The 278,817-nt window shown below is 39.7% G+C and overlaps 6 protein-coding genes and 3 long non-coding RNA genes across 23 annotated transcripts; 5 read left to right on the forward strand and 4 right to left on the reverse strand.

Annotated features, from left to right (window-relative positions):
- Positions 1 to 1,098: 1,098 nt before the first annotated feature.
- On the reverse strand, positions 1,099 to 56,031 carry ttc21b (tetratricopeptide repeat domain 21B). Of its 4 annotated transcripts, none has more exons than XM_036139393.1 (29): positions 55,993 to 56,031; positions 23,252 to 23,381; positions 23,049 to 23,159; positions 22,164 to 22,330; positions 21,942 to 22,064; positions 21,361 to 21,518; positions 20,731 to 20,815; positions 20,500 to 20,598; positions 19,261 to 19,456; positions 19,066 to 19,163; positions 18,630 to 18,830; positions 18,334 to 18,463; positions 17,331 to 17,488; positions 16,967 to 17,191; positions 16,623 to 16,861; positions 16,218 to 16,290; positions 7,812 to 7,922; positions 7,594 to 7,732; positions 7,035 to 7,141; positions 6,556 to 6,744; positions 6,198 to 6,308; positions 6,023 to 6,104; positions 5,794 to 5,944; positions 5,560 to 5,721; positions 2,292 to 2,487; positions 1,822 to 2,046; positions 1,583 to 1,703; positions 1,423 to 1,490; positions 1,099 to 1,340 (listed from the first exon to the last, which is right to left on the reverse strand). In XM_036139393.1, the coding sequence occupies exons 1-29, from the start codon at positions 56,014 to 56,016 to the stop codon at positions 1,263 to 1,265; spliced, it is 3,957 nt and encodes a 1,318-aa protein (XP_035995286.1). In that variant the 5' UTR covers positions 56,017 to 56,031; the 3' UTR covers positions 1,099 to 1,262. The 4 variants fall into 4 exon arrangements, with proteins under 4 accessions (XP_035995286.1, XP_035995287.1, XP_035995285.1 ...); XM_036139394.1 differs by lacking the exon at positions 55,993 to 56,031 and adding an exon at positions 24,597 to 24,752; XM_036139392.1 differs by lacking the exon at positions 55,993 to 56,031 and adding an exon at positions 23,601 to 23,820.
- LOC118563734 lies at positions 38,671 to 40,029 on the reverse strand. Its single transcript, XR_004931397.1, has 2 exons — positions 39,946 to 40,029; positions 38,671 to 39,836 (listed from the first exon to the last, which is right to left on the reverse strand). It is a non-coding gene; the product is annotated as an uncharacterized LOC118563734 (long non-coding RNA).
- On the forward strand, positions 40,029 to 54,221 carry LOC118563733 (tetratricopeptide repeat protein 21B-like). 2 transcript variants are annotated; one of them, XM_036139395.1, is made up of 6 exons: positions 40,029 to 40,726; positions 51,094 to 51,223; positions 51,316 to 51,426; positions 52,145 to 52,311; positions 52,414 to 52,536; positions 52,786 to 54,221. In XM_036139395.1, the coding sequence occupies exons 1-6, from the start codon at positions 40,409 to 40,411 to the stop codon at positions 52,900 to 52,902; spliced, it is 966 nt and encodes a 321-aa protein (XP_035995288.1). In that variant the 5' UTR covers positions 40,029 to 40,408; the 3' UTR covers positions 52,903 to 54,221. The 2 variants fall into 2 exon arrangements, with proteins under 2 accessions (XP_035995288.1, XP_035995289.1); XM_036139396.1 differs by having other exon boundaries at positions 40,055 to 40,726; positions 52,768 to 52,800.
- LOC118563735 lies at positions 40,999 to 49,589 on the reverse strand. Its single transcript, XR_004931398.1, has 2 exons — positions 48,515 to 49,589; positions 40,999 to 41,869 (listed from the first exon to the last, which is right to left on the reverse strand). It is a non-coding gene; the product is annotated as an uncharacterized LOC118563735 (long non-coding RNA).
- An 11,915-nt stretch (positions 56,032 to 67,946) lies between the features above and the next one.
- scn1laa (sodium channel, voltage-gated, type I-like, alpha) lies at positions 67,947 to 121,863 on the reverse strand. Of its 2 annotated transcripts, XM_036139397.1 has the most exons (28): positions 121,756 to 121,863; positions 121,583 to 121,636; positions 114,887 to 115,200; positions 114,309 to 114,427; positions 112,749 to 112,838; positions 112,504 to 112,632; positions 112,070 to 112,161; positions 111,199 to 111,402; positions 105,473 to 105,536; positions 105,193 to 105,334; positions 103,831 to 104,037; positions 102,462 to 102,725; positions 101,182 to 101,556; positions 98,530 to 98,662; positions 97,528 to 97,766; positions 97,062 to 97,235; positions 93,901 to 94,257; positions 93,263 to 93,718; positions 80,491 to 80,626; positions 80,260 to 80,414; positions 79,969 to 80,142; positions 79,717 to 79,839; positions 75,356 to 75,616; positions 75,215 to 75,271; positions 72,938 to 73,075; positions 72,752 to 72,856; positions 69,492 to 69,762; positions 67,947 to 69,411 (listed from the first exon to the last, which is right to left on the reverse strand). In XM_036139397.1, exons 3-28 carry the CDS (start codon positions 115,145 to 115,147, stop codon positions 68,234 to 68,236), a joined length of 5,904 nt encoding a protein of 1,967 aa, XP_035995290.1. In that variant the 5' UTR covers positions 115,148 to 115,200; positions 121,583 to 121,636; positions 121,756 to 121,863; the 3' UTR covers positions 67,947 to 68,233. The 2 variants fall into 2 exon arrangements, with proteins under 2 accessions (XP_035995290.1, XP_035995292.1); XM_036139399.1 differs by lacking the exon at positions 101,182 to 101,556 and having other exon boundaries at positions 121,583 to 121,828.
- LOC118563736 lies at positions 94,762 to 95,966 on the forward strand. The gene is made up of 2 exons (XR_004931399.1): positions 94,762 to 95,499; positions 95,587 to 95,966. It is a non-coding gene; the product is annotated as an uncharacterized LOC118563736 (long non-coding RNA).
- Positions 121,864 to 123,439: 1,576 nt separating the features above from the next.
- Positions 123,440 to 131,041, forward strand: slc38a11 (solute carrier family 38 member 11). 4 transcript variants are annotated; one of them, XM_012874030.3, is made up of 12 exons: positions 123,548 to 123,649; positions 124,516 to 124,630; positions 126,949 to 127,023; positions 127,136 to 127,270; positions 127,430 to 127,495; positions 127,597 to 127,703; positions 127,779 to 127,858; positions 127,975 to 128,045; positions 129,677 to 129,838; positions 129,941 to 130,053; positions 130,243 to 130,374; positions 130,478 to 131,041. In XM_012874030.3, exons 1-12 carry the CDS (start codon positions 123,638 to 123,640, stop codon positions 130,715 to 130,717), a joined length of 1,308 nt encoding a protein of 435 aa, XP_012729484.2. In that variant the 5' UTR covers positions 123,548 to 123,637; the 3' UTR covers positions 130,718 to 131,041. The 4 variants fall into 4 exon arrangements, with proteins under 4 accessions (XP_035995295.1, XP_012729484.2, XP_021177984.2 ...); XM_021322309.2 differs by having other exon boundaries at positions 124,519 to 124,630; XM_036139400.1 differs by having other exon boundaries at positions 123,599 to 123,698; positions 124,485 to 124,630.
- A 914-nt stretch (positions 131,042 to 131,955) lies between these two features.
- cobll1b (cordon-bleu WH2 repeat protein-like 1b) lies at positions 131,956 to 162,463 on the forward strand. Of its 6 annotated transcripts, XM_012874047.3 has the most exons (14): positions 131,956 to 132,213; positions 132,440 to 132,513; positions 150,959 to 151,147; positions 152,932 to 153,136; positions 153,903 to 154,128; positions 154,291 to 154,335; positions 154,420 to 154,514; positions 154,714 to 154,947; positions 155,089 to 155,218; positions 157,809 to 158,013; positions 158,107 to 158,192; positions 159,257 to 160,704; positions 161,814 to 161,894; positions 162,016 to 162,463. In XM_012874047.3, exons 1-13 carry the CDS (start codon positions 132,211 to 132,213, stop codon positions 161,856 to 161,858), a joined length of 2,985 nt encoding a protein of 994 aa, XP_012729501.2. In that variant the 5' UTR covers positions 131,956 to 132,210; the 3' UTR covers positions 161,859 to 161,894; positions 162,016 to 162,463. The 6 variants fall into 6 exon arrangements, with proteins under 6 accessions (XP_012729501.2, XP_021177985.2, XP_012729497.2 ...); XM_021322310.2 differs by lacking the exon at positions 131,956 to 132,213 and having other exon boundaries at positions 132,386 to 132,513; positions 161,980 to 162,463; XM_012874043.3 differs by lacking the exon at positions 131,956 to 132,213 and having other exon boundaries at positions 132,386 to 132,513.
- Positions 162,464 to 165,545: 3,082 nt separating this feature from the next.
- On the forward strand, positions 165,546 to 198,880 carry grb14 (growth factor receptor-bound protein 14). Of its 2 annotated transcripts, XM_036139404.1 has the most exons (14): positions 165,546 to 165,839; positions 167,514 to 167,643; positions 183,296 to 183,452; positions 186,907 to 187,028; positions 187,394 to 187,468; positions 187,563 to 187,700; positions 190,483 to 190,593; positions 190,724 to 190,819; positions 191,175 to 191,237; positions 194,390 to 194,506; positions 196,386 to 196,455; positions 196,546 to 196,633; positions 197,089 to 197,182; positions 198,265 to 198,880. In XM_036139404.1, exons 1-14 carry the CDS (start codon positions 165,661 to 165,663, stop codon positions 198,409 to 198,411), a joined length of 1,587 nt encoding a protein of 528 aa, XP_035995297.1. In that variant the 5' UTR covers positions 165,546 to 165,660; the 3' UTR covers positions 198,412 to 198,880. The 2 variants fall into 2 exon arrangements, with proteins under 2 accessions (XP_035995297.1, XP_035995298.1); XM_036139405.1 differs by lacking the exons at positions 165,546 to 165,839; positions 167,514 to 167,643 and adding an exon at positions 179,592 to 179,812.
- The last annotated feature ends 79,937 nt before the right edge of the window (positions 198,881 to 278,817 follow it).

The following is a 278,817-nucleotide window of genomic DNA, read 5'->3' on the forward strand; positions in this document are numbered from 1 at the left end:
GTGGAGTGCAGGGGGGGGGGGGGGTTTCTTAAGACTTCTTTAGGCTCTGTGGTGGCTATCAGCCGTCTTTTATGGTGTAGTTTGTTGTAGCAGCTTATTTACAGCTTAGAGGAAGCAGTTAGATGAGCACGTCAGGAAGGTCAGCAGTGTCCTAGGATGTCCCCTTGATCAATGCAGGTGGTGGGAGACAGAAGGACTCTGGGAAAAATAACATCAGTGTTACACTGTCTCCCACCCCATCCATGAGGCTGTTGCAGAGTGGGGGGGGAGCTCTTTTAGTGACAGACTGCTGCGCCCTAGAAGTACACCCATCCTACCTCCCAGCAGCTGTTAAGCTTTATAACCATCACTGATCCCAACAAAGTCAATAAGTCATTTACATCCCTGCTGTTGTTCGAACAGTTGTTTCCATTTTACGCAGCTAGTCTGTTGTTGTTTTTATGCACAATTGTACAAGCACATCTTGTACATTTTCGGGTGATTTTACAGTTGTACACTTCATTTAAAGCGGCATCGTGTAACTTTTAGCCACTAGGGGCGCTAGATCTGTAATGCCTAGGTTTAGTGCCCCTTAAGGCCACTGGCAAAACAGCACAGTTGCCCAATTAAACAGTCTCCCACTGTGTTTCGGAATCTGATAGCAGAACACTTTGGACCCGCAGACTGAGAAGTCATCGAGTTACTTGTAAAAGAAAAGGTCACATTCACTCCTCTAGAATAAATCCTACCAAAAATATGTCTGATCAAGGGTCCTATCTGTTTTGTTCTTGCCGTAAACTGGAATGGGTCATGTGACCTAGAGCGACGGATCCGACCCTTTCAAGTTATATAGGCAGATTGTGCCAAGTGATGTATGTATATTGACTTGAAAAATAATTTAATATATCTCAAATTAAGGTAATACTTGGGTCACAATTTACACAGTGCTGCTTTAATCTGACCATCCCATTTTCATTAACTGTAAAGTCTTTTGTTTCTCTTGTGGACGTTTTTCCTTACATGTGGTCGATGTACCTTGATTTCCCTACTGTGGGACAATACAGGGTTATTCTATTCTCTCCAGAGCTTTCAGTTTTCAGTCATACACATGCCCCAAAGTCAAGAACCAACTTTTTATTTGCTTAGACAAATCTACAAAGCCATGTTTTTTAGGGTCTTTTCAAAGGTATAGAACAAATAACTACATTTTCATCTTAACAGTAAAACTAACCATCTTTCTCCCTCTCTCTTGCTCTTAGGCACCCGCACATTTACAATAAACTTTATGATCTCAAGCCAGCCCGAGCTTTGTCCAGGATTTCCTTCCTCATTTTTGGATAATCTGGATGAGCAGCAAGAACCTGTGGAAAGAAAAGCAGCTGCATCAAACCGTAAAACCACACCCAAGCTATTAAACCAATCGCTTGTTTTCAGATGCCTCACCTTATGACACACATCTATGGCATCAACGTGCCTCTTTGCTTTCAAGTAGTTAAAAGCAAGCTTGTATCCTAAACGAAAAGCAGACGGTAGATGTTAGAAATGCAACTTTCTCCCGACCCTCTTATGAGCAGAACAGGACATCTGATTCTGCTTCACATACCAATTGCTGGGTTTTTCTGATTTCCATATTTCCAAGCCATTTCGTAGTTGAGAGCTGCATCGCGGTACGCCTGGTCTTTTTCCATTATGTAGCCTTGATACTCATAAGCTTTGCAGCATGACTGGGAAAAAGGTACGCACGTTTTTAGATTATCAGACAAACACGTTTTTTTTGTCTAAGTGTCTGAAGAAGGCTTTATTAATGTCTTACTTAAAGAGTAACAACATGTTCAAGCCCACCTTGTTGTGATTGAGGCATCTTTTCAGAAGGTCCCCGGCCATGTCGTACTTCCCTGAGTGGATGTAAATATCTGCCAGGAGCAGCCAGCTCTTCTCAAACTCGTCGGCGTCAGCAACGTTCCAGTTCATCTTGGCTATGCGTTTGAGCTGGTTCCTGGCTCGGGCAGTCTGTTTCAGCATCATGTATGCCGTTGCCATGGCAAGCAAAGCTGGAACGTGATCTTTCTGAATTCCACAATAAAAGACAGGGGAAGACAAGATGAAGCCTGAAAAACCACGCCACCACTTTACAGAGATCACCTATGAGCTTGTTAATAATTAGACATGGAAAAATCAAGGCCGATATAATATTAAACTAAGCTGCAATCAATAATATTAGGAGACAGTTTGAAAAAAATTTGCAAAGCTCCCAGTGTGGGTATATTTGCACAAGAAGGAATGATGTCGTGCACCATCTGGAGTTTACTTACCTCATTGGTTGCGATCTCTGTGAACACACTAAGGGCTTTCTCTATATTGGCCTTCTGTTTAGTAGACAGCAAGCAGTAGTTCTCCAGGATGCGGAGCTGTACGTGTCCGCCTGGTGTCTGAGGCTTTATCTCCTTGAGAAGCTTCTCTGCGGTTCTCACAGCATCCTGCTCGGACTCTTGCTTTTCTGTGGAGTTGCTGAGGAGACAAAGTGGAGTCATTTTAGCGATGAAATAAAGCCTGTAAACGGTCAGACAGAAACACACATTGTACCACAGACACTGCAAGGCTCCTTAAACAGACTAGACATCTTATATTTTCATATAATTACATAGTTTTAAAACAATTTCCTACTTAAATGATATCAGCAGGTTGTACCAATTGTTCTGCATGAAGCTTTTGGCGTTCAGTAAAAATACCTTAGCAAAGAAATAGGAAGGAAAAAAGTAGCCAAAAAGTTGCTCAAAGAATACAAACTGAAGTAATTAAAATATATGTGACAATACGTTGGTTGTAGGCTAAAGATTGACTGAGTTATTCTAACACATTAATCTCCTTTGATCTAAACCCTGATATTGTAGCTCTTGCAGTATGTTTCGAGTTGTTTTCTTGCAGGAAGATACTTTTCTACTTTAGTATCAAGTCTTTCATACACTTTAAGAGAACCTTCTCCTCCTCTACTGCTCCTCGTTTGTGTGGGGTGCCACAACGTTCCATTTTAGGCCCTCTGCTATGTTGTCACTTGGATCTATTGTAATCCAGGATAATATCAAAATCAATTGCTTTGCGGGTGATTTGCAGATTCATTTAGTTTTAATAGCAGAATCTACAACATTGTCTCATTGACTGCACTTTTGTTTTAAACTGTTGTGACCTGGAGAAGCTATTCATACTTTTATCTGTCCCAGAATCGGATATTGCATCGCTCTATTGCGGCGTCTGTCAGTCGTCCCTTAGTCACTTCCGATTTCTTCAGAACACAGCAGCTCACCTTTTAACTCGCACTCCCAGACGGGAACACATTACGACTGTTTTATTTTCACTACATTGGCTTACCGTCCATTTTGGAATAGATTTTAAACTCCATACATCCATCTTCCAACATGCTTATCCCTGTTGGGGTCGCGAGGGTGCTGATGCCTATCTCCAGCTGTCACTGGGCGAGAGGCGGGGTACACCCTGGACAGGTCCCCAGTCTATCGCAGGGCATAGATTTGAAACTATTTTATGTTTTTAAAGCTCTTAACTGCCTTTATCTATTATTTAGAAGTATTGTGCGTTTCTATTCATACCAGGTCCTTTAGGTCAGACAGACAACATTTACTCACAGACAAGGTACAAACGTTGGGGTGAAGAAGCTTTTTCTGTGGCAACACCTGGACTCTGCAATCAGCTTCCAGTGGATCTCTAATCTATAACTAAACTTAGCCTTTTTAAATAAAAACTAAAAGACTCATTTATTCAGGCGGACGTTTAATTCTTAAAACTGTGGTGGCCCTTTTTTGTTGTATCTACCTAGTTTAATCTATTTGGTTTCAGCTACCTTGTTTTCAACCTGCTTTTATGTTTTCTTTTATGTCCCCGCATGTTTCTCTTGTCAAATATTGATCTTGTTATGCACTTTGGGCTTCGTTGTTGTAGATGTGGAAAAGGCTACAGAAATACAAGACTGAAATAAATGATTGCTTGTTGAAGAGATGGATCCCCACAGGATGATGCTTCCATCACCTTGTTTCACAATGGGGATGGTGTGGTTAGTGCCATGTTAGTTTTTTCAGACATAAATAACCTTTTTGGATAAAGGCCAGAAAGTTTCATTCAGGTCTTCTCTGCCAAGAACTTCCTCTTCCATATGTGTGCTGCATTGCTCGTAGCAAACTGCAAAACACCACTTCTTAAGACCGTCTTTCAACAGTAGCTTTCTCCTTATGGTCCATTTAGGGGAATTAGGGTAAGGTGGGCTTACCACTCTAATAAGTTATCACCTCAGGGAAACAAATTCACACAAACACATGCTCTACACACGTTCACAAACATCTACCCACAATAGCACCCTAATCAACATGGACAAAAGTCAAGCAAATACATGTTCCTTTTTCACTGATGTGACCTCTCTACTTTGATGCCAGATGGAGTTTTGATCAATAAAGTCAGTCATAAAACTAGGATCCCATCTGTAGATATCTTTTTTTGTAGAGTAAAGCCATCTTGACACATGTAGGCAACCAGCTAAAATGCTGAGACAGGGCATGTGAAAAAAAACAAAAACATCCCCGGCTTTGTTGTATTCTTCTGACGTAAAATTCTGAAACTTGTTTTTTCTTTCTCTCTTTATATAAACTTAAGCCCAGAATGTTCAGGTCTAACAATACCTGCAGGCGCATCTCAATAAATTACAATACAATTTAAAATGTATTTATTTTAGTAATTCAGTTCCAAGAGTGAAACTCATATGTAGGTTCATCTCCCCCAAGGTGTGTCTCAGCTGACCTTCGTCCAGCCCGTGTGTCTTTTAAATCAAGATTAAAAAATTTGTTTAGGATTGCCTTCAACTGTTCTAGTTAAACTGTTTTACTGAAACATCATTAGCTCCGCTTTGTAGTCCAACTGTTTTTAATGTTTGCTTTTAGTTTCTATTTTTCCACGTTCTATTTTGTTTCTACATTTTATTCCTACTTGCTTTTATTCAGTTTTATCTTCCTATATTTTATTCATGTAAAGCACTTTGCATCGTCTCTGTACTGAAATGTGCTATACAAATAAATTTGCCTTGCCTTGTCATAAACATCACCCTCAACAATGGGGAGCCACAAAACGCTATTACCAAAAATAAAGCTGGCTGGTTACAGAGTGCTGTATCCAACTACACTAATAGAAAGTTGGCTGGAAGGTAAACTGTCAGACATGTCTGTATAAGCATCAAAAATAACCGCAGCATTGAGAGAATTGTGAAGCATAGCCCACTGAAGCCTTTGGGTGAAATTCACAAGATGTGAACTGCAACTAGAGTCAATAATTCATTCAAAGGAGCCCTGACCAGGTATTAAGTACATATGCAGACATATTTTCCCATAAGTTGACTCTTTTGAACTGAAACTCCTTTTTGGGTTCTCATGAACTGTAAGTCCCGAACATCCAAAATGAAATATTTATAAATGTATGTTCACATTTTTAATCGAATTGCTAAAAATAAATTAACCAGTATATTGCATTCTCATTTACTGCGATGCAGCTCTAGGTTGTCGAGTACTCAGCTGGCGAGAAACTCACCCAATATCACCTTCTAAACTCTCAAACACTTCTCCTCCGATTGTGTCGTTGTCTGGGTTTAGCAAGATTTCAATCATGTTATACACAGCATTCTGACCCCAGTCGGTATCTTTCCGAGCCCTATTGAAGTGCCGCAGAGCATCATTCGCTTCGCCCGTGTACCTGCGCAAAAGGCATAAAGGTTAGACCCGAAGCTAGAAAGAAAAATGTCACCACAAAATTGACCAAACTTACCACAGATAAAGCCCCTTGCAGTAGTTAAAGCCTGGGTCCAATTTCACTCGGGAAGAATGTTTCTCGGCTTTTTCAAGAAAATCTGGGATTTCCTCCAGCTTGCCGGCTCTCCTCCACAAGTCGATGAAATGTGATAGAGTTGGGTAGTTGTCTGGAGAAAACCAGCTTGGTTGCAGTTAGGAAAAATTACTAGTTACTATTTATATATCCGTCAGTGAAAAGTAATTACCTGGTTTGTGTGTCAGGAGTTGCTTACAATGTTTAAATGCCAGATCGTAATCCTGCTTTTTGAAATGAATGTCTGCCATCATCTAGGAAGAACCATATATGGTAAAATATGTATTTATTTGCTTTAGTTTAAAAATAACTTCTGACATCTGTGGTGGCAATGGGACGACACAAACCAGAGTCGCATCTTCATTGACACAGTCATCCTTCAGAATCTCATTGCATTGCATCTGGCAGGCGTCAAACTCGTCCAGAGTGAGGTACAACCGGGCCAGCTCCAGCATGACCTAACAACAGAGATCACAGTCATCTGCATAGCTTTTAGGCCACAGGATTCTGCATATAGCAACACTGAGAAGATAAATCAGATCTTTAGCTTAAAGAAAAACTTCGGCTGTTTGAATCACAGATCGTTTGAGAAACAAATGTGAGGACACTAAAAAAAAAAAAAAAAAAAAAAAAAGCCCATAGCTGCAAAGCACAGCCTGCAGCTGCACTAAGCACACAGAACGGTTTTGACTGAGCTGCACCGACCTTGCGATCAGTCTCACAATACACAAGAGCTTCTTTGTAGAATTTGACCGCTCTCTCATAGCCCCTCTGACTTGTATAGTGTTTGGCGATCTCCGCACAGATCTCTGCAGCAAATTGCTTCTGTGCCGGGACAGCATGGGGCTGCTCCAACTGCATTCGCTTCAGCACTTTAGCGTGGACATCCCGGGCCTATAAAGAGCAAATCACTCAACATCATCAAGGGAAATACATTATAAAATCTATAAATTTTAAGGCATTGTTATGTTAAAAAAAATATGGGTGCATAGGAATGATTTGGACTAATATGAACTGAATTTAGACTGAACTTGAGTCACACCTGTTTTTCTTATAAAATAACATGAGATGACATCTGTTGTAAATATGTGCGCAATAAATAACCTGAATTGGATTAAAACGAATCCTTAAATAGTGAAAAAATATATTGAAGCAACATTTTTTTAATGATTGGCATCACTCACTTTCTGAAGTGAAAGTAAAGCTTCTTCATTCTTTCCTTCTTTAGTTTGGACCTTTGCTAGCAGCAGTAGATAACGACAGTCATCTGAGAGTTCACGCAGCTCAGTCACTGCAAATGCAACGGCAAACAAAAACAAAGCAAATGTCAGGAATCACAGTATGCACATGACGACACAAACCCCAATGTAGGATGTAAGCTATAAAAACATTGTATGGGCACAACTAGGAACAGGCAGCAATTAGGAGCACCTCCTAGTGGTCTAGTGCATGAAGTTCACTTTGATAAATTAAGGAAGAAGATTCAGCAGGTACACATTGGGTTTGGTGCTGGTAAATTAAACTATATTGTTACTTATTATTTTAACCGAACAATTTCTTAAAGCATATTTAGCTGCTTTTCCACCACATATTTGGAATTTATCATGAAAAACAGTTTGATGTCACCTTTTGTGAGACAAGATAAAACATTTCATTTGCATGTTTACATTTGGCAAGTATGTTCATATGTTTTTTTTTTACATGTCTGTGGAGTGCTCTAAATATTTTTGGTATCTTACGCACCTGGCTCATGAGCCAAAGCGTCAAGCAGGACTCTCTCACTGCGCTCGTATTGCTTCATCTTCATCAGAAGCTCAGCCAAGTCGTAGCGTAGGAAGTTCTGTTGCTTACTTTGTATTGCTGCTTCATAGTAAGTAATCGCCTGGAATGATTACAACAGATATGCATCAGCACGGCTGTATCTGTGTGTAAAACATGTGGGTGTATGACACATATCCTACCTCGAAGTAGTAGTGAGTCTTGATCAGCGCTTTCCCCATTTTGCTAGCTAGGGCACCATCTTTGGGGTTTATCTTCAGAGCTTCCTCATAAGCCTCAATGGCCTTATCCGGCTAAAGATAAACACAAACGGATGTAAGTACCGTCACAGTTTATTGCTGGTTTAAGGCTTTTGTAAATATTATAAATAGCTGGGAACAAGTAGTAAACGTGTAATGGGGCGCTACATGCTTTAAAGAACATTCTGCTTAGATGTTTGGATAAAATTACGGTTATTAAAGGCTGGAAAGGTCTACTTACATCCTAGTTTTATCTTGTGTCACAACCTAAACATGTGTCAACATTAAGAGGCCTTTGCTGACCTCATAAACCCATGAAGGTGATGAATCAAGTTCCTTGATTTGTCTGAAACCATCTCTTTTAGTGTAAGACACTTGGCTGCAGGTCTGCTGTGTGTTTTTCCACTCCCAGCAGTTATTAAAGACGCTACTTTCCTTTGTTGAACCACCTGGACTTTGGTGAAGACATTTTATTTTGTGTTAACAAAAAAACAAAAACAAAGTTATTGCATTGCACACTCCGCCACAAATCCGTATTGTGGCTGGTGGAAGAGTTTGTGTTGCAGGAGGTCGGACAGGCGAGGCCAAGCTGACCAGAGGCTTTAACCTGGCAGTACGATTCAACATCACCACAGTGGGACCGAAGTCCGGAGTTCACGGCAGCAGATCAACGAATGCTACCGCCCCACGGCTGAGAGCAGAGCACCTCAGCCATGCCGCGGTGCATTTAAAGATAATAAACTTACGGGTAACGACAGCGTTGTGGTCGCCCCCCTCAGTGTTGGTACAGATGTTTTTTAAATCAGCTTGTGCGAAAACCCTGATATGAAATTACATCAGTATATTGGCTGAACGTATGAACATAGCATGTGTGACAACGATCTAGAGACCGCAAAAAAATCTCTAATTTTATTTTTAATTGTTAGTTGTTATATATTTGTTTAAAAAAAGATGCTACATGTCAATGTTGCCTCTTTGGGGACTAAAACAACTTATTTGAAGTTTATTAATGATTTAACCACCTTGCCATTTTTACATTCTAAAATATTTTATTTTTGGTTTAAAGAAATGCGTCTGTTTTGTTATGAGTGGAAAAATATCATTAAGCTAATTTTCAGAAGTTAAATATGTTTTACTTTTGGCTGTCAATGCAGATTCCTAAGGTGTTTCTATTTTGGTCATGTTCACGCGAGATCGCGTTGTTGAAAAATGTCCTATGACTTGACCCGTAGTTAGGAAGTAAGCGCTCAACTCACGTATTTCGGCGATTTGTTTTAGATTCATGCATATCCTATCGCATCTCTCAGCATCTTGTGTCTGGCAAAGCATCGTCGGTATGTATACTTGGTTTTTGAGATTGTGTGGAGATATTTATTATTTTTTCGAAGTCATTTTTATGTTTGAAGAGCCTTTATCCATGTGTGGTCGAGGTTGAATAGCATGGCGCTGATTCGTCTTGCTGTTTGTATGTTGCACTTTCACCTTTTCTCTAACTCCAATAAACCTGTGGAACGAACTAGAACGAATCTTCAGAGTCTTGGTGTGGGGAAAAAGTTTAGCTGGCCGTCAGGATATTAATAGACATATCGAGGACGGCACAGTGAAACGACGGCTATCAAGCAAACAAGATAAATCGGAGCGAGTTGGAAGCTAGCCGACATGTCGTCGCCACGCTCAACGGACCATTCTCTACGGCCAAGCGCTACTGGAGCAGCGCGCGCCACGGAGCTACAAGCTACAGGGGAGAGTTCGCATAGAAGTACAGCAACAAAGGAGATCCCACACAGCGCATCGTTAAGGACACGCTCAGAGGTATGCTGTTCAGTGAGATCCAGCTCATCTTCAGCTGAGTCTGCAGCAGTCAGAGCTAGGGCTAGAGCCGAAGCAGCAAAGGCACGCCTATGCTTTGCTGAAGAGGAAGCTAATCTGAGGCTACAACAAGCTAAGTTGGAAGTGTCTATACAAATGCTAAAACATAAAAAAGAGGCTGCAGCAGCCGTTGCCGAAGCAGATACACTTGAAGCTGCTGCTGATGCAAAAAGTGAGAGACATAGTTGTGACCTGAACATAGACTCTGTTCCTTTAGAAGCCTCACAACGCACAAAGCAGTATGTGCTTGATCAACTAAAAGAAAGGGATTCAGAATTTGAGTCATGTAAAAGTGGTGACATGCAAGCAAAGACAGGGCCGGTTCCTAATCATAACGTGTCACCTCCTCCATTAAAGCCTGAAGTCAGTCCCAGTGCTTCTCCTACACACCACTTCAGACCACAAAACCACCTCACCCAGCCTCCTCCTGCACGCCATGCCATACTGCCAGACTTCCATGATGGCAGCTCACACATAAATGACTTTGTCAGGTATCTAGCCCGCCGTGAGCTTGTAGCTACAGGCTTGCTTCAATTCAATGACAAACCCCAAAACTACAGAGCATGGAGGCGTTCCTTTTTGACTACCATCAGCGGCTTAAACCTGACACCGAGTGAGGAGATGGATCTTCTGCTAAAGTGGCTCGGGAAGGAGTCAGCAGAGCATATTGAGCAGATAAGAGCAATACACATCAACCGGCCAGAAGCAGGACTGGCCATGGCATGGGAAAGGCTCGAGCTAACATATGGCTCAGCTGAAGCAATAGAAAATGCTCTGTTCAAACGCATTGACAGTTTTCCAAAAATAATAAACCGAGATGGACCTAAGCTGACAAAGCTGGGTGATCTACTGATGGAACTGCAGGCCGCCAAGGCTGAAGGAGACTTACCAGGCCTGGCTTTCCTTGACACGGCGAGAGGCGTCAACCCAATTGTACAGAAACTCCCGTCTCGTCTCCAGGACAAGTGGGTGATAGCTGGTGCAGCCTACAAGAGTCAAAACAAGGTAAACTATCCTCCCTTTGGTTTCTTTGTCGATTTTGTCAGCCAGCAGGCTCGCATTGCAAATGATCCAAGCTTCAGCCTCATCGGCAATCCAGACACGGCCCCCAGGACAGAGAAGACAGCATGGAAGCCGAACAGACAGCGGGAAGTCTCCGTCCACAAGACAGAGGTGTCACCCAGAGCCACGTCTGACACGGGTGAGCCTCCAACAAAATCCGACGACAGCGACAAACTGTGTCTGTTGCATAAAAAGCCCCATCCTCTCCGTAAGTGTCGAGCATTCAGGGAGAAGACCATTGATGAGCGCAAAACACTCCTCAAAGAAAACAATGTGTGCTTTAAATGTCTTTCTTCCTCGTCTCACATAGCAAAGAACTGCAGACTCAATGTCCAGTGTTTGGAATGTAAGAGCGATAGGCACAACACAGCGCTTCACCCCGGGCCCGCACCCTGGCAGCAGGAGGCTGGCCCTGCTTCTGAGCACGGCGGGGAGGAAGATGCAGCTTCATCGCAGTCTCAGATCACCAACAAATGCACGAAAGTCTGTGGAGGCGAACTCACAGACCGCTCCTGCTCAAAAATATGCCTCATCAAAGTGTTCCCAACTGGCCACAGAGAAAAAGCTGTAAAATTGTATGCGATCATGGACGAGCAGAGCAACAGGTCGCTGGTTCGCTCACAGTTCTTCGACATGTTCAACGACCAAAGTCCAAGCGCACCGTACACACTGAGAACATGTGCTGGAGTGAAGCAATCAGCAGGTAGGAGGGCCAGTGGCTATGAAGTGGAGTCTCTGGATGGAACTGTTTGCGTCCCGTTGCCAAGCCTCATAGAATGTAACGACATACCGAACAACAGAGAAGAGATTCCAACCCCTGAAGTAGCTCTTCATCATGATCATCTAAGGTCAGTAGCACACCTCATCCCAGACATTGACCCGCAAGCTCCTATTATGCTTCTCTTAGGACGGGACATTATCAGAGTGCATAAAGTCCGCAAACAGGTGAATGGCCCTCACAACCTGCCTTACGCGCAGAAGTTAGACCTGGGGTGGGTCATTGTTGGAAATGTGTGCCTAGGTAATGTTCACAAGCCACTGACAATTAGCACATTCCACACAAACACCACAGAGCTGCGGCGGCCCACTCTCTTTGATACGTGCCCCAACGTGTTCCACGTGAAGGAGAGGTTCAGCGACACCCAGGCCACCAGCGAACCTCCAGCGTATCCTGAGGACCAGCCTACCTGTGAAACCAACCACCTTGGATGCACGGTGTTCAAGCGGACCAGGGATGACAACCAGGTAGCTCCCTCCATTCAAGATTCATTGTTCATGGAGATAATGGATGGAGGTCTGCAAAAAGACTCAAACAACAGTTGGGTGGCACCATTACCTTTCAAGAGCCCACGCCCACGGCTCCCTGACAACAGGCCACAGGCGCTGAGGCGTCTCATGTCTCTCAAGCGTAACTTTGAGAAAAAGCCTGGGATGAGAGACCACTTTCTTGCCTTCATGGACAACATGTTTCGGAACGGTCATGCAGAGTTAGCCCCCCCCGCTCAGCCCGGGTGAAGAAAAGTGGTACTTACCAACGTTCGGGGTGTATCATCCAAAGAAACCTAAAAAAATCCGTGTTGTGTTCGATTCCAGTGCCCAATACGACGGCATGTCACTCAACAACGTGCTGTTAACGGGACCTGACCTGAATAACACACTTCAGGGAGTGCTGATCCGGTTCAGAAGAGAGGCCATCGCCATCACAGCCGACATAGAGCAGATGTTCTATTGCTTCCGGGTAAGAGAAAAAGACCGTAACTTCTTGCGTTTTCTCTGGTTCCAGAACAACGACCTCTCCAAAGCCATCGTGGATTACCGCATGAACGTCCACATTTTCGGCAACAGCCCTTCACCTGCAGTGGCTATTCACGGTCTACACAAGTCGGTCCAAGGCAACGAGTTCCATGTCGACCCAGATGTGCAGCACTTCGTGTTGCACGACTTCTATGTCGATGATGGACTGAAGTCCCTACCCACGGTTCAAGCTGCTATCAGCCTGCTAAAAAGGACACAGGATGTGCTCTCCAAGTCAAATCTGAGACTTCACAAGATTGCAGCGAACAACAACGAGGTCATGGACGCCTTTCCATCCAGTGACCACGCGAGTGACCTCAAAGACCTTGACCTCGCGCAGACGAGCTGCCATTGCAGCGCAGCCTCGGGCTTGACTGGAATCTCAAGACAGACTGTTTCCTTTTTAATGTCTCCAGCGCAGCCAAGCCCTACACCCGGCGCGGTGTTTTGTCTACAATCAATAGCCTCTACGACCCACTTGGATTCGTCGCTCCCGTCACGGTCCAAGGCAAGGCTATCCTGCGAGAGCTCACAGCGGAGAACGGTGACTGGGACACGCCCTTACCTTCAGCCATGGAAGATGCCTGGACGTCATGGAGAGCCTCTCTGTCCGAGCTCGCTGAGCTTCCCATCCCAAGGCGCTACACAGAAGCTTCACCATCAGCAGCGGTAAGAAGAGAACTGTGTGTGTTTTGTGATGCGTCAGTCAAGGCTATCGGTGCTGTGTGCTACCTGAAAGTGACAGACAGTAATGGCAACAACCAGGTTGGATTTGTAATGGGCAAAGCCAAGCTGGCCCCCCGTCCTGAACACACAGTGCCAAGACTCGAATTCTGTGCAGCAGTGCTTGCTGTCGAGTTAGCAGACCTGGTCTCTGCAGAACTAGATCTACAGCTTGATGATGTAACCTACTACTCGGACAGTAAAGTAGTCCTGGGCTATATTTGCAATGAGACCAGGCGCTTTTATGTCTATGTCAGCAACCGGGTGTTACGCATTCGAAGATCCAGCCGACCAGACCAGTGGCGCTATGTACCAACAGACCTGAACCCTGCGGATCACGCAACACGTTCCATCCCTGCTGGCCAACTGAAACACACCAATTGGTTGAGTGGGCCCAAATTTCTCTCCAAGCCGGAGCCCAGCATTTCTGACAGCACTTATGACCTTGTTGACCCGAGCACAGACCCAGACATCCGCCCTCTGGTGTCTGCCTTAAGCACTACAGCCTCAAACAAACAACTGGATTCACAACGCTTTGCCAAGTTCTCTACCTGGAAGTCATTAACTCGTGCAGTCACTCGCCTCGTTCACATAGCCTGTCATTTCAAGACAGCTCACAGAGAGAACGGAGCATGCAAGGGCTGGCATTACTGCAAAGCTGAAACAGTTGAGGAATCAGAGAAAGCATCGGCTGTGATCATCCAAGCAGTTCAACAGGAAGTTTATAGCCAGGAGATAAAGTGCATTCAAAAACAGGAAAAGATGCCAAAATCAAGCCCTCTTAGAAATCTGGACCCGTTCATTGACACACACGGGCTTCTCAGAGTTGGAGGCCGCCTTCGTCATTGAAATCTCGATCAGAGCGAAAAGACTCCCCTGATTATCCCCGGCCAACACCACATCGCCACCTTGCTCATTAGACACTACCACGAGCAAATCCATCATCAAGGCCGTCACTTCACAGAGGGGGCGGTCCGTTCAGCTGGCCTTTGGATAGTTGTAGGGAAGAAAAGAGTAAGCAGCATCATCCACCAATGCATGACGTGCAGAAGGCTCAGAGCTCCACTCAGCATCCAGAAGATGGCAAACCTGCCCGCCGATCGTCTTTCGACAGACCCGCCGTTCTCCAGCGTGGGTCTTGATGTGTTCGGTCCATGGAACGTCTCCTCACGCCGGACCAGAGGCGGCTTTGCTCAAAGTAAAAGGTGGGCAGTGATCTTTACGTGCATGAGCATAAGAGCTGTGCACATTGAAGTCATAGAGTCCCTCGACATCTCTAGCTTCATCAATGCGCTACGGCGCTTCCTTTCAGTACGTGGGCTGGTCAAACATATTCGTTCTGACCGCGGTACCAACTTTATTGGCGCCTGTAAGGAACTGAAGATGACCTTGAACATTGACAGCATTGCCGTAAAGACCTATCTCTCAGACAAGGGCTGCACCTGGTCTTTTAATCCTCCACATGCATCCCATTGGGGTGGATCGTGGGAGAGAATGATAGGGCTGGCGAGGAGAATTCTGGATGCAATGTTCCTCCGGCTGAAAGACAATCTCACCCATGAAGTGCTGGTGACCTTTATGGCAGAAGTCGCAGCGATCATCAACGCCAGGCCACTTGTTCCAGTGACAATGGACCCAGATGACTCGTTCATACTCACGCCTGCTGCTCTTCTCACACAAAAGGCAAACTTCGTGCCTGCTCCTGCTGGTGAGTTTGGAGTTGCAGACCTCTACAAATCCCAGTGGCGGCAGGTTCAGCACCTGTCTAACACCTTCTGGGACCGCTGGAGGAAACAATTCCTCCCAACACTGCAGGCCCGCAAGAGATGGCAGTCCGCTCAGCCAAACATTCAGCCTGGAAGCGTTGTTTTCCTTAAGAACAGCCAAGCACCTAGGAATGAATGGCCTCTTGGACTGATTACACAGGCCTTCCCTAGCAAAGATGGAAAAGTGCGCCAGGTTGAGGTGAAGATCATCAAGCCAGGTGGGACTAGCCTCTTTCTCAGGTCAGTCAATGAAATAGTTCTACTTCTACCTCCAGAGGCACAGTAAATGGACTGTGGATGGTCTGTGGGTGACGTGTGACCACGTCAGGCGGGGAGTGTTTTGTTATGAGTGGAAAAATATCATTAAGCTAATTTTCAGAAGTTAAATATGTTTTACTTTTGGCTGTCAATGCAGATTCCTAAGGTGTTTCTATTTTGGTCATGTTCACGCGAGATCGCGTTGTTGAAAAATGTCCTATGACTTGACCCGTAGTTAGGAAGTAAGCGCTCAACTCACGTATTTCGGCGATTTGTTTTAGATTCATGCATATCCTATCGCATCTCTCAGCATCTTGTGTCTGGCAAAGCATCGTCGGTATGTATACTTGGTTTTTGAGATTGTGTGGAGATATTTATTATTTTTTCGAAGTCATTTTTATGTTTGAAGAGCCTTTATCCATGTGTGGTCGAGGTTGAATAGCATGGCGCTGATTCGTCTTGCTGTTTGTATGTTGCACTTTCACCTTTTCTCTAACTCCAATAAACCTGTGGAACGAACTAGAACGAATCTTCAGAGTCTTGGTGTGGGGAAAAAGTTTAGCTGGCCGTCAGGATATTAATAGACATATCGAGGACGGCACAGCGTCATAGATTTAGATGCTCTGAATGCATGGTACTAAATTAACAGGCTATTTATTGCAATCCACATAGTAAGGTAATATTGCAATATATTGTGTAGCCCAACTTCCTTAACAGGAAAGGACAAAAGTAATCTACAATGCGGGGTTCATGGTTGTGTGTTTAATGCGGCGATACAATCTGAAACAGGTTTAGGATTGACAAAATGCAAACAAAATAAGAGAGCAATTGATTAAAAAATATTGTTAGATGAAAAGGAAATAGGTAATGTACAAACCTCCAGAATGTTCATGTAGGCATCACCGAGTAAAAGATATGTGTGAGGACTAGGAACCTTCGCCACCATTTCTCTGTGGGAAAACACATCGCATATGATGCTTTTGCTATTTTGACAGGTCTCTGTATTGTGTGTGTGTGTGAGATGCTCATACACTAGTAAGTCCAAGCAGTCAATAAGAAATGTTATCATATCATTTCTGCGACATAGATAGTTCATACTTATTTTATTTACCATCTTTTTGTCATAAAGAAGTACACAAACTCCAGGAACTGTGTTGCTTTATTCTTTTAACCATTCAGATTTTGCTGTTCACTCATTCTTTCATTTTTATATTATTTTAAATTTCAGATGGGTCCCCCCCCCCCCCCCCCCCCATCGTTTGACTCAAAATGCAGCTCTCACCTGTAGCAGCTTTCGTAAAGTCGTTTTTCTCTTCTGTGTTTTAAATATATGTCTGCCATTTTCTCCTTAGCTGAGATGTAATAGGGCTGCTCGGGCGTGATGTTTCTCAGCATGCTCAGCGCCAGCTCCGTGTCACCGCGGTGCAGGGCCAGGTCCGCGTTAGCAATAGTGACACGCGGCTCCTCGGGAGTTCCAGAGAACTCGTTGATGGCGTCCTGCATCACCTTTGCTGCTTCATGCTGTAATATAAAATCCGTTGATGCGCTAACAACTCTCTCCTTAAAGGCCGGAAATGGTGAGAGTCCAAATAAAACGGTCATGTAGACAAAAGCTCTCCCTCCTACCTGTTCTCCATTGAGCCACAGAGCCTCAGCAAGCTCCAAGAAGAGAGACACACAGTCAGTTGAGCTCAGCTCGGTCTTCTTGTGCTTAGACATGGATGAGGCTCCAGCTCTACGGACACCTGGAAGAGTCATGGCTATCTGCAGTGTCTGAATAGCCTCCCCAAGCTCACCGGTTTTCTTCTTAGCCTGAGCTTTGATAAGGTGGTACAAAGGGTGATCTTGTATCTAGAATGCACAACATGGCATGAACCCTTTGGATGCTTAATATATGATATGAGCAGTGTAATAAAACCCTCTTGTGTCGTTTTAACTATACGTCGTTAGGTAATTTATTTTAAAGAAACTAGCTTTCTTGTGTTTTTACCTCAAAATTTTGGCCTAGGCAGAGTTCAAGCGACTGATTGCAAAGCGTCATGTTGCCCTGCAGCAGGTGGATCTGGGCCAGTAGGAGATGAGCATCAGCAAGAGAGGGGCACTGGTCCAGGCAGTGGTTTAGACTGCTCTTAGCACCATCTATGTCACCTGAAAGAATACAGAAACAATGACATTTGTTTGTAACTAAAGGCAAGAAAATATATCAATAATTAACCTACGGGTGAATCTCAATACATTAATATTCCTTTGACCACTTAATTCATTTCCGTTGTTTAAAAAAAAATTCTCAGTATACAGATTCATTGAATACAGGAGGCTGTATTTCAAAAGTGTTTTTTTTGTTATATTTGTTGATTATCATTTATAGCTAACGAAAAGCAAAATCTCAAAAAATTGGGTAATGTCTTTGCTAAGGAAGCTGGTTGTGCACAGAGTGGCATATCCAATTAAATTATTGAAAAGTAGAGTGGAAAAGACAGAGTAGAAAAAAGGTGCTCAAACAAAGCAAAACCCATTTAAGACGGGGAGACACAAAAGCCGTTGACTGTGGCTTTACCGTGACAGGCCTACAACACAGTCTACATTAATTCAGTCAAGCAAAACAGTGTAACAGTATAAACAATGCAAAAAAAAATAGCAAATCAACAAATCAGGTAGATAAAATACCAAATACTACCTAAACTGTCAGATCTATTTGGGTATCACATTCTGCTTTCGTTTAACCGCCAAAGAGAAAAGATGGGTTTTCATCAATTGTTTAACATGGAGATGCTTTAAGCGTGCTTTTGATATTGTTGTTAAATATTCCAGGTGTTCATTAGATGTAAATCGCAGTTATCGAAATTACTACAAATACATATTTCCGAATACATCAATCTGTGTGTAATGACTCTAAGATTTGCATCCTTGAATTTAGTTTCTTAAATAAGTGAACTTCCAATGCTCTTCTAATCTACTGGGACACACCTGTACATGTCATCTGTATTACTCACCAGATAGGTATCTGACTTTGGCAAGCAGGAACACTGCATGAAGTAGACCTGGCACGATTTTCAACACAGTCTCCAACAATTTGGCACAGTGCTGCAGCTGAGGACAAGGAAACTGGCCAGCAGCGGGAGGCTGAAACAACAATGTTTTTCTAATTAGCTTCAAATATTCTGGGAAAGTGATGTCATATGAGAAAATAGCTAAGGAAATCTGTTTATTAAAAAAAAAACAAAAAAAAAAAAAACAACCTTTTAAGGGCCTACAAAAATCATATCAATAACAATTCCTCCCAGTGAACCTTTGCGGGACAAAGAGCAAGGTACTCTTTGACGATCTCCAACAGGAAGTCCGGGTTCATCCTCTCCAGATACTCGACTCCCAGGGGGAGACCCTGCAGCGAGGAGAAGTGTGTGTCCACTGCATCGTTCAGAAGGTTGGTCACCTCTGCCTGGGGCCGGCGCTTCTTTCCAGCCAGCACAGCCTGTAGGTACAAAATCTCCTGACATAATAAAAAAAAAAAAAAACACAAAGCAGTGAAAAAAAAACTGACAAATAAACATTTAATAAAAAAAAAAACGGCAGAAATGTTTAGATTCAATTTCCATGCAAGATAATTAAAGGGATCTATAAACTACAAGATGAGAACAAATGTTTGCTTAGCTTAATCATATTTCCTTCATAAATCATAAGTGTTTGTTTTAGGATGTTTTAATAAAAATACAGGAAAACATTACCCCTGATTTTCCAATGGAGTGCTCTATCGCTGTGAGGAATTCCAGCTGCTGTTCTGCTTCGTCTAGTTGCCCCTCGATTAACTGGCAGCGAGCTATACCTGGATAGTAAAAAAACAACAAAAAAACCCACCATTGTTTAAATCAAAAGTGTCATAATTAGGGCAGATGGGGGAAAAAACATTTAGAAAACATTACCAATCAGAGCTGAAACACTAGCATTCTCCTTGTTAGCGATGGCGATCATGTACCACTTCATGGCCTCTCTGGTTCTGTCCTGAAGCACCATTTGGTAGCCCAACTCTGAGGCAAAATCTGGGTCCCCGGATGCCATGGAATAAGCCCTGTCCACCATTCGGAAAGTCTGCTCCATCACGTTCTCGTTGCGTCCACACTGTAAGGCATCAAAGTCACAGCAAGGAGTTATTATTTTGTAAAAAGCAAGAAAATGCAACAACAGAGATAGGATGATCCCATTCAAACTCAGAAAACTTTCCAAGTTTAGGTCAGAAAACAAATAGGAACATAAATAAAGAAAAATGTGATCTGATCATTGGAAATCCTAAAACTCTACTTGAAATACTTTATCATCATTACGTTTGATATTCAGTCTTGAAGCCAATTAATTTAGAAATGTCATAAAATGATTTGAAAAGTCTCAGCGGTAACTGATATCACAGACCGTAAATATGTGTAATGCACATATAAGGAGTATTTTCAAAGATATAGACTCCAATTTTATTTTTATTGCTGTAACATCAGTTTAGAGTTCTATTCACACTTAAAGGCATTTTGGTTGCACATAAAAAGTTGTTTCCACAGACCTTGTAAATGTACTAACATGGAAATTAAATGTTCACTTCCTACATTTAGTTGATTAAAGAAATATAGGTTATTTTTAACCATGAGGTCCTTTTGGATAGTGTTGTTATATTGGACTGCATTACAATTAAAAAAATCTTCATTATCAGAAATATTTCACACTATAATTAGATTTTCCCAGTGTTACCCAAACCATAAAATTCTGACATCTTCTAATAGACGACTTTATAACTGAACAAACTGCATTGGACTAGACTATAAAGCAAATGTAACTTTTAAAATATTAATTTGCTTTAAACCAAACGTTCACCCAGTCCCTCCCAAACTGACAAATAGATAATGGATCACTTGGAACACTTGTAAATTTAGATCCTGTTCTTTAAAACACCAGAACTTTCAATTCACACGAAAGGTAAAAATCCAGTTTGGAGATTAAAACTTATATCATCCAAAACAAAAATCTATGGACCACATGACTGCGTTTAGGGCCTCGCAAACTCACACACTAAATACTTCATCAACTGAGATGATTATAAAACGTAAAAGGCATGGTTTAGAGAAAGACCTCCTGCATAGAAGTGAGAAGGAAGGAGGATTATTAAAAGCAGGTCTTACAACACGGGTGAAGGCGACAGACATCTTGTAGTAAAGCTCGGGGTTGTTTGGTTCCAGTAGTTCTAAGCTGCTGACGAGGTTTGAAAGTTGCTTTACTGCCTGTCGGGGTAGGATAAAAACAAGTTTATACAAAATAAATGAATATATTGCCATGGTTTCCTCTATTAGCTCATTAAATCATATTAATATCCAACCATTAACTGAAGTAAGGCGACAACGTGTCGCATTTACCTCGAGAATATCTCCATCTCTGCATAAAGAGTGCAGAGCCAGCATCCGTAGTGCCTCCAGGTCATTTTTATCATTCTGTAAAAGCCTGAAACGTGACACCGGGTAGTGTTAATAAAAGTCAATCTTCAACACTCATAAGATAGGATTCCTTTTATTGACAGTAATAGAATATTTGATACTGCTGCTCTACTGGGTTAGGCTGCCAGACAAACACCATTAAAACGGAGAGGAACTGAGAAGGCAGCCGAAGAATGTCAGGATTACTGTTAGCCGCTGGCCCCACCATCTCCTTCTACCGATTAGAGTGAGGCTACTATTTTAACAAACATGCTAGGGCTGTCTGGCTTTGGCTATAATCCAAAGAGTCAAGCACAAAGAAAAACGTGGTTGTTTTTACTGGTTAGAGAAATCACTTTCAATTTTTTGATTTTTTTTTTTTTTCTTTACTTTATTTTCTACAAGCCTGGTGCAGATGATAAGCGTTTCTGCCTTATTTGATCTCTCTTATAATATTGTTATTCTGCTTCTTTAAATCTCGACGTTCAGGTTTAAACAGGTTAAACTGAGCTGTGCAAAATGGAAGCCCGAGTATTACTTGGAAAATAGCCCACAAGACATCTTATTATTTACCTGTGAGCAGTATCGATGGTTAGGTCCCAGTCTTGAAGGTTTAGGAACAGTTTCATTTTCTTTATGAAAGCTGGTATGAACCCGGAGAAACTCACAATGACTTGGTTAACCACCTCTAACGCTTGAGAGTAGTTCTGGCGACATTCATAGTACTGTGCCTACATGACAAGAGAATGATCTGTGAAAAGGTGACCTTAATATAATACACGCTGAGGTATTATAACACACTGTTTGAAGATGTTTAAATGTCTTATCACAGTGTCACTTATCATGTGTGACACAATATTAATTGTTATATATTAATATTATTAATATTAGAGTAATTAAAATGCTTTGCAGTCTAAGGAAACAACAAGATCTGAACGAATTTAATAAATACAGCTTGCTTGAAATGCATATAAATATTCAACAAACTACTAATTATTAGTGGAAATATGTGTACCCTCAGAACTACTACAAAGCTTACATGCTCACAGTTTTTTCAATGCAACATTGTGAGTCAATTAAACATTATAATTGTAAAATGTGGAAATATCACACATTATAACATTTGCAATTTGGGAAAATAAAGGTATTAGTACCTTTCCCATGAGAGCAAAAACATCCACTCTCTCTTTCAGGCCCTCGTCAAAGTACTTCCCAGCCTTCCTGACATAGGTGTCTTTCTCTGACGTGACATCTATCCAGGCTTTCAGGATTATGCCCTATAAAAAAAAGAACAGCCCAAATTTCACCAACAAATGACACAAGATATGTTTTTTTTTTCATTCTGTGCAAACACATAGAAAATAACAAATTCTCACTTCTCTTGAGCCGTTGGAGAGTTTGATCATCCTCTCTGTGTACTCTCTTGCTCTATCATTGCGGCCTAGCAGCCAAAGAAAGGTTCCAGCGTGGTACAGGCTCTTGGGTGGCGCACTTTTTCGATCCTCTTTAACCTTAGCATCAAGCTGTTGAATAATGTCTTTGTCTGTGAATACAGAGAAACGTCTAGTATTGCCGACATATAGTACATATACAATTAATAAACAGACACGCGTGTAATTTATCCTCAGTACAGATGCAACTGTTTAGCAAAGCCCTCAGAGGTTTGTTGGAGAGCAAATATCATAGGGACCAAGGAACACAGCAGACAGGTCAGGACGACATTGCGTGTACGTTTATTAGCACAAAATTATCATAAGTGTTGAACTCAACTCAAGGTGCTGGTGCATGGAGATGTAGAGATACACAATTTATCTATAGGACAAACTATTAATGGAACGGCCCAGTCAACATCTTTGGCAAGAATTGTCGTTCACATACCGAATCTGACTGAACTGACCGAGTTCTTTTGAAATTAAAATGGGCAGAACTTTAATTTTGGCAAAAATATACTCAAAAGACTAAAATGTGGTTCTAAAGAGAACAGATTCAACAGGGCTTGACATAAATGCACTACACACTGTACTGATGTTTATTTGTAAGGAAATCTGAAAACTCTACAGTTATGTAATTAAATAACATTATAACTGGTGGTTGTGTAGTCATAAACAACAACAAAATTATCCAATAAATATTTTTTTGAAGGCATAAATGTTATGTCTTTGATTTGTTTCTGAGTGTTATATGTGAATACAGAGCCGGTGTCTCACCAAAATTTCATTATGGTTACATAATGACAATAAAGACTCGGATTACTGGATCACCTGGGTTTGCCTTTTTCTTTTCAGCATAGACAAGAGCCATCAGTGTGCAGAGGGACAGATCTCGATCATCTCTTATGGTGTCCAGTTCTGCTGTGGCTTCTTGAATTTCCCCTGAAGGACCAAATAAATAAATGTAAAGAATGTAAAGTATGGTAGAGACTCGTTTCCATTCAAATCTGATTTGTAATGCTTTAAAATCATACCTTGCATAAGAGTTGCGTATGCGTGGAAGAAAACGTAGACGGGGTCATGACCGAATTTCCTCTGAGCGGCTGAAGCGGAATTTACTGCATGGTTGAATAGTTTTTCGTAGCAGTAGTATTTGATCAAAGCCTGGAACAAAGGACAGTTAAAAAAAAAACAGTTTGCGGACCACACTGTCCTAATATTAAGAATACGATGACATAGTAAACGGAAACAAAACACTGCAGAGAAAGCAAATACCATGTCATCATTTAACCTATAATAATACATTAGCATCCCGATTGTGCCGTTTCTATATTCGCGTTTTCTAAGCAGAATCGAGCGCTGTTATTTGCCAGCTTTGCTCACCAGTGACGTGTCTTCTTCCTCCATCTTAGCTTTAAAGCCAAAAAGTGAGGATACTGACTGGGGAAGGAAAAGCACGTACAATGCAGCGCTTTTACAAAGTTGTTTCGAATGAGACAGATATGTACGGTTGAAACTGTCCTTTTACCGCCTCCATGTTGCGACGCGTTGCCTGGTAACTAAAAAAAAACGGTTGAGCTTTCTGGTAGCTCGCGCAAACCCCCATCTTTGACTTTCAGGCTTTGGTTCCCCTTCGGAGCATTTGTAAAATCTTTTTATTCTGCAGAAGTGACAGATCATACACCCTAAGATGATTTGGACAGATACTGAGTGTTGCGTTAATATTTCGCTAAAATAAATCGTTGAGGCATATTCACTAGGCAGGTCCTGACAGACCAAACTCAGCACTTATAAATAGTCCCAGCCGTGTGAAAACAACGTGATTTCCTCTTTTTAACTGAAGAGGGCGCAACAAACCCACGTAAAAATGTACATTAAGCGTTGGGCTCTCACTATTACTTGCTATATCTTTGTAATCTTTCGTGTTTGTTATGTAGCAGAATAAAACGGAAAACATACGTAGTGCCTTGCAAAGGTTTATAAGTTTTGTTGCCTCACAACCTGGAATTAAAATAGATTGTTTGATAGTTTGCACCATGCCTAAAACTTAATGTTTTATTTATTTACTTATTTTTTTATAACAGCCGGAATTTACTACATGATTGAAGTGCTTTTCATAGCGATAGTATTTGATCAAAGCCTGGAACAAAGGACAGCTAAAAAAATAGAAGAAAAAAACAGTTTGCGGACCACACTGTCCTAATATCCTAATATTAAGAATACAATGACATAGTAAACGGAAACAAAACACTGCAGAGAAAGCAAATACCATGTCATCATTTAACCTATAATAATACATTAGCATCCCAATTGTACCGTTTCTATATTCGCGTTTTCTACAAGCAGAATCGAGCGCTGTTATTTGCCAGCTTTGCTCACCAGTGATGTGTCTTCCTCCATCTTGGAAAACCGTTATAAAGTTGTTTCGAATGAGACAGATATGTACGGTTGAAACTGTCCTTTTCCCACCACAATCTCGCGACGCGTTGCCTGGTAACTAAAAACGGTTGAGCTTTCTGGTAGCTCGCGCCTCGCAAAAAAAACCCATCTTTGACTTTCAGGCTTTGGTTCCCCTTCGGAGCATTTGTAAAATCTTTTCATTCTGCAGAAGTGACAGATCATACACCCTAAAGTGATTTGGACAGATACTGAGTGTTGCGTTAATATTTCGCTAAAATAAATCGTTGAGGCATATTCACTAGGCAGGTCCTGACAGACCAAACTCAGCAATTATAAATAGTCCTAGCCGTGTGAAAACAACTTGATTTCCTCTTTTTCACTGAAGAGGGCGCAACAAACCCACGTAAAAATGTACATTAAGCGTTGGGCTCTCACTATTACTTGCTATATCTTTGTAATCTTTCGTGTTTGTTATGTAGCAGAATAAAACGGAAAACATACGTAGTGCCTTGCAAAGGTTTATAAGTTTTGTTGCCTCACAACCTGGAATTAAAATGGATTGTTTGATAGTTTGCACCATGCCTAAAACCTAATGTTTTATTTATTTACTTATTTTTTATAACAGTCGGAATTTATTACATGATTGAAGTGCTTTTCATAGCGATAGTATTTGATCAAACCTGGAACAAAGGACAGCTAAAAAAAAAAAGAAAACAAAAAAAAAAGTTTGCGGACCACACTGTCCTAATATTAAGAATACGATGACATAGTAAACGGAAACAAAACACTGCAGAGAAAGCAAATACCATGTCATCATTTAACCTATAATAATACATTAGCATCCCAATTGTACCGTTTCTATATTCGCGTTTTCTAAAAGCAGAATCGAGCGCTGTTATTTGCCAGCTTTGCTCACCAGTGATGTGTCTTCCTCCATCTTGGAAAACCGTTATAAAGTTGTTTCGAATGAGACAGATATGTACGGTTGAAACTGTCCTTTTCCCGCCGCAATCTCGCGACGCGTTGCCTGGTAACTAAAAAACGGTTGAGCTTTCTGGTAGCTCGCGCGTCGCAAAAAAACCCATCTTTGACTTTCAGGCTTTGGTTCCCCTTCGGAGCATTTGTAAAATCTTTTCATTCTGCAGAAGTGACAGATCATACACCCTAAAGTGATTTGGACAGATACTGGGTGTTGCGTTAATATTTCGCTAAAATAAATCGTTGAGGCATATTCACTAGGCAGGTCCTGACAGACCAAACTCAGCACTTATAAATAGTCCTAGCCGTGTGAAAACAACTTGATTTCCTCTTTTAACTGAAGGGGGCGAAACAAACCCAAGTAAAAATGTACATTAAGCGTTTGGCTCTCACTATTGCTGTATCTTTGTAATCTTTCGTGTTTGTTCTGGAGCAGAATAAAACGGAAAACATATGTAGTTTCTTGCAAAGGTTTATAAGTTTTGTTGCCTCACAACCTGGAATTAAAATGGATTGTTTGATAGTTTGCACCAGTGGTTCTCAACCGGTGGGGCGCGCCCCCCCGGGGGGGCGCCGACACTCTCCCGGGGGGGCGCGAGTAGGCTACAGGATGGGAGTGGAAAAAAACTGGAAAAAAAAAATTTGCACTTTTTTTTTATCACTAAACTACTTTCATAAAAAGTTAAAGTTTTGTATATACATAACTCCTGAATAAGAATTAAAATGTGTTTGGACTGATTTAAAAAAAAAAAACGTTTTGAACAAATTTGATTGTTTTGTCGATAGTGAGCGCAAATGCAGGTGATAAGCGGTTTTCATCCGGGTTTTTCGCGCATGCGCGCCGGACTGGAAGGAAGCTGACGAGTTCTCGGCATATTTTTCTTCTTTAGATAACGTATCACAAGATCGTTTTAAGAGTAAGTTGATGGTTGATGGTATCATATCGCCAGATTTATACAGCAAAAGCCTGAAGGGACAGAGGGAGTCTGTGAAATGCTGGCCAAGGCTTGTACGGTGACATAGCTAGTAGCTTAGCTGCCTTATAAACACGGCAGGCAATACACATGAGAGAGCATGGAACCATGAACCCACTGGACGGCTAAGAATTATTTTATATCGGGACATAGACACCAGCAAACCCATGAGGGATTAAGCGGGTCAGAAAATGGATGGATGGACGTTCAGACATGTTTGTTTAACATCAGAAAGCGGACACACAGCAGACACACAGCGCTTCAGCAAAGAGGACGAGCCGCCCGGTATGTTTAAACAGACATTGTTCACTAAGGATTATTTCGGTGTTTTTGTCCTATTAATCCTTTTCACAGACTCATGCCAGAGGGTTTGCATACATTGTACATGTATGTATATTAAAAAAAATCGCCGTAGTTAGCAGCTGTAGTGCAGACCACGGTGAAGTTAGCTTGACATTGGACATTCAACCTCCGCGGAGTCAGCGGGATCTAGCTCACGGTTGATCCGGTTGAAGGACTCCGATTTCGCCTAGCGTGTCTCAGCTGCTCCCGTCTCCCATACGCGGTGGGACCGTCAATAAATCTGATTTGATTTTTGTTTCTCAAGACGCTCCGCTGACTCCGCGGAGCTTGAGTGTCCATGTCAAGCCAACTTCACCGCGGTCTAGTGCGAGCCAGAAAGTAGCGCTACATACTTGGCCGAATGATTAAAAGGTCCGAAAGAAATGGGATACATTCGTACAAGAAACGCAAAAGGACTGGATTGCCGGCAGTGACAAAAGTGTTTTATGCAATTCACACTTCACAAGCGAGGATTGTGAGGGGTACTTACAATGGAGCATGGGCTCTATGGGGCAGCGTTAGATATAGTCTCCTCAGGTTCACCTTGTTCAAACTCCATTTCTTCGTATATATATTCCTTATCTGAGTCGCCGATGCTTGAGGGGGAGTTTGAAGATGTATCAGACATTTTTTTAATTTATTTTTTTGTACGTAGAGTAAGAGTTATTAATAAAATTGAACAAATCGGTAGCAAAAGACGTAGTATTTGCAGGCTGATGCACGGTACTAGTTCTGTTTGTGACGTCGCATTCCGGAACAACCCGAATGCAGAACGTTCGTGCTCTTTCGCTTATACAGCAAGTTTTATCAAAATTACTTCCAAACGGCGCACATAATTCACATATAGTATACATTTCTTTACTCTGGTGACTATTTGAATGCATCTGGCAAAAAATACGTTCAGTCCAAGAGTTAGACTAGTAATGATAATAGGCCAACTGATGATAATAATAATGATAATAATAATAACAACAACAATAAAGCATGTAACCTCATAATTATATAGCAATAGCCTTGTAATAATGATAGGCATATACTACTCATAATAATAATAATAATAATAATAATAATAATAATAATAATAATAATAATGCCTGCAAGCTCACATTAGAAGTCTGGTGCTACTGCCAATTATAGCAATAGCCTAGTAATGATGATAGGCCTACTGATGATGATAATAATAATAATAATAATAATAACAAAAAAAAAAGCATGTAACCTCACAATTATATAGCAATAGCCTAGTAATGGTGATAGGCCTACTGATGATAATAATAATAATAATAATAATAATAAAAAAAAAAGCATGTAACCTCACAATTATATAGCAATAGCCTAGTAATGGTGATAGGCCTATACTACTCATAATAATAATAATAATAATAATAATAATGCCTGCAAGCTCACATTAGAAGTCTGGTGCTACTGCCAATTATAACAATAGCCTAGAAATGATAATAGGCCTACCTACCGCTACTGATGATGGTAATAATAATAATGTGGGCCTAAAAATAATAGCCTAGGGCTATCTATCTATCTATCTATCTATGCAAGGTAGAGCGGGGCGGGGCGGGGGGATGGGGGATCTGGGCGGGGGGCACTGGGGCCCCAACTGCAACAAACCAGCTTTGGGGGGGCCCAGCTTGCAAAAGGTTGAGAACCCCTGGTTTGCACCATGCCTAAAACTTAATGTTTTATTTATTTACTTATTTTTTATAACAGCCGGAATTTACTACATGATTGAAGTGCTTTTCATAGCGATAGTATTTGATCAAAGCCTGGAACAAAGGACAGCTAAAAAAAAAAGAAAACAAAAAAAAAAAGTTTGCGGACCACACTGTCCTAATATTAATAATACGATGACATAGTAAACGGAAACAAAACACTGCAGAGAAAGCAAATATCATGTCATCATTTAACCTATAATAATAGGCTACAATAGCATCCCAATTGTACCGTTTCTATATTCGCGTTTTCTAAAAGCAGAATCGAGCGCTGTTATTTACCAGCTTTGCTCACCAGTGATGTGTCTTCCTCCATCTTGGAAAACCGTTATAAAGTTGTTTCGAATGAGACAGATATGTACGGTTGAAACTGTCCTTTTCCCGCCGCAATCTCGCGACGCGTTGCCTGGTAACAAAAAAAACGGTTGAGCTTTCTGGTAGCTCGCGCCTCGCAAAAAAAAACCATCTTTGATTTTCAGGCTTTGGTTCCCCTTCGGAGCATTTGTAAAATCTTTTCAATCTGCAGAAGTGACAGATCCTACACCCTAAAGTGATTTGGACAGATACTGAGTGTTGCATTAATATTTCGCTAAAATAAATCGTTGAGGCATATTCACTAGGCAGGTCCTGACAGACCAAACTCAGCACTTATAAATAGTCCTAGCCGTGTGAAAACAACTTGATTTCCTCTTTTTAACTGAAGGGGGCGAAACAAACCCAAGTAAAAATGTACATTAAGCGTTTGGCTCTCACTATTGCTGTATCTTTGTGTAACCGGGTGGTTTATTGGTCGGGAACAGTGGAGTGGTTGTAAATTCCTACCCATTAAATGTCCCTGAATGCATCTGTGCCCACCTATTTCTCCACCTTCCTCGGGTTTGCAGCGTTGTTGGGCTCATTAGTAGGTGTATATAGGCACCAGGTGTGCCTGCCAAGCTAGAAGTGGATTGAATCTCACTTGGCTGACTACTGGAGCTGTTAGCCTGCTGAACCAGGAATTGGTATCAGGAAATTTGTGTGCTGGGATTATTTCAGTGACTTCTCACTGCAGCATCTGAAGGTTGCTGCTGCTGCATATTGTGCTCTCACCCAGGTGCATGGTTAATGCTCTGGGTTAATTGAGAAAAGGGGTTGTTTAGAGCTGGAATTGTAGCACCACACACATTGAACCAGACAATAGTATGGGGTTGTTCTTTTAAATTTTATTAAATAGCTGATTTGGCACAGCTTTACAGGACTGGATTGATGCAGTTTGAGACTTGTTTTGTTTTTTTGTATGGAGCCAGATGGGTCTCGATATTCACAAATGCACAAATAAATCCACACACACACAGGACAAGATCCACGCAAGCACAGGCCCGATTCATGCAAGCACAAAAAAATCCACACATGCACAAAAAAATCCACACGTGCACAAAAATATCCACACGTGCACAAAAAAATCCACACGTGCACAAAAATATCCACACGTGCACAAAAATATCCACACGTGCACAAAAAAATCCACACGTGCACAAAAATATCCACACGTGCACAACAAAATCCACACGTGCACAAAAAAATCCACACATGCACAAAACAATCCACACACACACAGAACAAGACCCACACATCCACAGCTCTAGGCTTTAAACTTCACAGCATTTGTGTGTGGATTTTTGAGACTGTCCTGCCGTCTTGGGATTCACACAAGCATTTTTTTAAACAGAGAGTGGTTTGCAACCAATCAGAAGCCTCCCTTGTATAAGCCAATCACTGGAAAGTACTCCACGTGGGCTGACTTACTCATAAGCCAATCACATTCAACCTGTTCAGGAAGCGCGTAGTATGAACACAATGTGCTCTCAGGCTTCAGCGCGCAGCAGCCGTTGCAGGTGTCCGCTCCCACCCCCCCGGCCTTAGAGCCGACGTCAAAAAACGCTTCTCTGCTCCCTTCAAGTCGCTCCGGATCCGCCCGCAGCGCTCCTTGGTCTCTGAGCTCCCAACTTCTAACTCCGCGGGCCTCTTCCGTCTGGTCTCCAGCCGGCCAGCAGTGATTCCCTCCGAGCTCTCATCGGCCTCGCCGTACAGACAAAAACTTTTGTCTTTACAAAACTTTGTAAAGACAAAAGTTGCGATTTTTCTTCAATAGCTCCCTGGTCATGTGACTCATTAAATATTTCACTGACTCCAAATCTGTGTGAAATTGTTATGTCAATGAAACTGTCCTTTGTTTCAACATCAAGGTTGTGCCTCATCTAGCTAATGTAGAACAATTTCACACAGATTTGGAGTCAGTGACCTGGAAGCTATTGAAGAAATATTTAATTATAAATAAATCTTAAAATATAAAAAGGCTTAAAATGGAATAAAAATGTGTGGCCCATCAGGCTAATATAGAACAATTTAACACAGGTTTTGAGTCAGTGAGTCACATGACCAGGGAGCTATTGAAGAAAAATCCCAACTTTTGTCTTACAAATATCTTTAAAAAATTAACAGATTAAAATGGAATAAAAACAGTGTGCCTTACAGATGTTATTTATTGGCATGATTTTATATTCGTTTTATCTTAGCTGATCCCAAGAGATGAAATTTATTGATTTTTATTTCTCAAGAGTGCTTAGTTCCCACAGCGTGTGAGAGGAGGGAGCAGCTGAGAGATGCTGGCTGAAATCGGGGTCCATCAGCCGGATCAACCGTGAGCGAGATGCCGCTGATTCCGCGGAGCTTTAATATCCAACTTTACCGCCCTATCCGCCACAGGGCTGGCGGGACATGGGCGCCAGGGGCGAATCGTCAGAGCACAGGAGAAGCAGGTAACGGCGAGGCCGATGAGAGCTCGGAGGGAATCACTACTGGCCGGCTGGAGACCAGACGGAAGAGGCCCGCGGAGTTAGATGTTGGGAGCTCAGAGACCAAGGAGCGCTGCGGGCGGATCCGAAGCGACTTGAAGGGAGCAGAGAAGCGTTTTTTGACGTCGGCTCTGAGGCCGGGGGGGTGGGAGCGGACACCTGCAGCTGGGCGCCTCCGCTCATGTGCAAACACCTGCGGAGAGAGAGGGAGACAAACGGCTGCTGCGCGCTGAAGCCTGAGAGCACATTGTGTTCATACTACGCGCTTCCTGAACAGGTTGAATGTGATTGGCTTATGAGTAAGTCAGCCCACGTGGAGTACTTTCCAGCGATTGGCTTATACAAGGGAGGCTTCTGATTGGTTGCAAACCACTCTCTGTTTAAAAAAAATGCTTGTGTGAATCCCAAGACGGCAGGACAGTCTCAAAAATCCACACACAAATGCTGTGCGGTTTAAAGCCTAGAGCTGTGGATGTGTGGGTCTTGTTCTGTGTGTGTGTGGATTGTTTTGTGCATGTGTGGATTTTTTTGTGCACGTGTGGATTTTGTTGTGCACGTGTGGATATTTTTGTGCACGTGTGGATATTTTTGTGCACGTGTGGATTTTGTTGTGCACGTGTGGATATTTTTGTGCACGTGTGGATATTTTTGTGCACGCGTGGATTTTTTTGTGCACGCGTGGATTTTTTTGTGCACGTGTGGATTTTTTTGTGCTTGCATGAATCGGGCCTGTGCTTGCGTGGATCTTGTCCTGTGTGTGTGTGGATTTATTTGTGCATTTGTGAATATCGAGACCCATCTGGCTCCATATTTTTGGTTATTTAACATTATTTTGTGTCTTTGGTTGTTACTAATTTGGGTTGCAGTTGTTTGTGTTTAATTCTCAGATTGTTTCTAGTATTGTCCTGTGTTCCTGTGCTTTATTGGATTTTAGATTGGTATAATAAAGTCTATTTTTAATATAGACCCTTTTCACATGACGTCACTCAACTTCCGTTTTGAAGCGGAGCAGGGTATCTTTACTTCCGGCTACATGCTTTTACATAGAAAATTCGGGAGGTGAAGAGGTGTTTCACTGATAATCAGCGCGATTTCATAAGGTAAGACTGAGACCACAATGTGTCGCATTGACTATCTTTATTTTCCTTAGTATTGGTAGCAATCATTGCTGTTATATAGATGCTTTGATCGGGACAGTAACATGTAGATCAAAGCTAACATGCAGCAGCTTGTTAGCTTACCTTACCAAACTTTTACCCATCAGTAATCAGCGTGATTTCATTAGGTAAGACTGAGAGCACAATGGACCTTACCAAGCTCCGCCCACAACTGACCTAAAATTCTGAAGTCTCACAAACAAAGCCTCGCAGCGCTTTAATTCTACGGAAGTTTCTATGTAAACATGGCGGTTTCCACTTGGACTGATTCTTTGCGGAGTATTCCTGACTCGATTAGTGCGTCATTTCTGCCTGATTTTGAAAAAATATCATCGACAACAATGGACAGAGGAATTAACAAGTTCATGTCATCATTTTTGGATGAGTTAAAGGTATTTGAGCCACGCGATGCCTCCAAAGTTGTGCAGGTCACAGCAAAATGCTATCGGTCGATGAGGGAAACGGCAGACCCTCACTCCCCCAGCATTAATATAGATGTGGACAAGATAACTGATGCCTATTGTTCTTGCAAGGCTGGGTAAGTTGTGCATTCATCGTTTTGTCTGTTACTTTTGAAATCCGTGGATAATTCCTGTGGTTTGTTGGCAAATGTTTGTGTGGCTAGCCTGATACGCTGTACTTGGTGCTAGAGTGGCTAACACGAGGAACAGTTTCGTCCAAATTGTGTGTACTAACAAGCTCTCTGCTCTAATCGATGGTCTCTTGTCTTTGCTGTCCTGCCTACTTGCACTTTCCGATGCTCTTTTTGGTACGCGCCTAGCTTTATGCACTCGCGCTCTGTCTGCTGGTGTCGGATAAGGATGGGACGCTGTTGGCCCATCCCCGCCGACAAAATGCTAATAAATAAATAAATAATAAGCAATAAGTATTATAAATTTGCTTTAAGTATTAAAGCAAATTTATAATACGTACACCAGCACACACTCCCTTGTTCTTGTTGATCCTACGAAGGTTGAGCTGCTCGTGTGGTCGTGCACAAGCTTTGATCCAAGCCCGGCATTCTGCACCTGATTTTGGAAATCTGTGAATTTTCCCACCACAAATACGATCAGGATATCTGACATCACCAGTACAGATACCCCACTGGCAATGGAGAACCATTATTTTTTATTATTTTTCGATTATTAACTCGAAAACTTTATGCCGGTATGCTAGTACAGCAGTAGTCTAGCACTACATTAGCTTGTGTTTGTGAGACTTCTTCGAACGTTGTAGCCACTCTATGACGTAGAATGGGCATCAGCCAATGAAAAGCGGCCCCTCTGGTAAGGTCCATATTAAACGTGTCTTATTGACTATCTTTATTTTCCTTAGTATTTGTAGCGATCATTGCTGTTATATAGATGCTTTGATTGGGACAGTAACATGAAGATCAAAGCTAACATGGAGCAGCTTGTTAGCTTACTTTACCTGTCATTAATCTGATGTAGATGTTATAAAATGATTACTGTAGCTTTGCCATTATAAAAATAAATCTTGTTCACGAGTGAAAAAAGCGACATTTATCTGCTACATTGTTCCCCTTACTTGATTATGGTGACATGTTATATATAATTGCAGTCACTGAATTAAAAAGAACTTATTCCATTTGAATCTTTTTGTTCATTCCTAAAAAAAATGACCGTGGGTCTATTGGACAGTACTTGTTTCTGAATTTTGTGTATTATAATGAATTTTCTTCATAATATTATTTGCACTTATATTAATGCACTTTTTTTTTGTTTTTGTGCAAAATACTGTATATTTTAAGTAGAAGCCTGAAATTGTTTTATTATACTGTATTAGTAATGACATGTGCTGCTGACCTCTTAGTCAGATCAACCTTTAAAAAAGAGATCTTAATCTCAATGGGAGTTTATCTGGTTAAATAAAGGTTTTAAAAAGTATTATAATTACTCTATTTTTTCTCCCCTTGTGTCCATCTCTCAGCAGCATCATATCCACCAAGCATGGCACAATCACAGAGAAACCGCTACTGCAGTGTCCCACAGTGTTCGAACAACAAAAAAAACTTTCCATATCTCAGTGTTCATGACTTCCCGGCTGATGCTGAGACTGGAGCCCGTTGGGTGACGGCAATAAGAAGAGACGAGGGGCCAAATTTTAAAATCCTTCGCAGCAGCACTTACGCCTGCAGTCAGCACTTCTCTTCCGAGGACACCTATGTTTCTGCAAGTGGTCTTTAACAAATTAAACTCCATCTTTCTTTCTTAAAGATAATTGAGTTATAAGTTAATTTAGCTATTCCCAAGATAATTTCAGTGGCTCACCACATAATTTTTTATTAGAGCTGTCAAAATCAATTTGTTAATGAAAGGAAATTAATCTGAGAAATTAATTAATTTCTGCACATACAAATGGTTTTTAAAAATACTCACCTGTACACTGTGATCGCACACTGTCTCTTTCTCCTGCATTGTTTACATTTCAATTGTTTACTGTTAAATCACTGCTGTAATTTACTGTAATTCTCAAGCTGTATGCAAACGGAATTTCGTTCTGTACGCACTCTGTGCATACATAATGACAAATAAAGTTGTCTAAGTCTAATTTGTCTATGGATGAACCCAGAACCACACACAAGGGACTTAAAATGAAAGTCTTTATTGAAGGTTTGATGGGATGGAGGGTGATGTAACCAGCGAGGTAGAACTGCACGGGAACAGGGTGATGGTGTTGGCAGGAGCTGACGGACCGGAGAGAGACTTCTTGGAACCAGGATCAGGCATCAGGGTCTACAGCTCGGCAAAGAATTGACAGTTCAGGGGAGAACCCACCAGAGCTCGGCAGCAGGCTCTTCTGTAAGGCAGAGGGGAACCGGAGCAAGGCAGCACGATAAACAGGACAGGTAAAAGGTAAAATGGACAGAGCTGCTATGAAGTATCTATGTAATAAATAACTAAAATATATGAAGTTTGATGTCTGAGGTTTTTTAAAAACCAATGTTTTTTTGGTCAGTTCCTGAAAAATAACAGTATAGGACACAAGGGGTTTGCCCTGACAGCAGCATAATCCATAAATACTATAATTAACTGATTATTAGTGTGCATGCAGTGTGCATGCAACATTATTGACAGCGTCTTTCTCAGTCTTTGATGTCCTAAACTATCACAGTTTTAACAGGAATGGGCAGAATTATTTTATTAATTGAGGCTCCAAATCTACTGACGAGACTGAGAAACACACTGAACCCACAGAGGAATTATGAGGGATACTGCAAAGTCTGCAACCTCAGTAAATTACTACACACACACACACAAAAAAAAAAAAAAAAAAACGGGAGGGAATGAGGCTCCTCATTTTTATTCATAGAGCTGTGACCAAGTGGCCAACAGCATTGACACTGTTCCAAAACAAAGTATGAAAAGGCTCAACATTATACATCAACTATATCCCTGGTGTGACTCATTGGCTAAAAGCTGTGAAACAGATAAGCTGATATAGCAATAAAGCTAGCATAGCAATATAATAGAGAAATAGAAAACTAATAAATGACAAAAGTCCTGTTGGTAGCATAGCTACCATTATCCTAGCATCTATGCTAACAACAGAGCTAAGAAGACAAAGCTCTTACCTTCATAATCAAAAAGGTATTGTTCCACAAAGAACTTGTCATCTTTGTCGAGTTTGGAGGCTGGTGTGGCCGGAAGCTTTTGTGCCAGTCTGTGCATGTCTCCCAAACGAAATTTTGGTAGATTGGTGAGGGACTGTGTGAATTCCCTATGTAAAAACACTGCTCGCGGAGAAAGCGGAAGTAAAGATACCCTGCTTCACCGCAGAACGGAAGTTGCATGACGTCACTGTGAAAAGGGTCTATGGTAAAAGACTGTAGAAATAAAACATATTTTGTATACTATTTCTGGTTCCTAATTCTTAAGCCAGACCTACCTGGGTACTTTTAATTGGGAGACCCTAGGCCACTTGAGATTTAAGGCCTACCAGTTGGCTTTAGGGCCACGTCCTCTGTCACAGTCCGGGCTCCATCTCCCCGTGTTACATTTGTAATCTTTCGTGTTTGTTCTGGAGCAGAATAAAACGGAAAACATATGTAGTGCCTTGCAAAGGTTTATAAGTTTTGTTGCCTCACAACCTGGAATTAAAATGGATTGTTTGATAGTTTGCACCATGCCTAAAACTTAATGTTTTATTTATTTACTTATTTTTTATAACAGCCGGAATTTACTACATGATTGAAGTGCTTTTCATAGCGATAGTATTTGATCAAAGCCTGGAACAAAGGACAGCTAAAAAAAAAAAAAGAAAACAAAAAAAAAAGTTTGCGGACCACACTGTCCTACTATTACGAATACGATGACATAGTAAACGGAAATAAAACATCGCAGAGAAAGCAAATACCATGTCATCATTTAACCTATAATAAAAATACATTAGCATCCCAATTGTACCGTTTCTATATTCGCGTTTTCTAAGCAGAATTGAGCGCTGTTATTTGCCAGCTTTGCTCATCTGTGTAACAGACTGTTGTTTGAATGGAAAATAAGGTGTGTCCCTTTTTACAATGACAGAACTAAAACGTGCTATCCAGAAATCTAAGACATCAGCACCAGGAAAGGATCAGATTTGTTATGTAATGATAAATCAACTCAATGAAAAATCAAAGGAAGTATTATTAGAATTATATAATAAAGTATGGGAGGATGGGAAACTGCCACAGAGCTGGAAGGAGGCTGTGGTGGTGCCAATACGCAAACCAGGAAAAGATTGTACTAATCCAGGAAATTATAGACCAATTGCTTTAACATCTAACATATGTAAGATAATGGAGAAAATGATAAATGAAAGGCTAACATATTATATGGAAAAGAAAGGATATATAGCTAAATACCAAAGTGGTTTTAGGAAAGGGAGAAATACAATGGATCCAGCTGTATGTTTAGAACATGAAATTAGAAAAGCACAGGTTAACAAAGAAAGTGTGGTGGCTGTCTTCTTTGACATAGAGAAGGCGTATGATATGATGTGGAGAGAAGGATTGTTAATTAGACTGTGTCAATTAGGTATCAAAGGGCGAATATATAGATGGATTAAGGATTCTTTACAAGGGAGATCAATACAAGTTAGAATAGGGAAGAATTACTCAAGAAAATATACTGTAGAAAACGGAACACCACAAGGGAGCATAGTGAGTCCTTTATTATTCTCTATATTAATTAATGATGTTTTCAAGGAAATAGGGAATGGGATGGGGTTTTCTCTTTTTGCGGATGATGGGGCAATTTGGAAGAGGGGAAAAAATGTGAAATTTATTGTTAAAAAGCTACAGGATGCAATAACAGAAATAGAACAATGGTCATATAAATGGGGTTTTCAAATTCTCAGTAGATAAGACAAAGACAATGTTTTTTACAAAGAAAAGAATTAGTACAGAGATAAAACTAAAAATGTATAATCAAGAATTAGAAAGAGTAAAGCACTTTAAGTTTTTGGGGTTATGGTTTGATGAGGGGATAACATGGAGTGTACATATACAGAAAACACTGGACAAATGTAGGAAGGTGTTAAATGTTATGAGATGTTTGGTGGGAAGTGATTGGGGGGCTGATAGAAAAGCATTGAAGGCCATTTACTGCGGATTAATTAGGTCAGTACTGGATTATGGTTGTGTGGTGTATGGATCTGCATCGAGTTCATCTTTAAAAAAGTTAGACAACATCCAGTTTCAGGCTTTGAGATTATGTACAGGGGCATTTAAAACAACTCCAACAGCAGCACTCCAGGTGGAAATGGGAGAAATGCCATTAGAGCTGAGAAGAACTCAGTTGTCTCTGAATTATTGGGCTAATTTAAAAGGTCATAGTGATAATCACCCGGCACAAAGCACTTTAAAGTCTTGTTGGGAAATGGAGAAAAGGGAGAAAAATAGCTTTGGATGGACAGTTAAACAAAAAGCAACTGAGTTAGAATTAGTTGATTTAATTTTCAGTCCGACAGCACCAATGCCAGCAGTTCCACCTTGGATAGTACCTGAAACAAAAGTAGATTTTAAATTATTAAAAAAGAAAAACAAAGATAGGGAGTTTATTTTGAATTCAGATACAATACAGAAATATATTAACAGTTATTATAGTTTCATTCAGATATACACAGATGCATCAAAAAAGTTTAGTTAATAAGATAGGAGTATCAGTTATTGTTCCAGAGTTTAAAATTACAATAGGAAAGAGGATCAGTGATAACATATCAGTATATACAGGAGAAATGGTAGCAATTCTGTTGGCAGTACAATGGGTAGAGGAAATAAGACCTCTCAGAGTAATAATTTGTTCAGATTCATCTTCATCATTAATCAGTTTACAGAGAAGTCATTCAGATAGTAGACCAGATATTTTAATAGAAATCCAGCAAACATTGTTCAGAATTCAAATGATGGGAATTACAGTTATATTTTTGTGGGTACCAGCACATATGGGAATAAAAGGAAATGAAATGGCAGATAAGGTTGCAAAGGAGGCTACAATTAGAGAAAACATAGATATCTCAATTAAAGTTAGTAAGATGGAAGTAAAGAGCATTATTAAACAGAAGATGAAGGAAAGGTGGCAAAAGCAATGGGAGGAAGAGAGGAAAGGACGGTGGCTGTACATGATTCAGAGGAGAGTGGGATAAATAAGTTGTGCAGGGAGTAGCAGAAGGGAAGAAACAATCATATCAAGACATAGATTTGGGCACACAGGATTAAATGGAACATTATTCAAAATAGGGAAGCATAACACTGGAAGATGTGAATATTGTGGGGAACAAGAAACAGTTGAGCATATTATGATATACTGTAAGAAATATGAAGAAGAAAGAAGGGAAATGGTTAAAAATTTAAAAAAGAAAAGAATAAAATTTGATTTAATAGAAATGCTTAGAAGTAATTCAAGAGATGAGTGTTATGGGATTATGTTTCATTATCTTAGATTAAGTAATTTAATTGATAGGATTTTATTTTTTATTTTTTTTATTTTTTTTGGGGGTGTTTGTTTTGGTAGTTTGGTTTAATTTATAATTCATTCTGATCCACACTCCAAACCAGTTGGTGGCGGTAATGCACCGTTTCGTTGCGTGCCAACCGCCAGAAAAAAACATAAAGAAGAAGAAGGTGCGTCCTTTCTAGTTGCCGGAGAGCGAGAGTTCGCTGGGTTGTACGGCATGGGGAGCACGTGAGTGTTGTTGTTTTGTTTTGCTGGAGAGAAGAATAAAGTGAGGAGAAGCGGGGTTACCGCTGAACACACTATTCCGTCTGTTGTTTACATGATCCAGATATATCTATAAATACAGATAGCTAGCCGCACCGTATTCACGAACCCAGAACGCTCGGTTACATTGGTGGCAGCGGTGGTGGGAGTTTCCTGAATCCCCGTTGTTGTTGTTTTTTTTGTCCGTGACGGCTACGTGCCAGTTGGATAGCTTAGCATCTCCGATATAGCTTGCTGGCTAATCTCGTGCGGTGCTGGAAAAACAGCGCTAAGTGGACATGTGGTTTGCAGACGAGGACCATTTTAAACCCAGTTCGAGCATGCTTGGCAGATACTCACCGGGCGGTGATGTTAAGATTGATCTCCCCCCTCCTTTCACCGGGGACGGGAGCCAGAGTTTCCTCAGCTGGGCGAGACAACTAGAGGTGGCCGTCGGCGCCACAGCCAGGAGCGGCGGCAACTGTGAGGAGGAGTTAGTGAGGATTCTGCCTACTCGTCTCGGCAAGTCCGCGTTCCTGCTGTGGGACAGCCTCCTGGGGCGACCAAGTCGGATTATACTATGGTGAAGGAGAGACCTGGGGCGGCTTTTGGACAGAGGCAGTTGATGGACCGCTTCAGAGCCAGCCTGACAGCCCGGGCGCGTGCTCCTGGGGAAAGCCTGGAGGTGTACGCTGCTGACGTGAGCCGGCTGGTCGCGGAGGCCTTTCCGGATTATGGTGATGTTGCACAGAGAGAGGAGAAGTTTCGACGCTTTCTGGCTGGTTTGGATCCAGCGTTGAAGGCCAAGTGTTTGGAGATGGGTGCCACGGACCTGGAGGAGGCGTTACACGTGGCTGAGCGCTGTGAGAATGCCAGAGCTGCCCTACAGAGAGACTATGTGAGTACTGCTGCCTACGGTGGTGGTAGCACATCTGTCCAGTTCCGGGGGGTCTCCAGAAGGCTGTTGAGAAGCTAACGGAGGACATGTACTCCATGAGAGTGGAAATGAGAGAACTTTATGAGGACAATCAGAGGCTGAGGGCTTGGAATAGAGGCATGAGGGGGCAAAGTGTTACCGGCCTCAGACCTAGGGGAAATCTGGGCCGGCACAAGCGATACACAGGCAGGATGCGCTGTGGATCTGTGAATGATGAGGAACGGACACGTTAATACGTTGTACCTGGCTCTGCTGGCAGCGGTTTATTATTGATTCCAACAATCTTAAACATTCAGTCATTCCATTTAAACACAAATATCAAACTATCCTTGCTTTGAGAATATCACAAAACATCATAACATGGGGATAGTATTCATGTCAAAATACACTGTCAGTCTTTAACTTCAAAACAGCTCAAAATACAATTGACCTCTTAGTTTACAATATTGTTAATAACCTGAGTAATACAAACAAATACTCTTGTAAAATAAAATAAAGTGCAACGTAATAACCCATTACATGTGTCTGTCTCTGAGTGTATATGTCTTTCATTGCAAAATAAGCTTAATGTTCATCAAAATAATAACTTCCCATCACCAAAGACAGATACAAAAAAGTAAACATAAAACGGACACTATATTCTCTTTTACATGCACATCGGTACATCCCGTGTGCTCTCTGTAATTCAGCCGTTAAAGAACTAACGGTAGCCGTTATTCGACTCGGCAAAACAAAAGAGATACTTATCAGAACTCGGATCAAGTTCTCTCAAAATGTTACTATAATGTCACAGACAGTTCACATTACTTCAGCCATTGGCTCAGACACAAAAAGTAAACATAAAACGGACACTATATTCTCTTTTACATGCACATCGGTACATCCCGTGTGCTCTCTGTAATCCAGCCGTTAAAGAACTAACGGTAGCCGTTATTCGACTCGGCAAAACAAAAGAGATATTTATCAGAACTCGGATCAAGTTCTCTCAAAATGTTACTATAATGTCACAGACAGTTCACATTACTTTCATCTTTAAGAATGTTTAGGAATAGTTACAAATAGTACCTGTGAATGATGAGGAACGGACACGTTAATACGTTGTACCTGGCTCTGCTGGCAGCGGTTTATTATTGATTGCGCATGCGCGGGCAGAGACTACAGAAGTTTCCTCGTTTGTTCATTCACTCACAGTAACGCCCTTTACTGACTAGGTGGTCATCGACATGTGTCAGTTAATGTTAGAAAGTTGTTCTAATCATCATAAAATAAAATAATCTTTTCAAAAATGGGGGTGTCTGTTTTAGTAAAACATTAATTCTAGACCCACTATACTCTCCCCCACTTCAAGAGATGTCTCCGGACATCTAGAACTACACCAACAAGAAATAACCTAGACAGGTAACAGTCTAGGAGAAGCCATCTGTCTAATGAGTCCACACAGTCGGAGTAGGGTAGTAGTCTGTTCCGAGTAAGATGGGGTACGGAGTCATGGGGTAAGGAACAAACGAGAACATAGCATTCACTCCGTGTCCCCAGGGCTGGTATGATGGTTGCCCAAATTGGTCATAAGTGAATCTCTCTCTGGGTTGAACCCTGCGGGTGGACCTCCTTAAGAGCTCTCCACCTTGTGACTCTCTATCAGGCTCAACCATCCCCTCTGGCACTCCTTGACCTGTATCATCTGCTCGATCAACTGTTCCAGTTTGTTCATGGACATTCTCAGCAGACGGTGTGTCATCCTGTAGTTGTGCTGGTGCCGATGCCGGTACGACAATGGGAGCATATTCCATTTGCTGGTACTCAGCACCTGAAGCTGATGCACGTCTTGGAGGTTGGAATTCTTGTGCCCCTACTCTGAGATTGCTGAATGTATCAGATGGAGGCTTCTGATGTCTGATTGTTCTCCTTGTGTACACAGGCAGCCGTCGGGGATTGTACACATATCCCTCCTCGTCAACAGAACCATCAGAATCTTGCTCATCTACTTCTCTGCTGCTCGTCTGTTTGGGTCTCTGCTGTATTTGTTGCCGTGGTGCATGACAAGATTGCTCATCTTGTTCGAATGGCAAGTCATTAACAGATAAGAGAAGGTTACGATGGAGTACACGGGTAGTTTGGTCACCCTTTTCAGCTTGAACTTTGTACACAGGGCTCTCCCCCATCCTTTCAATAACTCTGTGCACTGTCTTCTCCCAGTAAGCACGGAGTTTGCCAGGGCCACCTCTCTCTGAGAGGTTCCTGATAAGCACGCGGTCTCCTGGCTGAAGTGCAATTCCTTTAACACCACGGTCGTAGTATTTTTTTCCTTTAGCTGAACTGTTACGACTATTCTCTGAGGCTATCCTGTAAGCCTCTTGCATTCGAGTAGCCCATTTCTGTGCATATTCCTCGCGACTTGGCACTTCTTCCTCTGTCCCCAGGTCAAAGACTAAGTCGATGGGCAGGCGTGGGGCTCTTCCATAGAGGAGAAAGAATGGTGAATAGCCGGTGGCTTCATGTTTCGTACAATTGTACGCATGGACTATATGGGGCAAATAATCTTTCCACTCAGTTTTCCTTTCCTCTTGGAGAGTGCGCAGCATCTGTAACAGCGTTCTATTCAGCCGTTCGATCGGATTCCCCTGCGGGTGGTATGGGGTAGTACGAGAGTGAGCAATGCCAGACAGCTGTTGGAGCCGCTGGAATAGATTATTCTCAAACTCCCGTCCCTGGTCATGGTGCAAAATCTGAGGGTAAGAGAAACGGGGAATAAAATCACTGAAGATTTTCTCAGCTGCTGTCTTGCCTGACTTGTTCTTAGTTGGGTACGCTTGCGCGAAGCGTGTAAAATGATCGACCAAGACTAATACATACTCAAATCCTCCCTTACTTGGCTCCAGATGAAGATAATCAATAGAAACGAGCTCAAATGGAGCACTAGTTGTAATTGACCCCATAGGCGCTTTTTCTGGGACAGTGGGTTTTTTTTGCTTAATGCAGGAGCACCGGCGAATGACATGGTCTTCTATTTCCCGCTGCATGAATGGCCAATAGAACCTTTGTCTTGCTAGGTGGATGACTTTGTCAGCTCCGACATGTCCCATGTCATCATGCAGGTGTTTGAGCACGGTTGCCTTTAGCTTACTTGGGAGAACGAGCTGTTTCCATTTTCCTGTCTGTCTGTACAGAATTCCTTTGTCAAGTTTGAGTTTGGTCCATTCATGTACAAGTCTCCTTGTCTCTTGTCCCATCCGTCTTTTATCTTTACCATTGGGGTTCCATCCACTCCTCTTCAGTGTCATCACCTCATTGATCGATTCATCCTCCATTTGAGCAACTCGGATGTCTTCTGGGGTGATGATGGGGACTGTCACAGAGGGGTCGTCTTCATCACCAGAATTGAGATGAAGTGCTGCCATCCATGGCACATCCTTCTCAGCAACAGCCTTGCTCCCCTGCCATATAGTGGAAACAACTTCAGGGGGCAGGGTTTCAGTGTACTCTGATACATGACCCTTCAGCTGTACTGGATAACGTGACAAGGTGTCGGCGTCAGCGTTCGCCTTGCCTGGCCTGTATTTTATGGTGAAGTGAAAGTCTGCCAACTCACCCACCCAGCGATGTCCAACCGCATTGAGCTTGGCTGTACTTATGACATAAGTAAGGGGGTTATTATCTGTATACACGGTGAATGTAGGTGCATAATAAAGATAATCCCGAAACCTGTCACAGATTGCCCACTTCAAGGCCAAAAACTCAAGTTTGCCAGAATGGAGGTGGTAATTTTTTTCAGCTGGTGTAAGTGTTCTGGATCCGTAAGCAATCACACGAAGTTTGCCTCCCTGCTGCTGGTAGAGCACAGCACCCAGCCCTTCATTGGATGCATCAGTGTTCAGTACAAAGGGCAAATTATAGTCGGGGTAGGCCAAAACAGGTGGATTGGTTAGCATGTCCACAAGGCGAGTAACAACAGCAGTGTGTTCATAAGTCCACTGGACAGGTGTATTGGAGAGGAGCGGCCCAGGCTTCAACACCGTTTGTTTAGCTGGGGTACTTTTACCTTTAACAGGTTTTTTGCTTGGCTGTCTGGTACCCTCTATGAGTTGAAACAGAGGTCGTGCAATTCTTGAGAAGTCTTGTATGAACGATCTATAATAGCTAAGGAAGCCTAACAGACCCCTGACTTCCCTCACATTCTTCGGTTCTCTCTCTTTAAGTTGTAACACTGCTTCCAGGTCTTTAGGATCTATCTGGATGCCTTCACTTGTCACTAGGCGCCCAATGTATCGCACTTGTCGTCTGAACAGCTCGCATTTCTTTGGGCGTAGCTTAATGCCATGTTCCTGTAGCCGACGGAGCACCCGCCTCAAGTCCTCCACGTGGTCATTGAATGATTTGGAAAAACAAAGTACATCATCCAGATAAGGGGAGCAGCATTCGTCCCTCATACCATCAAGTACACCCTCCATACATCTTTGAAAAGCCGCCGGGGCGTTGGTAAGGCCAAAGGGGAGGCGAAGCCACTCATATAATCCCCAAGGGGTACTGAAGGCGGTCAGATGCCTGGAACTCTCATCGACAAAACCCTGGTGATAAGCACTGCCCTGGTCGAGTATGGAGAACCAGGAGTAGCCCCCCAGGTTGTCCAGCAGGTCTTGAATGCGCGGGAGCGGATGACGGTCTGGGACAGTTTTTAGATTTAACGCCCTATAGTCGACACACAGACGTAGGCTCTTATCTTTTTTTCGTACGCAGACCACGGGGGATGAGTACGGTGAGGTGGACTTTCTTATCCAGCCATGGTCAAGTAATTTCTGCACATATTCTTTTACTTCTCCATACAGGGGTTTTGGGATCGCATTATAGCGCTTTTGGACAGGTGTCTCATCATTAAGCTGGATTTTGAGTTTCAAATTTGGGATGCAACCGATGTCAGCATCATCCTTGGCAAAGACATCTGATTCCTCATATAACATCTCTCTGGCAATGTTTTGTTCATCCTCTTCGAGATGTGACAAGTCAATAGGTGGATGCCATTTTTCTCTAATCAGAGCAGTGCAGGTTTGAGCAGTGAAACTGGTTGTCTGCTTCGGGTTGCTGGGAGAATGGGTAATTGATTTTACCTCACTAATTCCCTCAATTGTGCCCAATATGGTTCTCTGTGGCAGATAGATGTCATGTTTGGTGAAGTTCTGAAGGGGGATTTTTGCAATTTTTGATGAGCCTGAGGGGACATCGACTAAAGTAGGAAGGGGGTCTAAACCCTCAGGACAGTTGTTCTCTAGGCTGGGCTCAAATAGCATTGTTCCACCCTGTGGCCATGCTCTGACTCTGCACCTCACCTCACAGATTTGACCAGCAGGGATTGTTAGTCCTTTCTTTCCGACTCGCACAGGGCAAGGGGAAGGTGTTTCATCAGGGGACAATATCTGGAGGATGGAGATCAGAGTTTCCACTGTTTGTTCACTGAGACTCATGGCTTCCTTCAGTATGGCAGTAATATCTACCTGTTCTTTGTTTTCCTTGATCATCTCTGCAATGACATTGCTACCTAAAAGGGGACCATTAACACAACTCTGACTTATTAGTATGGGTACTTGAATGTCAATGTGTCCATGGCTCTTACTGCGTATCTGTAAGTCAACATAAGCCCATCCATCGAAAGGAACCGTGGTGCCATTAGCTGCAGATACTTCAAGCGGTTGGTCTGGGAATAGGGATGAGAGTGGCTGTATATTAACAGTGGGTAGTGCTTCCTCTATCCATGCTCTCCCCACCATGGTCACCTGAGCCCCTGAGTCAAGCAGCATTTGGAGTGGGACTCCATTCATTGCACATGAGACCATACATCGCTTGCCAATTAATTGTGCTACCCGGTTTCTAGATGTGGGCTGGGACAGCAGTGTAGTTGAGTCTACTGGGTTTGTGGTTTCAACTGAGTTAACCTGTGCTGGAGGCTTGTTACTGGCAACGGTCACAGGCAGCCTCATTCCTGTGACCTCCTCTCGTTTACCGACACCTTTCTCTGCAGACATCCAACTGCTCTATGACCTTCTTGGCCACAAACAAAACAGTGTGGGCAGCTCCTAATGTTCTTTTGCACACACTCCTGACATCTGCCTCTGTTCTCAGCTGATATCTGGAATCGATTTGAGGGCCGGGTGAAGGGGGTACAAGGGCTCCCATTGGTCACCGGCTCTAAAGGTTTGACAACGCGGGCAACTTGTTGAGCGATCAAGTTCACCTGTGCAGTCAGTTCTAGAATAGCAGTGCGGTTAGCCTGTAATTCAGTATCAACGGCGGTTGGTTTAGTCTGGTCAGTTTGAGCCGCATTTACAGACACTGGTCGGGTTTTAGTCATTGTACCAAGGCGTTTCAACCTATCCGTCTCCTCACTAGTGGACTTAGTGATCTGTTCTAAGAGAAGGTCATCAGTAACCTGTAAGTTTGTGAGGAAAGGTTTCAGGTCACATCTTACATGGCTATTTTTCTCATTTAACCCTTGGTAAAGAGTGTGAAGAAATGTGCCTTGGACAAGTTTTTTATCATAACAAAAATCTGCACCTGGCTGTTGTGACTCAAAAATAATCCTCTGTTTTAGACCCATGATACGATAAAAGAATTGCTGTGGGCCCTCTTTGTCTTGCTGTCTAGCGGTACTAAGCTCTTGAAAAAGTTCGGTCCCGTTTTTGTCTCTAATATGAGAGCGGAGAAACCTTTTTAACTCACTCATAGTAAGATCATCTTTGCTAGTCAACATCTCCCTGAACGTACCAGGTTTAGTTATCTTAAACACAGTGCGAATAACTTCTGTCTCACTTAACCCTTCCAGTAAACCTTGATCCATCTGTTTACAGAGGCTGCTGTAGGACACTTCAGACCCGGTGTCAGAAATCTGACCACCATGAATCTTAAACTCTCTACGTGGAAACAGAGCAGCTACATCAGTGAGTTTTACAACCTGCTCACCAACACTGGAAGACAGGCTGGCACGGTCAGGAAGGGCGACAAATGCGCTGTTGGTGGTGGACTTAGCTGGCGATGTGGTGGAAAGGTTCCTGGCAGGTCCATTATTTTCTCTGGCTGTGGTCGGTTGAGGGCTGGGAAAGTCTCTTTCTTCAGATGATGACAGCAGGTGGTAGCCCATGGATGCAGTAGTCGAACTGATCCGTCGACGAGTGTCTGTATCCTCCTCCTGGGGGGGTGCAGCCTCACTGACTTCTTTCGCTCCCCCGACTGTATCTTCTTCATTCGTGTCTTGTAACAGGTGATCGAGCATGTCGTCAAGGTGAAGAATCTGAGACATGCCTTCATCTTCCATGCCGCTTAGCTTCTCGCTTCTTAAGAAATCGTCAATCAAATCAAACAGTTCTGGTTCACTCAGTGCCATAAGGCCCTCAGCGTCCGGCCCCGATCCGTCATCAATTGCACTGGCGATGACCTGTAGTTGGCTGCTACTCAATGCAAGCAGTCTCTTTCGGATTTTGAAAACCAGCATCCTTCGAGGGGTTGTGGTAGCCATCTTTAACCTCTGTAGCCTCTACTCTCTGGATGACGCACAGCACTGCAGCCTTCCTGAAGCTTTGGACACAGGTCTTCTCTGTAGCAGTTCCCACTCTCCCAACTAGGTGGCGCTGGTGATCCCGGACGAGCCCCCAATTGTTACCGGCCTCAGACCTAGGGGAAATCTGGGCCGGCACAAGCGATACACAGGCAGGATGCGCTGTGGATCTGTGAATGATGAGGAACGGACACGTTAATACCTTGTACCTGGCTCTGCTGGCAGCGGTTTATTATTGATTCCAACAATCTTAAACATTCAGTCATTCCATTTAAACACAAATATCAAACTATCCTTGCTTTGAGAATATCACAAAACATCATAACATGGGGATAGTATTCATGTCAAAATACACTGTCAGTCTTTAACTTCAAAACAGCTCAAAATACAATTGACCTCTTAGTTTACAATATTGTTAATAACCTGAGTAATACAAACAAATACTCTTGTAAAATAAAATAAAGTGCAACGTAATAACCCATTACATGTGTCTGTCTCTGAGTGTATATGTCTTTCATTGCAAAATAAGCTTAATGTTCATCAAAATAATAACTTCCCATCACCAAAGACAGATACAAAAAAGTAAACATAAAACGGACACTATATTCTCTTTTACATGCACATCGGTACATCCCGTGTGCTCTCTGTAATTCAGCCGTTAAAGAACTAACGGTAGCCGTTATTCGACTCGGCAAAACAAAAGAGATACTTATCAGAACTCGGATCAAGTTCTCTCAAAATGTTACTATAATGTCACAGACAGTTCACATTACTTCAGCCATTGGCTCAGACACAAAAAGTAAACATAAAACGGACACTATATTCTCTTTTACATGCACATCGGTACATCCCGTGTGCTCTCTGTAATCCAGCCGTTAAAGAACTAACGGTAGCCGTTATTCGACTCGGCAAAACAAAAGAGATATTTATCAGAACTCGGATCAAGTTCTCTCAAAATGTTACTATAATGTCACAGACAGTTCACATTACTTTCATCTTTAAGAATGTTTAGGAATAGTTACAAATAGTACCTGTGAATGATGAGGAACGGACACGTTAATACGTTGTACCTGGCTCTGCTGGCAGCGGTTTATTATTGATTGCGCATGCGCGGGCAGAGACTACAGAAGTTTCCTCGTTTGTTCATTCACTCACAGTAACGCCCTTTACTGACTAGGTGGTCATCGACATGTGTCAGTTAATGTTAGAAAGTTGTTCTAATCATCATAAAATAAAATAATCTTTTCAAAAATGGGGGTGTCTGTTTTAGTAAAACATTAATTCTAGACCCACTATAAAAGCGTTTGCTCGCCCTCAGGAGAACGCTGTCACTGTACCTGTGGTGAGTGGGGCTGCCGGTCCAGGAGCTCTCGGGAGGAGCAACGTGGTCGCTCCCCTGAATCTGGGCATTTCCCACGCCAAAGGGGTTTTCAGCCTCTAGGCCGCTGGGGGGCAGGAGTCCTAGCCCGAGCTGGCGTGCTCGACAGGAAGATGAGCCCAGACGGCGTAGTGTGCACTTCCTGCCTCGACAACGGGACGCGGTTAACGACCGTGAGTGAAACGGCCAGTAGCTGGCATTGAGGCCCAAATGCCAGCCAGTTCTATAAGGGGCCCCTTGAACAATGATTTCTCCGATGTAATGGCTCATTTGGACTGTACCGACCACCCGACTTCCTTCGTCAGGGGTGTGGTCGAAGGCACAGAGGTTCCTATGTTAGTGGACTCAGGGGCGTCGGTGTCACTGATCAGTGCGGACTTCCGTATGTCAGTCCCTGCCTTGCGAAACAGGCCCCTGAAAAGGAACTATATTGACTCTCGGGCAATCAATGGACAAATGTTGGATACACTCGGTACCTGTGAGATCACCTTCCGCCTGGGTCCGACCTACTGGCAACACACCTTCTTTTCCATTCAAACATATAATAGTCTGTTACATCAGTGATGTGTGTTCTTCCTCCATCTTGGCTTTAAAGCCAAAAAGTGAGGATATTGACTGGGGAAGGAAAAGCACGTACAATATAGCGCGGTTATAAAGTTGTTTCGAATGAGACAGATATGTACGGTTGAAACTGTCCTTTTCCCGCCGCCATCTCGCGACGCGTTGCCTGGTAACTAAAAAACGGTTGAGCTTTCTGGTAGCTCGCGCCTCGCAAAAAACCCCATCTTTGATTTTCAGGCTTTGGTTCCCCTTCGGAGCATTTGTAAAATCTTTTCATTCTGCAGAAGTGACAGATCATACACCCTAAAGTGATTTGGACAGATACTGAATGTTGCGTTAATATTTCGCTAAAATAAATCGTTGAGGCATATTCACTAGGCAGGTCAAAGTCAAAGTCTGAAAGTCAAAGATGGGGGTTTGCGCGAGCTACCAGAAAGCTCAACCGTTTTTTTATTTGTTACCAGGCAACGCGTCGCGACATGGCGGCGGTAAAAGGACAGTTTCAACCGTACATATCTGTCTCATTCGAAACAACTTTGTAAAAGCGCTGCATTGTACGTGCTTTTCCTTCCCCAGTCAATATCCTCACTTTTTGGCTTTAAAGCTAAGATGGAGGAAGAAGACACGTCACTGGTGAGCAAAGCTGGCAAATAACAGCGCTCGATTCTGCTTAGAAAACGCGAATATAGAAACGGTACAATTGGGATGCTAATGTATTATTATAGGTTAAATGATGACATGGTATTTGCTTTCTCTGCAGTGTTTTGTTTCCGTTTACCATGTCATCGTATTCTTAATATTAGGACGGTGTGGTCCGCAAACTTTTTTTTTAACTGTCCTTTGTTCCAGGCTTTGATCAAATACTACTGCTATGAAAAACAATTCAATCATGCAGTAAATTCCGCCTCAGCCGCTCAGAGGAAATTCAGTCATGACCCCGTCTACGTTTTCTTCCACGCATACGCAACTCTTATGCAAGGTATGATTTTAAAGCATTACAAATCAGATTTGAATGGACACGAGTCTCTACCATACTTTACATTCTTTACATTTATTTATTTGGTCCTTCAGGGGAAATTCAAGAAGCCACAGCAGAACTGGACACCATAAGAGATGATCGAGATCTGTCCCTCTGCACACTGATGGCTCTTGTCTATGCTGAAAAGAAAAAGGCAAACCCAGGTGATCCAGTAATCCGAGTCTTTATTGTCATTATGTAACCATAATGAAATTTTGGTGAGACACCGGCTCTGTATTCACATATAACACTCAGACACAAATCAAAGACATAACATTTATGCCTTCAAAAAAATATTTATTGGATAATTTTGTTGTTGTTTATGACTACACAACCACCAGTTATAATGTTATTTAATTACATAACTGTAGAGTTTTCAGATTTCCTTACAAATAAACATCAGTACAGTGTGTAGTGCATTTATATCAAGCCCTGTTGAATCTGTTCTGTTTAGAACCACATTTTAGTCTTTTGAGTATATTTTTGCCAAAATTAAAGTTCTGCCCATTTTAATTTCAAAAGAACTCGGTCAGTTCAGTCAGATTCGGTATGTGAACGACAATTCTTGCCAAAGATGTTGACTGTGCCGTTCCATTAATAGTTTGTCCTATAGATAAATTGTGTATCTCTACATCTCCATGCACCAGCACCTTGAGTTGAGTTCAACACTTATGATAATTTTGTGCTAATAAACGTACACGCAATGTCGTCCTGACCTGTCTGCTGTGTTCCTTGGTCCCTATGATATTTGCTCTCCAACAAACCTCTGAGGGCTTTGCTAAACAGTTGCATCTGTACTGAGGATAAATTACACGCGTGTCTGTTTATTAATTGTATATGTACTATATGTCGGCAATACTAGACGTTTCTCTGTATTCACAGACAAAGACATTATTCAACAGCTTGATGCAAAGGTCAAAGAGGATCGTAAAAGTGCGCCACCCAAGAGCCTGTACCACGCTGGAACCTTTCTTTGGCTGCTAGGCCGCAATGATAGAGCAAGAGAGTACACAGAGAGGATGATCAAACTCTCCAATGGCTCAAGAGAGGTGAGAATTTGTTATTTTCTATGTGTTTGCACAGAATGAAAAAAAAAAAACATATCTTGTGTCATTTGTTGGTGAAATTTGGGCTGTTCTTTTTTTTTATAGGGCATAATCCTGAAAGCCTGGATAGATGTTACGTCAGAGAAAGACGCCTATGTCAGGAAGGCTGGGAAGTACTTTGACGAGGGCCTGAAAGAGAGAGTGGATGTTTTTGCTCTCATGGGAAAGGTACTAATACCTTTATTTTCCCAAATTTCAAATGTTATGACCGTATAATGTGTGATATTTCCACATTTTACAATTATAATGTTTAATTGACTCACAATGTTGCATTGCAAAAACTGTGAGCATGTAAGCTTTGTAGTAGTTCTGAGGGTACACATACTTCCACTAATAATTAGTACTTTGTTGAATATTTATATGCATTTCAAGCAAGCTGTATTTATTAAATTCGTTCAGATCTTGTTGTTTCCTTAGACTGGCGGCAACTGTGAGGAGGAGTTAGTGAGGATTCTGCCTACTCGTCTCGGCAAGTCCGCGTTCCTGCTGTGGGACAGCCTCCTGGGGCGACCAAGTCGGATTATACTATGGTGAAGGAGAGACCTGGGGCGGCTTTTGGACAGAGGCAGTTGATGGACCGCTTCAGAGCCAGCCTGACAGCCCGGGCGCGTGCTCCTGGGGAAAGCCTGGAGGTGTACGCTGCTGACGTGAGCCGGCTGGTCGCGGAGGCCTTTCCGGATTATGGTGATGTTGCACAGAGAGAAGAGAAGTTTCGACGCTTTCTGGCTGGTTTGGATCCAGCGTTGAAGGCCAAGTGTTTGGAGATGGGTGCCACGGACTTGGAGGAGGCGTTACACGTGGCTGAGCGCTGTGAGAATGCCAGAGCTGCCCTACAGAGAGACTATGTGAGTACTGCTGCCTACGGTGGTGGTAGCACATCTGTCCAGTTCCGGGGGATCTCCAGAAGGCTGTTGAGAAGCTAACGGAGGACATGTACTCCATGAGAGTGGAAATGAGAGAACTTTATGAGGACAATCAGAGGCTGAGGGCTTGGAATAGAGACATGAGGGGGCAAAGCGTTCGCTCGCCCTCAGGAGAACGCTGTCACTGTACCTGTGGTGAGTGGGGCTGCCGGTCCAGGAGCTCTCGGGAGGAGCAACGTGGTCGCTCCCCTGAATCTGGGCAGTTCCCACGCCAAAGGGGTTTTCAGCCTCGCGGCTCTGGGGTGTCCTCCCCCTCTAGGCCGCTGGGGGGCAGGAGTCCTAGCCCGAGCTGGCGTGCTCGACAGGAAGATGAGCCCAGACGGCGTAGTGTGCACTTCCTGCCTCGACAACGGGACGCGGTTAACGACCGTCAGGGAAACGGCCAGTAGCTGGCATTGAGGCCCAAATGCCAGCCAGTTCTATAAGGGGCCCCTTGAACAATGATTTCTCCGATGTAATGGCTCATTTGGACTGTACCGACCACCCGACTTCCTTCGTCAGGGGTGTGGTCGAAGGCACAGAGGTTCCCATGTTAGTGGACTCAGGGGCGTCGGTGTCACTGATCAGTGCGGACTTCCGTATGTCAGTCCCTGCCTTGCGAAACAGGCCCCTGAAAAGGAACTATATTGACTCTCGGGCAATCAATGGACAAATGTTGGATACACTCGGTACCTGTGAGATCACCTTCCGCCTGGGTCCGACCTACTGGCAACACACCTTTTTTTCCATTCAAACATATAATAGTCTGTTACACCAGTGATGTGTGTTCTTCCTCCATCTTGGCTTTAAAGCCAAAAAGTGAGGATATTGACTGGGGAAGGAAAAGCACGTACAATATAGCGCGGTTATAAAGTTGTTTCGAATGAGACAGATATGTACGGTTGAAACTGTCCTTTTCCCGCCGCAATCTCGCGACGCGTTGCCTGGTAACTAAAAAAAACGGTTGAGCTTTCTGGTAGCTTGCGCCTAGCAAAAAAACCCATCTTTGATTTTCAGGCTTTGGTTCCCCTTCGGAGCGTTTGTAAAATCTTTTCATTCTGCAGAAGTGACAGATCATACACCCTAAAGTGATTTGGACAGATACTGAGTGTTGCGTTAATATTTCGCTAAAATAAATCGTTGAGGCATATTCACTAGGCAGGTCCTGACAGACCAAACTCAGCACTTATAAATAGTCCTAGCCGTGTGAAAACAACTTGATTTCCTCTTTTTAACTGAAGAGGGCGCAACAAACCCAAGTAAAAATATACATGAAGCGTTGGGCTCTCACTATTACTTGCTATATCTTTGTAATCTTTTGTGTTTGTTATGTAGCAGAATAAAACGGAAAACATACGTAGTGCCTTGCAAAGGTTTATAAGTTTTGTTGCCTCACAACCTGGAATTAAAATGGATTGTTTGATAGTTTGCACCATGCCTAAAACTTAATGTTTTATTTATTTACTTTTTTTTTTATAACAGCCGGAATTTACTACATGATTGAAGTGCTTTTCATAGCGATAGTATTTGATCAAAGCCTGGAACAAAGGACAGCTAAAAAAAAAGAAGAAAAAAACAGTTTGCGGACCACACTGTCCTAATATCCTAATATTAAGAATACAATGACATAGTAAACGGAAACAAAACACTGCAGAGAAAGCAAATACCATGTCATCATTTAACCTATAATAATACAATAGCATCCCAATTGTACCGTTTCTATATTCGCGTTTTCTAAAAGCAGAATCGAGCGCTGTTATTTGCCAGCTTTGCTCACCAGTGATGTGTCTTCATCCATCTTGGAAAACCGTTATAAAGTTGTTTCGAATGAGACAGATATGTACGGTTGAAACTGTCCTTTTCCCGCCGCCATCTCGCGACGCGTTGTCTGGTAACTAAAAAACGGTTGAGCTTTCTGGTAGCTCGCGCCTCGCAAAAAACCCCATCTTTGACTTTCAGGCTTTGGTTCCCCTTCGGAGCATTTGTAAAATCTTTTTATTCTGCAGAAGTGACAGATCATACACCCTAAAGTGATTTGGACAGATACTGAGTGTTGCGTTAATATTTCGCTAAAATAAATCGTTGAGGCATATTCACTAGGCAGGTCCTGACAGACCAAACTCAGCACTTATAAATAGTCCCAGCCGTGTGAAAACAACTTGATTTCCTCTTTTTAACTGAAGAGGGCGCAACAAACCCACGTAAAAATGTACATTAAGCGTTGAGCTCTCACTATTCCTTGCTATATCTCTGTAATCTTTCGTGTTTGTTATGTAGCAGAATAAAACGGAAAACATACTTAGTGCCTTGCAAAGATTTATAAGTTTTGTTGCCTCACAACCTGGAATTAAAATGGATTGTTTGATAGTTTGCACCATGCCTAAAACTTAATGTTTTATTTATTTACTTATTTTTAATAACAGCCGGAATTTACTACATGATTGAAGTGCTTTTCATAGCGATAGTATTTGATCAAAGCCTGGAACAAAAGACAGCTAAAAAAAAAGGAAAAAAAAAAAAAAAAAAAAAAAGTTTGCGGACCACACTGTCCTAATATTAGGAATACGATGACATAGTAAACGGAAACAAAACACTGCAGAGAAAGCAAATACCATGTCATCATTTAACCTATAATAATACATTAGCATCCCAATTGTACCGTTTCTATATTCGCGTTTTCTAAAAGCAGAATCGAGCGCTGTTATTTGCCAGCTTTGCTTACCAGCGATGTGTGCTCCTCCTCCATCTTTGCCTTAAAGCCAAAAAGTGATCGAATGAGACAGATATGTACGGTTGAAACTGTCCTTTTCCCGCCGCCATCTCGCGACATGTTGCCTGGTAACAAAAAACGGTTGAGCTTTCTGGTAGCTCGCGCCTCGCACAAACCCCCATCTTTGACTTTCAGGCTTTGGTTCCCCTTCGGAGCATTTGTAAAATCTTTTCCTTCTGCAGAAGTGACAGATCATACACCCTAAAGTGATTTGGACAGATACTGAGTGTTGCGTTAATATTTCGCTAAAATAAATCGTTGAGGCATATTCACTAGGCAGGTCCTGACAGACCAAACTCAGCACTTATAAATAGTCCTAGTGTGAGACCCTCACAAAGAGTGAAATAGTTTTTATTTTACTTGAAAATGAAAATGCAAGTTAAAAGTATTTTAATGTACTGTAATGGTTATTCAGCCAAATAATATCAGTAGAAATCCGCTGTATATCGCTAGGATGAGAAACGTAACCTTTCTGTCATAGTCCGTGTTTCCAGGTGCTCCCTCCCCTCAGAGGAGTTTTGGGAACGAAAGAGAATGGTTCGGTGTTCTTGATCCTGTGATCATTCACTCTGTTTTTCAGGTTAGTACAACGTGAAAACAACCTCAACTTATCCCTTAAGATTCAATAGTTTATGTGAAGTTACTGGGAGACCGTTTATGACATTTTTGAGTGCTTTAGATCGAGTTTTAGACACTATAAAAAGTCTGCGATGTTAGCGGGTTGTGCTGCTGTTATTGCCGTGGCAACGGGCGGCCTTGTGACACTGAAGATGGCGCCGTCCACCACATGTACTAAACACAGATGGTTGTTTATATTCATCCACGATATTACTACTGTTGGTTACCTGATTACTTGACAACTGTATTTTATTAGGTGAAGGGTTTTGTTATCTTTACATTTATTATAATACTTTAATATTTCTTCTCTTTACATTTCCAAATATTTGTGTTTAAGGGTTTACTGTACACTATACGGTTTATGAAGATAAGTGAGCCTTTAGTGCACTTATTGTTGTTGGAATGGTTTGAACATATTTGTTATTTTCCATTTTTATTCCCCATTTGCAATGATGTCAATACGTTTTGAAAAGACATATTGAGTATTCTGAACAGCTTTAAGCTAAAGAAAATGAAAGTGAATTCATATTGCACTATAGTTGTGATTAGCAGCACTATAAAAACTGCACTGGCTAACAGTATTATTTGTACTATTTAATGGCAGCTATATGGGACTAGTACCTATACAGAGAGTGCCCGTGGATACATTTCAATGTGAAATGATGATGGGTTTAGGTGTTTATTGAAGTCAAAGCGTGATACTGAGTGTGAGAGGAACTAATGTATTTTGACAGAGTTATATGGTTATGTTGAATATAACAATAGCTTTATGGTTATACTGTATGTTTGTGTTCTATGGGAACAGAACAAACAACAACATTACATACTCACCTGTTTAATGGACACTGGACACTGCACATTCACCTACATTCACACATATCATACTTACCTGACAGTGACACACACTCACCTCCTTACCTGAAACATACGCTACCTGGAAAAAAAAGGGAATAAGAACTGTATACACGTTCGAATGCACGTTGTACCTGGAAGAGGACACTGAAAGAGACACTATTGCAGATTTTGGGAATATTTTATTGGTTGCTTGATTGATTGTTTTGTTATATAATTGTGAATAAATGAGAGGAGTTTTGGGAACGAAAGAGAATGGTTCGGTGTTCTTGATCCTGTGATCGTTCACTCTGTTTTCCAGAGCCCAAAGCCAGCGAGACACTGAACACTCATCTTTTTCAATATTGTGACGTTTCCTCTTTTTAACTGAAGAGGGCGCAACAAACCCACGTAAAAATGTACATTAAGCCTTGGGCTCTCACTATTCCTTGCTATATCTCTGTAAACTTTCATGTTTGTTATGTAGCAGAATAAAACGGAAAACATACGAAGTGCCTTGCAAAGGTTTATAAGTTTTGTTGCCTCACAACCTGGAATTAAAATGGATTGTTTGATAGTTTGCACCATGCCTAAAACTTTAATGTTTTATTTTTTAATTTTTTTATAACAGCCAATATCCCCTGTTGAGAACAACATTTTTCAAGTCTAACCCACAGATTCTGCATTGGACTGAGGTCTGGAATTTGACTAGGCCATTGCAAAAACATTTAAATGTTTCCCCCTACCCCACTCAAGTGTTACTTTAGCCACGTGTTTCAGGTCATTTTCCTACTGGCAGGTGAACCTCTGTCGCAGCCTTAAGCCACAAGCAGACTGACTCAGGTTTTGCTTAAGAAAATAGCACACCATCCGTCTTTCCTGCGATTCAGACTGGTTCCTCCTGATGAAAGCATCTCCAGAGTATGATGCTGCCTCCACCATGTTTTATGATGCAAGAACCTCGTAGGATGGTGTCCCATCCCAACCGTTTACTGTTATTAATGGAATGTAAATGAACAGCCAAGCGTAGCTACATCCACTCTCCTAAGATGACACAACTCGACATAAAAATTAGTGCATTACTCTCTTATATCAATTACCATTGTATGATTGCCTGTATACAGTAGACAGTGTTGTCAAAATTATTAATCTTTGCAGTTAATCAAAAAATTAAAAAAGAAAAAAAAAATCCTAAAAATGCAATGCTCTGACATTTTGTTCTTACGTTTTTGGTGGGGTGTTTGGCAAACAACTTGGTGCGGTACTGGCTCCAACCACAATCAAAATCACTCTGTTCTGGCAGCGCTATTTATCGGAATTAGAACAAAAACAGGCTGAAATAAAACAGAAGTAATGAGACTCATCAAAATGTAAGGAGTAGAAAATACAGATAAATGCCTGAAAATGCAATGGGTAAAAATAAAAAGTAGATTAAAACAGAATTGCTCCAGTAAAGTATAAATAAACCAAAATGTTCACCTAAGTAAGATAATGAAGTATTTGTACTTAGTTACTTGACACCTCAACCAATGGAAAAATCCAAGTCTATGCTGTGGAACTGCAGATCTTTCTCTGTGCTGCCTCTCTGATTAATGCCCCCCCCCCCCCCCCCCCCCCCCCCCCCCCTTGCCTGGTCTGTGAGTTCTTGTGGGCGGCCTTCTCTTGGCAGATCTGTTGTGGTGTTCGTTTGAAGATGATTAATTCAATGATGCTCCAGGAGAACACAGATTTAGATTTCTTTTATAACCCCACCCTTACTTGTACTTTTCAACAATTTTGTCCCTGACTTGTTTGGAAAGCTCTTTGGTCTTCATTGCTGAGTGATGCTACAGCCTCTGGACCCTTTTTCATAAAAAATGTTTATTTTTTTTATTACTTTTTTATATTTATTCTTCTCATTTTCCTTCAACAATGTAGACCATTTTGTACATATCCCTCACATAAAATATGATTAAAAGAACATAAATTACTGGTTCGAATACAGCAAAATAAGCGAAAAGCCAATAGTGGTGAATACATTATCAGGTATTCACAACTGTGAATACTTGATAATGTATTTCTCTCTCTCTCTCTCTCTCTCTCTCTCTCTCTCTCTCTCTCTCTCTCTCTCTCTCTCTCTCTCTCTCTCTCTCTCTCTCTCTCTCTCTCTCTCTCTCTCTCTCTCTCTCTCTCTCTCTCTCTCTCATATTCTCATTCTCATTCTTTCTCCCTCCTCCTCATACACCGGGACAGTGTTTAATCTTTCATTTTGCTTGGGTTGCATTGATAAAAGGGAACTAAAAGTAAGTGAAATGTTCTTGAAGAGAGTGAATGTGTCCTTCATTTGAACAGGCAAGTGTAAATGACCTACCTATGGAATAAGATTTTTGCTCTTAAAATAGGAACAACTCATCTCCATCATCTTATTTTACTAATTCCATTGGCAAGTAACCTTATTATTCTTTTCAAAACAAGGATAAATACACCTATTTCAAGAAAAAATTACTTCCTTTTATTTTCCTTTTGCAGTGTAGAGTGGTTAACACATTATCAACATCTGTATGAAGAAGCTCAGTGAGTAGACCTGGACTTTCATCAGTATTTACTTGTTTAATGACGTGAACCACATTCTCTTTTTTTACTTCCTAAAAGGTGACTCAAGTAAGAGAATGAAGGCTGTACACAGGAAGACCTTTTATCAAAGAAAGAGTAACATAGTTATTTTCTTTTTGGTTTTCCTTGTAGACATAATTGTAAATCAGGTCCATGTCTCTAGGTTTGATAGATTTATTGAATTTACTTTGTCGAAGCCAGATGTCCTAACTTTGCAATAAGCACCCATGATAGTGATGATAAAAACATATTGGTAAACAATACAAAATGCCCCTAATATGTGAAGTGAAGGGGGGCATTCTGATCTTTTCTCTAAATCAAGGATTTTATGATCTGCAGTTAAATAAAAAGTAAAGTAAATATAATTTGAATAAATCGTAGCTTAAAAACAAAATTTTATTACAGATGGAATTCAGTATTCCATTATTACATATCTCAATATGGAGTGATTTCTAATGCATAAACACATAGCTAAGAAAACTAATGCTATTAATCCAACTAGAAATGTAAGCCTAATTATGATTGTTTTTGTGCAGCTTCTTCAAGCATTACAGAAATGTTGTGCTCTAGCTTAACATTGTGCATCACAAAAGAATAGTACTTTTAGCTATCAGTCTGTCTATTCTATACAGTCAAAGTATGGTTGGGTATTTTTAATCTGGAATACAGATGATATAGAAACTGCAAGAATCCATATCGTGGAATTGTTGTAAAGTAGTTTCAATATCTATATATGGTAAAGCAGTTCTCAATGCATTTAAAAAAAGGAATACATGCCAAAGGTGACGGTATGCATAAGTTACTTTGAATGTATGTAAATCCGGTGAACATGCTCCCAGGTTTAGACTTCCCTATTGCCTGGTAATTTGTTTGTCTCTTAATCAGAAAGATGTCCTTTTAAGACTGCCTTAAATGAAGGGATTCTTTCATTTGAGTTACATACGATAAACTAGAAGTCTTTTCTGTTCATCTCAAATGGATTGTTCACAAACATTATGATTTAATGACACAAATTTTGCACAGTGTACAATGGAAACATATTGCTGGTAACTAGAGGACCAGTGTTATGTAACACCATGAACTAGCTTCAGTCTGATGTCCATAGTGTTGAGCTCATTGTGCAACTGTTCCAACAGAGGGCTTTCCATGCTCTGTCAGATACTATATATCACTAACTCTGGCACATAATCATTATCCTCTGAAGATCAATGGGAGAGTAAATCAGGTTGATATTGAGCTTCTTGCGCAACAATGGCCAATTACGGTACCACATAAGTTAGTCAGTGTTTGAATCAAGCTAAAATAGGTAGACAACTCCATTATGAATACACAGTTTAAATACACAATTTGTTTATTGCCACTTTTTACTATTTTAACAAATTGAAAAACATGTTATATCACTTATAATGTACATACAGAATATAGTTTAGCCATGGTAGACAGCTAAGGTGTTGTACTTAGAGAATAACAATACATATTACATGAGTTGTTGCACTTTTAAAGAAAGCATGTTAAAAACCTATTAGATGAGGACGATGTAGTCATATCCTCTGGGGTATATTGCTCTAGCATTCTAACTGCTATATCCATTGTGGTTTGTACAGACTGTTATTGATCACTGAACAATGCCCAAATTACAAGCAATTCAGTTGCTGATGAACTCTTGTTTCAACTTTTAATTTGTATTGCTTGAAACTTAAATCTTGAAATCGGTTTGATTTGAATTCACTGAGGAGAGATGCTGATTTAGCCAGCAGGTTTCTGTCTTTCCTGTTCATTTGCAATGCAGGACTTGTGAAAACGAGGCATGTGTGTTCTTGTACTTGCAGCCGAGCGAGAACACGTTTCATTCATTTTACTAGTAAAGTGAGGACTTTGATGTAAAGTAAGGACCTTTTGACAATCTTCATTTTCATTCTGGGCTACGGGTTGACATTATGGTGTCAATTAGGTTTAGGTTAGGGTTGGGTATAAACCCGTAAAGATTAGGACTAGAGTTAGGGCACAGAAAGGCTTGAAGTTGAATGGAAGTCTATGGAAGACAAGGCACGATCCTCACAATGTACTTGAAACAAGGATGGGTGCATGTCTGTGGGACGGATGTTGAGCAGAGGATATGTAGTTTTCTTTTCAATTGAAAAGTCTGCCCTACTTACATTTGTTGTTTTGAGCAGTGGGCAAAACAGGAAATGAGATAATGTGAATATGCGATGTTTTCGATAATGTTCATAATTAGGAGATGGGGATTAAAAAAAAAAAAGTATTCCTCTGTGTGTGTGTGTCTCCAACTGCTAGCACATTTAAAAAGCATAGAGAAAACTCTCCTCTATCTAATATAATAGGATTTTCTGCCCATCTATCTGGAGCAAATAACATTACAGAGCTGTTATGGGTAGCATTCTCAGGTTTCTCTTTGAAATTTTTATTTATTTATTACTATGGCCTCTTTGCATACCAGTGGCCACATAGATGCCAAATAGACATCTTATTTCATAAACATGTCCGTATATTACTGCCCAGCTTACCAGACTCTGGCGGATGGGGACAGCAGACCAACATCCGACCTTCAACCCTAATGTAGTCGAACAAAGGAGTGTTCTGTCATGTTGCCTGGCAACCAGTGAGGAGAGTCTGCAGAATCATTCTTGATCTAACAGCCATTAAAAAGGTAATGTGTAACCCCACTTGTTGCCATTAGTGGGCTGTGCTCATTTAGAAAGCGCTTCATGACTTAAAGGTGTCTGATTACGCAAACCACCATGAAGATAAAATTAAAGAAAGCGATTATGATCAGAATAAGAGTCGTGAAACTTAGGATTTAGTTCTCTCTTTGCTACAATCCTAGATACTAAGTGCCTGCTGGCAAACAATCACAAGTAGACATCTCTTTCCAGAAAACAGGATCGGTGCTCTGAATGTGGTTGCGGTAAAAAACTGAAAACCGCGGCATCCTAATTTTACATTATGACTGGAATAATGAGCACTTTGCCATCAGCCTCTCGTTTACTGCCCATTGTGTGGTTCTGCAACCACAATTGACAAAAGCAGCGATGGACAATAACAAATATTTAGATAGTTTTTAATAATTTATAACATGTTCCATCCACTTACGATGCTAATAGCTTCCGGCAGATTCGTGACAGCTTCTTCGGAAACTTTATCCTGGCCTCCTCCATCAAAGTGTGCACTGACTGGAGCGCACTTTAATTTCAGAAATCTTGACAAGAAGTTATTTCAATGTTTTTAAGCAACATCTTCCTATTTTCTTATTCAAAGACGTTTGTTGATAGCAAGGAAGTTGTGTCTTCCATTTCCCTGGAAATTCAAGACAATAATGTACTGTAAGTCAATCCATTTACAGTTTGAGTGCTCGTTGATATCTTGCAAATGAAAATGGAAGCTGAAAAGGTCAACATTTCACAGCTTCTGAGCTCACTCTAATGCTGATTGCAGTTTGTTTGCTGAAAGCATTTAAAGAGGATTACAGATCATTACTGTAAAACTTGTGAAATTAAAACTACTACATCAGCTCTCTAATGTACAAGTTTCTTAAATTAAACAAATTGGAAAACTCCTCGTCATTTTTATTACCTTAACCCATGGCTGCTTCATTTAGTGATGAAATAAAATGAGTTGTAGTTTTTAGGCTGGAAATTCGTTGGTTAAAAAATTAGATTTAGAAGAACACATGGTATGAAAAATATTAGCAAGATTTTATGTTGTATATGATACAGCCATATACGTACATGAGTGAGATCATTTTAATATGATGTGGATAGCATGATATTGGAGAAACCAAAACCTTAGAGTGGAAATTGGTTTACTAAGACAAGAAAATTCAAAGTTACATATTTTCAGTATCAGCGAGGTCCTTAAAACACAAAGTAGGAAGAACCACGAATGTATGAGAAGATATTTTTAAAAAGAGTATATTTTCCAAGGTGTCAAGTCAAATGTCCATTTAGATAGCTACATCAGAGAGCCAGACTTCAGCTAGTGCTGGCCATTTCACTCCTTTATCATTACCTATTTGTGCAGTTTTGGCCGCGTACAAAACATAGCCGTCTGCCTCACGATGTCAACATGCATTCAGCTGGTGAACATATCAACAAATTACCTACAGCGCCACTTGATGTGTCTGATGTTTAGTCTGTTTTTACTAGTCAAACCACAGCAGCACAGCAACATCTCTCTCACACAAAGGGCGTGACGCCACCTCTGGTACTAATATAAATAAATAAAGCAAAACATTTTTTGAAAGTTGTTATAGCTCTAAAAGAGGAATAAGAGTAGGAGCAAATAAGTATCAGCAAGTTAAATATTTACCAAAAACAAAGATCAGATATCGGGCACAAATCTTTGAGTGGTGCATGTCCTGTTTAGGGTGGTATATATTTACATTAGAAATTTAGGAAGGCTAGATTTATTAATTATTTTTATTTCACATTTATTTAGACATCAATGAAATCGAACACTCTATTATTTATTTATTTTTTACAAGCGACTGGTTCACGTAGGACCAAAACACAATAACACAGGTGAGAAGATGACTAACAAAAGGTTGACTCACATCGCAATACACACTATACAGCCAATAGTGTAGGGTCAAACATCCCAGTCACTGAATTCACGTGTTCCAATCATTTTCATTGCCATAGGTGTCCTGCACCTAGACATGCACACTATGTCTACACACATTTATCAAAGAATGGGTCACTCCCAGATGCTCAGGAAATTCCAGCTTGTACTCTGATAGCATGACACCTGTGCAGTATCTCTAGTCCTTAAATGCCCTCATTTGTCAATTTTTTTGTCATCTGCTGGGTGATAGTATAACAACTTGCTAAGTCAAGACCTGTAGACCTTAAAATTTCATTTGGTCTCCATATAAGCCCAAGAAGGATCCAGAGAAAATCGTATGTACTGCGTTACTATGACCAGAGGCCTGCATCCAAGCCATACATCACCAAGCACAATGCAAAGTGTCGGATACAGTGTTGTACCACTGGACTCTAGAGAAGTGGTAAGGTGTTTTCTGGAGTGACAAATCATGCTGCCCTCTGACAATCCATTGGACGAGTCTGAGTTTGGCTGAGTTTACAGAAAAACTTACCTGACTGCATTTTGTCAAGTGTAAGGTTTGGCGCAGAGGAGGTCATGGTGTGGGGGTATTTTGGGCTCAGCCCTTAGTTTCACTAATAGGAACTCGTAATGCTTCAGCATACCAAGACATTTTAGAAGGTTTTCTTGCCCCCAACTTCTTGTTCCAACACGACTTCATATTATGGCATGAAAATGTTCAAAAAGACATCAACTTTGCTTTGGAAGGACTTTACTGGCACTTTTTGGGATGAATTTCAGTGGAGATTGTGAGTCGGCCCTTCTCACGTAACATCTGCGACTGACTGCACAAATAAATTCCAGCAGTTCCACAAACACTCCTGAACTTTGTTGAGATCCCTCCAAAAATAATTAAGGTTGTCATAGTTGGAACGGGGCTGGCTGACATTGTATTAAATCCAATGAATCATGAATGGGACATCCCTTGAATTAAACATGTGTATGTTGGCAGAGGAGCAAATACTTTTGGCAATGTAGTGTAGACCCATTTAGGGTACAGATAGGGAGCTGGTGTAAAACACAAGTTAAATCCTTATTATTAGTCCCTAATCATACTAATCATACTTAAAATAACTGCAATGTTAAGCATCTTACAAATGTAATACCAGTGTGGGGTAATAAAAAACTAAAAAAAAAAAAAAAAGCATAAGACCAAAAACAAAAAGAAAATAAACAAAAAACAAATACCCCCCTCCCAAAAATAGCCAAAATAACAAAAAACAAAAAAAACAAAAACAAAAAACAAAAGACAACATTGCAGGACTGACAGGCTTAATATTACTTAACTAATAAAAAAAGCTAATCATGGGTAAAGCACAGGTAATCTCTCTTTTCAGAAAAACTTTCACAAGTATAATCAAACAGAACCAAACAATGTTACATCCGTGTTTTCTTAAAGCAAATTTGTAGGCAGACATGATATACTTGTAATCTTTATTCAAACCATTACCCTTTTTAATAAAATGTGCTAAAACAGTGATTTGCATGCGGTTTCTATATACTCTATAAATAGAATGGATATATACAATCACCAGAAGTGTATATAACAAAAACACTGTTTCACTGAGCATGAAGTATAGCATAGTTGTTACCAGGCAAACAGGAATTACAACAGTGGAACGTTGCTTTCTTCCCCATTAGATACATGTATGATTTAAGGAGGCAGTAGTGTAAAGCAATAATATAAAATGTAAACAGAGGCAGGAAATAGCAATGGACATGACATGTGTGATGCAATTTCCTTGAGATTCTTCATAATAACCTGAGCCATCAAGTCCATCTTTGATCTTATCTATGATAAAGATTGAGAGGTGAACTGGAAAACACAATGCCTCCCCAGTTCTACCGGAACACAGTTTTATCATGATTAGTCAACATGAAAATATCTAATTACATACAATATAATATTGGCAGTATATTTAGTTTTAGTTTAAAATGGAGTTTTATAGTATTAAATGATTTAGAAAATAGAAAGTGAACAAAGTCTGAATTTCAGAGTATTCAAAGCACAAAGTGGAAATTTCAAAGAGCACTAACTCCTCTGCAACACACAGTTAAAGCTATATGTGGTAATCCTGTTCAGAAACACTTTTTATTATACTGGGTAAAATCATCTATTCAGAAAGTAGTCAATACATTATGTATTCAGAAAAAGGAGGTTAAAAAAAATTGATCTCTGTGGGAGCTGCAGGCCTGTAAAACGCTAACCAATCGCTGCTCTTCGCACTAAAGGACAGGGATTTGTCATAGTTTGCTCCTGCTCTCACACCCCTCTGTCCCTCAAGTTACGGCAGAATCGCCTTATCTATTGGTTGTCCCACATGCCATCATTCTGATACGCTCATGTAACGTCGATGTGTGGAAACATTCCTTCTTAGCTTTAACTTGCTGACTGCACATGCGCACTTTTAGTGTTTATGTATCCAGTCAGCTTAGCGATTAGGTTAGCGGTTCGCTTCACTCTTAGTAATTCATTGTAGCTCCGCTGCTCACACTGTATACTTTGAACATAGCTGAAAATCACAATAAGTGAACCGAGTTCATGTTTATGAGAAGAAGAGGAAGGCCTCAGTAGAAAGAAATAAGACCAGAGTGGATCTGTGAGATTTTTTTTTTTTTACACAATCGGAAGAGCAAGGTAAGACGGTCTTGCGCATGCGCAGTTATTCAAAAAGGGGGAAACATCCGGAAAAAAAATCGCTGACCCTAACTTTATGGAGTTTGCCTTTAGGTAAATACAAAGGTAAACAAGATATTCTTTTTCTATAATTGCAAGTTAATTAAAGGCTTTGTTTTTTGAACAATAACGATGTGCATAATTAATATTTATCAATATATGCGTGTATGACGAAAGGCATAATATTAATGAATTCAATGATTAGAAAAAGTGCAATTTTTTTAATTTCTGACAATGGTTACTGTCCTGACATTGATTAACACATAAATCCAGCACTCTTGATGTTTTTCAGCCAAGGTTTTGACACATAAAAGACATTGGCCTGGAATAAAACCCTGGTCAAAATAGCACTCTTTGGCATGCATAGCCATGGAGAAACATTCATGCGCAACTACAAGTGGCTTTAGCAAATATTTTTAGCACTATGAGTAATTAAGGGTGGTCTAGAAAACTTAAAAGAACAACCCTAAGACCAAAAAAATTTGTATAAAAATTAGTGTTGCACTGATACCGATACCAGGTACACAAGTACACAGCCAGGTATTGGGTATCGGTATCGAGGCCAAAAAAATGGCATCGGCGCAACACTAATAAAATGCAACCAGCTGACAAATTGAATGCAGATATGACAACAAATACCTTTTTGCTTCAAACAGAATTTGGTCAGTTACTCAAAAATTTTATGTATAGCCAAGTTATGTCTCTGCAATAGGCATCAAAACAATAGTAAGTGTGTCTTTAAAAATACTTGAAATAACTGTACCAATGTTTGCAAAATTTTCCAAAGGAATTCCTTTTCAAAAGCTGTAAACGTTTTTTCACTCTAAAAGTATTTTTTGCCCTTCCGTGTTTATTTCATTTGTCTTGTTCTGTGATGTCTTTTCTCTCAACCTCCTTTTCACTTTTGTCTTTTTCATGTTTGCTGTTCCCATTTGGAGTCATACAGTTACTCGAAGACTCAAAGTCCCTCAAAGGCGGCACTGCAGCTTTATCAGCAGTAGAGACTTCGTTAGGTTTATCTGTAAAGTGTTCTTTGTCAGACTGCTGTTCATCTTTTTCTCCAGTAAAGCTGAGTGCAACAAAAATCTTGGTCCTAGTGTAATGTCTGAAAGCTTTCTGAATAACAGCAGCCGACACGTGTTCTTGTTTTTGGCGGAAGGTGGCCGTGATGGGCTCATACGACACCTTGGATGGATTTGCAGCCATAAAGCGCTCCTCCATCTGGGACCTGAGAATGTCCATGTCCCCACTTTCACCCAAAACACGTTTTGTAAAGGCAAATAGGATATCCAGGCAGTGAATGCGGCCACCGCTCACAATTGGTAGATCCATAGAGATAAGCTCCCTTTTGTTAGGCTTGGGAATGCGTAGTGGTGGGGTTAAAGCATCTGCAAAGTCTGACAGCATGCTGTACTTCACAAACTGTGTTGCGAGAGGATCAAACTTTTCCCAGACCTCATAAAAGATTTCAAAGTCATCCTCGCTTAATGGTTCAGTGCTCTCCTCAGTGGCCACGCTAAAATTCTCAAGGATGACTGCAATGTACATGTTCACAACAATAAGGAAGCAGATGATTATATAACTCACGAAGAAGGCAATTCCCACTGCAGGATTTCCACAGTTTCCTTTAACATTATTACTACCAGGATGCTCCATTTTAGAATCACAATCATCGTCCTGGTTGAGGATGGGAGCTAGAAGACCGTCCCACCCCGCTGATGTGGTAATTTGAAACAAACAGATCATACTGTTGCCAAAAGTCTCAAAATTAAAAAGGTCATCAATGTTTTTCTCCCTCTTGACATAGGCAAAGTTTGACATGCCAAAAATGGCGTAGATAAACATCACCAAGAAGAGCAAGAGGCCAATGTTGAACAAGGCAGGAAGGGACATCATTAAGGCAAACAAGAGTGTGCGTATTCCCTTGGCACTTTTAATAAGGCGGAGGACACGGCCGATCCTAGCCAGTCGAATCACTCTGAACAGGGTTGGCGAGACAAAATACTTCTCTATCACATCTGCGAGACAACTTCCTGCAGAAAGAACAACAGACTTAGTACACAAATAAATATAATTAACTGTTTCCTTGTGCAAAACTAGAGTAAAAACTTACCGACAATTGACAGGATGACCACAATGAAATCAAATATATTCCAGCCATTCATGAAAAAGTAATGGCGAAGTGCGATCATCTTTAACAAACATTCTCCAGAGAAGATAATAATGAACACTATGTTGATGTACTTGAGGGTTGCTTCCTTTTCCTTGGTCTGCTCCTCTGTTTCCACCATCATGGTTACCATATTTAGCCATATAAGAATCATAATTGCAATATCAAATGCTTGCTGTGTGACAAAGTCAAAAAAGTACCCTTGAAGCTTGTTCTGAAACACAGACAGACAAACACATACAGAAAACAAAAGACAGAAGATAAACAGATTTAGAGAATAGGAAAACATAAAAGCAAAAAAGGGCATATGATTCTAAAATAAGGGTACACTATGAGTAGTGCCCTCATTTGTAAGATGTGTTAATATTTCAGCCATACTCCTATACCCTTGTGTTTAACTGCTTTTGTGACCTGTATTAATAACCTCCACGGTCAGCAGCAGTTTTTCTTTGTAACATTTAGGTTTTTCTGGTATTATTTATCAACACTTATTTTACAAACTGAACATGAACAAGATGGTGTCCTCTGCCTGGTATAAATTTGCTGTTTTGACTTGCAGGAGATATATTTTGTTTTGCCTTTTCCCTTATAGACTTTTCCTACTGCTTGGCCAGTCTGTACACAAGCTTTGGAAAACAAATGCACACACACAGAGCTTATGTTAAGTGCGTATATAAGAAAGTACAATGTGTACCGATCTGTCTAGCTGTCAAGTTGTCCCTTCGCTAATTTAATAAGTCCACTCATTTCATTCCATTTCACTATAATGGAGCGCATTGAACTGCATTCTCTCTAGCTCTCATCCAGTCATGACAGTAAGCTCATGTATGTGTTAATGGAATTCTAGAATGAAATAACTTCTAAAAATGACAACACTCATTAGGTTTCTGGTAAAACAAAAGAGTGATTCAATGTCAAAAACACTATTATCTGTAATTTTTCTGGCTTGGCTGTCTGTCTGCTCCTTCACTCTCATCCTGCACTTTGCAATCAGTGTTATTTGCTGCACCTGTTATCTTCCCTCTTGCAGCAGCTTATCAAGCAGATTCCAATCAATCTGCCATACTGGGTTCCTACAGTGTCAGAATGCCAGATTTCTGAAAGCTTAGAAGTAGATATCCAGCATTCCAGCCTGTCTGCCTTGCCTGATTCTTTTTTTTTTTTTAAGATTTCATCTCACATTGACCCTCGGCTGCTGCTTTTCTGGACACTGAAGTGGACTGTAATCTCGACCACAAACTTTTGCCATGCCCTTTGGATGTGTCCTCCTGCTTTGCGGACCTGTTTCTAGCCTCAGTCCTGTCAACTCTTTTTGCCTGTTCCCCTGTCAGCCTTTCCAGATACCAGCAGAGGTTTTAGTCTGCCTTCACCAGAGCTTTGTTTGTTGGTTGTTTTAATAAACAAATATTTGTTTCTCCGTCTATTTAAGCCTAACAACTATTGTCTCACAATTGTGTATACCCCTTTTCTGTGAATCTGAATTAATCGTTTAATAACTGTATATATTCTTTTCTATGAATTTGTGTAGAGTATAGTCAATAACTGTACTTTATTTTTGCTATTGTGTTGTACATTTGTCCTCATTGTTCAGTCTCTTAATTTTGTTTTTACATATTTTTTACCATTGTGTAAATCTGCATGCTTCCAGTCCCTGTTACTTTGGTGCTGGTACAACAACATTTCTCCACTGAGGAACAAAAGGATATTTCTATTCTATTACTACTACATTTATGTTAAGGGTGCTGAAATGTCATCAATTGGTAAATAATGTTCCAACAACAAATTACTAACAATTCAACACTGTTTGATCAACCACACAACTGTGACTGAAATACCACAATAAATGCACAATAATAACTTTATCTACTCTCACATTAGGAGATTTTTTACTCACCTCGAGATGCTGGTTGCTTAAACGGAAACTGGTATAATCAATTACTGTCTGATTAATTCTGCAAATAATCATTTGACCACTTGAGGGGACCCATAGACCTTTGAAATTTAATTTCTATTGATATTAAAAATTTAAACAACATGATAATGTAACCAAAATGAAACATGTCCTGTCATGACACAGCAGAATGCTGTGAATTCTGCACCACTGATCTTGGTACAGACAAACTATATTGAACCAAAGAGCACCATTATTCAGAGATACTTATTGATGAACTGATTCAGCTGGCAGGCTCAACACCATACTAACTGACAAAGAAAATTTGGAAATATTTTGCCTGATAAAGGACCGTTTATGTTCTCACCGACAAAAGTTGGCATCCGGATTGTAGCCAGAGTAAAGAGTGAATTCTGTTGATCAGCCCAATTCCAAAAATAAATTTAAAGATGTCAAAACTAGGCTGAATAAAGTTCTGTAACAATCCTGTAACTGGCGGTTGCCAGTTCGATCCTCTGCTCCAACCGTCTCAGTTGTGTCCTTAGGTAAGACACTTTGACCAAGGTGGCGGCAGCCTCGCTTCTGTAAGTCTGCCCCAGGGCAGCTGTGGCTACTAAAATAGCTCACCACCATCAGGGTGTGAATGTGTGCGTGAATAGGTGTAGTGTAGACTGTAGTGTAAAGCACTTTGGGGTGGTCGGACTTGATAAAGGGCTATGCAAGTACAAGTCATTTATAAGACAGATACTGTAAGACACTGTGCACAATTTGCAAAGGTTTGAAAGTAAATAAAAAAATGTTTACTTACTACACATTTTTTAGTTAAGCACAATTCAATCCAGTTTTGACCTACATAAAGTGTAGATCATAAACTCGAGCTGGTCACAAATAATTCAAATATCATAAAAACTGTGAAAAAGCCCTTTATTGAAACACTGAATATGATGCTAACTTCAACATATTGTTGGAAAAACACAATCTTTCTGTTCTCACTGCTGACAGTAGGCAAAGTTACGGAAAAGGGCTGCTTAAGCAATTATCAGATCTATAGGCTTTATTTGGAACTACATTATTAATCTAACTAATGCATTTTTTGTATGTTTGTATACAAAATGTTTGTATATCTGAATATCTGGAGCGTGTAACAAAAGTAATTTCCCTCTGGGATTATTAAAGTATGTCTGATTCTGATTCAACCTCTGAGGTAGTTTAAAAGGTCTAAATATTTGTAGAAACGGAAAATATGGCAATGAAGTTTTCAAACAAGCATAATCTGCAGTAGTACATCCAGATCTGTGCATGATTTACTTACTTCTGGCCTTGGGATAGGTTTCTGTGGCTTCTTTGATCCCAGCTTTTTCATAGCATTATAGTATTTCTTTTGCTCATCAGTCATGAAGATGTCTTGACCTCCTAAGTGAAGAGGGCAAAAAAGCATGTTAAATTTAGACAAAAATCCTAAACACAGAGTTGTTTTAAGAAGTGATGTGACACTTATCTTTCTCTTCTGTTGATTGAAATTGTCTATAATGACACCAATGAAGAGATTGAGGGTGAAAAAGGCCCCAAATATGATGAAAACAACAAAATAAAGGTACATCTTCAAGTTGACTTCATATTCAGGCTGGGAATCTATCTATAATAAAAAACAAAATGCAGAGAAATTAAACTTGGAATGTGGCACTAAGAGCTCTTTATGTCAAATTCTGCTAGCCAACAGTGCTGACAACTGTGACACCATTTGACCCATTTAACAAGAAAGCAAGAAAATAAAACAATGTTAAAATAATTTACAAACAAAACAAAAAAAATAGAATACTATCAAAACATAAATTTGTTCCTACAACCCAATTAGCTAAGCTAATTATGTATATATATATATATATATATATATATATATATATATATATATATATATATATATATATTAGGGCTGGGCAACGATTAAAATATTTAATTGCGATTAATCGCATAATTTGCCTGATTAATCATGATTAATCACATTGTATTTACAAACTCCAAGAATGAATTCAAAAGTAGTGTAAAGAGCACTTTTATTTTAATGTTCTGCTGCCATATGAACAAAAGTGTTGTAACATTTGTAGCACTTATCAGTAACACATATTTAGTGTAAAGCTCAACTTAAATATGTAAAACAAAAAATAGCAATAATAATAAATTAAAGCTTATTGCCACTGACAGGGAATTCTCTTTATGGGGAAAAAATCTACCAAAAACAGGCAATTTCTGAGGTAACCGCAGGGAGCAGCATTACCATTTTATGTTCAATACCAAAGTTTAACTTGGCAGTGGTTACAACTAACTTGTTTCTGTCATATTCGATGCTGGAAGAACTTTAAACTGAAATGCTTGCTAAATCGATATGCTTGCGTTGCTTGTGTTTATTTGACGTTAACACGCGGTTTTTTGTTGTTGCTTTCTCGCGTGCATGTAGTGAATGGCAGGGGAAAAACAGGCAAAAACACATGGATACTTTGAAACGCGAAGCGACTTCACCGACGGCGTCGATGCAGACCCCGCTCCGCTCCGCACAAAACTTGTTCCGTTCACCAACTCACCGCCTCGCCTAAGCAAATTCCTGCGGGAAACACCGCCTTCCGCATGTCGGCTTTGTTTTTTTCCGGTCAGCACCTTTCTTCCTCTTTGAATCTGAGGCTGGGCTGACAGCGAGGTTATTGGTGCATTATCGCCACCTACTGTTCTGATTCAAACCCCTACACCGCAGCAACAGACCTTCACAAAATAAAAGCATGTGAGCAACATGCGTTAACCCGCGTTAAAGTAAATATCGCCGATAATAGTCTAATGAATTAACGCGAAATTAACGCGTTAACTGGCCCAGCCCTAGTTAACATGAAAAGAACATGAAAAGAACAAACCAATACAATATATATATATATATATATATATATATATATATATATATATATATATATATATATATATATATATATATATATATATATATATATATATTCTATACTGCTCTCTATACTGCTCTCTCACCCACCCAAAAACATAAAGACACGACCACCACAGCATGAAAAGAACAAACCAATACAATATATATATATATATATATATATAAATTCTATACTGCTCTCTCACCCACCCCTCGTACTTCGGAGTAGGGTGGGTGGCTCTCCATTTCTCAAGCTTGGGTCCTCTACCAGAGGCCTAAGCTTGAAGGTTCTTCTTAGGATCTTAGCTGTTCCTAAGATTGCGCTCATCTGGACTGCCCCGAGTGCTCAGATGACCACAGGCACCACTGTTCTTTCCTGCACTGCTGAAATACTTGTTTCTTAAATGAATAATGTGTTAAATTGGCAGATTGCCTTGTTTGGTTCTATTTAGCAGAAAATAAGCAAAATAATGAAAGTACAAGCTACTTTGCCACAAAATATAATTAGAATTAACAGATAATCACCGAAAACACATGTTATGTTTTTGTGCAAAATTTAAATCTCTTTCCACATGGTCAAATACCTTCTTTGCACTTAGAAGGTATTATTATTATTTTAACCTCAAAGTGAATACTTTGAATACATTTAAAAGATTATTTTGAGCACTTTTAAAGCCCAATTAACGATAGTAGCATGCAAAATATGAAAAGGCACACATATACACTATATCACATTAAAGATGTACTGGCTTCTTGCAAAATAAATCTCTTGCTGCATTGGAACTTAATACTATACTATTTTGTTGAGTGAGCCTTGCAGTATTGAAGTAAACAAAAACTATATTTTATTACTGTGTTTGGAGAGTCCACAGCAGCATACATGATGTCCATCCAGCCTTTGAATGTAGCCTGAAAATAAAGGTTATTTAAATAACGTAGTAACAAGTTTGGAAATGTGAAGAATTCTAAATAGAACAATATCAAGTTACTTACAACTTGCAAAAGAGCAAGATAACCCATTGCAACGTTGTCAAAGTTGACTTTGACGTTCTTCCATTGGCCTACGCCAATACAAGCAGTACGGTTCGTCACCACTGATGTGCTGAAAACCTCTGAGTGATTATCGATACAGCGGTAGAACTTTCCTGCAAATAGGTTGACTCCCATGATGCTGAAGATGAGCCAAAAAATTAGGCATACCAACAGCACATTAAAAATGGAAGGAATTGCTCCCAGCAAAGCATTGACAACCACCTAGAAAGCAAGAAAGAAAGAAAGAAAGAAAACATAAACTTAACACATAATGTCTGTGGCTAGGATATCTTTTAAAACTAATGCACAACACTATATCCATGGAATGGTAAGAAACGGAAAACACAAGAGTGATGAGACTGGTCTGAAAACACAGCATTGGGAGTGCATGGATAATTGGGGAACAAAATAGGAAAAGAAGGCAGGAGATTTCTTAAAGTGTACTAATCTGAGAAAAGTTAGTGGGTTACTTAGTTTTAAATAAGTATTGACAGAGAACTCCTTTCAGAGGACGTAGGATGCCAAAAGTTTGATTACTGTAAATAGAAACATAAAATAACACATAAAGAAATCATGGTTAGATTACATAGCAAAAAATATTTAAAACAGAGAGAAACCGATAAACAGCTGACGCATGTGAGAAGATGAGCATGCAGAAAAAGGATTTCACTGGCAACCACATGAGGAAAAACATAAAGACACGACCACCACAGCATGAAAAGAACAAACCAATACATGCTTCATTGATTTTTAGCAGCAGACAATCCCGTGGTCTCAGTTACATAAAGTATCAACCTCTGTTTAGACTGTGTGCATAAAACCGTCACATAACTGCAAAGTTAGGTGTGAGACATTCCCTATAGAAAACAACGAGCACTACAATGTATACACGCAGGATGTTGTATCTACAGACTAACTGACCAACTGTACCTCTTAACTGGGATGTTTGAATTCTAGAAAAGCGGGTCCAAAAGTTATCCATAACTCCCTCCCTTCCAATATGGGCTCTGTAACTTCCATCCACCCGTTATCTATGCCGGCTTATCCGTGCAGGTTTACAGGGCTCTCTGGCGATTCAAGCACATTTATTTTGTGTTAAACTAGTTTGGGGCTTCTTTGGTTTTTAATATTTTGACTGAAGCAGCTATTGTGAACAGTTGATGGAGGCAAATTCAGCTGTTTAGAGATGAATTTTACTGTAAGTCTCCTTCATAGATTCAGAGGGTTGGGGAGGAGCTGACAGAGTCAGCTTTTCCAGGTTTTATGATTGATATGTAATCATTAAAATGTAACATTATTTTTCTTTTATCTCTTCAATTTTATTTTGTTACTTTTGTTTGGGGGGGGGGGCTATCTTCAGCAGTCAATGCGGGAGAAGCTGTGGGGTAAACCCTGGACAGATCTATTTGTGTTATTTAATTTTTTTTTAATAGTTATCATTATTACCTCCAACAACTGGATGGAGGCTTCAATCAATGGGGCTGGTGACGCTCTGCTCAGCTGTCGCAGTTGACATGACCAGTGTCACTGATACACGCACCAGTAGAGTGATGATAAACAGGGATAAGATTTGTCAGCTGTAATATTTTCTTATTAAACTCAGACATAAAATAAAATGTTTTTTTGTTTTGTTTTGCAGAATTTCTGCTGACAAAACAACCTTCCTTCTGTTTTGCTTTTGTTTTGTTCATGTCCAGCACTTTGAATCATCTTAAATACTGAAAAGTGCTTTATAAATAAACTTGCCTTGTCAGTCATTTTTTTCATATATCTGACACAATTTATGAACAACTAAGCCACAGTATTTGCCGCAAAGCTGCTTAACAAGATAATGGACTTCCCGCTAACAATTTTTGGGATTCCTCCATTTTTATTTTTCGCTGCGATTTGGTAGTCCAAGCCGAAGGATGCTGAAGCTAGAAATTGACAAGAGAACATGTTTGGTTGTCGGATGTATTAACCCAACCAATTTGTTACACCATTCCCCAGCATACTACAAAATTGCCCAAACATGATGGAGTGGTGTTAGATTCTCATTAAGTGTGAATGTGTGCGTGAATGGTTGTTTGTCCTGTTTGTCTCTGTGTTGCCCTGCGATGGACCGGCGACCTGTCTAGGGTGTACCCCGCCTCTCGCCCATTGATAGCTGGAGATAGACACCAGCACGCCTTGCGACCCCATAAGGGATAGACGTGTTAGAAAATGGATGGCTGGATGGATGGATGGTGGAGTGAACCGCTGTGTTACCTGGAGGGGGGCGGGGTGTGAAATGCCTTATTTGCCTTTAAAGAGGCAGCACCAAATAAAGTTGCTCTCAGACAAACTTAAGAGCCTGTGGACCTACACTAATGAGGAATTCAGACCAAAGCATTGCAGTTACCCTTTATATAGACTGCAACCAAATAATTTGAACGTGAAAGGATGAAATTAAAAGCACAATACATCCCCTTTAATGAATTGTTTAAATATTAATAAATGCTCACTCTACATAGGTTTAAAATAATATTTGCAAGCAGATGTTTGTAAATCTGGCTTCAGAAAGTAAGAGCCCTGCCTAATTTTCCTTCATCCTGTTCCCTTAACCAGTTGATTTAAAGTTCCCGTCTATGCAGTGGAGCTGGAAATGCAAATGGTTGGAACTAATTGCTGTACAATCTCTAGCTTTTTACTTACTGCACCTACATTACCCAGCTCTGTTTGCCAGTAAATAGACTTCTACATAATTTGTCTTGTTTTGACAATGGTTGGCTACTTTCTGTTGTTCTTATACAAAAATGTAATAATTACATCAAAATACACATGTCAAAATGTCGAAAAAAGTGGAATATACTTTTAAGGTACTGTATGTATGCAGCAAGGACCTGTCTTACTGTTACCAATATATGGCAGCTATAGAATAGAGTAGAATTACAGAGGAACAAACAGTTGGAAAAAACAGGTAAGAAAAGGAATATGTTGATTGCATGCAGCAATTGAAAAGATCTTAAAGTGTGTTTTATTATGCAGAGCAAAACAAGTTTTGTTTTCGATGAGGCTTACCAATTTTGTAAGTAAACACAGTATATACACCCTTACCCAGTCACATGTTTTTGTATTTAAGATTATTCTCTAAAATAGATTGAAAAAGTAGTCAATTAAGCAAACAACCCTTTTACAATTAACAGCAAACAGGCTTAAATTGGAGACAACCAGACTTTCGCTCAGTTTTTCTGAAAAAATAAATAAATAAATAAATAAATTCTTGGTGGCTGGCACTTGACCAACCAGAGAACTTTAACACATTTAATACAAATGTGCTGCTAATCTTTAAGGACATGGAGGCCCATCCTCCTAGGCACAATCTGAGTCAGATGCAAATCAATGACCCACCCGTCACTGTCCTAGGCCATTAGAAGCTGTTACTTGGTGTGAGTGGAGTACTTGGTCACCTAAATCATGACAAGACTGCTGATGTAATCTCTTTGGAAAGTGTTGGATGACCAAGCTGTTAACACTGGGGAGTTGGAAATGCAATCCTCCCCCTCTGTTCAGTGAAGGCTTTTTTCTTTTGACCAAGGTGGTTAATAGGTTTCTTTCACTCATCTTTCAAACCATATGTTCTCCCTGTCCAAAATCTGGACATCACTGTGGTCAAAAGAGTGTCCTTTGTTCTTGAGGTGCAAGTGGACTGCAGAATCTTGCCCTAAGCTGCTGGCCCTCCTGTGCTGTGCCATGTGTTTATGTAGCAGTTGTTTGGTTTCTCCAATGTAGGAGTCTGAGCCGTCCTCGCTGTATTGGACCACATACACATGGCTGCTGAGCTATGGTTTGGGTGTTTTCGTCTAGGAGTGAACCCGTTTTTGTCTGAGAGTGTTATTAGGTTTGAAGTTTACTGTGTGTGAGAAAGTTCTCCTGAGTTTCTCAGAAACTCCTTACATATATGGAATGACAAGGTTTTTGGGTCTACCTGTTTTCTCCTATGTGTTCTCAGTGACTCTGACTCAGTTGACAAACACCCAGTTTGGATAACCACAAGCTTTCAGCGATTTCCTGATGTGTTTTCCGACTAAGTGATTTCCGATTGAAGCCTATTTGCTGTTGCGATGACCAAGATAACTGAGAATTTGCACAGGCCTTTTACAATTAACTGTACATCCACACTTCTCAGTAGCTGCTATAACGCTTTTCTGACAATTATCACTGGCAGTTGCAAAAGAATGTCAAAACTGATTTTGCAAAGCTTTTGTACTACCGTCTGTTAGGGTTAAATGGAATTCTTGAGCTTACTGTCAGTTTAATGGGTTTGTTTACGAGTTTAAAAAGAAACTTGTGGTTACACTTACCCTCATGCCCTCAAACCGTGACAGAGCTCTTAGGGGCCTTAGAGCTCGCAGGGTTCTCAAAGACTTGATTGCACCAAGGTCTGATAATTCTAAAGCATTAGCCACAAGACTGACCATTGAGACCTGGAAAACATACAGATAAAGACATTGTACAATAAACTGAGAAGAACAATTATTTAAACTAAAGAAACATCAGTTGTGTCTACCTCATTATCACTAAAAACCTATACTGACCTATGTGTTTCAACCTACCTGAACAATCAGGAAGTCCAACCAGCACCATGCATTTGTAAAATACTTGGAAAATCCATATGCCATCCATTTCAGGAGCATTTCCAGAATGAAGATGAAGGTAAACATTTTGTCAGCAAACTCCAACACGACTTTAATCTTCTTCCTCTGCTCAGAGTACACATCTTCAAAAGCCTAATGAAAAAATATAGTGGGCTCATCACAGTCGTAGTGACTATACATTTTAGTCAAATGTCAAGCAAGCATTGAAATAAACTTCTCTTTGCAGACAATAACATCACAGAGACTTACAAGTGCTCCACTGCTGAGCAGAATCATGAAGATGATGAAGCTTTCAAACCAGTTGTGCTCCACTATCCGGTAACATGTTTTTCTCAGCGTCCACCACACCTTCCACAAGCCCACATTTACATTTACTTGGCAAAACTTGAATTTCCGAACACATCCTGAAAAGAAACAAGTCTGTTACCTGCGTATAATGTGACTAGAGGCAACAGATGACTGTTATGTTGGAACATTTACCCGCAGTGAAGCAGTCACGTGGTTCCTTAATGACTTCAGAGTAAATTACTACAGGCTCAGCTTGCTCTCCATTTGACAGATTATCCACTGTACTCCCCTCAGAGCAACTGGACTGCCCATCATCATCATCTACAACCTGTGGATCAATCAAGACAGGGTTTGAAAAAAACAAGGGATCCACCCGACCCAATTTCAGATATCAGATTGTCATCCCAATCAAAGACTTCTTAAAGGACTAGTATTTAAAGTTCCTACTGAAAGTATTTCTGAGACCTGTTTGATCTACTGTTTTGTGATAATGTGCAGCACAACACCAGCAAGACGTGTGGCTGCATTTTGGGTGGCCAACCTTTCAGATACTGCATCATATTGTGTTGTGCTTGCACAGCTATATTGACAGTTTTCTGATTAGGATTTAAGTCTTTTTAACCATCTACAATGACAAACAGATCTTATTGTTGGAAATAGATGGCTAGGCAGAGTGGAGCAAAAAGAACAGTCATTCCCTTATACAATGTTCAAAAACAAAGTGCTTTTGAACCAGAGGGACTTTTCATGTCAGTTTTATCTGCGTAAAATTAACAGAAATTTTACTAAAATCTGTTGTGAACCGAATTATTATCAAATCATACAGATCCATGCTAATGTTAGCCAAGCAGTAAAATAAATAAACACAGGAGGGGCAGGATGCAAGGCTTAAAACCCTTTAGAAACAGATATAGCTATACATGTTTTACACAACACATTTTCAAAAGATTGTGGAAGTAACCCATGTTGGTGCAAAATATCTGTCACTGTCAAGAAGAAAAGGGATAGGAAAAAAGTAAGAGACAATGCAGCATCTGGAACACTATTTGTCAGAGTTGTATTACTGAGGAAGTGTAACGTCGCAATTTACTGCAGTTTAAAGCCCCCAGTTTTCGCATAAATATATGGCGTTGATTTTACAAATATTTGTGAAGCATTGGAATGGGATTTGGTATTGGCCAGTGTCAAATATATTCAAAGGAAGTACAGAGCAGATATGTTCACAAGTTATTTTTTGCAATTGTTAAGTATTTGAGGAAAGATTCAAGGGCAAGATCCAGATCTCTAACCCCAGCTCCATGTCATGTCTCAAGCTTCTAATGGATGAAATAAAAATTTTCTGCAAGCATTAATTGACCTTTAGCATTGCAGTATTGTATGTTAGTAATGTACATCCAATAATATTTGTCTTTTTACCTAACTTAACACATGAACATTAAACAATTACTAACAAAAATACAGCTTGTGGACATACCTACACATGCCAGATATTGTAAAAGAAATTACCCATGAAAAACATCTCTGATTTTTATAACTTTGTTTAAGGTGCCTGGCATCTTTCACAGCTTCTATTTCAGTGGACGCTTATGCAGATAAAATATGTCCCCCTTCAACAACTGGGGTAAGGAGAAACCACTGAGTAAGTCCATTTCTTTACAACTCTAACCACAAGGTTTGGCCACATTAGTGTTACAGTATAATCATTTTTAGAATAGGACAGAACAGAATATAATAGAAATACCCTTTAATGTCCCATAGTGGGGACATTTAGGTGTATAAGCATCACACAAAAGGAAAAACATATGTAATAATACTGTACTTTTCAAAATGGCGTACTCAGAATAAATTGAATATGCATGTATACTTGTACATAAAAAAACTGACAATTATTTTTTTTTTAAATGGGAAATTGTGCAGATAGCAAGAGGCTACTTATTGAACTTGTTAGGAGAAGTGGTGGTTATAAAGTATAACAGTTACACTGTGAATAAGGGACTTTCATATTGCTTCTTAGTGCACCAAGGGGGGAGCAGACTTTTAGTAAAAGAGATCTACATCTCTGCAACTTCTTCATGCATGGAATGGGAGACATTGTCAAACAGCAATGTTAGATTAGCCAGAGCCTTTTTGTCTCCTTCTAGAAGTCGTTAGTCTCCTCTTCACCTCAACTTGAGAGTCTGGGTGTAATTCTCAATAGCACTCTATCCTTTACCTCTCACATCAATAATATCACCCGTTCAACCTATTTTAATCCACGCAATATTATTCACCTTTTTCCATCCCTTTCCCCTCACTCTGCCTCGGAATTCAGCTGCTCGCATTATTATTACCAAAACCTACTCATTTCATCACATCACACCTGTCCTACAGCAGCTCCACTGACCTCCGCTTAGATTCAGAACGCAATTAAAAATCCTTCTGTACACATTCAAGGCCATCCACAACCTTGCTCCCCCTACCGTTCTGATATCCTTTACAGTTCTACTCCTTACCGCACCCTTAGATCCTCCTTTTCCATTCACTTCACCGTTCCTCCTTCTCTCCTCAGCACCATGGGGAACAGAGCTTTCTACTGCGACAGACTGGCGGCCTGTCCAGGGTGTACCCCGCCTCTCACCCAGTGTACGCTGGAGATAGGCACCAGCACCTCGCGACCCCATGAAGGATAAAGCGGATCAGAAAATGGATGGATGGATGGATGGACTTTTGTTCTATTTCATCCCTATTGACCATCAGAGGCAGGGCTTTAAGCACTGGATGGTGAATACCAACAAGGCAAGGCAAGGCAAGGCAAATTTATTTATATAGCACAATTCAGTACAGGGACAATGCAAAGTGCTTTACATGATTAAAATATAGCAAATTAAAACAGAATAAAAGCAAGTAGGAATAAAATGTAGATAGAAATTAGAACAAAGAAGTGGTGATTCAGTTAACTAGAACAGTTGAAGGCAATCCTAAACAAATGTGTTTTTAATCTTGATTTAAAGGAACTCAGGCTTTCCGCACCTTTACAATTTTCTGTAAGTTTGTTCCAGATAAGTGGAGCATAGGAACTAAATGCTGCTTCTCCATGTTTAGTTCTGGTTCTAGGTATGCAGAGCAGGCTGGAGCCAGAAGACCTTCAGTTGTCTGGATGGTAGATACACTGATAACAAGTCTGTGATGTATTTAGGTGCTAAGCCATTCAGTGATTTATAGACTAACAGAAGTATTTTAAAGTCTATTCTCTGAGATACAAGGAGCCAGTGTAAGGACTTTAGAACTGGGGTGATGTGCTCTACTTTCTTAGTCTTGGTGAGGACGCGGGCAGCAGCGTTCTGGATCAGCTGCAGCTGTCTGACCCACTTTTTAGGCAGACCTGTGAAAACACCGTTGCAGTTATCAGTTCGACTAAAAATAAACGCATGGATAAGTTTTTCCAGATCCTGCTGAGACATCAGTCCTTTAATCCTAGAAATGTTCTTCAGGTGATAGAAAGCCGACTTTGTAACTGTCTTTAGATGCTTTTGGAGGTTCAGGTCTGAGTCCATTACTACTCCCAGATTTCGGGCCTGATTGGTGGTTTTTAGCTGAAGCAGCTGGAGCTGTGTGCTAACTTTTGATCTCTCCTCTATTGGTCCAAATGTTATTACTTCTGTTTTGTTTTTATTCAACTGAAGAAAATTTTGGCACATCCACGTATTGATTTCTTCTAGGCATTTATTCAGTGCCTGAACTGGTTCATAGTCACCTGGTGACATGGTGATGTAGAGCTGTGTGTCGTCTGCATAGTTATGGTAGCTGATCCCCAACAGAGTCCCAAATAATTGCAATAAACGAACAAAGAAAGAAGTGCCCGCTTTACTTAGATGGGGAAGAGGGCAGCAATAGGATCCCCTCTAACCTATGTGAGGTGACCACAATCACTCTCTATAACCTCACAAAAGTATTAGGGGATGTTCTGGAGGCAGGGCCCACCCCTTGTAGGAATCAGATCAGCACACAGAGGCTATCTTTCTATTGTACGTCTCTAGTGCTCAGACAGGGCACAGGAGTATGCCAGTGCCCCCAAGGTGGGCAAGCTGCAGGGGCAGAGGGTGGCTCGCAGACAAGGCAAATTGACCCCTACCCTAGGCCACAGCGTGACATCTTAGCCACCAAGCTTCCTCTGGCTGCAGAATTCATTAACCGACGAGGCCTGATATTCACCCCCACATTTCCCTGAAGCCATAGCCAAGAGAAATGCAGTCTTCTAAAACAGATGCCCAATGTCCACCTCTGACATTGGCTCAAATGGAAGAAACTACAGGTCAACAAAAATCAATGAAATGTCCTTCACAGGCACTACAGGATGTGTGGGCAGACACAAGTGATGGGAACCCCTCAAAGTACCAATGATGCATCCTTGTGATGGCCCACCGTGCCACCATCCATCCTGATAAGCAAACAAAACCTAATGGTAAGCAAACAAAACAACCACGGTGGTCAGTGAACGCGCCACTACCAAGGCATCAAAAACAGAAAGAAATTATTTACCAGTAGGGGAACAAACACTAGTTATATGAAGGTTAGCTTGTGTCGCCTCTGGAGGCCGAGATGACCCACAGCTGCGACCAAAACCATAAGGCTAATGGTGCCAAGTAATAGGAATTTTGTTCCTCTTACATCTTAAAGGAAAATCACTTAATAAGGATGAGCTCCTTCATTTGGTGGGCACAGCTATTCAGTTCCTGCCACTCAAGAGGATTAAGTCTTATTGGCTATTTTTTTCTATGCCTCCTGCCTTTTTGCACAAATAAAATAAGATTTGATTAGATTTTGTCGAGCCCCAATATTTTCATTTCAGTTTTGTCCATTCACAAAAATGTCTGTCCTGTTCTATTTCTATCCTATTTGTTATAGTTATCATCAATGTCATTCTGAATGGGATTTTACTTATTTAAAAAAAGATTCTGGACAAAAACTATGAAACAAAATTATTTCATCCGCAAGTTAACACTGTGATTAAACCACAATTTTCTTTATCTAATAATTCTTTCTTCTTGTCAAGACATTTCCTCTGCTTTCCATGAACTTTTGCAACCCAAAGACTAAAATCTATATTGGTTAAGGACATTAAAGGGGAAATCATGCAAAATCCATTTTGTTGTATATTTTGAATATCTCGGTATCAAGAAACTTAAATTCGAATGTAGTCTGTCCAGGTGTTGCATACATATCTTTTTGGGTTATATTTTTCAAGCCTTTTAGTTTTCTGTTCCATTTTTTTTTAACTATTACATCACAGTAATTGCTGTGAGACTGCTAAACAAGGTCATGGAGGTCCGGCTTTATTAATCCACCATTTTTATTTCTCATACTGATATATTTTTTTAGTCCAAGCTGAAGGATACCGAAGCTACAACTGTAAAACTGTTCGGTTGCTCATTACATTGTCCCCCAACATACCACAAAAATGGCCAAACAGGGTGCAGTGAAACACTTTGTGATCTGGAGGGTGGTGGGGTGCGCAGTGCCTCATTCAGATTTCAAGAGACCACACCAAAACAAGTTGCTCTCAGACGCAGTTCAGAACACGGGTAAAAGAGGGGACATCAGGGCAATTTAACGAGGATCTCAGACCAAACCATTATAATTCCACTTTATATAGATCATAACTGAATGACTTCAATGTGAAAAGGAGAAACTGAAACACTGAGAGTCCATCTACTGGTCAAATGTATTAGCAAGCAGAGCCTGAACACAACACATTTCAATAGTCAACCAGGAATTGTTACTTGTTACCTCATGTTGGACATGCTGAGATTGCTATGAGGACTAGAATTTAATATTTTGTGCTTCTTAAGCAGTAGAAAGTGGTTATTTCAGCTGTAGTCACTTTATAGCATCTAAAACCATTATCTTCTAACCTCCAACATTCATAAGGCATTTTTAATCACACAACTCTGGCTCACTGAATACTTTCTGTTTTTTTTGGCCATTGACCTGAGAGATAGTTCTTACTGAAAACCCAAGTAGACCAGCAGGTCCTGAAATACTCAAACTTGACTGGCACCAAAATCCATGTCACATGCTGTTACTAAAATCCCCTTCATTTCAAATTTGTGTGCTCTGTTTTAACTTCAGCAAGTCTTCCTCATCAAGTGTACAATTTTCTGATTCTCTTTTTGAGCTTGTCAGTGTACGTGCAGAGCATTCATAATGCATTTTTATTTCTTTCAAAAAAATAAAGAACTTGATTTCCTCTTTAGCCAAACTGGAGGCATTTCTCTATTTGTTGTAGAATCATTTTGATTTCTAATCTAGTTTATTGTTGTAAGCTGTCTGCAGGGTGTGTCTTTTAAAAGCTGGCACGAGAACAGCTAAAATCTCTTCCTGTAGAGTGCAGGCTACCCTGGGACTGGCTAGAGTAGTGCAGGTAGTGATGTAAGCATGTTGCTGCAATATTGTAGATGTACTAATATTAATGTGATGATGGTTTGTTTCTCAGCCCTTTCATTCTGTTTCTGTGAGAAGAACATGATGCACTGCTGCAGCAAAATCAGTTACGGTGCTGAAATGATTTTGTTGCATCGTTTGAATTCTTTATGTTAGCCGGAGGATTTCCTCTATACGTACTAAAATCATAATTTTAAAAGGGTTGAATGAAAGTTTTAGTTTAAATTTAAGAATGTATTTAATTAACGGGTAACGGGTAGCAGTGGAGGGCGGGGACCTTGGCGTTCCGATCCTCGGCTGCAGAAGCTGGCTCTTGGGACGTGGAATGTCACCTCTCTGGTGGGGAAGGAGCCTGAGCTTGTGCGCGAGGTTGAGAGGTTCCGACTAGAGATAGTCGGACTCACCTCGACGCACCGCTCTGGCTCCGGAACCAGTCTCCTTGAGAGGGGCTGGACATTCTTCCACTCTGGAGTTGCCCATGGTGAGAGGCGCCGAGCTGGGGTTGGCATACTTGTTGCCCCCCATCTCGGTGCCTGCACGTTGGGGTTTTCCCCGGTGAACGAGAGGGTGGCCTCCCTCCGCATCCGTGTGGGGGGACGGGTTCTGACTGTTGTTTGCGCTTATGCGCCAAACAGCAGTTCAGATTACCCACCCTTTTTGGAGTCCTTGGAAGGGGTACTGGAGAGTTCCCCTCCTGGGGACTCCCTCGTTTTGCTGGGGGACTTCAACGCTCACGTGGGCAATGACAGTGGGACCTGGGGGGGCGTGGTTGGGAGGAATGGCCCACCTGATCTGAACCCGAGTGGTGTTTTGTTGTTGGACTTCTGTGCTCGTCATGGATTGTCCATCACAAACACCATGTTCAAGCATAAGGGTGTCCATATGTGCTCTTGGCACCAGGACACCCTAGGTCGCAGTTCAATGATCGACTTTGTTGTCGTTTCATCTGACCTGCGGCCGCATGTCTTGGACACTCGGGTGAAGAGAGGGGCGGAGCTCTCCACCGACCACTACCTGGTGGTGAGTTGGCTCCGATGGCGGGGGAGGAAGCCGGTCCGACCGGGCAGGCCCAAACGCACTGTGAGGGTTTGCTGGGAACGTCTGGCGGAGTCCCCTGTGAGGCGGAGCTTTAACTCCCACCTCCGGGAGAACTTTAAACACGTCCCGAGGGAGGCGGGGGACATTGAGTCTGAATGGACCATGTTCCACGCCTCTATTGCTGAGGCGGCTAGTCGGAGCTGTGGCCGCAAGGTTGTCGGTGCATGTCGTGGCGGCAACCCTCGAACCCGCTGGTGGACACCAGCGGTGAGGGAAGCCGTCAAGCTGAAGAAGGAGTCCTACCGGGCTTTTTTGGCCTGTGGGACTCCGGAAGCAGCTGATGTGTACCGGCAGTCGAAGCGGCAGGCGGCTCGGCTGGTCGCCGAGGCAAAAACTCGGGCGTGGGAAGAGTTCGGAGAGGCCATGGAGAAAGACTTCCGTACGGCTTCGAAGCGATTCTGGTCCACCATCCGGCGTCTCAGGAGGGGGAAGCAGTGCAGTACCAACACTGTTTACAGTGGGGGTGGTGTGCTGCTGACCTCGACTCGGGACGTCGTGCGTCGGTGGGCGGAATACTTCGAAGACCTCCTTAATCCCACCAACACGTCTTCCATTGAGGAAGCAGAGCCTGAGGACTCTGGGTCGGGTTCTCCCATCTCTGGTGCTGAGGTTGCCGAGGTTGTTAAAAAGCTCCTCGGTGGCAAGGCTCCGGGGGTGGATGAGATTCGCCCTGAGTACCTTAAGGCTCTGGATGTTGTGGGGCTGTGTTGGTTAACGCGGCTCTGCAACATTGCGTGGACATCGGGGGCAGTTCCCCTGGATTGGCAGACTGGGGTGGTGGTCCCCCTATTTAAAAAGGGGGACCGGAGGGTGTGTTCCAACTACAGAGGAATCACACTCTTAAGCCTCCCTGGTAAGGTCTATTCAGGGGTTCTGGAAAGGAGGGTCCGTCGGATAGTCGAATCTCGGATTCAGGAAGAGCAGTGTGGTTTTCGTCCTGGCCGTGGAACACTGGACCAGCTCTACACCCTCAGCAGGATTCTTGAGGGGGCATGGGAGTTTGCCCAACCAGTCTACATGTGCTTTGTGGATCTGGAGAAGGCATTCGACCGTGTCCCCCGGGGGATCCTGTGGGGGGTACTCCGGGAGTATGGAGTACCGGACCCTTTAAGAAGGGCTGTCAGGTCTCTGTACGACCGGTGTCAGAGTCTGGTCCGCATTGCCGGCAGTAAGTCGGACTCGTTTCCGGTGAGAGTTGGACTCCGCCAAGGCTGCCCTTTGTCACCGATTCTGTTCATAACTTTTATGGACAGAATTTCTAGGCGCAGCCAAGGTGTTGAGGGGATCCGCTTTGGTGGCCTTAGGATTGCGTCTCTGCTATTCGCGGATGACGTGGTCCTATTGGCTTCATCAGGGTGTGATCTACAGCTCTCACTGGAGCGGTTCGCAGCCGAGTGCGAAGCGGCCGGGATGAAAATCAGTGCCTCCAAATCCGAGACCATGGTCTTGAACCGGAAAAGGGTAGAGTGCCTTCTCCGGGTTGGGGGAGGATGTCCTGCCCCTAGTGGAGGAGTTCAAGTATCTTGGGGTCTTGTTCACGAATGAGGGGAAGATGGAGCGGGAGATCGACAGGCGGATTGGTGCAGCGTCTGCTGTGAAGCGGGCGCTGTACCGATCCGTTGTGGTGAAGAGAGAGCTGAGCCAAAAGGCGAAGCTCTCGATTTACCGGTCGATCTACGTTCCTACCCTCATCTATGGTCACGAGCTTTGGGTCGTGACCGAAAGAACGAGATCCCGGATACAAGCGGCTGAAATGAGTTTTCTCCGTAGTGTGTCTGGGCTCTCCCTTAGAGATAGGGTGAGGAGCTCAGTCATCCGGGGAGGACTCAGAGTAGAGCCGCTGCTCCTCCACGTCGAGAGGAGCCAGTTGAGGTGGCTCGGGCATCTGGTCAGGATGCCTCCTGGACGCCTCCCTGGAGAGGTGTTCCGGGCACGTCCCACCGGGAGGAGACCCAGGGGAAGACCCAGGACACGCTGGAGGGACTATGTCTCCCGGCTGGCCTGGGAACGCCTTGGGATTCCTCCTGAGGAGCTGGCCCAAGTGGCTGGGGAGAGGGACGTCTGGGCCTCCCTACTGAAGCTGCTACCCCCGCGACCCGACCCCGGATAAGCGGAAGACGACGGACGGACGGACGGACGGTATTTAATTACTGTAGTTAGAAAATGATCTGCATGATTACGATTATCAATGATAATCTTATAATGTTTGACATTATAAGATGGTAATTTGTTGTTAACAATAGTAAACCATGGACACAGCTCTGAGCTGTATTATACGTTTAGGTCATAACACATGAATTAAGGGCTTATCATGTAAGAATTGAGACACATTTCTTTTTGTTTCTCAGTATAAGATAAGCAGGTCAGTCTAACACTCTCTTTTTGGCAGGTACAGTTACAAAATAATTTGTGGAGAGAGAGAGATAGTAGTTTGATAGCATGGAGGTCATCCAGCCTTGAACACTTGGATCTCATCACAAAAAGATGAAAACTCAAAATACCAGAAAAACATGCAGGAAACTTGCCAGCAACTCTTAGATAGTTTCATTGTTAAGCCAAACAAGATTTTTCTATTGATTACTTAGAAAAGTATGAATACAAGTTGTCTTAAGACATTTATCATAGGGGTGTCACAATAGAGGTGATATCATGATATTGAGGCAGACAAATTGCAAAAAATTGTGGTCAGTGTGTTTTCAGGCAAAAATAGTAGTTTTTCAGTCTGGTCTAGCGGAGCATAGCATACTAAAATAAATAAACCATTATCCTTTGCGCCAGTGCGCACCTTCTAACCAGTGGTTGCACACACAGCCCACTCTACAGAAACATGGCAGAGGGTGGAAGCAAGGATACAGAGCACATAAAACGGCATCATGATCACATTCTAATCAAACTGTTTCCCCTCCACTATACAGACCAGAACTGATGCAAAACAGAGCCATAAGCAGTCGGAGTGCATCTCACTCGCCTCTGATGGGTGGACCTCAAGAGCGACCCAGAGTTACATCGCAATAACAGCACATGCTATGACGACTGAATGGGAGATGAAAAACTTAGTTCCTAAAACACGGGCTCTTTTTGCGTCACACACCTGAGCCAACATAGCTGAAAAATCTGCCGTTAAAGAGTGGGAACTTGACAAGATTAACAGTCCACCAGGAATTGCTGTCGTGACCAACAATGCAAGGAGTACGAAAGTAGCAGAAAACGAAGCAGGCTGTTCTCCACACATAAAGTGTTTTGTACACACTTTAAACCAGACAGGTTTAAAGTTAATGCTGTCAGTCGCCTTCTTGGGAGAATTAGACATGTAGCAGCTTTTTTCACCGCAGTATAACAGCCAGAGCTGTGCTGACCAGTATAAAAAAACTGTCAAACCTTCCAGTGCACAAACCTATCATGGATGTAGGACCTCGATGATACAGTTCACTTGACATGAATCAGCGTTACTTGGAGCAACAACAAGCAGTTTTGCAGCCCTTCCGAATGATGAACTAAGACGTCAAGCACGTGATGTGAACACTTTGGACACACCTGACACTGCAAAGCTTCTCACACCAATTAAAAAAAACTATCATTGTGCTGTGTGAGGAATCCCAGCCAACAATATCCCTCACTTAACCTTTCAAACAAATGATACACGAAAGCATGGCGCCTGATTATCAAGACTCAACCACCGTTTCTAAGATAAAGGCAGCATTATTGAAAGACTTGGCAGACAGGCACCAAGGAGAGGATGAGAAGTTCTTGCAGGAGAGCAGTGCCTTGGATCCCCAGTTTCGGACCTTGCATCATCTGAGCAGCAGTGTGAGGGCGGACGTTTATGTAAGATTAAAGTTGAAAGCATCTCAAATGCAACACCAGGTATTTCTTTTTAAATTTAGCTCAATGTAGTATTTGCTGTATATAAGAATGAAATAATAAAAAAAAATTCTCTCTCTCTCTGTCTTTTCAGAAAAATTCAGATGAAGATGAAGTGCCACCTCCACGCTGCCCCCATCCTACAGATCCACGTTCAGAGATCTGCCCTTCTTCCCTCTAATGTTGACATGTTAATATTTCTAAATGCAATTCAACTGACTCAGTAAGGTTAGAACAATCTTGCTTAATTTATGTTTGGATCTGCCTAGGTACTTTTTATTTATGGTTTACTAAACACTTTTGTGCTTAGGTATTAATATTTATTGTCTACAAATGACTTGTTAGTTTTGTGCCTAGGTAATTTTATTTGTCTGCAAATTACTACCCAGTTTTGTGCCTGGGTGGTAAACTGTTCAGATATCTGCCTTTCCCCCCTCTAATATTGACATGATAATGTTACTAAAATAGTGTAAAACTGACTGAAGAAAGGTTAGAATATGCTTGCTTTACTATAGTTTATGTTTCTAATTTGATTGCTGTGTTGAGGTGCCATGGCATTTTTACTTTACTACTAATAACTAGGCAGTTTTGTGCCTGGGCATTTTTTATTGAATAGACTATTTTTTTTAAATGCCTGGTTAAAGTTTATTTATTCACAGGTTAATGTAGTACCTGGGTTGCCTTCTGTTCATAAATATATGTTGAGTAGTTACTTTAGCAAAGGTTTTGAGTAAAAACCTTCAATATGACAATAAATGTTTTACCAGTGACTGTTCAAAGCATTTATATTGTCATTCTAGCCTCCCCACAATATTGTGAGCCTTCCCACAATATCGCACTAAATATTGTATTGTGAGGTTCATATTGTGATAATATTGCATCGTGAGACGTGGATATCGTGACACCCCTAATATATCACTGACATCATGCACATATAATAATTGTCATCCAGAAGAAAAATGCCTGCCTACCCCCCGCACGGATAAACGGGTTTGGATAATGGATGGATGGAAAACAGTGTTGCTTTCTGTATTGCTACAGCTAAACCTCTTAAGTCAAATCAGTTAATGTTAGATGTCATCAAGGTTGAATGTACTAAAAGCGGGGTCTATCAAAGACTGGTAAAAAGAAATAGTGAGCAAACGAGTCTCAGATAAATCTAATGAGATTTTTTTTAAGGTTCAGCAATGATAACTGATGTGTTTCCCTTCATTTTTACACTATAAGCCTTCTTGCATACAATACAAATCAGAGACCACTCTAGAGGAAGATTCTGCACCATAGCACTCACATAAATGGCACATAATCCAATCTGAGCGCTAAGATGTTCCTGTCTAGATAGCTCACCCTTGGTGTGTGTTATCTATAGGGGAAACATGACACTGGCATGACTTTAGACTGTAGAATGCAAAGGTTTTACCCGGCATTACCTGAAGCAGAAATCCCCAGTATCAAAATCCTACTTAATCCAATCTTCATATAGGCTATGTTAAGACTACAATATAGTTAATGACACAAAGTTTTAAAGCAGAAACAGGTTTTAATCAATGATAATTTCAAGAGTAGATGAAAACGTCATTCTTACCACATGACATTCCGGTACGTTGGAGGAAAAACTGCTGAAGTCCTCGGTGTTGAGCATTTCAAAGTCCGACTCTTCGGCAGCAATAGGAACAGCCACAGTCAGATTTGGGTTATGTATGAAAGACATGATCGAATCATCGCTCTTGCTGTTGACGAAGTACTTGTTCCCACTTTTGTCCACTCCAGTCACTTCCCCATTGCCATTCTTAGAGATGTCCTTAACGATATGATTGGGGACACCATTGTGCCCAAATGTGTTGTCCTCGCTTTTTTTCTCATCTGTGATACGTAAACTGCTGCAACAATTTTTAAACTTCAACTTGATGTATGCAGTGCCTCTGTGTATCCGTTTAAAGGCAATCTGCAAATTATTGACGTCTTGGTCATCGTCTCCAGATTTCGACAGATTGTCAGCACTGAATGAACTCAGTAGCAAAGCCAGGAACAAGTTCAGCACCTGTAAGAGAACAAAATTACTTACAAAGAGATTAATCTTGATTTTGCTGGTGTCAGATAATAATGGGAAAACATTTAAAGCTATGAAACTGCATTCTGTTTAGTCATTCATTACAGTCAAAAGGTTCCATTAAAAACATTTGGATGACATGGAATGAAATGACAGTAAAAGATGCAATGTACCACAAGATTTCCAATAACCATGACCATCATGTAGAGAACGAGGCATTGGGCTTCCCCAGCCACGCGCATGCAGTCCCACATGGTCTCTATCCATTCGCCACAAAGCACCCGGAATACAATGAGGAATGAATGGAAGAAGTCATTCATGTGCCAACGAGGAAGGGTGCAGTCGTCAGAGATTTTACACACACAATCCCTATACTTTTTTCCAAACAGCTGCATGCCCACAACAGCAAAGATGAAAACAATGATGGCCAGCACCAGGGTCAGGTTGCCCAAAGCTCCAACTGAATTACCAATTATTTTGATGAGTTTATTAAGAGTGGGCCAGGATTTGGCCAACTTGAACACTCTAAGCTGTGAAAAGAGAAGAAAAAATGAACTTTAAAAGCAACCCTTAGAAACAACACTGTTAAAAAACTAATTTGATGGAAACTATTTTTGAACGATCAACATTCAGTTGAAACTAATATACTTCAACTGACAGGTTAAAAATTAATTTGTTCAAAGCTTTAGCTGGTTAAAAAATATTTTCACCAAAAAGATTTGAAGTACTATACATTAGATTGAAAACAGCATTTCAACAATTATTTAGTCCCTTCTCAAAATTCAGTGGACAAATATTTTTTGGCATTATAGCTGACAAACTTTTCTTTTCACTGCTGACCAGCTTTTTGAATGCTTCTTCTTATATTTTTGAAGATTTATCTTTGGTGATTATTTCCACGCCTTTAAAGGAGCATTGTGCAAGTTTTAATGTTAAATATGATTTTTTTCTTTCCTTTACATGCCCTTATAATTGCCCCACATGCAAAATTAATTTTCCTCTATTCATCCCAGTTGCTTCTTTGGGCTCCATTATTCAGTTCATGAGAACTGGGCGTGTGCGTGGGTGTGATGCTCTGCTCGTTCTCATTCACCTGGCTACTTTGTTGATCCTCCGCTGCCATTGAGAATTAATGAGAAAACACAAGCTGACTTCACTTTTTATGACTTGCTTACCTCATAAGACGTTACGCCTCTAAGCATAAGACCTGTGCAGCTGCAGCAACAGATGCTTTTCCTCTTCTCCCATGTATGTGCACAACACTGGTGTCATTTCAACTTGCTACCAGAGAGGGCAATCTTGTGCAAAAACACTGGAACCTTTGCAATGCACCTTCAAAGACCTTTTAATCTCCGTACCAGAGCCATACTCCGCTATTTACTAACTGAAAAATGCATCGGACAGACCAGGGAACATGTGGGGGGTGATGGCAGGGCGTGGTCTGGGCAACTAAAACAAGGTAAATAAATGCTAAGTAAACAAAAGCTAAGCTAATAAATCGCTAACCTGAAAATTGAGAGAAAGATTACAAATCTCACCTTTCAAACTCCAATTCGCTATTGAATCATGTATGAGACAAAGCCGCTTTATACCCCACAGCTGCAGGGCTAGTAATGTCAGTTTTTGTCATAGTCCAGGCCGAGTTGCAGGCCGGGTTTTCTCTCTCTCTCCTTCTCTGCAGGGTTGGACGGGCAGGTGCTTCACATCTGAACGGTTTACCACCCTTCTTAAAGAGCTGGAGCCAGGAGGAGGGCGTCAGTTCGTTAATGCTCGTGCGTGGTACAGACTAAGACCTTTTCCAAGCCTTGACTCCTCGTGTTTTTGCCAAGTCTAATCTTGCTCTTGTTCCTTCCTCCTAGAAAGCCTGGATTCAAGCCCAAGACCGACTACTCTGTTGCTGATGCTCCTTGAAGACTCCACCGAGACGTTCCAAGCTCATGTTCTGGATATTGGGAAGTCTCAGATCCACACCCTACGTTAGCCCTCCTACCTGAGCTCGCCTGCCTGTCTGCCCTCAGACCATAACAACTGGAGAACATCTCCCGGCCCTGCACCTACCACCAACCTTCCTGGACACCACCCTCCTGAACCCAAGCCTCACCGTCAGTCCAATGAGTTTCTGTGCTCGCCACAAGCCATCATTCGAACCTTCACTTTCCCTTCCTTAGCAAAACCCAGAGACCCAGCCAGCAGACATCACCTCTACGTTTATTTTCTTTAAAAAAAAACTTTAAACTGATTTCTGCCTCTGTACTTGTGCTCATTCAGAGTCAATTAGCTAAACATGACAGTTTTTACACAATATCTTTTGAGCCAATACTGATACTGAATCAAAATTCAAATGCAATGCACTCATTAAACATGAGGAAGGTGCCAGAAAGATGGTTTTAGACACAAAAGCAGGATCTCAACAAATGTGCAGTAAGTTCTACAAAACTGGGACAGCGCTATAAGACATCCATGTATACGATTTATTGACAAAGTCAATTTTGGGGTTTGCTTTAAAGTTGGAATGTGTCTTTGCTATCACCCTAAAATGTTGCTCCCTCCACAGATTTTCACTTTCAAAATCAATTTGAAACTTTGCCTAGGTCCTTCCAAATGACTGTTACTTCCAGACAGAATAAACATTGTTGAAAAAATGTTAAGTGTGAACACTTCGATCTCTTTTTGTCCCATTTAAATGCTTTTTTTTTTTTTTTTTTAGAAAGTCAACACCAGTAAAGAAAGCAGGCAGAGAAGAGCAGCAGCATCACCATCCTGACAGGTGTGGATTAACGAATGGTTGGCACAAAATCTTGCACAATGATGTCAGCATTGACTGACTGAACAAAAAGACTCAATGTAGCTACTTGGAATTTGGACAAGCTGTGAGCTATAAGCAACATGGAATGTGGGGGAACTTATGCAATCTACTTTGTCAAAATTTAAACAGATGTGAATTATCCTTTAGTGGCTTATCTAATTTGTTTGGTTGAAAAAACCTGACAAGGTTCTTTATTTTATTTTGTTTCTATTTTTATTTTGTGTAATTTAGCCAGTTTTTTTTTATATTGCAATGTTTTTTTGAATGTTATTTTCTCTGTAGATTGTCGAAACGTGCTTAATCACTTATGTCTTTTTACATTAATACATTTTCGGTTATTAAGTGGAAGGCTCAGCAAAAAGATATCAGATAAAATTTCATGTTGTTGGGGGTATTTTTCTTCAAGAGCAGTGAATGGATATTTTTCCGAAATCAATAAATAGGCATTTTAAATTATCATGATTTAAATATGGAATATCATGAGTATATATTTTTTTCCATTAAGAAGCAGCCCACATAGATACTTACCAATCTGAACGATCTTAGAATGGACATGCCTTTCACATCACTCAGACCAAGCTCTGTCAAGCTTAAACAGACAATGACAGCATCAAAAATATTCCATCCCACTTGAAAGTAATAGTAGGGATCCAGCGCTATGATCTTGAGGACCATTTCTGCTGTAAAAATGGCTGTGAAAACCTGCCAAAAAATAAAATTAAATAAAACACACACACACACACATACATGTGTGTATATATATATATATATATATATATATATATATATATATATATATATATATATACACACACATACGTGTGTATATATATATATATATATATATATATATATATATATATATATATATATATATATATATATATATATATATATATATATATATATATCACCCAGGGAAGCGAACAAAACCCAACTGGGACAACATGATAAATATTCTAAAAATAATTCAGAAGTCTTCATGCTGGCTTACCTGATTCCCCACAGTCAGCATATCGGAAAACCATTTGTCCATTTTGTGATACTCCATGGCCATGAATAATGTGTTGAGCACAATGCAGATTGTGATGGCTAGGTCTGTGAACGGGTCCATCACAATTATTTGAACGATTCCTTTGATTTTAAGCCAAAAGGGGCAACAGTCCCAGATGAGGAATTTGTGGGCAAATTTGTACCAGCAAGGAGGGCACTTCTGTCTTGATTCTTCAAGTTCTAATGGCAAAAAAAATTAAACTTTTGAATTTTTTTTTATTCCACAGTATACAATGGCATGACTTTAAATAGTCTTCAATTCTTTTAAACCTTTTCATATGATGTCAAATTACAACCACAAATCTGATAAATCAAACACAATGTATTGCTTCATTGTAGAGGAAAAAGGATATTTGGGGATAATTCTCTGAAGATTTTGCACATCTAGAGATTTTGCCCACTCTTCACAGCTAAATAGATCAAGCTCAGTTAGACTGGATGGAGAGGAGTTGTGAGCATGAATCTAGAAGTCTTTTCATAGATTACCTAGTGGTTTCAGGTTTGGGCGTTAACAGGGACATTAAAACATTTGAACAGATTTTAACCAAAAACATTTCAAGATTATGTTTACTGAGGGTGACCGTCTGCCCCAAAGTTTTAGTTTCATCCATCTTCCCAATAGCTGTGATTCAGCTTCCCTATCGTTGCTACATGAAATAAATCGGTTTAAATGATTTTATTTATTGTCATCAGAGTAAAAGAGTAAAACTTTCAGTTGGAAGAAACATGTCTGTGAACTCAAAAGGTTGCTTTAAACCTGAATCTTCCAAAGATATGAAGAATTTTGGGGTTAACAGTGTGTCATACTTTGCTTTGGTCTATCCCATAAAATAACCTATTACCTATACTTAGCTTTGTGGTTGAAACATCATAAACTGTCAAAGGTTTAAGGTCTAGGAATGGTCTTGGAAGGCACTGTATGTAATAGGTCAAAATGACATACCATCCATGGTGGTCGTGATGACACTAACTATACTGTACGCTCTCTGTCTCATCTCGAGGATGTCGGGTAGGTCCAAGCACTCGCTGTAGTTTTCTCCACTCTCCAGTTTGCATTCGGTGTCTGTGGTGTCAGCCTTCACATAGAAATTATTATTAATACAACTGTGTTGCAGACACCAAGTTGAAAGAATAAACATCTGAGTTAGTTTTAGTGTCACATACATCAATGTAATTACCCTGAGGTAAGACAGATAAAGGCAATAGTTTAGTTTGATAATCATATCAATGACAAATATTTTGGGTTAGAACTGTATTCCTTAATTTGTTAATTAGTATCTTGCCCGTGCACCGCCACTGGATACAGTAAAAAATAAAACAAACATTTTACATACAGACAAAACAGACCACAACTCCTCACCAAAAAGAACACAAAGGACTGCCTCACATCAGTAAAAACAAACAAGACTTGTAGGAAAATACTATATGGACATAGGAATAAAAAGGAGGAACTTTTTCGGAGTGTGTTTCTTTACATCTGGCATACAACTAATACAGTGTTTTACAAAGAGAGTCACAGTCTAGCAGGACTGCTGATTTAGGACCTGAGCAATACATTTTAACCAATGTAATAATAATTTCTCCTCTCTGTTGCAACAATATAAATAAGAAAATTAAAGGAGACTGTCTGATGATCTGTTTGTGAGTGATTTTATTTTATTTTTTTCTGCAGGTGGCCAATGATTCAAAGCACAATAGCGCGTCCACCTCTTAAAGGCTTAAAAAATATCAAAACAAAATGTTGGGTTTGGAGTGGCCTTCAAAGCCCAACGATAAATCTCACTCAGATGCTGTAGGGCCTGGCATGCCCCAAAACCTTCTAATGTGACTGCATTAAATCAAATTTGAAACAAAAAAAAGAGTTGGACAAAATGCCTCCACAATGAAAAGACTGATTGCCACTAATCATATGATGGTACAACCAATTGTTAGGTTTTGGCGCAATTACTTTTTCATATGGGACAAGGTCAGTGTGGACAAGAAATTAAATTACCCTTTGAAAACTGCACTTTATGTCATGATTTGGGGTTGTTTGTGTTTTTGGGACTGACTGATCTTCCCTTAGGGCGGCACAGTGGTTCAGTGGGTAGTGCTGTGGCCTTGCAGCAAGAAGGTCCTGGGTTTGAGTCTGACCATGGAGTTTGCATGTTCTCCCTGTGCATGTGTGGGTTCTCTCCTGGTACACAGTCCAAAAACATGACTATTAGGTAAATTGGCCTCTCTAAATTCCCCTTAGGAGTCTCTGTTGCCCTGCGATAGACTGACAACCTGTCCAGGGTGTACTCTGCCTCTTGCCCATTGATAGCTGGAGATAGGCAGCACCCCTCGTGAGCCACTGAGGGATAAGCATGTAAGGAAATGGATGGATGATCTTCCCTCATTTCATGCTCATCTCAGCCACCTCCCAGTCACTACTCAGTTCCACCTGCCACTGACTAATTATCACCTGGCACTCCACCTACATACACCTGCTGCACTCAACCACTCCCTGACAGAAGTTGCATGTATGTGTTTTTTGTTGTGCTGCCTGCTGATCCTGTTCTCACACTAGTTGGCTTCACTAGTGCTTGGTTCAGCTTGTTTCTGGGGATGCTGTGTCTCGCTTTACCCACGCTGGGGACTCATCAGCTGCTTCTGGTCAAATAAACTTCTGCCTGCATCACCTGGCCGAGTCAGTCATCTTGACGTCCCTGCCACAATCACCCAGTCAAGCCGGACCGTGCAAGCTCCAGTCATTCCCGCCCGCCTGTTTCTCTGGCCACTTTCTTTTATAAAAAAAAAAAAAAAAAACATTTTAAAATTAAGCCTGTGTGTCTGGCTAGAATATCTGTTTCCCAGAATCTCACGTGTTACACTTTGTAGTTACTCAGGTTATGTTTGTCCCACTTTGAGATGTTTAAGTCTGACAAAAAATAAATAATTAAAAGTAATTGTAAGGGGCGAAGAGTTTTCTCAGCACTATTAACAATGAATTTAAGAAAAGGGCGGGGCATGGGGAAGGAGAAGAAGCCAGGTTGTAAGATTAGCAAAGCTGTTTGAATCATGACGTTTTTACGGATTCACAGTTCAGTCTCCTTAACGTAAAATTATTTAATAAACACCCTAACCCTACATAGGACACCCAAGAGTGTTCCTCCTTTGCCAGATAAAAATCCCAAAAGGCTACACAGAGAAAGTGATCAGACACAGAATCTTTGATCACAAGAAATCAGAATAATTGGTTGCTCCTGCGTTACCTGTTGCAAGGCAACAATGCTTACAAGTGTGCCACAATACAATTTTGTGTACAGTTTGTATATTTTGCAACTGTGGTGTCGGTAATCAAGGTTATCCTGTTAGAATCTCATACTAGTCCATGCCTAAATCTGACTTTGTAAACTGCTGGTCTAAATTACTTGCCAATTTATGGCTGCAATTTTTGCATGGAGCATAAGTATAATGTCACAAAGACAAGAAGTTGGTTTGGCAGATTGTCAACAGTAATGGAAAATATAAGGTATTTGAATCATAGGCAACACAATGAAATGTAATGAACATAACAAGATAGTCGTGACAAGAAAAATGGGGTCATCTTTGCTATTTAAATATTTCTTACATTGTTTCCAGTGGAGTCGATATCTATTGTCAGATTAGGTGGAAGGAGCCCTGCAGGCAACGATGTTGGAAGTGGATCCCCCTCCACCAGAGAGACAACCCCATTGCAGTCTATAGAGCTGTGCCTGATCCCATAGGGTTGAAACCGGAGATGCGGTAAGAAGCTGCACTGGCTCACACTGCTGCTGTGTCTATCACGTCTCGCGGCGTTAAACAGGGATCCCGTCCGACTCAGCTTGCCTTCAAAAATGCTGTTCTCATCATCAGCAAACTCGTTTTCCGAAGCAACATCTCGTGTTCGGCTTTGGAGACTGAAAAGGCTCGTATTGCTGTTTCTTCTGGATGAGAGCAGCGGCCCACGGAAACTCAGAAAGGACTAAGAGAAAAAGATATTCTCCAATGGATTGATAATAAATGCTGATGTTCAGAAAAATATATAAATTCAAAAAATATAGTCTTCCCTGATGAAAAAAATGTGCGATGGATAAATAAAAACAATTGAAATCTATGTGGTGGTGATGAATGACACATTTAAAGAATGTCATCACAATAAGAGTTGGGCTAATGATGAAGAAAAAGATAATGATGGTCATAGTGATAACATGAATGATTATTTGTTTTAAATACGACGGATGATGACAACAAAAGAGACTAAAGGAGAAGAACACAATGAGATAGAAATGATGCTGATGATGATATTGGAGATGAAGATGATGATATGATGATGAAGATGGTGATCAAGATATGCAAGTGATGACACAATCTGTTTAGAGCTCAGTAAGAAAGAGAAATTGCTGGTGTCCAACAGATGAAGAAATGTTGTCATTCAAAGACCTTAATGGTAATGAAACAAATCTGGCCCCTAATTTTTACTGCCTTTTTTTAATCTTAGAAACATTGTTATAAAGGGGTAGATTCATTGACAGGAAAAATATATGAATTCAAAATATATGAATTATCCTTTCTATATAGGCCAAATAATCCAAGACAGTAATTGCGTGTTTTCTTCTTAAAATTTTGAAGTTGTAGATTTTACTGTTATTGTTTGATACACTGCATTATTTCACAAAGAAAGACACAAATGGCAACATTAGTTAAACTTTAAAAACATTGTCATTAAGGTTTAAAGTAAACTGACATTAAAAACATTTGAGCTGTCCTGAATGGTTAAAGATACTAATGATATTAAAAAAACATCTTAAAGAAAGACTGAAGTGTATATAATGCATATTTTAAATGATTAACAACAACTTTTTAAGATAATAATGCATAGTACTGCACCTGGTGCGTAGCTGAACATTTCCTGCCATGGCTGAGCGGGTGTGCATCCATAGGGTAGTGGAAACGAGCTCCTGCTAAGCTGTCCAGTGAATCTGAATGAGGAATCTCCCTGGCTCCTTTTTCTTCCCCCTCTTTTTTTTTTCTTCTGTTGCGCCGCTCTTTTGCGCTTTTGGAGTTCAGCTTAGAAGCTTCAGAGGAACTCTCAGTTCCACCACCTTTATCCAAAACCTGTTTCTTGGCTAATGAAGCTGCTCTTGCTATTGCCTTGATGAGGAAAAAAAAAGCAGCACAGTTGAAATAAACAGATGACAATATTTGCATTAGACGTGTCAACGTGGCTCATCTGCATTGGAAGACTTGATGTTAGTGGAACAATGCATAAAACTGTGCCATTATAATTGACCACCACATAAGTAAACATCATCCCTATAACAAGGAAAAACAAGATATACTATTGCATTGTTACTGGCCGAAGAATCCTGAGCCAAACAAGACGATATAGTTATTCTAAAGGCCAAACAATTATTAGCGCGTAGGACATTGACAAGTAGTTATAGACAGACGTTTATTTTGGTCATGAATGTAATTTTATTTTGAGCATTTGTGGACGTATTTTATCAACTTTTTAACTGGGTAGGCTGTTTATATAACACACAACTTGTAAGGCAAGAATTGGGGGAGGGGTAAAGGCACCTGTGAGGGGGGCTGATAGTGTAGGCTTCTCTCCTAGTGACTTGCTCTGTCCCCATTCGTATTTAGGCATTGAGGGTTCTGGGTGGGGTGCATTTGGGTGGGTCCCATGGCTCTGTTCAAATATTTCTGGGCCTAACTGTAGGCCTGTAATAATACATATATTGTTGCTTAGTATTAGCTGTAATTCTATGGGGATACAGCTCATTTCTTCCTCACGTTTTATCCATATGTGAGAGGAGAGAACAGCTACCTTTTTACTAATACTGCTTTCTTTATGCTCATTTGAGGCCTCTACATTTCAACCAACGTGTAAGCTGTTCTACTCTGTGTTTCTCGAGTGAAGCATGAAGAAATTAAGCTTCCAGGACGTTGTCATCTTTCAAAATTATTGGTATTGCGGAGTTGTTACTGGGCAAATGTGATGTGCATATATATAACAGTGTAAGTATAATGCTCACCCATGTGTGGTTTAAAAAAAAGTCCACAAAAGAAAGTTAAATTGAATTAAATTAAAGTGGAAATCATTAATATATACATCATAATATCATTTTCATATAAAAAGCATTTCAAGTTACAAAAGTTCTTTTTCTGCTTTGTTAGTTTGCACTCTAATGTAAAAACATAAATTTAGGGAGCTTTCAAACTTTTGATAAAAACAATTAAGGAAGATGTGTACCTGAACATCCTCTTGCTGACGTCTTAGCTGCTCCATTGCTGCATTATATTCTTCCTCTCTCTCCAGAGCTTTCTTCTGGTTGACCTGGCACTGCTCCTCATAGGCCATAGCTACTACGGCCAAAATCAAATTCACCAAGTAGAAGGAACCAAGGAAGATAACCAGGACAAAAAAGACCATGTGGGGTTTCCCAGCTGCTCGCAATGTCTGGAAATATTGGAGAAAAAGTTGTTAACTAGATTTTGCCGTAAATACTTCATATCAACTATATTAGGTATTTTACAGTTAATCTATTTATTATTTAAAATGTCCTTACTAGTGAACACTTCATGTAGTTTGGAATTACATAAAATGCATAATTCTAATTAAGAAATAGCCAATTTTGTGTATTGTTTTTTTGTTGTTGTTGTTTTTAGCTTTTGCTGTTGCCAAAGTAATCATTATTACTGTAAATAAATAGCAGTTTCAATAAGCCCCATACAAATCTGATTTGGGGGGGGGGGGGGGGGGGGGGGGAGAAAAATTCTCTACTTGTTTGCTGTTTCCATCAAACATTTAGGGTGAAAAAGGACATTTTGTATATTTGTCAAGAAAACAAAAATTGTATTTTTCAATCAAATGAATTTAACATAAATAAGTAAGGTATTCATAATTGGTTATTTTAAGGTCTATTTTCAAATCATTATTTAAAAAGAAACAAATAATACAGAAACAGAATGTGAATGCTACACATGTGAATGTCAGCGGTGATCACCATTGTTATCACCACTGACATTCTAAATGAATGTCTATTTAAATTACCTGTGTAATATAAGTAAACTCACTGGCACTGAACCAGGTTTATTGTCACAGGTAATGTTACCTCCATATATAGGAGCTTTATTATAGGAGATATTTGTTTTTACCCATTGTTATTATGAAGCTCATCAATTTGGTTTCCAACAATTGATTTCAAAAAAACTTTTAAGAACTGTTTACCTGAACCACATTGGAACTGCCCATGTTCCACAGTCTAAGACAAACCTGTTCTGCTTTTAAAGGTTTATTTGAACAGGATCTTTTACCCAATTTACTCTTGTTATGATGAGCCAAAAACGCTCAAGAAGATTCTTAGATTACTCAATCTTATTTTTAAAAAATCAAAAGATTGGAATAATTTAAAATTGAAAACATAAATAGATTACTACAAAATTAAAAAAATGACTATGTCCCCTATAATCAATTTTAAACAGCAGAATAAAACCAAAAATTGGACCTCACTGTTATATTTGAATAAATAACCTTAAAAATTCAGTATATAAAGCCGTACCAGAGCCAAACTGAGATGAATTCCATGCTCCAATTACATTTTGCATTGCTTACCTGCTGATAAAGGCGTTCCCAGTAATCCTGTGTCATCAGTCTAAACAGAGAAAGGAAGGCCCAACCGAAGTTGTCAAAACTTGTGTAGCCATAGTCCGGGTTATCTCCACCTTTTAAACATATATACTTCTCTGGGCAGTGCCTGCAGTACAGAGGAAGTATGTTAAGCATAAAATGACCTATTTTATCTTTTTCTTTTTTCTCTGTGTGATCACTATCACAGCTTTAACACAGTATTGTACCAGGTAGGATTGTAGCAGCTCAAGGCTAATATTCTTACCCAGCAAGGCTGGCGTTTCCACAAAGCAAAGCATCTTTTTGCCCTGGAAGGAAATACTGATTATCTGCAAATAAAATAAAATTAATCAGTGTTAGTGATCACAGGAGTTGTGAATAAAAGTATTGAATGAGAAAATAATCTAACATATAAAGTTAATCTATCTATCTATCTATCTATCTATCTATCTATCTATCTATCTATCTATCTATCTATCTATCTATCTATCTATCTATCTATCTATCTATCTATCTATCTATCTATCTATCTATCTCTATTCTATATATATATATATATATATATATATATATATATATATATATATATATATATATATATATATACATATATATATACATATATAAATTAGTTATATTCAATAACATTGAATATAACAATGTTATATATATGTTATATCAACAATGTTATATTCCCAATGTTTCTGGCTATCAAATTTACCATAACTCTTCAATCTTCAAAAAAACAGTTTAACAACTTTATTTCACAACGTTGCTTAAAGTATCCGAGATCAAATGACACATCCAAGATGATTTCATCCGGCTAATCATGATCCGGCTAATTGGGTTCTTCGAACACACCTGTTGTTTATGATTAGTATGGCTGGATTGAGTTATCTGAGACAACTGCGCGTTCATGCGTTTGTTTAAAAGGGGAAATGTATCGATAGTAGAAACATTGATCAGCAGCGCTGCTATTGGCTGTTCAGCATGGCCAAAGAACGGCCACAGTTTTTCTCCCAGCAGAACACGAGCTTTAATGGAAGGTTATGCCAAATTTGAGTCATTAATTAAAACGACAGGTAACACCTCAAAATCTGCTAAAGCCAGGAGAGAGAGCTGGCAAAAGCAGCAGACAAATTAATGCATAAATATTGTCCATGGTAGATGTTTCTATCACTTTCTACAGTATGAAATTTTGCATTTTAATAATTTCATATTTACTTTGTTCTTTTATATCAGAGCCTCCACGGGACCCACTAGAACATGGGGACAAGTAAAAGTGAAATACAAGAATATTCTACAAAATGGTAGCCTTTAATTATTATACTTTATTTTAAAAAGGCACTTGTTATGTCAAGAGATCCAAATTTCTGTGTCATTCCTTAGACACGGGAAGTAAAGGACACGTGCAAACTGGGAATTTTACCAAAAAAAATCTTTATCCATAAAAAATGAAAATGTTCCTTTTCCAAGTCATCCACAGATTACACGGTAAAACTGTATTGCTCCGTGTCTAGATAATCAGTCCATAGTTTTTTCTAATACAATATACGGCTCGACAGGAAACAAGCCTTTCAAAGTAAACTAAACTTCACAATAAAATAGCCTGAACAAATCTTCTTACTGAATAGGATAAAAATAAAAAGCAAACCATCATACAAATAACTTAAATATTTTAGATTTATGGCTCCAACACAACTTTTTCCTCTTTAAAAGCCACTCTTAAATTATGTGTTTGTCTGTTTATAACAGCCACCAAGAAAAAAATCTCTACACTGTCGCGCTGCATTAAAGGATCCTGTCTATTGCGCAATACGTGATTAATTCGAAAAACTCTGCAAATTATTCTTGCACCTTCCGCAACAAGTTGCAGTCGTAAAAATGGACATGGCTACGGCGGACTTCCCATCTCCTCCGCTTATACAGCGGTGATCTAATCCTGTTTACATGAAATAAGCCTGCTCTCGAGCAGGCTTAAGCTGGCGCACATGTTGCTATGACAACAAGTGCGGGATGTCTTTCGAAGAACCAAACGATCCAAGATCATGCCAAATCGTCAACAATGAAATCCTGCTAACTGAGTTAGCGACGTACAAAGAACGGACCCCTGGTCTAGGTTAGGGATGAAATAAAACATCAGTCCACATTGGTTCATCGATTAATTGATTAGAGATCCAGTTACACTGATGCAAAATGAAAGTATCGGACTATATTGTCACCTTTAAGAAATGCCTTTATTTTGAAATTCATAAGGCACAAGACTTTATTATAGGGCTTGGGATCCGCGTTGCATTGTGGGACGTGGCGGCCATGTTGATGGCAACGCAACGTTAAAATACCTCTGACATAACATTGAACGAAGAGACGTAGAAGTAGAGTTGAGAAAGAATAGATAGTAAAAATATGTAAAAATCCCGAAAAGGATCTGAAATTTACAGGGACACATTAAATAGAGAAGCCAGGGACCGGTATGTTGACAAAATCAGCATTATTATGGAGCGCCGACGACCACTTGTTGCCACTGTTTTGCATATCGGACGTCTTCGGCTACCTAGTTTGTGGTGTGAGCGCCTATACTTCAGAACAGTTCCAAAGCTACAAGTCCTTGGAGTCTCATGTGTAGTTTACGGATGGATGGGTTCAGGAGCTGCAGATCATAAAGCCAGCAAACAGTGGGAACACAGTAATTTGCACAAAGGTAAGCTGTGCTCAGACGGGCTCTGGCACCTGCTAACCGTTAGCGCTAACAACCACTCACGCATGTAATGTACTTTTAACTAGCTGCTATGTGTTTCAAAGGTTTAGTTAGTAACATTAACTGCCAACCCTCCCTAAATCCTCCGGGTTTCTCGCGTATTTGAGCCTTTTCCCGCTGCCGTTTTAGTATTCATGTGCATGTATGTGGTGTCGCGGCTGAAGGAAAGAAACAATGTAGGCTATAAAATAAAACCGTGCATCTTTAACTTACCAGAATGAAAATGCAGGGAACACACTCTCATTGACATCGGGATACTGTGGAAAGTTATGATCGGTAGTCTTAAAGCCGCGATCCAAGCGAGCCGACGACTCTTTGTTATCTCTGACACTTGTTCTCCGTGGTTCCGCCTCCAGGTAGGAAAGCGGTGGAAAGTTAACCCATTTTCTATGTTTTTCCCATGGCGATCATGTGTTGCGCTGTTACAGCCCACAACACAGCAACGGTTTACCATGGTTGAAATCAAGTTAAGGTAAAATTAATCAAATTAAAACACGGGTGAGAGAGGGAGTACAGTACGCGGTAGTCATAGGCAGTAGTCTGAGTAGCGGCGGCGGGGCATTCAATATGGCGGCCACACAAAGTAATACGTCATGACGCCCAAGCCCTATTAAATATTATTATTATTATTATTATTATTATTGTTGTTATTATTATTATTGTTATTATTATTACCCATCCATCCATTTTCTAACACGCTTGAGGTCACGAGGGGTGCTGGTGCCTATCTCCAGCTGACAATGGGCGAGAGGCGAGGTACACCCAGGACAGGACACCAGTCTGTCCAGGGGCCCGTTCTTCGTACGTTGCTTAAAACATCTGAGATCAAATGACACATCCAAGATGATTTCATCCGGCTAATCATGATCCGGCTAATTGGGTTCTTCGAACACACCTGTCTCTCTCTCTCTGTCTCTCTCCGAGGTCGGTCGTGTCTTTTCTCTCTCTGCAGCTTTTACCCCCCCCACCCCCCCCTCTCCTGCTTTGCTTTGCTATGTCTTGTCTTCTGAGCACTTTCTTCATATCAACCAAACTCTGAAAAACATGGATCTGGTAAGCTGGTCTCTCAATACTATTGATAAATTTTTTTCGACGGGTAGGCAACGGAAGGGGGACCCGTCCGGTCCTGATTTGACTTATTTTGTGAGATACACCCTAAATTCCTGGAGGAAAACGGTGTGTCTTTCGACCTTGTCATTCCTGGACGTTTGAAATTTTCACATTGGATTAAGGATACTGGGATCTCTACTTATTGGTTTTTGTGGATTTTTGAAGTATCGGCAAATACAGCGGATGTCGCTGCCATTTGGCCTTGATCAGGCTGCCGGCTGCATGACGCGCTCACTCTGGCTGTGAACGGGCAAACCTGGCAGGTGAATGGAGCGAAGCCGAAAAGCTGGCTGTGTTGGAATGCAGACTGACTTTGGTGGTTGAACTCAAGGGGAGATGGGATAAAATCTGGAAGTGAAGCGCGAAAAAGCCCTATAATTTGGAAAATTGGATTTATGTGGAGCCAGCAAAAGACTTAAAAGCTGACAGGAAAGGCAGTGCAGCTTGTCTCATAACAAATAACATATTTTTTAAAACCAACGCGTTCATGCGTTGGTTTAAAAGGGGAAATGTATCGATAGTAGAAACAATGATCAGCAGTGCTGCTATTGGCTGGTCAGCATGGCCAAAGAACGGCCACAGTTTTTCTCCCAAGCAGAACACGAGCTTTTAATGGAAGGTTATGTCGAATTTGAGTCATTAATTAAAATGACAGGTAACACCTCAGAGTCTGCTAAAGCCAGGAGAGAGGGCTGGCAAACAGCAGCAGACAAATTAATGCGTAAATACTGTCCATGGTAGATGTTTCTATCACTTTCTACAGTATGTATTTTTGCATTTTAATAATTTCACATTTACTTTGTTCTTTTATATCAGAGCCTCCACGGGATCCACTACAACATGGGGAAAAAAGTGAAATACAAGAATATTCTACAAAATGGTAGCCTTTAATTATTATACTGTATTTTAAAAAGCAATTTCTTCCTCTTTTTTAAAAGCCACTGTTAAATGATGTGCTTGTCTGTTTATAAAACCCACTAAAAAAAAGGCTGAAAAAAAAAACAGGTTCTTTTTACTCTTGTTGCATGAGGCATGTTTCACCCTTTCTTTTTCTTTCACAGAATGACACAGGGTGCCATCTGTTCCCTATATAAACGGCATCTTCAACAAAAAATTTAGTATTTTGACCTGAAAAAAAAAAACACAAATTAAGAGGAGAAATTGAACTCCACAACTTGAAAAATTGCACTACAGATCGAGTTGCTTCAAAAGGACCTTCAGAGTAAGTTCTAATACACCATTTGACACATAGCAGTATTGCTGACTGTACATAACTATCTCTTATTGTAGGCAAAAGATGACTTTATGTCTCTTCTTTATAAATATTTTTTTAAAATAAAACGACAGGAACTAAGCATTATTTGTTTCGTCTTTTATTAAACATTTAAAAATTGTGTTCCACAATTCTGTCCCGTCCAAATGCACTGGCTGCACAGACTTCCCTATCTTCACCATTTATACAGCTGCGATCTAATCCTGTTTACATGAAATAAGACTGCTCTCGAGCAGGTTCAAGCTTGCGCACATGTTGCTATGACAACAAGTGCAGGATGAGTTTCGAAGAACCAAACGATCCAAGATCATGCCAAATCGTCAACAATCAAATCCAGCTAACTGAGTTAGCGATGTACGAAGAACGGACCCCAGGACTATTGTTATTATTATTATTATTATTATTATTATTAGAAGAAGAAGAGTGCTGTTTTAATGTTTGGATTTAAATACTTGATGCCTGTAAAAGCTTAGAAATAAAATTCTTTCATATTTCATATTTCATAGCATATAGCATATTTCATATTTGTTTTTTGTTTCGTTTTATTTGTGAGCTGATATCAATATAAATAATTGTTAGATGGGCAGATGATATTGCATAGTATATAGAATTTAACAGAAATCGTATTGTGACAAACACTATCGTTATACGAACAAATCAATGTATCCTATGATTAAGCTGGTGATTCACATGAAGAATACAACAGAAGCATACTTTTACTCCATTATACTGAAATATGTCTAATATATGTAAGAAAATAACAAACAATTGTTAAATCAAATCTATATACATTTATTTTCCCTAAAGTCATGGTTCAACACAAGTAACAAACAGACAATTGAACACTCACTCTGGTTATTTATGTATTCCTTCAATTCACTGTCAGTAAGCGCAGAAATATTATCTGGTTCCACTATGCACTTGTTCCTTAAATTTCCCATGTACAGCTGTAATGCTACAAGTGCAAAGATGCTCAAGCAGAAAACAGTCAGGATCATAACATCAGCGAGCTTCTTTACTGACTGGAATAATGCACCGACAATTGTCTTCAGACCTGCGAAACAAAACAAAAAAATCATGTCAACATTTTCAGTTAAATCTACTTTATATTACCAGACCTTGTCAACTTATGTTTACATGTCTTTTTTCTATTCATCTTAATATTATCTTTATTCCAAGTATCAGAGTACCACACATAAGGTACTGTACGCATACATTCAATGCTGTGTCATTCATATAACCTGGATTTACAGAGCCATGGAAACGTTTTTACTATTTTTGCTTTGTTGTCACATTTATTTCAAATGATCAAACTAATTGTAATGTAGAACAGAGATAACATAAGTAAGAAATATATTTTTGATGCTGATTTTATGTACTAAGGGGAAAAAGATACCAAATCCAACCTGGTCCTGTGTGAATATTTTTAAATCTGAAGAGACACGCACAGACAAAACGAGGCAATTACAGAGATTTATTGACATAAAATAGAAAAGGTTATTTGGTGCTCGGATCCTGGCGGAAGACGTGAAAGCTCTGAATGTCTATGAGCATGGAAATTCATTTTAGGATTAGGATTAGTCAAATCTTTGTGTGATATTAAAATTATTATGATGATCTGAAATATTTAGATGTGACAAAAAAGCAGAAACTGGGATCAGTTTAAAAGGAAGGGGGAAACTACAGAGGCAGACTCCCACGCACTTTTTTCTGCTGCTTACCTGGGATTACTGAAATCGCTTTTAATGTTCTCAACACCCTGAATGTGCGAAGAACTGAAAGATTTCCAATGCTTGCAAACTCGGTTACATACCTGAAAAAAAATGTATAGTTGTTTTTTGATTTGATCACAAAATAACATTAGTATTTGGAAAATAAATAGTAATAAAGTGATATTTTTGTAATATTTTTGTAATATTTTACCTACAACAAAAATATGAAGCACCATCTTGTTTAATTAGAAGAAGATTTAAGATTTGTCAGGAATTAACAGACAATAAAAACTTGATAATAAAATATGAATTGTATTCTTCTTAGCTTTCAGAAGCTCACCAAAATATAGCAAACGTTCCAAAGAGCTCAGAATAATAATAAAAAAAAACAATAACTGTGTTTGAAGGTTGCTTAAGATAATTTGCTCAAATGTTGTGCTTACGCCAAGACAATGACACAGAAGTCCAGCCAGTTCCAGGGATCTCTCAAAAATGTGAACTTCCCTATGCAGAATCCTCTTGCTAAAACCTTTACTATGAACTCAAAGGTGTAGATTGCAGTAAATGTGTACCTGTGGGAAAAAACAAAACAAAACAAAAAACAATCTTTTGTTGGGATACTATTTCAACAAGCAAAATCCATGACCAACCATATATGAATTATTTAATGATTGAATAAAAAACTGACTCTACTGTCTTTGCCCAGTCAGGCGGGTTATGGAGAGTCATGAAGCCACAGTTGATGAGGATAGTGCACATGATCAGCATGCTGAACAGCTTAAAGCCCGATGTCAAGGAAGTTCATAATCATGTTTCAGCAGTAGTATGTTTTGTAATGTTACTCGAATTCTCGTTGTAAGGTGTAACTTAAAACAGTTTGCCTTTATATGAAAGTTGATTAGATCTCCAAAGAAATTAAACTATCTTGCAGAAACAATACATTATATAACTTCAAGGAACTATTAGGGCTAGAACCCAATTAGCTTTTTACAACAACTTTTGATTTCAAGATGTGACACAAAAGTTATAACAATTCTGGCTTGAATCCTAAAATTCAATGTCACAGAGACACACAAAGCACATGTATGCTAAACAAATGGTGAATAATATTCATGTAAAATCCTTAAAAATACCAAATAAACTAACTTATGAGGTGAAGAGTTGAGACCTTACCAACGGTGGCTTGAATACTACAGAAAATCAGTGAACAGAATCAAAAATGTTAATCCAAAACAGCTCAATTAAATCAATTATATATATAAAAAAAATTGTACACAACAATCTCAAGGATTCCATCACTTTTAAATAAGCAACAATATTCTTTGTATAGAAAAAATATTTTCTCTTCAGTACAATTACCTGTATATAATTTAGGATTTATCATAATTACGTTTAGATTTGTTTTACATTGATTTAATTGAGAAAAAGAAGAGAAAAATCAGAAACACAAAGCACAGTACAACAGCCTGCTTCTTTTGAACTAAGAGGGGGTATTTTTGAAATATTGAATAAACTTTTAGGTATCATATTAGATGATTGAAGGCTAACATTATAATGCTTTCGCCACTGCTTCACTGTATACTTTGAAAATGGCTGAGAGTCACAAGAGGCAAATTGTCTTAAAGGTTTATGAGAAGCATAAAAAAGGCCTCAGAAGAAATAAATAAGACTGGTGTGTATCAGGGGGTTTGTATGAAAAATTCACCTTCTATTCACCTTCTGAATGTATAAACCCAACCTTGTCCTGCATCTTCCATGATACAACCAACCCTTTTTTTCCATTAGATGCCACATCTGATGGAAAAATCAGACCCGACTGGACAGCCAATATTTAAGAAACATATTACTAAATACCAATAAGAAAAGTTACCAATATAATGGTACTAAACTAAATGGTTACCACATGGTAAAAATCAATGAACCGAGTTTAAATGTTAATCTGGCTTTCGAAGCCATGGCTTTAAAATGCTACTTTTCCTAAATGCTACTTTTCCAAATTCTTGTTTCAGCTTGCTGTACTTCAGTGCTGACCAGCCTTACATTTCTACAAACACCAAAGCATGGAGAACAACTTACATGTTTGTTTTTGCTGAACTTATTTTGGGTACCCTTGTATACATGCTGTTTTAAATACTTCATTTGTGCTATTCTGATATTTTGGAATAATATTTTACTTGTACTCCATTATGCCCTTTGGGGATCAGAATATGTGTTTCATCACTCACAGCACCATCACTTGAAAGGATATGGGTGCACCAGGACTTTGAATGACAGCTTCCGAATGGGATTGAAGGGGGTCAGAAGATACAAGGCAGGAGCAGCGTTGAATCGGTAAATGAGCTTCTTGGTGTTTATTACTATAAATGTCTGTACAAAAAAAAAAAAAAAAAAGAAAAGAAATTGTTATCATACAGTATTATCTGGAAGATTTGTACACCTCACTGTTTATAAAAATCCTAAAAATCGTTTTAAATGGTTGTTGTTTCCCTAAAAGCACATTTAGCTCAAAAGCTAGAATGTTAGTCTCAGATGAGACAAACATAATCCTTACAATAAAATCAGCTTGCTGGTATGAAGCCTATACATTATCTAAGTTCAGATTTTATCAGATTTTCTGTGAATCATTAATTTTCTGTGTTTTACTGTTCATAGTTTTGCTGACAGTGGCCAGAATATCTAAAAAAATATGATACTGAAACAGACAATATTAAAAATATATATCTTTTCATTTTTAGTTAAACTGCAGAGGTCTTCAGAAACAAAACTTAAAGGAACATGTCTATATTTTCTCCAGAGCAATTAAAGCCTGAAATTAATGGAACCTACTTTCTGATTGGAGTAATAGGGATCCAGGTCTTCAAGCGCTTTCAACACCAGGCCTGCAGGAATGTCATACAAAAGGGGGAGACACTTTCCTGCCTCCAGATCGCGGCTCGGTTTGACCTTAACCCTGTCCTTGGATGTTTTCTCTTCATCGCTGAGCTTCTTGGCTTTCTCCTTAGCGATCCGTTTCTCAATGGCTTTGAGCGACTCCCGGGTGAGGCGATGGAAGCAGTCAGGACCTGGTGGTACAAGGTTTTGTGCCATCTTTTCATCCTGCACCTTCAAGAAGAACAGCTAGCCTCGAATATGGGAAAAGTCTGCATAAGAAAAACAACAGAATAACAGATTTAATACATGCATGTCATCTTTATTTCCAGCAAATACCTCACAAAAACATTCAAATGCTTAAAACATTGGTAACACTTTACAATAGCCAACTCACATTTGTCATATCACCATAAACTTGTGTAGTATTTATTTTTAAAAAAAATATTAGACATATATTTTTTAAGGGCATTTATGTGATGCTGCATCATTCTAACACATGCATGCACTTTAATGCCACCAGTTCCTTTGTACCAAGGTTCGGGGTTGATGTCCCCCTTTGCCAGTTCCACATCTTTAACAGCTTTAAACAGGGTGTTTTTTTTTGTCACACCTTCACCATGTTTAGCGTCTGTCTTTCCATCAACTCAAACTTCCAAATATGCTGAAGATCCCGATGCTGCACAACGCTGCCACCCCACCTGTTTCATCCTGGGAGGATGCTTTCAGAATGATGAGCGGCGCAAGTTTTCTTCCACACATCGTGTTAAACAGGGAGTCCAAAAAAAAGTTAAGTAATGCTCTCATCTGAGCAAAGCACCTTCTCCCACATGTTTTGTGGACCTCCATAAAGCTTTTGTGAAACTTCGAATGAGACTTCTTCTGGTTTCCTTTTAGTGAAGACATCCTGCTTGCCGGTCTTACATTAAGTGCGAGAGTTGAGTGCACAACTAGTAGTTTTCCTGTCAACAGATTATCACATTAACTGTGGATATCTGCAGCTCTTCCAGAGTTCCCATGAGCCTCCTAGCTGCTTCTCACGTTCCTACTTTCCTTCCCTGACAGTTTAGGTAGACAGCCACGTCATTGTAGGTGTGACATACTCTTTTTCTATTTTTGGATGATGGATTAAACCGAGTTCAATGAGATGCCCTATGCTGAGGATATCGTTTTATGACCTAAATCTGCTCTGAACCTCTCCACAGCCTTCTCTCTGACCTTTCTGCTGTGTCCCTTGGTCCTCGTGAAGCTGTTTGTTCGCTAATATTCTCTAATAAACCTGTTAGGCCTTCACAGAACAGCTGTATTTATCCACCCACTGTCTCCGGAACGCTATAAAGAGCCTGGAAATGGCAGCAATGCGCATAAATTCCTACCAGCTACGGTAAAATTAGATCCAATTATCTGGTCATCTGGAGGTGAAATTAAAATTTGACATGACAGTGATCAATTCCAGGTGAGACTCCCGCACCCCTCCACCATCACTCAAAATGGAATGAGTCTTTTTTTTTTTTGTTCCCTCTTTTTTTTGGGGCGCCTGACAACGGGAAGGGAGGGAAAAAGATCCTTCCTACAAATAGGCCTGACTGGTGTGTTAGGAAGAGTTATGCAGTATTAAATATGAATGCACTACATCTTGCACTGCAGATCCTAGACTGAGACAGTTTCTGTCTGGTGATCACGGGCAAACATTGGTCCTAAACGCAAAAATTAAACGCCTGTAAACGAGTGGTTATTGTGCAATATATTTAACATAAAGAACTAAGACACCAGCAAGGAAGATGCTTTTTGCTTCAGCATGACACGTCCTCACATCCCACAGTTTGAACATCATCGCACGATTGCATTAAATGTGTCTAAACATGGCAGGTAGTTCCCCTTTGGACACAAACTGCTGTACAGATAGAATATTAAAGATTAAAGTGTAACTCACACCCATGTAGAAGCAGACAAATTTGAGAATTCAGATTAACAAGGATTGAAATGCAAGGATCCAACTTAACAAGCTATTCTCTTGTATACTCCTATTCAAGATAATAATTCAATGAGATATTCTCTTGAATAAGAATATTCAGATTAATAAACACAGTTAAAATTCTTGTTTTAAATAGTCCTTGTTTACAAACATCTTTAGCTACAGGGCATTTTTGTTGTTAATGCAGAGAAAAGTCAAAATTAAATAGCAATCACAATTATGGTTGAAATAAATCACACAGCCCTAATCCTTAGATCCATTCAGCATATTTCTGTTGAAGAAATATTGTTTGCATTAAACAGCCACACGCTTCCAGACAGTGCGGTAACAGAAGCTACGTCATTATCTAGACTCCCTTTTTCACTGGCTCCATTTGGCCCGGCTCTACTCGGCTCAGTACACACCTTGTATTCCGTGCTGGAAGTCAGCATAGAGGATGAGGCACTTTAATTCTGAATAAGAACCAGAAAAATTCAAATAAAATACGGAAGCAACAATACACACTTTCCAAGTGTCCGTTGATTATATGCAAAGCTTACAGAAAATAACTCATCCTGCCTAAAGTCAACCTAAAGTGTGCGACATCCAAAGAGGCATGCATTATTCTGTCCTTCTGTTACCAATTCGTTACGCTTCGCTTGAGATATGAACTGGCTCTTTGAAGCCTCAAATAGGCCCACTTCATGTTATCTGCAACCTGTCTGCATCATGACCTTGTGCTCAAGAACCTGACATAAACACATCTGTTCCCACCTACTCATTGTTGGGACACAGCACAGACTAAATCACTGTGACATTTGTTATGCGTCATAAATCTAACTGCGTCCTGATGTGCTTTAAGTGATGATGGACACCGGCCTTAGCCCATGGGGTCAAATGGAGACAGAAGCTTTGCTTAAATATTTAATGCACATCAATTATGGTAAACTTCGAGATTATGTTTGACCTCAGAATGCTTCTTGTGGCTTCAGTATGGTAAAAGTTAGCTCATAACAGGTTGTAGCCTAATTTTCTCTGTGCTTTAAAAAAAAAAACGTGGAAAACACCAGCCTACATGAGAGTATGCAGTATATTTTGGTGACGTATAAAAGCTGCTGTGCTCTCTGAATTGGTATGTATTTATAGATCTGCCTTACTATTATATAAAGCTGTTTTCTAGAGCTGCACAATATAGTGAACCACAGTTGTCATTGTAATATCAGTGTGTGCAGTAATGGATGGATTTGGGTTTACAGCGCTTTGCAAAAGTATTCAACCCCCTGACAATTTCCCAATTTTGTTTACATTCCAACCTGTAATTTAAATGTTTGTATTTTTTGGTCATGTGATCTCTCAGCATAAAATAGTCTAAATTGGTGAAGTGAAATATATACATTGATAAAACAAAAAAGACTTTAAAAAATAAACTGAAGATTGGCATGTGTGCATGTATCCAGCCCCTAAAAGTTATTGTCGTAACCAATTACCTTAAAAGACAAATAATTAGAGCAATCTAGGTGTCACGTGATTTACTGGTATAAACAGCTTTTTTTCTGAAAGGCCCCAGAGTCTGCAACACCGCTAAGCAGGACGCTTCACACCATGAAGATCAAGGAGCTCTCCAAACGAGTTACTGAGAAGTACAAGTCAGGGTGGGGTTATACAAAAATATCCACTTTTTTTTTTTTTTATGTTCCCCTGGAGCACCATCAAAACCACCATCTAGAAATGGAAAACACATGGTATCACAACAAACCTGCCAAGAGAGGGCCACCCACCACAACTCACAGACCGGGCGAGAAGGGCATAATCAGAGAGGCAGCAAAGAGACCAAAGGTGACCCTGAAGGAGTGGCAGAGCTCCACAGCAGAGACTAGAGGATCTGTTCAGAGGACCACAATGAGCCGAATGCCCCATCGATCCATCCATTCAGAACGTGTGAGCGACTTCCCAAATCTATGGTGCTCTGGTCAGATGAGACTCAAAGTTTACTTTTCAGCCACCAAGGAGAATGCTCTGACCATGGGTGGTTCTAGAGGGGGGCCAACAGGGGCCAGTGCCCCTGTAGAACTGTACTGAAGACATAATACTTAATCAGTTTCTCATGATGAGATATGCTGAAACAGAAATTGCAACTTGTTGGTCATTTGACCTTGGGCCCATTTTAATTTTTTACCTTTACATTTTATTTTTAAAATAATCTATGTGTTTCACATTTAGCTTCAGCCGTATTGAGCCCAGATCACAGTTTTCAGGGGTCTGCAACCTGAAGTTCCAGAGTGGCTCTTTGGCTCTGTAGCTCACTTAATATATCGAACGATTACATTTTGCCCAGTTCTTCCTGGTTTAATTCTTTTTTATAGTGCCCCCATGAAAAAAAACATTGGCCAGACTCTGGCCCCCCTGGTAAATTTGGTCTAGAACCGCTACTGGCTCTGACTGATGGAAACCCACCACATCCCATCACCCCATGAACATCATCCCTGAAGAGAAAGATAGTAGTGGCAGCATCATGCTGTGGGGACGTTTTTCAGCTGCAGGGACTGGGAAACTGTTCCGAGTGGAAGGAAAGATGGCTGGTGCTAAATACAGGGATACTCTTGAGTCACACCTGTGTTAGTCTGCCTATAATTTGGGACTGGGACAGAGGTTCACCTTCTAACAGGACAATGACCTGAAACACACTGCTAAAGTAACAGTCGAATGGTGTTAGGGGAAAAATTTAAATATGTTGGAATGGTCTAGTCAAAATCCAGACCTTTATGCAATTGAGAATCTGTGGTTAGATTTGGAAATTGCTGTTCACGAGATAAAACTACGAAGGATCTGGAGCAGTTTTCCCTTGAGGAATGGGCAAAATTCCTCATGGCACCAAAGCCACTTGCAGCTATAAATGCTGCAAAAAGGAGGCTCTACAAAGAACTGACTTTGGGCCATGTGAATCGTTATGAAGGCTGACATTTTACATTATTTTGTGTTTGTTATCTGCTTCAGTGTAAAATAAAAACCATACATCTTCAAAGTTGTTGACATGTTCTCTAACTGAAATGGTGTTAAATCTCAGACAATACGTTTTAATTCCAGGTGGTGAGGCAAAATAAGTATATATAAATAAATAAAAAGAGACGAAAATTGCCAAGGGGGTGGAATACTTCTGCAAGGCTCTGTAGGTGCCTATAAAATATTAAATGAGATGCAATGACTCCCCTTTCTCTTCTTGCCCACACCTGAAAAGTCAGTGCAATCAAATTATCATCACATTAACTGCAGTATCATGTCTTTACATGTAGTATATACCCTAAACAGATTCCATATTTTTAACTCAAATACTCAGGATTTCTTAAATAATTTTGCCAGCTTGAGAAACTAAAGACTGAAAATAAACAAGAATAATGACGTATTTGGGAGGAATCAGTCGGTTACTTAGCATTTTTTGTATTTCATCCACTAATGATCATGCTGGGAGGACTTATTTTCTGTTCTAAGAAGAACAAATAATAATAATAATAATAATAATAATAATAATAATAATAATAATAATAATAATAATAATAATAATAATAATAATAATAATAATAATAATAATAATAATGTTATAAGAAAAATAAACAGGATTTTCAATTTAAGCTCTGAATCATTTACAGGCAAAGGTTGTGGACAGAAACAAAAAACGTCCTTCTCTGAAAAGAGATTAAACACAATGATATTATCTCTTAAAAGCAAACTCTTAAAACCTCTGGACTGAGATCGATGATTTAACATTATAGTTGTGACTTCTGGGAAGAGTTAGGGTGTTTCAACAGACCACCTGATCCCGTGTCTAAAACAGAGTAAGTCATCTGTACGCTGGCTCTTATTTATTAGAAAATGAAATAAGGTGAGTTTTAACTTTAATACAGTTGCAGTTACAGTGACGACAGCTCAATATTTGTGGAGTCTCAGGGGAGCAACCCACTTGAAGCCCTTAAGTAGCTATGGCCTGCTGCTTGCCCAAACCGACTCCAGAAGCTGTCTCTTTCAGCCAGGGCGTTGGCGAAAGAGCTGCTGATGGGTGGTCGACCACATGCTTCTCCTAAATCATTTTATCTTTTTTTTTTTTTTTTTATGAACATGCTGCTGGGATACACTGTTTGCCCATTCTGGACCGTGTGGAAACAGGACAGTCTAATCTCTAATTGACGCCAATCTAATAATACTGTTGACAGTCAAGCAAGCAGGAAGTCATCTAAGATGGAGTGTGGGCTAGTAATTGCAGCCATGCCCCATTACATTCCATAATGTAATGTCGTGAGGGGTGAATTTAGCATTAGGCTCTTTGTGAAAACCTTTGTTGAAAGAGCAGTCGCATCTTTTATCAACACTCTCCACTCTACTACCAGTGATGGTGGGCAATATGAGATACAAAGGGTGCATCAATACATAAAAAAAAATCATTAATTAAAATAAAACAGCAGCATACAAATTTAATAGATAGATAGATAGATAGATAGATAGATAGATAGATAGATAGATAGATAGATAGATAGATAGATAGATAGATAGATAGATAGATAGATAGATAGATAGATAGATAGATAGATAGATAGATAGATAGATAGATAGATAGATAGATAGTAACTTCTGTAAATAAGTTATATAAAATAGTGCTCAACTTATGAGTGGATTGCACAGCTATAACTTCAGCTCTGATTTAGACTCACCGTCACTTTTCCATCCTCCACAGGTGAACAGATGTCAGAAACAGCTTTGATGTTCTATTGGGGAAGGGGAAAAAAAGAAAAGTTTACAATCCTCTCAAGGTGTCTGAAGCTTGTCCCGGGGCAGTTCTGCTCATTTCGATGACTCCATCGGGAAAAGACTGGGAGACAACTACCGTGTCCGCCTCTCCCGCAGACTGGAGCGCCTCTGCTGCTGCGCTTCCTGTTCCTGGGTACCAAGTGAGGTTTCAGAGTGGCTCCTTCGGTCGTGTTGTAGTGCTCTCGAGAAACAGGATGCTGGTCTCTGGCATCAGTGAACTAAAAGCTGTGACCGCAGCTATTCTCCTGGGAAACTGTTGCGTGTTTGTCTTCTGTTGAAGACGAGGATGTGAAAGTGGCGGCTGATGTTTGCGTCTCCGTTATGCTCACTTTAGAGAGAGAATACAGCAAATCGAGCTGCAGGACGAGTGCTATAGATTATTCTTAAAGAGCATGGTGTCATACTCAGCTTGGAAGCAGCCAAAGTGTAGTTTTAAGAGTTGGGGAGAGCTTTATAGTGAAATCCAACTGTACCCAGACTGCCCCCTGGTGGATACATACTGTAACATACAGGGCAGCGCAAAACTGTTTATGATGGTCAGGCTGATCTATTTTTATAAAATTTTATACAAATCATTCATTTGTATATAATTACTGCTAGGTATATTATTACTATTATTATTATTATTATTATTATTATTATTATTATTATTATTATTATTATTATTATTGTTATTATTATTATTATTATTATTATTATTATTATTATTATTATTATTAGTAGTAGTAGTAGTAGTAGTAGTAGTAGTAGGAATAGTAGCGTTTGTTTTGCACTTGTATCTTTAACAGCATGGGATTTGAGAGGCTTGAACATATGTTTAAAATAATACTACAGTAAAATATGTATTATTATTTACGGTAATATTTAGGCAACCGTATGTTCCTCTATAAATTCAACAAACCAATTAAGTTTATTAATTATTATTTGTTCAGTTTATACCTTCGTTGTACTAACTAGACATTTCCGACAAAAACAAAAAGGGTAACATAAATGAATAAAGGCCAATTTTCAGTGGAGAAAACAAATGACAACAGGCCTACCATTCAGAATATATCGTAAATAGCACAGACATAGAGGTAGCATTTTGCTTGGGTTTATTTTGAACAAACGCTGCTATTCAGAGACATCTAACAACAATAAATAAATAAAAATCACACAGCGGCCTAACACCTGTCACTCGAACGGCATGAAGAGAGAGGACTTAGCCCTGAACCCTGCAGACAACAAGGTCCCGCTCAAAGGCATCATATGTGAATGACAGCAGAGCCCAGGCAGCAGCAGGCCACCCGTCCAACTACAGCATGAACAAATAAGAGCGTTTACAACACAGAATCGGTACAATAATAAATAGCTATGATAAATTCTATGTAGCCTACTTATCTGAAAACTGCATTGAAGGAGTTTTTCTATTTTGTTTAACAATGACAGAAAAAGTTATTATGATATGAAGAAAAATCTAGACACATCATCTTGATATATATATATATATATATATATATATATATATATATATATATATATATATATATATATATATATATATATATATATATATATATGTGTGTGTGTGTGTGTGTGTGTGTGTGTGTGTGTGTGTGTATGTGTGTGTGTGTGTGAAATTATCTCTTTCTTGAACAAAGAGCGCATTGTAACAGTGAGCTCTAGAGAATAATCCTCCAATAAACCCTTTAACCCCAATACCCTTCTGCAAGTAAATTCTCTGGGATTAAACCCTGAACGCATTTCTCAAAAATCAGCTGAACATACCGACTTGGAGTCGAACCAGGAATGCTCGCCAGAGTGCATCTTTCGGCCTAGAGGGGGCGCTCTTACTGCGGCTTGTTTTAGAGGTGCGTCTGAGCAAAGCGTGAAAGTGACGGACAATTTCTCAAACCTTAAAAATGTGACAATTAGACTAAGGAGAGTCAAGGGACAGACGATCCGCTCGGTGCTCCGGAATGGCTCAGCAGGTAGGACCAATGACGCTTTTACATTTCTAGAAAAAGTATATTGAATGAGTTGCTGGTGAAGATTCTCAGTCATCCAGGTCATGGTCATTCCAAAAAAAGGTAAAAAACAAAGCAACTGGACTTGTTTTCCGTAGTTGAAGACGTTTCGCTTCCTCTCCCGGAAGCTTTCTCAATTCAAAAAGTCTGGAGTAATGATGAGTAACAAGCTTAAACTCAACAAGCTTGTTACTCATCATTACTCCAGACTTTTTGAATTGAGAAAGCTTCCGGGAGAGGAAGCGAAACGTCTTCAACTACGGAAAACAAGTCCAGTTGCTTTGTTTTTTACCTTTTTTTGGAATGACCATGACCTGGATGACTGAGAATCTTCACCAGCATATTGCTCGCCAATTTGGGAAAGACACCCTGGGAGTAGTGCGTGAGTATGAGAAATTACTTAGAAAACTTGCAGATTATAAGAACCATCTTCGTTTTAATTTGAGGTGTAGACAGCAAAGCCTCACCCCCAACAGCTTAAGACTGAATTCTAGCATTAAGGGCCAATAACAACTCTAACGACTCCTCGTTACAGAGGAGTGGACCAGTTTCGGTCCATTCCGCTGGCTTAATGGTTTTAACGACCGCCCATTACTAAGGGGTGGTCCTGTTTCGGTTGAATTTGCATGTTATCTAAGCCATTACAGGCCTTTGTTTGGAATGGTATAAAGCTTGTTACTCATCATTACTCCAGACTTTTTGAATTGAGAAAGCTTCCGGGAGAGGAAGCGAAACGTCTTCAACTACGGAAAACAAGTCCAGTTGCTTTGTTTTTTACCTTTTTTTTGTATTGAATGAGTTATTTCTGGTTTTATTCTTTTTTTTCCTAGCAGAACAATGAAGAAGGGACAGCATTAATTCATATGCAAAAACCTGAATGGAGAGGTTCAATGCTCTCTGCTTCTTTTAATTTCATCAACTCCATTATAGGATCTGGAATAATAGGTGAATATACAGCCTAAATTGTCTTGAGATTCATGGTGATAATTAAGCCCTTTAACACTGGAATTTCTGAGATGTTTCAGTAAAACAATGTTGATGTTGCTTATTTTTCCACTATAAACAGATGCCTTAATCCAAGCCCCGCAGCAGTATCATATGACTAGCGCCTGTTGGCCCCCTCTGTTCTGTTATTCACTCATTTAGTGGAAAAACAAAAAAAACGTTTCTGTGACTGTTCTGTTAAACACTAATCTGACAACGTGTATCAATTTTGGATCACAACACTTTTTCATTTGTCGCAAATGAAATGCAAGCCCTGCAGATACACTCTAAAATTGTTGCCCATTTGTTGTTGACCTTGTAGAACATGCAAAGTACTGCTTTGTTAGAACCTCTTATAGACGCTTTTTACCGCTGAACTTTAATGCGTTTTATTTGGACTTCATGGGAAAGTCCGGCAGAACGAAGGGCATATATGTGAAGCTGAAGGAAAAAGGGTCCGTGGTATACATTATTTTCTACAAATAATAATCTGAAAAGTGGGGAGTACATTTTGTATTTAGCCCTCCTGGATTTAATAATTTGGCGAACAGCCTGTTGCTGCAAACACCTACAAATCTTTGCACATCTACAGACTCTTAGTTTTTCACATTCATATTTGCATATATCTGCATATAAGAACAGATGTTTAAATTGAATTTAGGTATAGACTTTGATTAGATCATACTTACAAATGAAAAGTCTTCGATGTAAATCATTGCATTGAGGTTCTAGCTGCATATTTAGGGTTGTTAACCTGCTGGGAAGTGAACCTTCATCCTAGTCTCAAATGTTTAACATTCTCTGATAGAGAGGCCTGCATTTAGGTCCAATAGCTTCCCATCCATGTCTCACCATTGAGATGGTGATTTCAGGGTGCTTCTGCCAAACATAACATGTTGGCTACAGGATTCAGATTTGGGCTCATCTGACAAGAACATACACTTCCTTGTCAGAGGAGACTTTCTTGATTTGTGATTGTGTCTTATATGTGAATTCTGATTGTATCCCCAAAATTGCATTGTGGTTACATAATGATCATAAAGACTCACAATTCTTGAAACCAATACATAAATTATGGTGCAGTGGAGTGGGAGTGTCAGCTGGGGGAAGTTGGATCACTACTGTTCAGAAGACTGACTGCAGCAGGGAAGAACTGATCCTGATAGACCAGATAATTGTGGCTGAAGGGAGGGACTGAAACAGTCTGTCCAGAGTGAGTAGGGTCAGCTGCAATCCAGGCTGCACATGCCTGGGTGCTGGAGATATACAGCTCCTGAAGAGATGGCAGGTTGCAGCCAGTCACTTTGTCTGCTGAGTGGATGATTCATTTCAGCTTGGCCCTGTCACTGGCCATGTTTGCAGCAAACCAGACTGTGACAGATGGTTTAAGAATGGACTCAATGATGACAGTGCGGAAGTCCACAATCATCCTGGTCAGACTTCCTCAGTGGGAAGGTGAAACTTCTTCACTAAATCCTCTGGTGGGCGTGCTGATGTCCTGCTTCCACTTGAGCTCATGGGTGACGGTGGTGCCCAGGAAGCAGAAGGACCCATCAGTGTTCACCGGAGTGTCACAGAGGATGACAGGGGCAACTCTAACCCTTCCTGAAGTCCATTATTATCTCCACTGTCTTGAGAGTGCTGAGCTCCCGGTTTGATGATGGTCCGACAGTCAGAGACGTTCTGTCCGTTGTCTCTAAGCAGAGCTGGGATGATGGTGTTAAAGGCAGAGCTGAAGTCCACAAACACCTGGTGTAGGATCCTGAGGGGTCCAGATGCTGGGAGATGAAGTGGAGGGCCATGCTTACATCATCACCCACAGATATTTTGGCATTGAAGCAAGCTGTATGGGGATCCAGGAGAGATTCTGTGATGGTTTTGAGGTGAGTGAAGACAGGACGTTTAAAAGACTTTATGACCACAGCTGTCAGGGTGACAGGGTTGTAATCATTAAGTCCTGTGATGCTTGTCTTTTTTGGGGAATGGGACGATGTCTTGAAGCAGGTTGGCACTTGACAGGTCTCCAGGGAGTTTTTAAAAAAATGTCTGTAAAGATTGGGAGTGAGGTTCGAGGTAAAGCTTGTGGTTGTAACATGAAATAAAACGGAGAAATTACAAGGGGTAAAAGTAATTTTAGAGTGCAGTCTGACATTTAACAAGCCTAATGTTGTCTACAGCACAGGAGCTAATTCATTTGACAGTTTAAAGTCCTTTTTTCCTGTTTTAAAGAAGGTTGATATTCTATTTTGAACTGCAGCATTGTGCTTTCTTAAAACCAGGTTTACCATATGCTTTGGCGCAGGCGGGGCTTCCTTTAGGCCTGCTCCTTTTGGTTTTAGTTGGATTCATCACAGGTGAGAGATAGTACTGAAGATGGCTTTTATTCCTTGAAAAAAACTGGAAAACCAGGGTTAATTTATACATTGATTTTCTAACTGATCTTTTTTTGTTTCTGTTTTATGTCAGACTACTCAATTGTTCTACTAATTAAAGGAGGACACCTCTCAGGATCAAACAGTTATCAGTCGTTGGTACAAAGCACATTTGGTTTTCCTGGATTTTTAATTTTATCAGCTCTACAGTTTCTGTATCCTTTCATAGGTACGTTCTTAAGACACCGGAATGAGTGACAATTTAATTATGCTGCTCTGTGTCCTGTTTATCTCTCTGATGCTCTCCACTTATCAGTACTGTGTGATAGAAACATTACAACAGAATATGTTGACAATGAAACGCAGATTTACCTTTCTTCTCCTTCAGCTATGATCAGCTATAACATCACAACCGGTGACACGTTGACCAAAGTGTTTCAGAGAATCCCAGGAGGTAAGTGACACAGAGGAACTGAATCCATTTGTGGAATTTGATATTTTTTTAAATTTCATTCCTGAAAATTAATCAATTAATCACTGATCCTATTCTTGTAGTTGGTCCAGACCACATCCTTGCAGAGCGTCACTTTGTGATCTTACTCTCCACCGTTATGTTCACTTTGCCGCTCTCACTTTTTCGAAACATTGAGAGACTTGGGAAGGTACAAATATCTCTAAATATTACGGCCGGCGTAGTGCTTTGATTATCTTGCTGCTGAAATCCTGTTTGTTACCAGGTGTCCTTCCTGTCAATGGTGCTAACACTAACGATCCTCATCATCGTCATGATCCGGGCAGCTACCCTTGGACCGCAGATGTAGGAATGAGTCTGTTAAGAGAAACTAGAAAATGTTAAATGATTAATCACTTCTACAGACATTTATCTTTGTTTCTCTTTTACTTGATGAGACCAACACAAATGTCCCTTTCTAGTATCCCTACAGAGAACGCATGGGCATTTGCAAAGAAGAATGCCATTCAGGCAGTTGGTGTGATGTCTTTTGGTGAGTGTGCATTAATCCAGATACTCATGACAAAGATTATCTTGCTAAACCATGACACATAGTACTCTTAGCCAACAAAACACTTAAAGACATCAGCTCCAGGCATGGCCCAAGCCTCCATTGGGCCCCAAGTGAAATATGATCGTAAGGGCTTCTATTTCTGCCAATAATATGGATTTGCTTGCAAATGTCAAAGATGGTGATGTTTTGATTATTGTTTGCAATCAAACATTAGCAAAAATCTATCTATCTATCTATCTATCTATCTATCTATATATATATATATATATATATATATATATATATATATATATATGACTGTAACACTGTCAGAAAAATGGAAGCAAGCGGTGATTGTGAAGGCTCCGTCTTGTGAAGATTGTAAGGCTAACACCAAGAATTAGCTCAAAGAAAGTTCAAGCTCAGTTTTAGACAAATACAAACGCATTAGCGTCCATATTTGGGTATTTAACTGGAGTCTTGATGGTCACTAACAAGCAAATTTTCTATTAACAGGCATACAAATGTCTTTGTTAACCATTGGCAAGTTGTGCAAACATACCTTTATTTATTTTTTTACCTACTTGTCTTCCTCCTATGCTTTGGAAGTATGGATGAACACTGCCCATTGCACGGCAGGGAACTCATATTACCGGTGCAGCGTGACCCACTGCAGCCACAAGGAGCTCTTAAGACCAATACATTTTTTTTTTGCATATATAAGTAATAATTTCTACATGATTATTGTACCAACAACTTACATCAAGCTAGAAAAGCAACTGGTTTCTATTAAAGTTACTTTGCTTTCTCGCCAGTTGTTATTTATTAGCTGTTGTAATGCTAAAAACATTTAAACAGTTTCACAGTTATTTCTAATTTACCATTAGCACACATTGCTGTACATGTAGTAAAATTTTTCAATCTTAACCTTCTATATATTCAACATAGATTAAAAATTGTTTTAAAATCATGTGCAGGTTGTTCCCTCATAAAATGCTATTTGTTAAACTCTTTTTGTAGAGATAGGCTTGTTAAACTGAAAGTATTTTTTTTTTTTGTGGCCAACTGTCTGAACATTATGCACCATAACAAAAAATACATTCTGTTAGCAGACATGCATCTTCTTCAATCCACTTTAAAGTGAAGCTGGGCAATATATTGATATTTTTAAAATACAGAGATTTTTTTGGGATATATAAGATGAGACAAAGACATTCATATTGAGAGGGCCTATGTTGCATTATAATTATACTTTCATGTATTCCTGTAGGTTATTTTTCAGCTGTTTGTCATATATATCTTCAGCTGTTTTTAAAAGAAAAATGTCCCTGTGAGTAAATTCTGATTCAGAGATGCCTTTTTATAATTTCATTATGAAAAGAAAAACATATTGAGATAAATATTGGCATTATGCCGAGTGGCACACACACACACACACACACACACACACACACACACACACACACACACACACACACACACACACACACACACACACACACAAAAACTGCACTGTTTTGACTAAATTATGTTAGGAATGTGATATATTTTATTACCAAACCCCTCAGTTTGTCAGCGTAAACTTTTGAAGAACTGAATTATTAACTGCCTGCCTGTGTGTGTCTCTGAAGCCTTTATATGCCACCACAACAGCTTTCTGATCTACAACTCTCTAGAGCAGCCCACGTTATCCAACTGGTCTCGGGTCACTCACATCTCTGTGGGCTCTTCCCTGATAATCAGCGCAGCGTTTGCTGTTGCAGGCTACACGACGTTCACTGGATACACCCAAGGTATCGTGGTAAATAATATAGCAGAACCGCCTGTCACAGGGTTACATTTATCTATCTTTATCTTTAATGCTAATTTGTTATTTTATTTGGTTTACCTTTCAGGAGACATATTTGAGAACTACTGCAGAGATGATAACCTGGCAACATTCGGTCGGTTCTGCTTCGGCCTCAGCATAATTACCACCTTTCCACTTGAGTGTTTTGTCACCCGAGAGGTGTGTTGTGTTTGAAAAAGCCAAGCTAAGGATTGAGTTGTTGAAGGTTTACATAAATGGCTAAATGTGGTGTTTTGAAGAGCAGCTGCCAAGCTGCTTGACTCAGAATCGATTCATTCTTATTCGATGTCAGATTTTCCCCCAAACGTTTCAAAATAACGTGTTTTTCCCTCCCCTGTTTTTCCCCAGGTTGTCTCCAAAGTCATATGCAGCCGCCCTCTTTCCAAAGCTGAACACGTAGCCATAACGCTGCTCATAGTGGCAGTCTGCACAGCATTGTCTCTGGCTTTTGACTGCCTGGGAGTTGTTTTAGAGCTAAACGTAAATCCCACCTACCAAAGCAGGCTGTACCTGCTTACAAAGGATACTTTTTAATGCAAATTCAGTGAATAAATTATAACTTACTTCTTCTTCCTCTATTCAGGGAGCCCTGAGTGCCACGCCACTGATCTTCATCATCCCATCTGCATGCTACCTCAAGCTCCACCCCGGCCGCTGGTTCCAGAGTGAAAAACTGATCCCCACCGTGCTGATAATAATCGGCTTGTTCGTCATGATCACCACCCTGATCATGACAGGTCTCTTCCCTCAGGACTGTTCACACGGTGTGGAGATGTTCTACTGCGCAGATGCCAACATCTCTGGCACTGTGCCACCCGAATGACAGAAACCTACCTCAGATATTTATTTGTTTAAATATATACTGACCATATCCAGACAAATGGCAACTGCATACCAAGATGGGCTTTTGGGGTAACAGTTGTACTGTCTTTCTTATAATTCAGTTATAGTAATTTTATCTTAAAACTGTAGCATGCTCTAATGTCTAATGCGATAGTCATGTTTTTAATTACCTGTCTGTAGTTCTGAGATGTTGCTGTACAATAGTTTTATTGAACAAAGAGTTTTTTTCAATGTTTTCTTTTGGTTTCGTTCTTATTGATCGACAACACTTCAGAAATAAACAAATAATTACTATTAACAACTACTATGTCTCTTCATTAAAATATGCCCATCCATTCATTATATATACCCGCTTATAAGTGCAGGGTTGCAGGACATTGACAACTTTTTATCTGTTAATTTAATTTTATTCTATTTCCTTTTGTTGTTCTAAACAATGTGAGGTAGATAACTAATTAAACAAAAACAAAACAAACAAACCACAAAAGAGCAGGTAACAATGTAGTTGGCAAAAAGAGGCAGTGAAGCAGCTTATTAGCTCTCTGACAATTTTTTTCAAACAATTCTTACCAATTACCGAAGAAACAAAGAAAAGAACATGTAACTCATCCCAAAACATGTGCACTGCATCCATAAAATAATCGGACATATGCAGCCAAAGTAGATAGCGGATTAATAGTATCACCCAAACTTCATTTAGAATGTTTGTTAAAAATATAATTTTTGACTTTTAATTTTTTTATGCTTTTTAAAAAAATTTCAGTTGTAATGCTTTTTAACATAAACAAAACATTCGTTACCTTTTTCATTGTTATGAAATCCTGTTTACTTATTTTACTTATACATGTTATAAAACTTTAGTTGTGCTAAATAATTTTTAATTAATCGACAACAAGATTTTAAGAAATAAAAAGGCATATTATTAATCTTGGAAAAACATTAGAACGAGGAGCATGAGATAGTGTATTTCAAATCCCGCCACACGGTGTCGCTGCAGACAAACAATGAATTTAAGGGGAAATAAACAGCCACGCTGGTGTGTTTTCACGACATACAGATCGTTTTAACGTTGGTGAGTTGACTTTGTCCCATTAAATTTCATGGTTGTAACGAGTTGTTTTTATTTACATTCAAATCTAAGCTGTAAAGCTGAAGACAACCAAAGTAAAGGCTCCTTTGGGATATGTGACGAGTGGAGAACCGCCCCGCTTTTACAGCTCCCTGTCTCTGTGCGTGTCGGTGATGTTGCTCCAGATAAAAGTTGCCACAGTCCTGTTGGCTAAAGTGCCAAGGCGGATATAACGCGTTACTAAGGAGCTCAGATGAACCAGAGAGAATAACGTCCACTTTCCAATAAGCCGAAGTTTAGGAGCGACACAATGTTTTCATATAAAATCTATTTATAGGAGTCTCGACTTCTTCCTCCCGGGGGCTAATGGAAGTTGACATCTGCTTTGAAAACCAGCTGGATTCATGGTGAGTAAAGCACGATACGCAGACAGTCTGTTTTTGTCTTAGTTGTGTTCCTTCGCTGCAGAAACAGCACTCAGAAACTGGTGACCTCATGATGGGGGATTCGCCCACCTTTTTGGTATTTGTGTGGCACTAAAAAACGCCAGCGAGTGGAGTGGAGCGCTGCTTAGGATGACAGCGCGCACTAAAGATGAACTGCGCTTTCTGCTTGTGTTTGAAATGTCCCAAGGATTTCGTAAGGCCGATGAGTTTAGTCATGGACGATCGTGGATCTCAGCCCCATCCGCGGAACACTGCTCTGAGGTGAGTACAGCAAAAACACTTAGAGGCTGCTGTTTGTTTACTGCAGGAAATAATGTTCATTTGTCCCTATGCTCTTTATGTTTCTGGAGATTTCCCCTCCCCTCCCTTTTTTTGTGTGCAGAATCAACATGCAAAACGTATTTCACCTGTGCGCACAACCAGCTGTTTGACGCATGAGCACAATGCCACCTTTGTCACCTAACATGACCAACTTTTAACTTGCATTCCTTCCACTCAGTACATTTCAGACGAGTTGGGGTTGCTGCAGAGGCTTCAACCTCTGAACCCTCCTCATTTCCTGCTTACAGTGTTGTTATTATTATTTTCTTACTGAGAAATTCCCTTGACCACATGCAGAGGTCATGGGAACTATTTTGCAGGCTAAACATACAGCCCCCTCTGTCACTGTGCTGAGCCTGTTGACAGTTGTGGAAGTCACACATCCACTGGGGCTGCAGCGGACGTTGCATCATTATACACATTACTCGCCTTTGAAAAGATGGAGCTGCTGAAGCGCTTGGTGTGACTTGATGGAATTTCCCATCGGTTTTGGTCCACATGGAGTCAAAGGTGATGTCAGCCGCTTGCATTACTGTGGTAGGAATCATTAACACAGTGGAAAGTGAGTTTCCAGAGCTTTTTTTTTACCGTCTCTTCTGACTGTTTTAGCGATTCGCGCGCTATTGGCTGAGATTTTGAGATGAAATTTGAGGTGACAGTCCAGGGTGACTGCTCAAACTTTCCGATCCTGCCCAATACTGCCACTTCACGCGAACTGAACATACAATAGTTTGCACGGAAAAAGGACAAAAAAAACACCCTTTTATTTGGATTTACACGGACTTATACTTTTCTCATTTTGCATCGTTATAGATGTAAGCTTGAGCGCATGCCATTGGGATTTTATGCGATAGATTAACACAAAGCTTTCAGCTTGTATGTCGTTGTGGGACGGGGAGGTGAACTCCACCCAGGTCTAGAGTTTATGCAGTCTCTGAATGTATTTTAGACAGGAATGGTCTGCATTAACCTCCATCCATCTTCCCGCTACCCCCCCTGCTGATGGGAAGCATTCATACCGCAAAATGCTTCCACCACCGTGTTTGGCTATTTGGACCGTGTATTCAGTGTGATGTTGGTACCCTGCCACGCAATAGAGTTTTAAATGTAGAAAAACACGTTTCATTTTGGACCCATCTAACCAGAGCATCTTCGAGAGGTTTCCATCTCTTGTGGCAAACAGCAGATGGAACTTTTTGTGGGTTTCTTTTATGAACGGCTTTCTTTTTGCCACTCTTCCATAGAGACCAGATTTATTGAGTGCATGACTGAATATAGTTGCCTTGCAAATCGATTCCCCCGTCCCACCTAAGCTTTGGATCCCTGCTGATCTTCCGGAGGTGGACCCTATTTATTAGTTAGGTGATGTTTAAAGGCTGTCGGTTGCAGGAGACTTTATTTAGTGGCGTCAGCATAAAGGGGCTGAATAGAAATGGACGGCAAACCTTTCCAGACTTTCATTTGCAATATCCTGCATCGGTCTGTCACATCAATCCCCCCCCAAAAAAAATACACTAAAGTTTGCGGTTGTAGTGTGGCAAAGTGTGAAAATGTTCAAGGGGTGGGTGAATTCTTTTTCGTTTTCCTATTAAAAATATAGTGCAAGTGTTGTGTAAGTCAATTTCACGGTGTGTTAACCTATTTTCCGTCCTCTGCTGGGGTGTGGTGGTGGTAGGCAAAGGCCTTCTCCGTCTTCAAGCTTTTTTTTCCTTTTTTTTTGGTAGCCTAAACGTGCTGCTTCTCTCCTTTTCAAGCGCAGCCGTTCGCGAAGATATACTGTGACCCCCGAAGCTATGCCTCATTTGTTATCCAAATACTGACCCTGCCAGAATCGGTTGGCTGGCTGATGTTAAAGTGGAGAAGTTTGCTGGCACACACGCAGGTATTATTTACCTCCAGGCAGTCTTAGCAGGACTGCAGCAAACCGGTGTGGCCCTAAATGCTTTGTGGGAACCGTCTTTTTAATGTCACAAAGAGAAAAACTGTGGTCGCATGACACTTTTATAATAACAGCCTTTGTTGCCAAAGAGAAGCATATTGGTTCAGTCCTCTGACAGTGCACAGCTCTGAGCTGGCCCTGGTAATTGGACACACCTAAAAGCATGATCTCACATGGCTGGCTCTCCTTGAGGGCAGAATATGGAACTGGTTAAGGTATTGTGAATCCCCACAGCTGTTTCCTGACATGCAGGCAGTCCCAGGGCACAGCTGCTAACACGAGTTAACAGATGAAAACTATGGCTGGGGCTCGACTGTATGAACTGAGTTATTCGAAGAATTTGTGCATGCACATTTGAAACACCGGAGTCAAGATACGAAAAGTCACGAGACGCCGAATAGACTTCGGCGTATCACATTGTTATTTTCTCGCATTGTAGCTATCCCCCAGAGACAACAAGGCTGTCTTCATTTAGGATCGTGCATAATTTGGTCGCGAGCGTGCTGCCTTCAGAGAGCCCACTCGCATCCAGTGGGCTCGCGAACCACGAAGATAAAGAGTGTCTTTGAAAAATATCCACCCACCAGATGAAATAAAGAATGAGGAAAATCAGCACTACACTTCCAGCAGAGTTTAACGAGCGAGGCTTTGAATACTGGAAAGTTTTATCTCATCGACGCTTTCTCAGAAGCCAACTCCCTGCAAACGAAGAGTAAAGGCTGGCCTTTGTTGCCACTCTGGAGTCAACGCAAAAACCGTAAACGCCAGAAGATTTACCCCTTTTTAGCAGGGATGAATTTCATGAAGCACAGTTTTTATAATACAACTTTTTTTTTTTTTTTTTTTAGTCCATCGTCTGCCTCGACTGCTTGGTGTTTATGTTGCTCGTAGCAACAGATTTGCTGCACAGATCTGGATTGTGCACCAGTTAAATAGACTGGAAGACATGGCCCCACTTTGTTTCTGTTGTGCACTTTTCCAGGCCATAACAGTTGGATCCCACCCACTCTTAGTCAGTCTAACACTCACAATGACCCCACTTGAATGAGTCCTTTGTGTGCTCACAATGGCAAATTTTTCGTATCTCCAATACTTTTCAAAATTTTTTATGCAGCAACAGGACTAATTGCCTCAATTTGCTTGACCTTCATTATCAGTGTTTGTCTTGTTTAGATGAGATATTAGAGGACAGAGGCTGGCCAGTCCTGACTCGCATTCCTGAAACTGCCACAGATCTATTTCATGCAGTCCATTTTTGCATTTTGTCATGTTACAACAAAATACACTTTAACAAAAATGGCAATAATTGCAAACTGGAACAACAAGAAACAGTGTTTGGATTTGTTTTTACTAGATAAAATCTAAAAAAAACTTGGGAGTGGATTTATTTTCAGCCCACTGAGTCTGTACCTGCTGCAGTTTTAGTCTGCAGGTTTTTGTCAATTTTTCTTTGCCAGCTTTTCTCCACGAGAAAAAATATTTCTTCTTATTTTTTGCAAAATGATTCAAGCTCAGTCAGATTGGCTAGAGAGCATCCCTGAACAGCAGTCTCAGTTGGATTTAGGTCTGGACTTTGACTGGACCGTTCTAACACGTGCAAGAGCTTTGTTCTTTGGTGTCACGCTCCAGTCCTCAACAAGATATTTGAATGGGTCCCCGGTCCAACACAGCTGAATTAATGGCTGAGTAACCTCCCTGGTATTTATCAGTATCTGCAGAGATGTTTGCTTCCGATGTGATAAACCAGAGGAACTTGTAATGCAGGACATCACCCCTGATCTAAACTAGTGCTGCACAATATTTGAAAATATTGTGATAATGATATCAGTGTTGATGTGGGCCTACTTTCTTTTTCTTTCATCGCTTTCTCTTCTGCGCTTCCAGCACTCTGTGACCTTTTGCATTTTGGGCAATGTCATTTCTGTCTGGTGTGAGCATCCGCCGCCCCAAGACTCCATCCAACTGGCAAAATGTACTTTACCGTGATAGATACTTCTTGCCACTGACTATATTAGCCAACAATTACTGCACTACAAAGAGTCCTTTGGCATAGGAATTTTGCACACAAGAATGTTGTGATGCCAATATATCTGTGACACTGTGCTGCCCTAATCCAAATCATTTAAAGCTCTGCCTATATAGGCCTAGAGTTGAAGCCCTGCTGGAGGTCGAGCCTCTGACCCGGTCTCAAGTCTTTTCCAGCCCCTTTCTTTTCTTTCAGGTTTGGTATCTATTTAGTCCCAGCCATCTTCTCATCGACTTTGTCCAGCTTCCCTGTCCCAGCTAGAAGCAGAGCATCCCAGCAACATTCACTGTGAGGAAACATGGTGGTGGCGGGAACGCTGAGGTTGAGGAACGTTAAAGGTGATTTGCAGTCTAGGTTTAGACTATCCATAGTATTTTAGTCCCATCCGACCACAACACCTTCTTCCACACGTTTGCTTGCTTGTAACAAACCATAAAACCGAAATGTGGATTTCTTTCGAGAATGGCTTTCTTTCATGGACTCATGGGATGCTTCTCTGATTAATACGTTCCTTAATGGTCTGAGCAGCTCCGTATTAAAACTTACGTTTACAGTCATATTCTTTTCATTTTCAGAAGATGGATTGAACAGCTGTCCATGACATTTTCAGAGCTTAGAACATTGCTTTTTAATGAACCCTGCTTTAATTGCTCCCCAACGTTTATCCTGACCTGCCCGATCTGTTTCTGGTCTACATGATGCTGTTTGTTGGTTCTCTAACAAACCTGAGACTTTCTCAGAACTGCTGGAAGTCTCCTTAGATGACATGATTACACACACATTGACAACTACTGTAGAAGTGATGTCTAAAGGTATCAGGGTTTTATTTAATATTTCACATTTCTATGTGGAAATAAATTGGGAACCATGTCTCATTTTGCTCCCTCTTCACAAGTATATGCTACTTTGTGTTGACCTGCCAGAGAAAAAAGAAAATCCCAATAAATTGCAGCTTGTAGTAATGGCACAAAATGTGAAAAAGGTTCAAGGGGTGTGAATACTTTTGCAGGCACTATATAAAATAGATTTATAGCAACTTGGGGAATCCCAGTTGCGGCTGTCTATTTTAACCTATGTGCATTATGCAGCTGAGGTGTAATATGGAAAATGTGTGTACTCTATGATGTGGTTCTCTAGATGGCACTGTCACTATGCGTGTCTTTGTGGAGTTGCGTCCATGCGGCAACTTGTCTGGGTTGCAGTTTGCATACTATCACATTGCTAAAGCACAGATAAAGTGAACCTCATCGTGTTTTTTTTTTTTTCAACAAAAAGCGCAGCAAGCCAGTCAAGCGCAGCACGGCACCAACAGGCAGCCGGGCCACGGTTTCGGTGAGGACTCGTTTGGCTCTGAAAAGCAAACATTAGTAAGCAGAAGGAGGAGAGCTACTTTGTATTCAAGATCCACACAATCTGTCTGTCCAGCTGTATTTTCCAGTGTGCCTTGCCTCTGAGGTAATGCTTTTCTGGTTATAAACATGTCAGTCTCTTTATTATGATTTTAGAAGAAACACAAACAGTAAATGGACATAGAAGGATATTTGTTTTGTGCCTCTCTTTAGATTGTACGCTTGCAATGTTGTTGAGTTTTTGGATCGCTGGTACAGTAGTTCTCTCCAGCTCTCTGTTTTCGCTTCACATTCTGCCTTAAAATAAATATGCCTGTTTTAGGTTTAAACCCGTGTGCACCTCCTCTTTAGAAAGCTCATCTGATGTGATGAGCAGAGGATGGATATCATGCTGTCGTGCCACTGGTGGATGCCCCTCTATAGACAATGCTGCATTGTTTCAGATGACTGGACATGGTGTCACGGTTATAATTCGGACTGTAAAGATGGCTTTCTTCATCTCAACCAAGCGGTTTCACCTAAACACTTTGAAATGCACCAACCTGGTCAGATAAATCATCAGAGACCGGAGCGAGTTGCTGTACTTTTATTGTTTTCTGTGTGTGTGCTGTAACTTGAAAGGACTTCCTGGTCACTCAGCCAACCGCTTCTAAGTGCAGTCTCTGGAGATCTGTGTGAAAATGTGTACCAACAGGCAAAAACATGCATTGTGTTCATTCAGAGTTTTTTTTTTCCTCCCTTTGTACATTCATGGTTTCGATATGGTGCAATGTTTAGAGGGAAAATATTTGAGCTGCTTTGAGATAAGGACAGGGTAATGTACCATAGCAGACCCCAGTTCAGTGTCCCGAAGGAGATTGGGAAAGCAAAGTGAATGATCCCAAATCTGAGTGAAAAATCTCTTTCCCTCCCTGCTGACTTTTAGCACTCTTGCTCTTTTATTGCTAAACCAAAGCGTGCAGGATTGATGGTAAATGAAACTGGGCCAGATTATGACAAGTGGGCATGATGAAAGCTAAAATCAGTACTCCACATAATGATGTAAGGGGACACCCTGTGACTTTGAGTCTTTCCAGGTTTATGCGAGAAACTGCTGCGCACGTTTAAACAATACACATAGGAGGTGGGAGCTGCTCATAAGGTCCATGTGCTCTTTTCCTAACAAATATCCTCCCATCCCTCACTGCTCATGAAATGAAGGCCTTTCCAGACCCTCTTTAAAAAGCTTGTGTTTACTGTGAGTGACCTCTTACCAGATTAACAGCTGCGGCTCAGGCACTGTGTTTTGTCTTTCCTCGGGAACCCGTAGTCTTCTTCACCAGGACCAGCACTTTTTTTTTATGCAGGAAGGAAGGTATCAAATAGACAAAACTTTACTTCAATTCAGCTCAAGGATGACTGAGGAAAATAACAGCTGGCTTGGTGTTGTGAAGGATTGAGTGTAGTTGTTTTAGGAAGATAGGGAGGGGTTTGTAAGGTACTAAAAGGTGAAAGTGGGATGGTTTAGGAGGTGGCTGCCAAATACCTGCAACGTGTGAGCATTTCAAGACCTGAGTGGGAGAAAATATTTTAGTTCTTTTATCAAACTGGCTGGAGGTCCAGTGTGGGCCTCCCAACCCCTAGAGCCTACAAGGAAGTAGTTAGCCCTCATCGGAGAGCAGGGAGGAGACAGATTTTGGTTGATGATTAGATCTTTATGCTAAAACAATAACTCATTTTGCTTTTGTTATTGAAATATTTTCATGGTAGTTGACTGACAGCAAGACAGAAAGGGAAGCTGAGCATTTATCAAATATACTGAGAGATTTCATAGAAAAACTGGAGAATAGGGGAGCAAATTAAGGAGGGTTAGAATTTTAATAAGGGTCATTTGAAAGGTGGGATTTAAGAAAACATGAGTAAATTCAGCATGGTGGTGGTGGACAAACACTGAGTAGAGCTGCATTGATGAAAGTGTTGATGCAGATGTTGTTTTTAAGGTTTTTAACAGTATTCAAAATGTTTTCTACTCTTTGGTTTAGTTCAAAACCTGACTGTCTTTACAGTTAAATGTTTCTGCTCATGTATTTTCTCCAAAAAGGAACTATTGTTATGAAAAAGTAGTTGCTTACACATTGTTGTTTTTTTCTAAATCTTCTTTTTTATCACACTTACATGTGTCATTTATTTATATATATCAGAACCAAAGCGTTTCCCATATTTGGTTGGGGATGCTGCTTTTCAGCGTGTCTCAGTTCTCCTCAGGTGAAAGGTTTGCAGAGCATAGTTTGACATCTTGTTGCCATGTTTTCAGGAACTCCAAAAACAAACCTCTAAATTTAGAAAGTAATGTGTTGTGCCGACTCTTTCTGTACAGATTCCTTTGTTCCCACTCATTTGTCTTCCTGCAACAATTAACTTGTGATTTTGGATTTGACGGGACTTTTTTCTCTTGCAAGGTTTTTCTTGAAACTTTAGCAGAGATACCTCCAGCTTGCTCACATCTCCACTCACCGCCTACCTCCTTATCATTTGATAGTGTTTAGCGGTGGTGTTTGCAGAATGGGTTGCACATTCTTTAGTGAAAGCGTAAAACTGCTGATAAAGAACTGCCCTTATTTCACAATGGACAGTCTAATTTATTGCTTTAGTACCAGATAGTGCAAGGTCTCCAGCACAAAGTTGCAATTATTTGACTGAATTAAGCATGCAGCACGTTTTGAGTATGACTTAGAGCTGAAAGTGTCTCTAAACAGTGATGTTACTCTTTAAATGTTCCCTGTTAAAGTTTTAAATGATAAAATTAAGGGTAATAGAAAAGGTTTCTGATTTTACCTTTAAAAGGAAAAAAAAAACATTACAAAATGTAATGTTGATTGTACTATCGCAGTGATTTTCTAAGTTCAGACTCAGATCCAACTGACACGTCAAACTGAATCCAGTTGACATTTTATGTTCAGCTAATGCCGTGCATACACTGTACGATATTTTTAATCGTGGTACTCATATACAGCTCAAACTGTACGACGAAACCGCAGGGTTTAAAAGTTCACTGCTTACCACATCTGTTCTTACACTGTGCGGCCCGACGCTCTGAGGCGACCTGACTGCTCACACAGTGCGTTCAAAAACCACACATCGGACACACTATAGAGAGATGGCGCTACTTGGACTCGTCTACCTGGAAGCCAAATGTCAACAGTAGAAGAAGAAAAAGGTGGAAGTGTCGATTCTCACTGTTAAATATGAGACTTACAAGAACAAAACGCACTGCTTTGGAAATTCTATGAGTTGCTCCTCCATAGTTTGACTCTATGTCACACGAACCGCCGTCATGCTTATCTCAGGTCCTATGTTTTTGTTTGAGAAGATGAAGAAGAATCTACTTGTTTGTGCGTGTGTAGTGCGCGAGGTCGGGGGAAATCGGCTTGTAGACGGTCGTAACTCCTCAACAGCAGGACGCGCTCACGATCACTCACGACCTCTCACGACGGCCGACTGAATTTCAAACATGTTTGATTTTCAACCGACCGTCCGAATCCTGATTGGGAGGTGGTCGTGAGAGACGAATCGGCCCTTGTTACCCCCTGTATACTACACGACGCAGGATGCACGATCAAGCTGAAATTTGGCCCGATCCAAAAATATCTTGTACGACTGAGGAATCGGCCCGAAAAGGGCAACAACTCATACAGTGTACGCCCAGCTTAAGGTTCAACTAATAGTGTGGGAGAGACCTAAGCACAATGCGGCAATGTTCATAGTTTTTAATTTATGAAGCAGGGGAGCAAGACTTTTGGTACGTTTTTGTCATCAGGGAAGTGAGTGGAAGAGAAGGGAAAACATGTTTTGTGCCTAACTATCAACAGGTCCTATTAAAACTGAGAGGAAGCAAGCTATTGTGAGGCAAGTAGCTCAGCAAACGTCTCCCTACGCAAAGATCCTCAGCAGAGTGAGATGTGTGCTTACATAATCCTGTTTGCAGACTTGCAGTGCTTTTACACCTATAGTTTGAGTATTTTGGTCTGAATCACAGAGAGAAAAAAAGAAGAGAGTTGCATTAATGAAAATGGGAGGTGACAAGGCTGGGTGCATGAATCGAGGTGGGAAGAAGGGAAAGGAAGGGATGGAGATGATTAATGTGGAATATATTAAAATATGCAAAGCGATTCATGTTATTAATGTGAGGTGAATGATTGGGAGCTATCAAGGATGACACCTAGACTCAACCTCAGCTGCGATGAGGGAAAGACTGTCAGTAGAGAGAAGAAATCTCTCTATTTTGGATTATAGATTTTGTTCGAGTAGAAGCACAGTTTTATCACTATTCAATTTTAGGAAATTTAAAGTGAACTATGATTTTATTTCAGGAGGTGAGGGAGGAGGGGGGGGGTATAGAATTGGGTTTACTAGATAATTAGAGCTGTGTGTCATCTCCGTAGCAGTAGAAATGTTAAAATTAAGTAAAATATTGCCAAGGAGAAGAGAAAGAGTAGAGATCCTAGGACAGAGCTCGGAGGCACACCAGGTGAGACTGGACAAGCGTGGGAACTGAAGGACCTGAATTGGACAAACTGAGTGCGACCAGGGTGTCTGTCATCTATGTGAGACTGAAAACTAAATGCAACAAACCCATCTCAGCAAGGTCACCAGGACACTCTCTCTCTCTCTTTTATTTTTAGGACTTATGAAAAAAAGCTTTTGAAAATGCACATTTTCAAAACTGCTTTTGATTACCTGTTTAGATGCACTTTGGTCTAATATTTTGAGTTTTTATTTCTCACAACAGTTTGTGGGATATGTCTTCAGAGGTGCTATATTAATGAAACTTTGTTTACTTACTTACACACACTTTCCAAGCATTGACAAACAAGATCAATGGGTGTATTAGAGCATGAAAGATAAATTACATTTGAAGAAAGAAAAAAATAGAAGTTATAGAAGTTAAAAGCCAAGGACAAAATGTGTGTTAAGTTGTGATTTAAATACCTCAATGTAGGGGGTAGACTTCATTTAAAATGGAAAATTGTTCCAGTGTTTTGTGGCATCGAAGGCACAACTCCTTTACTCACCGACCTAGAATGAGGAACCAGCTGTTCAGATGATTTCAGAGATTATACAGAGGTTGTTCAGGCGGCACATCTGCAGCAACTGCATGATAAGGTCAATGTGGACCTTATTTTAGAGGAATATTTACCACAACACTTTGTTGAATATGTTTCTCAAAGAATCATAAGGAACCTCTGACAAAAAAAAAGCTGGGTCCAGCATGGCATGAGCTAAGTGTACCTAATAAAATGCCTGGTGGATTTGTAGGTTGTACGTATGTTGGGTTATCTGTGTGCATTTAATAAGTGAGGGAAAAACATTTAATGATCCTCCATCATGTTCAGACAGAGTCAGCCTTTACAGTTGGGAAACGCATGGTGTTTAATTTCTTTGTTCGCCTTGACTTGACTCGCTATCATTATGGTTTTGCACAACTGACAGAGTCCTTTAACGTGGTTTGGGAGTGAGTCAGTTCTGCAGAGGTAAGGTGTGGTTTTAAACTGTTGGCATTGTTTTGTTCATGAGGAAAATCAAACACAGGAGTACTTCCCTGATCACATCAACGAGACCCTGTGAGAAAACAAACTCACTATCAGGAAGTCCCCTCTTAGTTTTCTTCTAGTTTGTGTATTTTGATAACTGCATAATTGCCTACATGAGCAAAAACTGTCTTGAACGGGATAATTGAGCATATTCACATGCTTCTCTGTGCCTGGTAGCCCAGTCTTCAGGTTCCTGTCTGCAGAGGGAAGGCAAAGCTGCTTACCTCTCTGCCCGCCAGGACCACTCGGAGGGGAGGGGGGGGGGAGCGGTCCCGATACAATTCGTTTTGAATCACAGCAAGAGAGCCAGCAGGGTTTTAGACAGTGGGAGACAGATTTCTGATGTCACAGATTAGGGCGTGTCATTAAGGTGGGCCTCTTAAGGCTGTACTTGTAGAGTTCAGTCTGTCTGACTTCTCATGGGAGCACACAGCTGAATGGGAATTATGTGAGCGGGAACCAGCGTGGGTAGAAAGGTAAGTAAGATTAATGAATTGCTGACAGGTTCACTGGAAAAGCTGGTCTTTCACCTGCTCTTAAACATTTCAGCTCCTCAGGTGTTGCGTCTGTTGGGTTAAATGCTGTGGAAGTAACAGCAAAATGTTTTTTTGGCAGTGTTTTCCACCATGTAGGGAGGTTTCGTTGCATGTGTTGTGACTTGAAGGTGAGGGTATGTTTGGCCTGCTGCGCTTTGGCGTGTTTAAGCCTGTAGGTTTGATTGGATGGCTACGCTACAGCTACCGGAGTTGTGTTTTGGTCAGTGGAGCATTGAGTTGTGGCTCTAGTTTCTTAAAATAATTAGGGTGTTGCCTAAAAAATGTGACTGAGGAGGAAATATGGCCACTGCTTTTAAAAAATTTAAAAAAGCACTTTAAATCTTTTGTACATGAACACAGCATTCCCTAAGGGGCCGCCTCACTACCCAGCAGCTGCTAACATACCACAGAAGGCATTTTTGTTGAGCCTTCACCTTTCTTACTACAGCTCAGAGGTAAAATATCTCTTGCAAGAGTTTTTTTGTTTGTTTTTTCTCACAGAGTTTGTGTGTGTGTGTGTGTGTGTGTGTGTGTGTTTTAATGTGATGAAAGAAAATTCCAGAAAAAGGCTGAACATTTTTCTGTTTGAAGTAGAACAAACAAAACTGGAATGAAGGAAATCCCTGTTTTCAGCTGGTGGACTTCTGGTGATTTTTCAGTTTATTTTTCTATTTCTCTTCTTTTTATTTTTTATTTTTTTTTTGTACAGTTTCTCACCTTTCCCCTCCGCTGGCCCTGCTTGTCATTCTTTTTATTTCCACCTAATCAAAGAAGTATTTGTGGTGTTTTTACACAAGTAGATGAATCTGGAATTCAGTCTACTGAAAGTCGACTTTCCTAAGTGACAGTTTTTGACAGATTTGTTTTCAATCTAGATTTTTACTTGCAGCAAATATTTTCCATACATATTCTGCAGGTTTCAGTTTATTTATTTTTTTTATTGTTATTTTTGTTCTTGCATTGAAATCTCAGATCATCTTACGGCTACAGTTTCACTGAAGTTCTGCTTACTATACCAACGTTGTTGTTGTTGTTGTTGTTGTTGTTGTTATTTGGTCAGTTTCATTTATATGACATCATCATGGTGTGCCTCCAGAGCAGTGTTCATCACCCTTTTCTCTTTGCAGTTGATTTTAATTAATTGAAGGTAAACTTTTAGTCTTAACCTATGATTTTACTTTTATAGATGGGGGTTTGCAGAGGTGAAAATTGGTTTAACATTTGCAGATTTAGTTTTTAAGTTTGTATAGGAAAAGCCTTAGTGAAGCTATTTCCAGTTTTGACCAAATTTGTATTTTCCTAAAAAAAAACAATAAGGGCCTAATGTAGCTACTTTTAAATGGTGTTTAGTGATTTAGTATTTAGCTACTTGTATTGATTAAAAAAAATCTATTAAAACAGACTTGTTTTTTTAAAAGTGTTTTCCATTCCCCCTTTTGCTGTTAGTCTAATTATTTTGGCAAATGTGCTCTTGAAATTTAGTTTAAAAGCATATTAGGCAGTATTTTCCATTTCAGTGGGACAATTTGGTACGGGAATCCAAAACATTTAGAGAGCAGAACCTTTAGAAAATGTTATGGCTTCACGTAATGGAAGAAAACCACAAGGATGGTTTGTCAAAATATAAAAAATGCACTCTTAGTAAGGCCGAGATAATTATTAATGATCCTTTCCCTTCGGGGGTTTTATCACCCTCGAAGGAAAGTTGAAAATACTAGAAGCTATTATAAATGTGTGCAAGAAGTCTTTTTTTTGCCAAAAGGAATAAAAACAATGAGCGGTGTCGCCAGCTTGGAACCTGCACTTCCTGTTTGTTACCTCTCTTGAGGCCTCCCTAAACAACCTAACCTATTTTTTTTTATCTAAATTTTCTTGCACATGTTTCGAGGGAGGGTGATTTAAAATGAACATTGAATGGGTTGTATGTCATTTTATTTGTTGAACCCAAAGGAAACATTTTACTGCGTGGCCAAAAAAAAAGCAGTTACGGGCAACTAATTTCTCATAAACACATGACATGGTGACGATCGGCTTGCTTGTTGGGAATCATGTCTATCAACTTTGTTCTTTGCCCTTCCTAGAATGGGTTTGTCTGAGTGTGTTGGAGCTCCCAGGGCAAGCCTCTAAACGAGGCTTCGGCACAGTCAAGCTACAACACGTCTCCTTCCATTCAGCAACACATCAGCACAGGCCAGGATGGAAAACACAGGCTGCCCTCTGTGTTTGTCACCTGCCCGAGGTGCCTTCATTATAAAAACACTTCCGTGATGACGGGAGCTGTATAAACGGGGATGAGCCGGAGGTGCGACAGCTGTATGTTAGTCCATACTTATTTGTTAAATGCTACCAAATGAGGCATTTATAGTGAAATGCAGAGTCGCCCTGAGGCTAAAAAACCCAATTTTAACACATACTTCAAACAACAATGCACTAACTTACAAAAGTGAGATAAAAATGACCCCAAGCCAGAGAGGAAGAGACATTTTATTGTGTGAAAGTCATGAAACTGATTCAGCAGGTGAAACAAACAAATTGCTATAAGTTAAACGCTCTCCAACTTTACACTGAGAAGCACTAATCAAAACAAGACAAACCAATGGAGTTGCGATAAGGTCGTTGGGTTTTAGTTGAAGATCCAAGTGATCACTGCAGTAATATCCAATACTGATTTCATTTTATTTACTTTGACAGGCACAGTACAACTAGAACATTGTTACTGATGGGCAACAAATGCAGCGTACAGCCCCTGTCCCTGGTCAGGCTTCTGATCCAGGAGAACAAATTTTAAAACTGCTTGTGCAAATTCAAAGTTACACATTTATGCACGTAAAGTACCTAGAGAAAAAACATCTCCAAATCAGATTATCAATGTTCACAGTGTTGATGTTCTTTCAGCCAAAGCTTCAGTTTTGTTGAGAATTAGAAATAAATATGGTGGTTGTTGATGAAGCTCAGCTGGAATTTATCTCAGCATCGATCACTGACCTCATTCCTTTCAGACTTCTCCATGAGGCCTAATTCTTTCGAATCCAAACTTTGTGAGCTCATTTTCTGGACCAGTGCCAAAATATCTTACACCTTCATTCTTTCTTTCTTGTTCATATTTCCAGTAGCTGAATGGTATCAAAACTATTGCCTACAGTTCCTGTCATCAGTAGTCCTAAGTATACATCCATAACTCTGTTTATCATAAATACCCCCATATTTAAAAAAACCCTAACAGCCACGTTGGACAGTCAGTCTGAGGACCAGGAGGTACACGTTAAGTCTTACTGAGGTAAAAAAAAAAAAAAAAAAATGCAAGGAGGTAAAAATGAGCACTGGGTAGATTTGTCTGTTTTTAACTTGGAGTGTTTGTATTTTGTGCTGGATGTGTTTCTATTCAAATAATTGTTTTTAATATCGAGGAGTAGCTAGGGTTTTTTTTTTTTTTTTTTTTTTTTTTTTCTGGTCATATTTTGCAACTTGTGTAATATAAAGACCCAAGCAACAGTTTCAGTTTGAAAAATGGCCATTTAAAAGCTAATTTTGGATTTCATTTAAATCTCTTTATCAGTTAAAATAAGTTCCCCATTGGAAGTTGTAGTGAGATGTATTTGAAATATACTTTAACTGACTCCATGTATGTAATCTGGAGCTTTCTTACATTTATAAGAAGTAAATGAAAGCATCCACAATTGACAGCTACAGCCACATATGGTTTAAATTCACTGGGAATGATTTTCACTGTTTGATTTACTGTTGCTTTTGACTCAAATATCAAGTCTTATCAATCCTTAATATCTGCTTACCTTTCACAAAGTGTAAAATGGATAATATCCTCTTCCACTACTAGTGCACTTCTTTAACCATACAGTAGGGTATTATCAAGATGTCATTTCAACTATACAGTCCAATGAAATATAATCCATTCCTATTGGAGCTGTGGGCAGCTGTACAGGCCCCGGGGACCAAACTGTGGCCTTGCTCAGGGACCAATAGTGGTAGTCTGCGGGATCTGATCCAGGTTCTTACAGCCATCTTGGAACGCTTTAACCACTAGGCCACCACTCCGCCTAGTAGGCTTTAATTAGGGATCCAAGACCCTAGAGGCACTTGTAGAAAGCTTTAATAAAATCTTAACAAAGGACTTAGACCTGAATGGCAGAACTCTCTCTGAGATGCAGAGGAGAGAAAATATCCAACATGTATGAAGTCTCCAAAGAACTTTAATTTACATGCAATACTATAACCAGTTTACACGACATGGGTGCTAAGGACCAATGAGAGCTTTTCTTGGTCTGTTACCAGAGACAGGCATGATTACCAGAACATGATGAGAATTGTATGCATTTTAGTAATTTTTAATTTTTTTTGGAAGTTAATAAAGATGGGTATGATTGTCCTATCAGTTTAAACATGGATTTTTCTTTTTTTTTCTTTTCAGGTAAATCAAAGAGCATTTGCAAAGAGTAGCACTAGAAGACCCAGGGAATTTCATTTCTCTTGCCAGCCCCCCTCCCCTCTTCAAGTTTGTGTATTCACTCTACCTTGCTAACTGTGACTCTTGTAATGCAAATAACCTGTGATAAGACCAGCCCTTCTACAAGAGACTGGAGAAAGGCTGAAACAAACTGGGTTCAGAACAGGAGCATGTTCCAACACTTTTCATTACCTGGCCCGGCAACATCAGACCTTTTTTGCAGGAATATATTGATAAGTCATATCTAAATCTTTTATTTAGGCAAACCTATTGAACAACCAACCAGATATCATACGGGTCCTAGTTCCTGAGCTGAGAAAAGGTCATAACCATGCTTTTCCAACAAGGCAAGGCAGAGCCTATTTCTATTGTCCATTCACCAACAGACTCATGTATATTGCAAAGCTCACTATATGAAAGAAAGAATAATTGTATTTTGTCTTGTCTCGCCTTTTTATGTCATTCAAAATTTAATCTTAGAGAATGACAAACAGTATGCCTTTAGTATTGGAGTAACATTTATGTCACACAAGGAACAGCCGTAGTGCCCCCACCCCCCACCCCAGCTTTTAGGTAAAACACTCCTCAACAGAGAGGCTTGAACTAAAACCAAAACTGAAGGGGTGGAATGGTTCTGAGAGTTGTGAAGTACTGTTGGGGGGACTGGAGCCAAATACCACCCCAAACAGCTCAATTTTGAAAAACAACAGACAGAAGGTATAACTTCAGAAAGTTTTTTTTTTTATTTCAGATAAAGAAAAGCAGTCTACATATGGATAAAGCACTAAATATAAAGTGGAAAAATGTAAAATACATTTGTCCCATCTAGCAGTTACCACATTCCCATGGTGAGCCTTTCCTACATTTGCCACAGGTAAACTGCCTTTACATTCTTACAATTGCCTTTTGATTTGCAAATGGCGCTCATTCCACCAGAGGAGAGCCGTTAACACCTTTGGGGGGATACTCGATACAAACTAGGTGCAGACTAAAGTCTGCACTTTGGGACTTTGAGTGGTAGGGCATAGTGAATACTGGGGAGTTGCATGCAAGAACCTAATGGCTCTTATAATTAACTTTTTGAACAAACTCTAGTGTTGCTGTGGGGAAACCTTGAAGCACAGGAACAGCGTTCTTGAATAATTTATTTTCATCGTCCATCTCTCTAAGATTACCGGTTTGCTGAGACATGGGGAGGCCCGAGTGTTTAGAAGGACTGGACTAAGGAGTGCTTGGACCCCTTTCAAACCTTCCTCTGGTTCTTAAGTGTTTTATTTACTGGAAAAACCATAAAAGGTGCTAAAGGCTAATGATCTTTTTATGAAAAAAGAATACTCTCATTTGAGTATTTGAATCAGAAAAAGCAGGTTAAAAAATGATTTCAAACAGGTTGTAGTTGATCTTTATTGCAGTAACAATAACTGATCGCTCAGCTGACATTTGATAAACTTTTGATATCAATTTCAGATTTAATCATGGCATTGTTGATGTACTTAGGAGCACAATTTGTTTTCCAGTTTCGTATTTAATTTGCCTTCTTATAAAACTGTATACCTGGGGTTTTGAGTGTTTCCTTTCATTAGATAAGATGACATTCTTTCTATCACACAATGTTTGACCATCCATAATGTAGAGTTTTGGCTCTTGGAACCAAAGCATGCGTATTGGAGTTGGCATGCATTTGTCTCATCCGCCCCCACAGCGGGACTAATATTTCTCCGGTAGACATGCCCAAGTGGGGCCTGTGACCTTGCATTGTTTGGATTCCTCAATTTGAATGAGCTGTTGCCCCTCTGCGAGACTTTTTAAAAGTTGGTGCTGGATCTGCCAAAGAAAAAAGGACTGTCTAAAATAAATGACACATGCATGTTTCTTTCACCTGGGTTCACTTATTTATCACCTTGTTGACACTTTTTTTTTAGTTTTTTCTTATAACGTGGTGTTTTTCATGTCTGACTGGTGGAGTAGCCTGTAAACATGCGTGTGACTGCTGCTGCTGCTTTCTGCACCTTTTTTATCGACTTGTTTTGCAGGAATGCAAAGCTTTGACAAACACTTGAAAACTTAACTTTGTACCCCCTTAATAAAAGCAGTGCACTTTAGCAACATGAACTAATATTTACAAAAAATAATGCATGAACTCCTACATGGATATTCCAGCGAGCCACATTTAGGTCTTAATCTTCTGTTTGTTTGTATTTCTTTATTTTAATATCAGTATCTCTCACATGTCTTTCCTTTCTCAGTCTGTTCTTCAGGCTCAGTGAGCAAATCTGTCCTCTTGGTTGTCTTGTGACTTTTGTACACAGTGGACTCTTAAATGTCGCAGCCTCAGTGCTTAATGTTTTCTATGGATAACTATAATCAAAAGGATAATTTAATTGATTCTTACAGTGATAGTAGGTACTTGAAAGCGCTAGCAATTTCTTTTTTTTCTTTTCTTTTTTTCTGAACAAATGCCGATGCAAATCTGAGAAACGGCCTCCTTCTTGTCTAACTGCAGGGTGTCGACTAAAACCAAAGCCCCATCCCCGCCAGGACTGAAGAAGGTGGACTGTCCAGGTTTCTCCCAGTGGCACCCAGGAGGCCCTCATTTAACCATGGACCAGAAGGAGAACCTGATGGACAAAGAGCTCTCTCTCACTGTGGTTTTGCCCGGTGGATTGGAAAAGAAGACCCAAGTTGAAGGAAGGTAAGTTGTGTGTGTGTGTGTGTGTGTGTGTGTGTGTGTATACTACCTTTGTCATTTCTGTAATAGCTGGTTGTTAAAAAAAAAATAAATGAAATAAATTGCGTGGATTTTGTTTTCACACTGAACATCCAACATTTAAGCCCAACATCATGGGACTGATGACGGCTTAAGTCCTCACATGACATCCTGCTTCTATTTGACTGAGTCAGATGGGTGGAGTCGCTGAATGTTGCGGTTCCAGTTAATACACGCGCTCGGCCAACATCAGTTGCATTCTTTTTTTAGTTTCGCTCTCCCATGAGCATTAATGAACATGTGCTTTTCAAACGTATTTTCTTATGTATTTTATTTTTTTTGCAGGCAGCGGTGCAATAATGATCCAATAAAAAGCTTAAAGTAAAACTGTACCACCTAATCAGATCAACATGTCTGCATACCTCCATGTCAGAGTTTCAGCCTTAAGGTCTGTGCCTCCACCTTTATCTCACGGCTCATCAAGAGAGTTTACTCAAGATATTGCCATCTGTCATGCTCTCAATGCACACGGTTTATAAACAGCCTCACAGAGGGATCCTTTGCACCTTGGACTCCTGACAATTAACTGGGATTATTCTTGTTTGAGCAGAATACTTTTATCTAATTTTCATTCCATTAGGTTTGTTTAGATTGCACAAACAACAGTTTGCACTTTAGCTTTAGATCGGGATAATATAGCAGCATTCGAATAAAGAAATCGGTTGTAGCTAAACGAGTCTGAACATTTTCGTTGCATCACCCCCCCCCCTCCCCCAAGCTACTGCAGGCCTTGCATGAAACAATCTTTGAACCTTTTTTGTTTACCATGTGTCGCGATCAACAAACCGGCTCATCGAGACAAATCAGTCTTCATTTTATGATGTGTTTTCTTTTCCTTTTCAAGCACTCACTTGAAATTGGTTTTCCATTCCTGTAAATGTATGTATTTATTTATTTTTTGGACTGAACTTTTTTTAGTTGAATTAACGGAGTTGGGTAGGACTTTGGGAAAGCAAAACGGACAACATATGATTGTGGAAAAACAGCAGAAAAAAATTGATTCTCCTTTTAAAACAAAATTACTGTTCTTAGTCATGAATCTGTTGTGCTTTTAAACAGATATAGGATGCCTTACAAAGTTTTTTTTTTTTTTTTTTTTTAAATCTGTCAGTATAGAAAATTCATTCCTGGTTTGAGCATTTTGTTTGATCATTTTGTCATCCTAAGGATGAATACCAAAAAAAAAACATGTATTTTATTTTTTCTTTAAATGGCAGAATGGAGTTTCCATACATCTCAAACTGTGTTTTAAAGAATCCCTGTTTAGTGTAGAATTACCTAGTTTAGATTTAACCTGAATATAGGTTTTTAAGTAGGGGTGCCCAACACAATGCTCGTTTTAAAAAAACAAAAAAACAAACAAACTTCGAAACAGCCTTTTAGTACCAAAAGCAGATGCTACCTTTAGCATCAATAGTAGCTCATGTTCTAACATGAGGATTACTCTGCTAAGAAATTATAATATAATGTTTGTTTGTAAAAGCAAACCACCTAAAATGTGCCTAGGTCTGTGATTGGTTTCCAAAGTAATCCGACCTCAAATAAACGTACCATTTACCCCTGCTGGCACGTTTATGCTGGAGCAGTTTGCTGAAATGCTAGGCTAAAATTAGTATGTTTACGCTATATATTGATGGAACTCCATAAATAATTATTCATGCATATTATTTTTTTATTTATTTCTTTTTTTTTCTTCTCATGTCTCTCAGCAAAGCCGTGATGGATCTATTGGTGACACTCTGTGCAGAGTATCACCTGAATCCATCGACCCATACTTTAGAAGAGGTCACTGCCAGCAGGAAAAATGTGAAGCTCAAGCCCAATGTCCTCATAGGAGCTTTGAAAACCGACAAGATCATATTGAAACCGAAGGGAGAAGATCAAAAAAAGAAGACCAGCCCACAGATGCCAGAGGCAAGTTATCAAACAGTAAACTAGTTAAGATTCGGGGGGGATGCCCTGCTGAGACCACTTTTAGCAAATACAAATTTCCTGTTTCTTATAAAAGAATTGCATTTGCATTAATTAAATTTTTATTTTTGCCTTCCTGGCATAAGTGGTCATTAATTGTTTATACTGGTGCAGAGGTGACATCATGCTCCATTTATGAGAGTACTATCACCGTAGAACAGAGTTAAACATTTTTATAATGTTTTTTTTTTTTAACTGTTTATCATAGAAAAGCAACAAATTTGAGGATTTAGAGATGCTGGAAGAAACTGCTTATGGTTTAAAACCAACCACTTCTTCTGATCAGTGTTCTCTGACAGGAGCTGAAAGCTAAATAGGATCAGATTGAACAGTTTTGCTGGGCTTAGTTCAGCTTCACTGTTATCTGATGAAAGTGTCACTTATTGCAGCTCAAATGGATCATACTTGTCTCGACATGTTGTACAGTACGGTTTCCTTTTAAATGCCTACTGGCATCGCTACGCTTTCTCGGACTTGATTTCCAAACACCCTACCGATAAATGATCCTTTATCCCGAAGCTTGCCGGCACAACCCGTTAGAAGTCAGGTATGGCGGGTTTACTGATCTCTCCGCCCAGAGCCGATTGAGCTGAAAATCAACCAATTCCTATCACCTGTGGAGTTGTTAGTGCATCTCTACAATGATCGCAAATGTTTGTGGTTCAAGAAAAAAATTAATGATCAGAGTGACACATTGTTTGTTCTCTAGGCTACTGTTCGGATGGTGATAAACTACAAGAAGACCCAGAAGACGGTATTACGAGTAAATCCGCAAGCTCCTCTCCATGAGCTGTTACCGGCGATCTGTGAGAAATGTGAATTCACCGCGGAGACCACCGTTCTGTTAAGGGATGTCACATCATCAGCCCCCTTAGACTTGTCTAAATCGCTTAATGATTACACAATAAGGGAAATTTACGCAAAGGATATGCAAGGTATGGGCTTTATTTATTTATTTTCAAATGATGCTTCTATGCACTTAAACATTTAAGAGCAATTTGATCATCTGAAAATGCTTGTGATGCTGTTCCTGACTGGCCTGGCTTTTTTTTTTTTTATTTACTTTTTTTAAATGTTTTAAAAATATTTCTCTGCAGGACGAGTTTCCTCCCCTGTGTGCCCAAGCTCACCACTTTCTGCAGGTATTGAGTAATTGCAAGCTGTCTTTATGACTTTCACAGATCACTCATGTTGGTTGCACTCTAAAGCTATTATTTTATTTTTAGGAGCAGTAAGCCCTGGCAAAGATAAAAACCAAAAAGAAAAAGAAAATAAAGGCCTCTTCAGCAAGTTTAAAAAAAGCAAAAAGAAATCAGAACAGGTGAATATTGGTTTTATCTCTGTGCAAAAAAATATATTAAGCTTCATATAACTATTGATACAAAACCTGAGCACTCTCAAAGCATATTTGAGAGACAAACTGGATTTTTTTGGCTTTAGTTTGCCACTGGTCAATGGTCACTTGCTGTTTGGAAACGGGTCTCTTATCACATTCTGATTGGATGTTTGCTCTTTTAAAGCCAACAACAGCGAGTGCCCCAGCTTCTCCCGTGCTTGTCAGCAAGCCCCGACCGCTCAGCATGGCCTTACCGTGTTCAAACTCGTCTCCGATTGGCTCTCCGAACTTCGCCGATGTGCCAAAGAAGAGACGTGCGCCCCCACCCCCAATCCTTGTGTCTCAGAGCGGTCACTCTGACCTTGCCACCCGCCAGAGGATCAACTCTGCACCTACCACCCAACTTGATGGGATTCAGGTGAGTGGATTGTAAGTGTGAGATTTAAGCTGTGGTGCTAACAAAGCTCTGAACACTTGGATGTACTAGTTTAATGTGATTTTTTTTCTGGGTCACCATGCATTGAGTAAACATTGATTCTGTTTTTAAATATTCCTGCAGAGGAGTCCTGTAAGTTGTGGGTCCTCAGCAGAATCTACACTGAGGCGCACCAAACGCAAGGCTCCTCCACCTCCAACATCTCCGAGCCCTATTGTCCAAAAAACTGGATCGGAAGAGGAACATCTACAAGGTCTGGCTGTTATTTCCACGTTTGAGATATTGAGTTCTTTTTTTTTCTTTTTCTTTTTCTTGTATGCATGCATTTATAAATTATCCTGTTTTAAATCATTTAGGTTGGTGTTTTAAAAAAAAGCTTCTGTTTGGACATTTAAAACACGCTTTACATTTCTTTGGCTTTTACGCCCCCTAGTGGTTGTTACCGTGTTGCACATTTTATTAAACAAGTTCCTGGGAACTACACTGGGAGATTTAGGGTATGGCCAATTATTAATCTAACTGGGTTAAATTTTAATTGTATTGACTTTTTTTTTTTCCGTCCCCTGCTTTGTAAATGGCGGTGGGGGGGATGTATTTTGCTGTTCTGTTTTTGTTTGCTCTTGAGTACCCTTTTATTTAATGTACTTCCTTTGGGTGTTTCATTTTCTCTTAATCTAATGGATAACATCCCCCTTCTTTTGAAGCTTGTTTTTCACATTTTGTGGGTGTTAAAGCCGTCCATATTTGTTCTTTGGGTGCTATAAATTTACTTTCTTTTGAACATACTTTCCTGTGATTGTGTGTGTGCCCGATTGTCCGGTTAGAGGAAACACCACCCGTCCTGTATACGCACTAATATGAATCAAAAACCCAAAAGGATTTGAAAATATTTTTGTACTGAAGGCATTTTCTTAAGAACCAGCATTTTTTTTGTTTTTGTTTTTGTTTCTCTTTTAGTTGGAGACTAGAGTAACTTTCTCTGTGGTGGGAACAAGTAGATTACTTTAACGCAATCCCATTTTTATTTTTATAAGGTGTACTTTGGGCTGTTTTTTGTTGACGCATGCTGCTTCACTTTTCCATATTATGCTAATAATCAGTCACCCAAATTTTATCCACCAACAGTTTTTATCCACACTTTGCTGAAAAGAAAAATCACCTAGTGATACTTTTGCACTAATCTAAACTTGTTTAGGTTTTGTGAAATCATTTCAGTTATAAAACAATTACGTTCTGCATCAACTTGTAAAATGCCAAATGTATTATGCGTCCCTATTTTTTGTAATTTTCTTTTATAGAAATGCCTTTTAGTTCCCCTATTTCTCTCACACTCTGTTCTTTTCATGCAAACATTCATAATTATTGATACAAGAAACACTTTTGTTTTACCATGGTCTAGATTAAAAAGGTAATTTTCTATCACTGATATTTTTAACACTAAAGATAATGAAGGATCCTTTTCTCTCACTCACACACACACACACACACACACACACACACACACACACACACACACACACACACACACACACAACAGCCTTTTGGGACTCTTGTTAGAAGATCAAAGGCTCTGTTTAAGCCTAAAATCTTGTTGATCATTTAACTGCTGCCCCGGGAAACCCTAAATATTATTCATCTGAGCTGAGCAGGATGTTTCTAAAGCAGCATTACCAAACTGATGTGTTTTTAAAAAAAAAAAAAAAAAAAAAAATACAGTTTCAGATATTTATTTTATAATGTACATGAATGTTTTTTTTTTTTTTTTTAAAGATGTACATTAACACATTCCTTACTGTCCCAAGAGGGTCCTGTGCAAAGATGCTGACTTCAGCTGTAGACATGTTAGAGATCATGACCTGTAATGCATACAGTGCATGCAATAATCAACATGTATTGACCATAGCGTTGACATAAAGGCATCAAGTAGTCATGCAAAAAGCCAATAACATGGCAGGAAAATAATTAACAGAAGCAGCAATAATAAACCCGTTTTTAGGGATTTTTCATTAATACATGATGATTATGGAAAGCCAAAAATGCATAACGTGCATCAATAATGCTGTTTATCAGTAAAATGTGCTTCGTGCAGCACTTTTTTTTTATACAACCAAGTGTAACACAAAGTGCTCTACTGAGGGTAAACGCAGATGGACAGAGCTGCAGTAAAACAACTGCAGACACAGAAGAAATGCAAATTATGTAAACTAGACAAAACAAGACAAATAAGATGAGAGATGCATTAATCGGTTATAAGGGATAACATACTGCTGAATTTCAACTGTGTTGCTTAGCAAGGAGACACCACAAATATACAGCTTGTATACATGTTGAGCCAAAACTTGTCATTAATTTAGTCTTACGATTCCTATTCTGAAAGGAAATGGGAAAAAAAAGGGAAGCAGTAGCAATTTTCTATAAAACTGATCTTTCTATTTTATATTAAAAATAGTAAGTCAAGTAGTTTATACCCTTATCAATGACTGGTGGAGAATGTTGTTGTGTTTTTTTTGTTTTTTTAAAACTTTGCAGCAAGCAAACACTACTTATAATTGACCAGTTTTGCACGTTTCCACATCGTTTTTAATTATTTTTGACAAGCTATCCTTGATGTACTCAGGTCTCAGGGGTTGGAAAGCCTCTGTGCCATCACCCTGATGTTTAGCTTCCTCCACAGGTTTTATCAGCTTGAAGTTGGCTCTGTGGCTGGGGACAGTAAAATGTTTATTACTTGTTACTCAGAAGCGGAATGCTGGAGAAGCTAAAAGGTTTCTTGAAGACGGATGGGAACTTCAAATAACAATGACTTTAATTTTGTAAAAATTCTTCTTTTACTGCAACTGCAGTTCCAACAGTGCTTCAGGAGATCACAGAGCACGAGGAGGCGGCTGGCTCTGTAATGTCCTCAGTCACTGATACCCAGGGGGAGAATGGCAGCCTCAACGTTTCTCCTGAATCCTCGCTCCACTCACCGTCCCCAGATGCTGAGAGTAGGAGCACAGTGGAGGCTGGTGGGGAAGATCAGTGTCTTGATCTATCCTCAGATGGCAAGTACGAACTCTTGTGACGCTATTGAGTCTGCGCTATGTTTTTCTTCATTAGGATTTACAACTGTTTACCTTGTTTTTCTTTTCTTTTTTCCAGACGAGTGGACAGCTTTGTGAATGGTTCTGCAGCTCAGGGTATTAAGACACGTGACGACTCAGACTCATCTGAACCCACTGTCGCTAGTAAGCACTTCCTAAAAATCACAGCTGAATTTACCTTGTAGAATGCTGGCTACTAGATCGACATGTTTTTAAAAGCTTTAAAATGAGTTTATCTTCTACTTGTGGTAGCATTATCTTAAGCTGCAAAAAAATCCAGAGGTTGAGTACATTTATCTAGTGGCGTTAAATGCTTAAAATTAGTTGTTTATAAACCTTCTGGCAAAGGTATTTGTGGTCCTAATGTAGCTCATGTATTTGTTTTTACGTTTACCTTTTTAATACCTTAGGAGTTTCCACATATTTCTGACTTGTAATTCATTCAGAAGTTAATTAACTTCATCTTTCCTTGTGGTATAACTATAGCTACAGTGGCCCATTTCTTTTAGCCCCCAACCTGGTTGGTGGCTCATACGCTGCTCACAGGGCAAAGGAAACAGGCTGGTAAAGGCAGCAACAAAAGCTCAGTGTTGGGGAAAACTGCAGCCAAAAAGTGTCATCTTGGGTTCCCTGTGAATATAATTACCCTATCTGCAGACCCATTTATTGTTGTATAGGAAAAAGGGGAAAAAAATTAAGTCTGTTTACTCACTCAACCCTAGGTGGGATTAAACTGAAAGCGCTGTAAGATGTGATTGATCTTTTTGACAACACTCCTGGTGGGTTTGAACCACAAATACCTCATTTGTACTATTATGTACGGTGGAGGCTCTGTGATTCCATGGGTCTATTTTTTAATTTTTTTTATTTATTTTTTTTAATTTTAGTGCCCCTGACAACTTTTTCAAATAAAAATATGGATAAAAAGTGTCTATCTAAAGGTATTGTGCAAAGACCTTGTGACTTAGAATAAGAGCTGAAAAAGGGTTTTTAAAACAATGTTGTCAACAGGGGTACAAACGCCTGCAGCACCAGTGGCTTGTGTTAAAACATTTAAGTATGAATCCCATGAATAAATGTCATTAAAGGCTGTTTGTTTTTAAAAAAGATGTGAGGTTGTGCTACTGAAATGAAAGATCTATATCTCTGTTGCCTGTCTTTTCCTTCTGTCCATTTCATATGACATGGTCTGTTTGTTTTTTCTACAGACAGTGTAGCAGTTCAGGTTGAAGATGTTCACCCAGAGCCTATCAGCGAAGGGACTAAAACCGGCAGCAGTGAGAGCAACCTCCCTGCTCCTGTAAAGAAGGATGCAGAAGTCCAGGCCTCCTGTGACGCACAAACGGAGCCCCCAAGAAAACCGTGTGACGAGTCGGCGAGTTCAGTGACCGTCAGTGCGCCGTGTCCTGCTGGAGCAGACGCTCCAGTGCAAACAGATTCCAAAGGACTCTCTGTGCCTCCGCAGCAAGATGTAGACAAAGTTCCTTTATCGGCGGATTCAGCCGCCTTGGGGTCAGCAGAGAAGAAAGATATGTCCACTTCGACGGAGGAGCTGGAACCCCCTAAGCCTGATTGTGCCTCACTCCACGCTACATCAACCTCGCCGTGCCAAGACTCAAAGCCAAGCGTGCCAGCCTCGCCGAAAGCACCGCCCGTGCATGCAGCGGACCCTGAGCTAAAGCCGAAGCCTTCGAATGAGCTGACCAGGGACTACATCCCCAAAGTTGGGATGACGACCTACAAGATTGTGCCTCAGAAATCTCTTGAGAAACTCAGATACTTTGAAGTTGCACTGACACTGGAGGCGCCTCCAGAAGCTCCAGGAGAGGAACTTGGTTCTGGTTCTCCCGGTTTGAAGGAGGACCAGGGACAGAATGAGGTTTTGAAAGAGAACACTGAGCTAAATTCTAACTTAACCAGGGATGACTCACTGTCTCGCACAACTAATGCCACTACTACTTTGAGTACTACTACAATGCAACACACTGTAAACGGAAGTATACCTGAGCCACCTCCTCTCTCGCCACTGACGACTGTACAGAGCACAGACAAAACCTCCCCCTCTGCTAATGGAGCGTCTCAAGCAGGTTCAGCGGCAGAGGTCAAGGAGATGAAAATTCCACCCGCAACTAAACCTAAGCCAGCTTCTTTCCGCTTGGGACAGCACAAAAAAACACCTGGATATTACGTAACTTCAGCTGCTGAGAAAAATCTTGGTGCCAGTCCTGCCTCTGGCCTCAAGGAGACTCCGGGGAGTCCAGATCACGCAGTCCTGCCCTCTCCTCCTCTTCCTCCTCCTCCTCCTTTACCTCCCGCACAGTGTCAAGAGGAGACGGCAGAGGTCGCTGGCGTTCAGTTTAGTACGAAACAGGATAGCAACAATGTGCCCTCCATGGGACTGACGAGGCAAAGCAGTCTGCCGCCCCGACAGCCGGGTGCTGGGATGAGCTTGGTAAAATTAAGGAGCTTTGCAGCTCCTAGACCCTTTTCTCCTCCGAAGCCATCCCGCTTTGCCCAGGCTGTGTCCTCAGCTGTGAAAAGAACCCAGTCTCTGTCCCACGGATCAAGATCACCTCCCTCCTCGGTGTCGCCGCCCGTTTCTCCGATTACAAGTCCCTCTCCAGTCACACAGTCAAAGGGCTTATCTGAACTCAAGGTTGGTCCTGAAACGTGGGGTTCGAAATGCTGTGCCTTTCAAAAACCATTCACATGTTTTTTACCTTGATGCCACAAACTTCTGCTTGTTTTGGCTGGATTGAATGTAATAAATCAACACAATGTAGAGTATACTTTTAAAGTGAAAGACATTAGTTGTTGGTGTACATGAGGGAGGGGGGGACAAAAATGAAAACGTTCTGACAAATGTGGTGGGCATCTGTATATGGCCCCTTTTTTATGCTGTTATGCTTTTATGCTTAGATAAAATGCAGTGCAACTAATTGCCTTCAGAGTTGCATAATTAGCGGAGCTGTAGAGATCCACAGCTCAGATAGGGGACTGTGTTGACGGGACAACAGATTGTCGGCACTCCCCAAACTTGACCTTGCGGGAAAAGTAGCAGTCTTTGAAATAAATCCATCAGACGTCCCTGTTGCAGCTTATCACAGACAGGAATTCACGTGAAAGAAAGTGCTTTGGTAAAATTAGACTTTTTATCAAACGTGCAAAATGCCATGTGTGGTGGAAAGGAAGACTGACCCTGCACATTGTCCTGAACACCCCATCCCCACAGTAAAATGTGGTGGTGGCATCATGCTGATGTTCAGACCTGAATCTGTCCTTTAGATCTGCAACTTTTGTTGAGAATCATCAGCAAGATGTGAAAGTTCCTCTCCAGATGTTATCCATCCATTCTGCCTGAACTTGGGTTACGCTGCAGGGAAGGCTGAGCAAAGATGCCGGTCTGTAGATGTGCAAACCTGGTGCCGCTCTGGCTACGGTGAAAGGTGCCTCTACCAAGTATTGGATCAGCACCTACCTCTAATTATGTGGTTGTAATATGACAGATCTAAAGTTCAAGCGGATGTGAATACTTTTACAGGGCGCCACATGGCTAACTATAGGTGACCGTAGAAGGCCTCTCTGCGGGGAAGATTTTGATAAAACTGATCATTAACATTCCAGTGAATTTGAAACAAAAGGGGGAGGGGACAGAACATATTCTTGTATAAAAGGATATGTTCTATATAATAGAAATGTTTTAACTGGCGCGGTGACTTGAACCGGCCTGCCATCTGACATGAGCTGCTTATTCTCTCCGTCCAGCAGGGTGAGGAAGTTTCTCAGACGGCAAAAGAGTCGGGACTGTAGCAGCGCTGTGACTCCCCTGACAGCTTATTCTTCACGGTAAGTAAAATCCAGCGCCGGACAAGATCACATTTGTTTCCACAACACCAGCATGATGCGGTTGTTTTTCCTTTTTTATTTTTAGGAGGATCTCTCATCTTGTGTGCTTTTATTCCTCCAGGGGCCTTCATCCTGTGGCGTGAGAGAAGAAGCTGTCCTCTGTAAAACCCGTTCCCGTGGTCTTCCCCAGCCTACTTTAAAACTTTGAATTTTAATGATTTTTTTTGTTATCACAATATTATTAGTTTTGACTATTGTTGGCTTCTTTTTATGTGACGACTTTTATGCATTCAATGCGAAGAGTTGGGATCGATCATGATCAGTGATGGTAAATAATAATCCTATAAATTATTAGTGATTCCCAGAGCGATAATATTGTTGGATTTAGTAAGAAAGTATAGTATCTAAAATAATACTGGATGTGTAGGGCAGATCAGGTCTGACCTTCAGTAAATGTTTCCATATTTAAGTCTTAGCCTTTCCATTCCAGTGGATGCAGGAGAGCACTGCTGTGTACACTTGTTCTTGTTTGGTGAATGTTGCTATGATTAAAGCTTTTATCAAGCCAATGGTCTGTATTGTTGTCATCATTGCTTCCCTGCACAAGGCTGCTGAAATTAGATCCTACAGAATAAAGGCGTTCGTTTACAACAGGTAAAACTGGATCCCGGTGAGCCAAGAGCATGTTGCTGTGGGGTTGAACCCAGCGTCGGTCCTCACCGCCACAACAATGCAACGCATGAGACTTGAACTCAAACCTCCCTTAAAGGAGCATAAAGGTAAAATATTTTTATTTTAATTGGTTTATAAAAGTGAAGAGTGTGCTTGGTACTTGGCAACATGTTTTGCTGGTGACTTCTGAAAGTTGATTTGACTTTAAAAGTCAAATGCAAAGCCGGCAATCCTGGAGGAAAACGAGGGTGCTCCAGCTTCTTTTGGCTAATTGGTTTAAAAGTTGTTTGGTAATTTATTTATTCTGAGAATGTTTTTTATCTGTAGGTAGATTATCAGGATATCATGAAGCATATGTCCGTCAACATAGTACAAAACTTTAGTGCACTAAATAAAATAAAAATAATAAAAAAACACATTTTCAGAACTTAAGTTGCTGCAAGGAAGAAGATATGATTTTTATCATATTACATTTTTATAACTTTTTTTTAAAGTCTTGAACAGACCACCAAAATCAAAAAGCTTTGTTGAGAACAAGAGTCAGAAGTAACAATAAATGGTTAATGGAGGGAAGAAAACAATTCCATATCGTAGCAGTTGATGATTTTATTTTAATATATTGTCTTTCAGATCTGCCCCATTTGCTGAGCTAGTCAGTTATTTGAATTTTTCACTACTTTAGCTCCAAGTGACTACAGAAATGGTGCTAAAAATGTGTTTTTATTTAGACCGCATGTTTTAATACCCTTTACATGCATTGCAAGTTTACCCCTACGTTTGTTTCTGCAAGTGCAACAAATGCATTCTTTCCAAACTTGGAGAGTAATCATGTTAAATCAAAGCCTCATATTTGAACTGTATATTTGTTTTACAATTATCTACAGCTCATACCACCAAGTGCAATAATTATTGTCTGAAAGAAAATTTTTCGTTTGAACAATGTAAAATTGTGTGTAGTTGGTGCACAATAACAACAAAATAGGCGTAATAGAATTAAATGTTTTCGGAAAAAACACTGGGCTGTATGTGTGACATATCCATGATGGCAATAAAAACAGGGTAGCATGGACAAAGTTGTCTTTTCCTTTAATCAAACAATATATAAAATCTAGTTCAGGATCTTCATTCAGTCATAAGAAAATGGAAACACTGGAATAAAAACTTGTATGATTAATATTGCTTTTATTGGTCGGAGAAATAGAATCAGGCCTAAGTTGATTGAGCCCTACTGTTTCAGGCAGAAAGCTGGATGTGATATTTTTTGTTCAGTTATTTTAGCTGCAAATAGAATATGCTGACATTTAGACACTATAGGTGCAATAACATCATTACAGACTGTCGATTTTACTTGCACTCTAATTTTTAATCTTGACTGGCTATATAGTCGTATTCAATAAATTAGGATATTAAAAAGGTAATTTATTTCAGTAACTCGGTTAACTAGGGGAAACGCATAGATTAACACAGACTGATTGTTTTAAAGCCTTTGTTTCTGTTAATTATGATTCCCCTGCCTCCAGCTAAAAAAAACCTCAGCATTTAAGGTTAGAATATTGCATCAGACCAATAAAAACAAGCTACGTTTTTCATGCAGAAATGGGGACTACATGAAAAATATATTTAATACCGACTTAAAGGTTGTTTAATGACTAACAATTAGTGCTAAGGCACCAAATACAGGTTTCTGAACTAAACCAACGTTTTAAACATAATAGGAACATTTTTCTTTTTTTTTTGCATTATATTAGACCTTTTTAAAACTGCCTTTTTGCATATTTGCCCATTTGGATTTTTTTTAAAGCAAATGATTACAGATAATGACTCTTCAATTGTATAAGATTCTATTTGCTAAAAACAATTATAAAGAGAGATTGAAATGTATATGTTCAAGTTTCTTTGAATTTAGGGGTTGACGTAGTTGTTCTTGAACTCATGACTTTGTTTGGGAGTCATAACGGCAGCATAGATATCTATAAAAGTCGAATACTGATGAATGCATTCTAAACAACTGTCCCAAAAACGTTTTACTAAAGAGAATATCTACAAATGAGCTTTTAAACATAATTTCCGGTTCTGTTTGAACACATTTTGGATAATTAATAATACATTTTATTTAGAAGCACCTTTCAAAACACTCAAGGTTACTTTACAAAATGAGTCATTGTTAAAGCATTTATAGTAATTGAAAACAAGATATAAGAGACTGGTTGTTGTTGGGCAATATGTATTCAAAGTATTCCTGCAGAGCCAAAGACAGGCTTTGTTGCACGAATGAGTCCAATCAAGTGTTTCTCTCTTTGCATTTATATCTATTCTCTTTAAGGCTTTGATTTACTTCATAGCTATTATTGAACAACTATTGTGGGCTTTGCCTTGTTTAATGTAGAAAGTTATTGTTTTAACCCTTTGCTGTTGGCTGGTCTGAATCTCCCCCTCGGTCAGGGACTGTTACACATTACCTTTCAGGACGATGTTATCATCCCAACCATCCCCCACGTGGAGCCTGTCACTGAGTGACACAGCCCGCAATGGAACCAGTCTGCTGGATTAGCTACTCTTTACAACCGCAGGCCTTCTACAGCGGAGTAACTTTAAAGTGTATACCCTGTCCAAAGTCCATTAGAAAAGAACAGTTAGTTTTATAGCCGTCCTGAAGTCATTACTAGCCCCTTTGTTTGAAAAGTCTTTGTGTGCACATGCCCTGACAATCAGTTAGCAACTGCATCTCAAAGCCAAATCATGAAGAATAAAGCAAAAAAAGTAATAATTCATCAACTTAATGCAAAGAAAGACAGTTTTGACAAATGTCTTCTGTTAAAAAAACATCTTCATTGTGGTGGATCGTGTTGGGGTAGGAGGGATCGGTTTGCCCCACTGGGCCAGCCCTGTGGGCAGCAGATGAGCCAGAGAAACTTGTGTGTATTTCTGTGTGTGTGTGTGTGTGTGTGTGTGTGTGTGTGTGTGCGCTGTTGAGCTGCAAGCAGAAGAGCCCCGCCAGGCAGCCTGCTCCAACTGGGCACACTCTCTCCCAACAGCTCGTCTCTCCTGTTTGCTTCAGATGATGCCTTGGATTTAGCCAACCCACACGAGTGCTATGAATAAGACACTGGACAAAATACACACTTCTGGAGGACTCGGACAGAAAGCAGATATTTTTCAGAGTGGCAAGGGTAATGTGAGTGTCTTCCCCAGCCCAGCAATCATCCCACTGGAAGATCCTTCACTAACACCAAATGCACAGAGGACCAGGACTAAGTTTTGCAAGGGGAGCAGGTATGGCTTACTTTTACTTACATAAACTGTTACTGGCCTACAAGATGTGCTCGCAGAAATGCATCATGACAAATACATCTAGCTAAAAGAAGTTCTTTTTGCAGCATACTTTATATTGTTTCTACATTTAAACAGAGCAGCTTTGCATTTGTAAGAGCTAGCAAAAGAGCTGCAGTGTTGCTAAGCAATATGCTGAACACCCCTTGGTTGACTTTTTAGTTTTTAAGTTAAGGTAAACCATCATTCCTGTCACTGACAAACTTTAGTAATAATATAATAAAACATTCTCTATGGAGCTTTAGTTACAAACAAAAAAAAAAAAACCCTTTACTTACTGTATTTTCTTCGTAAAATACAATACTTCACTTCTGTCAGATCTTCCAAGTGTGAAAGCACGGTATTTATTCTACAGTGGTGCAGCCAGGGGCTTTTCTTTTGTGCTCTTATCTAAAGTTTGTTGGTGAATGAGTGTGTCAACAGGTAGTTGAGAGCAGGAGGGGTTAAAGAGAAGCACGTTTATCGCCTCCTCCATTCCTATCATCTGCAAAAGCAGCAGCAGCAGAATCAGGATGTCACTGCATGCACTGACTTGCAGGCAAAAATGGGCAGTCTCTAACAGATCTTTGAGCACCCTATATATATATATATATATGTATATATATGTATGTATGTATATATATATATATATATATATATATATATATATATATATATATATATATATAAATAACTGTAACACTGTCAGAAAAATGGACGCAATCAGTGATTGTGAAGGCTCTAGTTTGAATGAGAGCACATAATGAGGAACACTTCATTGGTCATTTTTCTAGTGAAGATGAACAAGTCAGGGCAGATGTCAGTGGGGTAGTAGCATGGACATTTTTAAAAATATATACCATATTGCTTACGAACTGCCCAATTTTAAACTCTCCTGGATGATGAGGTAATGATTGTGAGTGAAGCCAGCCATGAGGATAGAGCGAATGGGCATTTACTATTTCTTCTGTCTTTTGCGCACAAACTTTGATTGTCTTAGAGTCCAACAAGATAGCTGCTGTTTAGTCTCTTATGAACCCCGTTAAACAGCACATTTGCCTATTAAAGAAACTCCAGATCCCCTCGGCATCAATGATCACGGCTGTGTGGATGGTCTGGAGGTCAATATCCCTATCGAGACCTGTGTCATGGCTGATGCAGGAACTGTGAGCTATGCTCCATCTCTCCACCATTTTCCTTGAAGCCAAGGAACTACATAAGAGTAGTTTCCTTGTCTTGTGGCAAAAAGTATATTGCACAGATAGCAATGTTTCTGGAGGGAAAAAATAAATCCACTGTATTTAATTTGATGAATCTAGGCCCTGTTTCTCACACAGCTTGTCTGTACTCACTCTAGCCTTTGATGTCTCGCTACCCATCTACTTGTTTTATTATCAAAACTGGCCATTTCCTTTGTACAAGAACAGTCCATCCCGCACTAACAGTCTAGCTGATACATCAACATTTATAACAGGAACTCACTTCCTGTTCTTTTAACTTTTATCTACTTGCTTTTTATAACTGATGTCCACATATACACAGTTTTGATACAAGCTCTCCTGGGCCTCACTTTCTGCACTTGTTCAGGATGTTTGTTCCTCACTTCTACCATTTGTGTTTGTGCTGATGATCCCTCAGGACTATTAAAGAGGGAGAGGAGTCTTCATCTTCCCCTCTCCCAAACCCCTTTCCTGAAATCCTGCCGCCAACCCTCTCCGAGTCCGTCTCTGAATTTTTATTACCGTGGACGAAAAGTAGCGCAAATCAGGTGAGTGTCTCGTTTAATGGAGAAAGCACATTTAGCAGGAATACTTTTGTTGCTGTGGGCAGCAAAGTAGTTGTTTTCTAGAGTTTTTCTTTAGAAATAGATCTGAATTAATTCAGTGCCAGGAAGCATCTTGTATTAACGACCTCCCTGCCTCGGTTAGTTTACTGTGATGTTTATAGCAATGCACCTGTCACCTCTGAGCATATTGGATGCTGTCTATCATGGAGCATTACGGTTCATAAGAATGTGTAAATCTCTCACTCACCGCTGTATTTTATATTCTCAGGTCAGCTGTCCCCCAATACCAATCTGTAGCCCCATGCATTAGTATATTTCTTCTACAAATCTGTTCTTATTTATCCTCTGACACGTCACTTTGACAATCCAGCCACAGGTTTCGCTCTCAGGATCTTTAGCTTGTCCAGTGACCATTAGTACGATCAGAACCGGACATGAAACGCATTTTCTTTCTCTGCCCTGTTAACTCTAAAAAGAGAGTAAACTCTACAGCAGGATCTGAAACTATCCACATTGATTCCTCAGCAATAATTTACAGTTATTTGCGGAAAATAGAGAAATCTTCCTATAAAGCCTGCTCATGTTTTTAGGTCATAAGCTTTTTTTTTTAACATTTTTCGAAGGTCCTAAGGTTTTAATTAAAGATATTGTTGCTATGTTAGTAACTTTTTTTGTGTTGTTTTTGTTTTAACAAAAGAGTTCTCTCTTGTAAATGAGATCTTGGATCTCAATGGGACAACCTGTATAAATAAAGGTTAACTACATAAAAATGAATAACTATCCTCAACAGGAGGACATTGTGGAAAGCTGCACGATGCATGACTACGCTGTGTTTGACGAGTGATTTTGTTTGACTTCAGGACACGCTGATGGTTGAACTGGTTTTACAAGTATGGAAATTAAGGGTGGTGAAGAGATAAATGCAGACAAGCTACATACACGGGAAAGGGATTTTTATTTTCTGTCTGGTGGACATAGAGTCCACCAGACAATATGAAAATCAATCAGTAAACAAAGTGAGGTGTTTTACCAACTGTAGCTGTTATATTTGAAACTTTGTGGTTTACCCTCTGAAACTCTGGCCAGGCGCCCGCAGCACTGTTGTTTGTTTTAGCACAAGGTGTGTGATTATATTGCTCTGAAGGGTTATGCCTATGCTATGTACTGATGCTTGACAAGCTGTCATTGCTACGCAATATAAATACATTTATTTGTAATAAAGAGGAATGAGCATGCAATATGTATTGAACATGCTTCCTGAGGTTTACTCAATGCTTAATAGAAGGTCTTTCTGTAGTGACTACTTGAACATGTCTCCTGTTCAAGTAGTTCCACCCCTTTGTTTCACACAACCTGTCTTCTTCAAATCATGAAAGTTTGGTGGGGGACGGGGAATGTATTGTTGCAACCTTTGAATGACTATTGACATGCTTTTTCTTCACCAGTGGAGTACTGTGCAGTGGTTATATTTGAACTCCTTTGGTTGAGTGCATTCTTTATCATTTTCATGGAAATACTGTACCTGCTAAGACTTTCCAAATGCTCTCTGTGAGTGGTTCTTGGATAATTCGTTTGAGTACACGATTTACTCCGTTGTTAGAAATTATGTAAAGCACAGCCTGAACGTGGCTGGATGACGGTGAAAAGTTGCTTCATAGGAAATTGTTTTGATGAGACACATTTATATAGATTATTGTTTGTGGTCTAAACCTGTTCATATTAATTTCCAATATGAGGGAGTAGGATTCCTTTCTAAGTTCTGACAGATTTCAGGGATTTTTTTGGCATTTAATTTTAAAAAAATGTCCTTAATGGCTTGGATGCTTATTACATTATGCCATCCTACATCAATACACATGCTTTATCATCGTTTTTCAACCCTGCTCTTCAGGGCACAATGCACTGCATGTTTTAGGCATTTCCCCGCCTTAGGGCACCAGATTTAGATGATTGCAGTCCAGCAAAAGTGTGTTAATTGGTTGAAATCAGGTGTGCTGAAGCAGGGAACCATCTAAAACATGCAGGGCAGTGCGCCATCAGGACCAGGGTGGAGCAACACTACTGCTAATTTATAGACTCCTTTGTTTTGATGTCTTTGTATTTGTGGATCACTTGGGTTGTTGCAGACATCTGGTGGGGATTTTATGTCCATGGTTATTAGAAACATATGCAGTGAGAAAACGTTGACATAGCTGATACTTATTTTCCCCACTGTAGTTGCATATCAGGCATCTACTTAATAGCCTGTATCAACATGTTGCTTTTTTGAGTCGCAGCAGTAATCTGTATGGAGACCCTGCAAGCTAAAAGTGTCTTTGATTTCCTCATAATGTTATCCTAGGTGTCAGTACTGTCACACCTTTCTATTGCTATATTTAACCACCGGAGCAAACGCTTGATTTCAGGGGTCTTTTCATGGTGGGGGCTCATGTTCAGCTACTCAGCTTTGTAAGGGACTTCTTTATAAACCTGTGAGTGCTAACTACTCAGTTCCAGAAATTATTCTCAGCCAACTCTGAACCTTCCCAAACATCTCTTTTGTGACTATCTTTGCTCAGTCATTCCTTGTCTGTTTTCAGCTCAGAAAACTATGCGGAAACATTGACCTGTGTTGTTTTTTTGACCTATTTGTCCAAATGCTTCAGCTGACCTTTGGATAAACCCTGACAACTTTTCAGGCAGCTTTCGACATCAGATGACACCTTCACCAGGACTTATTTTCACCTTTTGCGCCTTTCATTACAACAGAATGCTTGGTGTGTTGTTGTTTGACCTAAAATACACATTTTAACAACATTGTCTCTGCAATGCACCTCCCTTGTCTTCACGGCTGTTCATAGAAAAGTGTTATGGTGGACTGTAAGCAGGACAGTCTCAGCAGACACACTTAAGATTTGCAACTTCCTTAAAAGCTGAACTCCATGATGACAAAAGTAGAGTCGTGTCAGTTTTTAAGACACTGACCACATTTATTCATGTTTCAAAGGCATTGCTTTTTTTGTCCTCACAAGCTGATGACCTCATGCTTTTGGCAATGATTCACCCTCCAACAACTTGGACAGATATAATACAGGAAATCCAAAACAGAAGAAATATTTGGAAAACGTTCAGTATTTTGGAAAGCTAACAATTATTAGTCTGTTTCAGCTGTGTTTGGGCTTCAGTTCTCTTTCCTATACATTTTCCAGTGAGGCTGAATTAGCTTGGTTTGCCAACCACAAGATATTTCCTGGATGTGGGTCCCCATACTGCAAGCTTGAATGGATATTTTTTGTGGCGTCTAAGTGTATTGTGAATTTGTGTGTGGATTTAGTTAGTAAGTAAGCATAATTTATGTAACACCTTTCTATAAAACTAGTTAAAAGCCCGTCTGAATAAATAAGCCTTCAGCTGCTTTTTGAAACAGCACAAAGATGAGAAAACAGGTTCAACATTCTGGGGGCCACCGCTCCAAAGGATGTATCCCCTCTGGCCTGAAAAGATGTTTGTGGAACCAAGACGCGTCGGGCTCTAGAAGGCCAGAGACATCCACGGCGGCTTAACACCATAGGGCTCTAAAAGTAAAGGCTCAAATTTTAAAATTAATTCTAACTTAAAACCAGTAGCCAATGTAAATATATTAAAACTGGAGTAATGTGCTGTCTCTTTTGCTTGTTGGTTAGAAGCCTTGCTGCAGCATTCTGAACTGATTGGAAAGAGTTAAGATCTTTCTTACTCAAACGCATAAAAAGGTCATTACAATTATCAAGAGTCTGGTTTATCTGGTTTGAGAAAAACGACAAATGTTCTACCAGAAAGATAAGAGTTAAACCACTGTATAGCCACATTAGATGGACCGACTACATCTGGGATGGAAATGCTGTGATCCGCAGTGTCAAAAGCAGATGTAAGATCCAGGAGAACCAAAACAGTGGATGCTCCAGAGTCAGCTGACATCACAATGTCACTAGACACCTTGAGGCAAGCAGTTTCTGTGTGGAGTGGAGCTTACGAAAGCCAGACTGACAATTTTCAAAGAGCTCACGAGTTTCCCTAAAAGAAATGAGCTGTTCTGCCACTACTTTTTCAAGACGTTTTGACAAAAGGGGTGTTGGAGATCGACATGGGATGTTTAAGCTGTCTTGGATCCAAATTCCACTTGTTAATTTGTGGCTCAATAACACCATGCTTGAAAGAACAATGAACCATTGGATCAAACGCATTCAGAGGAAAATGGAGAACACAGTTATGACTCATTGAAGGATGAATGCTTTCGTAGCAGCAGGGGGAAGCTAAAAGCAGTGACTCATTGGAAAGCCTGAATTACAAAAGGTCTGCACTTAGCAGCTCGAAGTGATATTACAGTTTGGTGCTGAGGTTTAGGAGAACAGGAGAACACAATCGGAGGGTTTACGCTACACTTCAGTTTCTCTCTGCTGCATGTACAGCTCAGGTAAGAGGTTTGCATATGCTCTACATCAGCTTTCAAGTTATAGAAATTTAAAGTGTGTTCAAAATATTCTTTTCCCAGGGTGGAATGACTTAAGGACAAACATTGATTTATTTTTTTAAATCCACCATTTGGGAGCTATAGTTTGACATTTTATAGATATCGCCTCATACACTCAAGAAGAAGCTGTAATGTATGTACCAGTACATCTTTCTTAAATTTGCATAACGTTGAGGTTAAACCATTTCCAATGTTGAGAGCAGAGATTTGAAATCCATGTGGAAGGAAACAGAAAGCCAGTAAAAGGAGATTAAAAACGGGGCTGATAGGTTCAAGTTTTTTAGGTTTGGACTATCTGTAAATGCCCAACTGACAATTAATCCAAACCAAATTACATGCCATAATGGCAGTCAAGCCGACTGGTTATTGAGGTCTGAAACCACCTGTCCCGGTCTTTAACTAGAAGACGTGAAGTCACTTTTGCATCTGCTTTTAAATAATAGAGGCTTGATCTCACACCTGAAATAATTTATTAATTTACATCACTATTCTTGAATCGTCCCACTGAATTGAGGAATCGGTCAGTGCAGTGAGCGCTGACTGCCAGTTTATGCTGGCAAAGAAACCATACGCTGCAGAGAATCATAACCAAAGTTAAGTTAACGAGCTCACTTCTTAAGTGAAAAACCTTGTTAAAGCTTCATCACTAATTGAAATATTTTAGTTAATGTGCCGTATGCACATATTTGCATCTCACTTAGAACGCGCCTGGGAGGATTGGCCTCCACGTCCTTTAAAACAGCAGCGCACCAACTGCAGGTTGCTCAGTTACGAGACACCAGAATTAACAAAGACTCCTGGATAGGTGTCAAAACGTTTTCAGAAAGAACTGAACGAAAGTCCGATTGTCTCCGATTTAAGCCTGTTTGCTGCTGAGTAAATACTCAAAATGAATGTCCTATTTAAACCCATCGTTAGTTTAATTAACCTTATGATCTCAACTTTGTATGATTAACATAAGAGTGTAATCAAGCAGGTATCTGTTCCTCTGATTACATTCTAGTAAGGATAATTTGTAAATTCATTACCTCCATTTAGTACATAGTAAAACTCTAATTATCAGTGAGGACGAATAAAACCATCCATTTGACCTGATTCCCAAACAAAGACGTTTCTTGGTAAGCAAGTTGCTCCTTATGTAGTATTTTGCTGATGAGGCCTGCACCTCATGGGCCCAGCAGCCTCTCGCTTATTTTTCTCAGCAGCATTCTTGGGAAAGACAAAGCGACTGTGTTTGTGTGAACAGCTGTTTTTGTGTCACAAGTCTTGTGGCGCAGGGTTGCGACCCCCTTTCAGGAGCTCTCAAGAAACCCATGACATCATTGTTCCAAATGTGCCGCGCTCGGCCCCTCACCCACCATCTGATCCTTTCTGCTATGGAAAACTGCCAACTGGTCGCCCCAGAGTGTCTTTGTGGGTTGTAGTTCCAGTTATAATTATCTCAAGTTAAGTCATTGCACTTATACAGCACTATATACTGTAGAAAAAAAAAACAACAACAACCAGATACAAGCTTGAGAATGTATCAGTAGATAACGCATTCATTGAATAAAAGAAAAGCATCAAGATAAAATCAAAATCAAACAATATCAAATAAAATGGAGCACACACTTTCTAAAAGGCCTTAAGAAAACAAGCCGGGGTTTAACCTAGATTTAAAGCAATTAATGTTAAGGGCAGAGAGCATGTGGAGAGGGAGTTAGGTCCATAATTTGGGCCTTGCCATGGAAAAAGTATAATCACCTAGCCACCTCAAATGGCTGGTTGGAAAAGAGGGAGGTAGCTGGACAGCTGACCTCAGAGCTCTTGGTGTACAGGATTAGGTCTGCACGACATGTGAGTATGTGAAAATAGGACTGCTGGATGTTGCAATAACTATCGATCATGATTCATTAATATGTTCAAACTCTTTTCCTTTTTCTTCTGTGAGACTTTGAGATCTTTACATTATACATCAGTAGTGATGTTTAATGTAATGCTAAACAGGAGGTTTTCATGACACTATAGTTATCCTGTATCTCTCATAATCTTTATGGAAATAAGAAAAATAGTGCAAAAACCTTAACCGATGCCTTTTGTGGGGAATCCGGCTTCAGGAAAGTGAAAATTCTGCCTGGTTTTCTTTCATCCTGTTCACTTCACCAGCTGATTATAGTCCCTGGCTCCAACCGAATACCCTTAATTATAGCTCCATGCTCCTGCTCCAAACTCCTGTTCCTTGACCTTTCATGGGGTCAACAGTAAGAACTCTTTCGTGGGAAGGAAAGGAGCTTCGGACTGCTGGCCCGTTTCGGACAGCCTCTAACTCTGACGTCGTTACGTGACGGAAACGTACTTGAATGACGCAAGTCAAATCCGGGCCTACAGCCTTCCAAAACCGAATTAAAAACTTTCTTCTTTCTGGAAATTTTAGTTAATTTCTGTGAGGTGGCTGTGCGTATACATCATGTCACACAAATAATTGTTGGATTCCTTTATAGCTCCTTAGTGCCAGTAAGGGACATTGTGAGCTCTCTATGCCAAATTAGCAGCAGGAGGAAGCATACAGGCTACTTTTCCAACCTCCTTCCTTATTGACTGCACTGTTCGGACAGCACTTATGATGGCGACTGCTGACGAAATTCCGATTTCGCTAAAGAGTCCTTACGCAATAAGGCTATTTGGATGGACCTCCATCTATAGCGTGGAGCTGAAAACGCAAATGGTGGGAACTAATCTCTGGACCGGCTTTTCACTTTCTGAACCTGGGTTCCCTTCCTCTGCAAAGAGCCAGCTTCACTTGTTTCATTTTGGGAGTCTGTGTACAAGCTGCCGAGACTGTTGTTTTCCTTTCAAAATCTGAATTTAAATATGAACTGATGTCTATATCTACCAATCCAGAGTGCTCTCACTTAAATATTCAGTGAAGTTTAGTACTGGGTTGGATTTGTCTCAGAATGCTGAGTTAAGGTCCGGGAATAAATTCACAACAGACAGTTCTAGTTGCAAGTTTAAAAAAAAAAAATCAGCTAATTGTTGTCATGCTAATTAACAACAGTGTATTCATCCTCACCCTTTGCATTAGAATAACAAAGGAACATGTTCACAAATAGAAATTATATTGCCCACAAGCTCAATGAGAAGCAAACCATCAGGAGTGCTAATGAAAATGTTGTACCTGTAGCTTTCTAAATTAATGACAGCCATTTTGAATGCAAAACTGGGCTTCTAAGTGAGTTCAGGGGGCGTTTCTTGATCTAGTCACCATTGGGAACCCCAGAAAATCCTACTTGTGAGTGCCATGTAGACACACTACTCATGATGTCCAACTACAGAATAAATCTCCAGGAACAGTTAGTTATACAGCTGCAGATCTATGTCAGTATCCTCAGCTATGTGTTCACAATATTGGTTATTGCATCATAAGAATCCACATTAGCTACATTTTTAACTGTGGAGGTGTGAAAACTAAATTCAACAGGATAAAACATGAAGAAAATGATCTGAAAAGTCACGACATCGCGCAACAAAATGACTTGGAAGCGGATATATTTAGAAAGCTTTTCTGTCGAGAATGGTTATTAGTAATTAAATAATAAAATAAGTAAGTGAGCAATAGCAAACAAATCAATAAACTAGGGTTTTACCACTTTAGAAAAAAAAAAACAATAATATGTGATGGTGATATTTTAAAACTCTTTTTAACAACTTATATCGGCACTTAATGCTGTTAGCGCATTTAGCATTGCGAGCTACATCCCCCAGGATCGACAGTCTCTTTGTCTGTTTTCTAGATTCAATATTTTCATACCTTGTTTGGTAAATAAGATGAATACATGCATGGATATGTAGGTCTTTCCTATTTATGCTGTCAGCAGTACATGTTTTAGTGCCTGTATGATCTCAGCAGCCGGAGAGACTAATGTCACACCATTGTGGCCACTGAGTTCTGGCACAATCTCTGCAAAGCAAAGTGGAGCTTATGTTTCCAGGCTGTCTGCACAATATGTGCTCTTCTCTCTGAGAAACCACAATCAGACCCTGCTGCTGTATCTTGACTTGTTCATAGTAACACCTTGATTTTCCATTTATTTCATGTTATTGATCTGGTAATGTGTGTCAGATAATCTTGTTGTGAACCAGCCTGGCTAGACTGGGATGCATGACCTCACAATTGACTCGAAAATAAATTAGTTCACAGAGGAATTTATTGTCAGGGTAAATACCAAGGTATCAATGAATGGTTGAAGAAATATGCATTTCCCGGGAGAAATTTGCAGAATTAGTTATGTAAGCGATCAAGACCTAAAGTCAATTAGGAAAACAGAGAAAACTCTGTGAAAGCGATAAGATCAGGTTGTTTTGCTGCATATATTAAATAATTTGTTTAATGGCCCCATCTGTTTCTTCTATGCTCTCCCTAACATATAGGTCATATTTTGTAAATGTTTGTAAAATTTAAACAATAAACAAAAACAAATGAACTGTGAAATGCATAGCTGTCCAAAAACTGCAGTTTTTGCTCTGTTCATTCTAATCAATTCACCACGAAGGTTATACCTGGGAAAAAATTAAAAATAAGCCAAAAGTTAAGTCAAATCTCTCTCTCTCTCTCTCTCTCTCTCTCTCTCTCTCTCTCTCTCTCTCTCTCTCTCTCTCTCTCTCTCTCTCTCTCTCTCTCTCCCCCCCCCACACACACATACACATTTTAAAATGTTCAAAATGTTTCATTTGTTAACCCCTTTGTCTGTATATTCACACCTCCGGTCGCCATTCGGCTCCCACAGCAGCAGTGAGGGGGGTCTTGACTGGAGCGACAACGGTCAAGGACAATGTGTCTGGAGGTAACTTTGTTATGGGAGCTGTGGAGACTCTCTTATCGGTCTGGCTCCATTAATTCCAATTCATTTTAGCCGTGTGATAACTAGCAGCGTCTACTTGTCTGTGCTCTCACAAATCAGTGGGCTGTGTTTCCAGATAAAGATTGAAGTCTGCTGTGGGAGGCTCTTCTTTCCCCGTCTGTTCTCATGAATTCAGTGAGAGCACAATTGTGCTCCTCATTCTGCCCTGTGAAGGTAGCCTACATCGGCATGTTTTAATTAGCTGACACGAATGAAACAGGGAAACGTGCTAGATCTTTATTTTCTGTTACAGTGGAATTGGAGAGTTTGTATCAGCTTTATCTCGGTGCGACACCAGAGGTGTAGCTTACTGAGTGAGGCAAAACCTTTGCAACCACTTGGTACAGTATCTTGCAGAACCCTCCACACCCTTCAATCTTTTTCACATTTCTTCATGTTTTTTTCTGCAAACGTCAGTTTAATTGAGATTTATTTACAATTTATTTGTTTATATATATATATATATATATATATATATATATATATATATATATATATATATATAATGTGTATATATATAATGTATCTATGTATATATAAATATATAATACAACATTTTAAAATGTAGGTTACATTTGTGTCCAGTTGCATTCACTCTGACAGCATTGTATAAAATCCAGCCTAATTGCCTTAAGAAGTCACCTAATCAGTAAATAGGGCTCAGAGTTTAGTTTGAGAATATGAGTGAACAAACGGCCTAAGGAGCTAGGAACACAGCAGAGAAGTCAGGGGTAAAGTTGCAGAGAAGTTTTAAACAGGGTTAGGTTACAAGCTTTGAACATTTCCTAGAGCATAGTTTCGTCATTCCTCTCATGCAAAGCGTGTCGAGCATCTACAAACCTACTGACAGGCTGGGAAGAGAGAACGTTCATCAGCGAAGCAGCCATGGGCTCCGTAAGAACTGTGGTGGCTCTGCTGCAGTCCCCAGATCAGTTGGGAGAATATGTTGACAGGACAGCCTTTCGTTATGCAGTCAACACGCCTGAGCGGCAAAATTAAAGTCATTATTTAAAGAAATCAAAAGAAGTTCCAGTTTACCACAAGCCATGTGGGCGACACAGCAAACGTAGAAGAAGGAGCTTTGGACAGCGTAGAACAAAAACTGAACTTTTTGGCTACATTTAAATGCTGTATGTGGCAGAAAGACTAATTATATGCAATATTCTAAAGACAATATATACATTTTGAAAGAAGGTGGTGGCAGCATCATGCTGCTGGGGTAGCAGGGGCAGTGATGTTGATAAAACCTGATAGAAAGATGTATGAACAGGTCAAACCTTGTTAGAGGCTGGAAAAAAACTTGAGACCTGAGAGGAGGTTCAGCTTCCAGCAAGAAAATACCCAACATACAGTCAGAACTACAAAGGAAATGCTCAGATCAGAGCATGTATATTTGTTAGAATGACCAAGTCCAACATGGGGCATAAATTCAATAGAGAATCTGTAAAACTGATGCTCACATCTGATCTTGGCTCGAGGTATTTTGCATGATAGGAAAAAACAAAAATTTCAGATATGTGCAAAGTTGGCAGAGACATAACCCCCAAAATACTTGTAATTCCACTGTTTCTACAAAGTACTGACCCAAGAGCGAGGTGTACACCTACAGGCCACCCTTTTCAGATTTTTTAAAAATTGTTCATAAAGCATGTATCATTTTCCTTTCACTTCACAATTATTTGTGTTGATCACTTTTATAAGAGGGTGGAATTTTTAATATATACATACATAGATATATATTTATATATAATGTGTGTGTGTTTGTGTGTGTGTGTGTGTGTGTGTGCATGGATGGTTGTTTGTCTTGTTTGTCTGTATGTTGCCCTGCGATAGACTGGCGACCTTTCCAGGGTGTACCCCGCCTCTCACCCGTTGAATGCTGGAGATAGGCACCGGTACCCCTCGCGACCCTGTGAGGGATAAGCGTGCATAGATAATGAATGGATGGATGTGTGTGTGTGTGTATGTGTGCGTGTGTGTGTGTGTGTGTGTGCACCCTGTATCACAGATTGTAATAACAATCTAAAAATAGCTATGTGGTGTCTGGAGAGAAAGTCAGCAAAACCCTCTCATATATATATATATATATATATATATATATGTATATATATATATATATATATATATATATATATATATATATATATATATATATATATAGATAGATAGATAGATAGATAGATAGATAGATAGATAGATAGATAGATAGATAGATAGATAGATAGATAGATACATACATACATACATACATACATACATACATACATACATACATACATAAAATATTTGGCTCCTTCCTGTTTTCTTCTTCTTCTTCTTTGTTCATCAACGACTCTTACCTCTGAAATGATCACTATGGTCCTTCTGACCTTGCACTCTATATACCAAATCTGTCCACCATGAGAAAATCTATTTTTCCAGTATTTTGTTTATATGAGCTCCCTTTTTCTAAAAGACGAGAAAAGGAAAAAGATGTAACGTTTTCAAGGACAAAGGAGGAGTTTGTGTTTTGGGTAGGCAGAACAGTTTAGTTTCTCACACTTGCAGGGAGCTCGCTTCTTTCTAACAGTTTTTACAGGATAAAGTAGGACTACTATGTGGAAAACATTTAGTATTAAGTTGTCATCAACATCAGTGCAGGTTTAAATTATATTAACCTTCCAATGCTGAATGGATGGATATTTATCTCCTAGTCAGTTGGGCGTGTAAGGCATGAAGCATGAATTTCCATGCGAGAAGAGTCACCTTGCCTGCCATCACACCGCTGTGTCTGCAGAAACGGGTATGAATCAAACACAGTTTTCCTGCTTTCTTTGATAATGCTGTAACTGTACAGTTTTACCCTCTAGTTTTTTGAATTGCTGCCATTGGTTTTTGTTCTACATTTACGTTTATTTCAAACCGTGTTAGATAAGGTCCAGCTTTCAGAACCTTTCACTGAACTATTTATTTAGTCATCGACTGATGATTTCTGCTTGCGCTCTATTCAAAACACTTTTTCATATCATGCCTGAATTTCCCCATTGTGGAACAATTTCTTATCTTATCTCACGTTCACTTATTTCATGCTCTCCGTTTTCCGTGGGTTCTTGTAAATACAGTTTTGATATGGTCGACCAATCAGTTTTGTGTTTGTAGAGGTGCAGTTTGAAAAACTTTGAGATGTCGATGTTGTTAGCCTGCTTTCTCTGGAATATAAGCAAACTTTGACCATAAAATGTAACATTATTCGTAGACGTTGCAACAAATACAGATTTTAGGGTTCCCATTGAAAAATTTACCTCTTCTTCTTCTTCTTGCCTCCTTTCTTGTAAAAACGGTGCAATTTTGCCTGTTTACGTCAACATGTGGGTATTATATGATAAATAAACATTACTACTGAGTAGTCTTCTAATATCATACATTAAAATAACTTTTGAAAGCTTATCAGTTTTGCTTGATAACTTTCATCTTGTTTCTGCAATTCATCTACTATTGCACACGTATTATGTCTTTCTAGCCAGCTTGTAGCAGAGATGGCAGGTTTGCTGTGAGCAGCTGGCTGAACAACTGTCCATAGTGGTTATGAGCAGCACCTGGTTTGGAAACCTGCAACCGTCAGTTTTTCCAGTGTTATGACATGACTGGGGCGGGCGGGGGGGGGTCCGACGGTTGTCTTAGTCCAGGCTGGAGGCCAGCTCCTCGCCCTCTCACCGCTCAGTGACAGAGCCACAGCTGCGGGAGTGTGCTTCAAGGTCCAACCTTAGGAGGCTAATTGGCAAAATGGCACACGCTGTACTGCCCTTGAGATAAGAAGGTCTAATAGAGGATGTTGTGTTCAATGAGACTATATTTAGTGCTGTATGGTAAGCATCTGGATATGCTCTACCTTGTCAGGCTGGCTTTACAGCACGTAATGTACCAATGCTTTGCACCAAGTTTCCACCCCATCACCTCGGATGGGAGACATTTCTTCAGATCAGAAGTCTGGATGACTTTGTTGCATGTCTGTGTTTGGCACTAAGTGGGTTGTTGTGAAACAAATTGGTCTTGAAATCACTGGATTACCATGACTATCATTTCACAATGTCACTATGAGCAAGTAAAGTTGGATGTGTTTGAAACGTCTTTCAGTTGGAAGTTCAATAGTCTGAACTTCCTGAAGCCTTCAAGCTGAACATTTTTTGTGAGAGATGATTAAAGAAGACTGATTTCCCCTTCACTACCATGTCATGAGCATGTTGGCATATTTTACCGTATGTTTGATGTATAATATATACACCAAATTCTTTGTAGCGTGCAGTGCTTTGCACAAGTATTCAAACACTTGAGCTTTCCCACATTTTGTCACATTACAACGGCACACTTCAATGTTTTTAAAAGGATTTAAAGTGATAAGGCAACGCTTGACAGTAAAAAAAAAATTGTGAAATGGAAGGTAAATCATACTTGGTATTTAAATTGCTTAATAAATAAAAATCTTACATTTGTGATGTAAATTTTTATTTAGCCTCCCCCTCCCCCGTGCCGATATGTGCTGAAAACATGTTTCACTGTAATTACATCGGAAAGACATTTGAGGTTTTGATGAGCTTTCCTTACACAATGATACTAAACAGTGATTTTGAAATATTGCTGTGGTTTACCAGTTATGAGCTGTTTAATGGGTTTTCTTTCCCATTACGTTTGTCCTTCCCAGAGGGGGAAATCCCTACTGCAAGATGTTGCAAAAAGTTGTTTCGTTGCAGGACTGCACAAATAATTACAGATTATCCCACATGAGCTGAGGATATCTGCAGCTCCTCCTGAGTTACCATAGGTCTACTGGCTGCTTCTCTGAATTATCTTTGCCGTGTTCTTGATTTTCATGATGCTTGATTTTCAAATGACAGCCGGATTTGTTATGAGTAGTCTATCACAGTGGTCCTTAACTTTTTTTCCGACATGAGCCAGTTTAATGTCACAGACAAATACAAAGTTCATAAAAAATACCTCTCACCATAACACCGAATCAACAGGAGCCCTGAGCTTGTTTCTCTGCAATGAGACTGTAGGGATAAAGAGAGACAATCACACCTGGAATGTGTTGCTCATTTCCAGTCTACTCCTTAATTTTACTTTTTCTCATTGCAACAATCCTCATATACTTTTAAGATCGTCATCACTGTACAGCATCTCCTAGAGATGACATGCATCAAGAGTGAGTAACAAACTGATGTAACAGAGGGAATCCAGCCATTTTCTTAAAACTAAAACATTGTTCAGACCCAGATAACAAACAAAAAAGAAATAATATAAGTTATTTATTCTTTCTGCGTGGCTCGGTGCCAAATGACCCATGGACCATTACTGTTCTGTGGCCTATCACATAAAATCTAAAAAAAACATTGATGTTTGTCGTTGCAGAGCGACAATGTGAAGCGGTTCAAAAGGTGTAAATACTTTTGTGGCACAGTATTACCCATATCTACCACGGGCCCTTTCATAAACTTTGGACTCCAATTTAACTGATTGAAGACTTAAAGGGTTGCATAAAAATGTCATTGTTGGAAGCATCACTTCCTTAAAATGCTCAACCTTCGGACCCAGTTTGAACATTTCCTTTGCAATTGCTCTTTGAGCTTTCAGAAAGCTTATGATAATTTTCACCAGAGGTGGGCAATATATCATAAAGGATATTGAGCCATATGTCTTTGCTGGTCTATTGACTCTTTCTGGAGGGGAGCGGATGCAGGTGCTTCAGCAGGATACCCCGATGATGCATATATCGGGAGTTGGGAAAGCACAATGCTAACAAGCTGTTTTGTCATGCAGCTTTTCAGCTTTACTGCAACACAGAGGAAAACACTGAGATGGGGAATCTCAGTTGGAAACAGCAAACACTTGCTGTGCTGTCTGATTTGTGCTTTTATGTTATGAACCAAAGGAAAGAAAAACTTTGCAATACTGTGGGTTCAGTTTTGTTTTGGTTTTAAAGCTTGCCCAGACACAGCTATATTCTCCATTCCAAGCAGGTGGGGAGTAGATTAGTAAGTTAAAGGTTTAAGTTTCTCCATGTTGCTGTAGACTTTTTACGTCCTGAAACATGCTTTGCATACTTTTTTACGCTTTATGAAACAAACATCAAGTTGATGAGATGGATGACTTACTTTTGAAACAATTACACGTGTAGTTTTTTAAATATCTGATTTATTTTTCCTATTGGCCCATTTCTTTACTGAAGAATGGCCTGAATTGCTGCTTGGTTGGAATGGTGCTTAATTAAAGGATTATGTTTTTCTTATAGGTGATTAAAGTTTATGATGAAAACAACACCAGTAAAGCTGTAGAGGTTCCCACTGATGTCACTGCCAGGGACATATGCCAACTATTTGTCATGAAGAATCATTGCGTTGACGACCACAGCTGGACTCTTATTGACCACCTCACCCAGCTGGGATTAGGTAAGACTTGTCTGTCTCCTTAAGTCTCTTGTGCATATTGATGTATGTGAGTATCATAAGGAATTAACATGGTGTCCTTTTATATTTGGATGAATTATTTGTGACACTGGAGCCCGACTGTTAATCATAGTCCTTTGTAAATAATACATGGAGTTGTATGATGGTTATTTAAATTTATTCACTAGTTTAATTTGCATGTCAGTAATTGCTGTTTATTCTCGTCTACTTTGAATGGTGTTAAGTGTACACCTTTAGCATGCCCCATCATGGATGATGGGGTTGGGACATGTTATATTGAATATTGATATGGTTATTTCACTAGTAGAGGTTGCTTAATTAGTGTCTGTTGTTCTGATGTTAATGAAATTAACAACAGGTGTACTAATGAGGTAGCAGCAAAAACAGGTTGAGTCCAGACATTTTTTTCCCTTATCATGTCTTTTTGACTGGTTTTCAGTAGTTTTGCATTTGTTGTGCAATTAAATGTTTTAAAGACATTTATTGTTCAATCAAATAACCCTCGGTTTGTCAGGTATTTTCCTGTAAATATCACCCCAATTTGACTTTGATATTAGGACAACAGGTGAAAGAGTGATTCTGGCTCTAGCATTCTCTAAAAGCAAACTTGGCACACACATGGAATAAATGAGAGAAAACTTCTCTTCAAATATAATAATTTTTTTTAACAGAAATAGATGTTAACCCAGGAAATGACAGTACTGATGTTGTTTACATGAAATAATTTATTTCAATCAACAATTCTTTTCTACTAGGCTAGTGAAAATTATTTCTCCAGAAATACTTAGGTTCAGTCAGTAACTTAAAAAGTGTGGAAAAAAAACTTTAGGTGAACGGATGACTGAAAATTATGTCAGAAGCATGCCCAGGTCAAGGGACTAAACTTAAGTAAATTAGGTTGATAGCTTTCTCTTAAGTTGCCCAAAATGCCATTAATCAGCATTAATGTTCTTTATTAATGTTATACGAACACCTGTGCCACGGCATTATCGAATGAAATGAAACAAGGCTATGTTTTAACAAACTGTAGTTATGTTTAACATGGAAAGTAGCAAGCTGATTGCAGGTAGGCCTAATTCTAGCGGACATCAGAGCTTATTTAAACTGACCCTTTAGTTATATTTAATTGTAATGAGTTGGCCAAAAAGCACAAATATTATTCGCCTCATCAGTGTTTAAAACATGCATTAAAAAAAATAAGTTTGTCAAGCCACTGAAACACAACTAAAAAAAACATTAACTTCAGGGTCAAAGAGGGCTAGCCGTTAGCTTAGCCTGTTAGCTTCAGGTCTAATCCTCAGTTTAACCTTAAAAACACAGTGAAAACACATCAGAAATAAACAATTCCAAATTGTTAGAGCCAAACTAACTTTCCCTGTTTTCGCTGACAAACCTTATCTTTTATTGTGTCCTGTTCTGGTGACTGGACAACAACCAATGGTGATGTGTTGTTGAGTGAGGGTCGGGCTAGCAGCGAGAAACGGGCTGCTCTCGCTCTCCTTGATGCCAGCTTCAGGGGGCTTCTGTACGCCTACTCTGGTGCAGCTCCATTCGGCGCTGTCCTCGTATCGGGCCTATGAAGGCTGCAACGTGACTGATCAGTAGTGTTCGGTAGGGACTTGTGGGGATCTCTGCATGGCTTGCAGAGGTGCAGTTCTTCTTGCCGGCCTCCAGCCATAAGAAATACTTCATGCAGTCTCAGGTCAGCTTTTCCTTGCAAAAGCTGAGGAAAAGATCACAAGCAGCCTGCTTCTGTGGTGGCTGGCTACCTGCTTCAATGTCTGATTTCACAGAAAGCAGACTGCTCTTAGCTTATGTCTAAGTTAAGATGTTTTTCCTAACTGGCCATTAAATAGACAAACAGTGGCTCTCCGATGCTGCTTGTTGCTGCAGGAGGCGGCAGGAAAGAGGGTGATTTGAATCGGGAGAAAAGTTTTGTAGATCTCAGGAGGCATCCTGCTGTGAGGGCAGTCATAGGAAGCTCCTTGAGTCTCATATTTTTCTGGGCTATTAGATTATGGTCTGATAGTTATAATACGCATTTGACCAGAGTCATTGTTGCCATTAATATAAGGCGATACATGGACCCTACAGAATTTGCACAAGCTTTCCAACTCCACCAGGATGGCACATCAGTACATGCCATTCCTAGATTTGCTGTGTCTCCCAGCACAGTCTTAGAAGCATAGAGGAGACTCAAGGAGACAAGCAATTACTCTAGGAAATCTGGACAGAGCTGCTGGATGTCCTTAACCCTTCAGCTGTATCTGCTCCTTTGTGGAAGGAGGAACATAATAAGTACTGCCAGAACTCAACAAAATGACCTTCAGCAGGCCACTGGTGTGAATGTCCATGAGAAACAGACTTCATGAAGGTGGTGTGAGCACCCAACATCCTCTAGTAGGCCCTTTGCTCACTGCTCAGTACCATGGAGTTTGACTGGCATTTGCCAAAGAACACTGGAATTGGCAGGTTCGGTACTGGCGCCCTGTTCTTTTCACAGATGAGAGACAGTTCACACTGAGCTCTTGTGACAGACATGAAAGGGTCTGGAGAAGCTGCAGTGAATGTTATACTTCCTGAAACATTGTTCAAATGATCAGTTTGGTGGTGGTTCAGTGTTGGTCTGGGGAATCATACAGGGACACAGATATATACGCAAAAAATGACACCGTGACTGCAAGTAGGTATCAGGATGTAATACTTAGACCCATTGTTAGATCCTTGGCTGGTGCGGTGGGTCCTGGGTTCCTCCTGGTGCATAATAATGCCCGGACTCTTGTGGGAAGAGTAAGCAAGCAGTTCCTGGAAGATGAATGAATTAAATGGAACTGTGCTGTACTGGCTTCACAGGGGCAGAGAAGCTGATTAACAGAGTTAGTCATCTAAGTAATATGCAGGCCTTGACTAGTTTTCAAAGTTTGTAATGGGCCAAATAAACTGGGTGCTGCCTTACAGTGAACGTGTTTACTGTAAATATTGTGATATTTTCCTAAGCATTAAAATAGTTCATGCTACATGTACATACACCCCCTCTATAGATTAGTAAAAATGCATTAAATTTGTTGATGTTATGAGTTTTCGCCGTATAATTTTCTTGATGTTAATTTTTAACACAGCTCCCGGCACACATTAAGCTTCATGGCAAGATTGTTCCAAGTTCTTGGAAATAATTATTTTACCTAACATTTTGGCTCAAGAAGATTTCTTTCATTCAAAGGACAACTGGTAACATATCATTAAAGAATACATTTAGTTAATCAATGAAAGTTTTTCCGTATTATGTTTTCCAATAACTGTCACTTTCAGGTGAGAACATTTAAACTTATGTTTTAGACTTTGGTTGGATAATACACCTGTTTCCATGTAGTTGGGTACACACTTGTTTAAACTTTTCATTCATTAATGTTATGTTCTCCCCCTGTGTTTTCTTCAGAGAGGATCATAGAAGATCATGAATATGTTATGGATGTGCAATCAGGCAGTGGGATGGACACAGACTGTCGGCTGTACTTTAGGAAGAATTATGCTAAATATGAATTCTTTAAGAAACCCTTGGTGAGTTTGCCACAAATTATTAATGAATATAAAATGATCAAACCAGTGGTGGTTCTTGCATGGATGGTGCCCTGAACAAGCCCAATATTAAAATTCAGAAACAAGGTTTTGTTTAGTGAATTCTCTCATTAAAAACATAACATGGTTTCCTTTTTCCAGCAGCAATCAAGAATATATTGACTACAGATATATAAAATCAATTGCAACAATGCTTAAGGACATATCATAAGTCTTATATTTCTATCTGGTGCTTATGCCCCACCCACCTCACCATTGCCACCCAAAAACTGCCACTGAATCACACACATCTTAAGAATGTTAAAAAATATGAATTAATGCTAAACAAATCTTGCTAAATTTTGTAGGACTTTTTCCCAGATCACATGGTTTCCATATCCACAGAAACTAATGGCATTGTGGATTCCTCCGAGCTTATTGAGGTAGGATTCTTTTTCTGTCGGCAAAGCTCTGATTTTGAGCATCAATGGTCTGAAAAGAGCTGTGAATACTCAAATATTTCTCCACCCAAACCAGACGTTCCTCAAATCCAGCACTTGTCCTGAGATCCACGGCCACCTTCATGTCAAAGAGCAGAGCAAGAAGTCCTGGAAGAAGTTTTATTTTGTTTTACGGAGATCAGGACTTTACTTCTCCACTAAGGGGACCTCCAAGGTTAGTAAAACAACTGATCGATTAATAAAGAATTAAATAATGTTTTTCAATACTTAATTGATTTAATTTAAATGACAACATTTAGAAACATACCTATTATGGTTCCAAAATGATTCACTTTTGCATTATTTAGATTTGATACAAGTTGTTCTCAGAAGGGTCTAAATGCTCTGCCCTTGTAGTTCACACATACAGCATAAAAAAAGAAAAAAAAAAAAAAACGAAGGCTGCTCTTAGTTTAATATCAGTACACATCCTCGCATGAACGCCAAACGTGTTATAAAAAGGCACTAGAGCAAGTTGAGCTTAATTTTCCTGAGGTCAGCTGCAGTGGAAACCATACTCTCTTTGCTGCTGACAAGTGAAGCTTATACCTGGGCTGCAGCCATCCCAGCACACCCACTTTTCAACTGCTTTCATTTCTTCCAACAGTAGGCCTTTTGTTGTTAAAATACAGGTGGGTTAGGTATGGCGCCCGCTTTTCGCCCTGCATGTTTACAATCCATCTGGTGTCTTGGTCAAACACATTGCTAGTCAGTCAGCACAGGCATTAATGGCTGAAGCATTACTTTAAATAAGGAAGCGGGAACAGTGTGTCACATGAAAGCAGAACAATGCAAGTCTTTCAGCTTTTTTTTTTTTTTACTGAGAGTGATCTTTCACACAAGGTAGCTATTGATACTGTCAGTATACAGTATCTAAATATAAACTTATCTCTTATAGCATAGCATGGTGACAAAACATAGTGACAGATAAGTGTTGATAAGTGTTTTTTTTTTTTTAATTAAAGCTCAATTTTAAATGATCACACCCCACCTCTCAGATTTTTCCATGTCCTCGTTTTGATGCAAAATTAGGTATTCTTACAGTGTATTTTCACTGCCAAGACATTTTTTAAAGAAATGTTGTTTAAAAAAATAAGTTTTAGAAGTTAATCTATTTTCCATTTATCAGCATGAAATAAACTGAAATTACCTCCAACACTGGCATATGCCTGCATATTGTCCTCAGATGTGTCTCTATTCCTGTCTTGTAAAGGTTACCATACCTCTTGAAATTTTTTTTTCATTTTCTGCAACCAAAAACTTTAATGTAATTGATTGAGATTATACATAACAGGCAAACACCAAGTAATGCATGATTGTAAGGTGGAGTGAATATGATACATAGGTTTTCCAATTTGTTCACAAATAAAAAATATAAAAACTGGTGTTTCTGTGGGCTGATACCCTTACGTATACTCCAGAATTCACATTAGTAAAATCCACTAGTATGTTATTTAATCTCTTAATAAATGCAGCTGTTCTGTGAGGTTTGCTAGAAAGTGTTAGTTAACTAATTGGATCTTTAAGACCAAGGCCAGCAGCAGACCAATCAAGGACAAAGTTGTGGAGTTTAAATTTTAAAGCACAGTTAGTTTTTAAGACAATTTAAAACCACATCTCAAGCTTTAAACATCTCAGACTATTGTTATATCGTTCATGCAAAACATTCAAAGATTATGGCTCAACAGCAAAGCTACCAAGACATGGCCTTCCAATTAAACTGCAAGAGCAGAATTAAACAGAGAAGGCTCCTTGTAACTCTGGTGGAGTCACATAGATTCACAAAACAGGAATCTGCTGACGGGACAATTATTAGTCATGAACTCCGCAATTACATTTTCTATTGACGATTGGCAAGAAGAAAGCTAACGTCGAAAGACAGTCGCTATAGGATTTAGATTTTTTAAATGTTTGAAAATCACTTATGATTTTCTTTCCACTGGACAAATACGCACTGCTTGGTGCTGTATCACTTGAAAATGTAGTAAAATTAAAGTTTGTGGTTGTAATGTGACAAAATATGAAAAGGTTGAGTGCATTAGGAATACTTATATAAGCCCCTACTTAAGATGATGTAAGTTAATTCCTTTATTGTCTCACAACGGGGAAATCAGGGCATGACAGTGGCAAAGACACAGAGAGAGTTGCACACACTTTATAGTAGTGAAAATAAAAGGCTAATCTAATCTAAAGTTAGTTCTAAAGTAACAGAGAAAGAGCTTTATCAGAAACGTCAAAGATAAAAGTAAAAGTAAATGCCAGAGTAATATTACACAATTATTATTTAATTATACAATAATTATTACATATTATATATTGCACTATATATTGTGGATATTATGTTATCATTACGAATTATAAATATTATAATATGTAATACTCAGATAGAAAAAGTGAAATATTCAAGTTAATAGTGGACACAAACACCAGCCTCTTGACAGAACAATGAGATAATATCCAAAATGCATGATAGCATCGTAGCATCTTGGTGTAGCTGAGGCATGTGGGACTGTACCTTTGCATCTCAGAGACAGTGTAAACGATTCATGATCAGATCAGAACCCGTGCAACCATTAGCATGTTGTAAACGTTGAGTCTGTTGTGAGCTGCAGAGATTATAAAGTCTGACAGCAGCTGCGAGGAACGGCCTGCAGAAAGCGCTCCTTTGAGCATCTAAGACTCAGCAGCCTGTCAGCAACCTCTCCGGCTCTGCAGCATCTGTGATGTTGGTGCTACCGGCATGTAGCTGTTGGGGTCTTTGGGTGTGCGGTCTTAGGCACTGGTACCACACAGGAGGTTTTCCCACAGCTGTGGTGCTCTACGCCGCTTCAGGCTGATGTTGAAGATGTGTCCCATGATGCCACATTAGGATTTTATTATTATTAATATTATAATTTAACGTACCAAACAACAGTAGTCTTTCTTCGTTTCCACAATGAGCTCTTTTTGCTGTGCAGGAACCAAGGCATCTCCAGTTTTTTGCTGACTTCACTGACAGCGACGTCTACACAGTTTTGTCTGCCAAAAAAATGCACGGAGCACCAACAGAGTTTGCTTTCTGTGTCAAGGTAGTAATCATTTCCTTTACTCCACGATGTCTGAACTTGTTTAAATGGGAGAATAGAATTATCAAAGCTTTCGGGACTGCAACGCACATTGCACTTTAACATTGTTTCTGCTTATAACGTCTCGCTGCAGGCCACAAAGTGCAGTTCAACGCGTGACTTGAAGCTGCTTTGTGCGGATGATGAGCAGACCAAGACCTGCTGGATCACAGCCATGCGCTTGTTAAAGGTTGGCTTGCTGATGAATAACTGTGGCTGATATCTAGGCAGTGGAATGCTGAGTCAGTGCTAGAATCAGATTTAGCTTTGGAAAGAGGTCAAGGGAAACTATCGAGTGATGCTGGATTAGCATTCCCGCTCTTGATAGAAGCAGCATGTGTCCATTGTCTGGATATCTGATGGAGCAGTGTAAGTTATTAGTCAGTCATGCTGCTCCATACATACAATCCAGTGCAATGTAAAATATGGATTTCTATGGATGAATTTTCGTTGTTGTTGAATCACTAGAGGGTAAGGTAAGAAAATGAAATGTAATGTAATATTTGGGTTTTAAATTAATCATTTTAACCGTCTCTATTTTTCAGTTTGGGATGCAACTTTACCAAAATTTCATTCAGCCTCATCAAAAACAAAAAGCCTCACCAATGGTAAGCTGAATATGTAGAATTGTTTCTATTAATTGAGGATTGAGACTTGTGTGTGTCTGACTTAAAAGGGGCATTACAAAACTTTTGTCACCTGAATCGGCCAGTGAGTACAACGCATGACGGCCTACACGCAGATGTGGTGGTTATTCCTGCAGAAGTATGAAGGCCTTTGCCTCGTATCTGAGCAATGCAGGGGTGTTTAACTGAAGCAGTGGTGACTGGATAAAAAAAATATTTGGAGGGGAATGACACCCAAGGGTTTGATTATTAAAAGACAACAATAAAGTCTACTTGAGCATAACTCTGTCCATGGTCACTTGTCTGGTGCTGGATTTTGGAGTATGGTAAGATACGATAAGATAGGCTTTATTGATCTCACAGTGGAGAAATTCACTTGTCACACATCGGCTTAATAAACAAAAGAAGATGCCAAAAGGAAGAAAAAGGTGCATAAGGTATAAGGTATATACAGTGTCAGTGACAGTGGTCAGTGGTCAGTCCAGTCTAAATGTCTTTATCTACTTTTTTTCCTTTAGAGCAAGCCTTGTGAAATTATTATTTTACAAATAAATAACCAAATTATCTTTGGCTGTGCAACTATCTCATGTCTGGTTGTTGCTTTTTTCTGATTCTTCTTTTTGCATCCGTATGTTTGAGTGGACATTGGCTGAAGCAAAAGAAAACCCAAACAAGGTCAAAATATATTAGGAATGCTGTAAAATCTAAAGTCAGACACATTTTATGAGAACAGATGTGAAAACTCTTAATCCTATTAGATTTTTGAAGGTTATGTTTACTGTCTATACATTTTTCCAGCAATTTTGATGGCCGACGGTTCCCAAGTGCCTCCTATTAAAGGGGATATGTCATGCTCTTCCCTTTCACATATCATTCACCACTTGGACAGACTATATTCAAATTCTCTGCATTCCTAGAGACTAAGTATACAACAAAATGTATTTGGGTGCCAAAAACTGGATTTTGCTAGATATGTCCTCTTTAACAAGCCACACCAGGTGTGGAGTTTGTAAGCTGGTTTATGTTATCCTTACACCATTTTGTAGCGTTGCAGTGTTTACCATCATTTTACCCCCATCATCAAAATGTTTTTGTCGAAATGTGAGACAGACCTTTGGGTTCTTCTCTCTAGGAAATGGTTTTGGGCTTAGAAGAACTCACCCATGGATGTCATTGTTGCCTAGTCTCTTTCTAATTGTTGAATCAGGAACTTACCTTACCTGAGACAAGTGAGGACTGCAGTGCTTTAGATGTTGTCCATAGTTGTAACATGACCTCCCGGATGACTTGTTGCGCTCTTGGAGTAATTTTGGTGGGTCAGTAAATCTTGGAAAGGTTCACCACTTTTCCATGTTTTCTCCATTTGTGAGTAACGTCTCTCCCTGTGGGTCGTTCACGTCCCCAAAACCTTTGAAATGGCTTTGTGACCCTTTCCAGAGTGATAGATGTCGCTAACTTTCGTTCTTTTTTTTTTTCCAAAATTCTTTGGAGCAGAGCACGGTGTGTTGATTTTAAGGCCTACTTCGTGTTGTCAAAGAGGTTGTATTTCAAGTGATTAAAAAAACATGCATGTGTACTTAAACTCTGATGTTCAGAAATGTGGGTAATTTCAGATAATTAATTATTTGACAAAGGAGGAATTTATATTGCGCCATTGGGTAGAGTCAGTTTAGCTCATTTTCCCACTTAATTGAACTCCTTTTTGTATTTACTGTGGTTTTCTTTGTCCAATATTACATTTGACTCATTTGAGTCTGACAAAAACCACAAAGATTTAATAAATCTGTACGCGTTCAAACTGTTGTTTACGACACTTTTTATAAGATAGGGTTTATTGATCTCACATTGGAGAAATTCACATTTTGTGTTTTGATTTATTCAACAGATGTTGTTACCAACACCTGGTCTGAAGTCCATGTCCATAGAGTCATTAGGAATATCTTTACTGAGAACATTATGTTCAACACTTGGTCCCTGCTGTAAAATGCTCTAATAATGGGATTTGCTTGTGGCAGGAAATCTGTCTAGAAAAAAAGTAATGGGATGTTGTAAAAGTAAGCAATAGTGTAAAATGGACAAATACATTTGAGCTTGATAAGATAAAATCTTACCATGTCTTATAAATTGATGACGGTTTCTACTTACTAAATATTCCGTAATGTAGTCTTATAAGCTAGTAATATTTCTGATCTCTTCTTTTAGCCTCTGTTGAAAGAAATCAGCCCAGGCAGCTTTAAAACCCCCACAACTGCATTAGAAATAATAAAAAGAAACAGTAATATAATTCTATAGGACAAATGAGGCACCTTCAGTGTTGTAATATGGGCTTCATGTCCCAGTATAGCCTCAAACTTTACTGAGGCAGCAAACAGAATCTATTTATGGGCTATGGGCATGCTCGCAAACTGCCAGCCTTCTAAAAATACATAATGATCAGCTGCTCTCACATTTGACAGCTCATCCTCTCTTCTTCTTCTCTTGCTGTCATGGGGTCGAACGCGCCCTGGCAGACTTGGCCAGGAGGATTTGCTAGAAAGATCGGAAAGTATGCGAATCAGCTAGATGCCAAGCTGCGTAATTAAAGTTTATGTATAGATAACATGATATGCTTCCACAAAATTGCGACCGTTTCTAAATGATAGTTGAGCTGATGGGTATTTATGGCATGTGATGTGGGTCAGAAAGGATAAAAAGCTGGGAAATAAAAAAACACGTTGTTTGGAGCACTCATTTTAATTGCAAAGCTTAGTTGGTGGAACAGCAATAAGTGTCGCAATTTAAAGGCTTTGAGGTAATCCTCATAAGAAGAATTTTCTTGACTGTGTGTGTAGTTATTTAGAGGGACTCACTCTATGAGAGCTTAAAAGAGTAAAAAGTGTCCATGTGTCATTCTTTCCAAAGCCACTCTAATCCCTTTTCAATAGAGCTTTCTGTCTGGAATTATCTATAAATGATGAGGATGGAGTCACATTACACAGACACTAGGTGGCAATATAATCCCACAATGTAGCAAGTCTTTAAATGTTGCATACACTATAGAAAGGACTTAATAAAAAAATATTTTTTTCATTATTTATGTTTTTATGGTTTCATGTCAGTGCATAAAACAATGTATGATTTCTGTGCCGTTTCAGAGAAGCATCTCTGAGAACTCGCTGGTGGCCATGGACTTTTCTGGTCAAAAGACACGAGTGATTGAGAACCCATCCGAAGCTTTGTCCGTGGCTGTGGAGGAAGGCCTGTCATGGAGGGTGAGCCAAGGTTTTCTCCCTATTTGTTCCCTCTGTCTGCGCAGTTGGGGACAGACAGGTTTCACGTCGGTGGAAGATACAAAATCAGATAAAACTACTTTATCATAATCTCATCAAAATAGTAGGGGACAATTCAATTAGTTGTTTAAAATTTGCTATTTTTACATATCAAGGGCTTAAAAACTACAGATGTTTTCACATTGCTTGGACCTTTACATATTTTGTTACCAAACAGCAATAAACTAGTGTTTTATTAACATTTTATGTGATAGACCAACACAAAGTGTGGCGTCATTGTGAAGGTGGAAGGAAAAAGATGCAGGGTTTTAATTTTTTTTCCCCAAAAGAATGTTTTAACAGGTTGCACATTTGTACAACTGCATATATATGTATCCTCAGATACCTCTAAATAAAGTCCAGTACAACTTCAGAGGCCACCTTGTTATGAAATAAAAAAAAAAAAAAATTAATACAACTGTTCTGCAAAGGACTCAGAAGTTTGTTAAATAATATTACTAAACTACAAGCATTAGGAAGACCAAGGGAAACAGCACACAGCTCAGGAATAAGTTGTGTAAATAAGTCAAATAAATAGTGGAGAAGCTAAAAGCTGGGTCACGTTAAAAAATCTCACGAAGCACCGTTTAACCCATCGTTTAAAATATATCTCACACAGAGGTGGGTAAAGTAGCCAAAGAAGAGTGGCACTACTTCAACATATTTTACTCAAATAAAGGTAAAAAGTAGTCAGCCAAGAAATTACTCAAGTAAGAGTAAAAAAAGTACTCAGTAAGAAGGCTGCTCAAGTATTGAGTAACTAACGATAACAGCTGATGATTTAATCTTTTAAATTATGTAATCGAACAGACAAAAAATATATAGTTATGTGCAAATTCTGTTATTTTAAAGACACAAATGAAAAAATATGCAAATAATAACATAACTGCAAAATAAATTCAGGCAGAATAAACTTTTCTAACTCATTTTGTTTCAACATTAACCTTGAAAGCAATGCTTACAGCAGTCAATGTATAATGTAATGTAGAACAGTGAAAATTACTTCCAATGAAAAATATCTACATTTAATCTCTGAATGGCTGAATGAGCACAGCAAATAGAAAATAACAAACTTGTGTACAAATAAGAAGGCTCACTGTAACATAAACTCAAGGGTTTATCTCTGATGCGATTTTGGTTAAAACAAATATGTTCTTTCTTCATGAAGTTACTTGGTGGATTTAACTGAGTAAATGTAACTAGTTACTACCCTGTAAGGAAGAGTGGCAAGAAGAAAGAAATGGTTGAAAGAAAGCCATAATAAGTAAAGTTTTTAGTTGGCCACAGGCCATATAGGCAAAGATGTGGAAATAGGTGCTCAGGTCCAGTGAGATTTTTAACCTATATTCTTCAACTACTCTTTGAAGAGACCTGCATGACATAAGTTACAAAATTTGATTTCCCTTTAGAAGGACTTATTTTTTAACTGAATTAAATTGATTATGCAGAGCGCTATTAATGCTATCCATCCAATCTGACCGAGCTCGAGTTATTTTGCAAAGAAGAATCGGTGGAATTTTCACTCCCTTGATTTTAAAGGCTGCAAGAATGTTTTGTTTGAAAAACATACATAATTTTCCTCCCACTTCACAATTTTGTGCTTCCTCGTATTGGTCTATCACATAAAATCCCAATAAAATACACTGAGGTTGGGTTGTTGTGATGTGACGAAATGTCATGTGACGGAAGAATGGATACTTTTGCAAACCGCTTTCTTGAAAGCATCTCACAGAGCTAGAAGAGCAATTTAAGAGAAAACAGGTTAACGGGGTATTAACATTATTGCCAGTTATATTGTGGCTATAACTCATGTCTCCCTCAGAGGAAAAGCTGCCACCGCTTGAGCGGTCACGGGAGCCCCTCCTCCACGCAGAGCTCAGTCCCAAACCTAGGTATGTGAAATGCTTCTTTATCTGCTTCATATACAGTATGTATGTACAAACGTAAAATAAAAGCACTAACTCACAATCTCTGTGCCTCAGCGATCCACTTGGCTCAGCCGTGGTTCCATGGAAAGCTGTCTCGGGAAGAGGCTCAGCGTCTAATTATTCAGCAGGGCTTTATTGATGGGTAAGTTGTTAACTCTTCATTTTAGCATACTGTCTCGCTTAAGACAACTGGGATTTTGCAGCTAGGGTGACCTCTTGGCTCAGATCACTTAGAGAGGCTTTTTTCTCCTATCTGCTGCGGGAAAAAGCACAAGCATGGCAGTGCAATTATAATTATTTACACTTGGACCAATCATCTGCAGTAAACAAAAGGGTACAAATTATAGCCATTAAAACTGATATATTTTTGTGCTACATCATCACAGTATAACACTGTCCTTCATGCTGTCATTTATCAACACACCAGTGATATCTTGCCAAGCAACTAACATGGCATTTATCAAAGCTATAATATATAAATATTTAAATGTGCTACTCAAAGAAAGTTCTTTTTTTATGTTGATGAGTCTCAAAAGTTGTATTTGAATGCACATCATTTGTCTTGAATTACACTGATGAGGTGTCTTCCTGTTCCAGCGTGTTTCTTCTGAGGGACAGCCAAAGCAACCCAAAGACGTTTGTTCTCTCGCTCTGCCACATGCAGAAAATCAAACACTTTCAAATCATACCAGTAAGTGCACTTAACTATATTGATCTAAGCTGCTGTGAACAAATCTCTCCTTTTTAAAGGTTAGATGAGGGTGATTTTACAAATGCAGACAGAAATGTTTTTTTTTTATCTCTGGTAATAAAATACACAAATAAGGAAAGAAGACCAAATTGCAGATTATGTCAAAAGATCTTTTATGTAACACCTGTATATTCAGAATATGGGTCAAAATCTAATGCAGTTGCTCTAATTAATGGCACAGCTTGTTTTTCAGATCAAATATGGAGCAGTAACCTAAACACGTACCACAAATAAAAGCCACTTCGTCTGACTTTTCTGACAGCTTTAATTCTTTGAGGCCTGAAATTCACCAATAAAAACATTTTTCTTCATCAAAAATGATTCCAGGATTCCCATATAACAAGTCACATATTATTTCAATGTTCACCATAGATTTTTAACTTGATCGATATTCGGACTGTTTGCTTGCCTTGTCATCAAGTCAATCAGCCCTTTAAAAAATTACTTTATCATCACTAAGCTTACTTTTGATTGTTTGAATTAAAATTGTGTGAAATATTTCAGTGTCCACCTATGCTTCTACTGTAGAGGTTATGGCTCATATCAGCCCTGCTCTTCCACCTGACCTGCAGCCCACCATCATGTACTGTGGACATTTAGTTATTTTCCTCTGTATATTAATATCTTTCTGAATACTTTTTTACACTTAAAAAAAAGTTTGTTAATAGTGGTTTGTTTCAAACGTCGAAGAACCTCCCATGGATGAATTGAGGATTTAGGATTTCTCTCTCACACATTTCTTTTCACATAATGCGACCTGACTCTGACATGTGGATTATCTCTGGGGCTCCTTGTTCTTTTATTTGGCTCAAAAAAGGGCTACATGTGACTGTAGTTGTTTATTTTGAAGTCATTACGATTTACTGTACAATAAATTTCAAATAAAACAGATGAAAAATAGATAAAGAGACAAGCCTTCAAAGTAACCTCTGCAGTTAAATTTGTCTTCCTCTTAGCCTCTTAACTGAAATTAATTGTATATATTTGCAGATATGAATTTGATTTTGCATGTTCCACTTCAGGTGGACGATGAAGGGGAGCTGTACTACACTTTGGATGACGGTCACACACGATTTACTGACCTGATCCAGTTAGTGGAGTTTTACCAGTTAAACCGTGGGACTCTCCCCTGCAGACTGAAGCATCACTGTATCCGGATAACCCTGTGAAACAGGCACTCAAGACATCCCTGCTGGCCCTTTGCTCTGGGTTTCATTGGACAAACACCCCTTTTAATCTTGTGCCTTACAGAAGAACGACTAAGAGACAGCGGTTTTCACAAGGTGGAACATTCACCGTCCCTTTTTTTTTTTTTCCTTCTCTTTAACAAAACGCCAACTCTCAGAGTGGACTGTATAAAACATGACTGATGTAGATTGCAAACAAGATTGTTTCTTGGCTCAGTTATGTTTCCACATGTGTTGGGAGATCTGTTTTGCAAAGTCTAAATATGACTTGTTGCTCTTTGCATTTTGAGGCTGAACATATACTGAAAAGAGTAAGATTGTTTCATTTCACAATATCAGTGAAACGACTAACTTCTTTTTGCATAGACTAGCTGGTATTTAAGAGTGTGGAGAATTACATACAATGCCTTATAAGAGTACTAAAACTGATTAATACACAAACTTCAATATATGGTATTGGGATTGTTTTTTGAAATAGACCAACATAAATTAGCATGATTATGAAAGAGAAAAAATGGTTGTTCTGAAAATGTTGACGAAATAAATCAGAAAATTGTTGCATGCATTTATGTTTGGCCCTAAGTAATTACAGCTGTGAGTAGCTGTGTTTCCATTATAAATGTGGACAAACCATTGTTGATATTCTGCTAACACAATTTCGCAATTCCGGTGTTTCCACTAAATGAGAAATGCAATTAAAATCACACGTGAATAAGTCTGTTCACGCGATAGCTTATGTAAAACATGGCGGCAACGGATGTAAACACTTGCATTAGATATTCAAATTTCAGCCACCGCACTAGCGCTCATCATCAGCCATCAGAGAAGACTTTGCCATCTTACGGAGGCGTTGGAGTGACAAGCCCCCTATACTATTTGAATGGGGGTAGGGGGGGGGGGGCTTGAGGGTAATTTCATGGTCAATGGAAGCCATTGTTTTGGAAGATGTCTACACCAGCATCTACATTACCTTTCATTGCTATGCCGACGATCTGGTGCTATACGTACCCTTTACAACTGGGCTGACTTTTTAAAACTAGAGGCCTGTCTATCAGCAATTAGGGGCTGGTTGTCTAATAACGTCCTGCTTCTTAACTCAGACAAGACAGACTTAATGTTAAATGGACGTGAGAAATGGTTACACTCATCTCTAAATCTCTTAAGATTGATGACTACATGATAAAATGTAGGGATAAGATTAAAAACTTGGGTGTGTGGTTTGACCCTGTGCTCACTTTCAAGCCTCACTTGAAGGAGGTAACTAAGTTTGCCTTTAATCATCATAACATTTGAAAAATTAGGCAAATTTTAACCTTCAAAAATGCAAAGATTCTTATCCATTGCATTTGTGTCCTTACACATTGATTACTGCAATGCCCTTTTCTCTGGGTTACCAAGGGAAAGGTTTTGGGCGTTTGCAGACGGTTCTGAAATCAGCTGGCCGTGTTTTAACTAAAACTTAGAAATATGCGCACATCACTCCAGTGTTGTCATCTCTTCACTGACTGCCTTGTCATGCTCAAGCTGACTTGCTCACCTACAAGGTCTTAAACGGATTGGCGACCTCTTATCTCTTGTAACATTTGCATTTGCATGTCCCTCCTTGAGCTCTCAGATCTCAAGGCACTAGCCTTTTGAAAATCCCTAAAGCGCGAGGAAAAACTGTTGCAAGCATGCCTCCTCTTTACTTACCTTTTCATGTGGTACAACCTCCCTCAGGACATCAGGTGGGCAGGTTCTGTTGGTGTTTTTAAAGCTAAGTTAAAGACCCACTTGTTTACTCTGTCCTACCAGTAGAATTTTACTTTCTCTTGCTTTATCTGTTTTTTATCAGGTTTTCCATCTGCTCTGTTTTAATTTGTGTTTTATGTCCTTGTAACTGTTAAGCGCTTTGTATACATAAAGTTATATAATAATAATAATAATAATAATAATAATAATAATAATAATAATTATTATTATTATTATTATTATTATTATTATTATTATTATTATTATTATTATTATTATTATATAAGGACATAAATATTTGCCCATTTTAGCTTCTCCAAGTCAGATTGGAAGGGGAGCGTCTATTTTTACAACAGTGTTGTCGATGTAGAGCAAAAAGATCAGTTTTGACATCTGACCAGAGAATCGTCTTCCACCTTTGCTGTGTTCCCCACATGGCTTAGACTGCAAAGCAGACTTGTTATGGTTTTCTTCTTGCCAATCTTCTGTGAAGGCCTGATTTTTGGAGTGCATGACACATAGGTGTCCTGTCTTTATATTCTCCCACCTGAGCCATTAATCTCTGCAGTTCCTCCAAAGTTACTATGCCAGCTGTATTCTTGATTAATGCACTTCTTCCCTCGCCTGAAAGTATAGGTGGATAACCATGTGTAAGTAGGATTGCAGTTGTGCCATGCTCTTCCAAGCTCAGATGTTGATGATGAATGAAAAAGATGTGAGACGTTCAAAGCTTGGGGATATTTTTATTTTTACAATATATTTGTGCTTTAAACTGCTCCAGAACGTTATACCTGACCTGTCTGGTGTGTTTCTTGGTTTTCCTGCTGGTTTCTGTTCACTAATGTTTTGTAACTGATCACTTAGGACATCAGAGAACAGTTGTTAATTTCACATAATTTAAATTAACTAATTAGGTGACTTTTGATAGCAATTGGTTGCACTGGGTTGAGTTCGATTGCAAGCCACAATTTCTGCATGCAAAATTTTGTTTTGGCATATCAAATAAAATCCCAATGAAAACAACATTGAAGTTTGTAATTGTAAAGTGAAGAAATGTGAAAAGGTTAAGAGTAATGAACATTTTGGAAGGCACTGGGTACATTTGAGGTTACGTCTGTCAAAAACAGAGATGGTTAATTTCCGTCAAAGACAGAAATACTTGTTTGGTTGCATACCATTCTGAAAACATTAGTAATAAACTGCTTCAGCTGTTTAATGTAAAATGGCCTATTTTTTCTTGTCATTGTATATTTCAGTGCTCTAGAGTTATTTTTCTGTTTTTATTTCTTTTTTTATGATTTTTTTTAAATTGAGATAAACTGGCCTCTCAGGAAATATCACTGCATTCCCTGCAGCGGAACAGAAATAAAGGAAAGCAACAAGAAATGTTTGTGTTTATGTAATTACATATAAGCTTCACTTAAAACTATAGCAACAAGGTATATTTTACAATTTGTACCTTTTAAGGCATTGTAAAGAAAAGGTGTGAAACTGATTTTGATTGTACTGGAATCAACTGTAAAATTAAATGAACCATCTTGAAGTTTTTTTTTTCTCTCATTTCTACGCCACAGACGGTTGTAACTTGATTTTACAACTACTGTGGATCACCGCTTAAAGGCACAGTGTCAGACATGTTTTTAGTTGTTTTTATGTAATTGCCACTGTTGTGAAAAATCGGCATTGTTCATTGTTATTTTCACAATAAATAAATAAAAGTAAAATACGTTATTAAAAAATATATTCTGAGTTTATAAAATGTCTGTTTTATTTAGCTGCACAACACTATTGAATTAATACGAAAGGTTGCTTAACCTTTATAATGCATATATATATATATATATATATATATATATATATATATATATATATATATATATATATATATATATATATATATATATATGTATATGCATTATGGTGATCTTTGTATGGTAATAGACAGTAACCGAGGTAAAATATCACAAACTTTCGTTTTGAAAGGGACAACAAAATTATGTTGATTAGCTGTCTTAGGAAATTACACTTTGCAGGGGTTGTCCTGAAGTCCAATAACTGTAACCTGAGGTTTAAAGCTCATCTGATCCATGTTTCCAGCACAATGTTTGGAACTGTGCTCTTAGGGATGGTTTAAGGGCTAAATTAAAATCTACATTTAGAATCACTACTGAGCCTTTTGTATGGGAAATAATAGAGATTTCTATTCTGATATAGTTTGACAGCATGGTACACTATAGTGTGAAAATAAGATGGGATCTTATAGTTCGACAGCGGGGGGTGTGCTGTGGCTGGGAGTTAGAGCATCTGACTTTCAGATGGAGGATCAGGAGTTTGATCTTCTGCCATATGTTGAGATGTTACTGGGCAAGATGCTAAGCTGAACCCCAAAATGTCTCTAGTGTGCTTTGTGTTAAATCTCTGACTAAGCTACCAATGCAGTCATTTATACCGAACGTTATAAAATGTGATTAACAAGAAGCAGTAATGATTATATTAAGGTATTTTACTGCAATTTATGAAAAAAAACGAAATTCTGTCTTAGAAAGTATGTGCCAAAGGATAAGGAATTCAAACATTACGAGGAAGAACTGTATTGTAAATATTTCCAAAGTTATAGATGTGTAACTTTGTGTGCAGTTCTAATACTTGGGCTCTGATCAGGATCCTCAGTAAAGCAAGCAGTCATCATTTTTTATTCAGTTAAAAAAAGGTTACATATTTTAAACAGCATGTTATAATTATATAATATAGGCAATACACAATATTTTGTGGATCTAACAAATGTGTTTTTCCTTCTAAGCGCCGATCTTCAGTGAGATACAGAGACCACATTGACTATTGCAGTTTGTGGTCCGTCTTTGTGATGGCATCTGCTCATCGAGGAAGAGTAGATGAAGCACAGGCCATTAAAATACAAAATACTGAGTTTAGATAAGCAGAACAGGTCTTACTCTTAGTTTTGTTTCAAGCCAAATTGCCAAAGAGTCATGTTGAACAGAGAGCAATCATGTTGGCCGAGAACCTTAGTAAACTGCGAAGAAACTGCAAGAAAATGCAGTGCCAAGACATTTTTTTTGAGACTGTATGGGTCGAGTCAGATAGGGGGAAGTCAGGTATATTTGAACATCAGGTAATTTGGGACAGGATAATTAAAAACTATATATAAAATGTCATGATTTTGGTGACATGCTTCTAAATTGCCAATGGCACACTTAACTTTGCTTTATAATTTTCAACTCAATGGGGAAATACCTTGTTACCTTTCCTGTACCAAATTACCTTATTTCCTTATAAACTTGACTTCAACCTATGAAACTTCTTATTGTACAAAATATCTGTCGCTGTAAAAGAAACCAAAATCTGACAGCAGCATTGAGAAAGTGATTTGTAAGTGAGTTGCAAGTGATGCAATCGCAACACTAATATTGTGGACCAGGTAATGGTAATGAAATGTAGTGTATTGTTTTAAAGACCTACATGACAATTACTCCTCTGATGTATTTCATTCATACACAATATAGGTACTGGAATTTCCAGCATCCCTTATGGTAACCTAAAAAAACAAACACTGGTGAAGCTGGTCCTATGTCTTTAATAAGAAAATGGTGATATGGTGACACTTTTGTCAATAGGTGCAAGATTTTATGGGGAAACATGATCTTTATGAATTAAACATACATTGCAGGAGCAAAGAGAGAAAATAAAAACATTTCTATTTAATTCAATTTTAAACAGTTGCAAAGATAATGATCTATTGATTCTGCAGATCATGAATCTAGAAATTGGTGAAGTTGGCTACGGATCTATAGAGCGTCATATAGCTCCATTGTACCCTTTTCTTGCCTTTTAGGCTAACTTGGATCAACTCAAAATTCAAAACCTTCAAATCTCAGACATATTAAATAAGGATTGGAGTCCCACACAAAACGCAGATTCTTTAAAGTACAGTTTGTATACTCCTGTACCTTTTTTGGTTTCTAAAAAATAACAAAATAGCATTTTGGTGCTCCAATCAGCAATTTGACCAGATCCACAGGTGCACAGAAATCTGACTTTGAAGCTGTCTAGAAATCAAAAACAGCAGTGAAATTGCCCTTTTTAAAGTTTGAATCATTGAGTTGGTAAGTTGAGAACCAAATTACTGATGTCAGGTCAGATGTTACAAACAGGTTGTGGTCAGGCAAATTAAACACTAAACATGTCATTTAGATATAAAACCAGTGCATTCATTGGACATTCTAATTTTATTTATTTATTGCTCTCATGGAAGAGGGGAAAAAATTGTGAGAATCAAACATTTCTCTTTACTGGTTTTTCATTCACAGAAGCCAACTCCATACTTTTGCAGACTTTTTAAGAATGCCTGCATATCAATAACATATTCAGTCTTATTGTGATTAGTTTTTATATTTATACATGACCTTATTGTTGTGTCTTCAAGCTACCAATATGATCCATTGTACATTTCATAGGAAATGCCACCTTTAACTTTATCCACTAGATGGTACCAGAGACATTCAGCTTTTTTGAAACCATAATAGGCATTTAAACGTCAATACTTCATCTGTTATTTCTATAATCAATGAACGTAGTCTCATTTAAACTTCCAGGATATGGAAGTTAATTTGTGGAAAGTTGCTGAGGAATTAAAAAAACACATATTAGCCTTCAGTGTCATTAACTACTCCTGGATTTTCTTTATCGAGAACAATTCGAGAATACACCAAAAATCTGCTTATTGATGGCATTTACTAGATCTATAAGTTAAAGCAGCCATTTCAGTGCAGTAACGTGTACACTGATGGGTAAGACTATGTTAGCCGCTAGCACAGTAATGAATATGAACTACTCTTAATGTGGCATCGAGGGCTCCGCAGATGAAAGTAAATGCTCATGGATGTACATTCCCCATGCTACAGAAAATGGAAAAAGGATATCTTGTCAATCTTCTCGGTTGCGATATAAACACATTGCCCCTATACCTGCCCTGCTCCACTTCAAGCGCATATTTCGAAACAGTTCTCTCATCCAGGGGAGATATGTGCACACAGAGAAGTCTTAAACGCACCCCTGCTTCCGAGGTCTTGTGCTAAATGTTGTTTTGGATGTATTCCTGCCATTGATCGGAGTCTGGCTGCAGGGGGAGAGATGGCAGCTGGGAGAGACTGCGCTTCCTTTAATGAATTCATCCAGCTCAAACGGCCTGTGGATACACCATCTCTCCCAGTAAAGAAATCTTGTCTTCGCTATTTCTTGGCCCTCATGGACAACCAGCAGGTTTTGTAACACCTCACCACCAGCACACTGTAAAGAATTTACTCCTGCATGCACTCGGACTCTTATGACTTCAGGTTCTGTTCTTGAAAGCTGTCAACTTTGCTCTGTTCTTAAATGCCCCTCTTGTTGTATTCCCCTTAGGTGTATTAAATTATCTGGCTTTGCCTTTTCTCGACCATCGTCTGAATATCTCCAGTGGCGTGACGACCTTGCTGTGTGCGGTGCTTGTGATTCACAAAAAAAAAAGGCATGATTTAGACATGGGTTAAAGTCCACGAGGAAATGACAATGGTTTTGTTGGGAGATGCGCTGTGGTGAAGGTTAGTGTTTTTTTTTTAAAAGCTTGTTTTTAGCAGAAACATTTTCCCATAACGATCATGAAAAGCCAGAAGCAAATCTGTAGCAAAGACGATTCTTACCCAGATTTAAAAAAAGGGAAAATTACAAATAACTGTTGTGTTCTCATATAGTGCAAATAGAGCATTTTGCACCACATAATCATCAAGCATCAAACTAGCAAGTTGTTGGTGCATAGTTCTATTTTCTCCCTTGATCCTTTTAACCAAACACGGCATAACAGTTGTTTCAATGACTTATAGGTTAAAATAATTTAGGCAATGGGCGGCCGAAAGACTGTCTTATGATGGCAAAGAACTTCCAGGGCCTTTAAAATAATATTCATTGAAGTGGAAGGAAAATGATGCATTGTTATACTCTGTTTTACAATTTACTCTGATTCCCTAATATAAAATCCAGTGCAATTAGTAAATGGAATCCCTCTGTGTATAATTTAGCCCCAGTCTGAATCCAGCTGTTCAGTGAAGGCCTCAGAGGATTGTTAGAGAACGTTAGAGAACAAACAACACCAAGAAGACCAAGGAACAAAGCAGACATGTCACAGATAGAGTTACGGAGACGTTTAATGCAGGTAAGGCTGTAAAACAACATACAAAGACATGCTCATCCAACCTCAGCTGATATGCCAGTCAAGGAGAGCCAGAATAACTCATGAACGGATGCACAGATCCAAAGCTCATCTGGGAGAATCTTTTGCAGCACAACTATTTGTCATATAATCTAAAGACCTTGGTTTTGTGGAAGGTATTATTGGAAGAATGCCAGTTTATACTTTGCTAATACCCATGTAGGAAACAATAAATGCATAGAAGGTGCTCTAATCTGAATCTGAATTCTGGGTATAAAATTCCACGTGTGAGGAGAAACTAACACCGCACATCATCCTGTACACACTTTCCCACTTTGACGCAGTACGATGGCAGCATTATGCTGTGGGGATTCTTTTTTTCTCGGCAGGGACAAAACTAGTCAGTTGATGGGAAGACCGAGGGAGTTATACGAACCTGGAAGAAAACCTGTCAACAACTGCATCAATGGCAAGCGTTGATGCTCACAGATAGTCTTCATCCAAACTAAGCTTGAGCTATTTTGCAAAGAAAAAGGGGCAGAATGTGTAGTCTGTATATGTGGAAAGGTGGTGGAGAAGTTCTCCACAATACTTGCAGCTGTAATTGCAATGAAGGCTGAATTTAATTTGAGTATTGACTGAGGCTCAATACATCTTGCCTTTCAGTTTTTTATTTATACTAATTATGAAAAATATTTCTCCTTCCACTTCATAGTCATGAACTAGTATGTGTTGGTTTATCACTTTAAATCCTAACATTGGGGTTTGTTCGAGAAATGTCCTTGTTTTGCTGTATCGAGGTTACTTGATGTACGCTATTGCAAAAGAATCTTAGAAGATTTTTTGGGGCATCCTATCAAGCAGCCTGGCAAAATATTTGTTTGCCACGGGACTGTTGGTTAGAGAGACTAAATGAAAAGAAGAACACAGATAAACCCAAAAAGCCACACATAGTCTCTGTTTTTGCAGCACAGCAACACAGCTGTGCACTACTGGAAATGAGAAAAGTAGCATTTCAGACTTCATGTGAGCCGTTGAGTCAAAAGTCCCGTAACAAAAAGGCATTTATATTTTTTTTCGTGTTGTTTTTAGCATTGATGTTGGCCAAGAACTCAGTTTTAACGCTGGCAATAAATGGCCAATAACAAATCCAACATACAGCCCAAACAGCCGCAATACAAATCTACTCTTTCTTATCGTCTCACACATAACAAGAACGTTTTCCAGGCACCGTTGAATGACGTGGAATTTCTTCAGCATCAGAGAGGTGGTGCATTATGTCTCAGATAATTGCCCAGACTGTTTTTGCTCCATAAGTTGTCCTTCTGTCCTTGTGATATACTTTTCTGGGTACTTTGAAGTAACGATCCGTAAGTGCAAAGCTTTGTTAATGACAAGAGAAAGACATACGGTTTTCAAATAACAGCAAAGGTTCTCAATTTAGGGGGTTTTAATAATCCATTACTGGCAGTATTTCAATGTGTAGCCACAGTTTAGTCATTAAATCTCAAAAGATGAGACGTATACTCGCTTTTTTCCACAGCTCTGTGGAAAACACATCAGGGAACTACAAGTTTGCTCTAATTGGATACATTTTCCTGCCTGAACTGAAACCTCATTTCATAAACATTTAAAATTGCTTTAACATAAGGCCCTATTTGTTAAATTATTGGTATTTCTGCTTTAGTTACCTTTTATAAAATTATATTTTGTTTGCTAAGATGCATCCGTGGACATGAAGTGAAATTGCTCTCCTGAAATATTTCTCTTTTGTTTTGTTGCTATATTTTGCACCTCAGGGGCACTCTAGTATCTGGCCTGCTTGATCTTTGTGAGCATGCTTTGCTATAGAATCAGTGTGTCCTATACAGCGGGGCTCCTGTTATTGTATTTTGAGTCCACCTTCAAAGCAACAACGTTACCGAGGCTCTTCTTCACCTTGAGAAATTAACATTGGAGAAACGGCTTTTCTCCGAGGGAGCCCTATTGAGGCCAAGTCCCCTCCTAATCCCCCGCTGAAAGGCATGACTTCACAGCTCCCAGGAAACAGTGACATCTCTACATATCAGCCAATACCATGACATACAGGTACATCTGTAAAATTTTAAATATTAGTAGAAAGTTCATGCATTTCATTAAATCGACACAAAATGTGAAACTGTCTCTCTCTATCTATTATACCTTGTATCTTGAATATCTTGTATACTACCTATCAGTAGCAGCTGCTGATAACAAGCATTTTGTGGGAGGGCTTGCTCTAGAGGCAGGTGATTACCAAACAACAATAAACTCTACTTAAACATAGATCCATCCACAGCCACTTGCCTAATCTGGTCTGTTCCTCCAACAAAAGTCTTGTGAAATTGCACCAATGTATGAGTGACATTCTTGCCCACACAGTTAACCTTACAGATGATTGACAGGTATCATAAATTAATCTGATTGGATCAATAATGACAAAAAAAGTGCTGATTGGCCAAGGTAGTGGAGAGCTCCGCCTTGAGGAGATTCTCTATGTAATACAATTAGAGACCCGCAAGAATTCACATGGAAGCCAAAAAGTATTATGACATACATCCCATGTCTGGCATCCCACGACACTGAAAAATATGACTTACCCAAAATAATTACCTGAAATATACCCATTATAAAACAGGAATGCTGAAAGATAAGATGTCAAGCACGTTTTATGGGTGAACAGATGTGAAAATTACTTTTTGTTTTGTGATTTTTTTTAATGGGGGTGACAGTGTCAAACGTTTCTTGCATGGGCTAAAAAGAAAAAGTTTTTTTTTTTTAATTAAGTCCGAAGTCAGTGCAGCTGTCTATCAGGAGACAGGGAAGCGCCTCATTGGACGAGAGTCACCAGACCCAGCAATGCAGAGGAGCTGAAGGCTGCGATTAAAGCAACCTGGGCTTCCTCAACACCTCCGCAGATAATCAGACTGATCATCACCTCCATGTCCGCTGCACTGATGCAGTAATTAATGCAAAAGGAGCCCTGACCAGGGGTGTTGCTAGACATAAAGTCTCACTTGGGGACCCGATCTGTATATAAAGAAAATCCTGACCAATGTTTCTGTGTATGCACAGGATATAGGAAACTTATTTTATCACCCATTTTGTTTTTCCTAGCTTTTTCATCAGTGTGCTCCAAACACATTGAACTGTTAGACCGCACATGTGAACAGAAAGAGGGGAACAACATCTATGGAGGAGAAAAATAGTTTGTTACCTTTTGTCCATATTATTATACAGTCTAATACTAAAGTTTGGGACACGCAACACAATTGCCGGCCAAATTTTACACCCCATTCCCAGCTGGGGAAAGTCTGCTTCTGTCTGCAGTAGTTGCAGTCAGTCGGCGGGGTGAGTCTAAGTTGATATTTAGGTGTTTTCAGGATAAATTGCTACATTTTAAAATGTTCTGGGACACACAGTCCGATAAAATGGGTGGGGGTGACAACAATGGTTCTGACCAAGAATAAAGTCCATATAATAATAAGTATATGAGCAAACCTCTTAGTAGGCTGACATTTAATAATACTTTATGAACTTTTGGTTTTCATCAGCTTTAAGCCATAATCATCAAAATGAACGGAAATAAATGGTGTACTGGTAAATATGTCCCTCCGTGTGCAGTGAATCTATATAAAGTTAAACTTTTTTTTATTTAATTGCTGATTATGATGCATTTTTATTATTCAAACATGTTTTCACCTGTACACAAAGGAGAAACATGTTCTCCGTCAGATTTCTTAGAACTCTGTGTGTCTTTGGTAGTGAGACAAGAGGGAGTGACGAGTTTGGCCTTGGACAAATGCACAAACAGTGCATTTTTTAAAGTTCAGTGCTGTGGCTGCCCACCAACTGAACAACATTAAGATACTCCTCCTGTGTCAAAACTTGCTCACTTTCACCACAAACTAAAGTTTGGCCAGCGGGAAGGGGCTCGGCAGGGAAGAGCTCTCACTTAGAGGCTGGCAGCGAGTTGCAGACGGCAGGAAAACATATACCGCTGCTTGCGGTGGACTGATGTTTTAGGTGATCAAAAGGATGGATAGAAAGTGGAAAACAACAGTGGTGGAGGCAGGAGGAAGTCTTGCACAGGAAAATACTTTGGATTGAAGCTCACAAAATTTGAAAAGCAAATTGAAGCTGAGATGTTTGAAAGTGCAGCTCTAGAGGCGAACCAAACTTTTAAATGCGCTTGTGTTTGTTATCATTCACACCTGAGCATGTAGTTGTCCTGAGCTTCAACATGATATAAATCAGGAGCCAATTTATTTCAAGTTCACAGAGCATAAGTGAAGATGATATATTTTCCTTGAATTGTTCTGCAAAAATAGATTGAAATGTTCAAAAGTAGCACACAGATGCATGTGCACAAACACAGCTGCACACTTTTTTGGATCAATTCAAATTATTTCTTCATTTACATGGTGTGCGAGGGACTCCTGGAGAGAGTAGGAAGCCTTGTGGAAGTGTTCGGAAATGGTCCGTCTCTGGGAACACAGTGGAGTAGAAGCGGAGCGGCATATGTTGGGATTCGACTGGTCAATCGATGAATAACCCAGAGCAGTGTTTTTTTTTACCGTGCAGACTGGCAGGCATTGTGCAGCCGTATCTGTGTGTTTGTCTGCGTGTTTGCGAGAGAACGGCAGAGATGGGGGGGTAGCATGCAGGAGTGGGGGATTCATCTTTCCCCAAAGTACTATGTGATGGTCAAAAATATTTGCAATGCCAGGGGATATTTTGAAAAAAATATTTGAAAAAATTCAATACCATGCTGACCTTTTGCTGGGCATTTGTGAACACATTCACTCTCCATCGTATCTGGCTCAGAGTCAGAGAGGATCGGTGGTACTGTATCGTGCTGCTGATTCTAAATTATGTTAATCTATTCAACACTTTAGCTTTGATATCTTTATAGAGTTCTCTAGTTTTACTGTAAATGTACCTGTCAAGGCGGCAATAATATATGTAGTAAATCATGAATTTAAAAATTGTATTTGATATACCGCAAAGAGAAATTTATAACTTATGAATTATATTATCTCTTGGATTTATACAAGCTATTTTTATATTGGATATGTTTGTATTTATTTTGTATTTGCACAAGGCTATTTCAAGTAGTTATTTCTTTTATTAAAAAGTTATTTGTGTTTATTTATTTCATTGGGTTTGTTTACTTATGAAGAAAACTGAAATGTTCTCCAAGCTACAGAGCTGCACCACAAGAGGGCAGAAAGCATTCAAACAAACAGCTTAACGAAATTCCACTTCATTTGCTTCTGAACATCTGCTTTTTTTAAATATTAGGCCAGTACAGCACATTGTAAAAAAAAAAAAAAAAACAGAAGCAAACCTTATGCACCTGTTAGTTTAGTAAGACATATCAAATGTCAAACAAATGACAACAACCTAAAATTACAATTATTATTGTATACAGTATATTGTGTTGTATATTAATGAAGTATACAGGTAAAGTTAATAATAATAACAAACAATGGAAAAAAAGTAAATGGATTTAAGAAAAACTGTTTAATAACTGAATTGAAAACAGAAATGGTCTGTGAAAAATAACTTGAATATTTATATATCAAAGTGAATCAAATGAGAACAGCAGTACAAACTGATATTACATGTTTTACTTACAAAATATTAGTACATTAAAAAAAAGATTTTGCCTTTTAATTTAGGAAATTTAGAGAGCTGACTGCTGCCTTTCAAAGCGACCAGTTAAAAAAAGAATAAAAGCACTCTCAGAAAGAAACAGCAAATGTGAGAAACTGAAAATAAAATGATTTCTTCATCGACAAATAAGACTGTCAAAGATAAGGATCTGCAATCGCTCAATGCTTTTTCTTAGTATTATTATTATTATTATTGCTGCTGCTGATGATGATAATAATAATAATAATATTGGAAAATACAATTTGCAAAATATTCTCAAACAATTATTATAGTCATTAAAAGACCACTGATTCCACAAACTTAAACTCAAGCCTACATAAGGACCGACTGTTCACCACACAGGGCAGCTGCTGCTATACGACGAAAGTGACTTTAAATCTAGCAACTTTATCAACAGCACCATTTACACTTATTGGCTCCCCTGGTAATGATATCTAAAAAATACTTTTTAATAACTAAAATAACAATTGAATGTTTAACGTATTTGTATATATATATATATATATATATATATATATATATATATATATATATATATATATATATTAAACTGATATCTTGCTTTTCAACATTCATCAAAGTCCAAGAACTTTTAATCAATTATCCACAATTTTCTGTTTCCTTGAGGTAAAAATATGACATTGAAGACAACAGATCCTGTCATTCAAGTGAGGCAGATAGAATAGAACAGAACATAAATATAATTTATTGTGCCTCAGTGGGGGAATTCAGGTGTACCAACAATCATGTTTTATACTCGTAACAAAATTGTATTTGTTTTAAGGCTTTATACACATCTTTACGAGGAATGCTAATTATTGTGGAGAGCAATTTAGCTCATGGAGAATCTTGTAAAATGGGTGAACGTTATTTTGCATGTGACCATTTTTTGCGGTTTGATTAATTATGCACTTTACATTAAATAAATGAAGTTCAAGACTTCATTTATTTAATTTATATTGAAGAATAAACTTCCATAGTGTAGAAGTGTGAAATTTCTACGATGAACTTTAGCAACTGTTTGCATTATCCTGACAGCAGCTGGTTTAAAAATGCTGGAAATAAACAAATATTTACCCGTTCTTTGAAAGAACCAAAAGCACCTCGCACCATGACATTTAGAAATCTAGCCATGATCTATTAGCATTTCTCACTGTGTGTTACCTTTAAAGATAAAAACACCCATAAACAGAGGACGCCAAGGACAATGATTTTACTCTTGTAAAAGGAAATTATTTGAAAACAAGATGCTGTTGAAATTACCAGCAGTCCCCCCAGTGCTCCCTCTGCCTCTCTATCACTGCCGCGAGGCTTTCTCTTCCCTCAGATAGAGGCCAGCGAGAGATACAGCTCGTCCTTCAACTCGGAGATTTACAGCACAGCTCACAGACTTATTCAATTCATCAACAAGCCACAATACTTAAAACGTTCCAGCATTGATCTTGTAGACAGCTGCAGTATCTTATAATCAAACATCATTTTATGCGGCCTAACAAAAATATGAGCGTTTTTTTTTTTCTTTTTTTCTGACAATTGAACACACAAAGTGTTTTGAGAGCAAGCTGTTTGTTTCCTGAGCGCTTCCTTTCATGCAGAAGCTGAATGCAGGCTAAAGTGAATCGTACCTCTGGACCTCACTTTTTGTAAAGCTAACTCCCTGTCTTTGCCCCTTATTATAACACAAGTTAATTGAATCTCAGTCCAGAACTGCCTTTGAGTTGCTTCTGTGCGTGTAAAAGGTACAAAAGTGATGGAGCAGGTGTAGCAATATTTGCACTTAAGAGTATTTCCACCGAATATCAGCCCGCTCTGGTCAAACATTTAAGAGAATAGCAGCAGCTTTGTAAGCCCCTTTCATTTACTGCTGGGCAGTTTTCCTATCTTCCTGTTTTCAAAAGATTCCTCTTTGACCCGCATATACCAACAACAGTGAAAGACTTCAGTCTGAGCTGCAGCACACGGTTTACTTGGCTTGCTAAAGATACACCAAGAAATGGGATATGGACAAAATGGCCATGACCCCAGACATGCCTGCACACTAGAAAGGGAGGAAAGCATCTCTGTCCACAACAGGCTGTTGAACACAGGGATCACAACATATTTATGTGTAATGGTTTGCAGAGGTGGTCCGCTCGCTTGGTGGTCGGGTAATTGCTGTCGTATTTCTTAAACGACTGAAACCTAACAATAAGAATTTACTGGCTGTAATCTTTGTCGACACATTCCTGCGTGTTGCACTGGCTAAATGAAGGAAGCGGAATATTATTCCTGGTCCTCAATGTATTGTTAGGGACACCATTTACTCAACAAAAGTAAAGCAGCAGGGAGCAGGTAGGAGGTAAATACAAAATAGAAAGGATATGTTATTATAACTATTATGTATAAAGGTATTACTATGTTCTCCAGTTGTTTTTTTTTTTTTGTTTTCATCTAAAGATAGTCACACTTTCTTTCCCCTTGTGTGCCCTCTTTGTTCTTTTATTCTCTGCATTGAGTTAATCAGACACAGTACAATAGAAAGATCCCTAATTGTCCCACACTGGGGAAATGCAGGTGTACCAGCATAGAAGAGCAAATTTACAACATAAAAAAGGAAAAGGAAAACAAAGGTAGGTACTCTGTACGTATTACAGTAAAATACTAAATAATATTTAAGGACGATGTTTATTTACATTTAAAAAAGAGTGGTATGAAGAAACCCCTCATTAGATCCCACATCTGCTCTACTCAAGCTGCGGCTTTGTCTGTGTAACAATACACAAAAAAATTCTTGGAGAAACATTAATGGGGATTGCCACTAAGGGCGTACTTCAGAGTACTTCACAGAACTACAATAAAGTTTTCGTTGGTGACTTTGGTCAGATTTGCACTTTACATCCTGTCATGAATTTGAGACATGTCTCTGTAGTCAATAAATTGTGAAAAAGTAATATACTCTTTTCTTTAAAACAAACCAAAAAAATTTGTGAAAACAGTCTTGGGAGCAGTTAGACGACATTGGTCGCTCCCCTGGTAAGATAAAGGATAAGGAGAAATGGCTGTACCTTGGTTCTTGGCTTCGAGAAGATAAGTAGTTGCCATGGAGTAGATGACAGGATTACACCCCCAACATGTATCGTTGAGATGACTGCATGGCAGGGACAACTGGTCACAATCCTGCTGGACTTCCATGTCCATCACACACATGTATCTGCTTGGCAAATCCCACAAACCCCAGATTTGTCACAGAGCATAGTAGACCTCCAGTCTTCAAGTTGTGCCGGTAGCTAGAGCTGTAGAGCTAGCTGCATTGCCATGTTTTTACTGTTACTCTTTTGGCTTTAGATAGAAAACAACAGGCAACACTCAGCTCAGGTTGTGCTCTGAGTCCAGATGTCTTGCGGGTCAGCCAGGGTTTTTTTCTTTTCTTCCACGCACTCTGCTGGTACTTTCACACAAGTAGTATCGCTTCTATCAACTTCGCTAAAGCCGCCCATGTTTTTCTACCACAAATACAAGCAAGTGCCCCCCACTTTTTCTCTATTTTTAATTTATGTCCCATCCACCTGTCGTTCTGATAGGTACCAGCATTTATGATTTGAATTCTCATTCGTTTGAAGCATTTTACACTCTTGTTACTTGATAGCAATTACTCTCACAGTCCTAGCTATAATACACTGTGTATAAGCAGAATTCAACGAATGCAACATATATCAAGTAAAATTTCTTGTGTTGAATTGCTTTCATAACTAACTATACATTAAAAAAGAAGATCTTCACTTGGTGGGAAGCTGGGCTGCGTTTTGCAAAATTCAGAACTCCCAGTAAGCTCTGACCAAAATGTCGGTATAATATAAATTGTCATCTTTACCCACCCATTAACCTGGCCAGCAAGATTGAAAAATGTGTAGCACTCCGTTCTGCACATTATCAATCTGGGACTGCTCCCATCAAATCCATTCAGGTAAAGGAGGGACATTGAGCTGAACTTTCCAAGCTGATTGGGCGAAGCAACGCCTAATGCCCGCCTACCAAAGGTTGGTTTCAGCCAATCATGGTATCAAATGAAAATATAAGCAGCAGGCACCAAGAGAAACCACAACAAGTCACGCTGGTCAAGGGACATTTTGTTGTTCTTCTTTCAAAGAAGAAATTGCACCACATGCTATCACATGTGACAAAACAGATGTGACAGCAGCAGCCACACGTGCGTCCTCCTGCGCTGCCATGTTAATGTTAGTTTGGCTGTGGGCTTGGCAGCTCTTGCTTTTGTCACAGCTGGTATGACCCACCTTGAACCATAACACTGCAATGTGATTGGTCTGAACCGTTTTTGGTTCAGTCCCGAATGATTAAAACGGCAGCAGGACAAAGGTTCTTGTAGGTTTGTGAACACACAAATACTGCGAGAATTCAGCTTGCAGGCAAGGTTACCCAGCAACTAGAGTGCAAAAGGTTTCCACAGTTCTAAGTGTACAGCCCAGATTTTTAGTGTTGGCATTGACCAAACACAATGTTAGAGGCAATAACATTCACAGTCAGAGGGTGGACCAAAAACACGGCTGACAGGAAAAAAAAAACATTTGGGTAAGATCTTGAGCAGAAAAATGAAAACAACATTGAAACTTATTTTATAGAAGGCTATTATGTTCGCCTGTGTGGATAACTAATGAACTAATAATCTTCTGATAAATCCCTTAATTCGTACTTTTCCCCCCTTCTTTTCATCTTCTTTTCTGAGTAAACTGTGTATAAAGCAACATATCGTCACCCCCTATTGACTTTACTGAAACTATATATCTTCTGAGTGGAATGCGGTTGTGCAGCTGAGCTAAACATGTTCTTGTCTGCAAGTTCCTCATGAATATAAACAAAAAAAAGGTCTGTCAAGCCCTTTAAATTAATTCTACTTTTATTGTTGCCCTTTTAAGCATCTGCTTTATGACATTTTGAGCAATATAATACACTTACTTTTGCAATACAATTCCTTTTTTGCCATTCTGTTCTTTATAGAATAACACTGGGAGTCTAACAAGCCAATATTAACTGATTAATTAGTCAGGCTATCTGCTCGAGTAGCCTGCCGGAAGTCATCTGCTTTTTACACTGTGCAATTTTAGCTATCTTATAAGACTTTTCAATCACACACTATGCAACATGGATCTAGGAAACTTTGGTACCAGGTCAAACTACGACGTCAAGTTTGATGTGTGCACACTGTATGACAGCAGTGTACTACTGAATCAGTTTACAAAGTACGGCAATCAGCATATGCCACATCAACATGTGCCAAATCAGCTTAGCGGCATTTATTGAAAAGTTTTGGGTTTAGTGCTGTTGTTGCAGTGACCTATTTAACATTGCATAATTTCTGGTGAAGAATCTCAGTCATCCAGGTCATGGTCATTCCAAAAAAAGTAAAAAACAAAGCAACTGGACTTGTTTTCTGTAGTACGGAAAACAAGTCCAGTTGCTTTGTTTTTTACTTTTTTTGGAAAAATTGCATCATTTCCTGCTGTATTTCTGTGGGCTGATTAGTAGATGTAGGTCGTAGCAGCTGTCACACTGAGATATAGCCATTCTAATCATCTTACACGGTCAGGTTTTTATCGTAGGTTATCTTTGGTCGCTAGATGCTAACAATGGCCATCTTTGAAACTGTCTCATGGTGTGACATAAGACTGCAGTTTTAGATCCACGGCCAGAGATTTCTCTATAATGTTTCTACATTCATTGTCATTCATCTGAGACGGCCCAAAATGGCACAATATATACTGCCCATAACAGACATACCACCTGCTACCGCTGTAGTACCTCAAGAGTTATGAGTGGATCCCCTGATGTTTCCAAGCAGGGGGGAGAGGGGTAAGCCCTGCTAAACTTATGCATCATACAGCCAAAGAAGATTCTGGTAGCTGTAACTCTAGTCACTTCCTTGTTAAACAGTAGAAATATTTATTACGCTGGTGTCATTCAGGACATTATAGAAACCCTTTGGATTAGAGGCAAAATATTTTCCACAAACAAGAGATGAAATCCATTGAGTTCTGCTTAAGCACCCAGTAATAGTGTGATGGAATTGCTTGAGATTTTTAAAACTGTAACTTTTAAAAACCTTAGTCGTTATAGATGTAATTAACATATGCTTAATTGCATTACATATTGCAATGAAATTATAGAATTGGCTGCACAATGAATCAAGTTTCATTGGTTTTGGGCAGCAGATTTATTTTTACAACTGACAATATGCTTGAAAAACCTTTTCAGCTTGGAAGCTTTGCTGCCTTAAATGATTTCTGGTGGTATTTTGGCACTTTTCCACATTTGTTATGATACCATTCTGAGCACTTTGTACAGCTTTAAAAAAGCCCCGTTAATAAATACCCTAAATTCCCTAAGGAGTTAAACAGGAGGTGACAAGGATTTAAGAATGTGGCGAAGGTTTAAATACTTTCTTTCACCAATATTTACCAAAGGAAAAAAATATATCAAAGAATGGAGGACTGACAAAGACACAGCAGGAATGCAATATGATTTGTTCAAGATGATATGGCAGTAGGAGGATATTTCACACTATGAAAGCAGACATAAAAACTACACACATACCAGATGAGCCATTCAGCTCTTCAGTTTCCTCAAAGAGGATAGGAGGTTATTCCTGCCCAGTACAGATCGTTCCATTATAAGTTTTGTTTATTTTTACCAGGGCTTTCCAGTGGAGATATTTTGCCACAGATTCCAATCTGAGTCGTTTAGGATTAAATATTAGTTGGTATGAAGTCTCAATCCAATTTTTACGGCACAAACTGGCATATCACAATGTAAAAGTACTGACATCTCAGTAGTTCTATACAAGTCTGAAGTCCTTTTAATGCCCAAATATCTACCTCTTACTAGCTACCATTTCCATCGCAGCTCATTATAAGAAGGTTCCCTCATCCACCAACTCAACCATGTGCTCAACAGCCTATCCCTTTATAATGTCCACTGCTTTTGTACTTATTTCTTGCATTACCTCTTTGTCCTGGTGGTTGCTTATTTGCTCTCCCGTATGAGATCCACAGAACTGATGTGCAAGTAGCACAGCAGGTTTTTAATAAACAAGGAATCTTTCCAAACATTTGTACTGAAACCAATAACATTTACATCAGATAACATACCCTGTAGGTGATGGTGAGGTTTTGAACCAGTGCCACCAGAGGTGTGTTAACTGTGGTCGACAGGGTAGGATGTGAAGAGGCCCCTGCAGCCTCAAAAATGGCCGAGAACCTATATGGATCACCCCACCTGGTAGGTCACCCGGAGAGGTGAATTTGGTCAGCTACTTTGAAATCCTTTTTGCCTTATTGTTGTCCCTTAGATATATGCCTGCTCTAGAGTTTGTCTTTAAAGTGGTTGGCACAATCCATATATAATGGAAACACCTCCAATTATATGATTCATTCTAGAAAGAAGAAATAAAAACAGACATGATTCACCTACATATCACGTTGCAGTCTGATTTTAGAGTAAACAAAGTCTAATTTGATGCAATGCAATGGGATGTGATTAGATTTCATAATATATAGCAAATGCATGATACCATGCAACTGACTAAACCTAATTAATACATGAAGCCATCATTTACAAACTGGTGTTGTCATACAAATCTAGTGTACTTCTTTAAAAATATCTGACAAAACAGTAAAAAAAAACCTGGCAGATAGTGGATGTGTTTAACACTCAATCAGTACCTAAGCGGTGAGCAGCAAAATTCATTTTTCGTGTTATAATCAATAAAACATAAAATTTCCTTGCGGTGCATTTTCTTTTAGAACTTCTTGCTTTGTGACCTATAACAAACCCAGTGCAGCGACAAACCAAAACCAGCTTTAACTATAGAAGTTTAACTGTGATAACTGAAAAAGTTCAGGAAATTTATATAAGCTTTTATTTGACTCATTAATTAATGTATCTTTTGGCTTTTTTCCCCATGGTTTAGAGTGCAAACATTTGCAAAGTGAGGCACTGCCCATGTGTGAAGCAGTACTTTAGAGAAGTAATGAAACATGATTGGTCTCACAGAGACCGAGATACATTTTTCGATAGTATGACTTTCACTTAAGCAGTTACAACTTTTAATAATGACATAGGTGTTAATGAGACACATCTGAATATCCTCTCTGAAAGGTTTGAGTTTCTTTAAACAACAGAGACATTGACTCAGATGTTTTTACAGTTTTAAGCCTTACTTTTCACCTCATTCTTTTTTTTGATTGGATATGGGTTAGAGCATATCAGAATATATTTTACCTGTGCATAAAAAACCTTTTGAGCAGGTAGGTGTAAAAGTCTAGAAAAGACTAGATGTTCAGAGGATGAAATTCAGTGGTGTCAGCCATTAAACACACCTGAGCCAAATGGCTGAATTTGAGCCTCATCAAGCTCCTCAGGTTCCTCAGAGTCCTGCTAATTACCTGATTATTTGACTGGTGTGTTTTGGACTCGGGACACATATAAAAGTTGCAGGACACCGGGACTGAAATTTGACACACCTATTCTACACTGACAATCTGTCTGTACTTATAAAGAATAATTTACAACGTGAGTCAAAATTAAGGTTTTTGACCAATATATTCACATAGATTGTGTCTACAACATTAAACTTTCACCCCAAAATGGTTGAGTGGTCAGAAGGTATGTAAAATTAAATTCTAACGTGAAATGAAATTTTGATATTAGGATACACATAAAAATGTTTTTTTGACTCACTAAGAGATATGGAAAGATACTGTGAGAAACACTGTGACAGCCGCTGAATATCTCAATAGCCTGTGAGATTGCCCTGCGGTACAGCTAAAACCCAACTGCAGTACTTTTTATTACAAAACTTATTCTATTTAGTTTTAACATCTGCAGAATCTACAGCAAGAAATGGAGCTATTGAAATGAAAATCAGACAAAGAGTAGTGACGGTAAAATACTGGTGGCTCATGCCTTTTTCAGACAGAACATCCCAGACGGCCCTCGCTCAGCTCTAATGGTCCTCTGATGTATAAGAAATGGAAGTACACACTATCAGAATTCAACACACGAAATGTCTTTGATTTAAAAATGAGAACCACAGAGGTGACTGAATAATAACATTAGCATCTTTTGCACTTTCTAAAAGTTGAAATTCCTCTGTCATTAATTTTACATTTGGTCCTTAAAAGTTCGAGGCAATGTGGAACATTTCTTGCTTCTCAGCCTGCATTGGCGCTGAAGCTGGTCCTTTCTGCTTGGGTCATTTTGAGAGGATTACATAAAATGCACGCCTCCAATAACATTGTGTAAATAAATGCAAATCATACGGCAGATAAGAGCTCATAAGTGCAAACAATGCTTTTGAAATAAAGATGACAGAGCTGCAGGAAAAAAAAAAAAAACAGAATAGTCATTATCTCTGGAAGTTGCCAGCGGCTGTCCAGGAAACTGTTGTACTGCTAATCTCTGCACATCTGATGCTTTTTCCTATGAAACATACAGTAAAATAATGATATTCTTATCTCCTGTTCCCTCTTTGAGGCCGAATGAAGGACGGAACTTTTCATTTTGATGCCGCTCAGCTTTGATTAGGGTATAGGATAAAGGCGTTCTTGATCTGCCTGGAAGAGAATAAAGAGAATCGACTTCACAGGGATTTCCTTTTTTGCCTGAACATACCTCTAAACAGAAATGTATGATATGAATCTGACTATATGAGTTCAGTAGATTTTATCCAAACTGACGTGGCAAACTGATTCAGACATCACTTTTACTTTCTGGGAGAGCCAAATGTTTTTTTTTTTTTTTCTCTCTGTACAAGACCGGTTTTCCATCCAGACTCTAAATCTTTTTAATTGACTATGAGGAGAGCTTTTCTTTGGAGGAAGGTTTTTCGTCCTGTTTCAAACCCGGAGCCCGAGCTGGAACATCTGTCCTTTAAATCAGCTTTGGGATCTCATAGACTGCGCGGATTTCCTTGCCTGCGTTCCTGTGCTTAAGAAATGATCTCCCTCCCTCAGTACTGTGTGGATTAACCACACACTGTTTCACCTTCCTTGACTCTGCTTCATCACTTTGCCTCTGTAGTCAGTGTAAAACTAACCAAAAACGAGTGAGTCTCTGGGTGAGAATATATTTACTGTTTTTTTGACCGAAGATTGTGCGTCTTCACTTCTGATGCTGTATGTCGCTTTGTATTGTGATTTTACTAAAGCAAAACATTGTATGTTACTGATTCAGTTTCCAGAGAACTCGGAACAAAAATGTTTTTAATCAAATATAACAAAACCTCTTTGTAAGTTAGCTAGGCTTTTTACTTTTTGAGTTTTACACAAAACAAGAAGAAAATATCCATTCTTTGTTGCAGCCAACACAATCGCATGCAGTACAAACATCCCAAGTTGTCACCTATTGCCTTATATTTTGCTTCCAATACTTATTTTGTTTTTGTTTGAATTTTATATTTTTTGACCTACCAAGAAACCATAGCTCCTTTTTCCCACTTGCCCTACTCATTTTCTCTTGACCGACTCCATTCTACACGGCTCGGCTTTAAGTGGCATGTGTTGTTTTTCCTAGAAAAGCCTGGAAGCGGAGAGGTGGGATGAGACTGTGTGATCTGCTCCAGAGTTTGCCTCACTGATTCAAAATTTAGGGCTGTAGAATGTTATAGAACATCTTAAGAATGTTTTCCCCTCAGCCATGGCGGGAACCACAAGAAAGACATTAATAGTGCAAAACCGCTGACTTTTGACTGCAGTGAAAATATTTCTATAGGATGGATATTGCATATTCGTGCTGAGTGATCTTTGGTCAGAGAAGCGGGCGACTCCCCCCCGCTTCTCAGAGGGGAAAGCAGCTCTGCCTTTCTGCGTACACAGTGGTTCGATCAGAGGCCATGAATAATTTTTTTTAACCAAACACTTTTTAGAAATAAAATGTAACAGGTTTCAGTGTGTCTAAAAAGAGAGAAAACCTCTGTAAATCTGTAGCTGTTACAGCGCATCTGTGTATAGAAAGCTGAAGTGTCCTTTTTCTTTTCTTTTCTTCAGGCATGGTTCATGGTTTGTAAACAGTAAAATTATAATTCGGTCTGACCCACTCCATTCATAGTGGTCAAGAATATTAATGTTGCTCCACGAACAATCACTGAAAAGCACGTGACGTGTGTTCAATCGGTTTGACCCTGCTCATGAGCACTGCCGGAAAACCCAAGCTGGCTCGGAAAAAAAAAAACTGTTTCTGAAATGCTTGCACAGGGGCGGAGCCGAGTGGAGTCCGATCAAACTGAGCAATTTAATTGTAACTTATTTGTAAGGTTTTATATTTCAAAGTATTTCTTTCATTGTGGCTCTTATCGCTCTTTGCCTAATATGACCCTTAATAGTTAAAACAAATTATGACCCCTACAGCTGGTCTCAGGTGTTTCATAAGCAGAATTTGCTGCTTAGGGCCCCCTGCAGGCTTGGAGGTATGAGTAAAAGTTTAATCAACAGAATAGGCTGACAAAAGCACCAGTTACATATATACCAAAGAAAACCATTTACATTTATGCTTACTGAGTCATATTATAATATAAATCATTTTGTAAATGGATCATCAAGTTTTTGCCTTTCTTGTTGTTAGTTAATGTAGCATTGTCTGTTTCTCCTGAGTTGCGCAGACTTTTTTGCTGATAATGCTTTACATTCTGGAAATAAATAGTAAATTATTTACTTTCACATTCATGTACTTTTCTCTTCAATTTTACAGTAGAATGTAAAAGAAACTACTGAAAACTATGTGGACACCTTCAAAAAAAGAAGAAGAAGAAAAAACAGACCCATGAACTTGCATGATTTCACAATTTAATTAAACTTAAAAGAAGACTGAGAGAAGGATCCAGTCTGATCTTTTCTGACATTTCCCAAACACCCTGTGTTATATTTTGAGCTCAGGAAAGTTGTGGCAGATCAACCTGGAGCAGTACACCTCCTACATCTACTTGTCTATGGGTTACTACTTTTACCGGGATGATCAGGCATTCCTTTGCCAAGTTCTTCTGTGATCATGATGAGTGTGAGCATGCTGAAAAGCTAATGAAACTGTGAACATCAAATAATAAAAAACTAAAAAAGGTGTGCACCCTCAAATGAAATTCAACAGAAACCAACATAGCTCTGAGCATCCTTCCTCTGCTGAAGAATATGTATCAGAGTCACATAAATTCATTTCCTTAAACTAGACTATGAATAGGATATATAAAATTACTTAAATTATTGGTTCTCAAGCAGGTAAGAAACACCCCTAGTTAGGCATGAACTGATGCACAATTGGTACAAAACATTCTGCAGCAGAGTTCTCCTTTAGTCCTCCGCTTGTCAACTTTTTCAAAAGTCCAAAATAGTGAAGGGACAAAACAACTAACACCCTTTATTAACTTATTTTGCGTCCAGTATCTGAATATTTCAAGGGGAATGTGTCCTTTTGGTTTGTTGAGCAACTTAAGATTAAACTATGAACCATTAATGCATTATTCCAAGAAAGTTAAAAAACAAAACAACTGGACTTTTTTTCCCGAAAGTTTGAAGACGTTTCGCTTCCTATCCAGAAAGCTCTCTCATTAATGCATTAGCACGCAAAAAAGCCTCCTAAACATCCTAAAGTGATGAAACACTGTTGCTTCACAGCAACCTAGCAAATAATCTATTTTATTTTGGATTTTTTGGCTTTGTGCTTGATTTGTGTCTTGTGGGCTGTCAAAAACATACAATCTGTTTTAATTTATTTAATTACATTTATTTTAAAAAATAGCAACTAACAAAAACTAGCAAAGTGAGCTTGAGATATATTATGGTTTCCATGATTTCGGTTTTTGTTTTCTACTTCTCTGGACTATTTCTAGAATCAGCCCTGTCACCTCTCAGCCACCAGCCACCATCCTATCAGCTCAGTCCACTCTTCAGTCGCCAGTCAATCAGGTCAGACCAGCTCCACCTGCTGCCACTAATTACAGTCAACTCTGCTCACCTGTTCACCTGCCTACATACACCTGCCTCTTTCATCCACTCACTTCCAGAACATCTCGTTGTGCCTCCTGTGCACTGCCACCATGTTTTTAATCAGTTCTTGTGTGCTCTGTGAACGGGACTCTATTCCCCTGTCCTTGTTCAGCTCTCACTGATGTGCTTCCAGTGCCTGCATGCTGTTCAATGTTTGCCTAGTTCTCCATGAGTTCCAGCTGCTTGCTCAGCCCGTTCTGGTGGTTCCTCGGTCCGCATCGCCTGTTCTGGTCATCTCCTGTTTTTTTTTTTATTATCTCTGCTTCTGGTCTACCACTGCCTGCTTCACCTGTTCAGATCTGGTTCTGCATGCTGGTTCTGCATGCCGGCCTGGCTCGTCAGCCACTACTCATCTGTTGAGTCTGTTTCTGTCTGCTTGGATCATCAGCCACGAACCATCCTCTTCAATAAACATTATTAAAGCATAACTCTGTTGTCTGGTTCTGTTGTCTGGTTCTGGTTCTCGGGTTCTCGGAACATCAGTCATTACAATGGTAGCCAATTTCAGCAAGTACAATATAACTCTAAGAGAGCTTTTCTGGGATAACTTGGCATACAGCAGCATCAACTAAATGATGATGCATTTCTGAAGTAGTTTGCCCTTGTTCCTATTTCTTAGGAAACTACACTTAGATACAATTTCAATGCTTTAGTTAGATTTTAGGCCTCCTTTGTTGGAGCTGCAATTACACACTGCATTCACTTCCATGGTCAGGTACTAGGACTTGACAGAAAACCGAGCAGAGAAAGTTAAATATTGTAAAACAAATACCTTAAATACTGTAGACCTTTCAGAAGTCTGAAGAACCACTGATCAAAATCCCTTTAAAAGATTAAAAGAAAGTCTTTGTAAGTGGGGGTAAAGTAAAAAAGAATCATAGGTGGTTTAAAACATTTTGGACAGTACTGAATGGCACTTTTCAAATTAAATGTGATAACCTTGACTGCATCTTTGTGCACAGTTCTTTTTTAGTGTTATTTTACTAATTAAGTCATATCTGATTACAATCAAGGAAAAAAATGTATCAATAAATCAGTACAATTTCACGGAAAACCCTTTAAAGAACGGCTTACCAAGAGAAAACATTTTTGTTTGGTTTATTTTAATGCAATTCTTTTATTATACTTTTACAAATGTTCTATTTGGCATGAAATACTTTTCTTTATAATTTTCTCTAGCCTGAGTACTGTAAAGCGCTGCTGTATTTCCTTTGGTCTGCTTAGCTCTATTCTGTGCCTACACCATATCAGGGGATGAAGCTGTCTGTTCAGGTGATTGACACAAGCCCACATTAAGAGGTGGTTTTGGAAATTAGTCCGTGGAGACCCTTTGGAGCTGAGCTGGAGAAGGAGGGCTGTCTCTGAGAGGAGCCGTGCCTTTTTAACCCCACTCATTTGTATGCCGATGCGCGACAGGCAAGCTGCTCTCTAAATGGCTGAGGCATTCTGGCTGGTACCCCCTCGACACGTTCCTGCACAGACAGACCCCGTGGAGAGCTGCCAACAATATGCAGCCCAGAATCCTCAAATTACAATGGGCCCAATTAATAATCACATAGTTAGTTCATATTTTATACACTCGTACAAAATTCAGAGGAACAAAGTCTCTATCAGAAATGATCTGTGTGGGCTTTTTCCTGATGATGGCAAAGCTTTACCTTAACACTATGAACTTTGTGTTTTCTTTTCCTTGGAATGTTAGAATTTGGGATAATTTTAATGATGTGGTAGCTTGACCATTCTTTCACCCTCTTTTCAATTCACCATTATGGGTGGATGTGTTAAAAATACATAATAATGGGACTGCAGAGGGATAGCCATAAAATTTGAATGAGTGTTGGAGGATTGCAGCATGAAATAAAACATATAGCTTCTATATATATATATATATATATATATATATATATATATATATATATATATATATATATATATATATATATATATATATATATATACAAACCATTGCTTTATAGCTACTTCAACCAATTAAGATCTTTCATAAACTTGTAATAGTTTATCTAGCAGCTTAAATTTGGGGTTTAGAAAAATATTTATTAACTGTTCTGCTGTAAACAAATTCTACCTGGGTGAAATACATTTCTCAGTCAAACAACCCTTACTTAAAGAGCAACTTTTTCTTTTCAGCCGTGTTAAACCTTGTAGCTCAGAATAGTACCGGTATTATACATTTTCATGCCCAACATCGGATATTAAAAACCAAATACAAATCTACCAAAGGGGTGCACATGGGTGATGGCATTTTGGTATGAATGCTCAAGCAACAATGCACAATAAATTGTCCACCTAAAACATTGCAAAGTCTCCAGATCACATTTGAGCTCATAAAATTAATATTTACATGGTAGCGGGGAAAGTCGGGGAAAAATGTTATGTGAGTACAGTAGCTTAGAGACCTAATAAACAGGCACCCCATAGGGGAATTTAAAAGTTCTCTGTGGGGAGTCCGGCCTTGCTGTGATTCACCAGAGTGGCAAATTATTGCTTGTGGCAAAAACTGTATTTAAAAAGTGAAATTTGGGCCACATTCAGACACATCTAAATTCTTCTGTAGTTCTGTCTAGCGTTGTAACACTGATGCACAGAGGCATTTGTCAGCGTTTTGCTCCTATTAAAATGTTTCACTAGAGTAGCCTGCTTTATAACAGCAAGCAAGTGTGTAAGCATCACATTTCTTCCTAAAAGCAGTTGATTTTGTGTCTTACACGTGAAGATCTAATTTGATTAAAGTGATGTAGGTTTCAGAACAATAATTTGATAACTCTTGCTGCGGCTGTTGTGGAAGGGAGGGGGTCAACTTGAGCTGTGCCCATGATAGAGAGGGGGCTCAGAACTGTGGCCCCCACCCATCAAATCATGGTGAAGAATAAAATATGAAGCTTCAATCAGTCCCACCGCTCTGGTTCAGGGTGCCGCTTAAAAACAGACAGAAAAAAAAAAAACTAGTTCTCATGGCAAAATATCCAGGACTACCTATTTGGAGGGAGCAGTTGTTGATGTAATGCAATCTCCAGAAATCAACGGATGATATGCATTTACATACAAAAAGTTAAAACTACTGTAAAAGAAGGCATCTACTTACCTAAACGTTATGCTCAGACAACAGATCCGGTTGCTTTTGTGCTCTGGTTGCTTACTCCTCAAATCATCTGTTGTAGCCATGGCATGAACTGAGTTATGTCATCTTCTACAAAGGGTTAAAAGGGACTAAATAAAAAAAATATATATAAAATTATTTAAATCAGTAGGTTATATCAAACGATTACACGGCATTATGGTAAATTGACTGAACTTGTATAACGCTTTTCCAGTTATACTGACCACTCAAAGCGCTTCACACTAGAGCCACATTCACCCAATCGCACTAACTAATGTGCAAACATTCATTCACCGATACGCAGAACGGTAGGCGACTTTGGGTTAAGTGCCTTGCTCAGGGGCACGTCAACATGTGATGGGGGGAAAAGCTGAAATCGAACCCACGAGCTTCCAATTGCAAGACAATGTTTTGACATTTTGGTTTAATAAAAACTGTGGCTACACAGGCTTTTAAATGTACTTATCCTCTTTGAAAAACAATGTAGAGAATGTTATGATTTATTTATCCTTTATACTTTTAACATTTAAAGACACCATGGCTCTAAAATATTAAATTTTCCATTTAACAGGGTGATATTGCATGTTACCTGTCCAATGTTAGAAATCCACTTTATTCTAATCGCAGTGTGTGTTCAGTGTTTTGTTATATTAGATTACACCTAATGATACAGACAGATTCGGCATGGCCCCTTTGCATGTCAGTGAAGAACATTTTTGGATTTTGACGTGTTCATTTAAAACTTGTTAATCAGATATAAATATGCAAAGCAGCTACCCAGGGCCCCCTTTGAAATGCAAATGAAAGGTGCAAACAAAGGTGAGGTGAATATAGGTTCTGATGCAGCAAAATCAAAGAGGTATATTACTGTTCTTATCTCATTAAAATATGAAAGACATCAGCTCTGTTACTTCAACCTTTTCTAAATGGAAATGCCGTGATTTTAAGAGGTTTGACATTTTTGAAATTTCAATTGTATTCTATTATTCAAACAAAAAAGCTTTTCAAGCCTACATTTAGCCAAAAAACAGATTTTTCCACTTCTCTTTTTCTTTGTTTCCTTTATTGATCTTTCTGATGCCAAATGTTAAACTGATTTGTGTTTTAACAGACCTTATAAATGTGCTACTATGAAGCATTTGAAATCAGGTGGGAGTATAGTGGGAGGCCTTAAGTGTAGTGGATTATGAAAGATAAAATTGTGAAGTGTGCTTGTATGTTTAATGCTTTAAATCAATCTGTGATTATCTGAATAATTTTGCTGTGTATGTAATAAATGCATTGGGGTCAAATTAAGGCTCTGCCTTTGTCTTTGTATCCTGAATGTTTTTGGCTTGAACACACTGTTCCTGTAACATTTTAAATGTTTAACATACCTCATGGTTGTGATTACAGTGCCTTGCAAAATAATTCATTTTACTGGACATTTTACACATTATATCTGATTTTCATCACAAACGTTTGTGATACCTGTTGGGATTTTTTTTGCTGCAATAACTAAAATGTGATGTGAAGATGTGAAGTAGAAGAAAAATGCTAAAGTTTTCACGTTTAGCTCCTTGCATGCAGCTTTATATCTACTCTGGCAAGCTTTAATCTCCGTTCTGTTTCCTTACACCATGATGCTGTCCCCACCATGTTTCACTGGGAAGATGTTGGGTCCCTGGTGTTGTGCAATGTTCGCTTTCAACCACATGTAGTGTTTTGCGTGTGGGCCAAACTTTGCTGACCGCACCTGTCTAATGTCTTTTTCGATCTTCATTATTTTCATCCTCTCATGTTCTTTAACAAGCCTTTCACAGAGTGGCTGTATTTATTCATATTGCACACAGGTAATCTGTATTTACTAATTGGGTGTCTTGTTTATTGTTTAAGTAGCAGAGTAAAGGGGTCTGAATACAAATCCATGTGACATTTTTTCAGATTTTGTTTGTTGTGAAGTATGCAGAAAACTATAAATCAATTTCCTAATTGTGCATTAATTTATGTTGGTATATCAAATTCCTTCCCATTACACCACACTGACACTTATGGTTGCTCAATATGAGGGTTGCTGCAAAGCCATGGACAATGCAGACGACTCTCCATGCTCTACGCTTCTTCAGGAGTACATGCTCCTTGTCAAGACTTTGATGTAATCATCTGGGTTCCCTTATGTAGGAAATCTTTTGACCAATCTGTATAATCTGACCAAGTCTGTATAATCTGATTGAATTTGATTTTGGAAAGTGCCTTGGGATGACAAGTTTCATGAAGTGGTGCTTTATAAATAAAATTGAATTCAATTGAATTAATGCTAAGGAGTATCAATACCTTTGCAAAGCACTAAAAATAAATGGTATAATCAACACCAAAAAAATCTTATACGAAATCTTTTCACGAGTGGTAAAATAACAGCAACAAAAACAAAACAAAAAAATCTGTCTTTATAATTAGGTCAAGGAAAATTTCTCTATCTGAGAACTTTTAATAGAAATGTTCCTCTCTCTATTCTGCATGAAGAAGTATTAAAGAAAAAAAGCTCAAAAATAAATATCTAAGAACAAAGTTTTCTATCATTCAAGATAGAGTGGTTGACTTGATTATCTTGCAGACCACGCTCCCTCGAGGTAGTTTTCCTTTTCTGCATTACTTGATTAGCTTAAAAGAACTATGAAATACCACAAAACTATAACAGCATTATACCACACCTTGGAGATCAGAAGGAATTATTAAAGTTATATTCTTCACTTGAAAAAAAATATCTTAAAAAAAATTGAGGTTTTGTTATGGGCAACATGGCTAACTGCCCAGATTATCATTACACCAGGAGCGTTACAAGCACAAAAAAATCAAAAAGAGTTGCCCAAAACAAGTTGTCACGAAGCTAAGTATATTAATGCTTACAATTTTCAATTAATAAGCCATAAATGTGCAGCAGAACAAGGTGTAAACAAACTGATTTTAGTTGGTTTAACCTAACAAAATATTACACTTTAAAATACCATAACTTGCACTTGAATACAGCGTTCCAAAACTTCTGTGAAGTTTTCTTTACTCAGCAATACTTATAACACCCCCTTACTAAGCGTTGGAGCTCTACACCTTACTGCTGGTCAGCCAAAACTATGGAGACAATTTGTACCTTTCTCTAATTTATGAAAAAAATGAGATACCTGAGTGTTTGAAGTACCATTTTCCCTCTTTGAAGTGGAAAATGTTCTGTTCAACACCTCTTCATTAACTAACCGCGAGATGCCAGCCACAAAAAAGTGCTTATACCAAAGAAGCCAATAACCACATTCCCATGCTTTTAAAATCATTTGGGGGAGCACGGCACAGATGTTTTAATGCTTTGTAAAAAGTGCACTGGGAACACTAGAAAAGTCAAGTTTTGTATAATTATTCATTTTGCCTTTGCAGAGACTGGTAAGTACAAAGTAACCCTGACCAGTCCCTCTGGAGAGGTGTTCCCGTTCCTGTTGTGTACAGCCACTTAACCAGACTTACAGACATTAGCCACCCATGACTTTATTTCCAATCCAGATTTGACTCCCACTGTACTCCCCATTAAAATTTTACAGGTCAAAAATTTAAAAGGCCGTTAAAGAAATGTTCTTTTTCATTATATGTGACAAAAAATGAGGAGGTCGGCCAGTGGCATAATGGTGCAGTAATTAGGGACTTGTGGTTTGATATAGTGCAACTGTAAACCAATGTAAGACTAATTAATCAATATTTTAATTATTAGTCCTTGTGATGAGGATTTAGTTAAATTCCTGTGGATTATATTACCAGAGCAGCCTCCTCTGTCACCATTACCAAGAAAACTGAGGCTTTTACTATGTTGAATGCACCATAAATTGCACAAATATTTAAATGGCAACTAACATTGAAGAGTGTGTTGGCTTTAGTAACCTACATAAAGAAGTAGTCAGATACATGTATAAATGATATTTTCTCAATAGTTTCAGCTTTACCACTGTATCTACAGTATACTGAAAAAGTATTCATACCCACTCAACTTTCTCCTTTTTAGTCACAACCTGTTTAGTTTTACAACCTGATACTCCAAGTCCCTGTGTGTAGCGGACTGGAAACCCGGGTTTGACCCCTGGTTTCATCAGGTAGGGCATACGGCGTAAAACTATTCATTGACCATATCTTATCTTTAGTTATCTTATCTGTTAGATGCCACAAACTTAGCCTTGTTTCCATCAACGTTCTTTTATGTGAATTTTTAAGTATCACATTAGAAAAGGTTGATGGAAATAGCAAAATTTGAAATAAAAGAAAGTTTTACACTCACTTGAAGTAGTTTTTGGATACCTCAAGAGAGCGTCAATGGATGGAAACACATTTGCTGAATAAATTCTGACATAATGAACATTTATCTCACATGCTGTTTCCGGTGTCACCGTCTTCCCAGTTAAGTCTCGTAACGCGCATAGAAATGCATCTCTTTCTCTACATCTCCAGACAGCATGTAACATCACCAATACTAGTTGACAGATCAATTACAACTTCCCCGACAGAAAAACATTCCTAAAAAATCTAAAAATCTTTCTCGGTCTTTCTCAGATGTGTGGTCCGTGCTAGTTTGTGTCAACCATCTTCCCATCAATTCTGACCAGCTTCAGTTTCTCTGCTGAAGAGAAGCATTCTAAGGCCTGGTGAAATAAAGGTTAAATAAAAAAAAAATTATATAAATGAGACTGAATAAGTATGAATGACATAGACTTTTATTTGTCCAAACATTTTTAAATTCATGTTTTATTTTGCTTTCACACAACATTTTTGCACTCCTTTCTTTTGGTTTATTATGTAGAATTCTAATCAAATAAGTTTGTAATTGTTTGCTAAAATGTGAAAAAGGGAAGGAGTATGAATACGTTTTACAAGGTGCTATACAGTTGTTAATGTGTAAGCAATACTTAAAAGTTAAATGATCAATAAAATAACTGATACATATATGCCACTAAACATCTTGCGCATAGACTCTCATGATGCCAAGGTCTGATTTCACAGAAAAAAAATCTGCATACACAAATTTGTGTATGTTTGCAGGCAAGGCTACCCAAATGAGCTTCAGCTTGCATTTCAAAAGTGCTTTCAGTTGGAGGCTAGATAATATGCTTTTATATGCCAAATCCTTTGGTCCTTCTTTTGGTTACTCAAAGGGTTTGAGATTTTTTTTTTTTTTTAAGTCGGGAGGTGGAGGGGGTCGTATTAGCAGACCTATGAAGTGGAAGAACAAGCAAGGTTAATGAGCAAGAGAAGACAGAGCAGCGCTGACACAGAAAGGCGAAAGCAAAGCGAGGTGAAAAGGAATGCCTTTGTCTTTTGGTAAAGCAAATATGCAAGGCAGAAAAAACAACTACAGATCACACATTTTTCTGTTTCTCGTTGTTGAATGCAATGTTATGATTTTATGCATTTAGACATTCAAGAAAAAAAACACGTAATTTTATTTCCCTGTGAGATATGCCTCCTTAAATGGGATTACACAACTCATCTGAGTGTGGCCGGTGAGTGTCAAGCTACATCTTAACAACAACTGGCGAAACTGTGTGGAGCTCATCTCCACTGAGGCAGAACTAAAATCTGGAAATAATCAGCTAGTGGGGAACATGAGAAATTCTCCAGAAAACACTTTAACGCCACTGGAGCCCACTGCTCCTCAAGATTGGATTCAGGTACCTAATCCCAGGCGGCAGCTGCCCACTCTCCCCCTCGCTTTTCTTTCATACAGTGGAGCGCAGCAGCCACGGGGTGTCAAAGGGGGCAGAGAGACTGCTGTGGCTGACACCTGCTGGGCGCAATAAATATATAAAAAAAAAAAAAAACTGGAGCTGCCATTGTTAGTTTGTACTGTAGTTCTCTCTCCCAGGCCACTCTCTCTTTTAGGTTGATGTGTACTTTAATGCATGCTGAAGGCTTCTGCCGTCACCAAACTGTTAGATAAGCAAGGCATCCAAATGACTCAACTGATTCCACCCAAAAGCAGAGATCTTCAGCCTGGATCACAGCAAAAAAGCTGTCACTTTGTTCCACTCGAAATCAAGGAAACACTGTAGACTAAACTTAAGATTGGTGCCCAAACACAACTGCTTGAAAAAGTGCAACAAAGATCAGAAGGTTATTTATATATATATATATATATATATATATATATATATATATATATATATATATATATATATATGTGTGTGTGTGTGTATATATATGTGTGTATATATATATATATCTATATATATATATATATATACACACACATATATATATGTATGTGTGTGTGTGTATGTGTGTGAATATTAAACAAATAATCATGAACCCAAACAGTCCTCTCTTGTTCAACCTCATGTCATTGAAGCTTATTAACAAGACAATACTTGCTTCTAATGTCAGTGGTAAGTGCAAACATTTGTAAACAACTGTCAGCGAGACAGCTTTTTACAGGCTTTTTTTTTGTCTGTCAAGGCTAGTTCTGTTGATTTCATATTGACGCTATCTATACTTCTCAGTTTAAATAATGCCGAGCCTGGCACTCAAACCCAGGACCTTCGTGCTGAGAGGCAAGAGTGCTAACCACTGCACCACTGTATACAGTATAACTTTACTGGTATAAGTAAAGGTATGATAGGCTCTAGAGCACAATTTGCATTAATTGACATGAATCCAGGTAAATATTCTTCTGTATTTAACTAACACTCTTACAGTATAAGAGTAATTTCAACAGACATTTGCAGTGTGTTTGTTCAGTTAGACCTGAATAGTTCAATTTTCATTCAAGAATTAAAACAAACAAACGTCTTTGTTGAGCAAATCGTTTTTACAGTTAAAAAGCAATCTCTACAGATTTATCCATTTACCATTCATTTGTTAATTCATTCAGTCACTTACACCTAGAAAGTTGAACTGGTCATCAAAAAGCCATAGAGACATTTTCTCCAGGGTAAAAATGTTTATGTTCTTTTTACAGACCTTATTAGTAGACAGTGTCAAATACATTTAAACATACCTAATAATTGCAGGTATTAATTTGTTCTAATTCAGATGTACACTTTTAGGGAGAATGAAACACTTATCTGTCACTATATGTTACAGGACAGATACACAAAGCATTGGATGTTTTCATCAACCTAACATACTGTGTACACCATAAAAAAAGAAGTAATTCCCAAGAAATCTGAGATATCAGTGATTGAATAATTACCTCATAATAACTAAGACAGGTAAGATGCCAATATATTTCTTCAAAAGAGAATAACTACTTTAATAAAGTGTGTAGTAAGTCTTTCCATGTAACTTACTTCTTCATCTGACCCTTTTGAAGTAAGGTAATTTCTTCAACATGTTCCAGCAAATGATGTATAAACCTCATCAGCTGAGCTTATATTAGAAGGAAAGAGATAAAATGTTTGCAGATGAGTGATATCTAATGAAAACATTTACGACAACCAATCAAAAGCTCACACTAAACATATTGATGCAGTAGCAGGAGTTTTCAGGGGTGTTCTTACTAAGTATTATGGGGAAATTCCTGGGAGCATATTTGCAGTGTTTTGCTGGAATCACTAGCTAGCTTTTATTTGTCTTATACTGAGCTGTTTAGTTCTGGCATTTTCTTGACTCCTCTTGCTTTCTGACTTTGTTGTATCCCACGCCATGGGCAGATGTGTTCCTTGCAGATGATCTCCTCTGGATTTCCAATTTGCAGAGCTCTGACTGCTACAGGCAGCAGCGATATGCTTTAGCAGGACAGACGAAGGCAAACTGCTACAGTCTGCCGCCGTGACACCCCCGTTCCATGATCTTGTCAGTTTGTTGAAGAAAAAGTGGATTAATGTCATTTTCAGGGAGTATCACGAAGCAAATCCTGTCGTCAAACATGAAAGGGACTCTTATTAAGATGGTCATCTCTGTCGTCTGTCAGAGGGGAGGAAGACATGCAGCACCAAGTCAAAATATATTTTCCGGTGGGCAGTTTACAGTGTTGGGTTTACTATGCTGACACACATTGCACTCGTCCATAAACAAATAAATGAAACCATTCCTTACAAAAAATGCAGTAATTCATTAAAAAAAGCGATTAACTAAAACAGCAGTAAAACGGTTGGTTAAAAGAGGTTAATTGAACACAGTAAAAGCTGTGCCAAATTTAGTATCCTTCTGCTTAAAGGAGAACTGAAACCACCCATGCTCCTCCTTCCCCCTTGCATGCATGACCACAGAACCCAACTGGTTAATGAAGAATTCATTAACTGTGTGACTGTAAAGCACTAAAGCACCAAAACACACCGGCTGCAAACACCAAAAGGATTATCAAAACCAGCCAGTGAGATGTAGAGGTTTAATCACACCTAACCAGCTTCAAATAGCAGATACCTGAATGTGTTCTGGAAATGTAATGCCTGTGTGTATGTTTTCCACTGGACCCTCCCCCATGGCCTTCTCCTCCCATTGATTTTCCCAAGGGATACCCCGCTGAGGAAACGACAGGACTGCTAAAATGTACAAAACCAGCTCACAGCAGGCTTTTGCCTCCATTCTCTGCTTATGGAGTTAATGCCTGAACTAAGCTGTAGGAAAAGAAGACAAAAAAAAAAAAAAAACGGCAAATTCTGATCACTGTTACAGACCAAACATGTGTGCTTGGATATTTTAATTACAGGATTGTTCATTTATTTTTTTTCTGATTACATAAATGAGCAAACTGGGGTCTTAAATTGTGATTATTAATTATTATTATTTTTTTATTAAATAAAAAAGTGAAGCAGATAAATAGATAGATGTATCCTTTATGACACTCAGGTTGACATATTTTAAGGAATTGTATTTAAATTAATGCTTTTGGATTGGATTTTTAAAACAGAAAAATCATGATCATGTTATGGCCTAAACTTTCATGGGAAAGACTGCTGACTTGACAGTTCTCCTGCAGACAGTCATTGATTCACTCTACCAGGAGGGGCGCCACAAAAGGTTATTAATAAAGAAGTTGCCAGTTCACATTGTGCTGCATTCCAGCATGTTAAAGGAAAGTTGAGTGGAAGAAAAAAAGCATGGTAGAAGCAACATCCTTGAGAGGATTGTTAAGCAAGGCCCATTCAATAATTTGGGTTACATTAACAGGGTGTGGACTGCAGATGGAGTCACATAGTTATTTCGGCTAAGCAGAAGAAAGACCCACACAGTTGTATAGCGGCATACGTTCTATAAGAAGTCCCAGAGTCTGGAGGAAGTGTGGACGGACGCAGATTTGAATAGGTTCTCTGTGAAGTTTCCACCAATAGTGATGATTTAGGGAGCCATGTTGGTCAACTACGTTTTATCAAGTACAAAGTCAGGGAAGCCGTCTACAGGGAAATTTTACTTCATGCGTCCCTTAGCTGAAAAACCTTACAGTGACACACACATACATACATACATACATACATACATACATACATACATACATACATACATACATACATACATACATACATACATACATACATACAAACATACATACATGTTTTGGGTCTGTAAATGGTTTTACCAGAAATGTTTGTTTTGATGTTAAACTTTAAGTTAAAATAACACAGCTCTGGTTAATTTGCAACCTTGAACACTGAACACAGAACTATCCTTACCGTCAATTCACTAATGGAAATTTTTTTTGACTAATACTGGGTTTGACAGGATTATAAGACTTGTGTTCAGCAAGAGAGAAGATGAAATGTGCCAATAAATATGTATTAGACTTTGCTGCGCTCTAACAGGTCATTCATATGTGAGCTTGTGTTTAAGACTTTTACCTTAATGGTGCACCACATGGCCAAGCTATTTATATCATTCTACATTGAGATCTGTATGACATCAGTGACAGCTGTGTAAAGATGATTATTCATCTGTATCTTAAAAAAAGAAAAAAATCAATTCAATAATACAAAGGGATTTGTTTAAGAACACATTCTTTGTTCTGTGCTTTGTTCTGTGATGGCATTATCTATTCCTTTTCAGATGTTTTTCATTACGAAACAGTTTTTAATTATCTATTTGCTGACCTTTGATTTTTTCAATCTTTTTGCAATTGCCAGTCACATATACTACCTGCATTATTTAGCTTATAGCATATTGAAGCGATAAGTCTTCTTCAACGGCACAACAATTCTCCTTGCATGCATGGTTATGATATGTTGTTCGTCTTTTTATTTACACATAGTTTCCAGTCAGAAGTCACAGATTTATGTATGTTTATTCTCTTTTCGAAGAGATAATTATGGGACAAAATAGTGCCCCAGTATGTCATTACAATGTATTTAACAATATAAAAAACATAGCTGGATTACCAAACATAGCAGGCTGCTGCAGATTTTTTGTAAAGTTCAAATATTTTCACATGAGTGTGGCAGCTCTCACATGCCATCTACGTATACTGCACATGTGCTCCACCACTTACAGTTGCAATGCATCTCAAACATCGCAGCAATAATCTAATAATAACGTTACTTAATTTGACGCTACCCAAAGCAAGCAGCTTCACTAACCTCAACATGTTGAATGCTTGAAAGTAAAACTGACATCATGACTCAAGCTTTGGTTCAGTTTAGATTATTAAAGAAAGGGGGCACTAATAGAGCGCTGAAGTTTTGTTCCAAATTAGCTGATGTTTAAATATGAAAATAAAGAAATCAAAAACAACAATAATATAATAGTCCAAAAAAAGTGAAAAATAGCAAAACTAAAAAATCCACACCCTTGATCCCAACACTCATAAGCTGATCAGAAAGGGATGCAACAAGAGTTAAAATGCATCTTGATATTCCTCAATAAGTGCTTACTTGAACTCATATCTTGACTCACGTAACTTGTGTTTTTCAAGATTGCATGATGGGAAATGAAAGTTACGACTGTAACATCATGACTTAAGCTCTTCAAATACTGAATGATTATTGTTGCACAAGCCCAGGCCAAAAATTAATGACAACAAATTCCCCTGTGACCTACATCAGTTTATATTGTCACGTCACTCCGGAAGCAGAGTCCCAGTGATCTGCATTGTGAGCCAGAGGATTCCGAGGGACCAAGCACTCTGGTGGTCATCCAGGATTCATAGAAACATAGTTACAGTTGTAACTTTCATTCTATTTCATCTCTACTGACCACCAGAGGTGGTTATTCAAGCACTGGATGACTTATGTCAACAAGGTCATGAGGAATCTGTGAATCCAAGGAACAACACCAACATCACCTACCTTAGTAAATGGAAAATGAACTGAACTTATATAGTGCTTTTCCAGTCATACTGACCACTCAAAGTGCTGTACACTACAGCCACATTCACCCAATCGCTCTCACTAACACATTCATACACCGATACGCAGCTCAGGCCTCAAGCACCACAGACAGGACTGATGCTGGTGCCACAGAATCAGAATCAGAATCAAGTTTATTGCCAAGTAGGTTTGCACTTACAAGGAATTTGACTTGGTGTTGATGGTGCAGACAAAATAAAATAAAATAAGATAGAATATATATATATATATATATATATATATATATATATATATATATATATATATATATATATATATATATATATATATACAGAAGCTATATACACATAGTAGACTGTGCGTTAATGTAACGCAGAAGGTTGTAAGTCCTGAACGGGGGAGAGAGGCAGTGTCCATTGTCACAGGCGGCTCTGCGCCTTGTTGATAAGGCTGGTAGCAGATGGGAAGAAACTGTTCTTGTGGCGTGAGGTTTTGTTCCTGATGGACCACAGCCTCCTGCCAGAGGGAAGTGTTTGAAATAGTTTGTGACTGGGGTGCGAGGGATCAGCCACAATCTTCCCTGCACGCGTCAGAGTCCTGGAGGCGTACAGGTCCTGGAGAGATGGAAGATCACAGCCAATCACCTTCTCTGCAGACCGGATGACACACTGCAGTCTGCTCTTGTCCTTGGCGGTGGCACCAGTGTACCAGATGATGATGGAGGAGGTGAGGATGGACTCATTGATGGAGGAGTAAAAGTGCACCATCATTGTCCTTGGCAGGTTGAATTTCTTCAGCTGCCACAGGAAGTACATCCTCTCCACAGGACAGTTTGGTGGGTGCAAACGTCTAGCACCTCTTAAGAACAGCACAATAACCCTTTCCCAGCCCACCGTACGACCATTCAGCCCAACAAGCCAACAGGAAATGGCAGCCACGTATACCTTCAAGGTAGACAGAGGCCGTCCCAGTTACAGTAACTCCTGCAGGAAGGCCAGTATTGTAGACACTGAACACTGTACTGGGTCCTGCCCTTTATCATGGCACTAGGCCACATAGACCCCTCACTTGTTGGCATAGACACTGCGTGTGGATGGGGCCCATGTACTAGCCATTGTACATCCTATTCTCCCAGCATACTTTCAGAAAGTAGATCCAGGCATTGTAGGGGCCAAAACCAGAGCTAGAGTAATTCCGGGTTGGGGTGAACCTCAGAGGTCCACGTCCGCTTTGCCAAAGACTCTCCAGATGTGATTCACCACCTCCAGCTGAAGCTTTCACTCTCTTGGAAGTAGTGTTTGACTGGACAGACAATCCGCTGGCACATTCTGTGGCCCCGGGACGTAGGTATCTTGTTCACAGCTATTGCTATGATTTTGTTCCTGCTGTTGGCTGCTGACATCACCCTCTGCACTCTGGTTTGTTCCAACAAGTTCTACTGATTGCATGCACCTGTTTCTGCCTGATTACTGATTCTGTTTCATCCATGTGTGATGCTATTTAAGCCTGCCTCCTCCTGAGCTCTGGTGCCAGATTCTTGAAAACCTTTGTGTGAGTGGCCCATCCAGTGATCCTAGCCTGCCTACCTGTGAGTGACCCTGTTCGCGTTTTTGGATTTCTGCCCATTGGCCTCACTCTTGTCAGACTGTTGAGGATTGTCTTGGATTACTGACCGTGGACTGGATTCTGGACTGTTGGGTTGCCTCACTGGTGCCCCTGCCTTGCCCTGTCAGCATGTGTATGACCTTGGACTGTCTCAGAATTGCCACTCCACTGACTAACCGCTTCTGGGGTGAACTTCTGTATCTGCATTAAGCTCACACATTGGATTCAGTGTCCATTACCGATCCTATTAAGGTTGGTGGCTATCCCAACTCATTACATTCCCTAATGAATAAATTGTCAGATACTAATATGTCTCTCTCCTCTGAAGAGCTGCCAGAAATCTAATATTCTAATAAAATCCTTCAATGTGCTTTTGGTGTTTGCTGTTTCCTTGACTTGGACCAATGGGGAGAGTGTATGCCCAAGCTCTCTTGTCATAAGGGCCGCCAGAGCCCTGATATTCCGACGCCCGACACGAAAAAGCCCTGGTGTCCATAACCAGCAAGCATGCAGTTCCCGAATATATTACTCCGAAGGAGGAACCACAAAAGTGTCGTCGGACTTATTCCGCCAATAGAAGGTGCTAGAAATTGCCGGCTGGTCCTGCAGAACATCCAATTGTAAACGTTCCAGGGCCATCCTGATGGTGGCTGTCATTAACTTGCCCCATTCTGCCGGGAGGCATCGGAGTCAGAAACAGAGGTCCTGGAGTTTAGCTCCGGAAGGTCCTCACGGAAATGGGTACTGGAAGCTAAATAGAATTGTCACCATTGACCGATTCTCCCTCCTGCTCAAGAGGGAGAGCCACACCATGACCATCATCGGTGTTGAAGGACTGGAGGAGGGCCTTGATTTGGGCCAACTCAGCTGTGATGTGATCCACTTTTGAGGACAGCACCCCCACATCAGTTCACCTAGCTCGCTTTGCCAAGACTGACGGCACACCCACAACAGTCTGCTTCTGGCACGCTGTCTGTAACAGGTTGTGCTGTGCAGTGCCCACCTCCCAGTAAGTAAGCTTCTCCAGCACAGCCAACCGATCTAGCCTGATCGCCCGGGGCATGACGCTATAGCTGGGGCATTCATCATCCGCCAGCGCCTCCCTGAGATGGTCCACACCAAGACAGGAGGGACACAAGTCATGCCCTTCGTCATGCTGGAATGGAGACAGACACATAATGCTAGGGAGTGTGACCAGACAGTCAACGCACTGGACAAGTCAACGCAAGCAAAAAATGCCACTGGTGACTCTGGTGTGTACGACCTTCGTAGAGGCAAATTAAATGACTCGGCGCAAGCCGAAAACGCCACAGGTGAGTCAAATAAGTCACAACAATTACACAAAGTACTTAGCACGGGCAGAAAACGCCATGGGCAAGTAAGATAAGTTGCAGCAAACAACAAAAGGACAAAGCGAGTAGAAGGCGCCACTGGCAAGTCAATAAGCCACAACAAGCAATGTGGTATATCAAAGCGAACAGTCAAAAACTGCTGTAGACAAACAAAACTTACCAGTTGCTGCAGTAACAACTGCTGACCCGGTAAAACAAGACAGCTTGCACAGGCCCTGGAAGGCAAGATTCACCCACACCTCCGACCACACACAGTCACAGGGCTACCAGCAGCAAGCAAGGAGGAAAACAGTGGTGACACAGAAGCTACCAACATCATACTACCACAGATGCACTCAATGCACCTGTGCGTGAGAAGAACAAGGCTTCTTGTGTGACGTGACTATACAGACACATGTATATCACAGGAAGGTCACAAGTGACTTTGTTGTCATTAATTCTTGGTAATTTTAAGGAATTTTAAAATTATGAACTGGATGCACAGTTTTGTAAAGCATGTGGATTTTCACTAATCCACCTGGTCAAAGTTATACACACAGGTTCAAATATATTTATACACCCCAAATAATGTTTTGAAAATGTACCTTAGCAAGTCTACTACTTTTTTGTAGTATTCTGCAAGTTTCTGTCATATTTCTGGTATGATATTTGACATTTCCTCTTGGTGGAATTGATAGTCTATCTAAACTGGTCAGCATCCTACTATCCTCCTATGTACTCAACTTTTATACATAGTTCATAGAGTTTCTGAAGGGTTGAAGATGGGCCTATATTAGTAAACTAATGTTAGTCTATGTTAGGGTGCAGTTTTTGCCTGCTGCACCCTGAACATTTTCCAGCACATTCTTCCTCCCACCAAGCTCTGACTCCACTCTGCCTAATCATCCACACCTGTCAGCCTCTAATCATCCTGTACTCTCTTGACCTGCAAGCCTCACTATATAAGCCTACCTCAGTCAACTCTTCCCTGCTAGTTCGTCATCATCCTTCCCATGTCTACTCATGCCTCCCGTCTCCCAGCGTCCTCCGTCCCTCATCGTGTGCCTCTGTCTCAAGCCAGCTGCTCCTCCCTCCCTTGTGTCTGCCTGCAGTCCTCAGCTTCTCCTGTGTCTACCTACCAGCCTGCCCTCGCCTCTCGCCACCCTGCCTGTTCCCTCAAGTCCGCCAGCTTCAGCTCCACCGCATCCTCCTGCTCCAGCCATCTTTATGCCTCTCTCTGTATGCTGCCTGACAACCCTCACATGCCCAACCTCTGCTCACCTGAAGCTCAAGCCTTCGCCTCAGATCCGTCACCGCCTTCCTCGTGCCTGCCTAGCCCCTTTGGTCCACCAGCTCCAGTTCTGCAGGGTCTGCCAGCTCCTGCCATCATCTTCACCGCTCCAGTCTGTAACTAGTCACCGGTCTCAGTACGACTCACTAAGACTAAGAAAGTAGAGCACATAACCCCAGTTCTAAAGTCCTTACACTGGCTCCCTATATCTCAGAGAATAGACTTTAAAATACGTCTGTTAGTCTCTAAATCCCTAAATGGCTTAGCACCTAAATACATCACAGACTTGTTATCAGCGTATAAACCCTCCAGACCACTCAGGTCTTCTGGCTCCAGCCTTCTCTGCATACCTAGAACACAAACTAAACACGGAGAAGCAGCATTTAGTTCCTATGCTCCACTTATCTGGAACAAACTTCCAGAAAACTGTAAAAGTGCTGAAAGCCTGAGTTCTTTTAAATCGAGATTAAAAACACAGACACACCTCTCTTGGGTGAGATGAGCGGCTGAGATCTCGCGAGAGCTGTGCGTAAGTATAATGGAGGCGTTCATGTAACAAATCAAACAAGCTAAGGTAAGAACGAACCAATAACTAAAAATAATACAAAGTTAAAGCCCAAACATTTACAACTGTCTTATTTTCTACGAGGGAACAAACTGGACGAAGAGACCGTGACGAGCCTGGAGTGCTACCTGGACGAGTGTTTTGATAGCATCGTGATGGGGAAGGCCCAGAAGCCTACAGCTGCTAGCACACCGTCACTTAAGCGCACTCGTTCTAATTCCACCAGTGCTTCTTCTTCCACTTTATCCCCAGACAGGAACTTCAGCGACATCTTGGAATCCATCGACAAGAAGCTTACCAGCCTTGATGCGCGTCTCGCCTTGGTAGAGGTTCTACACAAGGAGTTTCAGTCCCTCAGGGAGTCGGTGGAGTTTAGCCAAGCCCAGCTAACAGCTATGGCCGCCGAGAACGACGCGCTGAGGGAGAAGGTTACGGAGCTGACCGAAGGGATTATCCAGCTTTCCGGCGAAAATAAGAAAATTAAGGAATCCATTCTGGACATACAGTCGCGAAGTATGAGAGATAATCTCGTCTTTGCAGGCATTCAGGAGCAGCAGGGAGAGATAGCAGAAGAAACGGTCCGGAACTTTCTCCAGCAGAAGCTAAAAATCCCGGCGGATCAGGTAAAAAACATCACTTTTCATCGAGTCCACCGGCTCGGAGGTAAGAAACCCGACAAAACCCGTCCTCGCCCGATCATAGCTAAATTTGAGCATTATAAACAAAAAGAATTCGTTAGAAGTTGCGGCAGGGAACTGAGAGGGACAGACTTTAGTGTTAATGATCAGTTTCCTAAGGAAATCCTAGATCGCAGGCGAGTGCTGTTCCCAATCAGGAAGAAATACATGATGGACGGCGTTAAAGCCACCATATCGGTTGACAGACTTTATATTAATGGACAGTTGTTCAGGGATCAGAAGATCACCCCTTGGCTTTATTAGTTACACCACAGGTGGACTTAAAGCATGTTTCAATGATTTAAAATAAATAAATAAAATAAATAAATAAATAAGACGCACAGATCGGTACACGGTGATAAATTAAATACACGCACAGCTAAAGAGCACGTTGGTATGGTTGGTGTTCACGGTTGGGTACAGAAGGCACGGGCTATGGTTTATCCCTTTACACACTCTCTTACTCTTTGCACTTTTTTATTTTTTTGTGTATTTCTATCTTATCTGTCTGCTTCTTTCCTGAACATCAGTCAATCACAAGCACATCATATGATGCTACCTGGGTCTATGTATGACTATTTTCTCAAGGGCATGCACCTTCTAACTTCTCACTCACATCTATGGCGAATGTAAAGTTTGTGACATGGAATGTGCATGGGGCTGGCACCAGAGAGAAAAAAATGAAGATCATTAACCAGCTTACTAGATTAAAGGCAGATGTTGTATTATTGCAAGAAACCCACAAATCAGCTACAAATGCAAGTGAGCTTAATTCACCTGAGTTCCCTAATGTGTTTGCGGCCTGCTATAACTCTAGACAGAGAGGTGTAGCAATCTTAATCCACAAAAGCGTTAGTTTTAAAATATTAGATAAAACTATAGATCCTGAAGGTAGATACATAATAATTAAAATAGCTATCCATAACCAGAAGCTATGTATTGTCAGTATATATGGTCCAAATGTTGATGACCCCTCTTTTTTCCACCAATTCTTCCTTGCACTTTCAAAACACGGGGATTGTTCACTAATTATAGGAGGTGACTTCAACTTTGGTTTAAATAACGATATAGACAGGTTGAATAAAACAGGGATTCAGCGTAGTTGGCAGTCAGTAAATGTAGTCAAACAATACATGAGTGATTTTGGTCTTTGCGATGCATGGCGTTCTCTTCATCCTATTAGTAAAGAATACACTTTTTTCTCAAATGTTCACCATTCGTACTCTCGCCTGGACTACTTTCTTATAAGTAGCTCACTGCTGTCGGTCGTTTCAGAGACGGTAATTCATCCTATTGCTATCAGTGATCACGCTCCTGTTACTCTCACCTTAATTAACAAAAAAATAACCACACAAAACAAAAGCTGGAGATTTAATACATCACTGCTTAAAGATGAAGAATTTATAAAATTCATTAAAGAACAGTGGGCTTCATACTTAGAATACAATGATCAACCAGGTACATCGGCATCGATATTGTGGGAAGCTGGAAAAGCAGTGATGAGAGGTAAAATAATTTCTTTCTCATCTCATAAAAAGAAAAAAGAAAACAAAAAGATTCAGGAATTAGAAGAAAAACTTAAGTTACTAGATTTATCTCAAGAAGAAGGGAAGTTAGGTAAAATCCGTGAAGTAAAATTAGAATTAAACCACTATATTGAAAAGCAAAATAGATTTCTAATACAAAGGCTCCGAATAGAAAATTTTGAACATGGCAATAAGTCAGGAAGCTTTCTAGCTAATCAGCTTAAAATAAATAAGGAGAAAACTACTATATTTGCAGTTACAGATTCAACTGGTAATACAGTAAGTGAACCAGAGTGTATAAATAATACCTTCCGCGATTTCTACAAATCTTTATACACACCACAGATAAATCCATCAGAGAAGGATATTAAGCAATTTCTGGATAAAATTACACTTCCTAAATTATCAGATAACCAAAGAATGACACTGGATTCCCCGCTGACAACAGCTGAAACCCAGGAAGCTCTTAAAAGCATGCCTAATAAAAAGGCTCCAGGTCCAGATGGATTCCCCACTGAGTTTTATAAAGAGTTCTGGAATATTCTAGCCCCAACGTTCCACAGAATGTTGCAGGAAATACAGGAAAAAGGTAGATTTCCAGCTAATATGAACTCTGCCACCATCAGCCTTCTGCTCAAGCCAGACAAAGATCCTGTGTTGCCCACTAGTTATCGTCCCATATCCTTAATTAATGTGGATATTAAGATAATCTGTAAAGCTTTAGCAAAAAGATTAGACAAAGTAACTCCCCTCATAATACATCCAGATCAAACTGGTTTCATCAGAGGAAGGCAGTCATCCACAAATACACGCCGATTACTTAATTTAATTGATTATTCCTACAGTAAAAACATTAAAACCAATATATTGTCTTTAGACGCAGAAAAAGCATTTGATAGAGTAAATTGGAAATTTTTATTCGCTACTCTTCATAAATTCGGTTTTGGCGATTTATTCATAAACTGGTTAAAAATTCTATACAATTCTCCAACAGCCTGTGTCAGGACAAATAATCAAATATCTTCCAGTTTTTGTCTACAGAGGGGCACCAGGCAAGGATGCCCTCTTTCTCCATCACTTTTTGCCATCTTTATAGAACCTCTAGCAGCAACTATCAGACAAACAAAAGCTGTAAAAGGTATAAAATGCATGAAAATAGAGCACAAGATTAGTCTGTACGCGGATGATGTATTACTTTATCTCCAGCATTCAAATAATTCTCTTTTACAAGTAATTAGAATACTAGAATCTTTCTCCAAAGTATCAGATTACTCGTTAAACTGGTCTAAATCTACGGTACTGTCAATTAATTGCTCTCTCGAAAACTCCCTAAATTTACAAATGCAATCAGGAAATATTAAATATTTAGGTATTACTGTGTCGAATAAATTAACAGATTTACTTAAACTTAACCATGCCCCACTTTTAAACAGGATAGAAGAGGACCTTGAAAGATGGAAATCGCTTCCAATCACACTTATGGGTAGGGTAGCTTCAATAAAAATGATGGTCCTACCTAGAATTAATTATTTATTTTCAATGGTCCCCAATAAACCATCATCTGACTGGTTTAAATCTCTAGACTCTGCCATTTCTAGATTTCTTTGGAAAGATAAACCCCCACGTATTAGCTTAAAGACAATACAGAAGACTAAAGACAGGGGAGGATTAGACCTGCCTAACTTCCATAACTATTACTTAGCAAATAGGCTACAATACATCTCTAAATGGATAAAAAATAGTCTTTTAGATGAGCCTTGGTTAGATATAGAACAGGAAATGTGCAATAATATCATGATTTCAGATCTGCCGTTTATAAGCTCAAATATAAAACGGCATACATGCTTCAAATATATCAACATTAGTTCTACTCTGACAGCATGGTGGGAGTTCCTCAAAATGACAAAGTCATCCCTTATCCCATGCAGTCGTACACCTATCTGGAATAACCCTGATATCCTACAAAATAATAAAATGATAAACTTTACATACTGGAAGAATAAAGGTATTAAATATCTGGAACATCTACTTGACGGAACCGAGTTCATCAATTTTGCTAAACTAAATATGCAATATGGCATTAGTAAAAATAAATTCTTGGAATATGAACAACTTAAATCTATAATTAAAAATAAATATAAGCATATTAATGGTGGTTTACAAGTCCCAACTAATATAATAGAGTTCTTAGATTTAACCCCCCCCAAACTACTGTCTAAATCATACAGGACACTGACTAAAATAGATGATTCGATATCTCTTCCTATAATGAAGTGGGAAAAAGATTTATCAGGCACCTTTGAACAAAATTTCTGGGCTCAGACATGTCTAAGAACTTTCAAATTGACTAGAAACACCAACTTACAACTAATACAATACAAAATCCTTCACAGAGTACATTATACAGGACAAAGATTATTCAAGATGGGTCTGGCACAATCTAATATCTGCCCACACTGCATAGGCAATCATCCTGATAATTATTTTCATGCGTTATGGTTATGCACACCAGTCCAGAGGTTCTGGACACAGATATGTAAGGACTTATCAAGGTGCTTGAGCTGTAAGATTACACCATCCCCATCAGTTTGCCTGCTCGGTAATTTTGAGGAAAGTCCTCTGAAAAAAGAAATAGTTTACATGGTTTTTACTGCTTTATGCATCGCAAAGAAAACTATCCTCATGAATTGGAAAAGTAAACAAAATCTCAGTATCAATCAGTATAGAGATCTTTTGTTGGATCATATTAATCTAGAGACAGCATCTGCTTCCACATCTGATTGGTCTTTTTGGGCTCCTCTGATCAACACCATCACTTAGTGGAATAGGGGGGCGGTGGGTTGCTTCCTGCAGGGCGCAGTGGCTGGATGAAGGGGTTCCTGGGGCCCTGGGGGCACTTGGAGTAGGGCGCCTGGTGGATCCGGCTCCGGGGTCTGTTGCCCCCATCTGGGAGGAGTTTGGGAGGCCTACGGGTGGCCTACAGCAGCCGCTTGCGGCGCTCTTTGGGAGCTGCGTGTTGACGGACGTGGGTTACTGACCTGGTAGCTGTGCTGCCGCTGGGTGGGGCCGGGGTGGGTCTGGGGGTCTGGGGTCCCTGGGGCGCGCCGCCCTCGGGCGCGGGCCCCGGCGGGGCCTCGGGGGTTCCGGTTCCGGGGGGTGTGCCGCTTTTGGTGTGGGCCGGCGCGCGCCCGGGTGTCCGCCCCTGCACGGGGCCTCTGGTGCGCTGGGGGGTCTCGGGGCCCGTTGAGCTGGTAGGGGGGCATGGTCATTAACACCTCTGGGCAGATGCTCTTCTCCTTTATTGGAAAGGCACTCTGCCAGTGGGGGGAGGGGGAAAGGAGGGGGAGTAGGGATCTACCCAGCCTGGATGTCTACTGTCGAATGTATGGTGAGTTGTTTGAACGTTAGTGTTGGGGAGGGATTAAATCCACGGGTGGGGGGGGGGGGGGGGGGGGTTGGGGGGGGTTGACGTTCTGGTGGGCTTGTGTCCGGCCCCCTGTCCCGGTCCTGGTCTGTGTCGTCTTCCGGTGCGGGTTTCACCTGGGGGGTGGGGATGGGGTGGCTCGTGCGGGCCGGCTGGCCAGGGTCCCCCCCTATTATTATTATTATTATTATTATTATTATTATTATTATTATTATTATTATTTATTTATTTATTTATTTATTTATTTATTTATTTAGTTTAAGTAGGCTTGGTGGGTGGGCTGGGGGGGGGCTTAGGTGTTGGTCCTGGTGGGTGGTTGGCTGGCGGGCCCTGCGGCCTCTCCCTGGCCCCCGGGCTACGGTGGTGCCGCTGGCGAGGCCCCCTTCTCTAGGTGGGGCTTTCGGGGAGCGGGGGTGCCCATTGGAGTCAGTAGGGGAGCTGGCTCCCTGGGTTGGCTTCCCAGTCATTTGCTCCCCATCCCCGGACTCCTCCCTCTGCCTGCTCCATCACGCCGCCACACATGCAGGTCATGAGGGAGGGGGCGTTACTGGAGGTTGCCACTTTCTGGTGACGCCCCTCTCCCCAATTTTATTTTGCATCTTAGACACTTTCACTTCAAACATTTTTCACATCACACACTCATATAGGCCATGGTAGGGGGGGGTGGGGGGAAGACGTCTGGGAGGGGGCTTATGTTGTGTGGGCCTCACCTCGGACGGCTCCCTTCACCTCCTCTCCCACTTAGACATTGAGGGTTCTGGGCAGTCACACGGAAGGGGTGCGCTGGCAACAGCTACCTTCCGAAAGGGGGGTGGGCTGTGCCGTGCATCCCCTTCGGCGCTCCCAGTTTTTAAACGCACTTGAGAACAACATGCAACAACACAACATTTGAGCAGGCGTAGGGAGGGTCGGGGTCTTCTGCACACCCCCGTTCTCCGATGGAGGCAAGGAGTCTGGGGCCTGGAGGAGGTGCGGGCCACTGTGTCCGGGGTCTTGGCGGGGGGCTGCGGTGTGCAGTCAGCGGCCTACCAGGTCTGGGGCTGATGCCTCCGCTCCCCCCAGGGGGCGGGGGGCAGGGATGGCAAGGGTAAGGTGGGGGGAGGGAGTGGGTTTATTAGGTATTTAGGGGGAGGGGGGGGCTCTGGCCGGGTGGCTCGTGCGGGTCGTGTTGGCCCGCCCTCTTGGGGGGGCCCGGTCCGGGGGGCGTCTGGTCGGGGGCCGGGGCCGGGGGTCGGGCACAAGCAGTCGTATAGTCGATTTGGGGTGTCCCCCCCCCCTTTGGTCAGAGTTGGATGTGAGTGTTATGTGGGAATGTGTGTACAGCGTCTTTTTTTTTTTTTTTTTTTTTTTTTTTTTTTTTTTTCTGTGTGTGGCGAGTGGGGCACAAGGGAGGGATGGGGTGAATGAGTTTTTTTTTTTTTTTTTTTTTTTTTTTTTTTCAGGTATGGGTGTGGTCCGCTCCCTCTCCCAAGAACATCTCAAGTCTCCGATAGGTGCGGAGCCCATCCCCCCACGTCCTGCCCTCCTCCACTTCGTTGGCGGGCGCCTTGGCCCCCTGGCGCATTAGTTGGCTTCGGGTTTGGGGCGGGTTCCCGGGCGTGCGCCGGCCCGCTCCTGGCGGCCTCTTCGCGGGGCCTGGCCCCCCCGGGGGGCGGCCGGGGCCCTCGTCGCGGGGGCGGGGCGCCCCTGGGGCCTCTGGCCCTCAGGGCCCATGGCCGGGACCACTTCAGCGGGGCTGGCTGCCGGCGGAGCCCACGGGCTCGTCTCCGCGGCTCTTGAGGGCGTCGACATTGCGGTGGCTGGGGGATTTCCTCGGGGTCGTCTCTGCTCCTTCCTTGGGGGGGGGGTTGCAGATATCCTGTGTCGGCCCCTCCTGGGCGACCTGCTTTAGGGACCCCTTTGGGAGTCCGGGGTTACGGGTCCCCTGACGCCTGCCTCTGTGCTCGGGGAAGGTGGGTCTTTGGTTCTCCACAATCACTATCAAGCTATTTCTGGATAATCTTCACCTAAACTAGTGCACTTTCACATCTCCCACTGGTGCTGGGTCCCAGGTATTAAGTGTTCACTTATATACAGTAATCTTATAATTTATTTATTTATTTATGTTGTGTCACTTTCTTTTTTCAAATATCACATTACACATGTCAGCTTACATAATAATATATATGATTTAGCAATGGCATCTAGGTGTTATTAGAGTGTATCTGTTGCTTTATGTCTGTTGGTTGTGCTGTTCTTTTTGTGTCTCTTTCCAGGTGATGGAGCAGACAGAGGACATTTTATCATTCTCTTCCTTTTATCTCCTCTTTCTTTCACCTCTACTCTTTTTTTTTTTTTTCTTTTCTTTCACTTTTTGTTCTTCCTTTACTCTCCCATTGTCATGTCCATATAATTTGAAATTCTCCTTGCAGGAATCATAATAAAGCTATTTACAAGCATAAATCAAGTGGAGCACTATGGCGAAAGCTGTTTGCTCCACTTGTAAAAGCAAAATCTGTCGAGCTCCATCTGGCATTGAGATATCAATTCCTATAGACCCCTTGCAACCACGTGACTCCGTTACCCAGAACCCCTTGCGTGGCGGCCATATTGGTTGGCACGCCATTTGACGAAATGACGAGTTCTCCAGGTATTTTTCTTCTTTAGATAACGTATCACAAGATCGTTTTAAGAGTAAGTTGATGGTTGATGGTATCAGATTGCCAGATCCACACAGCAAAAGCCTGAAGGGACGGAGCGAGTCTGTGAAATGCTGGCCAAGGGTTTCGTACGGCGACATACAGCTGCCTTATAAACACGCAGGCCAGTACGGACAAGAGAGCACGAAAGCCCCTGAAACCACTGGACGGCTGCAATTATTTTATATCAGGAAAAAGGCTCCAGCAACGCCCGCGACGCCATGAGGGATTAAGCGGTCAGAAAATGGATGGATGGATGTTCAGATATGTTTGTGCAACAGCACAAAGCAGAGAGGAAGACCCGCCCGGTAGGTTAAAAAAACATCACTCACTACGGATTATTTAGGTGTTTTTGTCTTGTTAAAATGGGTGGGGGTGTCGCGACATTGCAGCGTAAACACAGACGTACTAGCGCCCATGAACGGGCGGAGGGGAGGTGGCGATCGTTACACTGGCCGGAGAGCCGCCGCCGTCTGGAGCAGCAGGAAGCGGGTGCTGCTCCAGACGGCGGCGGAGACAGCAGACAGCGGCGGCTCTCCGGCGGCGGAGACAGCAGACAGCGGCGGCTCTCCGGCGGCGGAGACAGCAGACAGCGGCGGAGGCGGCTCTCTGCTACACGGGCCGGAGAGCCGCCGCAGCCGCCGCGGCTGCTGTCTCCGCCGCCGGAGAGCCGCCGCTGTCTCCGCCGCCGGAGAGCCGCCGCTGTCTGCTGTCTCCGCCGCCGGAGAGCCGCCGCTGTCTGAAGCTACACGGGCGGCTTCTCCGGCCAGTGTAATGATCGCTACACGGGCCGGAGAAGCCGCTGTTGCTGCTTCAGACAGCGGCGGAGTGGAGGTAGCTATCGCTACACGGGCCGCTTCTCCGGTCTGTGTAGCGATAGCTACCTCCCCCCCGCCGCTATTTAAGTAGAACAATGACGAGAGCAGAATTAAGTTGTATTTACCGGAGATGAAGTGTAGACTGTAAATTCTCTCGTAGTATGTTGGCTCCCCCAGTCCATTAGGAGGGTCTGCCTGCGCTCTTTTCATTGAAAATATCCAATTCTTTCTTCTTTCCTCATCCTTCGGTAAACGACAGAAACGTACATCCAACGATTTGGAATGCCTCTGTGTGCAACCGGGAGCACAACAAGTCGAAGGCATTGTTTAGATTCCAAAAATAAAAGAACTAAAAGTACGCTCTAAATCACCCGTTTTGTCATGTAGTAGACGGGCTGTCAGGCTAGCCTGCCCACCAAGATGGAGGCGCGCACCCCCGATCACGTGACTGTGACGTCAGATGCAAGGGGTCTATTGCCATAGTGCTAGACAGGACACTGGGAAGAAAAAAAAAAAAAAAAAAAAAAAAAAAAAAAAACACATTTGTTTAAAATTGCCTTTGAATGTTCAAGTTAAAATGTTTTACTGTTTTCAAATGTTATTTTTTTATTTCTACACTATCCCTACTTGCTTTTATTCTGTTTTATTTTCCTATATTTTAATCATGTAAAGCACTTTGCATTGTCTCTGTACTGAATTGTACTATATAAATAAATTTGCCTTGCCTTGCCTTGCCTTGGTCTCCTCCTCCACTATTCATCTACTTCAATAAACTGCTGAAGTTGAAGCTCTATGTGTGGCTGAATTTGGGTTCGACAAATCAGTTTCCTGACTGTCTATTTTTTAAAAAAAAAAGTTTTATAGTGCATTTGTAATCATTGCTGTGTTGGAATATCTCATTTATTTCTTGCTGTGTATTTGAGGCGAAATTGAAAAATTTGGAGACAATACTCCATTTTCATTATTCCATCCCCTTTAGGCGATGCATCAATACCACTGCCAGTGCAACAGAAACGTAGCATGACATTGCCACCATCATGCATAAGAGCTGCTTGTGTAGCTAGGTTTTCAAAGCTTCACCTTGACTTCTCCAAACATTTCTGAGTGTTTTGTTTGTGACATAAGAACTTATTTTTTGTCTCATGTGAGCATTATACAATTTTCCAGCATGCTTTTGCTTGCATCCTGGAGAGGCAAGCTCAAGCTTTGTTTTCCTTGAACATGTTGATTTTGAAGCTGCTCCTTCTTTCTTGGACAGAACTGTCAGTCCACATGTTGATGTTAAACTCGCTTCTCCATGGACAGAGACACAGGGGTTCCAGCATTTTCCACGATAATATTAAAGTATATCGCCTATTGAGTGCTTCCTAAACATCCAGATCAGATGCATTTAATTCAAGGTCAAAGTGTCGGTTAGACTTATGAAACTTTTACACATTTGGGAGGTCCAAATGGAAAATAATCCCCCATGCATCCAAAATGGATAGAGTACACTTACATTAAGATTTTGAAAAGGCCCTATCTTTCACTCTATTGAAAATGATGGAATATACTTAAAGCCTGATCCATGCCAAGAAACTCCCAAATTAAATAAACTCTACCAATCATGGCAGGAGGATAGGTCAAGTATCCATGTAGAATTATGCCATAAGCTTATTGATAGATACAACAAAGAGTAAGTTACTTATGGATATATGACTGAATATTAGTTGTATCAATGGATTTATTTACTTTAGCCTGTATGTAAGTGTTCAAAACTGAGTAGATCAAATAGAATTTTTTTTTTAGAATTTCTTGTTTCTGTTTCCTGCTTGATATGGTGAATCATTCCACACGGTAATTTAAAAAGATAAGTACATGGGAATTTTAACCTTACAATGAGAACATGTAAACTTCAAACTGGTACTATAAATGAATTATGCCCTGTATAGTAATTTAAAACAGGATTTCCTTTTAAACTATTATCCACAATATATGAAACCATTTAAAGTGGTTTATTTAAAGTTGTGGCAGTTCAAGGTGACTGGGTGCCATTAGATATTCAGAATGGTCCTGAGCAAGGTCAGTGTTTTAGTACATCTCCATGTATCTGCACTGAGGGAGACAAGGATACAACACATTTCATCGGGGTCCACTGGGGAAGACGACGTAGAGCCATGACTTGTCTAGACACCTGCTACTCATCCTGAGCAGAACGGCTTTCTAACAGCCTTGTGCTGAAATAAATCTGTGACCCAGCCTGCTTATGTATCAAAGACTTAGCAGATTCCTTTCGCCGCATCCAAGCAACACGCCTCATCTGTTTTGTAATGTATGCATTTTACATTGCGATACGTACCACTGGCCCAGACTCGTCTGATTGACCTGCATTCCAAAGCCAGCCGTCTCTCTGCTCGCCACACCTGGGGCCCGTGGCTGGCGTGTGGCTGTCACTGGCCATCGCCATGCCACGCGATTGATGACAGCTATTCACTGATGAAGCTGTATTCATCATTCCTGTCCAGGGCTGCACTGACCAGATGGACCCTGACCATCCATCCACTGTCAGGGACACATCTGTTCCCGGTGTTGCTTAGAGTACTAACAAGTCACCTGCTCCCTGAAAGGCTGGTGTCAGCCATGAAGGGATGAATGCTGTTACACACTGCCTGTTAAAGGCAGACAGAAATTCTTAAAGAACTACTCTGTTTCTCAATTGCTCCGGATTTTACTCAACATGATGTATCAGTCAAGGTGGAGAACATTGCTTTTGTTAAATCATTTCTTTAGCTTATGCTTGCATTTTGGGATAGTAATTGCTTTCCTCTTAAAAGTTTCACACAGTAAATCTTTTAACCAGCAGAAATCTTCCAAATGTCCTTCCATTTGCAAGATGACAAAAAACTGAAAATACTCTACAAAGGCTAACCCTGCCCTTATTATTAAAAAAACACGGCTTTGAATTTAATCCAGTTCAATTTATATAGTGACAATACACAACCACACAAAAAATCCTATCTCTTTACAAGACAGGTCTAATTCATACCAACAGTTATCAAATCAATCCACGTGGACAGATCCAGTTTTAGCTATTATTTTTAATACTTATTTTTCAGCCCATTACAGATCTGTCCTTCCTTTTTGGGTTTTATATTATTCCATATAAGGGTGATTAAATGTTTCAGATCAAACTAATTTTAATATCTGACAAAGACCTGAGACAATACAAAATATTAAATATTTTAAGCGAAAAATCTGACCAGTTTAAGATCACATTACAGCATCTCAATTGATGAGTTTGAGTTTAAGGTCAGACACTGATTGGCAGTGTTTCTCTCCCAACCTTTCCAGGTATAGCTCAGAATTCATGGTTCCATCAATTATGGCGAGTCGTGGTAGTTCTAAAGGAACAAAATGGCCTCAGACCATCATACTACCACCACGGTGTTTGTCTATATGTCCTTTGTCTGAAACATTGTGTTAGTTTTACGGCAGATATAAAAGGCACCACATCTTCCAAAAAGTTCCACTTTTGTGTTGTCCATCCACACAGTATTTTCCAAAAAAGAAAACATTACGATTTTTTTTAAATGTGCAAAGGCTTTGTGTTGGTCTGCAGTGGTTTTTATCTTGGAACTATCCAATGGATGCCATTTTTGCACAGGCTCTTCAAATCTTGAACAGTGGTCTTAATCACTGGCATTCTGTTAACTGTGACATCATCCAGAGAAGACGGCTCACCCGCTATTACCATCTAATGTAGAACAGATTACTAGATCAATGTGTGCTTCTGTGCTTGTTTGTCTCTCTTGTTGTGTCTCTGTTCTGTCTTCTGTAACCCCAGTCGGTCGAGGCAGATGACCGTTCATACTGAGCCTGGTTCTGCCGAAAGTTTTCCTTCCCGTTAATGGGTGGTTTTTCTTCCCACTGCCGCTTCGTGCTTGCTCAGTATGAGGGATTGCAGCAAAGCTATGTACAATGCAGACGACTCTCCCTGTGGCTCTACGCTTCCCCAGGAGTGAATGCTGCTTGTCGGGACTTTGATGCAATCAACTGGTTTCCTTATATAGGACATTTTTGACCAATCTGTATAATCTGACCCAATCTGTATAATATGATTGAACTTGATTTTGTAAAGTGCCTTGAGATGACATGTTTCATGATTTGGCGCTATATAAATAAAATTGAATTGAATTGAATTGAATCGATGGAAGTGAGGTCTGCAGAGCATGTGTAATTCTGGTTTATTTTGTGGCATTTGGATAAGTTGTTGATATGCTCTTTGTGATGAGCCAGGCAGAAGACCCAACAATTCAGCCAGACAGAGAGTCTTTTTTGACATATTTATTTCAATAAATAAACTGGTGGGACATGTGAAACCTCTGAAAGGGAGGAGCAGGGACCACTGAAAATAGAAGAAACAGGTTAGTGGTTGCCGAACAGTTTAAAAATGGCAGAAAGACTGGAAATAAAAGCCACTAGCCTTTTCAGAATCCAAACAGCATGCTTAGTTCTGTTCAGTTGGTCCTTTTTCCTCCTGGGAAACCAGCAAGTGGCTTCTGTGTAGGTTGGGATGTCACTACCTACACTTCAAGTCTCTAACTTGGTGAAGTTCTGCCCAGAAAGCAGCTTCAAAAATACACAAAAAAGAAAGGGAAAAAAGCTTTTAATACCACATGTTTGTTATCTGTGTTTCCGTCATTACTATTTTTGGTATCTTACAACCTTAAACATTATTTATTGTTGATACAAAAAGTTGCTTTGAAAATAAAACTGAACGGGTCATTAACCTATTTGTCATCTTTCCATTTTGTTACCTTTATAGCAAGGGACATGATGAAAAAGAGGGCATTAATATAAGGTGCAGAAGTGTCTGCTGGTAACAAAGTTGGCTGGATGACTGACAAAAACAATATTCTGCATGTTTTCAGTGTTCATAATATTTTTGATATTTATTCAGCTCACTTGTGCACTCACAGATTGTGAATGTGGTACTGTTGCTGATTAACCTGTCCAGAAAAAGATTTTTTTTAGCTGCTGTAACTTTGTATGAATCCCACAAAGGAGTCCACGTGCACTAAACGAAGTCCCTTGAAGTTTGTCATTGTCTTAAGACTCAATTGTAATCACCTTACTCAGCGTGACTGACAAAAGAGCTGTCCAGCTTGATTGAAAGTATTGATCTTGTGGCAGGTCCATCCAGACAACTTGGAGATGCACACTAACAGCTCACACTTTCAAAAAAAATCTCTTCATCTGCCCTAATCATCTGATCAATAATTAGCATTAGAACAGCAAAGCCCTCAGCCACGTGTTACGCCAGGAAGGTTTCAGCTGCCTGCTGCCTTTGCTCTGTTTCCCACAGGAGAGAAATCTGCTGAGTAAAGCTGATCTGGTGGACTGGGGCAGGGAGGGCAGGTTGGAAGCCCAAGCAGCAATGACTTTCAGTTTCTAAGCCCCACCCAGCCAGCTCCGTCCACCCTCCTTCAATGTCGTGCAAGATCGGCAAGATTTCTGTCACCTTCAGCCGTGGCAAACTGCCAGGTGCTCTTGGAACCAAAATGTATTCTCACAGCATCCTTTCGTAGCAGCATGAACTTGTTAATCTTGTGATGATTGAGGCTTTAAAGATCTGAAAATAGAGTTTTTAAATCACCAAAAAAAAAAAAAACCTTTCATACATTTTTCATTGGGAAACAATCCTATTATTGTATGTGACTGCATAGTAAAGAAGAATGTGGTCTGCCATTTGGTGAATTTTTGAAAGGTAGTGAAAATGTTATGAATTCATCAAAATTATCAAAAGTGCTTTACAGAATACACAAAATTATAACATCATATACAATCCCAATAAAATACACAGACGCTTGTGGTTGTAAAGCTCAAGGGGACTTTTGCAAGGCAATGTAGAGATGCTGTCTAAAGTGTACAATGAATATTTGATTTCTCTGTGTCTATGCTGCGCTGGTCCAAAATACCCAACATTATCACTGAAATAAATGAATTATGGTTTTTCTCTAAAATGTTTCACGCTGAAACACTCAGGGTGTTAGCAATGCCACACAGGAAAACAGGTTGTCATTGTTGTATAATTCTGGAAAAAGCAAAACAAATAATGTTAATATTTTGTATAGGTATTTTATACATCATAATATGCATCTGAAAGTTGCTTCTTGTTTTGATTTGACAATGTTTTTGCTTTTACAGGCTCAGCAAAGATATTTGGTTATGTATTAAAACCAACATCTCTGGGTTAAGATACTGAATAGTATACAATATATAAAATGCAAAAAAAAAATTAACAGTGTTTTCCAAATTGTGGATATCCTTCTACGCTTAAGTAGCTGTCAATGACAGATCTTAACTTTTTGTGTTAAAGACTACAACTATAAAAATTCAAATGTGATATATAAAAGTTTCTGTCTTTTTTAACAGGATTTTTAACAGATTGACAGTAATGTAAATTACAAGTTAAATTAACTGCAACAGTCCCTTCATGAGAATATCACAAAAATGTTGTGAATTTTTTAAATGTTTTATTTCTGTACATTAATATGCAATCACATTATATAATGCAGACACATTTCAGAAATGTCAAACAGGACCAGGGGTTTAAAGATACTTTGAAATGAAGACTAGAGCTTTAAACATCTTTGAGCTGCATATGAATTGATGTGGATAGTCTGAAATTGAATGCCTGGCGGTTCCCTTTCTTACCTCCTAAAGTCCAGAATGAAATTATCAAAACTGCAACAGCGCAAAATGGCAAGGGGCGAAAGGACCAGCACCTGAGACAAATATCATTGAGCATTATTATCAGCTAAAGCATCCTTTTGCAGGTTTTCAGTGGACAATAACTGCAGGATGACAATCTTAAATCCGGGGTTAATTCTGATTATTCTGCCAGTACTTCATGGATACTTGAAGTACATTATTATTTGTTAGGTGCATTCCTTTCATCACACAACACTTGATTATTGTTTTGTAATTGATAAAATTTACTAAGAAAAGGGCCCTTGAACCCCAGGTTCTTTTTGTTTGTGTTGATTACAACCCAATGATGGTGACAAGTGCAGTCTAACTCATCAGCTAATTGCTAAGGGTAGGCTATATAGAAAGGTCACAGAACATTAAAGGGGAATTCAACCTGCAGAGAACGGTGGTTGCATACAGATGTCTCCCCTTTTTCAACATACGCTACCACATCAATGCACAATCTTTGCATTTGGCTCCTCTAACAAAGAAAATTACAGCAAAAAATGTTGCATGTAAAAGAAAAAAAAATGAAAAAAACTTTGAAAGCTAAGACCTGGAATACAAATTAATGTTTTCACTTCGAGAAATAACTTGGAAAAAAAAAATCCCTATAAATGTTGCTATTTCACCTCGGGCCCCCTTTTTTATCAATATGTTTCTTTTTTTGAATAGATGTAACACTTTTGTTACACTGCCTACCTTGAGGCCACATCTTGTTGGAGACATGCCAAATATGTTCCACTTGTTGAGTCCATCACTTCCTCCAGAAGCCAACAGGAGCACACAGATGGAGCCGCACGAGTGCACACAGCACTCCCTCACAGGCTTAGATGACTGCATTGTTATTATGTGCAATTCAGGAACAACAGATGACTACTCTGTAGCTCTCAGCAAGATGTTGCTCAGTACCCCTGCGTTGCTGAGAATGGTTCAGTCATCATGCTTTTGACTTCTCGTAAACAGTTATAGCTGCAGCTCTACCTGTCTAGGATTGTCGGCAACACACACAATACATCCGCGCTGTATAGTAAAAAAGAAAAGGCATACATAATGCTATTCTGTTGTACGGTATTTATAGATCCCGTTCAGTAATGTACCGTTTTACCTGTTCAAGAAGCTGAACAGTAGACTACTGAAGTTAAATGCTCTCTCTTGAAAGACATAACGTTTTTATGGGGAAAATACTATAATTGAAATCTAATCTATACTATGCAAACTAATTTAAAGTACCTCAAGACCTTTAGTCTTATAATTAAATTAGGTGATCTACAAGAAGATGGTGGGATTTCTTTTCAATTCTAAATTTTCACATTCATTATTGATACAGGGATAGATCATATGGACGTATTTCTTTGCTTGTTTGTTGTTGCTTTTTAGGCATCTTGTGCAGTTTTGGCTAAAAAAGGGAGGAAAAGGGAAAACTGGAGGCAAAAGAAGTAACAAGGCTAAGTACACCTGGAGCATATGGCCAGTGGCTGAAAGTAAAGTCAGGAAAAAAAAAATGCTGCAGACAGAGCCTAAGAGATGCATTATCTGTCAGTTGAGCGTTTACTTTATAGCTCTGTCCAAATTCACATGCTGCAACCTTTAAAGTATCCAGTCTGAGTAGGTCTTTGGAGGCCTTTGGGGGCCGTGAAGGCTAGAATGGAGTGGCTGGAAAACTAGATAGTCCAGCATTCACCAGCTTTTCCTGCCCTCACCTTAGCGCAACTTCTGTCGCCTAGCGACCGTGGCAGTGTGCAGCATAGAGCTGTGAAGCCGTAAAAATGGACCCCAAACTTTTGCTCCAATTATTATTATTTTTTGTTTCATTTATTTATTCCTAGAGGATCTTCAGCAGTTGTACAGTCGGCATGTGTTAAAGATGAGCAAATTGTTCCCAAATTTATTCTCCAGCTCTCCAGTTAGACTTTAAAGTTAAGTAAAACTATCCCAACTTTAAACTTGACCTTAATCTCAGCCAAAAGAATTTGCTGAATAAAAAATGAAACACTGAAGTCAACCAAGAATTTACCTTTACATGTTTCATCTGACTGAGTTATGTCTGTGTCTAACTTTCACTGAATGCTAACAACCAGCGGGGGTTTGAAAATGATGTGGCGGGAGTCAGGCTTTCTCTCCAAATATAACAAGTCTGGACCGCCTGGTTGGAAGACAGCTGGTGAGGCGAATTGGCTGTTGGTGCAGTTGGAACGGAGATCTTCGAAAAGGTCGGGACACATTTTGTTATCAAGCCGTGTTTTGATAAACCAAACAGATATTTGAGGTTTATAAAGCTTCTCCCATGCATGTGCACAACACTGATGTCATTTCAACTTGTCACCACAGGGGGCAGGCGTATGCAAAAACTGGAACTTGTGCTATGCTCCTTTAAGGACGAACTAAGTTATTGGTTTTGAGTTCATATCATAAATTAATTATCTCAGTCCCACAAATATATTGTGGGCAGAACATAAAAAGTTTGAAAACAAACATTTTGAAAAGCTTGTGGCAGAGTACTAAAAAAATGACCCAAGTCATACAGTTTAAAAGGTAATTCTACCAAATACAAATGAAAGATATATATGCATTTTTGTAAGGTATGGTCTATTAGCATGGGTAAATGAACTGAATTGAATTGCATCTGTGTGTTTTATGTTTCTGTTTTCGTGAATGTAGCAGCCATCTGTGTCGGTGTCCATGTGTTGATGCATGTACATGTGTGAGTAGGTGATTCTGAGCATGAGCTTGAATATATGTCAGTGTGTGTTTGTGTACATATGTGTGTTTGTACCTGTTGATGTGTTTGTTGATGCCTAGTCTGTGCTCCTCTCCTCATGCGCAGGCACTCAAGAGACGCCTGCGCTAATGGAAGCTGAAGCTGTCGTGGTGGTATTGATTGCTCAGACCTGCAGATTATTGCTCTGAAGAGTGACCAACAACAACCCACTGAGGTAAAAAAAGAGAAAAAAACCCTTCTCTAACCAACAGGAGTCTAGCCGCTCAGCCCTGAGAAGCAACATGTTTAATTGTTTGTGGTGTTCTCCGGCCCCCACAGCTCAGGGCCCTGGGGGAGAAAGGCAAGTCCAGGGCCTGACCTTTCCCTTCCATTGCCAGCCTCATTCACGTGTAGACTAAGAAATGTATCAGTGCTTCTCACTACAACATTGCTCCAATTACCAGATACAAATAAAATCCAAGCCCTTATCAACTGGAATAGAAACACCGCAGAGACCACGAGGCACCCTATGCACAGATTTCTGCAAAAGTAGGATCAAAAATGTCGCATTTTCAGATTTATGTGCGTGGTTCCTCGGCATTTTAGATGTTACAATTACAAATTTTCCGAGACTGAAGTTCCCAGAGTTATCTGCCCTGTTACGCCTATTGTAAAATATAAATACAAAACACTACTATGAATTTATGGGAAATAATTTTAAAGTTGTTAGATTTTACATGTGGATGGGAAATATGGTGGGGACACAAATGGATGGATGGATGGATTAATGTGAGAAATGTTTGAATAAAACTAACACTTTCATACAGGAGTGTACCACTTTCTTCATGAATGACACAAGATGTCTGTATTTATCCTATCAGAACAACAATATGCCAAGCCGTATATCAATTTATGCTTCCCAAAAGGGATTTCTAGGCTTTCTAACTAAAAGTCAGCTCGAGTTAGAGATTGGCTTAAACACCTACATTGATTGCAGCACACAAGCGGTGAGAGGTGCATTAGGAGAGTCAAGTCCATGTTGGCAACACACTCGATCAGCATTCAGCTCAGTTGTTTGCAATTATAATGAATATTAATGACTGTTTTCTCATACATAATATTCTCATAATGACTTCACAAAGTAAATGCAGCCCTCCTAAACAACCATTTATCATAACTACATACCACAGCAATAATACTGTCAACTACTGCAAAAATAGAGCCATCAGTTATGCTCTTCAAACTCTAATGTGTAAGCATATATCTGCCAAAACGACCCGGTATAAAAAACTACATCCTATATAAAATCCTATTAAATATTAAAGCCACTGACTGTAATATGAGTATCATCCTCTTATTCTTTTTCCTTCGCCACTCCATTCTTTATTAATTCTGGCAGCAAAAGCCTTTTTTTACACACACTATATCATTATATATCTGTAACTGTCATTAACCATGTGCATTACTAAACAAAATGTATTTTGGAGCTGTGTATGCGCTCAAGATCCCCCCCCCCCCACCCCACCCCCCCAGTACTTCCATCAAATACCTTTTCCCGAGGGCCATTAAAACAGCAGAGAAGCCAGGCTCAATCCACACAGACATTATCTGCGAGCGGCTGAACCCTGTTTGAGAATTGGTAAAGCGTACAGAGAAATAGACTTGGGACAGAACACCCTGGCAAATTCCATTTCACAACTGAAGTGGTCTACTTGTGAAAGATCATTTGGGTTGGAGTGAGTAAACAGAGGGGACTCCATCGCTCTCAATGACTTATGTGTGAAAGCTGGGGATTACAGGCGATCAGGAAGTCTTGGAGCTGTTTGGAGAGGAATTGCCTTGCAAAATGAATCAAACTCCGGGCACCGTGTTTCGCAAGCGTCTGCTTTTCTCTCCCTTGTTTTGGTTGCATGGGACTTTTGGGAATGAAGCGGGGCAAATTGATGAACAACATTTAGGGTTTTGATTTACTCTTACTTTTTAAGTAGATTAATATACAAACCGTATTTTTCTATTTTGTTTAGTTTTTTTTACACTTTATTTATGAAGTCCATGGTTTACAATCTACCAAATGACTGTTCCAACACAACTTTGTTTAAATGTCAGGAAAATTTAGAATTGTGCTTTAAACTGAAAAATAGTATAATATTTTAGTTCTGCCTGAATGTTCAAATTTTAAATATTACAAAGTAAAACACATATGGCTTTGTGTTGGACTCAGCAGCTGGTCCTTAATTAAGAGTCAGTTTTTCATTTCTTTTTATCAAACTCTTGACCTTTGCAACACAGATGTCAAATTCATTCTCTAACTGCAACTAATGTTGAAATGTCTATCTGACCCCTTGCAAAAAAAAAAAAAAATAATAATAATAATACTCCTTATTAATCCTCATGTCCAGAGTTTCTGTCAGCAGAACCCTTCAGTTCAATTCTTTCTTTTATTTTTTCAGCGGTAACTCCTGTCTCCTTATTCCGTTTTGATGAGTAAAGGCTAATAAAAAATAAGAAATATGCTTACTTGTTACTTATTTCATGTGATGATATGACAGCAAACAAAACTTTATACAATTTCTTAAAGACGTGTTTGAATATGTACATTTATGATTATTTTGTTATGATAAATGAGCTAAATTCTAAGTGTGATTAGAGCATTCTTTTTTTAAAGTTTGTGGTTTAACTCAGTTATCTGCTTGTTTAAGGTTAATTGTTTTCCTAGATTAAAACATATTCAGCATCTGATTTTGTTTATCCCACAAAAATTTAAAGGGACAGTGTGTAACTAATTTGGCTTTTTGTTAGCAAAAATCAAGTATTGCTTTCAAAAGTACAAATTCTGCCAAAGTTAGTCCCACCAAAAATGAAAGCGTTCTCACAGCTTAGAATGAGTAATTTATAAATACATAGTTGGCGGTGCATGTTGTCGCCATTTTTGAGTACAGTGGTTGGAAGGGGACTAGCCTTAAGCATTTTACCTGTCTGTCTTCAATATCAAGACGTGCTGTCGGTGGAGGAGGAGTATAAAACAAACAAAGATGACCGCAGATAATTCTATTGCCATTTTCTGTTGAAATGGAGGCTTATCCATACTCTTTGCCCAGCAAGAGAGAAGAGAAAATAACCGAGAAAAGAAAAATCAGTAATAACCAGGAGAAAGTGAGAGTCTACATCGGTCTGTTATCAGGTGGAGTGGATACACGTCATGAGGGAGTGGGGATTCAAAATAGATGTTGCAGGCTTTCTGCTGGACAGGTATGTTAATGTAATATAACAGTGAAGTTTATTTTGCCGTTATGTTAGAAACAGGGCAGTGTAGTCCTGCGTCTACTCCGTCCTCCCAGCAGAGGCGGGTAGTTTGTTCTTCTTCATCTCCCTGTCAGGGAGTACGTGTGTACGCGGAGCGGTATGAGCAGGTCTCTTTATAACTCGTGATTATAGTGGCTTATTATACAGCTCAAATAAGTGACATCACGTTCAGAAACAAGCCAAAAAAAAAATGCAACCCACATCTCACGGAATTTACAAGCGATGTTAGAAAAAAAACAGTGCGCAACAGTGCGAAAAACCATCTCACACGATGACCGTGGCTATTAGCAGTAGCTTGGTACCAAATACATGAAGAACATGCGTGTTGATATTGTCACATTTATGACACTCCTCGGCTTATGTGGTAGTTATTACACACCTAACTGCAATGTTGTTTGTAATTTGTTTAGCGCTCCACTAGATAGCATGTTAGTGGGTAAGTCATACACACTGGGGCTTTAATTACGCAATATAACGTTTGCAAAAGTGTCACAGATAAAACCAGATTTTTAGATGCACTCCATAGACATAAAAAAAATTCTTAATGTGTGACATTAAATCAGACTAAACTTTTCCTGTTTTTTTTTTTTATTATTTAGGGTTACTGTATAATTTTCTGGTAGATCTGTAGTGTTTTTTTTTGTTTCTAAATATTTGATGTGTTTAGATTTCCTTTAAATCTCATCAGGTATGTTTAAATAGTTGTAAAACCATAAGTATTTGTGCAAAAAAAACATGGGGGGGGGGGGGGTTGGTTTAGAAACATTAAAGCCTTTGCAAGACAATTGAGGGAAAAAAGATAAGTTCTTCAATGCTTCTTTCAAAGTCTATGAGTGCCTACAAATGGACAAATAATGATTTACTGAATTAATCGGAAAACAGAGCTAGGTCCGGTGTCATGTTGGTCACTTTGAACATTTGGCAATGCAGAGGTGAGTGAATCTTCATAATTGAAGACAGATTGTCTGCAAAGCATAGCGTTAGATTAAGAGAAAAAGTCATTGAATCTGTACTGTGAAATGTATATAAAACGTAGCAAATGTTGTAGCACTGTAGTTCTTATGAGGTACTTGAGGCAACTCGGAGTTGCAATGCTCAAAAAACATCTGTGCCCTCCTGGTGTAGGTGGAGATTGAATTACTTATTCTAAAATATTGGATATCTTGTACAGAAAGGTGATACTGCGCTTATCATCATAAAGCATACAAATGCAAAGCTGATCATATTCCATAAAAAAGACCATATTTCTTTTTATTTAAATGATTTTCTTATAATAATAATAATAATAATACCACAAATCAGAAGGGAATTTAACACATTTCTAAATGACTGAACCTTGAGGCATTAGCACGTCATTAACATTGCAAATATATTCAAGCAAAGACAAAAAAAAACATATGAGCTGAGGAAATGTAATCATACCTTTGTAATAACTATTAATAACAACTTTCATATCATCATTGTTCTTTAATATGTTAAAGTCAACATAGTAAAACACTCATCTGTGCTTCTATGTCACAGTTGAACTCTTTAACATTCAACAAAAATTAAAAACTGTACACGTTGTGCAAAAGGAGGAAACAAAAATGACTTGAATTTGTTTAAGACATCAAATTATTTAAATTCATGTTCATCAACTTGATTAGGAAAAATCCACAGTGTGATCACAGTGGGCTTTTACATAGGCACAAAAGCACTTAAGTGCGATGGGCAAAGAGGCAATCAGGTACTGTGGAGCCGGTGAAGCTGATAAAAAGGGAGAGGCATTAATTGAATGACCCTGGCATCACTTGTTTAAATAAGCAGATGTGCTTCAATATCAAAGGCACACAACTGGAGAAAATTGTGTCTTACTTGCTTCTAATGCCTTCATCTTTGACCATGTTTTGAATGTTGTTTAATTGTTAACTAATCAGCCTCCATAAAATTATACACACAATGTAAGTTGACCTTACGGTGTAGGTCATCTGCAACACAGAGAGGTCTTAGGATTTAAATTAACTCTCGCTGGGGAATTCTTTAGGTTAAAACTACACTAATCTACTATTTTAGCACACTGCTAACAAGCTGTTTTGATGTTAATGTGATCTTATGTGTCTTCTGAACACGTCAGAACTTAAGAGCAACAAGGAGAGACAGACGCAGGCCATACCTAGTGCAGAAATGTTTTAATAGTGGTGAATACCTGAACTCCAGCTGAGGACACACCATGGCTGCTATGACACATCCGTCAAAGCAGCAGAGGCTGTCCCTCCTGATGTGGAGTCGAGATTGGACGCCGCCTGCTGCTGACTGCAGCTCTGCATTGCCCACTGGCACCCTGCCAAACTATGCGTACTACTATTGTCTTTCGCTGTTCAGTCCCTGAAGTATCCTTTGCAATTAAGATACAATAACTTTGCTGTGATGCACACATCGGGTATGGCCCTTAGACACGAGTGCTTTACGCTTTATTTGGACTGAGTTTTTGTGGCAGCTCTATAAAGTTATCCACAATCAGGAGACTAAACCCGGTCTCTGCAAAACTGTTTTTGTAATGCTTTCTTGCCGACCATATGACACCATGCTGTACAGTATGCCTTGGAGCAGACTTCCAAACAGTCCCGGCATCATCTGGTGTATCTGTCACATCCACAATTACATTATTGCTGTTTCACTCACACGAGCCACTGTGTCAGAGCTCTCAAAAGCCAAACAGATGGAGCTTGTTGGCAACAGAAGGCATGCAAATCATGGATCATTTGATTGGAGATCTTATTTAATTATTCAACCAAGTGGCCGTCTTGGATACAATTCAATCCATGCTGCCTACTGTACAATATGTGTACACAACTGTTACACTCTTCGGCTAATATGAAAAATAATTGTGTTTTATGAACAGCATTATACTGAGAATATAAGCAATATCTGGCATTGAAAAAAATGCAACAGTTGCTTTTACTGTTGCACATTTAGTATTTGCTGCAGTTTAAGTGTCTGTAGGCACATATGCAGATAACAGTCACATTTAGAGTAGGACTATGCCCACATTCAAGTATAATGTTCATTTTATGCAAGCTTTATAAAAACAGAGGGGAAAAAATAGTGGGAGAGGCAGCTATGACAATGAACCTAAATTACAATCATGTCATACAAGACAAGGATTTCACACAGTGAAGTAAATTAAATGAAAATTTGATGTTGGCTGAAATAGTTTGCAGAAAAACAAAATGAGCTGTATTTAACATCCAGGCACAATGTTGAAAAGTGACAATTGCTTATCTCCATGGAGATCAATAATGGCAGCGGGATCATTGTGTAAAGTGTCTGCAGGTTTAATGCAGAAAGGATGTCATTATTATTTTCTTTCTCCTAATGACCATCATTATGCACGGACACTGATTGAATTCCATTTGTTACCTGCGTTTGAGCCTGAGTGGAATAATTACCATTTAAGTATCTCCATTAAAATTCATGCACGGATGTTCATACTCAGACCGTCTTTTAAAAATAAGTAAAGTATTAAATGAATAGAAAATGCATCAGATATAACACAGGCTTGCGTTCGTACTTGAGCTATAATTACATGTATTAAAGCGTCTCTTCTTTTTTTCAGTTTGTCCACTTTTTAAACAAGAAAAGCAGCTGCTGTTCAGTTGTTATCAATACGGCACACTCTCTTAATATTTAATTAAAATGGATTGCTGGTAAGTGTGATCAATACTCAACACCCTTTCTAAATTGCTTTTTCAACCTCTTGAGTCACATAGAAAATAAATATGTTCTAATGCTTACGTATGAATCTGTTAGGTTGCTGCTTTTTTGTATGTATCACAAGCGAAACAGTGATTGTATTGCATTCAGACATCAGCAGATCTTTTTCTGCTGTGCCGAACATGGATGACAGCTTTAAACAAGATTTATTCCCAAAGCAGCTCTGTCATAGGTCTATAAGCCCATTTCTTTATCCACTGGCGCATGAATTCAGCAACAACAAAACATGTCACTCCTTGTTTCTAGTTTTACTGGTGGTCATCTTGAGTCTGCAGTCACCCAAGCGGAAGTAACTATGTTTATGTTGCAGGTACATAAGCAGCCTCCTTCCCAACACAGCCATCCTTCTGTAAATACACAGTCGGAGCAGAACAGCAAGCAGGCGGAGGAGAACGGAGAGGGGATTTGGCCACACCTAATCAATCACTGACAGATTACTGCTAAAACTACTTCCATAAACATTAAAGAGGGACAAATGCAGAATTGCAACTGAACAAGTGCTAGCTTTAAGCCAGCAGCGGGACTTCCTGGTGATTTATCAAAGTCACTGCCGCTGAGCAGCATGCCTGTGTGATTGTAGTTCACAACAGACAGAACTAAGGCACAGAGCTGAAAGGAGTGTTTATGCCCTCAGCTGTGGCACTGTCAGCCTTGTGGAATTTACTGTAAATCACATTGCTTTTATTGCAAGATTTAGTAGCCTATCCTCTCGTGGGCTCTATTCACTTCAAGATTCTCCCTGTTAGATTTCAGCTGAAGTAGATAGACACTGATTTAATAAATAGTTAGAATTTATTCAATAAAAAGGCGTGACAGTTTGCACACGTTTTATTAGGAAGGGTGTTTATTAATATCTTTTTTTTTTAAATGATTTACCTAAAGTAACACAATGAATAAAATAAATCATGTTCTAAGATTAAGTTGTTTTTTTCTTTAAGATGTTAGACACAACAGGCGAATTTGATTTGATATTCTATTGATTAATAAGAAAAATAAAACATCTGCAAAACAATCAGTTCATCCATGATAGAGGATAAAAACATGCATGTAAGTCAATGCCTTTGATTAATCTCGAATCGTTTTCTTTAGAATAAATTCAGAACCCACCAGATGTTGTGCAACAATAGGTTTTGTTTGGCTATGGCTAACTATTAATAACTGTCAAAGATAATTGTTAACAAAGTCATTTTTCATTAAAATGACCAAGTCCTGGGCAAGTCTTAAACAGTTAGCCTTACACACACATGCACACATCTAGTAACATTCAACTAAGTAAAATAACAAGAATAAGAAAAATTATATACATACACACACACACACACAAAATCTCTCTCTGTCTCTCCCTCTTTCTCTCTCCATATATATATATATATATATATATATATATATATATATATATATATATATATATATACGGTCTATCACGGGGCAAACCGAACAAATTGTGTGGTAAACATAGCAAAAATAATGCTGGTTGTCATCTTAGCCTTAATATAGGGTGTCCAGACAGTCCTCATTTTGGACAACATGTCCCCAGCAAAAACTGTCCCAGGAAATGTTCGACCATTTCAGAATTATATGAATGTCGAAAAAAAAAAAAAAGAACTATTAAGTGACCTAGTTGCACTGTTGTCAGCATTTCAGACAGAATAGCAGAAGAGGAGCCGAGCGTGCCGAGCCAACCCAAATTCCCTACCCCTGTTGACAAATAGTTTTCATTTAACTGATGTCCAAGGTTTTCATGTGATAAATCTGGTCACCTTACCTTAGCAGAGCTTTAGCATTAGCAACTGAGTATTTGGAGACATAATTTAGCATCTAGAAGGACATAGTCCTTTTAGATTTAATCTAGAAGGACTATGCAGACATATGTCACAAAAAGCACCGAAGCACACATTGATCTAGGAATCCTTATATATATATATATATATATATATATATATATATATATATATATATATATACAGTTAACAGAGGAAAAACATAATGAAATAAACAATATTTAAATTGTTTTATCCTAAACCACTCTTGTCTGCCCAGACACAACCTATTTTGTGGAGCATTCTGATGATGGTGAGTTTCATGGTGGCCAGTGTTGGTCCTGTGGCTGGGGTAAGCATCTGCTCTTATCGGTGCAACGGTCCAGGCCAGCGGAGCCATGGTGTCAATGACGTCTTTTTTTAGGCAGTGGGGAAAAAAACACTTCTTCAACATACTTAGGTTAACAATATTTAACATCTCTTCTTGGCGAATCTGTAATTCTTTCCAATTCTTCTCTACAGGAGCTCAGAAAACAAAGTTCAGGGCCTAGTCTTATTTGCGGCAAGGTATGGTCTCTGGATACACGAACAGCAAATGGTACTTAACATCACATCCAAGTTTTCTTCAAAGATGTTTTAGTTTTTTTTGCTCAGTCAGCGAGGTCCAGACGTTCACACGCGTGCCCTCCACAATGCAGCTTGAGAAGAGAACCTCTAGCAAAGGGGAAGAAAGCTACAGTGTTCTGTAGCTCTATGACCAGAGCTCTCAAGCCTCACGCAATGAGAGTGAGACGCATGCATTCCCTGACCTCACACGCACATGACATTCCTCAGGCTCCAAACAAAGCCCATACTAAATGGTCTAAGCTCCGCCTTCTGTGGAGCTGTACCGGCCTTTTTCACAGCTTGCTGGGCATCAGTAGTTCCTGCTGCTTATAGTGTTAACAGAGCAGTTGATGAGCCGATCCCGCTCTTCAAGAATACTTGATTTTTTTAGACTATTCTTAAATATTTTTGCTTTTTTGTCCAGTATGACTCAAAAAGTCAGCCGCTATTATTACTTGTATTGTTCAAGTCATGTTTGTACTTGTCAACTTGTGAAAGCGTGTTAAGTTTTGTTATTTAGCTATTCTTTCTAACCACAGAGGGAAGGCATACGCTAATGTTACAATTACAAAATCTGTTGTTGGTAAACAGAGTATCATTAAAAGTATTTCATGGCTGGGCCAAGTGTCCTCTTTTTTTGCAAATAAATATATGGTCATCCTATTTTTGTAGTGCAGGGACTCAAATAAACATTTTAAAACCATCAGCTACATCTGGTCTGTAAGTGATTGCTTTTTGATTATCTTTTTTTCCCCACCATAATATCTGGTACTCTTCAGGCAAAATGTTTTATGGCTGTGACTCGACTGGGGCGAGTGTGCATTTGAGCTCAAAGATCTTTATTCCTGATGAGAAATCATTGACTCTGATGGCCCAGAGATGCAATACAGCACCTCAGCAAATTATATTGTTTATAGCATCACTCCATGAAAAGTCCCCAAATCGAATTTGATTAACTTGTGTAATGACAGAGAATATAAACGCAGACGCGGGATGAAAAAATTATAGGGTCCAGGGCCAGGGCAAGAATTCAACATGTTTTTATTTGTTATGAACATGATGCAAGTGTAGCTGCTGTGATTAAGCTGAGGATCAGTCAATACCTCGACTAACCACTGATCAGGGGAATAAAAACAGTAACGTGAAGAGGCATCCTCCGCTGCCTGCTGATGGTTTCTCCAGTCAGAGCTTCAATGCCGAGCAACGCTACTGAAATGATCCCACGTGAAATAGGATTCAGTAGGCAGAGGGTCAAAAAAAAAAAAAAAAAAAGAAGAAAGGAAAAAAATATTTAGTCACATGCCTTGTAGGCCCCCAGCTTCTTTCTGGGGGAAATGAACAGTTTTGCTGGGTGAGCAACAGGAAAGAGGATATTATCATTTGTTCTCCTTCTGTCCTTGTTCTTTCACAGGGCTGAATTTAAATTCTGTTCATTTTTATTACCAAAGTCCAAAAGTTGAAATTTTGATCTTAAATTGTACAGGAAACAAAACAGAAAGTAAAATATGCCATTTTTTTTTTCTTCGAGTGTTGGCATGTGTCAAAAATTCCAGAGTGTGATGGACATGAACTGTGCTCCCTATGGCTGTTTGTGTGTGTCCGCACACGTGTGTGTGTGTGTGTGCATGTGTGTGCAGGCGTCGGCATGGTGTGTGTATTGACGTGCTGTAGCAAGAGTTCAGGGAGGCAGCTGAGCAAAATAATTTAGAATGTCCTGCCTGCTGACACAAGGACAAAGGCACAGACTGAACATGCCCATATGAGGAAGGAGACAATGGACGTGGCTACACCTGGAAATGCACTGCTGTTGTTTTCACCGTGACCTTCCCAGCACACAGAAATTTTCACAGGCTGTTCCTCTGCAAGCTTGGACGCTCAGTGTTGCTTGAGTCATATGAGCGTATGAATTATCTGATGAATGCTGGCATCTTCTAATACCCGGCAGCAGAATATCTGTTCTCTCGCTCTTTTTGTCCCCTTCCTAGATTATTTACTAATATAAAATACATGTTACTAGAAAACTATTGCTTGCCTGGATGTGCTGAAAATGTCATTTCCAGGTGCAGCTCGGTGACTGCTCCCTGTCCTGCCTCGTGATTTCTCTAAAGAGTTAGGGCAGCTGGAATTAGCACGTTGCAGCCGAGGGAGCACTGAAGGCTGAATCAATGAATCTTTTCCAGGGCCTTGGATATGGAGATGAGAGGGCATAATGCAAGTTTTGGTGCCAAACCTCACATGATGTGTCATACCAGGGTCTCCTTGGTGTCCCTAGTGAAATGAAGGGACCAATTTTTTAAGGTATTCAGTAAATTAAATCACAATATGGCTTTATATATATATATATATATATATATATATATATATATATATATATATATATATATATATATATATATATATATATATAAGTTTGACTGACAAATACCGTGTCAAAATAAAATTCTTCGAGCGTGGGGGAGGGTTAGTATTTTGTCTGAACACATGATTTCTCGGCTGGATTCATGAACCGTCTTGCTTTTCTCGAGCTTTTGTCAGCATCAATTTCCCGTGTATCTGATGCTGTAGCACAGAGATCCCCAGCCCTGATCCCCAGTACCCATTGTCCTGCATGTTTTTGTTGTTTTCCCGTTGCTGTACACCTGACTGACATGAATGGGTGATTAACAGGTTTTTGGAGCACTTTTGCAGGCATGCTGAGGCTGTAATGCAATCATTTGAATCAGTTGTGGTGGAGCAGTGGCATATCAACAGTAAAACCTGCAGGACAGTGGGTCCCTGCAGGACCCGGGTTGGCAACCACTGTTTGATCATTGATAATTTAATCTCCAGCTACAAGTACCCATGGCGACCACTGACTTTTTTGTACATGTCTAAAGCATTCTGTGGCTGCCACATATGCTGCACATTTGCACCATAACTGTGACAAATATGCAAATTCTGCTCAGTTTTTGCAACAATGACCTCATGACATTTTTGAACCTCATGCTTGCCTCTGAGGCTCTCTATCTGCTTTTATGAATATTTGCTCACCTGAGCATACTGAATGCATGTGGTGGCACTAACAGCATGGCAATCCAGCACCGGATCTTTCAGATAATTTGCCCTAATAATTATTTGAACACTTGCGGGGAATTATGCACTGTGTAAAGAGCATTGAACGTTCAGCCCCAGAAGTTCAGCCTATCCTTTTTGTAGGAATTAATTGAGATGGTGACACAACAACAGTAACTTGCTCTGTCCTCACGCAGTTGCGACATTACAGCCTTGATCCTAGAAGACTTGCACTAAACCAAACAAGTACTCATCACAACATCTTAATTTTTCCTCAACACTTTCCAGATTCAGGAATCTATCAAGGGAACATAAGAAACAGTGTGACAGCAGCTGCTTCTCTTGCTGCTGTCACACTTTGGGCTGTGCAACAAAGCTAGAGTATCCTGGAAGAACTCACGTATGGGAGAACATGCAAAACGTCAACCCGAAAGACCGCCAACCAGTATTTAAACACAGGACCTCTTCGGTGCAGATGTTGGTAACAGCTGCTCTACTGGGTAGCCCCAGAAGCTATTAATGATAAACAAAACCAAATGTTGATTAGTTTTGTTTTAAAATACATAGTATTTGCTAGAAATGGTTAAGATGCTAAAATTTGAGATGAACCAACTTCTCTCCTGCTGCACCCTTTCCAAAATCTACTGTGAGTGCGATACCCTCTGACATTCTCCATCTTACTCCTGATCTCCTCCAAGTTGCACTCAGTGATGACGGTAATTAACTTTTCTGTGTCTTGGAATAAGGATTATTTTTGTTGCAGTGCATTGTCCATAAAAAACAAACATGTTTTGAATTTTAAAATTAGCCTACGGGTGATTTATTTAGGATCAGAACCTAGCAAACGTCGAGACAATGGGAATGAGGGTAAAGTCTCTGTCTATCATTTGGATTCATATAAACAGAAAGAATACATTTCTTTAGACTTATGTTATGCCAAAGTTACATGTAGCAACACTCACTCTCCATTTGGTAGTGAAAGAAATCTGTTTTCGTGGACCTGATGGGCAAAAATGAAAGAACTTTCCTGCGAGTCTTGCAAACATTCATTCATCTGTTCATTTATCCATTCATTTTCCATCCTGTTTGGGTTTCAGCTGCTCCTGAAAAAGTAGGCAAATCCCACTCTTAATCCCAAGGTCAGTTTAGTATCAGGATGTATGTTTTTGCACTGTGGGATAAAGACAGAGTAGCAGGCAGAAAAAAAATCAACGCAGACAAATAAATAACAAATGTTTTTTTTTTTAAGAATTGTATTACACAGACTGTCAAAAGACTCTTCTCAAGTCTAATCTTTATATTAAATGGCTTTGTATCAAAGGAAGAAATCCAAACTTTTAGAAAGAGGGTCATTTCTGATCTAATAGGAATACGGAACAAAGCTTCACATTATTTTTTTTTATTTCATTTTATTTATCCTTTATTTAACAAGGTAATACCCATTGAGATTAAAAATCTCTTTTGCAAGGGAGACCTGGCCAAGACAGGCATCAAAATTACATCACATCAGTACATACGTACAAAGACACACACATGAAAGCCAAATATGCACTTACAATGAAATCTCAATTAAAACATTGACATGTGAGGGAGTCCAACTCAAAGCATCTCATTCTCAGCTTAAAAACACTCAAAGGAACCAATTTGCTAAGTTTCAAGTTATTTATAGGTTCAAAGTGTCCGGATGCATCTCAATAATCCGGGCAGAAAAAAAAAAAAGAAATTCAGTAGGCCTTTGGGTTCTTCTTTGTTGAAAAATGCAACTCTTCTCCAAGAGACTTGTTCAATCTGAGGAGTTGTACGTAAACTTAGCCTTATAAGCAGTACTTTTCCATAGTGGATCAACAAGTTTAACGGTGACAATCAAAACTGGTTGTTCAAAGTTTCCACTGGCCAAAAGGATGTCACAGCACAGAAGAGCAACATCATAAGGCCAATAGTTCGGCGGTTTACATTTATCTGCAGGCCAGCGGTCACTTTTTAGGTATAAAGATGTTTGCATCCTGGATAGAGAAGAACGTTGGTTAGGAAGGGGAGTAAAGGAAGCCATTCTTGTGAAGAGAAACCACCTGTCGTTAAACAGGGTGTTGGCATCCGGGTCCAATTGTCCTCCTCTTACAATGCTGTTTTTTTGAGGACGACTAGGAACAATAAGCAGCCATCAGAGCACTAACGATTGGTTGGTAGCAATCTGGTCCTCTTTTGCTTGTGAACAAGCAGTTTTGAACGTCGCTGTTACACCTGTTGATCCACTATGTGAAGGCACCACTGCCGAGTTTAACTGAAACTCTTTAGACTGAAGAAGTCTCTTCGAGAATAAAAAAAAACATTTCAACAATGAAGTACCCGTCCAGAGGACCTACAACATTTTTTTATACCTTATATTATAGCTTTCATATAAACCTCTACCTATTTTAAAAGTCTTTTTAATTTGAGTTTTTCAGCAGGGTCCATTTTGGTCTTGTACCCTCTTGGATTGGTCGCTAGCTTCAGTTTACAACTTCACTGAACCAACTGATCCGGACTACTAAACTTCTGCCATCCTGTTTCTTGTCTTGCCGTGTAGTGTATCTAAAAAAAAAAATCTTAAATTGATCTATACAGAAGGAGATTTAGTGCTTCTTGCAAGTCACATCATGCCTATAGGATATGTGTGTCATTTTTGAAGATGCATCATTTGAAAGAGAATGTAAAACTTAACTATAGTGCCTAAACGTGGTACATTATTTTTATCCTGCCATCCCTGTTTTATGTTATAATTTTTTTCTATTGTTAATATTCTGGAAATAGAAGTTCAGTGCATTCTACGTACACAGTCTATGATTGCCCCCAATTGTTCAAATAATTATTAGCTGAATTAATCTGAAAACAGGTCTGATGGAGCCGCTTCGACTATTCAGCTTCTCAAGGTCTTTCATCAGCGTAGACAAAATGTCTGCATAGAGATTAGGTGACAATATTATGCATGTTTTGGGTGTAACTTGAATTGATTTTACAAGAGTGTACAGTATATGTAGCCTTTCCGAGTTGTAATGCACTATTTTATGAGATGATTAAATAAAATAGTGTATGCTTCTGAGTCATATGTGTAGGAAGGGAATGCTTAAAGGCACACATTTTTCTAGGCAAATAAGAAATAGTGTAATAGGGGTATTAATAAAGACACCAAAATAGTTAACTACAGCAGACTAGATGTTTACTGCTGATAGGTGTTTGACAGAACCTCGCTTTGAGATCTCTGATTTAACCTGTCATTTAATGGTGTGACATGTCTACACAGAGACACACAGGACATACCACCATGCACAGACACACCTACACCTAAGGGCAATTTGGAGAGACAAATGTTTATGTTTTTGGGCTTTGTCAGAAAGCCGGAGTACCTTGGAAGAACATATGCATGGGATAACGTGCGAAATTTCAAGCAGAAAGCACGCTGACCAGCATTTGAACCCAGGACTTTTTTGGTGCAGGTATTAACAACTTTTCTACAGTGCAGCCTCAAACACTCGTACTAAACACACGCACACAAAGGTTTGGTTTGTTTTAAAATG

This window comes from Fundulus heteroclitus, chromosome 7 (assembly GCF_011125445.2).
Source record: "Fundulus heteroclitus isolate FHET01 chromosome 7, MU-UCD_Fhet_4.1, whole genome shotgun sequence".
In the NCBI taxonomy this organism is placed as follows: domain Eukaryota; kingdom Metazoa; phylum Chordata; class Actinopteri; order Cyprinodontiformes; family Fundulidae; genus Fundulus; species Fundulus heteroclitus.

Coding starts and splice junctions, on each gene's coding strand:
- grb14 (XM_036139404.1), top strand. CDS start 165,661: ATGAATAAGACACTGGACAAAATACACACTTCTGGAGGACTCGGACAG. Junction 187,701..190,482: donor CCACTAAGGGGACCTCCAAG/GTTAGTAAAACA, acceptor TTTGCTGTGCAG/GAACCAAGGCATCTCCAGTT. Junction 196,456..196,545: donor GAGCTCAGTCCCAAACCTAG/GTATGTGAAATG, acceptor TCTGTGCCTCAG/CGATCCACTTGGCTCAGCCG.
- cobll1b (XM_021322310.2), top strand. CDS start 132,401: ATGAACTGCGCTTTCTGCTTGTGTTTGAAATGTCCCAAGGATTTCGTA. Junction 154,129..154,290: donor TTACGCAAAGGATATGCAAG/GTATGGGCTTTA, acceptor ATTTCTCTGCAG/GACGAGTTTCCTCCCCTGTG. Junction 154,948..155,088: donor CCCAACTTGATGGGATTCAG/GTGAGTGGATTG, acceptor ATATTCCTGCAG/AGGAGTCCTGTAAGTTGTGG.
- LOC118563733 (XM_036139395.1), top strand. CDS start 40,409: ATGGTGAAGGAGAGACCTGGGGCGGCTTTTGGACAGAGGCAGTTGATG. Junction 40,727..51,093: donor CTGCCCTACAGAGAGACTAT/GTGAGTACTGCT, acceptor CCTTTGTTCCAG/GCTTTGATCAAATACTACTG. Junction 51,224..51,315: donor ATACGCAACTCTTATGCAAG/GTATGATTTTAA, acceptor TTGGTCCTTCAG/GGGAAATTCAAGAAGCCACA.
- scn1laa (XM_036139397.1), bottom strand. CDS start 115,147: ATGGCACAAAACCTTGTACCACCAGGTCCTGACTGCTTCCATCGCCTC. Junction 112,633..112,748: donor GACTGGGCAAAGACAGTAGA/GTCAGTTTTTTA, acceptor TTTTTCCCACAG/GTACACATTTACTGCAATCT. Junction 98,663..101,181: donor TCGACTCCACTGGAAACAAT/GTAAGAAATATT, acceptor TTCTATGTGAAG/GCTGACACCACAGACACCGA.
- slc38a11 (XM_012874030.3), top strand. Junction 127,024..127,135: donor TTTAGTTGGATTCATCACAG/GTGAGAGATAGT, acceptor GTTTTATGTCAG/ACTACTCAATTGTTCTACTA. Junction 127,859..127,974: donor GCTACCCTTGGACCGCAGAT/GTAGGAATGAGT, acceptor GTCCCTTTCTAG/TATCCCTACAGAGAACGCAT.
- ttc21b (XM_036139391.1), bottom strand. CDS start 23,528: ATGCTAATGTATTATTATAGGTTAAATGATGACATGGTATTTGCTTTC. Junction 6,309..6,555: donor ATTGTGAGACTGATCGCAAG/GTCGGTGCAGCT, acceptor CTCTGTTGTTAG/GTCATGCTGGAGCTGGCCCG. Junction 2,047..2,291: donor CAGAGATCGCAACCAATGAG/GTAAGTAAACTC, acceptor TGTGGAATTCAG/AAAGATCACGTTCCAGCTTT.